General features: G+C 43.9%; 1 protein-coding gene across 2 annotated transcripts; it reads right to left on the reverse strand.

Annotated features, from left to right (window-relative positions):
- Nucleotides 1–2,346: 2,346 nt before the first annotated feature.
- Nucleotides 2,347–215,725, reverse strand: ARHGEF26 (Rho guanine nucleotide exchange factor 26). Of its 2 annotated transcripts, none has more exons than XM_073579025.1 (15): nucleotides 215,333–215,725; nucleotides 211,840–212,979; nucleotides 205,953–205,992; nucleotides 190,873–191,015; nucleotides 152,790–152,846; nucleotides 151,802–151,962; nucleotides 86,974–87,126; nucleotides 86,144–86,273; nucleotides 85,780–85,854; nucleotides 63,762–63,851; nucleotides 54,899–55,053; nucleotides 25,460–25,666; nucleotides 14,815–14,882; nucleotides 9,632–9,736; nucleotides 2,347–5,161 (listed from the first exon to the last, which is right to left on the reverse strand). In XM_073579025.1, exons 2-15 carry the CDS (start codon nucleotides 212,902–212,904, stop codon nucleotides 5,019–5,021), a joined length of 2,592 nt encoding a protein of 863 aa, XP_073435126.1. In that variant the 5' UTR covers nucleotides 212,905–212,979; nucleotides 215,333–215,725; the 3' UTR covers nucleotides 2,347–5,018. The 2 variants fall into 2 exon arrangements, with proteins under 2 accessions (XP_073435126.1, XP_073435127.1); XM_073579026.1 differs by lacking the exon at nucleotides 215,333–215,725 and adding an exon at nucleotides 213,825–213,903.
- Between the last annotated feature and the right edge of the window lie 72,633 nt (nucleotides 215,726–288,358).

Raw genomic sequence — 288,358 nt, forward strand, 5'->3', positions numbered from 1 at the left:
ATGTAAGGTAAATATCGGGTTACTAAGCGGCGCGCGTCACTTAGTTACCCGATGTGTACCTTAGAAACCTGCATGCTCGCGCCGGGAGCTGCGTCGCTGATCGTTGGCGCCCGCTGCCACACGTGATGCGCGCTGGCTAGCGGGAGAGCAAGGATCAAAAAATGGCCCAGGACGATCCTGCACAATCAGCGATACCCGGCAGGGGGCCCGGTTTTTGATGTGTGTCACACACAGCGAGATCGCTGGTGTGTCACAAAATCAGCGATCTCGCTGGCGATGTCGTTGTGTGTGACGGGGCCTTTAGGCCGGGGTCACACTTGCGAGTGCAATGTGAGAAATTTGCATGAGTCTTGCAGCTCAATACCCGGCACTGGCACTCAGGACCGGAGTGTGCGGCTGCATGTCTTTCTATGCAACTGAACTCTGCGGTCCGAAGTGCCGGGTATTGAGGTGCGAGTTTCTCGCATTGCACTCGCAAGACTGACCCTGGCCTTAGAAAGGTTTCCTATTGCTTTACTGAAATCTTGGCACCCAGAAGAGGATGAACTTTATTCCTTTCAGGTGCCGCCAGCATTTTCTCCCGGCAGCCGCACTTTTAGTACGGTGTCTGAGCACCTGCCTAAAACTATTAACCTACACATTATCTGATGTGATAGGTTCCCTTTAAACGGAGGTCTCCATATTAGCAAAACTACTTGCATTTTTAGTTCATGGGAATGCACATGCTGCGGCTATTTCTGCGGGTTTTAAATCCGCAGCATGTCAATTCTTTCTGCAGATTCCGCTGCGTTTTGACACCTGTTCCATTGTACAGGTGTCAAAACGCAGGGGGAATCCGCAGGTCATTTTACCTGCGGATTTACCTGCAAATCCATGCGGAAAAATCAGCACTGTGTGCACTCGCCCTAAAGGATTTTTATAATGGATTCCAGCTCTGGAGCAAGATTTGAAAATGGCACTGCATTTTAAAAAAAAAAATTTTCTTAAATAGTACATGTGAATATAAGAAACAGCTATAGCTTATCAATTAAATCAACCACCTTCACCAGTTATCAGATACTTTCCCCACCTCCCGAACTTGTCAACTACTTTGAAAAAACCCCAAGATGGACTCCAGGCTTACAGTGTTTTCGTCAAAAGTGGTAATTACACTCCTGGGTAAGGTGCCCAAGTAGGATCCTATGACACGTAAATCTTGGAAGAAGATTATTTTTGGATTGCCGGCACACAATAAAATTAAGAGATGTTTCGGTCATACAGTGACCTTCATCAGTCGGACAGATTGCAGTGTGCACAGGGTTACAATAGCATGTGCTGCTGATCCTACGTGTTCGTTATTGCTTGTAAACCTGTATGTGCACACTGCAATTTGTCTGACTGATGAAGGTCATTGACCAAAACGTCTTTTTATTTTTGGATTGCCTGCACACGATAAAATAATCTTCTTACAAGATTTACCTGAGTGCCAAGTTTTCTATAAGACACACTGTTTTCATGTGACATTATATTCTATGGAGAGTGGGAGAGACAAAGAAAGATCATGCTGAACTTAAACAAGTTATTTCTTTCCAGTGCTGGATTCCCATGCAGACCGCTCAGTACTGCAGTATACCCTCCATGTTGCTTATGTGCCTAAGAAAAAAAAAAAATAAAATGAAACACAGAAATTCATCATTGTATGCTATCCTGCGTATGGGAGAGATCACAGCTGATAGTATTTCCCACCAGCTCAGAGTGGATTGCAAATTACAGATTGAACCTGCAGAGGAGAAAACTAGTGAAAAAGCAGGACACAAGTCATACAACGGCCTGAGATAGCATTACTCTTCATGTACAGCTGACATCTAAGGGTGGCTTCACATCCGACTTCGGATTTTGGCGCGCACGGCGCACCGTCAAAAGTGCGCAGCTCAGGTCAAAGCGCAACTAGCGCACGGCCTGCGCACGATCTGCGCACCCTATGCTAAAGATAGGGTGCGCCGATCGCAGGCGCCGCTGTGCGCTAGGAGGCGGCGCTACAAGCAAGGGGCGGGCACGCCGGGCAGAGAGCCGGCTCGGGGGCGGAGCTACCCCCGGCCATGCGTGCGCTTAAAAAGCGCTAATGTGAAGCCACCCTTACTCTGAAGAGTTGCTTGAAAGCACAATTACCCTACAACAAATTTCAGTTTAAACAATGCGAACCCCATTAGGTCTTATGTAATATTATATAACGGTACGCTGTGCCCACAGTTACTGCAGAGTAATGTGGCGCTAATGTCCTCCATGTGCCCATTTCTGCTCTGAATTCTTAGAATACTTGCATTGACACTATGGCGAAAAAAAAAAGAATTCACAACCACACAGCCCTGATATTTGACATTATTGACATCCTTTATGTACAGAGAGACACATGAGAAAACATCGCAGTATTAGAAATGGAATTACAGACAGGTCTCCAGTTTATCAGGAGCAGTAAGGCACATGATGCTTGGCCCAGGATGGGAGCTCGCTAGGACTAGAACCGCACAAAAGGCCTGTAAACAATGTGCAACGCCTATACAGGTTTTATAAAAAAAAAACCCAGTCCTAGACTGTCCTGATGCTGGAAGGAAACACATGATAGGAGTTGTTATACACAGAGCAGAAGTAGTGTCACGAGTCTTACTATTGTGTATCACCGTTATCGCCAACACTTTATTCCTGCCCATCATGTACAATAGTTTGTGTTGTATATGCATTGTTTTAGTTTGAAAACTTATTCTAACTAGCGAGGCGTGACTATACACGTTACTCGAGATTTCCTGAGCATGCTCGGGTGATCTCCGAGAATTTGGATGTGCTACGAGATTTAGTTTGTGTCGCCGCAGCTGCTAGACAGCCTGAAGACGTGAGGAATGCCGGTTAGTTAGAGAATCCCCACATGTCTTCAGGCTGTCTAGCAGCTGAGGCTACAGAAACAATCTCCGAGCACTTCCAAATTCTCGGAGAACACCCGAGCATGCTCAGGAAATCTCGAGTAACGAGTATACTCGCTCATCACTAATCTAACTGATGAAGCTATAAAATGTGTATTACCAAGAGGTCCCCTTTCTAAGGGTGCTATGTTACAAGGGGGTCACTGATTACGGTCACTCACTAGTTCCCATTTTTCAGCGTTAAATTTCTAAGCTATTTTGCCTGTGATCTGTATTCGCAGTGATGTCCTGTTGCCTGTCCCCAGCTTTGGGCCGTGCAGGTCCATTCATTTACTCTCTAAATACAATCGGCTATAACAAGGACTTCCAAAAAGGTAACAGCCCACATCGGCTGCAGAACAATAAGAAAAGTGGGCTACTTGCCGTTTTGCTGTCTTGTTCAGAGCTGGCGTACATTTGATTTTCTCACTTTTGAAAATGTGAAAAATGTATTAAGGGACGTGTGTCTTGCAATAAGTTTTCAAATAGGGTTTTCAACAAGGAAAAAGACTAGAAACTCTGTGTCACTTATTGGAGATGGGTCCTAAGGCCTCGATCACATGAGCGTATAAATCAGACGAGTGCTATCAGATAGCACTCGGTCCACTGTTACTCCATGGGGCAGTGCTGATGCCCGATCTTTTCACCGACAATCTATTAGTGATGTCACTCACTCGTTCACGTCTATAGGGGAGTGAAAAACATCGGACTGCACTCAGATGACATCCAAGTACAGTCAGATTTCCACAGACTCACAGAATGCAGAAATGTTGTTCTCCATCTTCTCTTCAAGAGAATCAGATCACATTATGCAGATACTCTGATCAGAGCTTGATGAAAGTGTGATTAGCCTCATCGGTCCTATTCTCTGGGATGAGAGAAGCTATGGTGTGAGCGAGCCCTGAAAGTTAATATCGTCCCGTTATAGGGCTTTGCTCCATCACTTAGGATACAAAGCTAAACGAGGAACTTCATTTAAAGGGTTTATACTGTTAGGATTTCTACTTCCAATAGGTGGCACTACAGTTCATGTCCTCTTCATCTCTGAACAGGGTATTTGCACATTTAAGTTCCCAGGGGAGCTTTGCACGGCCTATAATCGCCAAATGCTCCCCCTAGAGAACTTGTAACAAGTCCAATATTTAACTGCGGTTGTTTTGTGAAAAATAAAACAGAAATTTTTTCTAATCTCCCACCCATCCCCATTTTGCTCAGAAAACGGCAATTTATTAAAGAGGAAGTCCACCGATGGCGACAATTTTCTATTTAGCTTAGATGCAGTTTTGATTCAAAATATAGTGTTTTTGCAATATGGTTTCATTAGATTTGGCACCACTGCTATAGCTTCTGCCTTGCACTGTCTGTAGCTGGCTGTAGAGAGTTAACTGAGTGTCCATCAGTCAGCTCATTCTGGCAGGTTAATGGGAGCGTTTCTGACTGTCTGATTTATGAGCGCTTTTAACCATAGTCAAATGTGTTGGGAAATAAAGAGCCGGAGAAAGCAAAATGTAATGAACCCAAATTGCAAAAGTGATTTTCTAGCCCCAATTTCATGTGTTTAAGAAAAAAGAATTGTCCCCAGATGTGGCCACCCCCTGAGACTTTCCAAAGGGTAAACTAAAAACCGATATGAAGGAATAGTCCCTTTCAGAAAAATATCATTCTGGCTACCTAGACTCATTCCGGTAAAACGCCTCGTGCGTCTCCCGCCTGTTCACATCCACATTATATCAGCTCCGACATTAGAGCATGACATGGGCCCAGCTCTGACAGCTGCAGTTTGCCTGTTCTCCAGTACTGCGGGCCGTGCAGGATGATCCCACGGGTTGTGAGGTCTCCGGATCATCAGCTTTCTTCTAGTCATTTCCGGCCGTGTCAACCTTGAAGATCTGAGAGTAAAAACTTTCACTTAAGAAGAAGTCCAGAGATAAAAGAAGGTTAAAAACATGGAGTGATGAGCAGAGAGGCCAGCCAGGTCATGGCCAAGTCCTAGACCCGTCACCGCTCCTGGTCCTTCACTACACAGTGCTGCTACTATAGTGCAAATCCTGCAGTTAGGACAGTGCTAACACCATGCCCTTAGTCCTACACGTTAGTTTCCAGGGCCAGCAGTCGCCCCATGCGCTCCATGTTCTTCTCTATTGTGGCTTTGCATGTTATTTCTTTTGCGCATTCCAGGGGGAACCAGCCTCGCGCTCCATCCCTCAGCCTTTCGCCCTCATACCATCCTGTGGAGCAAATGACAAGAATGGAAGTCTGTGATTAAGCAGAACTGAGGAGTAAGATGACGTTACACAGTGAAGGGGGGAGTTGTGACGTGGGTGAGGTACTCCTCTCTTACGCCCCGGCACATCACATAAAGGTGGGGATCCTGGCTGGGTGTGTGGATTTTGTCTACAGGGTCACTACGCCCTTGCAGGCCGTGTGATACCGATGACTTTGGCTGGGAAGTTCAGTGAGGCAGACCTCCACTGAATAATAGTCTTTTTCTAAGCAATACCTTGATGGGATCTATGTACAATAGATAGCGGGTGCACAAGTTCATGAATGTTTCTTCCACAATACGGAGCATCTTCACACAGTCTCTCTACCTCACATTTCTGTCCTCAGCACAACCAGTATACTACGACGGTTAGTGAGAGTCCTACTCTCAACCCATGGTTCTGCGTCCTCTTCCCTCTTAAGGAAACTAGTTTGCCAATATGGCCGGGACGTGGCTTCTCTGCATTACGACGCCTTGGAACTTTCATCTCACGTCTCACGGTCTCTGTCCAGGCCCATTTTCTCTGTGTTATAAACTCGGGGCCGTCCTGCTAGGTGTCCTTTACCAGGACCCATCTCTGCTACATCACTCTGTCCTTCCATCAATTATTCTCTTTACTCCGGATCTCATTATCCACTGTCTCGGTCTCCACTCGCGAAACCCACATCATGCGGCTCTGCTGATTAGTCAGACCTTAAGGCCCAGTCACACAGCGATCTCGCTAGCGAGTCACAATTTTTGTGACAACAGCGATCTCACCAGCGAGATTGCTGTGTGTGACAGCGATCAGCAACCGGCCCCCCTGCCGGTATCGCTGTTGAAAAGGCCAGGACTTTTTTTTGGTCGCTGGTCTCCCGCTGGCCAGCACGCATCGCTGCGTGTGACAGGCGGGAGACCAGCGATCTGCTGGTAACTAAGGTACACATCGGGTATCTAAGGGATGCACGTCCCTTGGATACCTGATGTGTACGTTAGTTACCAGCTTCCTGGTTACTAACGTGCTCGGCGTCGCTGTGCTGATCGCTGGTGAAGCTGTCTGTGTGACAGCTCACCAGCGATCACATAGCGATTCACCAGCAATCCTGACACATTGATATCGTTGTCAGGATCGCTGGTGAGTCGCTATGTGTGACTCCAGCCTTAGGTTTGCTTCTGGGTCATGCTGGGCTCTATCTGACTTCCTGACAGGAAACGGTCTCTGACCCTTTGCCTTAGCCCTTCTTATTCCGGGCTTGTCCCAAACATTAACACTAGCTCTCCCTACTGTCGGATAAAATACAATCTATCACTAATAACACATGTCACAATACACTTTACACATCAAGATACATTATGTTAATACAAGTCTCCGAGGGGGAACGTAGGCAGTAAACCAATGTAATTTAGAAAAACATTTTAAGAAGTTACATGTCACCTATTGAGGCAACTTCTGCCTGAAATTTGTGACCTCTGGCATCATGTTGCTTATTCATGTACAAATCCACAGCAACAACAAAAAAAAAAAAACGGGTCAGTGTCTGTTTTCTGCTGTAACGCAAGTTGGATTTTTCATATTTAAAACATCACTGATCACGATGATCGACACAAGTAATCTACTGCCCTATAGATCACTCGCTACTAGGCTGCGGGCACAGAGTACACTGCTGGCCGCCTCAGCAAGGACCCTGCATATACCATTAAGTAGAGTGCTCTCGAACCTTTGGCGCTTAAGTGCTGTGAAACTGCACGCCTCAGGTTGCATTCTAAGTGCATTCTGGGAGTTTTAGTTCTACAAAACCTAGCGTTCCAAGGAGACCACATATCTTGCTCATAGAATTTCAGAGCTCAGTAAAGAATTTACTATATTTTATAGCATTCTAAGGAATGACACGTGGCATTAAAGTTGACCTTTCCGTACTTTATTTGTAACTGTCTACCTCATTATAAAGAGGCTGAAACGCTGACTGACACATTGCTGTTCCTTTTCACCATTCTGTTGTAGAGATATGAAGGACGATTCATCAGGACTGGCACAGTGTAGGGCACACTTGCGCTCAGCCAGTATTGCTGCAGTTGAAGTTGCTGAATTCATTAAGAGCCGCTTAATATATTCGGAGTCTCCTCTGAGTGGCTTGGGCCTCCATGCCCAAAGAGTGGAGTACAAAACACTGGCACTAGTGATGAATGTGCATGCTCGGATAAGGTGTTATATAAGCACGCTTGTGTCCTAATCAAGTATTTTCGGCATGCTTTAAAAAAAAATGCTGGAGTTGTCGCAGCTGCAGGTTGCATGGCTGTTGGACAACCGCAACACATGCAGGGATTATTTAGCAATCAGGCAATTCCTACATGTGTTGCGGCCGTTGAAGAGCCCCGAGACATGCAGCTGCGGCAACGCAAGCATTTTTAGAGCATGCCGAAATTACTCGATCAGGACATGGGCGTGCTCGCTCATCACTAACTGGCACATTTGGTGACTGACGGGTGAGCCTGGCAACACCCTCCTCAGTGCCGCCCATTTAAACTGGCATAAAACTCAAAAGTCGGTGAAAGAACATGGTGTACAAAAATGTAGCTACTTTTCAAAACCTTTACGTCACTTTTCTGCCATAAAAGCTTTGATGTATCGGCCTCGTGGTCTTCTGAATTTTACTGCACCCAATCTAAAAAATGTCCCCTTCAATCAAGGAGGCAATAATAGCGATTCCTTTCTGGGGGCCTTTATCTTCCCCCCCTCTGAGGCTGCCCAATCACGAAAAGGCAGTGTGTCACAGGGGTACAAAAGGGAAAAGTAAACAAAGTTGATTAAACCTGGCATTTTCAGAGCCATCTAATGAGACTGACGGTGTCCCACTTGACCACACTGAGAAGTTGTCTCTTCCATCGGTTCATAATATTACAGTGCCAGAGAGGAGGAGAGCAGAGTGCATTACATACACGCTCTGGACTTTCTACAAGGATCGGGGTATGCCAACACTCTCCTTATTTCCCAATACCGATGACAGGTCCAGAGCGTTGTATGTGAAGAGCTCGGCTCCCTGCTCTACGTATCCTCCTCTCACAGTGCTGTAATGACAGTAAGTGATGGGAGTGAAACGTTCTCCTCACTTCATATCTTACTAGATCGTGCTGTAAATGCCTATTTTGGCTTTCTCTGGGGGTGGGGTACTTTTTACCCTCTATGACACTATCCAATAATAAGAAAGCAGTTCAAAGACGGGGAAAAGAAGACTCTCTGCTAATGCCCCCTAAGGCTGAGTTCACACGTAGCATTTTTTCGCGGCGGTTTTAAACGCACGATTTTGCCCAAAAAATAAGCATCCCATGCATTCCTATGGGATTCCGCAATGCTGTGCTAATGCTGCGGTTTTTTCCGCGGCGGAATCGCTTCTCGGTAAAAAACGCAGCATGCTCATTAATTTAGCGGAATTGCGGCGATCCCGCACCCATAGGAATGCATTGTTCTGCTTACTTTCCGCATGTGGCTGTGCACACCATGCGAAAAGTAAGCAGAACATTTGCGGATGGTACCCACGGTCCGGAAGAGAGGAGACTGTCCTCCGGACTTTGGGCACCATATCCCTGTAAAAAATAGAATTTAAAATAAAAAATATTGTTATTCTTACCTTCCGGCGTCCCGCGCAGCCTTCCCGCCGTTCTCCACGCTCCCGGTCCCAGTAATCCTTTGCAAGAATGACCGCTATGGCGTCCGTTCTCGAGGGATCGCGACGTCTCGCGGTCATTCGCGATGACGTCATTGCGAATGACCGCGAGACGTCGCGATCCCGCGAGAACGGTCGCCATCGCGGTCATTCTCGCAAAGGATTACTGGGACCGGGAGCGTGGAGAGAGGCGGGAAGGCTGCGCGGGACGCCGGAAGGTAAGAATAACAATATTTTTTATTTTTTTATTATTTTTTACATCCTATCTTTTACTACTGAAGCCGCATAGGCAGCATTAGTAGTAAAAAGTTGGTCACACTCGTCAAACACTATGTTTGACGAGTGTGACCAACCTGTCAATCAGTTCTCCAAGCGATGCTCCAGATCGCTTGGAAAACGCTAGCATTCTGCAAGCTAATTATGCTTGCAAAATGCTAGTGTTTCCGCGGGAAAATCGTGGGAATTTAAAATGCGATTTTCCCGTGGAATGGAATCCGGAATTCTCGCGGTAATTTCCGTGAGAGTTCCGTTACATGTGAACGTAGCCTTAGTTGAGTTATTCATGACCGTAAACGGAATGCTAGGAAATCATGTTTAAAGGGAATCTGTCACCAGGTTTTTGCCACCTAATTTTAGAGCAGCATGATGTAGAGTAAGAGACAATCATTCCAGCAATGTGTCACTTACTGGGATGTTTGCTATAGTTTTGATAAAATCAGTTTTATTAGCAGATTATCACTAGTAGACTAGTAAACTTGCTGCCACATAGTCCATAGTTGTTTTTTTAAACTCACCATCATTAACTTTCTGATATATCAGGACGACATCAGCAACTTGCAGAGATAGCTCATCTGGCTGCTTGGCGGTGTAGGTCCGGATAATCTCTACTTGTGTTAAAGCTACAATAAAGAAGAAGAAACGTAAGCTCGGACTTCAATTAATGTTAGAAAAATAAAATAGCTAACACAAATATAGTCAAACTATTGCGCAAGGATTCAGTTTTCACATATACAGGACATCTGATAGCTCTGCTAATAATATATTATTATACATTATTCACCCCGGCTGTTTATATTCAGAAATTGTAATCAGCAGGAAGCTGCTGAACTAAACTGCAAAACTACTGAGGGAACAAATGCTAGGTGAAACCAACCTTACTGTTAAAGGGATTCTAGAGGGATAGAAAAAAAAAACCTTACTAGGAATAAATTCCTAAATACCTGTATTAGCATTTTACACTCGTTTTGTCTAGGCAGATAATTAGTGATGAGTGAGTATACTTGTTGCTCGGGTTTCCCCAAGCATGCTCAGGAGTCCTCCGAGTATTCTGCCGTGCTCGGAGATTTAGTTTCCGTCGACGCAGCTGCATGATTTGCGTCTGCTGGACAGGCTGAATACATGTGGGGATTGCCTACTTGTTAGGGAATCCCCACAGGTATTCAGGCTGTCTAGCAGCTGCAAATCATGCAGTTGAGGCGACTAAGGCCGGGGTCACACTGGCGAGGAATACGGCCGAGTGAGAGGTGTTAAAAGCACGCATTAGACACGGACCAATGATTCTCTATGGGGTCCATCGCACCAGCCATATATTTCTCATCCGTATTCTACGCTCCGTGCCAATTGCTGCATGCTGCGATTGTCAGCGTACTACGGCCGTAGTACACCAATGCAAGTCTATGGGTGTGCAAAAAATACGGATTACACACGGACCACACATGTGACTTGCGAGAAATACGCACCAGGTGTCTTTTAGCAAAGCCGGCAATTCAGTGCACGATACAGTAAACTCACACTGACAGTTTTAATAAAGAAACAAAAGAATAGATATATACACATAGAATATATATATATACATGCATTCTATGTGTCTATATCTATTCTTTGGTTTGTGTTATAAACCCTGTCATAGGGCTCCATTATATGTCCATTATGCAAGCCTGCGAGAAAATCTCGCCATACGGATGCCATACGGATTACATACGGATTCTTACATGCACAAAATACGCGACCACACCTTGATTACGGATGACATACGGATCACTGTTTAGGGGCCATTCATCCGTATTACGCATGTAAAATACTGACCGTATTTTGCGTTGGTTAGTGTGACCCCAGCCTAAAACTAAATCTCCGAGCACGGCAGAATACTCAGAGGACACCCAAGCAACGAGTATACTCGCTCATCACTACAGATAATCACTACAGTAGTAATATGGAGTAATATGGCCGCCCTCTTGTTACAATGAGAGACCGGTCAGGAAGCTCCAATAAATAACTTATAGTGATGAGCGAACGTCCTTGGATTAGGCTGTTCAACAGTCGAAACACATGCAGGGTTTTCCTAGCAAACAGGCAGACAGGCAATACCTGCATGTGTTGTGGCTGTCGAAGAGGCGTGAGACATGCAGCCGCAGGAACTTGAACATATTTTTCGAGGTCCCCGAAGACACTTGGTCTGCACTAGTGATGAGCGAGTATACTAGTTGCTCGGGTGTCCTCCGAGTATTTTGCCGTGCTCGGAGATTTAGTTTCTGTCGACACAGCTGCATGATTTATGGCTGCTGGACAGCCTGAATACATGAGGGGATTGCCTAACAAACAGACATTTCACACATGTATTCAGCCTGTCCAGCAGCTACAAATCATGCAGCTGTGTCGACAGAAACTAAATTACCGAGCACGCCAAATTACTAGGACATCCGAGCATGAGTATACTCGCTTATCACTAGTCAGCACCCGAGCATGAGTATACTCGCTTATCACTAGTCAGCACCCGAGCATGCGGGTAACACGCTCGCCCATCACTTCCTATAAACCATGGCGTTATCTGCAGGTCACAGCAGCGGAGCTTCCTTCCACACATGCCAATAATGGCAATGAGCATGCTGTGATTTGTAACAAACTGACTCATGGCCTGCATGTAAAGACTTTCATGTGAACGGCCGCGTTGACTTGCATTGATCCTTGTGCTGTCTGTAGCTACCCATTTTGCAGACGTGCAGTACACAAACATTTAATATGCTCGTCTGAGTGAGTCCAATGGCTTTATACCCAGTTTTTTGATGAGTCTTTGAAGCTGAAACGGAGCCAAAACTCTCCAAATTGTCATTAAATAAAACAACCCATGGCATTTCCACTCAGTTTCCAGTCTAAAAACTGAGCAAAAGTTTTTTCTAATTAATTTTTTGGAGTGGATTATCTCCAAAATTCTCCTAAAAAAAAATTGCTTGGAAGAATGTTCAATTCTATGGGAAATCCACATTGTTGTTGGTGTGAGCAGATTAGATTTTTTTTTTTTCTTGAAGGGTTTTTGAAGAACTCTTGGTGGAAAAAAAAAAAAAAGCACATGCCACTTCTTAGAAGCCGGTACTGAAGGAAACCTCTCAAAACAAGAAACTGTCAAATCCAGATTCAGTAAAAAGAAAAATCTTTCAAAACCTCTTCAGTAAAAGAAAAATTCTGCCTTAAAATTCCTTAAGAAAGGATAGTTTCCTGCAGTAGATTCCACTTGAAAATCTCCTGTTTTTGTTTTTTAAAAGCTTCCAAAATTTCAGGTGAACACGATGATTGCCTAACTTTTCCTTTGCGCCAGTTTTGCATCGTGGCGGTCTGGAAGGAGTGGCGGTCCATGAGTTAAGACTTTAAAAATCTCCTCTACACAATGCATAAACTTACGGCTCATAAACTTACCTGCAGGGCAAATGGTAAAATCTACAGCATGCCAATTCCTTGTGTGGATTACAATTAGGGCTTCTTGTAACCCATGGATTTTGGTGTGGAAATGTTGCTGAAAATCTTCCATAAAAGAGAATCCCTGTGTTATGCACCGCCCTTAGCGCACCATATTGCTTTCATAATCAGGTTCCCTTTTATTGCGCAGAAAGAGCAATGGTAATAAGATCTCCCTCCACTTCACTAAATTAGCTGTGGGAAGTCGGACGCTGTAACAGGAAATCCCAGCGATGTCACCATGTGGGCTTCGTACGCACGGAAAAGCATCTGGATTTACGAAGTCAGGGGATGTATGTCGCTGGCACAAAGCCCACTTTACTAGAGCCCATCTAAGTGCTGCACCATGATAAAGAGAAGTCAGGTATTGGTATGTTCCGTCCTGTAGATTCTTCCGTGTTTAATAAGAATTTAATCAACATGAAGCCATTAATGTTTGTGTCTGTAAGTTAATATCAAGATTCCGTCTTCTGATAGTATCCACTGTTGGGGACTGCACCTCCTATTCAAATCAATAGCTGGCAGATGTGTAGTACCCTGCCGCCACCACTATCAGAAGACGGAGCAGCTCCGCAATCAAGCATTTCCAGCCGCCAGCACCTACAACAGCTCACTGAGCCCCAACAGATCAGACTTGAAGGTCTATCCCAAGGATGGGTCATCAATGAGAGATTAGTATACAACATCTTTAAATAATTGTGTAAATCTGTAATATTTTTTCTTCTAAAAAAGCATCTAACCATCACCGGTTTCTGCCATGTCCAGCTCCTGAGACGGTTACAGAATATTCCACAGATCACTTGTTATGCCTGGTCTGCTCAAGGAGATTTATCCCAGGTATCTCTAGATGGAGGGAGTGCCCCGCGTCTTTTGAGGGTCTTTTTTATTATATATCAAACAGTTTTTGACCATATTTATATACTTGTACAAATCAATCATCCTCCCTTACTCGTTTTTTTCTCAAGACTAAATAAATTATACTATAATGAAATTCATGAGAACCCATCCTTCTAAAGTTTTACAAGCATCTTATTTCTTTCCTACATTGCTATGTTAAGACTATTTTAAGGCTATGTGCACACGCTGCGGATTGGTCTGCGGATTTGTATCTGCGGAATCACAGGTAAAATGACCTGCGGATTGGCCTGCGGTTTTCCCCTGCGGTTTATCACCTCTACAATGGAGGAGATGGTAAACCGCAGCAGAATCTGCAGAAAAGAATGACATGTCATTTCTTTCTGCGGATTCAAAACCGCAGCTTTTCCACAGTTAAAAATCCGCAGCGTGTGCACAGCAGATTGTAAATCACAGATTTACATGCTACTGTACACGTCTGCAGAACTGCTGCGGATCCGCAGCGGCCAAAACCGCAGCAGATCCACAGCAGAGTAGATGGAGAAATTACTTTCTCCGTCTCCTCCACAGCTGTGCTGCGGATCATGTGAGAGGCTTGGAGCACAGAGCGCTTACACTCGGCTCCCGCTCACAGCAGAGAAGGATCCAAGGGTCAATAGAATATCGCATCCGATGCCATTGCATGAGAGAGTCATCGGATGCCTAAATATCGGATGCCATATGGCCTAAGTGTGTATGTTCACACACTGTCATTTTCAAGGGGATAGAAACAAGCTTTTTTCAAGCAGAAAAAACGCTTCAGGAATATCGGCTTTTCATTTTTTGGGTGTATTTTTATCTATTAAACAATGAAAAAATGTCAAAGTTTTTGTTTTGAAGCAAAATGCAGAAAAAGATGCCCGAGCATCTTCTCGATGTCTTTTTAGCCTTCCCATAGACTTGTATTGTAAAGTATTGAGAGTCTTCCAATAGGAGAACTCCAGAAGACTATACATGATACTTCTTTTAAAAACATGGTGTCTTTCAAAGCCTGAAGAGTTTACAAAGGTATTTTCAACTTTGAACGTTATCCTCTAGATGTCCAATTTCTTAATCGCTGAGGGCCCACAGTTCACCACTTCGTTCTTTAGATAGGTGGAGGTCCAAGAGATTGGGAAGTTATCCCAAAGAATACCATTTTAAAAGAAGCTCAAAAGCCAAATCATTTCAGCAAGTCGATTTTACAAGGAAATGAATAGGTCCATTCTTTTGCACGTTTTGTTATTGCTTTTTCCTGCGTTTTCTGAGCGCTAAAAACATCAAACATACCCTTCAACCAACATATCAAAATTAAATAACAGTTTTCCAAGCAAACTACAGGGGGCAGCATGAGACAGCTAGAGAGTGTCCTTACTGGTTCTGTCCGTGCAAGCCTTTTCTGTACTCTGGCCTAGCGCTGTGATCCATCGTGCTCGGTCACTCCTGGAAGACACAAAGTACTGATCAGACTCTTCATATTATTCCACTAAAGCAAAAACAGCAAAAATAAAAAGCAAATGCCAAGCGGCAATAGTAACGAAAATTACATATACTCCTGTAACATATACGTTATTATAGCATTGGTCAAACTACCACCGTGGTGCCCAGCCTGTGGGTGGTATGCCACTGTATGCAACTGCAGCCATCAGGTCTCAGACTAGGATCCAGTCCCAGCTTTCTACAGTACAATGTCCTGCGCCCCCTTCTGTAGTAGAGCCGACAGTATCAGCCTGATCACCCTCCATTTTATTCTGTGTACAGACGAAAACCGGCAAATGAGCGCACTCCGCTGTTACTATACCTGCTGTTTTATAATGTAAAGACACCAAACCCCTGGGTCATGGAGATCGCAGCAGTCAAACTATAGATATAAGAAACCCCCTTTTATTTGTGCTGCTGATACCCATAAAGTAGCTTCAGGTACTGCAGATTCACCATCCTGCATGCCACCACTGGCCCATTACTGCGGAATATCAGTATAACGCTCCTACAGAATGAAAGTGTCATGATCTGAATTTGATCTGACAGTTTTAAATTGCACAGGGTGAACTTTTTTTACTTTGGCAAGTGCCAAGTGACTTGACTGTCCCCGGTGGTGGTTAGTGGTATCGCACTTTAGGTTTAATGTGCACGTAATTATGAATCAGGTGTGGGGCTCTATAAGTGAGTCTCAGGGTGTGCAATCACTGCTGGTGATATTGATTGATTCATTCTGAGTTTGTGAAGCCTGGGTGAACATGGAGCTGAAGCGGAGTCCTGCGCAGTCAGCCAGAGGAGACGAGCGGCAGCTAATGGTGTCTGCAGGAATTGCAGGCATGGCGTGGAGGAGTCGCAGTTTGTGGTGTCGGCAGGAAGTGCGTGCATGGCTTTGTGGAGTGGCGACTATGGAGAGAGTTGCACTCGGCATGCTCGACTTGGTGGCCGAGAGCTGGACTCAAGCATGCTTAGAATTTTGGCAGAGGCTGACTCATCCTTGGGACTCGGTTATTGGACTGCTGCAACTGGAGATGGACTCTGCTCCAAGGCTGCACTATGGTGTAGGATCCAGGATGGTGATGGATCCGGGTGGAGGAGAGGACGCACGCAGGTGGTGGGGCTCTGTTGCAGGAGCATAAGCACAGAGCCTAAAGCTAAGTGGTGTTTCCCCTGTATTGTCTTCTTTCCTCATGTGTGTTGTTAGTGCAGTGGTGGGATTAGTCTCCGCACCGACCAATTCCCTAGTGAGGGTTTAGGGTCAGGGCGAGCAAGGGTTTAAGGTTCGCGTGCGGCAACAGGTGCGGAGCCTGTATAGGGAACGTAAGGAGTGCAGGGACACTGGCTCAGGGGAGCTTAGGAGGTCTCCACGTCCCCATTCCCTATCGCAGGGCCCACCATTGTTAATGTTACCCAGGTTCCCCCTTATTATTTAAATTCGCCACTGGAGGCGCTGTATCCAGGGTCACGTGTGTTATGGGTTCGCCTTGCGGTAACATCTGCGTCCAGACACACGTTGACCGTGACAGAAAGTTGATGAATATCCCTGGTTTGTTCAAATGTCCCGATGTGTCGTCTCTTGAGGAGCAATAAAGCAGAAGTTATATGATATTATCCAATAAGAACAGCTAAGTAGTGAAAGAACTTAATAAAATGCAACAACTCATACAGCACCAATGGTAGCTAGTGCGCTGCCAAACAGGCAGATCTCACCAGCGACGCAGCAGCGATAAGCGATCCGTCGGCGGTCGCTCTTATCTGTCACACCGCAGCGATGATGACGACTCCCGCCTGCATCCATGCGTCGCTAGTCGGCGCCAGCGAGACGCCAACGAGGAAAAAATGGCCCAGGCACTTTGAGTGCGATCAGCGATATCCAGCGGGGGGCGGTCGCAGGTACGTGTCACACAAACCGAGATCGCTAGCGGTATCACTGTGCGTCACAAAATCGGTGACACTTTAGCGATATCGCTAGTGATCTCGCTATGTGTGAAAGGCCCTTATGAAGGAGTAGAACCATCTCAAGGAGGATCACAAGGAAATGGACAACATGTGTCTTAAATATGAGTGTCTGCGCAAAGGGTCTGAATACTTATGACCATGTGATATTTCAGTTTTTCTTTTTTAAATAAATTTACAAAAATTCCTACATTTCTGTTTTTTTTCAGCCAAGATGGGGTGCAGAGTGCACATTAATGAGGAAAAAATGAACTTTTTTGAATTTACCAAATGGCTGCAATGAAACAAAGAGTGAAAACTTTAAAGGGGTCTGAATACTTTCCGTACCCACTGTATACATATAGGTTTATATTTATTTTTTTTACTCTATTTTTTAGTCCAGTTAGGAGACTTTAACCAGTGATCATTGGATGATATACTGATGGTAATAAGAGGAGAGATGTCTGACAGTGGAGAGATACATGGGATTCAGAACAGATTTCTAGCTAGTTTCAATCACTGCTCCCACAAGGTATGCCATCATCAGAGTCTGGCCTCTTCAATGATGCTTTATCGAGCTGTTGATAGGAATAGGTAGATTTTTTTCACAAAAGTTTTGTTTCTTATACCCAAACACGAAAAATGGGGACATGTGTTAAAGCAATATAATGCAAACTTGTCTGGAGGCTGTCAGGTTCTAAAGCACAAAATGTAAAGGATGTCACGACTTCTGGCCATGATTTCTCACTATACATGTCTCTATGCTCCATATTTACATTGAGTTGTGCTTATATATACTTTTAAGTGGTGTTGGGTTGCTTTAAGTGCTGCCATTAAGGTATGTTTAGTTTAAATAGGGGATTATTGTGGATTGTAGTGATAACTCCCAAGTATTGAGGATAAGGGGGTCCTGGCAGACACGGCAACCTACCGAGGTCAAAAAGAGCAGCTAATCAGCTCAGGGCAGGTAGTGGGCAGCTGCTGTATATATATATATATATATATATATATATATATATATATATATATATATATATATATATATATATATTGTGTTTATTATATATATTGTATATGGTATATATATATATACTGTATATGGTATATATATTGTATAAGGTATATATATATACTGTATATGGTATATATATTGTATATAGTATATATATTGTATATGGTATATAAATATATATTGTATATGGTGTGTATATATATATATATATATATTATATACAGTATATTGTATATAGTATACATATTGTATGAAGTATATATTGCTCTATTCCTCAGAACGGCAAAAGCTGCACATTCTCCAGGATCTGTTTATTCTCCTCTATATTATGGCAGTGCTTCATCCACATCTTTCAGGTCTGTGTATATAACACAGCAGGATCCTGCTACACACAAGAATTACATGGACACACTAAATATATTATATGAGGGAAGATGGAGATAATAAAGCACTGTTGGATAAAGCACAAGCGGAGCAGAACTCTCCTTGTGCCCCAGAAAGTAAATGTTGTAGCTGGTAATCCTATCATGTCACGATACCGGAGGTGATAACACTCGGAATTTACTGACACTTTGTCATTAACAATTCATCTGCACCAGAGCACCTTGGGGGTTAAGTGCAGAGAATGAACTGATGGAAAACAGATACCAGGGGCGCCCAGAGATGATTACAGCCCCCTATCCTATGAAAGGAGCGGAAGAATCTGCTTCATGCCAGTCCTGTCCATACTGCCCAGCAGAAGTCTATAGTCTCTCAGGAACCAGGATAGGCTGTAGAAATGTATGTGACAAATATCACTACTCTCAAATACCCCAGCACTGTGAGGGCACTTAGGTTATGTGAACACTGAATTACTGCTATATAGACCACACTTCTAAAATAGAGATCAGTTTGGGCAAATTGTGTGATGTGAGCCATCTGCCAACACAAGGCAATCTCTGTAGATGGGAACCTACACCCTCAGACTGACCTCCTGGGCCGCGGCCTACAGGTTAAAGAGGCAGGTAGGATCCAACTCTATTAAAAAACTGCCTGAGACAGATATGAGAAGTGTTCAGCCAATATGAAGGCAGTCACTTACCCCCTAATGTATGCTAGAAAAGAAACCAAACTCACAAGCACCTCTGTTGTGAGCTCATTTTCGGGTTTGCCTCTGGCTTCTGGTGAGGGTTATGGAGCTGGCTGTGCTGACAGAGGAGTAGTGAGTTCTCTATCTGGACTCCCTCTGTTGGTGAAGGGAGGTAATGAAGCTGATCTAAATGGCAGAGACCGGCCACCTGAGGAAGAGGACTGCGATTGGACATCAGAAGTTTCTGATTGGATTTAAGGCAGCCGACTCCCTAGTTTCTTGCTGGTGATTTTTCCTGACTGTGGCTCCTGGTTTCCAGTTTGGTTCCTGCCTTCCTAAAGCTAAGTTTTCTCTGCTATTGTTCATATGAGTTTTTGTCTGGTACTTAGTTTTTGTGTTCAGCCAGCCCGGGCTGGGACTTGGCTGAATCCCCATTTTTGTCTCTGATCAGTTGATCTCTTTTGCTCTGTCTTCAGAATATACGTGAGTGCTGATATTGTGATTTGAAGTCTAGCGACTTCAGGGCCTTTTTCTATCAGACGTGTTGGACATTCTTTTTGGCAGGGTTTTTTGCGTGATTGCAGACAGCAGCTTTTCGTTCCTGTCCTTTCTAGTTAGCGAGGGCCCCATAGTTTGCTCAGCCTATCTTTCTACCTGTGTCTGTGTTTTCATCTTGTTTCACCGACAATACATGTTGGGGGCTGTCTATTGCTTTGGGGTCTGCTCTGGGGCAGTTTACATTTTCCCTTTCTTTCTTTAGGCTTATTTAGTTCTCTGGCCGTGACGAGGCGTCTAGGACAACCGTAGGCACGCTCCACGACTGCTAGTTGTTGTGGATAGGATCAGGGGTCTGCAATCCGCTAGTTACCAACCTCTCCGGTTTTCTGGGCTTAGCTTGCTTTTTGTTTTTTCCTCCTCGGTGACTCATTCATAACACACCTCCTAGTAAAATGGAATAAAAGGACAGGTTCCTGCGACTGCGTTGCATTAGAATACAAACAAATACTACCTCGCTTTGAGCGCACGGAGGCTCGGCACGCACTATGTTAGTAGACTTTACTGGGATCAGACTCGTAGGTGGCCACTGTCAGGATAGATGCTGAGGCATACGCCAACCATAGGAACTCATTGTAAAGAAATGATGTATATCACATGTCATATTTTTCTTTGTAGTAGGGCTCCATATAGGAAAGCATACATGCCAGATGGCAGACAAAAGAGCAGACTTCTTGGCCTTCGCATGGTGAATGGGGGCTATGGCTATAATTCGAAAAAAAACCTTGTAACGTATACTTATAGGATATTTGCACAGGTACTGTATGCACCTAGTCTAAGGTATATGTGATGTGCTCATATAATAAATAAGGCAACACGTGCATTAAGTGTCCCAATTTTATAAGTGTAGTCTATATAGCAGTTATGCAATTCAAAATGTATGTATTCAATCTTCACATAAACCTTAGCAAGCTCACAGTTTACATACCCTGGCAGAATTTTTGCTTTCTTGGCCTTTTTCCAGATAATATGAACGATAACACCAAACTTTATCTCCACTCATGGTTAGTGGTGGGGTGAAGCCACTTATTGCCAAACTACTGTGTTTTCCCTTTGTAATCATAATGACAACCCAAAACATCCAAATGACCCCGATCAAAAGTTCATATACCCTGGTGATTTTGGCCTGATAACATGCAAAGAAGTTGACATAAATGGGTTTGACTGGCTACTAAAGGTAACATCCTCACCTGTGACCTGTTTGCTTGAGTGTGTGAGCATAAAAGTGGAATGAGTTTCTCGGATCCAGACAGACTCTTGCATCTTTTATCCAGCCACTGACGTTTCTGGATTGTGAGTCATGGGGAAAGCAGAAGAATTGTCAATGGACCTACTGGAAAAGGTAGTTGAGCTGTATAAAACAGGAAAGGGATACAAAAAGATATCCAAGGAATTGATAATGCCAGTCAGCAGCATTCAAACTGTGATTAGCAAAAGCGGCTCTGTAAAAACAAAACTACGGTCAGGTAGACCGTTCACATCTGCAAGGAAAATTGCTCGGGATGCAAAGAAAATTCCACAAACAACATCAGCTGAAATACTGGACTCTCTGAAAACTATCCGTGTGGATGTTTCAAGATGAACTTTAAGGAGGCAATTGAAGAAAAATGGGCTGCATGGTCGAGTTGCCAGAAGAAAGCTATTTCTGCACAAATGCCACAAAGTATCTCGCCTGCAATCCACAACACAGCACAGAGACAAGCCTCAAACCTTCTGGAACAAGGTAATTTGGAGTGATGAGACCAAAATTGAACTTTTTGGCTACAACCATAAACGTTACATTTGGAGAGAGGTCAACAAGGCCTAAGATGAAAGGAACACCATTCCTACTGTAAAGCACGGATGTGGATCGCTGATGTTTTGGAGATGTGTGCGCTACAAAGTCACAAGAAAGTTGGTCAAAGTTGAAGGAAAGATGAATGCAGCACGTTATCAGCAAATTCTGCTGCGCATGGGACGTACTTGGACGTTCCAACATGACAACAATCCAAAACACAAGGCCAAGTCGACCTGTCATTGGCTACAGCAGAACAAAGCAAAGATTCTGGATTGGCCATCTCAGTCTCCTGACCTTAATATCATCGAGCCACTCTGCGGAGATCTCAAGTGCGCAGTTCATGCTAGATAGCCCAGGAATATTCAGGAACTGGAGGCTCTTTGCCAAGAAGAGTGGGCAGCTTTACCATCTGAGAAAATAAAAAACCTCATCCACAACTACCACAAAAGACTTCAAGCAGTCATTGATGTTAGAGGGAGCAAACATAGTATTAAGAAATGGGGTATGTGAACTTTTGATCAAGTTCATTTGGATGTTTTGGGTTGTCATTATGATTTAAAGAGAAAACACAGGAGTTTGACAATAATTGGCTTCACCCAAACACTAACCATGAGTGGAGAAAAACTTTTGGTGTTATCATTCAAATTCTCAGAAAAAAGGCAAAGAAAGCGAAAATTCTGCCAGGGTATGCAAACTTTTGAGCACAACTGTATGTATGTATGTGTGTATATATGTATGCTATAGCAATGCAGTCACACAAACTTGCATCTGTACCTTGATTTCATTTTGCGATAGTAAGCAGATGTGTGTTGTACATGTCACTTTGCTGTGTACGTGCAATATACTGTACATGGCACAATACTTTCTGGATGCAATAAGGCACAGCGGAACAGATGGATCAGACACAAAGACAATCTACTCCACTCATTCCTCACTTAAATCTGGTCTGGACGCCTTGTCCTGCTGCACAGAACTCCATAGAAGTACCTGCTAAATACGTGCTACACACCCAAAAAAGCACTGCACAGATTCCAACACAAGAATGTGCAGGGCTGAGTAGTGTTTCCACATCTGAAGTGAAAAATGTCTTAAATTTAATCTTAAAATCAGGACAGTCTTGGCATAAATACATTATCAGCAACCTTGCCAGAAATGTGTCAAGTTAAAGGGAGCCTGTCAGAAGCTCTCACCCCACAAACTGTTAATATGATTGTGTAGCCCTTTAAAACATAAGCATGTTGATCCCTTTATGTCCCCAAAGTCCTGCTTCAGTAGTGAGAAGCCAGGTTTTGCAGTTCAGTCTGGAACATGATGATGCGTACAGCCAGAACTGAAGTCCAATGGGCCCCACTGCAAAATTTGGGCTTGTCCCCTCCCCACTGCACTCCCATATGTTGGTCAGATGTATGGGCCCTTGCATCATTCTAAATCTTATCAAGACATACGTGTTGACCCCCCATTATGTAGTAACGCCCCCCTATCCTGTACTAATGCCCACCATTCTGGGACCCCTTCCTGGTATATATGTACCCTATCAGACGCATATCCAGCTGAAATACGTGCTGGCCTCGGCAGGCCCCTGCCCACACATGCCCCATCGCTCCCTCTATGACCACGATCGTTACGCCCTTGCTTATAGTTCCTAAGCCTCTGTTGTATTCCAGAACTAGAAGCACCCTCTCCTTGCTGACTGAAAGGTCAGTGGTCAGTGTAGTGTACCAGTGCAAATGACTGCTGCAGCACCACTTCTGGGTCATAACGGGATTGACCCTTTATTAGCATGGCTATACTATACAGTCTTATAAATTAGCTTTTTTTTTTTTTTTTGACGGTGGGGAATTTATATAGTTCCTTGGGAAAAGGTTCAGTATGAATATTTGTTCTATTGATTCTCTGCTAATTAGGGCTCAGGAGTCCAGTGGGCGGTCCGAATCAGTGAATGAAAGCATCCTCTTTATGAATGGACTATGCACTACTGGATGGAGTCCAGCATGAAAATAGCAGGAGTTTAGATCAATAAATTGCAATATTGAATATTTTCCCATGCAAATATCTGTTTAGCATCTCCAGCTCTATAACATGTTGTGAGGTCTGTATTGGACTCCTCACACCACTCCTGAAAGAGCTCTGCTTTTTTTTGGAAGCAACCTCGAAATCTAGTCATTTTAATAGAACTGAAAAAGAATTTCCAAGGCAACAGATATTCCTCAAATGTTTACTTTACTGCATCAGGCTCGCCATGGATTTATTTTTTAACATGATGAAATAAATGAAACATTTGGGGAATATCTGGTGTCTTGAAAATTCATGTGTCTCCATACTCATACTTTAAGAAGATTCTCACAAATAGGACTATATTCTGGCTTTCTTTAAAGAGGAGCTCCACCCAGCACATACAAATATCCATATACAGTGGCATGTAAAAGTTTGGGCACCCCTGGTCAAAATGACTGTTATTGTGAACAACTAAGCAAGCTGAAGATGAAAATGATCTTTAAAAGGGCTAAAGTTAAAGATGGCCCATTTCCTTTGTTGTTTAGGCAAAAAATATATATATTGTATTTTTTTACATTTTAAAAACTACAAAAAGGAAAATGGGTCAATGCAAACATTTGGGCACCCTTGGAGATGTATGCGCTCATATAACTTTGACAAAGGTTTCAGACCTTAATTAGCCTGTTAGGGTTATGGCTTGGCAACTATCATTGTTAGGAAAGGCTAGATGATGCAAATTTCCCTGTTTTATAAAAAACCCTCCTTCAACCCTGTGCCAAAAAACAGCAGCCATGGGTTCTTCCAAGCAGCTGACTAGCACTCTGAAAATGGTGTAAGCCCACAAGGCAGGGGCAGGCTATAAGAAGATCGCAAATAGTTTTCAAGTTGTCCTTTCCTCAGTTCGAAATGTAATTAAAAACTGGCAGTTAACAGGAACAGTGGAGGTCAAGATAAGGTGTGGAAGACCAAGTAAAACTTCAGTGAGAGCTGCTTGTAGGATTGCTAGATCGGCAAATCAGAACTTCCACTTGACTGTGAAAGTCCTTCAAAAAGATTTAGAGGAATTTGGAGTTGTGGTATATTGTTCTACTGTTCAGAGACAACTGCATAAATACAGCCTTCAAGTAACCTCTCCTGTGTCCTCACCATAAAATTCAGCATCACAAGTCTGCAAAAGAACATCTAAACAAGATTGATGCATTTTGGAAACAAGTCCTGTGAACCAATGAGGTTAAAATATAAAACTTTTTGGCCACAATGATTAAAGGTGTGTGCCGAGAATAAAAGCCCAGAATTTCAAGAAAAGAACATAGCGCCAACTATTAAGCATGAGGGTGGATTAATCATGCTTTGGGGTTGTATTGCAGCCAATGACAGGGGGAATATTTCATGGATAGATGGAAGAATGGATTCAATTAAATTTTAACAAATATTTTATGCAAACATAACACCATCTGTAAAGAAGCTGAAGTTAAAAAGAGGATGGTTTCTACAAATGGATAATGATCCTAAACACATGTCAAAATCCACGGCTACCTCAAAAGGAACAAGCTGAAGGTTTTACAATAGCCCTCACAGTCCCCTGATCTGAACATCATTGAAAATCTGTCACTAAACCTCAAAATAGCAGTGCATGCAAGACGACCCAGGACTCTCACAGAACTGGAAGAATTTTTCAAGGAAGAATGGATGAAAACCCTCAAAGAAGAATTGAAAGACTCCTGGCTCTCAACACAAAGTCTTTACAAGCTGTGATACTTTCAAAAGGCAGTGCTACCAGGTACTAACCATGCAAGGTGCCCAAACTTTTGCAATAACCCATTTTCCTTTTTGGAATTTTTAAAATATAAAAAATGAAAAAATGTAAAATATATATTTTTCCTAAAATACAAAGGAAACGTGTCTTCTTTAACTTTAGGCCATTTTGAGATCATTTCATCTTCAACTTGCTAACTGTTCACAATAACAGTAATTTTGACCAGGGGTGCGCACACTTTTACATGGCACTATTTCAAACTAGACAACTGAGAGATTTTTATTAATAACATTTTTTTTTTGTCAATTAAAATAATATGGTATTTTTTGTTTAGCTATGACACACAGCGGGAAGTGACAAGAATGGATGCCATAAGGATTGTCATTTTGACATTTTTAAAGTTTTTTCCCCCAGTGAAGTGATTCAAGACCTGATCTTTACTTACAGAGTCTCAGCTCCCAACAGCATCTCCACCTCGTCTCCTGCATAATTGCTTCGGATGGTGAGTGTGAACAGGTGGCTTGCAGAGCTTTGTCTCGAGTAAAGGATGGGCGTACTGTTCTTTAAAGGAGAAGGTGATTCTTCGGTGTCACACTGCTCAACATGGAGCTGGTCCAACATGGAATAGTCTGTCACATTGTAACTCTCATCACTGCAACAAAACAGAACTGTATATTAGTCTACACATCACTTTTTCCTCTATGTCATGGTGACAGTAGATTAGACTGTACTTTAAAGAACACTTCTATCAAAATTTGTATCCATTTAATACATTGCAATCATCATATTATACAGCACTGTGTACTTACAATTGCTCATTTCCCCCTTCTGTCCAGTTAATTATTCTCTTTTCCATTAGGTCTATGACATTATGTGATTATCAGACTAGCTGAATCCTTCTAAGCTCCATGTAGAAACAGGAGGTACATTTTCCCTGTATGAGTCATGAGTCACTGCCAAAGTCCTTAGCAGAGTCTCATGACTCATGCTGGGAAAAGAGAATTCCTGTTTCCACATAGAGCAGAGAAAAAAAACAATAAGGCAAAATGAGTAACTAATTTCACAGTGCCATATAATATCATGATTGCAATATATTAATAAGATAAAAGTTTGATGGGAGTGCTTATTTAAAAGGTGGATGGTTCCCTTTCAAAACGTATTTAAAAATTGGCATCAATTTTTTTTCTAAAACCACACACAGTCCTTTGCAGGAGTTTTAAAAAGAAAACGGGCTAATGGAGTTTTGCTATGCAATTAAGAGATTTCTTACGAAGAGACCCTCAGCTATAAGTCATAAATTAAATGGTAGGTTGAAAATATGTGATAAAAGGGAACCTGTCAGCACATGCGTTCTGATCAAGCTGCCGTCAGCATCAACCAGAGAGTGGCTGCATGGCAGCAGTCAGGTATATTTCTCTTTGAAATGTTCCGGCATTTTAGGGGAAATATAGATAGAAGATCCATTGGTGGACCATAACTAGAAAGGACGAAATACATATGGGTTAAAGCCCCAAAATTAAAACAGCACTCCAGGTTTTGTTTTTTTTTTGTATTCATTTTGCCACTGTTCCTTCACTGTATATGATAGTGTTACCTAACTTAGTGATCCCATTCTAGCTGAAAATTCATTCTATATGTTGTTTTTTTTTTTAAACTTGGATCATGCGATCTCATGGTTACCCCTTGGAATTAGATGGCTTAATATTCTCTGAAGTGGGTCACAATCTCTACTAGCGGAGCTGTCTGTATCACACAATCTCATGGATTGTACCACTATACAGAGGGAAGGATAATGACAGTACTGCCACAAGAGGTAGAGAGTACTGGCTGCACTTGGTAAGGTGATAATGTACTGATGCATCATGGGATTAAAATAACATATAAGATGCAGGATGAGCGCTAGGAATCAAGATTGAGGCTCAAGGAAAGAAACCAGGAGGGTCAACTAAATGGAAGCAAGTACACTGTATATAAAAATGCAGTGTGAGACAGAATTAGGTGGCGGGTGCAGACATAGAAAAAAGAAAAAACAATACAATGGAGTGCTTCTTTAAAGGGGTTGTCCATTTCCTGGACAACCTCTTTTTAAATGAAATACCCTCACTTTTATTTTAAAAAGAATAAATACTCATCTTCCACACTGGCACCATTTCGTGTCTCTCAGGGCTATCTTGACATTATTATGTCAAGTGAGCCCTGCAGCCCAGTAGCAGCTATTGATTAGCTACAGGGCTCTTGTGACATAACAATATCACACGAACCCTAACACAGTTGGAACTCCAGAGAGGAGTGTCTGTTATTTTTATTTTACAAGAAGAAGTACTACACTTAAAAAGGGGTTGGCCAGGTAGTGAGAACCCCCTTAAAGAAGCACTTTACTCCCTGCTATACACTGCATACAAGTCAGAGAAGGGGCTTAATATAAAGCAACTATGGGGACAGGATGCACAAGAGAAAGAAAAGCGAATGATTATTTTTGGCATTCTGGAAGCATTTTTACAATAGGTCACTACCTGTTTACTGTTTAAGGCACAGATAGGAAACACACTGGAAGGAAATCAAAACACAAACATGAAATTCACTGGAACATCTGCAATTCCTGATCCGCTGCCAAGTAAAGGTTGAGAGCTCCTTCATATAAACACTACACAATGTGTAGGAGATGGACCTTTCAGCCAAGGGGCCCTTGTCAGTCAAACTACTCTCCACGATGGGAATGTAAACGACAACTCAAAGCAAAAGAAAAGAATGATCTAGAATAGCACGTTTTATGAGCACACACAAGTCCACTGCTCCTTCAGCTTCATGTGTGCAATAGACTACACCCCTGCTGCTTTTAGGAAGCGGAGGTAGACTCTCACATGCACGAAGCGTAGATTAATGCAGCGTTTCATTACTTCTTGCAGATGCAGTAGGAATAAGGGATATACATGGGCATTTATGGTGATGGTATCATCCTGGGCGACAAGACGATAAATTGAGTGATTTTCTTTTTGCTGCACATTATGTAGGAAAGTGTCAATTATTTGCAATGTTCTAGAATCTTCAAAAATGTAAGGCAAAAGGAATAACTTAATGTTCAATTGTTACTGGCAGATAGCCCAAGTCCCAAAGCAAACTCTACACCTCCTGTACTTACATTCCTGATTTTCTTCACAAAAACCCACTTTTGCAAATATCGATCAAATGCATTGCAGAATATCAGCTCTTAATCTACTTGACAAAAAGTTAAGAATGCGACATTTCATGTTTCATAGTTAACATTTTTATTGGAATGGTTTAGCAATCTAAACATAGTGATAGTTAATTTGCCAGGACATCCCCTTAACATTCCCACATAAAAAGGAGGATCTGCTGTAAGTTATGTAGAGGGGCTCACTGTTCAGTCTCTGCTCAGTTCAAAGGAGCGCACCACTGCCCAACCTGCCAGAATTCCGCTGGATGGATGAGCAGACTCTACAGAATGACAGACAGTCCAGGTCAACAGCAACGTCACACGCACGCTTCCAGGGCGGCTACATGAGCCAGTCTTGCCAGCCTCTGCAACATCGGAGGCACTGTGATTATGACAACCAGCTATAGTAAGACCGGTTGCCACCATCTTCCTCGTAGCCCCGGTAGGTGGCTGAACAAAGGTGGCTGGGATTAGAAGTTAATACAAATGCTCCAGAAAGTACAAGCCCTTCTGGTCCCAGTAGAAACAAGTTTGTAGGAACTGTACATACTTGGCCACTAATTACAGACCACTGCAGTATCCAGTTGTATGGACAATAAACTAAATTCAATGAATGATAAAATGAAAGATGTTGGGAGAATGAGAGAAAAGTTAACCAACAAGTTACTTATTTGGAAAGTCGCTCGCTTTTACATGGACTACTCAGACTGATTGATGGGAAGAGACCTTTATTTGTATGGTCCTTTTTTAAGTTATTTTATAACCTCAATTTTTCTGCACTCAGCCCGTAACTAATAAATTAAGAGTGCTCACACTTAATCTCATCAACATCTTCTATTCTTTCCCATACAAAGAAGCTAAACCTGCGTACATTATTACACAAGTGGCTGAATTAAGGCCTTTTGCTTTCTTCATGAGTCTCTATGCCGCTACTTTATACATCACTCACTCCTTTTGGCCTTGGCAGCAGCTGTCTGGCTGCGCTTTAGTTTACAGCTCACTAGTACTTATAAATCCTTTTCCATCTCATTTCTGTGTCCCAAACGTCTAAGTAGCAGATTTGTAATCACACCCTAAGTGCTAAACCTTACATTTCTTTACTTTATACATCTCCACCCAAGTTTCCGAATTTGCTTAAATACCTCAACAATATTATATTACTTGACTGTGTAAAATACCTCACATAGTTTAGTGAACATTTTGGATATGTTCCATGTACGAGCCCCATTTCTTAATCATAATGGATGCATAGCTTAATAGCCAACAAGATAAAAGTTAAACTAAAGTACTTTTGTAAGTTTTCAACAGCTTTGTCAAATTATGGAGAGTGCCCCTTTACCATTGATGTCAATCATCGTGAGAAATATTTAGGGACACTTACATTAAAATTACTCTCCCTATGCTGCTTGTACTTTAAATACTCATACTGATATACAAGTTTGTGGCATCTGTACAAATTAGAGAAACTTTGGATGAATCCACCAATTTTAATGGGGTCGGACGTCAGTCTAATGTGTATGAATGCTCCGACAGATGATGTCGTGGAAGATAAAGTTCTGTTATGTCTAATTTAAGTCTACTAATCCTTTCATCCTAAGCCACCGCCAGAGGAGTCTGGCAGCGGCTCACTCATAGATAACACAGGAGTGCTCAGCAGAATGAGCACTCCTGTGAACAGGAGAGCCGGGCAAGATAGCTGCTCATCATTCGGCAAAATGTGTATGGAGGCTTTATAATCCCCTATAAAACTTAGAAAAGTAGATCTGGTTCTAAATATTTTAATAGGAGTCAGATCACAAGTATTCTTGCTGGGTTTCTATGATGAGAGATGTGTAAGTCTGGATGTAGGGCCTTTGGCTGATGCTAAGTATCTAGACTTTGAAAAGGCATGTGATACTGTACCACACAACAGATTGTGTACTGAAGCTTCAGAAGCAGGGACTAGGGTACACTATATGCACATGGGTAAAAATCTGACTAATGGACAGGAAACCAAGAATTCAAAGTAAATTATACAATCACTAAATGTGCTAAAGTGGGCTACCACATGGATAAGTGTTGGGTTGGATGCACAAATCCGAGTTTTGCGAACTCCAATTCACAGACCAATCGTGGGTCTGCTTCACAACACTGTTTTTGTGATTGTAGATAGCTTATAAAATTTATTTTCGTTGGACGATCCCTTTAGACATCGATTTAATCAGTGGAAGAAAGAGGTTAATGAAATTGCCCAGTTACATACTTTCAAGGGGATGTCAGAAGCTGCAGACAGTCACACTGCATCTAGCTGCAGAAGGTCTTTGCCAGACACCTTAACCCTTCTGACTCTTTGACCCAGTGGCAACCTTTCTCTAGCTCTAGTTGACACACCTGGACCGGGGTGTTTATAGACTCCCAGCCTGCGGCTGGGAGTTGCCGGTGATATTTCCATTTCTCCCTGTAGAGGCTTGGAGCTATAGCAGTCGGCTATCTTCCTCTTGGTGTTGCTGGAGGACCTCTGTGTTACATCTGAGTCTACTCAAGTTAGGTGTTCCCCTTGTTCGTCTATCCCAGCTGTCTTTATTAGTACACACCGTGTCATTCCCTAAGCAGGGCTTATTGCCAGGATCAGGCAGGGATTAGGTTCCTCTCGGCAATAGGTGCAGAACCTATATAGGGACGTTAAGAGCAGACAGGGTGACGTGAGATCTGCCTAGGGGTCTCCACTCCCCTTTCCCTAGAGTTGGGCTCCCTTCCCCTCATTCCTTCGTGTTGCACTTAGTCTTTCCTACATTGTGCATGACAGATACAATGAGCACTCAACCAACCAAAAGTTTAGCTACAGCTTTCTTTGTGCTTGTGGAAAAAAACACATCTACCAATAATAATAGATTTATGGGTCATCAGGAGCAGAAATTGCCATTGTAATTACAAGACTTCAAAACTTGCTGGGGCCTAAAAGATAAACAAAAAGGTACCAGATGGCTCCATACATTTTGGAGCGAGATCAAGGTAATCTGGATTAAATTTACAGTGATTATGGACCTAGCATATGAATAGTGGATGACATATAATAGTTAATTCTTCAGATCAGCTAAAACTTATTTGGACACATTACGGGCCTGTGTCCGTTACTCATTGGTGATTGGACCATCTCCCACTGGGCTTTATTCAGATATATCTCCTTCTCAGGTCAATAGACGGCCAGACCAGTGCTAAACATGTAAGTAATTTTTCTAAGCAGTAGCATGATTACAAATTATGGTACAATGAAGCACTAAAAAGAGCTGGAGATAAAAGAGGAGTTAGCTCTGCGAGATTGCTCATCATCCGTGAGTAGTTGAAATGATGTTTTTAAGTAGTATATTAAAAGATGTTTTAAATTGTTTCACCCTCATTACAATTTTGCTCATATTTATGAGTGAGCATGACAGGTGCACTTTTTTTGTAATATAAACAGTATGGACTCATTAGTAGTGCCATAGCCTTAGGAAGGTCAGGATGGCGCCACTACACAATGTGAGACAACTCGTGCTGCCCAGTAAAAGATCCAGAGATGGTGATTCTGTAGGGTATTGCATTTCTTGTAGGAAAAATGTACTACAAATCAACAGTGATCTTGTTTAACCAATAAGACAAGATAGCAATTACATTAAACACATCAAAACCTTTTCTACAGAAGTCCGAGTAAGAAAGCTTGAAGTGTGCGTCCTCAATTTAGCAGTCAAGACTGCAGGTTGCATCTGACTGTGGGACAAGAAGTCTAGGGTTTCTTATGGTATAGCCTTTGTTTTCATTCCCAGAAGTAGATACAATGGAAATAATACTGAAAAACATCACAAAAATTTGCAAAAAAAGATATTTATACTGTTCATTCACTCAAAAGACAAAGATAAGCCCTGCTCTTTTACATTTTAGTAGTTTTCATTCCTGGGGGTCAGCGGAGCAAAGATGGCAGAAGGTGCCAAGCATTAGGCCAACATGCACATGGCTCCTGCTCTTCACATAAAAACAGAAGGACAATATCTAACACTGTCCATAGGACATTTATATGTGACGTGTTATTGGACTGCAGCTTAGAACATTTTACTGTCAGTTCCCCAAAGCTCCTAAATTATCGACAATTGGGAGTATGGGAACAAGTAAGCAGGTAAGCACACTCATTTAGCGGTTACCTTACCCACATTTAAACACCAAAATTTGGAACTCTGAAGTCTTCAAAAACAGAAATAGAGTAACTTTTGTGTGATACTACATCCAAGCCCTTTGCATCCCAGTACTAAGTTTATACGAGTTTACAAATTTAAAAATAAAAAAAATGGCATGGAATAAAATAAAATAACAAAAATAGAAACTCCTATTCAGCTGATAATCCTCCCTTGTGCTGTGGCTTAGGGGTCCTGCTGGCTAGCATAGCAGTCCTGTAGCAATGACATTCTACAGTCGCGTGCCTACCTTCATATTACTACTGCAACCAATCATTCAGCAGTTAGGTTGGCATAGCCAGCAAAAGACAGATGAGGCCAGTAACCAGCTGCAGCAGTCACTTTAGGTTACTCAGAGGTTAATTTCTGCAAGACAGCTAACCCCAAGCCATTACTTCTGAATGAAAAATGACAGGTTTACACCAAAATCTTCAACTTTTTTTTTCTGACATAAAGCTAGCAAAAGAAGCAAAACCCTTTTTCTCCTTAAAGCGGTTTCCCCCACAAACAAAAGTTAATTTTAATCCATAGATTTTAGAATAATAATAACTTCCACAGTTGGATGTGTTTAAAGCATAATTCCTGTGCTGAGATAAACTTATAAATGTGCCCCTGCTGTGTACTGTGTAATGGCCGTGTCTGACCATACAGGGACATGGTCTGATCATACCACAGCTCCTGGGAAGGGGAGGAAGCAAAAGAGAGTATACAGGCAGGACAGCGTGGGACCACAGCTGATTCTTTCTGTGATATAAAGCATTTCCCTGCAGGTTTTTAAACAATGTTTTACTTCAAAGAAATAATTAGTTGTGATCCCATGCTATAGTATCTCTATACTTTTTTTTTCTGCCCCCCCCCCCTGCCCAGGAGCTGTGGTATGATCAGTCTATCTTCCTGCATACACAGCATGAAAACATTTATAAGATTATCTCAGCACAGGAACATTTAATTTAAACGCATCCAATTGTGGAAATTATTATTCCAAAGATCAACTGATTAAAATTAACTTTTGTTTGTGGGAAAACCCTTTAAGGTCCCGGTATTAACATTGTCAGGAGCTTTGAGGTCAGCAAACATATGACATGACTTGGTAGAATAGTAAAACAAGTTCAAACAAGCCTTACTGGCAATAAATCAATTTCCAATTGCTGCAAAAATCTTTATATAATGCAATTGTAAGTGAACCACCGAGGATGGACCAAGTCTGGATTTCTACCTTATCCCCCTTAGTACCACCTCCATGGGCTTTGAGGTCCATTCAGTTTCCCAGATCTCCTTTTCATCACTGCTTTGGCACTCGTCATTCAAGTCCAAGGAGGCGGTGTGAGGAGATGATGAATTGACTATCCGGGAACTCCTCCCTTCCACCTGACCTTGGCGCATTTGCATCCTGATTTACATTTAAAAAAAAAAGTTAATTTTCTCAGTGATGTAATATTATTTGCAGCCAGGAAGTATTTATTTCAGCTTGTCTTTTATTATCCTACATGGCATCATTATTAGGTTGGTGACCGTAAAGCTCCTGACAGTTTCCATTTGATGATGTCACAGCCACAGCGGCAGCACAAAGGCAGAATCAATAGTTTCTGCATTAGGAACATAGCATTCATTACAAGTCCTTGTAACTGGACATTTACCGACAGGGAAGCTGTTATTTCAGTTCCTTGTCACATTAGCAAAATTGGGCTGTGTGACCGGCCGATCCTGCTGATGGCACTGCGTGCAGTTGTGTTCCGAGTCATTAAACTGGGTGTGCAGATTCAGGCACAGGGGGTGGCATGGAAGGGTTATTAACAAGCAGGGATTTCATTACCTTTATAAGTTACAATTAAATAAAAAAAAATAAATAAAACTTCTCCTGACCTAATTTTCTTCCATAAAAACAAAAATGAGCTATGCCAATTGTTTAGGCTGTTGGAGAGGCAATCCCTGCATGTGTTGCGGTTGTTGAACAGCCAAAAGACACACTAGCGCGGAGACTCGAATATAATTTTAGCACACGAGCAAGTTCAGATTACATCTTAGGCCGGGGTCACACTTGGCGAGTGCAATGCGAGAAACTCCCTCGAGTCTCTTGCCTCAATACCCGGCACTACCGCCAGCGGTTCGGACCGGAGCGTTCAGCTGAATTGAAACACATGCAACCGCACACTCCGGTCCCGAGTGCCGGGTATTGAGGCGTGAGTTTCTCGCATTTCACTCACAAGTGTGACCCCGGCCTTATCTGGGCACGTTCACTCATCACTAATCAGGACCATAGTCAGTCAATGTAATAGTTCACAAGAATGTTTTTACACACGGACCATTGGTTTGCATGTTAAAAAAAAAAAATTGCAGCATGCGCTACTGTAATCTGCATTCTGGATCAGACTCGCCCATTAAAAGTCAATAGGTGTGTGGAAAGCAGATTACATACGGGTTACCATCTGTACATCATGCAGATACATTACAATTATAAAGATAAGAAACTGTATTTGACCTTCATTATTAATTAAAGTGTTCGTGTGAAAAATGAATACTACATGGATAAAAAAAGCAACTATGAAGTGCGTACGGATATTAAAAACGGACACAGACTGCATATAGACGACAATAGAGATGAAAAAGCGCATGTTTTCTCTGGATGGTAAATGAACAATGCACTCATGTGATCCCCGCCCATGTTGGAGCATAGTCCTTACCCCATAATTATACCAGGGATCCCTCTTACACTGCAGCTCATTATAAAGCACCCAATTCTCTCCAACAAGCCACCGATAAGTGGAAACTAGGACATTAGCTCAGGCCCTTACGAGCAGTACAATGGATAGTAGGAAACGAATTTTAAGATGATAGTGGCCCCTAACCTACTGGGCCCTTGGGCAGCTGAACAGCTTGGAGCAATGTTACAGTTATATCCGACCCTGGAGTGGAGTATGTTTAGCAATTCATTCATTAAAATGTTGGAGAAGTCAATAAAAGTGGAAAGACAAATATGCTGCCAGTTGTTGAATGTTTCCCAGAAAGCTGGGTAACATCAGAGCCTGAGATTACCCTCATCCATCTCTCCCAAATGTAACAGTAACAGGTGTGGAGCAGAGAATCCGGAAAACAAACCTGGATAATTCAAGCAGCCAAATGGCAGTCTGTCAGCATGGAATATTTCTGTACGGGGAAAAGTATGACTGATGGGACAGATAATGGGAAAACCAGGGACGGCCTGAACATGAGAAATATTCATTAGTGAACGTCCCGAGAGGAATGTGCAGGGCAGAATAATGAGAAGTGCTCACGGGGAACATTGCTGGCACAATATGGAAGAACTTCCTCCCATTGTGTCATATGGTGCATTCTTGTGTGCCCAGTAATAAAGTGTGACGACACAACTACCTGAAAGAAACTGATCCCTTCTATAAACAAAGGGATTGGGATAATCACTTCATGCATAAGGCATCCACGTGTCACCTGGCACCAGAGGAGATGGCTCATGCGTGATGTATGCCCTGCTGCCAACCAGCAGCATTCCGAGATCACTGCCGCTCTCCGAGCAGATCTGGATCAGTAATGATTAGCACAGGGCAGTTTTATCTATTCAGAGTCTCGGCACAATTTATTTTCAACTCTACAAAAGGGGCTTTCGTTGCCCTATTTATGTTCTAGCCCATTACTTGCAGGGCGCAGTACATGTAAAATATAGACGGGTCTTACATGCACAGCGAGCAAACAAACAATAAAAATAATATCGTCATGTTCTTAGTGGCAAGGAAGATAACTTGTATTTTGCTGAAAACACAAGTGATACATCAGGACTGGCGAGGAGATGTGCTGGAGACAGATGCTCCTCATACATGAAGAGGTATCTGCCTCCTCAGGAATCAGGAGCGCAGAATGAGTGGAGTACACCTCTGTGTGCACCTAACCACAAACCCTAATGCAGCCCCTGTCGCCACGTCCCCGTGCCTGCTCCGCCGACTTTGTTGGAGCTGTATGAATATGGGGCGAGAACGCCATAAGTGGTACAATTGTACCGCAGCTCATAGTTGTGCCAAAAGCTTGTGACTCTTCAAATATTTTTATGCCAGAATATTGGTGTAAAAGCATTGATGAACCAGACCTTTACATATACAGTATAAAGATGTATATACGTAGTGCATCCACGCTTGGGGTTGCAGGGCACATTGGTGGTACACCTTCAGTGAAAAAAACTTTGGACATATATACAAATATGGGTTCACACAAGTGTATGCATAATCGTCCCTTTAATGACCACAAAAAAAATGATGATTTTTCATACATATGGCTATCCTATCCTTATAATTAAAATGTCACACACCGATGGTAACCGGTATGTGATCTGTTTTTGAGCACCGCTTGACCCATAATGGGCGTTCTCAACCAGAATATGGATCAAAGTAGAACATACTGTGATTTTTTTACACATAGACCATTCGTCCAAGTGTAAAAACGTTCGTGGGAGCTACCACACCGACGTGCATTGGTCAGTGTGCTGTCTGCACGTATGCTATCAGTTTCGCATACGGACGTTTAGCACACTCATCTGGATGAGGTCTAAGTTTCCATGTGTAGGAAAAAAATACAACTTACACCCGCAATGTACATTTATTAATAATAATAATAATAATAATAATAATAATAATAATAATAATAATCTTTATTTTTATATAGCGCTAACATATTCCGCAGCGCTTTACAGTTTGCACACATTTTCATCACTGTCCCCGATGGGGGCTCACAATCTAAATTCCCTATCAGTATGTCTTTGGAATGTGGGAGGAAACCGGAGTACCCGGAGGAAACCCACGCAAACACGGGAAGAACATACAAACTCCTTGCAGATGTTGTCCTTGGTGGGATTCGAACCCAGGACCCGCTGCAGCGCTAACCACTGAGCCACCGTGCTGCCCATTATTACTAGATGCTTCTCTATACAATGGCATGGCCACCTACTTTCTTACACTGTTAAGGGAAAAAAAGATCCCACCAGAGTGTCCTTTTGGCCTCCATTGGATACAAGAGTGCCCATGGGTATATGTCTTCACAGCACAATCTTTACATACATGGGACCCTCGGTGTGACTGCATCCAAATCACAGATTTTCCCCATTAAAGTACAAAGTTGGAGCTCGATTCTGATTATTTCAGATAAAACACGGTAATGAAATTTTTGGCTAATAAAGTACTGTGTGACTAGTTGACCAATCTAAAGCAATCATGGCATACCCATAAATGCTGATCTTTCTGCAGCTCCCAAAGACCTCTGCATTTTCCCCCCAGAATTATTAGCCTGGGTCTGGTATGGACGGAGTGGTGCTTAGCGGCAATACTAGACCTCGCCAGCACAACCGTGCCTATGCAGGTCTTTATGGGGTCTCATGTACGTTATGTCCAACAAACAAGGGGGAGATTTCCCTTTAGAGGTCAGAATTTAGCAGTTCCCCTCTTGTATCAGATGTGTAGCATCCTAAACTAATGTCTGTGTCCAGCTGCAGACAGGTATTGCTCCTCCGCATTGTCCAACGCCTGGAACCAGACCAATGTCCAGCTGCACTTTGTTAAATATATCTGTTCTCCAAAAGGCACAAAGCCAAAACGCTAGCAATTTACTGGCATCCCAAAGGGATAAACTAAGGAAGAGAAAGATGTACAGCAAAAAAAAAGCTAATTACCAAAATACTGTTGGCCCTGAAGTCCATGTGTATTTACATCTGATTAGACCTTCATCCCTTATTACCAGATATAAGGCCCAAGCTACACAGGTGCAGCTTAAGAAAATATAGAATGATGCAAATAGAAGCTTTCCCATCTGAGACCTGCCTGCTGTTCTAGCCTTTAGCCATGCTTTACACTGCAGCCCTACTTGTTTGCATACAAAAGCAATTTGTGTGGCATAATAGTGCTGAAGGTTAGTATTTAGCCTTACAGAAAAAAAACAGAAGCAGCCTCAATTCCATACTGAGAGAAGGCTGGTAGTGCAATAAGCTGGGACTGGCTCAGGAAACGCATTGGCAATAAAGACACCTTGCATTCTACCACAGCAGCGCAGTCTCTTATTGCACTACCAGCCTTCTCTTTGTACCAAGTCCTTGGACCTCGTGCAGACTGCTGCAGCTGTTTTATGCGATTATAGGTGTTGTGACTCTCACAACCCTATCAGGTGAGCCTAACACTTGCTGTGCACTCATCTACTTTCCATACAGACCTACGCATTGGAAGCGCCCTGTCTCCCCCTTTTCTTTTCAATTCCATACTGCGGAGATATTCTCTCCTCGATGCAGTGCTTCTAGTGAAGAATGCCTCCATCGTACAGCATCAAATGGACCATCCCAATACTACAGCTCTGTGCAACATTATTGGTAGTGGTGAGATGAATGGGGAAATTCTCAAAATGCTTAATTTGTTACAAAACTGCAACATAAGCATTAAACAGCTATGTGTGCATGCAAAATAATGACCCACACGCCACACATGTCATTACAGGAGTGCGCTATTTACTCCCAAGGAGAAACTATAGGAAGAGAATAGCTTAGTTACTCACCGATAACGGGGTTTCTCGGAACCCATGACAGCACCACGGAGAGAGGGGATCCGCCCTTCAGGGACAGGAACCTACAGATAAAAAGGGCGGTACCTCTCCTCCGCCTTCAGTTGGTTACAGAGCATCAGAGGGTCTCCAGGTTAGTTAGACAACAGAAATATATGCATAACATTATAATATTGCTTATTATCAGAAGCACCGTGTCTAAACGGAAACACTCTACTAACAGTAAAACGTGCCCACCACACTCGTGAAGGGGAGGGGAATAAGCGGGTGCTGTCATGGGTTCCGAGAAACACCGTTATCGGTGAGTAACTAAGCTATTCTCTCTCACCCATGACAGCACCACGGAGAGAATTACAGAGATTGGTAGCTTAGGGAGGTACCACTGCCTGAAGGACCCTACTCCCGAAGGTCAGGTCAGACGTAGAGGCTAGATCTAATCTATAGTGCCTAAAAAAGGTCGAAGGTGATGACCAGGTGGCCGCCTTACAGATTTGTTCTATTGATACCTCAGATCATTCAGCCCATGAGGTCACCATCACTCCTGTGGAATGGGCTCTCAACCCTTCCGGAATGGTATTTTCACTGGATGAATATGCCAGGGCAATCGCATCCCTTATGCACCTTGCCAGGGTACTCTTAGATGCTTTGAGTCCCTTCCGAGGTCCCTGAAAACACACAAGGAGAGAGCCTTCCTTCCTACATTTCTTGGTGGCCTCTAGATACTGCACTAGGCACCTCATCACGTCTAAGGTGTGGAATTTGTCTTCTCCCTTCTTTTTAGGATTTGGGCAGAATGAAGGAAGGACTACCTCTTGGGACTTATAGAAGTGTGATGACACTTTGGGTAGATATGCCAGGTCAGGCTTTAAAATGACCCTATCATCTAGAATCTTTGTGAAAGGTGGCCCTACTGATAAAGCTTGCATATCGCTCACTCTGCGAGCTGATGTTAGCGCCAAAAGAAGCACTGTTTTTAACGACAGGATTCTTAGGGATGCTGAGTGAATAGGTTCGAATGGAGGGCCTGTTAGCGTGGATAGTACAAGATTTAGATCCCATGATGGTAATCTTTGATTAGCTATCGGCCTGGATCTGGATACGGCCTTAGTAATCTGTCACCCAGGGATTACCTACCACATTATGGTTATAAAGGTGCCCAAGGCCGCTACTTGTACCTTTAATGTGTTGACCGCTAGACCCTGTTCTAGGCCCTTTTGTAGAAATTCTAGGATTTTGTCAATGTGAACCTCATCCTGAACCTTTACCCCCGAAGTGGATAAGAATTTTTTCAAATTCCTCTGTCTCTCATCAGTGCCCTCTCAAATTCCATGCTGTTAAATGGAATCTCCCTGCCTGAGGATGTAACACTGGCCCCTGCGATAGCAGGTCCAGGAGATCTGGGAGGATCCATGAGTCGATTAGAGAGAATATTCTTAGCCAGGAGAACCAGGTTCCGTTTTTTTTTTTTTTTTCCTGCCCTCGATGTTTTCTTTGCTTTGGCTTTTGCCCCTGGTGGTCACTGGGGTTATAGCAGTTTTTGGCCCCTGATCATTTGACCATTCCCTTTTCCTATGGGGTCACATGGTCTAGGCAGGTGTTGGTGATAGCATCTTGTGAAGCCACTGCAGAAACCTGGTGGAGTTACCAGCTGGCTTGAAGCCACTGCTGAAACTGGTGCTGAACTCTGGCTGCCTGGTGTCCGCAGCAGAGTGAGATGGTGAAGGTGGCAGCTGGCTCTGAGGTGTAGAGCCACTCTCTCAAGAAATAGGTAGGGGACTAGCACAAGTGGGGCACTCCCTTTTCTTTTCCCCTTCTTTCCCTAGTAAGGGAAATGGAACTTTTAATACAATGGTGAACATTCACGAAGATCACTCACCCAAAGGTATGCGGCTGCAGGTATCGATTCGGGAGATGGAGTCAGGTCATGAATAGGCTGCTCTCCTGGTGGCGATTTGCTCCTTGCAGCTGACGTGCTATGCTGCGTGGAGTGACTACTGGAACGACCATCCGTACTGTGTTCCTTTTGACGATGATTGTGGTGCTGCTGCTAAAGCTGCTGCCTGGCTTGCTGCTCCTGTTGCTGGTCACTATCCCCTTCAGGATTGCCTCCAGCCTGGTGCGCTTGTGCAGCCACCGTCTTAAAATTTCCCGGCTGGCGTCACCGCTCCCATCCTGCACCGCGGTCCCCGGGAGAGTGCTCCTGCGCATGTGCCGGTTCTAGGGACCCGGAAGCCGGCTTCTACTTCCGGGGCGGCCACCATCTTGGTACACCTCTGTAACCCGGCGCCGCCCGCATGTTTACCGGGTCCCCACGAGCCCCGACTTCCTCTCCGGAGCGGCGGCTCCGGCGTCACTCCCGCCCGCTCACCCGGCAGCCCGCATCGGCCCCAGCAGTGGCGGCTTCGGGCACCGCACCTTCCCGAGGCAGGGGCCTCCCCGCTGCCACCACCGGTAAGGCCGGCCCCGGATCCTGGACACACGAAAGGTATCGTCCTGTGGGTCCCTCCGTCAGGGACAGGAACCCAACTGAAGGCGGAGAAGAGGTACCGCCCTTTTTATCTGTAGGTTCCTGTCCCTGAAGGGCGGATCCCCTCTCTCCGTGGTGCTGTCATGGGTGAGAGAGAATAAACGTCACCTACTGGTCCCCCCAGAATATCCACCACCACATCAGGCTTCGGACGCGTCCGATCACTATTACACTGATACAATCTGTTTTGTGAGTGGTTTTTGCTTGGGATAATTACGGTCAATATGAACCCATGGATGGGGCTGCGGTGTGGAAACATCAGTCCGTCATCTCCAGTTTCCTCTGAGGAATTGTCTCATAAACAGTTTATGGGGGAAAATTTGCCTTTATTGTGTTGGGTGGTGTTGTGTCGCCAGGAAAGCAGACATACTTCCTCTGATGAACAGATACAGTTGTTATAAATTATTCCTCAGCTTGTGAGAAGCGATCTGTCAATACATCTTAAGAGCAGAACCTGAATGACCAGGAGAATTATTCAGGCGTTCGGGAAATTGCATTATTTTCTAGTTTTCCTATTTACATCTTTTTGCCTGGTCTGAAGCTAGAGAGGGAAACAAGCGCTAATAAAAATATATCGATATGGAGCGCACACTCAGTTATGTTGTAGAATCATAGCTCCAGTTTGGTCTTCGCTTGTGGGGCTTTTGATGCGCTAAAGGGAATCTGTCAGCAGGTTTTTGCCACATAATCTGAGAGAAAATGAATGACAATCTGAAAGCACAACTTCAATAATAGGGCTGAGAACATAATAGGATATAGCTCACCCAAAAATTCTATAACAGAAAATAAGAAAAGCGGAATACTCCCAAAAACTGTATCTAAACTAAAGAACTGGAGTAGAAAACAAACCACCAAAGTTGTAGACAGAACAAATCAAATATTTAGGCTTCGACAAAGTTGGAACGCGAAACGCGCGTCAGGGGCCGCGGGTAGGGCGACAGTCTTGGTGACCAACCATCATTTTGTGATGTATACTATACACTTTACTCATTGCTGCTCTAGATCTTGGCCTATATTGCATTGACTTCCTTGGTCTGCTTTATTGATTCTATATAGACACCTGGATCTGCTTTTCCTCCCTGCCTACCTCCATGCCTCCTCAATATGTTTCCATTTTCACCTGGATGCATATGTTTGTATTTTAGTGTGTATTTTTTATGTGTATCAAAAATTATTTGATTTGTTCTGTCTACAACTTTTGGTGGTTTGTTTTCTACTCCAGTTCTTTAGTTTGGATAATCTGAGAGAACACGATGTAGTAGCTGAGAGCCCGATTCCAGTGATGTGTCACTTACTAGGCTGTGTTTTGCTATTTCGATAAAATCAGTGTTTTACTAGCAGATTATCACTAGAGGAATAGGTGTCTCATGCCTCCTAGTCCAACCACAGCCCAATCACACATTGGCAGCTTTCTGACAATGGACAGTGTACACAGAAATCTGTGTGGTGTGGACAGAGTTATACAGGACTCAGAATTTGAGTTCTAATAGATCTGCAACAAAAAATGGTTTCACCGAGTAAGCTTAGTAATACATTACTGGCATTGGGGTCTTTGTCTCTACGTCATGCTGCTGTCCGATTATATAGCAAAAACCTGTCGACAGGTTTCCTGCCAGTGTTCAAAAATGACACATCTAACTTTATATAAGGGACAAATTACAAAACATTTCTACCCGATCACAGGAGACACAAAATATACTACAGGGACCATGTTTCTGGTACATTTTGGCACTTCTCTAGAGGTAAATGACACAATGGTATGGGCAGTCTTATTCCATGTGCTGGCCTTTACTACTTTATTGGCACCCATTATGGAATATGTATAGTGTGGCAGTAACTGAAATAATTTACTTTGTATTTGCTTCTATGTTTCCATGTCTGAGGCTCCTCAATGACAACTGGCTATTATTGTGGCTCCACAAAGGTTAGCCAACCTTCAATGCCAGGGTCAATCGGCCAATTTTAGAGGGATTGTATAGGAAGGCAGCATACATGATCAGTCCTTATAGCTACCAGTCCAGTAGCTTGGTCCAGCAGAATTTGTAGAGTGCTTACACAACAAATACCGCAGGGTTACATTAGTAACCATTCTCACAGGTACGTCAGAACAGCCATGTTTTCTGTAACAGTTGAGATGTAATACATAATATACCGTAACAGTTGAGAAATGGAAACCCAAACAACCTACTAATTACATACTAATATTGCTTCCTCCTATTTGTTTTCTAGGCAACGCAAGGCAGAAAGAATAACCACAAAGGAGCTAGTACGGTAATTATTATTCTAGCAGTATGAAGAATTACATCACAATATAAAGAATGCTGTTGTTGATAGCATGAGGGAATTGGTGCTCAAACAATGTGATAAGTGTACAAGGTCACAAAACCAAAACATATCTGGTGCACGAACAACAACACTCCTTCAGCAACAGTCATGAATATTTGCAATGCATTTAGCATTTTCTCCTGAAATCAAATCTGTAATGAAGCTCTGGAGTTTTTGGCATTGGAGTCCTACCTGATGCTGGGAAAAGTGGTTGACAACTAATTTTCTGACATCCTATAATGGGAAAAGGAGTTGTATCTGTGCATAAATAGGGTTATTTGGAAAATAAACACATTATCCCTTATCTATAGGATAGGGAATATATTGCTGATCACTGGGGTCTGCCCACAGGGACCTCCAGCAAAGCCAAGTTTGGGACACTGGGACCCACAAGATCAGGGCTTTGCGGCCCAATCTTGAACGGAGTGGAGGTGCGTATGTTTGACATTTGCTCCATTCATGATTAATGAAACTGCCGGAAATAACTTACAGTGTCCAGCCTTCCCCAACAGTTCATAGACAATGAATGGAAGTGGAGGTCAACCATGCTTCAATCTAGATGTGGCTGCAGAGCCCCATTTTCGGGGCTCCAATACGTCATCCACCCTTCTTGCTTATAACTTGTTTTTTTTGTGAATAAATCTTTAGGCAAATAGAAATCCTATACAGAAGGGTGACAAATCATAGACAGAGCTCCTTTACTGTCCATACTTGCTGTAATCTAACTCCAAGTCATGGAACAAAAGTATGTGAATAAAACCTAGGCAAGAGAGTATGAGGGAAAAAAAAAAGAAAGAGCGCTGTCTGAGTATGGTAGGTAGTGATGTAATAGTTTGTATATTTGTATATGGAATGTGCTCACCTAAGCAGGTTGTGCAGTTCAGGCACAACACTACAAGTCGCTTTTTGAGTTAAGGCCATCACCTTTCAGGGCTGATATACAGCATTCTATGATGCATATCTGCCCCCAACTCAACCTGTAAGAGAAAAAAAAACATTATTATGCTTACCTATGGAGCAGTCTGGTCAGAGGAGCGTTGCTCTTCTTGACTCGGCAACTACCATCTTCTTGCATTGGCATCCTCCTTCTTGGTTTGGGTGGATGATGCGTCCCTGCGTCATCCACAGAAGTGTCCTCGACATTAGGCTCCTGCGCAGGCGTACTTCTCTGCCAAGGTGAGGACAGCGCAAAGTACTGCAGTGCACAGGCGTCGGGCTCTCTGACCTTCTCCGGCACCTTCACACTGCAGAACTTTGATCTGTCGTCAACAGGGCAGAGAAGTGCGCCTGCATAGGAGCGCGATGCAGAGGAGACTTCTGTGGATGAAGCAGCGCAGTCAATCAATAACCTTTTTTGAAAACTATCCAAGCTAAAGCATTGGCCCTCCCCAGCCTAAAAATAGCATCCCGCAGCCATCCCAAAAAAGGCACATCCATTAGATGCTGCAATTCTGGCGCTTTGCCAAGCTCCTCCCACTTGCTCTTTGCCCTGGTGCGTTGGCAAGTTGGATAATAGTTTTGGGGTAGATGTCAGCTGTTCTATGTCTGATGACACCAAACCCACAGGTTAGTAATGAAGAAGTGTCTATAAGACACCCCCATTATTAACCCCGTAATTAAAGAGACACACAGAAAAAAGTCCTTTAATTGAACAAAATACTCCCCTACAATAACCCTCTTTTACCCATTTATTACTTTAGAAATAAAAAATCAAAGTTATACTCACCTTTCCATTGATAATCCATAATGCTGATGTCGCACAACGATACTCAACTCTGCTACATCTGGTTGCATTGCTGAGCGGTGACAAACATTACCGCTCAGCCCAGCAACCCGCTCACACTGAGCTGAGTGTAAGAACGCACCGGCTTATGACTGGCGGTGACTTCATGAAGGTAACTGCAGGTCACACTCAGCCGCATTCTCACGCTTATAGATGGCTGTCCATTACTATCCTCTGGGCTTGGTGTCAGCAGACATAAATCAGCTGATATCAACCCTAAAACAATTATCCCACTTTCCAAATCACCAGGGCAAGTGGGAAGAGTCAAGGCTTAACACCAGAATTAGAGCATCTAATAAATATGCCATTTCTGGGGCAGCTGAGGGCTGGTGTTTTAGTCTAGGAGGGGGCCAACATGCATGGCCCCTTCCCAACCTATTAATATCAGTCCACGGCTGTCTGTTTAGCCTTTGCTGGTTATTAAACATAGGGGGGGACCCAATGTCATTTTTTGGGGGGTTCCCCTATTTTAATAACCAGTAAAGGCTACGACAACAGCTGTTAGCCAATATTAATAGCCTGGGTAGCTTCATGGATATTGGCCCCTTCCCAGAATAATAACACCAGCCCCCAGCTGTCTGCTCTCCCTCAGCTTGTTTGCAAAATTAAGGGGAACCCCACACCATTTTTTCTTTTATTTATTAGCTAAATACATGTACAGTAAAATACACATGCACTGGACTACTTATATCAGTGGCATATTTGTTACTAAGGTCAGGAATCGGCTGGAGAATACTATCATCAGCGTACGCTTGCTCTTGCTGCTACCAGTGAGATCAGGCATACATTGATGAGAGTAGTACTTTTTCACAGCCGGTCACAGCTGCTGGCTCACACGCTGTTGACTATGTGACAGCATGGGAACTGCAGCGCTGTGACCACCGGTAGCATGTAAGGTTACTGTCAATCAGAGCCAGTCACACAGATGGCAGTGTGGAAACGATGGATCTTCAGGCCCCCCATTTATTCAAATGAAGTCCGGGTTCAAGTACCGTTCTGGTACCCGAACAAAACTTTTTATAAAAAAAGTTCGCCCAAACCTGATGGGACTGCACATCCACGGGTCTGTGTATCCCTAATTTTCAGCATTATCAGGTTATATGATGTTTATTTCAAAATGTTTCCTCCCTTTTCACACACTAAGATAATGAGGAATCAAAAGAGAGATCTGCTAATGATTCCTTCTACACAGTAAACAAAAAGGTCTGGGACCAAGCTTTAGTTTAAAGATCTCCAAGACTTGTGGGGAAAGATTGATTTGTTTGTGATCTAAATGTACTTTTGTCTCTGTATTATTCCTGGAAATGGAAAATGGACATAGTTAAAACTACAAGCCAAGAGTGGGAAAATTTCAGTGATCTTGGCTGTAATCCTTTAGAAATCACTCTTAATTCCCCCAAGAGAATGTGTTATGAGTTATGGCTGAAATGCTTTAAATTCAGCCATAAATCTGACTCTTACTACTGGTTCACTGGTGGAAGTGGAGTTCTCATGAACCCAAGAAGACTGCTCACCCTGTGCTGCCGTACATGGTGTGCATGGCTATATGGAAATCAGCCACTGTATAATATACAGTTGCTGCAAGACAATCTGGACAGTACAGACACAACACTCAACATATGGGACGAGTGCAGAGAGTTCATTGACTCTACAATAGTACAACGCAGCATTTACCAAATGGCCTTCTCAGTAATAACAGCTGGTTTTAGTAGACCCTCTGTGATCCAGGGGAGGACATAACATTGGTGCAAACTGTGCAGCCGCACAGGGGCCCAAGAGGTAAGGGGTCCATTTCTACCTCCAAAGCAGGTGCAATTTTGCATTTTTAGGAGCTCTTGAGCTGCAAAGGGCCCATATATTGTTCTTGCACAGGGGCCCTTTTCGGTCTATGTCTGCCAGTGATGTGAACAGCCTCTCACTGTAAGACCTGCAATATGCAAAGTGGTTCTCAATATGTCTCAATATGACCAATATACCTCCTTATCAAGTAAAGTAAAAATCCTCTCCAAATTTATCCTTACTACAGTGCTGGGGGCAAAAGTCATCTTGGAGGTCAATCGGTGCAGACAGCATTTCACCATCAGGACTTGATATTGACAGTGCCACCTGTTAAGGACGTCTCAGAGCATGGGAAGCAGAATAGATAGGAAGTGTTTCAGGATATATGTCCTGGTTCAGATGAGAGAAGTAAAAGTGTGTTTTCCATCCAGAAAAAAAAGTTTGATTCTTCATGCTTATTGTTTTCCATATACCAGCTGTATGTCTTTTATACATCAACAATTTATTACATAATAGTCCAAATACAGTTTTCTATATTAATAATTGCAATGTTTCTGTAAAAAACAGATGCTATACAGAAAGTATCCATATGACAAGGTTTTTAAATGCACTCATTGGGTTTAATGGCAAAGTCTGATACTTAAAATAGACTAATTGTATGCTGCCCAAAAATACTCATGTGAACGACACTATTGCCTTTTGGTAGCCAGTGTGTTGCATGTATGCCATTTTGTATTTCAGCACATGGACATACAATATGCTCATCTGAATGACACCTAACCTGCAAGTCACATATCACTTCCACTACTCCCTGGTCTTAGCCAAATCACATTTCTGGCGGCCATCTTTATTCCAAAAATTGCCTTCACAAATTGAGAAGTCGGCAGAATGTCAAAGGCCAAATCCATTCACTGAAAGATACACCAACTAAGAAACATTCTTAAAAAGGCTTTCTCTTTTTTCTTCTGTAAAGCAACGGACATTTTGATCAGTAATTCACTACCGATCAAAAGTTTAGGGTCACTTAGAAATTTCCTTATTTTTGAAAGAAAAGCACAGTTTTTTACAATGAAGCTAACATTAAATGATTCAGAAATACACTCTATGCATTGTTAATGTGTTAAATGACTATTCTAGCTGCAAACGTCTGGTTTGTAATGCAATATGTTCATAGGTGTATAGAGGCCCATTTCCAACAACCATCACTCCAGTGTTCTTATGGTAATTTGTGTTTGCTGTGTAAGAAGGCTAATGGATGGTTAGAATACCCTTGAAAACCCTTGTGCAAGTATGTTAGCACAGCTGAAAACAGTTCGGCTGATTAGAGAAGCTATAAACCTGACCTTCCATTGAGCTAGTTGAGAATCTGGAGCATTACATTTGTTGGTTGTATTAAACTCTCAAAATGGCCAGAAAAAAATAACTTTCATGTGAAACTTGACAGTCTATTCTGGCTCTTAGAAATGAATGCTATTCCATGCGAGAATTTGCCAAGAAACTGAAGATTTCCTGCAAAGGTGTGTACTACTCCCTTCAGAGGAGAGCACAAACAGGCTCTAACCAGAGTAGAAAGAGAAGTGGGAGGCCCCGCTGCACAACTGAGCAACAAGACAAGTACATTAGAGTCTGTAGCTTGAGAAATCGATGCCTCACAGGTCCTCAACTGGCAGTTTCATTAAATAGTACACGCAAAATGCCAGTGTCAACTTCTACAGAGAAGAAGCGACTCCATGATGCTGGCCTTCAGGGCAGCGCAGCAATGAAAAAGCCATATCTGAGACTGGCTAATAAAAGGAAAAGATTAATATGGGCAAAAGAACACAGACATTGTATAGAGAAAGATTGGAAAAAAAAGTTATGGACAGACGAATCCAAGTTTGAGGTGTTTGGGTCACACAGAAGAACATTTGCGAGATGCAGAGCAACTGAAAAAATGCTGGAAGAGTGCCTGACGCCATCTGTCAAGTATGGTGAAGGTAGTGTGATGGTCTGGGGTTGCTTTGGTGCTGGTAAAGTAGGAGATTTGTACAAGATAAAAGGGATTTTGAATAAGGAAGGCTATCACTCCATTTTACAACGCCATGCCATACCTTGTGATTGGAGCCAAATTCATCCTACAACAGGACAATGACCCAAAGCACACCTCCAAATTATGCAAGAACTATTTAGGGAAGAAGCAGGCAGCTGGTATTCTATCTGTAATGGAGCGGCCAGCACAGTCATCAGATCTCAAGCCCATTGAGCTCTTGTGGGAGCAGCTTGACCTTATAGTACGCAAAAACTGCCCGTCAAGCTAAACCAACTTGTGGTAGGGGCTTCTGGAAGCATGGGGTGAAATTTCTCCAGATTACCTCAGCAAATTAACTGCTAGAATACTAAAGGTCTGCAATGCTGTAATTGCTGCAAAGGGAGCATTCTTTGACCAAAGCAAAGTTTGAAGGAGAAAATTATTATTTCAAATAAAAATCTTTTTTTTCGAACCTTGTCAATGTCTGGACTAGATTTTAAATTCATTTGGCAACTCATTTGATTAATAAAAGTATGAGTTCTCATGGAAAACACAAAATTGTCTGGGTGACCCCAAACTTTTGAACAGTAGTGTATATAACACAAGGATTGGTCACATTAAATTTTCAGTTAAAGTGTTTGAATAACAAAATCATCATGGTTTTTTCCAAAAACTCTATCAAACCAGATAGAGAAGTGTAATAGAACTAACAAACGTAACATTATTTCTCTGATATCAATACAATGAGATAATGAACTAACATTTTTCTTCTGAACTACTTGTCATTCATGGTTGGTCTGTAAAAGATGTTATTCTAGATGTTAAAGTCGTAAATTAGAGTAATAAATTGGTAAATTGATATCTTCCCAGCTCGTACCTGACGTGTTTCAGGTGTATACACACAATTAGACATTAGCTAACTGAGGCATAAGAGTAACAATCCAATATACAGTGGGGAAAAAAAGTATTTAGTCAGTCAGCAATAGTGCAAGTTCCACCACTTAAAAAGATGAGAGGCGTCTGTAATTTACATCATAGGTAGACCTCAACTATGGGAGACAAACTGAGAAAAAAAAATCCAGAAAATCACATTGTCTGTTTTTTTTTCATTTTATTTGCATATTATGGTGGAAAATAAGTATTTGGTCAGAAACAAGCAATCAAGATTTCTGGCTCTCACAGACCTGTAACTTCTTCTTTAAGAGTCTCCTCTGTCCTCCACTCATTACCTGTAGTAATGGCACCTGTTTAAACTTGTTATCAGTATAAAAAGACACCTGTGCACACCCTCAAACAGTCTGACTCCAAATTCCACTATGGTGAAGACCAAAGAGCTGACAAAGGACACCAGAAACAAAATTGTAGCCCTGCACCAGGCTGGGAAGACTGAATCTGCAATAGCCAACCAGCTTGGAGTGAAGAAATCAACTGTGGGAGCAATAATTAGAAAATGGAAGACATACAAGACCACTGATAATCTCCCTCGATCTGGTGCTCCACGCAAAATCCCACCCCGTGGGGTCAGAATGATCACAAGAACGGTGAGCAAAAATCTCAGAACCACGCGGGGGGACCTAGTGAATGAACTGCAGAGAGCTGGGACCAATGTAACAAGGCCTACCATAAGTAACACACTACGCCACCATGGACTCAGATCCTGCAGTGCCAGACTTGTCCCACTGCTTAAGCCTGTACATGTCCGGGCCCGTCTGAAGTTTGCTAGAGAGCATTTGGATGATCCAGAGGAGTTTTGGGAGAATGTCCTATGGTCTGATGAAACCAAACTGGAACTGTTTGGTAGAAACACAACTTGTCGTGTTTGGAGGAAAAAGAATACTGATTTGCACCATCAAACACCATACCTACTGTAAAGCATGGTGGTGGAAACATCATGCTTTGGGGCTGTTTCTCTGCAAAGGGGCCAGGACGACTGATCCGGGTACATGAAAGAATGAATGGGGCCATGTATCGTGAGATTTTGAGTGCAAACTTCCTTCCATCAGCAAGGGCATTGAAGATGAAACGTGGCTGGGTCTTTCAACATGACAATGATCCAAAGCACACCGCCAGGGCAACGAAGGAGTGGCTTCGTAAGAAGCATTTCAAGGTCCTGGAGTGGCCTAGCCAGTCTCCAGATCTCAACCCTATAGAAAACCTTTGGAGGGAGTTGAAAGTCCGTGTTGCCAAGCGAAAAGCCAAAAACATCACTGCTCTAGAGGAGATCTGCATGGAGGAATGGGCCAACATACCAACAACAGTGTGTGGCAACCTTGTGAAGACTTACAGAAAACGTTTGACCTCTGTCATTGCCAACAAAGGATATATCACAAAGTATTGAGATTAAATTTTGTTTCTGACCAAATACTTATTTTCCACCATAATATGCAAATAAAATGAAAAAAAAAAACAGACAATGTGATTTTCTGGATTTTTTTTTCTCAGTTTGTCTCCCATAGTTGAGGTCTACCTATGATGTAAATTACAGACGCCTCTCATCTTTTTAAGTGGTGGAACTTGCACTATTGCTGACTGACTAAATACTTTTTTTCCCCACTGTATATACATTGTCTAAACAAAAGGACAATTACAATAGGTTAGAACAAAGTCAACGTCCATAAGTTGGAACATGTGGCTGGTGAGGATAGAGGAACACACATGGTTTAAATAAAATGGTGGTGCGTCTTATGGTCCGATTTTACAGTAGTTTACCGGGGTGGCTGCAGTCTAGCGGGGCAACTGGAGGCAGGGTAATTGCTGCAGGAGTGGGGCGATGCTGCAGGGCCCAGACTGGGAGGAGGGGGTGTTCGGCAGTGCGAGGCTGCGGTGGGCTCCAGGCTCTCAAAAAATATCAGCAGAGTCCCCACACTTCCTATTAATTTCACTGCGATGGGCCTCAGGAAAATGGCCACTGGGATGTCGAATGTGCAGATTGAGATCTCGGGAGCAGAATCCTTAATCTGAGCATACATCGTCTGGACCACAAGACGCACCACCATTTTATTAAAAAAATTAAAAAAAAATGACTTGGCGACATAACAACAATCTGACTTATCGGCAACTGTGATTCATTATCTTCCTTGGCTGACAACATTTCCTGTTCCACACTGTCATCTTCTTGTGGTCGTGGCTGCTCTAAGTTTTGTGCATCACTAAACAGCGTCTCCTACGGTCTCTCTTGGTACATGCAGGGTGAGAAGCCACAATCAAGAAGTGATGTTGTAAAGAGCTCCTCGGAGTGTTCTAGTGTGGGATCACTAGTCTCCTAGGACTCAATATGGTGGGAGGAAGGAGGAACAAGGTTAGGATTAGGTGATCCAGACTGTTGGTTAGTGATGCTGGACCGTGTGGAAGACTGGGTAGTGCTGCCAAGCATGCTGGAAGTATTATCTGCTATCCCCCTCCCCCCCCCCAGAAAGCTACATTCGGATTACAAGACGCACACTCATTTTACTCCCAAATTTTTTTGATAAAAAAATTGTGTCTTATAATTCAAAAATTTGGTAGATTGTACCACAAATGTCTTACATTTAAAATAATGTGCATTAATGATGCTGTACTTTATTGCCATGTATACCCCTACAGCGATCATCAAAGTATCCACATTATAAGTATCAGTAAGGCCAGTGCATAGGCACGACTTAAAGGCAAGATTAGAGCAGTGTGGCAACTGCACGCTAGTCTTTCTAGAAGAAAAGACAAGCCTTTCTAGAAGAAAGACTATGAAAAATACATCCCCCACAATCTACTAGGAATTGTACATTAAAAACATTGTGAAAGAATGAAGGATAAAACCTTAAAAGAGATTTCCCATGAACAAAGTATATTTTAATCAATAGAACTTGGAATAATAATAATTTCCACAATTGGATGTGTTTAAAAAAAATGTTCCTGTGCTAAGATAATCTTATATATGTCCCCCTGCTGTCTACTGTGTAATGGGTTTGTCTCACCGTACAGGAACATGGTCTGATCATACCACAGCTCCTGGACAGGGGAGGAAGCAAAAGAGTATACAGACAGGACAGCAGGGGATCACAGCTGATACTTTTTGCAATGTAAAACATTTCACTGCCAGTTTTTAAGCAATGTTTTACTTGAAAGAGAGAATCATTTGTGATCCCAGGCTGTCCTGTCTGCATCCTCTCTTTTCCTTCCTCCCCTGCCCAGGAGCTGTGGTATGATCAGACCATGTTCCTGCACGGTGATACACGGCCATTACACAGTACACAGCAGGGGCACATTGATAAGATTATCTCAGCACAGGAACATTTCTTTTAAACACATCTAATTGTGGAAGTTATTATTATTTAAAGATCAAATGATTAAAATTAACTTTGTTCACGGGAAAACCCCTTTAATGGTTTCTGGCCCTGAGTTTTTCCAATATTATTAGATATTAAAAAAACGATTACCTATACCAAGTAAGTACAAGAGAAGATTCTCTTTCTATTCATATTATAATGACTGCTACTTTCCTCAATTACTTTATATACAAAATATTTAACTCTACTTCCAGGCTGCCTTCCATGTTATTGTTATTGGAATATGGGAAATCACATTCTTACCGGATGTTTGTAACTACCTGGTAAGTTATGGTCAGAAGAGATGCACAGAAAATAGCTCACCCATATTGTAGTGATGATAAAACTCACATACACAGATTCTCATATTCTGCATTTAACACTTGAGGACTAACAAAAATACACTAAAACATTAAAAATTTGTCCAGTTGAAAAAAAATAATATTCAAAAATGTGCTCCAAAAAGTATGGTATATAGCTCACTAAAATACTTAAAAGGGAATCGATCACCACATTTGACCTATCTAAACTATTAATATGGACACACAGGCTATAAAATGCTGAAAAAAGTCCAACCTGTATCGAAGCTGAAGATGAGAGGAACCTGCAGATGTGTCGGGTATAATCACACACAGATCTGCAGTGAGATCAGGAGAGGAGAGAGCGGCCATTACACATCATACTGGTAACACTGGTAACCGTAACACTGGTAATATAAAGTGATATAAGATGATTTCTCGGCAACCACACATCTGATATGAGGCAGATAAGGAGAACTGTTTTCAGCCGTCTACAACCTGTAAGCTAGTTTTGCAATGCTTGCGATTTGTTCCAACCCTTTTCCTTTAAAAACAGATATTTTTTAAACAGAAATGCGGCACTGCAATGGGCATGGCGTGTGTGCTATTGTATGCAAACCTTTTTCTGGGCTACTTTGAGAGGGAGGTTTTCAGTGGCAGCACTAAAAACTGACCTGGGCACTTTGCATGCTTGGTAAACTAGTATGTTATGTAACTTACTTTTCTAAGCATGCTTTATTTTTTTTGCTGGAAAAAATTTTTCATTGATTTAACAGATCAAAAAATGACTGAAGTGAATTGCTTATTGGGGTTGGGCTCTCAAAAATAATTTTCAGCACACAAAGATTTTTTTAAAACCATATATTTCACAAATGTTGCATTATTTTGGTAATCAATAGACAGAACGTTTACAACAGAAAGCAGACAGTAATGTAACTTTGGCAAGAAATATAAGAAAATTACCTCTTTTTCTTTGTAATAATGAGTACATCATTGAACAGGAAGAAGTAGACGGCTTGTTTTGTTGTCTTCCGGGAGAAAATGCCTGTATCCTCTACAAAAGATGTAAGTTCGCCCCTCTTCAATAACCATCGAGAAGATGACACTAAGGGGAAAGGCTGCAGAAGATAAAACATATGACATCAAAACCCAGCTTATTATTACAAAAAAACCCACATGATAAAAAATGATGCAAATGTGCCTTCAATATTTAATAGTATTTCTAATGTACATACAGAATTTAATAATATAAAACGTGAATATGAATAATAAAAACAAGCTATCATTTTGTATGAAGACACAAGCTAAAAGTAATACTGGACAGTTGACAATTTCTCAGCTTTAAATACTCTTATTTTTTACATTTATCAGCGTTTTAAACTATAACAAAGTGTTAATGACTACAAAGGGTATATAATGGGTCTGTTGGTCCTCAGCCAGACCATGGGACTTGTGGATGCATGATTAAATGTCTTTAGTCTGTGCCAAAATGCTAAAGGGCAGAATGCCAACACTAGTAACTCCTTTCCTAAATAAAAGTACCCAGTTTCCTGTGAAGAATCAATGAAACAGGACAATTCAGATGAAAATAAGATAGCGCTGTCGTTTTTTACTCATCCTCAGCCAAAGGTCCTTACTAAAGTAATGGTCCACTCTATTGCTGTGGTGTAATACCCAAGCACTACAGCTTTATTGTACGCCGCGTCCAATCCGCAGCGTTTACTGACCGTGGGAACATACCCTTAGTTGATCGCCACCTCTATAAAATGAATACTATACAGATTTCTGATAAAAGTCAACACAGACATGTATGACTGGAAGATTCAAATATTGTAGCCAAGAACTTGTGTGGAGTCAGGATCATCACGTTTACAATTTTACCTTTTCTTACCATAAGACAAAGAATTCTAACTATGAAAAACATGTCAATTCTGAGTAAAAAAGTCAAATACCTGAAGACACACAGCATACTACTCTCGACAAACTATGTGCGTTTACTGTAGTTCCACGTGTGCAGTGTCCGTAATTAGAAGGATATTTATTGTGAGAGCAGCATATTTGAGGGTATTATTTCATTATTTCCTTTTTAATATATTGCTTCTAAAACGTTCTCACTGAGAACATGTCGGGAATCCATTGCCTTTCCAGCACATGACGTGTCCATATCACAGTGAATATATTTGGATATTTATTCTGCTCTCATACATGTCATAGATGTGCACAAAGCCTACATGCCTGCCAGTCCCGAGCCCAAAGGGCTCACAATGGATTTTTCGATTACACATTCACTGGCCCACAAGCATAGAAGAGTATGGATATTGTTCACAGCTCCTTATCGATTCCAGTTTTTGCTTTTTTTCAGACTAGGTAAGCAAATAAAAGATAATCTGATTGGTTGCCATGAAAATTATAACAATTTAAGAGTCCTCAGTGGTTGATACCTTTTAATGGCTAAATGAAAAGATGGTAATAAATACCAAGCTAAAAGGTAACAACCACTGAAGATTCTTAGTTTTTAATATTTTTTATCTACTGGCTAACACGGTACAAAGATGTATTTTTCCTGGTTGCTATGAGAAATACAGAGTCTTCTGATTAGGACAGTACTGATGTATAGGCCATGGCTGCGTTCTGGGGTATGTGCGGATTACATCTTTATGTGGGGGGTATGCTTGATAACGCACCTGAAAAAGGGCAAAATAAATGCTAAAAAGAAAGCGCATAGGGCTTGCAATGTAAAAATGACTTGCTTAGCATATGCTCAGTCTATGCAGCTTCTTTTAACCGCTTCATGTGTACAAAGGGGAGAAGCAGTTAACAGAAGTACTCCGGCCATTCTTCAGGCAGCTTCTGCATGAAAGCCGCTCACTATTTCATGTATACACGAAATAAAACAACCGCAAAAGACGATCACAATACCACCAAAAAAGAGGTTTCAGCAAAAACGAAAAAACACCAGACATCTATTTCTTGAAAAGCTCGGTTGGTATGCGGAGTCTAGAAGACGTTGTGAACACACCATTTTGAAGCCATTTATTCAAAATTGAAAAGTATTCAAGTGCGACTGAAAAATGTATTAATTGCTCTTCCCGACCCAGCGAATACACCAAAATATATGAAATTCCTAAAAAATTAATCTGCTTCGTTTTCTTATAAATGATTTATAATTACTGAGATCCCTTTAGGGACAGGCAAATCGTTTGCAATTTGGAAAAAACAAACAGGATTAATGTCACATTATATGGTACATTTGGCAACATTCTTAGGAAGATCGGAAGTAAGCAAAATAAGTATGCGCCAGATCTTCCCCCAGGTTCAGAACTGTCTGACGTGAAATTTAGGAGTGGCTCCTACTATATGAGACAAAACAAATAAATGTTTTATGGGAATAAGGAAAGAGCATTCCCCAAGATAATGACTTGGGACCAACCTTACATAACACCTTTTCCATATACAGACATGTAAATAATTTTATGGAAAAAAAGACAAGTATTAATGATCCACACCTTTATTGGCCACACTGGAAAAATTATATTTGCAAGCTTTCCTGGCACACAAGCCCATTCATCAGGCCACTTTACAAATGAATGACAGACAGAAGCACAAGATGAAGGGGCCTCTATTGGTTAACCAGAAAAATTGTACATGTAGGCTTTCCGACCACAAAGGTAACATTCATAAAATAACCTGAAGGTAGGCCCCCAAAAGAGTGTTAGCTATGGGTGTGCCCACATAAGTGCCTTAGCTACAGGTGTAACAGAGGGATTTCTGAGGCACAGGTATGCCCCATAAATGTCTCACCTGAAGGTGTGCCCCCAAAATGCTTTATCCACAGGTGTGTCCACATAAGTGCCTCAGGTATAAGTATGCTCAATAAGTGTCTCACCTGAAGGTGTGCCCCCAAAATTCCTTATCCGCGGGTGTGCCCACATAAGTGCCTCAGCTACAGTTGTGCACCAGAAGTCCTTCAGTTACAAGTATGCCCAAATAAGTACCTCAGGTATAGGTGTGCCCATAAAGTGTCTCACCTGCAGATATGCCCCAAAAGTGCTTTAGTTACAAGTGTGTCCCTAGACGCACCTTAACTAGAGGAATTGTCCCATAAATGCTTCAACCCAGATGTGCCACCATAAGTGCCTAAGTTATGAGTGGCCTCTATAAGCGCCTCAACTACATGAGTGATCCCATAAGTGCGGCAAGTACAGGAATACCTCTACAAGTGACATAGTATTACTGTGAGTCCTATACCTATGTGACAAAACTAAATGTCCAGTGCAGTAAAAACTGGCACTGTCTAGAAAATGAAGTGCCAAAAAACATTAAAAACACACACAAGTCCAATGCAAGGGCTGCAGACAACTGTGTAGGTTTACAGAATGGAAAGAGCTTAATGCTTACTTTGGAATATCTGGAATACACTATGCTACAAATGTAGAAGTAAAAACAAATAAAGAAACTGCATTGGAAAAGACAAATTACATTTAACACTTCTACATTCCAATAAAAACAAATTTGTATGAAGAAAGTTTCTTTTAAAATGTTTATACCGTACTGGAATGTTGTAAACGGGCAAAATGCTTTATGATCTCCACTGTAATTCTGCAGGATGGATGACGTCAAGGTTTCTCAATGAAGATTTATCTTCGATTATTATATATATATATATATATATATATATATATATACACACACACACATGGAAGACGTTCAATGATGCACCACATTATAGGTCATCAGCTTACAGTGCAGGAATACTCAATTTCGCAAAATGCAAGTTACCAAAGAAGTACTGATAGGAGAGTGACCTAAGAGAGGGTACTAGGAGACTTGGGCTTATGTGGGGTATTCCATTTAAGATGAAACCCTCATCGCTTGACACTTCATTCACGGTCTATGGCACTGAGTGAGACTCCATCCAATGCCTACTGGGCGCATCTTGCAGATTTGCGAAAATAGGGAAGAAAATTGTAGTGATTAATAGCGTTCTCAGAGACTAGATCTACATTGAGCTAATAATTTGCCCCTCTGATGTAGACAGCTGAACATTTAAGCTAGAATACCCTTTACACAGCTTCAATACCTTTAAATCTAAGATTTCATAAGTCACGGCTTAAGCCCCCAATATTACAAGGTCAATCATTCGACTGGCAGTCGTCTTGTTCATCTTTCCCATGCATAGGCGTGCTCACACTACCAAACACTCCTGTGTTCTGTATGAAAGTCTGGCAGGGACTTATCTCCAGGCGATCAAAAGGATGGACAATCCGAAATGCTGGATCCTTAAGTCCGCTGACACTCAAATGTCCATAGCCCCTGTACACATTAGACTGTCGATTAAACACGTCAATATTAGTTAGTCCTTCTGAAATTAATCTAATGTGTATGGGGGAACCATAGGGCCTGTGGACACGTTGCAGATTTGTCGCGTTTTCATTGCTTTTTTTCTGTGCATATTTGTCACAAAACCTGAAGGGTTTCCTGCTATCTGCAAAATGAATGAGAACCCTACAGACAAAACACCACCACTAGGGGGAATAGTGTAACCATACCCTGTGGGTCACAAACCGAGTTAGTAAACCTCAACCAGGGCATTAGATAAGGACTCTCCAAAATATATCAATATACAGTATAAAGAATCAAGAAAAATTTTTTTTGGGAGAAAACAGTCCAAGAATAATACAATCAAAAGGTATAAATGTATTAAATACAAATACTACAATGGTAATTACAAGTACAAAAAAAAGTCAAGAGACAAAAAGACACGAGATCAGGTACAGACTAAATGCTGTGTCCACATCATGGCAAGCAATCCTTACGTAAGGTGCATAGCGCAAAATATTAAGGGGTAAAAACTGGACTGAAGAGAAAATCACATTGCTAAGTGGCAAGTAAAAAGTGTCAATATACTGGTCCAGTAATCACCTAATTGTAGTTCTGTAAAGGACACGTGCTGCACTGCCCCAACATGGGTAAGCACTACAATTGGTAGAAATGCGGGTAATCCGCTGTGGAGAAGGGCGTCCTTCTCCACAGCAGATTACCCGCATTTCTGTTTGGCGCAGACAGCATGAATACCCTGGTCTTCATAGGCATATGTGCTGAGACAAGCGGTCTCACTTATTCTTTGTACGAAGGGACACACGGGGCAGCGTTAAAGGTTTATATGGTCTGAAGAAGGTCCAGATAGTGACCGAAACGTTACATTTTGATATAAATCTTGTGGATTTCTCCATTTGTGAATAAAGAATTCCTTTTTTCCTGCAAAAGGGAGTGTTGGATTTTTTTCTATATATTATTGGGACTGGTATCTCTTTCTGTGCACCCCTTCGACAAAGATTTCGGAGTTACGTGTCTTCTTGGTCTACTGTATATAAACCATTGGCTTTACTTTACTAGACATAGCAAAAGAGTGTCTTCCTGGCATACGTCTGGCTAGTATGAATGGTCATACCTGTCTTATTACTGTACTGAAAAGATCAGTTGGCTCCAATGGTTTATGTAACGACACAATGAAATAAGAAATTAGCCAACAGACATCAGACACATATACTCGTTTCACATCTACTAGTGGGCTCAGACCTACACGTAGGATCTATGGAATAAAATCACCTTCTTGAAGAAAAAACTGTCCATATTTCTGTAAGGAGATGCATGCAAGATCCACATTAGACATACATTGGGGCACAGCAGTCTCTTGCCCGAACAGCTATGGTAAAACACAATGAAAGCCTCTGGCCTACTCCTAAATGGGCACTAAATGCATCGTAGACAAACAAAATAATCATTGTTTTCTATTTCCAAGAGCAAAAACTAAACCAGTTTCTCAGGTGTACGAAAGTTCCTGCACCAGATAAAAGGTCATGCGACACAATAGAAACATATCATGTCTGTGAATCACTGCACAAAAACATTTAGTGTCAATAAAAACTTAAATGCAAACCTACATTCGAGAAACACTTAGAGGGTTTTTGTGTTTGGCTGGTTTTCTTTTACCCGAGGTAAGGGCTCAAATCGCTGCACTAGTCTTGTCGCTGAATACCATAACCAAGGAAAAAGTCAGCAAGTAACATAATGTTTGCAGTAAACTGATGCCAGCAGACCAGACTCACAGGTTCACTGTAAAGATAGAAAGTAAAATACACTATAAGGACTCGCTCACACGAGTGTATACATCGGATGATTGCTATCCAATGTTATGCTATAGGGCAGTGACGATCAGAGTTATTTCTCATGTCGATTTGACAGGAGTAAAAAACTGCAGCACCTCGCGAGTTGACGCACAAATCGGATCGCACTCACCCATTCAAGCCTATGGCTGCGTGGAAAACATCAGACTGCAGTCTGATGTCACAGACTCACGGAATAGAGAAGATGGAGAAATCTTGTTCTGCATCTTCTCCTCACCTGCGCTATAGCTCTCTCATCCAACAGAATCGGATCACACTAAGCTGACGCTCTGATCACAGTTTGAACCGAGTGTCATTTACATAATCAATCAGATTCTCTTGCATGGGAGTTACTGCGCTCATGTGATTCTGGCCTAAATGGGAGAGCCATGAGGGTCGCACTCTCAAATAATGTCTACAGCCTGCAGACAACTAACATCATCTGTAGGTAGACAGCCAAGCAGAATTCAGTATCAGGGGGACACTTAGAACCTAGACCCTCACCATTCCAAACCTCTGCAATGTCACTGTGACAAGTCACAGGTTATCACAATCTACGGTGACACTTTCAGGAAAGGCTCAAAAAGTTTATGTCAACTCAAAGTAATTAAGACTGAATAACATACGACTCTTAGGAACATGATAATTTGGGAGATTCTACAGTTCCAGATGTTTAAATTAGTATTTTCATTTGAGAATCAGCTATTTTAATCCCTGGATCTTGACCATTCCTACCTTGCTGAGTGGGGGAAATAGACCGGTCAGACCTATAATTACTATAGATAACATATGATGTGGCACATACTATACATATCAAAATAACTGCTCAATGTATGCAATAAAATAACCTGTTATTAGAACATAAGCAATTTATTTTGGAACCACAGCTTTGTCTGCTGCAGGCAGCCCACTTCTATATACTCTGTTGAGCTGATAGAGAACTCTATGATGAGTATCCCCTTAACTGCTCTTGGATTAGGTGTTCACTGGAAAAAAAAAACATTTCCATTGATGCCCTACAATACATAAAGGGGTTTTCTGGCTTTGAAGAACCCGTTACCCAGCTGCAGTTGAGTTAAAAAAAAAATATTTTTCTCACCCTCCCTAGGTTTAGAGCTAATCCTCTGCAGCTCAGGGTGTCTGGTTGCAGCGCTGTGGACAAGAATAATCAGTATGCTCACACTCTCTGAGCAGTTGGGTCATCAATTTGGATAGAGCCACTGACCTCAGGTGTTGGCTGTGGTGCTGATGTGACGTCACTGCAGACAATAACACACTGGGAGCAGCGGCGAAGACTCCATGCTGGACCCAGGGAGGATAAAGAACCTATTGGCTTTTTGTTTATAAAAAATGCAGCCAGATGACAGGGATTTTCCAAAACCACATAGCCCCTTTAAGCCCCCGTCACACATAGGGATCTCGCTAGCGAGATCGCTGCTGAGTCACAAGTTTTGTGACGCAACAGCGATCTCACCAGCGAGATCGCTGTGTGTGACACCTATCAGCGACCGGCCCCCCTGCCGGTATTGCTGATCGTTGTTGGAAAGCCCTGGACATTTTTTTGATCGCTGGTCTCCCGCTGGCCAGCACGCATCGTTGCATCAGCGCGCTGGTAACTAAGGTAAACACAGGGTTTCTAAGCAGCACGGGTCACTTAGAAACCCTCTGTGTACCTTAGTTACCAGTGCGCTGATACAGGGAGCTGGTAACCAAGGTACACATCGGGTTTCTAAGTGAGGCGTGCTGCTTAGAAACCCGATGTGTACCTTAGTTACCTGCGCGCTGATGCAGGGAGCTGGTAACCAAGGTACACATCGGGTTTCTAAGTGACGCGTGCTGCTTAGAAACCCAATGTGTACCTTAGTTACCAGCTCCCTGCATCAGGCACTGGTAACTAACGTACACAGCGAAGCCGCACGCTCGGCGTCGCTGGTGCTGATCGCTGGTGAAGCTGCCTCTTTGACAGCTCACCAGCGATCATGTAGCGACTCACCAGCGATCCTGACAAGTTGATATTGTTGTCGGGATCGCTGCTGAGTCGATATGTGTGACGGGGCCCTTAATCTTACAAGGATGCAGCCAATTATAGTCATTCAAGATATTTACGGCATATCACCTCTGGGATGTGAATCATTGTTATGATCACTTGCTTGGATGTTTCAAAAGAATTGAATGAAGAAAGACAAACATACTATGTAGCCACCATTCAGTTTTAACCTAGATTCAGTGACTGATGACAAACCCAACAGGAGGTACTCTGGTCAGTGACCTCAGTTCTCAACAAATGTGCGGTTTACCGAATTGACACAAGCATCTATCAGATATTTTAATGCTCATGACAGAAGCATCCTATTATACAGCCAATAAAACAAAATCATTAAAGTTTTTTTTACTTGTTGGCCAATTATTCAAAATAATATGTGAATATAAAAAGTTCTCTATTGAGACCAATTAAGTTATTTCAGTTTCTAAAGCTATAATGTAACATTCTCTTTCTCGGTTGGCACTATTAAAGTATTACTATGTATTTCGTGAGAAATAACTGCAATCTGCAAAACTAAATGCAATATTGTTCTTCAACCTCTTCATCTCTTCAAGGAAAATAAATTTAGCATCAACATTCAAATCCAGTTTCAAATTAAAAAAACAAATGGCAATACCTTTATTTTAAACTCCAACTGGGAGTTAATGGTCACCATCATTTCTGTTCTTTCCATCTTCCGTGCTCCTTCATTGCACAGACGCACCAGCTGCGGGAGAATTCATATTTTAATGTACGATTAAACACAGAAAGAAGAAACATGGTAGTACTAAGGTAATACTATAAGCAAACACTGTGACCTATTTTCTAAAACTAATGCACACAATTAAGAAAAATATGTTGATAAGAGGAAAAACTATTTAAACATAAAGAAAATGTCACAAACTACCCAAACCTTTAAACAGGATGAGCCCTAACTAGTGATGAGCGAGTACACTCGTTGCTTGGGTTTTCCCGAGCATGCTCGGGTGATCTCCGAGTATTTTGGTGTGCTCGGAGATTAAGTTTTCGTACCCGCAGCTGCACGATTTGCGGCTGCTAGACAGGCTGAATACATGTGGGGGTTGCTTGTTTGTTAGGGAATCCCAACATGTCTACAAGTCGCAAATCATGCAGCTGAGGCGAAGAAAACTAAATCTCTGAGAACGCCAAAATACTCGGAGGACACCCGAGCATGATCAGAAAATGAGTATACTCGCTCATCACTAGCCCTAACCAATCATCTAGACGAACATTTGTGAGGGCAGACACTGATGTTAGACCAGATGGCCTGGCTTTCAAAATCTACCCATCCCAAAAGTATTCAATGGGGTTGAGGTCAGGGCTCTGTGCGAGCCAGTACAGTTTTCCAACCCAAACTCCCTCGACCATGTCTTTATGGACCTTACTTTGTGCTTTGGGTAATATCATGCTGTTCCCACACATCTAGTAGATAAAATAGTCCAAAATTTGCTGTTATCCTGAACTAAGTATATAAAGCAATAGGTGGAATTAAAACCACCATGGTTACTTAACGGTAGCCGGATTTTCCGGAACACATGACAGCACCACATGAGAGAGAGGGATCCGCCCCACCAGGACAGGAACCTACTGAAACATAAGGGGCGGCACCTCTCCCCCGCTTCAGTTGGATTACAGAGCATTGAGAGGGCTTCCCGGTTAGTTACATGTTTATCCATCACCACATCACACAAATGCACCCGACTATTGTGCACACCCATACGGTGAAAAGGGGGGGGTGGGGATATACGGGTGCTGTCATGGGTTCCGGAAAAATCGGCTACCGGTAAGTAACCATGGTGGTTTTCCCTTCACCCATGACAGCACCACATGCAAGATTTTTGGAGACTTCGAAACACCTTAGGGAGGGACCACCGCTTGCAGCACCCTTCTACCAAAGGTTAAGTCAGCAGAGGAGGATAGATTTAATCTATAGTGTTTAAAGAAGGTTGAGGTGAGGCCCAGGTAGCGGCCTTACAAATTTGCTCAATTGATACCTCTGCTTTTTCAGCCCAGGAGGTCGCCACGGCTCTGGTGGAATGAGCCTTGATGCCGTCAGGAATCGGGACACCATTAGCTGAGTAGGCTACACTAATGGCCTCCCTAATCCATCTGGCAATAGTCCCTTTCGATACGCCGTAACCTTTCCTGGTACCCTGGAAGGCCACAAATAGGGACTGGGACCTCCTCCACTGGCTAGTTACTGATATATATTCTAAGAGGGCTCTTTTGACGTCCAGATTATGGAATTTCTCCTCTCCTGGGTTTTTTGGATTGTCACAGAAGGAGGGGAGGACAATTTCCTGGCTACGATGGAAATCTGGGAAATCTGATACAACTTTCGGTAAATAAGCAGGGTCTGTTTCTAGGACAACCCTGTCTTGGTACACCTGGGTATTGGGTGGGTTAACTGAGAGGGCCTGCAAGTCACTCACTCTATGTGCCGATGTAAGGGCCACTAAAATAATGGTTTTTAGGGTAAGATATTTCACTGGTAGTTGTTGCACAGGTTCAAATTGCTCCTTCGTGAGAGCTTCTAACACCAGGTTTAGATCCCAGGGAGCTATATTTGGCAAGGGGATTGGTTTGGACCTCTGGCAGGATTTAATGAATCTAGCTACCCATCTGTTCGCTGCTATATTACAGTTATATAGAGCGCCTAGTGCTGAAATTTGCACTTTGAGTGTATTTACCGCTAGGCCTAGTTGTAGTCCTGCCTGCAAGAACTCTAAGATAGCTTTGATCGGGGGTTCTTGATCTAACGGTCTTCCTAGGAACTGCAGAAACTTATTCCATGTCCTACCACATATATTGGTTGTTACTGGCTTTCTACTTTTCATCAGTGTAGCCACCAACCCAGGGGAGAACCCTCTATCTTTTAAAAGTGACCTCTCAAATTCCACGCCGTCAGATGGAACCCCTTGACTTGCTTGTGGAATACCGGACCCTGAGCTAGCAGGTCTGGAATTTCTGGCAGCACCCAGGGGTCTGAGAGGGACATCATCTGAAGTAGTGAAAACCAGGGCCTTTTTGGCCAGAACGGGGCTATCAAGATCACTCTGGCCTGGTCCTCTCTTATTTTCTTTACTACCGCCGGGATTAGAGCTATCGGGGGAAAGGCGTAACTCAGTTTGAATTTCCATGGAATTTGTAATGCGTCCACTGCCCATGGGTCTTCTTTTGGGTTCAATGAACAGAATCTCTTTACCTGCCTGTTGCTTTTGTTGGCAAAGAGGTCTATTACGGGCTCTCCCCGGAGTTGAACTATCTTTTGGAACACTAAATGATTTAGGGCCCATTCTCCCTGTATTAACGTGTTGCGGCTTAGAAAATCGGCCTGTATGTTCTCTGCCCCTCTGATGTGTAAGGCCATTAGAGAGTGTAGGTGTCGTTCTGCTCTGCGAAAGATTTCGTTGGTTTCGCTCATTAAGGAGTGTGACCTTGTCCCTCCCTGGTGGTTGATATAAGCCACTGTCACTTTGTTGTCCGACATGATCCGGACATTGCAGCCTTCTAGACTGGGAATGAATGTCCTTAGGGCTTTGTTTACTGCCTTTAATTCTCTTAGGTTGGAGGATGCGTTTTGTTCTTGGTGTCCCCATGCCCCCTGGGCCGCCTGTCCTCTCAGGTGTGCTCCCCACCCCAAGGAGCTTGCGTCCGTTAGAATCACATCGGATACTGGACTGTGCCATAATGTTCCTGCTGCTAGGTTTGTTTTGTCTAGCCACCATCTGAAAGAATTTTTGACTTTTAAGGAAAGTTCCAGCCTTCCTTTTAAATGCCCTTTTAGCAATTTCTGTGCTGATAGGATCTCTGCTTGCAGTTGACGGGTATGAAAATGTGCCCATCTGACCGCTGGGATACAGGCTGTCAGAGTGCCTAGTAAGGACATCGCCCCTCTCAGAGTCGTGTGAGGTTGGTCTATTGCTGCCAAGATCATATTCCTCACCTTTTCCACCTTGGCCTCTGGTAAAAGACAAATTTGCTGTTCCGAGTCCAGGATGAATCCTAAAAATGTTTGTCTTTTTAGGGGTTGTAGCCTTGACTTCTTGACATTTACCATCCAGCCCAGTCTCTGTAGGGTATCCGTTACCCTTTCCACTTGTTCTGTGCAGTGACGTTCCGAGTTGCCCACAATTAGGAAATCGTCTAAGTAGGGTATTATAATTGTGTTGTGGATTCGGAGGAAGGCTGTCATCTCTGCTACTACCTTCGTAAACACCCTTGGGGCTATCGATATGCCGAATGGAAGGGCTCTGAACTGAAAATGTCTGAGGTTGCCCTGAATGTAGAGAGCTACCCTTAAGTATTTCTGGTACTTTGGGTGGATCGGGATGTGGTAGTAGGCATCTTTTAAGTCGACTACGGCCATAAAGCAATTGTGGTGTAACAGCTTTATGGCCGAAGTGACTGACTCCATTTTGAAGGTCTGGTTTTCTATCCATTGGTTAAGGCCTCTGAGATTTATAATCGTTGTGAATGAATGATCCGTTTTTTTTATTAGGAAGAGGGGTGAGTAGAAACCCCTTCTTTCCTGTTCGCTTGGAACCTCGATCAGAACATGTTTGTCCAGCAGACTTAGGATCTCTGCTTCTACGGCTGACTGCTCTTCTAACCCTTTTCTGACGGGGATCACCACAAACGATGCTCTCGGCCGATGAAAAAAAGGAAATTTTAGGCCTCTTTTTATGATGCTTAAAATCCAAGTGTTGGAATATATATCTTCCCAGGCCTGATGAAAGAGCATCAGTCTCACCCCTACAGGAATATCGGCGTCATTGTGGGGACTTTTTTGTGGATGAAGCGGCTCCCCCAAACATGAATCCGGACTCTTTCTTTTGTCCTCCCATCTTTTCCAATCTCCCGGAGGACGGCCTCTATTGAATTTTCCCCTCCGAAAGGGCGGTCTTCTTTGATCTCCCATAAATCTAGGGAAGCCCTTCTTCCTATCCCTTGCTTTTTCAAGGTTGTCGTCTAAATTTTTTCCAAAAAGAAATTGTCCATCACATGGAAGAGAGCATAACTTAGCCTTTGATTGTAGGTCTCCCGGACAGCCTTTAAGCCATAAAGCACGCCTTGCAGCGTTTGATAACCCCGCTGCCCTCGCCGTCAACCTTATGGAATCGGCAGAGGTGTCGGCCAAAAAGGCGGCTGCTCCATGTAGAAGATACATCTCTCCTAAATTTTTTTCACCTTGACACCTTGGATCCGAGTTTTTCCTCCAGCTGCTGTAACCAGATCATTAAGGATCTGGCTGTGCAGGTGTCGGCTATTGCCGGTTTCAGACCCCCTGCTTCCCATGTATGTCTTAGGTAGGAGTCTGCTTTTTTTATCTAGCGGATCTCTCAGTACTCTTGAGTCTTCTAGGGGCAGGGCCGACCTTTTGGATGATCTGGATACTGCCGCATCAATTTTTGGGACCTTGTCCCAGATATCTGTATCTTTAGGCTCAAAGGGATATCTCCTTTTTGAGGAGGAGGGAAGGCTACCTGATCTTTCAGGCTTCCTCCACTCTCTTTCAATGAGTGGCTGGATTTTGTCGTTGACCGGAAAGGTGCGCTTTTTCCTTTCCTGTAATCCCCCAAACATTACGTCTTCTAGGGACTTAGTTACTTTCTCCTCCTGTAGGCCCATGGTCGTTCTAATGGCCTTAAGGAGAGCGTCTGTATCCTCTACCGGGAAACACGGCCTGTCCCCTGTATCACTATCCGAAGAGGAGGAGGATCTGTGTTCAATCTAATATTCGGACGAGGAAGAGTCTGATGAAGAATTTGGAGAGTCTCTTCTACATTTTTTCTTCCTTTTCTTTAATAATATTTTAAGTGAGCCCTCTACCTCGGACCTTATGACTGATCTGAGGTTAGTTGCCAGGCTTGGCACCTCCTCCGCCATAGTACGCTGGATACAGCTGGTGCAAAGGTCCTTTTGCCAATCTTTTGCTAGGGGGCTCTGGCATATCGCACACTCTCTATTATTCCTTTAGCTCCCTGCTTTTTTGCCTTTTTCCTAAGGGAAAAAGTAACACACAAGAAGGACCCTGTCAATATTGGCCTAACATTCTCGAAGATCACTAACCACCCACAAAGTCAGATACCGGACTCGGAGGCTGTGTTGGTGCATGCGTCCTGCGCTCTCTCGATCTCGAGGAATCCCTCGATCTATGGCTCGGGCGGCTGCTCTTGCCGCTTAAACGGGTCCCATGTTTGTGTGCAGAGGTCTGCGACGGGGGCCGAGACAATGGAGACGATGAACGCTCCTGCTGATACTCCATTGTAGCACCTGGCTGTCCTGCTCCTTGCTCTCCTTTTGTAGGTGCCTCCGGTGAGTGCTCGGTACCCCTCCCCCCTGCGACAGCTGGCCGTTTTCATTCTTCTGTGGCCGGCGCCGTACCAGGCGCCATGTTGCCGTCACGGCTGTGACGTCAGCCGGCACGCTCCCAGGGTGCACCGCGCCGCCGACGTCAGACGCCAGAAACCGCCCCCGGCTTCCCCTGTCGCTCAGGGAGAAGGATTGGGTGCGCGCAGGGGGAGGGAGGCATGGAGGAGAACCCTGCTGCTGAGGTCGCCATACGGCACCCGCACGAACTCGGGGCCTGCGCTTCCAGGCCACCGCTGTCGGACTGGGATCCCGTTCCAGGACAGGAACCCAACTGAAGCGGGGTAGAGGTGCCGCCCCTTATGTTTCAGTAGGTTCCTGTCCTGGCGGGGCGGATCCCTCTCTCTCATGTGGTGCTGTCATGGGTGAAGGGAAAACATAGCTTTTAATATGCAAATTAAAAGAACCAAACAATATGCGTCACCAAAGAGTGGTTAAAATATCAAAAAAGATGCTAATTCAGTGGTTAGTCCCTAGAAGAAAAATGGGACCACCTAAATGCGTCATTCAGGATATAAAAATGTTGCTTATTATTCTATACCAGGTAACAATTTATCTAAAGGATACAGCATTAGTAGACAATTTAGCACACGATGCTATAGCCAATTGTACACATATGTTCATGTCTAGACCAAACAAAATTTATGGCCACAATACTATCAATGAGTGAGATATCAATAATAAAGGAACAATCTCACCTTTTGGTGAGATCTGTATTTTGGCAATTTTTGACAGAAATTGGCCTTTTTGCTTTATTGGTTATCCTGAACTAAGGCAGGCCAAACCCTGAAAAACCACACCATAGTATTACCCCTCTTCCACCAAGCTTTACAGTTTGCATAAAGAAGTTAGGCAAGTAACGTTCTCCTGGTGTTCTCCAAACTCAGATTTGTCCATCAGTCTGGCAGATTAAGAAGTGAGATTCATCACTCCGTGCAACATGTTTCCTTTGCTTCAGAGTCCAGTGGCGGTGAGCTTTACACCACTCAGTCCGATGTTTGGCATTGGGCTTAGTGATGCAATGATGCCATAAAGCTCCAAATGCAGTTTTTCTGCTGACGATTATGCCAGAGGAGTTTTTTGAGCTATGCAATCATAGTCGGCGACTTTCATGCCCATGCACTACTTGCTGCCACATTTGGAGACACGGTTTTGTAGCTCTGCATAGCCTGCAACTTTGAGTTGGCTGAGCTGTTATGTTTCCTATACACCTCCACTTTACAATAAGACCACTCACAGTTTCATGAAATTTCATGAAGGACTTCTTACAAAGCTAGCATTATTTCACAGTGTCACGCTCAGATTCAGTGAGCTCTTTAGAAAGACCCGTTGCTTCTTAAATGTTTGTACAGACAGACTGCTGGATTTTATATACCTGTACCAATGGGAATGAACGCAAAACAAGAATTCAATAATTTAAAGCTGTGTTCCAATATTTTGGTCTGTATAGTGTACCGTACTAGTGCTCCTTTTAAATACAATCCCTGCCCCTTATTTTATACATTTTATTAAATTAGAATATGCATTATTATTTCCTTTTGAATTATGCATTTTTGATGTCCTGTACATCTACATTTAAATGTGACAACTTTCCCTTATCAAGCAGAAATAAATTATTTTCCATTATAATTATTTAAAACTAGCTGAATAGCCCGGCGCTGCCCGGGCATAGTAACTAACTGTGATTAGTTATAGCAAATTATAATTATCCTCCATCCCATAGTCCCGTGCCCATATACCCATCATACATATACACGATCCCATAGGCCCGTGCCCATATACCCATCATACATATCCTCCATCCCATAGTCGAGTGCCCATATACCCATCATACATATCCTCCATCCCATAGTCGAGTGCCCATATACCCATCGCATAGTCCCATGCCCATATACCCATCATACATATTCTCCATCCCATAGTCCCATGCCCATATACCCATCATACATATTCGCCATCCCATAGTCCCGTGCCCATATACCCGTCATACATATCCTCCATCCCATAGTCCAGTGCCCACATACCCATCACACGTCCTCCATCCCATAGTCCCATGCCCATATACCCATCACACATCCTCAATCCCATAGTCCAGTGCCCATATACCCATCACACATCCTTCATCTCATAGTCCCATGCCCATATACCCATCACACATCCTTCATCTCATAGTCCCATGCCCATATACCCATCATACATATCCTCCATCCCATAGTCCCATGCCCATATACCCATCATACATATCCTCCATCCCATAGTCCCATGCCCATATACCCATCATACATATCCTCCATTCCATAGTCCCGTGCCCATATACCCATCATACATATCCGCCATCCCATAGTCCCGTGCCCATATACCCATCATACATATCCGCCATCCCATAGGCCTGTGCCCATATACCCATCACACATCCTTCAACTCATAGTCCCATGCCCATATACCCATCACACATCCTTCATCTCATAGTCCCATGCCCATATACCCATCATACATATCCGCCATCCCATAGTCCCGTGCCCATATACCCGTCATACATATCCTCCATCCCATAGTCCAGTGCCTATATACCCATCACACATCCTCCATCCCATAGTCCCGTGCCCATATACCCATCATACATATCCTCCATCCCATAGTCCAGTGCCTATATACCCATCACACATCCTCCATCCCATAGTCCAGTGCCCATATACCCATCACACATCCTCCATCCCATAGTCAACCATTATGACATCATAATGAGCGGCGGGGCTTGCAACCTATGATGACATCAGCATCGCCATGGCAACTATTATGACATCATAATGAGGGGCGGGGCTTGATACACACTCATACACACTTTTTCCCCATTATGTAGATAGGGGCAAAATTGTTAGGTTGAATTGGAACGCGCGGGGTTAAATTTCGCCTCACAACATAGCTTAGGACACTCTCGGGGTCCAGACGTGTGACTCTGTCAAATTTTGTGGCTGTAGCTGCGACGGTGCGGATGCCAATCCCGGACATACACACATACACACACTTGAGCTTTATATAATAGATATACGGTAGGTCATGTAAAGAATTGCCAGATCATATTATTTGATTGGGAACAAACATTGTACAAGTCATTAGTGCAAGCATACATAAGAAAAATGGTAATATATCTTATCAGAAAAATCGACTTCATTTCCCACTCATAAGACCATTCTTCCTCTCCCGCCTGCCTTCTGAACGTACTGTCAGTTCACTATACTTTAAGGGGAAAGGAAAAGCGAGTATCACAGGAGGAGAGGGAGACAGAGAAAGATCATGCGGAGCTTTCTAACATATCTTTTAACTCACCCCAGAGCTGGATTCACATCTACAGGGTGGGCCATTTATATGGATACAATACACCTAAATAAAATGGGAATGGTGACAGTTTTCTTGCATAGTGTGTCTTGCATTGAAATTTGCTACAGGAAAAATAGAAGTGGATCCAGGTCACTCACAGGGCTTATTTAAAAATACTCGAAATGTGTATGGTCTTATTACATATCACCCCCTGTCATTGCTGTGCCATCTGAGATGTCATTTTGAATTTTTTAAGGATTATCCAATAAAAAGTTTCTAATTTTTGAATAAGCCCTGTGAGTGAGCTGGATCCACTTCTATTTTTCCTATTGCCTTGGACGCTGTGCAGCAGTGAGGAAGCCGTGCTCCTTCTTGTGCTTGGAATTACATCTCAGGTGAGCTGAATGTTTTTTGTTTTTGCTCGTTGAAATCTGCAGCAATGACCCGGGTACTGTGTTCACCAGACATCAACATAATTTCTATCCGCTCCTCACATGTTAACCTCTGCAACATGTCAATGGCTGTAAATGAAGAGAAACTTGTAAATAACTCATGAAAGAATAAAGTTATGCTAAAACCAAGCACACCATTGTTTTTCTTGTGACATTCTGAATAAGTCTGATGTGTCACATGACCCTCTTCCCATTGCAAAAAATAAAGTTGGATCCAAAATGGCCGACTTCAAAATGGCCGCCATGGTCACCACCCATCTTGAAAAGTTTTCCCCCTACCATATACTAATGTGTCACAAACAGGGAGTTGATATCACCAACCATTTCCATTTTATTTAGCTGTATCCATATAATGGCCCACCCTGTACACTGATCACTACTACTGTATAACTTTCACCATGCTGCTGCCTGTCTCCGTAAGCTTAAAAAAATGAATGAAGAGCAGGAATTCAATGTGTGCTGTGATGTCTATGGGAGATATCAGAGCAGCTCGTCTCCTCCAACAAGCTCAGAGTGGATTGCAAATTAGAGATGCATTTAAGGAGTAATAAAATAGCCAGAAATAGTGTTAAACAAGGTGTAGACACAGGATACCTCCCATTCTGAACAGTTACAGGGATTAATGAAGAATATCAGATTAATAAACAATATGACTTATAATAATTCTGGCCAAAGCCTTAGGGAAAGGTGACAAACATGTAGAATGTAGAGCGGTTCGTCTTTGAAGACTGTCACTAAGTGAAGACACAGAATGATTTTGAAGCTCCAGCATGTAAATAAGGATTAGCTTACTACAGCCTGCAGGTTGAAGATCTGACTAGTCCAAAACAAGTTCCTCTCCTCGGGTGTATAAGCTAAAACTGTCAAGAATGTTGAGCGCCTTGGGAGGTTTCGAGTCATAACATGTGCTACAGCGCCGCTCATAACTTACATCAATGCATCAGAGACACGTTACCAGCAAATCTGATTGTTTCCAATGCACAATACTACTGGAAGAACTGCTAAGAAAGAATCTGTATAGGACAGGATGGTATCACATCACATAGCTATAGGTATCTCACACACTTAGGCAAAGCAGTTAGGTCACGATTAGTGTTGAGCATTCCGATACCGCAAGTATCGGGTATCGGCCGATACTTGCTGTATCGGAATTCCGATACCGACTTCCGATATTTTTTCAATATCGGAATTCGGCATCGGAATCGGAAGTTCAGTTGATTGACGGCCTGACGTCATCATGATGCGCGGTGTGTGCGCATCATGATGCGCCGTCATTTCGGGCCTTCCGGGGGTCTCTGCCGGCCTGCCGGGGGGCTGTGCCGGCCTGCCGGGGGGCTGTGTGGACTGCCCGGGGTCTGTACCGGCCTGCCGGGGGGCTGTGCCGGCCTGCCGGTGGTCTGTGCACCCTGTGGGGGTCTGTACCGGCCTGCCGGGGGCTGTGCCGGCCTGCCGGGGGGCTGTGCTGATGTCCGGGGGTCTGTGCAAGCATCGTCCGATGGGACTACAAGTCCCATCGGGCGATGCCTGCTACCATGACAGTGATTGACACATTAGCCAATGATGGGACAGTAGTAGTCCCATCATCCGGCTAATGTGTTAAATGTTAAAAAAAAAAAAAAAAAAAAAAAAAAATACTACATACATACTACATGCATGCTACATACATACTACATATATACTACATACATACTACATACATGCTACATACATACTGCATGCTACATACATACTACATACATACATACTACATACATACTACATACTACATACATACATGCTACATACATACTGCATGCTACATACATACTACATACATACTACATGCATGCTACATACATACTACATATATACTACATACATACTACATACATGCTACATACATACTGCATGCTACATACATACTACATACATACTACATGCATGCTACATACATACTACATATATACTACATACATACTACATACATACTGCATGCTACATACATACTACATACATACTACATGCATGCTACATACATACTACATGCATGCTACATACATACTACATGCATGCTACATACATACTACATGCATGCTACATACATACTACATATATACTACATACATACTACATACATGCTACATACATACTGCATGCTACATACATACTACATACATACATACTACATACATACTACATACTACATACATACTACATACATGCTACATACATACTGCATGCTACATACATACTACATACATACTACATGCATGCTACATACATACTACATATATACTACATACATACTACATACATGCTACATACATACTGCATGCTACATACATACTACATACATACTACATGCATGCTACATACATACTACATGCATGCTACATACATACCACATACATACTACATGCTACATACATACCACATATATACTACATACATACAATACATTCATACAATACATACATAGACATACAGTACATATAACATAGAGTAACATACTTACCAATACTTGTCACATTGTTCCCCGAAGCCATTGTCTATTCCGGGATAAATATTAACATAACAAACCACAAAAATACTCACCCACGATCCGAAGCAGTCCACGAGTGTGTCCCACGACGATCTTGAGTAGAGAACTGCAGCATCAGATGATGCTGCCGTTCTCTACGGGCTGCAGGAATCCAATGACGGAAGGTAGGTATCCTTCCGCACTGTATTCCTCCGCCACTTAAAAAAAAAAAGTCCCTAGTCTCACTTTATGCCATTGCTGTGTGGGAAATTCCCACACAGCAATGGCATAAAGTGAGACTAGGGACTTTTTTTTTTTAAGTGGCGGAGGAATACAGTGCGGAAGGATACCTACCTTCCGTCATTGGATTCCTGCAGCCCGTAGAGAACGGCAGCATCATCTGATGCTGCCGTTCTCTACCCAAGATCGTCGTGGGACACACTCGTGGACTGCTTCGGATCGTGGGTGAGTATTTTTGTGGTTTGTTATGTTAATATTTATCCCGGAATAGACAATGGCTTCGGGGAACAATGTGACAAGTATTGGTAAGTATGTTACTCTATGTTATATGTACTGTATGTCTATGTATGTATTGTATGAATGTATTGTATGTATGTAGTATATATGTGGTATGCATGTAGTATGTATGTAGTATGTATGTAGCATGCATGTAGTATGTATGTAGCATGCATGTAGTATGTATGTAGCATGCATGTAGTATGTAGTATGTATGTAGTATATATGTAGTATGTAGTATGAATGTAGTATATATGTAGTATGTATGTAGCATGTAGTATGTAGCATGCATGTAGTATATATGTAGTATGTATGTAGCATGCATGTAGTATATATGTAGTATGTATGTAGCATGTAGTATGTATGTAGCATGCATGTAGTATATATGTAGTATGTAGCATGTAGTATGTATGTAGCATGCATGTAGTATGTAGCATGTAGTATGTATGTAGCATGCATGTAGTATATATGTGTTATGTATGTAGCATGTAGCATGCATGTAGTATGTATGTAGTATATATGTGGTATGTATGTAGCATGCAGTATGTATGTAGCATGCATGTAGTATATATGTAGTATGTATGTTGCATGTAGTATTTATGTAGTATGAATGTAGCATGTATGTAGTATGCATGTTGTATGTATGTAGCATGTAATTTTTTTTTTTTTTTTTTTTTACATTTAACACATTAGCCGGATGATGGGACTACTACTGTCCCATCATTGGCTAATGTGTCAATCACTGTCATGGTAGCAGGCATCGCCCGATGGGACTTGTAGTCCCATCGGACGATGCCTGCACAGACCCCCGGAGCCTGCACAGACCACCGGCAGGCCGGCACAGCCCCCCGGCAGGCCGGCACAGCCCCCCGGAGCCTGCACAGCCCCCCGGCAGGCCGGCACAGCCCCCCGGCAGGCCGGCACAGCCCCCCGGAGCCTGCACAGACCACCGGCAGGCCGGCACAGACCACCGGAGCCTGCACAGACCCCCTGGCAGGCCGGCACAGCCCCCCGAAAGGCCCGTACAGACCCCAGAGAGGCTGTACAAGGGCAGGAAAGGGTTTTTCTTATTCCGATACCGGAAGTCCCATAGACTTGAATGGGACTTCCGGTATCGGAATCGGCGATACCGATACTTTTTTTAAAGATCGGCCGATACCATCCGATACGATACTTTGAAGTATCGGACGGTATCGCTCAACTCTAGTCACGATCCATTAATTAGAGAGTCGCCTCCGGATGTCGGTCAGGTTCAGTAAACAGTAAATCGATTCATGCATTGAAATTGATGGGTGCTGTTTTCTTGCACCTATGGACCTCCCAGTCAATAAAATACCAATTCATATTTATGTAAGATATTCAAGCTATTTTCTACGACACCTAACACTACCAAGAAGAATTAAGGGCCGCAGTAATTCAAGGCTTTAGCTATTAATCCAGCGATGAAATACATTTTGTGCGAATGAATCAACCAAACAGCCTAGAACATGCACCATGTGGCCCAAACATCGGTCTGCGGGCTACAGTGGCCTGTCCAGAAGTGATCAAAATTAATGTGGTAAAATCAAACTTTTTCATTCCTGTAAAGCCACTTTGCATTAATTCCTGAAAAGCACCTGAAGGGTTAACGAACAACCGGAATCAATTTTGAATACGTGACGGGGTGCCGTTTTTAAAATGGTATCACTTTTCGGGGTTTTCAATATATAGGACCTCCAAAGTCACTTCAAAACTGAAGAGGTCCCTTAAAACAAGATAAGTTTTGCAAATTTCCTTGAAAAAAAATGAAAAGTTACTGCTACATTTTTAAACCTTCTAAAATGCTAACAAGATAAAATAACACTTTAGAAATGGTGCTGAAGTAAAGCAAACATGAGATAAATGTTATTTATTAATGTTTTTCTGTGGTATGACTATCTGGATTAAAGGGATAATCATTCAAAGTTTGAAAAATGCATTTTTTTTTTCAAATTTCTGATATTTTTAGAAATAAACACAAAACATAATCAACCTAAATTTATCATTATCATAAAGTATGATGTGTCACAAAAAAAACAAATCTCAAAATCAATAGGATTTGTTGAAGCGTTCCAGAGTTATTACCATGTAAATTGACACTGGTCAGATTTTTAAAAATTTGCCCGACCACTAAGGGGTTAAAAAAAAAAGGTTGTTCCCTCTGAGCTTCACATACAAGCACTTTCTATAATCCCATATATTTCTGAATTCGCCTCAGGGAAAATAAACTTTGTTTAATAGCAAAGCATAATGCTGATAAGCTACAGCAACCTTCAATCAGCAGGCGTTCCTAAACTATGCAATCTTTAAACAAGTTATCTAATTTAGTGTAGCAGAACATTCAAGTATTTCACGCAATTAGCCAGTACGTTTTGGCTTTCATCCAGCCAACATGAACTTCGCTTTCAATAATTTGAACTAACATCTCCTCACACATTGTGACCTCAAATGTTCTAAAATGCAGGAAAACCAAGCAAGCCCTACAAAAAAGCCTGATATTCCTCAGAGAGGATTCCTCAGTCATTTTTCTTCAGCTTAAAGGGGATTCATCGGTAGATTTCACCATACAAACTGCAACCATTAATAATTAGGCCTCTTTCACACATCAGGTTTTCACCGTCAGGCGCGATCCGGCGCTTTTGACAAAAACGGATCCGGCAAAATGCAATGCCGGATCCGGTTTCCCCCCCATTGACTTGCATTTGCGCCGGATCGCGCCGGATGGCCATGCGTTTCATCCGGTTTTCGCCGGATCCGGCAATGTGTCGCAATCCGGCGTCTGGAAAAAACGGCTACTGTAACGTTTTTTGTCTCCGGCGAAAAAGCCGGATCCGGTGCGTCCGGCTTTTTCACACAATGAAAGCCTATGAGCGCCGCAATGCGCCGGATCCGTTTTTTTTGGTCTGAGCATGCTTAGTAGCTCTGCCCACAAGACACATATATAAAAGCATGACAGTGGGATCCTCAGCCACACCCAACATGCCACCCAAGACAGGAACCAGGCGCAGGAGAAGGCAGGAGACCACTGCAGCAGCACCATCAGCACCACCACCACCCCAAATGGAGCAGCATGCTGAACAACAGGAGGGGAGTCCAGCAGCAGATGAGAGATGGTAATTATCAAATCCCCCATTCCTCCAAACTAGGGCCATGGAATATCAAGATATTCATTGGCCCTTTGTTTCTCTTTATTCAACAGCCGCCCAAGAGATGCAGCAGCAGCAACAGTGGCAGCAGCAGTAACACCACCCACAGGCATGGAGTGTGGCCAGCAGGAAGACAGCACATCATCTTCTGGGAGCCCTCCCTCGCATCGTCAGCGTTTGACGGTAAGTTTTTATTTCCAAAATCCATCATCTTTGTAATATATGTCTATTCATTGCCTTTTATTTCAAAACAGGAATCACAAGATGAAGAGGAGCTCCCAGAAGAAGAAGGAAGGGGTGGACAGACACCTGGAGTGGGCTCACAATTGGTAAGTTTTTTGCATCAAACGCAGAAACACAACATCACACTACACACAACACATAGAAAACAATGTTCTGCAGACCACACACAGCAAACAAATGCCTACATCCAAAGACATAACATTTTTTGTTTTCTTCTCTAGTCTTCCCAATCTGGTGCTCGGCCAAGAGGTCCTCGCAGTGCCTCCCAGGGTCGTCGGCGACAGCAACGCGGCGGTCACCAGCGTGTAAGTATAAATATTTTTGCTTTTTTTTTTTTGCACTTTTTATTTCATTTTTTTTGTGGAGGCTAATTATGTTATTTTTGTCTTTTTCTTTAACAGCCTTCACAGCGTGCTCCCGACTCTGACGGTGAGGATGGAGGGATTGACGTGGACCACCTCATCGATCTCGTCAGAGAAAGGGAGCCGCTATGGAAAATGGCTGACCTGATCGTTACCCGACGACTCTGGGAGGAAATCTGTTCGCTCCTTGTGGACCGCTGGGAGGACCTCGATGCTCGGGCCCAGATTTAAGAGCGTAAGTATATACAGTACTGGTTGCTTGATGTAAAGCAGTGTTTCCCGAACTCCAGTCCTCGTGGTCCCCACGGATCATGTGTTCAGGATTTCCATTTACTATGGAAATCCTGAAAACATGACCCCTGGGGACTATGAGGACTGGAGTTTGGGAAACACTGATGTTGTATACTAACCACTCCTTTCTCGTTTCAGGGGACAGAATTGTGAAGCGGTGGCGGTCTGTGAGGGATCGTTTCAAAAAGGAGTTCAATAAAGAGATGCGGGCCCCGAGTGGATCTGGAGGACGCAGGAGCAAGTACAAGTACGCACAAGCCCTGTCGTTCCTCCGGGAAACAATGGTCACCAGAAGGTAAATATTACACAGCACATGTGAAAAAAAATGTTTCTATGTAACTTTTTTTTTTCAGCCAGGGCCATACCATGTCACTATTTTAATTGTTTTTTTTTCTCTTTATTCCACAGCACGGTGAGCAGTACTCGGGAGCCTGCACGATTGGACCCTTCTGAGGCGATCCCTGAGGAGACCGGCACCGAGGGACACTTCGACCGCCCCGGTACATCTGCACCTTCCCAGCCTTCCCACACATTCGACCCATCTGTCCCATCCACCAGCACAGGAGCATTGTGGCCGCCTACATTACATGAAGCTGCTGGTGAGGAGATCGCTTTCCCTTTACCCCACCCTTCTGCCCCTGCCACCTCTAGTACACCTGCGGGTACTGGGCGGCAGCGGCAGAGGGGCCAGGAAAAGACTTATGCGCCAGAGTTCTTGCATCTGAATGCATCTTTCCAGAACTGTCTAAAAGTCTTGTCCGAGCAAATCTCCGCAGGCTTTCAGCAGATCAACTCCAGCATTCTGGAGGTGAAGACACTTCTGCAAACCATGCATTCAGAAGCAAGATCTTCGCCAAACCACACCTTTTTCAGGTCTGTTGTGGAGCGCATGGAAAGGCTCTCTCCTACCCAGCAGATGCATGTAATGCATTCATGCCACGGTGCTCTCCAGCACGTTACCTCCCAACCTCCTCCTCCCACCACAGTAGTTCCTCCACCTGCACCCCCTCCAGCCACTTTCCATCCTCCCCCTCCTATTACATACCATCCACCTCCCCAGCACCAGCCACCTCCCCAGCACCAGCAACCTCCCCAGCACCAGCAACCTCCCCAGTACCAGCAACCTCCCCAGTACCAGCAACCTCCCCAGTACCAGCAACCTCCCCAGTACCAGACATCTCCCCACCTCCAGCAACCTGCCCCGTACCAAACTCCTTCCCCCTACCAAACTCCTTCCCCATACAACTTGCCATCAACATCATCTGCTCCTACAGTCCCTGCCCAACCCTCCACTCCACCGCCCACCACCTCTTCTGCCTCCCACATGTCCACCCATTCTGTATCTTTTTCCACACCTTCACCTCTAACTGTTCCTTCCCCACCACGATCCCAGTCCTCTCTCCACACTCCCAGTGTCGAAGTGTCCCGCAGCCCCTCCAGCAGTATTTCCACCCCACACTACACAGATTTGTAATGTGTGTTTTTTAATAAAAATGGCTATTGTTTTTAAAACCTTTATTAAAAGTTTTTTGCACATTAAAAACATTTTACAAAAAAAAAATATTTTAAATAAAAGTTAAATTATCGTTTCACAATGGTTGTCTGTCATTTCTTTCTGCGGCGAACTATGTTTAAACAAAAGGTTAAATACAGGGTATTTCAAAGGTAAAAAGGTATTCAAAACCAGGTATATAACTGTGGGTAAATTTTAGCTTTTTGCCACAGTTGTGTTCCTGGTTGTGTTTGAAGCAAAGTATTTCACCTAAAAAGTTGTGTTTATTGTTGGTGATTTCCTAACAATGTACACAACTTTTGTTACAAGGTGAAATACTTTGCATAAAACACAACCAGGTACACACCTGTGGCCTAAAGGTAAAAATAGTAAGACCATGACAAGATAGCCAACTTTGGTTGGCAAAGGTATATACTGTTTGTACAGAAGGTACACAAGTTTGGTTAAGGGCACAAATCTTTCACACTCTGTCATCCTGCCAGTGTACTCTGCCTTGAGGTGACAAAGTATAGTGCAAAATTGTCCCTCATTACTGAAACCGTCACAGAACTTCTAGTGGTAATGTCATGGTAATCTTGCAAGGTGGTTTCTTCAGAGGTGTCCTCAATGGAAATGGGTTCCTTGCAGATAACAAAATTGTGGAGTACCACGCAAGCTTTGATCACCTCGTCCACAGTTTCTGTCTTGAGGTTGATCGCAGTCAATAGGACCCGCCATTTGGCTGTCAGAATACCAAAGGTACATTCAACCATTCTTCTTGCTCTTGTGAGGCGGTAATTAAAAATGCGTTTTGTTCTTGTCAATCCTCTGCTAGAGTACGGTTTCAAAAGGTGTTCTGACAGCTGGAAGGCTTCATCCCCTACACAGACAAATGGCATAGGTGGACCAGATGTTTGCGGCAGCGGTCTAGGGGGTGGGAACTGGAAGGTGTTTCCATACAGTTTATGCCCCATGGCAGACAGTTTGAAAACTTGAGAGTCATTGGAGCGGCCATAGGCCCCAATATCAACAGCAATAAATTTGTATTCCGCATCAGCGATGGCCATGAGGACAATGGAAAAATATTTCTTGTAATTGAAATATTCCGATCCCGATCCGGCTGGCTTTACAATGCGGATATGTTTCCCGTCCACAGCGCCCAAGCAGTTCGGAAACTGACATATCTGTTGAAACTTTTCAGAAATTTCAATCCACCTCTCTGTTGTGGGCTCTAGTAAAAACTCTTCAGCTAAGGAGTCCCACAGTGCACGGCATGTGTACTTCACTATTCCAGATATGGTGGAAATCCCGAGTCTGTACTGGAAATGCAGTGACGAAAGGGATTCTCCAGTTGCAAGAAATCTGTGGGGAATTAAAAAACAATCAATTAGTTTAAAATCACAGCATTACATACCAAAAGTCAGCTATAACACTTGGAGATACAAACTACCACCAACAAGATTGCAGTGAAAGTGTGCTCTGATGCGAGCATATCCAATAAATGTGGCTTACCTTAAAGTCACCATCAGACGCTCTGCGGGTGAAACAGAGAAGCGGCAATAGGTGTCTGCTTTTCTTATGAGGTGTGCAATGCGCTCCACCAAGTAATCAAAATTCTCCATTTTCATCCGAACATATCCAAAAAATTTCTCCGGGTTTCGTCTAAGGTCCATGCAGAGTGTAGAATAGACCCCACGCGTCATTCTCTTGGCTGTGATGGGGTGGATCCACAAACGTCGTCTACGATGCCTGATGCGCTGCTGTCTCGCTCTCTCCTTCTCCAGAACAATCACCCTCAAACGATTCGCCTCCACTGTAAAATCTGCCAAATTCTTCAAAATATTTCCAATCACAACATCCATCTTCGCCAGTAACTTGCTCTTCTCTCCAACCTGCACTTTCTCCTCTACAACCTGTCAAAGAAGGGCTGTAGGAACACGCTATATATAGTTTTTCAGTAGCCAATCCCGTTCGGAAGGCCACAAGGGTCAATTTTAAAAACCGGATCCGGCGTAATCCGTCAAAAAACGGAACAAAAACCGGATTAACCGGATGAGACGGATCCGGTTTTGTCTGTCAAGAACAAGACGGATCCGGCAGAAAAACGGATTCGTCACATCCAGTTTTACGAAATATTTGCCGCCGAAAACCTGATGTGTGAAAGTAGCCTTAGTTGGCATCTGCTCTGTTGTGCTGCACCTTTCCTAATAGCATAACCACTAAGGTTAAAGGGTTATTTTCATTTTGTGTGTTCAGATAGAAACACACGGATTTCAGGTCTCTTTCACTTTCTGGTTTCTATAGGGGCAGGACGTGTTCACTGAGTGACATGGAGAGGAGGGAAAGTAAAGCCCCCGTCACACACACAACGATGTCCCAGCAATCCAACATGATGGGATCGCTGGGACATCGTTAGGCTGATCGCTGGTGAGCTGTCACATAGACAGCCCCAGCAATCAGGACCAGCGACGCTGGATGCTGGTTTCTAAAGTAAACGTCGGGTATCCAGGAGCCGCACGACTCCTGGATACCCGCTTTACCTTGGAAACCAGCGTGTACTCCGGTTTCCAAGGTAAACAGCGGGTATCCAGGAGCCGCAGCTCCTGGACACCCGACGTTAACATTAGAAACCAGCATCGCTGATCGCTGGTCTCTCGCTGCCACACACAGCGATGCGTGCTAGGCAGCGGGAGACCAGCGATGGAAAAACGGCCCAGGCCGCCTAAGCACAATCAGCGATACCCGGCAGGGGGGCCGGTTGCTGATCCCCGTCACACAAGCGATCTCGCTGGCGAGATCGCTGATGCATCACAAAATCAGCAATCTCGCTAGCGAGATCGCGGTGTGTGACGGGACCTTAAGCAGATAACTGCTATATAGAAATCAATGGGCTGAAGAAATGTGGCTGGGATGTTAGGAGTTAACTCCTCTCCTGGGATGTTACTGCTGTGCACATTTGGCCAGGCTCCCCACATCAAGCTCTTTGGAAATGTGTACACTATATAAGATGAAAGCTCTTACAGCAGAAGAATGAAGCAGATAGAAAAAGCAAGTCAATTCCAAACTTGCTTATTTTCATGCTTTCTAACTAAAGATATTTAATAACATGACAATCCCCCTTTTAATGTTTTTTACTTCAACCAAGACTTAATTTGTAATTCCAACTGGAACCATCTACACTAACCACTGCTTTTCAGTAGTTATTGATGACTTAAGAGTAAATTGTTGTGTGAGTACATTAGAAATAATACTATTTCTGCTATTATATGACTTGCATTTGAAATAAATTTCCTTATCCCACTTAATAATTGTTTCTAACTTTCAGTATTATCCGAGCTAGTGGATACAGACAAGCTGTTATAATGTGTTCTATACACAGTGCATATCTGATGGATTCCTGCTCTGCTGCCTCTGTGAAGCACATGCTTAGAATCAGCATGGAGGATATTAATTAGCAGTACTGAGCAGTGTAGCTGTGAATCCAGCTCTGAAGTGAGGTACACTTACTAGAAAGCAGTAGCACCTCCTGTGAGTGTTCCTCTACCTCTATTACCTACAACTGTTCTTACTCCTCAATAGGTAGCTTTACTCGGATACCTCCATTATCTGATAGTCTGTCTTCTTTTCACCAAGACGCAATTTTGTGGTTCTTCAAGGTGAATGATGAAGTTTACCAGTGAGTGGAGATAGCTGCTCATAATTGAAAAAAACAAGCATATTTTTTCTAATAAGATATACTTATAAAGTTTCTTATATTTGCCTGTACTTTGATTTAAGTAAAGATTTTGTAAACGACAATCACAATAAAGTTACAGCTGTCAATATATGACTAGCCAAAGAATTACTATAATACTGTATCATTTGATATTACACAGAGAATAATGTAAGCAATACAGCCATATAAACGTAACATGTCACACTCACCTTGCTAACTTCTTTCAAGGCTCTTTTACAGGCTTCATATTTAACAGAATCTTTTGGCGTTTTTTGACAAATTGTCTAAATAAAAATAAAAACAAAATATTTATGAAAAAAAGTAATATAAATAAATGTTTGTATAGCTAGTGATTATGATATAATTGAAAAATACATATGTACCAAAATACAAACACTGCTGCACAATTAGACACAGATGCAGTCTATGGAGTCGAGTTAAATTAAAAATAAAGTACCGTATATGACAACAGAAACAACTGATGAAAATGTGATGTATGCAAGTCATGTGTAACTCGCAACATGTGCAAAATGTATTCTATCTAGATCAGCAGTACTGTAACGCTGAACTTACATCCATGAGGAGTGGGAGACGAGTAACCCGTTGCATTGGAAGGATGAGGAAGGAGATCATGGGGAGATTTCTGCATTCTTCTTGGGCCTCAATCTTCATCAAAACCTCCCTAAATGAAGCGTTGGTAGATCTATGATACCGAAGATATTTTTGTCAGTGGGAAGAATGTGATGTTAAAAATACAGAGCAAGTAGAAATATATTATTAAAAAAAAAAAAACACTGACTACAGCATATAAAGGCAACAAACAAACAATGGGTATTATAACCTAACAACATATAATAAATAATATCCATTGTATGGAACATCTGAAAGAACTAATGAAATATCAAAGGATATCTGTCAGTAGGTTTTTGGTATTTAATCTGTAAGCAGCATAGAGGCAGAGAGCCTGATTTCAGGGATGTGTCACTTGCTTAGCAGCTTGCTATAGTTTCAATACGATCAGTGATTTATTAGCAGGAGATTATCACCGCAGAACTAGGTACAGTGTGCAAGCCAATCAGCCTGATCCGTGTATCTCCGCCCCTTCCACCGATTGGCTTGCTGCCAATCAACAATGCACACAGGAAGCTGCCAATCTTAAGTGAGGGCGGGGTTATTCAGAGCTCAGCATTCTGACCACTGCTACATCTACAGCAGAGAAAACAGGGATTCTATCAAAATTGCACCATGCAGCCCAGTAAGTTATACATTGCTGGAATCAGGGTCTCTGCCCCTGCATCATGCTGCGCTCAGGCACAGATTCCTTTCATGAAAAATCATGTCACAGTACACACAATGCAAGGAAGCGAGAGAGTAAAGGAACTTAATAAATCTATAAACTGTACATTAATTTCTGGAGTGTCCTTTGCTGATAGACTTCATTAGTGCAATATTTCACATAGGGATCAAAAGTGGTTTTTGCATGTTTCTCAACAATGTCACTGATATCTTCAATAAGAATATTTCGTTGATGTCTGCCTTCCAGTTCTTTAAAAAATCTAAAAGACAAAAAAAAACAAAAAAACGCTAATTACTGTTTACCAACACATGCTAATTCGCTAAGAAGTCTAACCTGTCTCTCACTAAACAGCTGAGGGTACGATGTCCTACATAACTATGCAAATCTAAGATCAACCAGCGGCGTGATATAAAGGACGCTTTACATGCCTCAATGAAGGAAGCGCCTTATAAAGGGTGTTCTACCCTGCGCAGGGCCTAAGGGCAGGATGCATGACACAGGGAATCAAAGAACGCCAAAGCAACCATGACGGCACACCGTGTTCTGGGCTTCAGGCTATGGACTTGGTGGGGGGAATTAAAATCAAGAGACATTCACCTAAGAGGGGGCGTATATGAGACAGGTACAAAGAAAAGTCCTCCTCCTGCACTGGGACCATCACTACTCTCATCGGGAAACTCTACACAAGTGAGGATGAGACCAAGTTAATCAATGGGACAGCATGCCTGCCCCTCTTGCAGGGTAACATAAGGATATATTCCAGCTTCCCTCACTTTACTGTTGCATCAGGACTAGCGAGTATACTCATTGCTCGGGTGTCCTCCGAGTATTCTGCCGTGCTCAGAGATTTAGTTTCTGTCGACGCAGCTGCATGATTTGTGGCTGCTAGACAGTCTGAATACATGTGAGGAATGCCTGCTTGTTAGGGAATCTCCACATGTATTCAGGCTGTCTAGCAGCCACAAATCATGCAGCTGCGTCGACAGAAACTAAATCTCCGAGCACGCCAAAATACTCGGAGGACACCCGAACAACAAGCATACTCGACAATCACTAATCAGGACACTCTGGTTAGCTTGGAAAAGAGATCCCACTGTGAAAACACGCAATGAGATGAACTCAAATGGCCGCAAACAATGTCACATTCCATAAAAAGCACCAAGTGATAGCCCCATTACAACACACACTTCATTGAGGCTTCAGCCATTCTCCAAATGCTGGTGTTTTGGTGGTGGATGAATAGAGTGAAATCTCAACAGGAAGACGGAGAAACAATGTTGCAAGAAGATCAGAGTTTGCCAAATAAAATGTTTACTCATACTAATTCCTGCCCTAATGGACTAGGGTCGGCTGAAGCTCGCCGAGGACATCGAGTTCTCCTGAGAGCTGGTAATAATGATATAAAAATTCAATTATAATCCGGCCATAAAAGTATTCTGGCTTCTCACATTACACACAGGGCTGAGCTTACATAATAGAAATAGCTGTCTAATAACATCATAATGATTTCTTTTAAAAGGTGCTGATTAGTTACGGTTTACAATAGCATTAGTAATCGTTATAGGAGCAGTCATGTCATCTGTACTGTTCATATGAAAGAAATGATTCACACATACAGAGCCGAGGAACACTACAAAAGGTATGTCCTCGAAGCGGGAGATTCCATCAGCAGGTATCAGTGTCCCAGTGCGTGCCAAGAAAACATTCCTCATACCATTACTCCACCTGCACCGGGCGGAACTGTTGACATAGGACAGGAAAGGCTCATCGATACATGATGCTTGCCCCAAAATCTGACCGTCCAATCAGCATGGTGCAAAAGAAATATGGATTCATCTGACCAATCACTGGGTCTCTACGGTGTCTGGCACAAGACCGCTGAGGCCAGTGATTGGCTGCAGACGTCACGGGGGTGTATATGGGTTGTGATGTCTGCAGCCAATATGAACTCTGTATCAGCAGAGACGCAATGCCGGAGTGTAGCGTATGTAGTATTCAATGGTCACATAACCAAGACAACCACTTTATCTGCAAGAGGGATAACCCGGAGTAAACTATGCTATGAGCAGCTGCAAGTGAGATAGGGCTGCTGCATTGGGTGGCATATAAAGTCGGTGTTACTAGAGCGCAAGGGTTATTCTCATGTTCATTGATGGGTAAAATAAGCAACTTTACAATTTGTGATTAAAGGGAATCTGTCAGTAGGATCAAGCCTCCAAAGCAGTCTATATGGACAGGTAGTTCATAGGAAGCTGAATTAAATGATATCTTGATATCTGCGATCTGATTCCAAGGAAATGTACATTGTTCTTATATGTAAATGAGCTGTTGAGGGCTATGGGCCGGACATGATCTGCCTCTAGAGTTTATTTTAAAAGAAAGGTAGCATTACCAGTGTGAGACATGTAATGACTGACATTCTGCTCTCCTGTTCTCAATTATTCTTCAGTTTCCCCCACGCTGGCCACACGTGAGATGGAGGGGCCAGTGCAGCAGATCTGAGCTTTGTCTTATTACAAACACATATGCAGCTCACCTGTCGCATTGCTGTCCGCTCCACTGCAGAGCTCTGCTTGATTACAACTAAGTATGTTCACACAGTGTTTTTTTATGCAAAAAAGAAGCTACGTTCTACAGTAACAGCAAAATCTATTATTCAGAAATCTGTATCATGTATCTGTTTATTTTTTCTTGGCTGAATTTGAGCACTGCAGGATTTGTTTTTAAATCTAAAGCATGTCAATTCTTTCAGTGTCCTTACATCGTTTTTTTCACCAATAAGATTCACCAAACGTGCTGCAAAAACACAGCAAACAGGTTTTGCCATGTTTTACAGCATTTTTTGCTGCATTTTGTGAGTTAAATTAACTTTATTAAGCATATAAAGAGAAAACAAAAACTAGTTATCCAAACACAAAAAAATACAACTAAAAAAAAGTCGCAAAAAAGCAGCAAAACCTGCTTTTTAAACACAGCGTTTTTATTGCCAAGAGAGAAATTTGGGGCTGTAGAAATAAAATGCTACAAAAAATGCTGCGTGTGAACATAGTCTAAACCAGGGGTCTCAAACTCGGCAGAGTAAATGGGCCGCACAGAAAAAAAATTTAAGCTGGCGGGCTGCATTCCTTTCAAACTTAATACAGTTACAATTGATAGTGGTATCTAAGGGGTTAAACGGCCACGATCGGAGCTAATACCGATCGTGGCCGTTTAAATAGGTTGTCAGCTGAGATGTACAGCTTAAGCCCCCGTTACACATAATGATGTCCCAGCGATCCCACGAACGATCCGACATGATGGTATCGCTCGGACATCGTTAGACAGCCCCAGCGATCAGGACCAGCGACGCTGGACACTAGTTTCTAATGTAAACATCGGGTATCCAGGAGCCGCGCGACTCCTGGATACCCGATGTTTACATTAGAAACCAGCGTCGCAGATCGCTGGTCTCTCACTGCCACATGCAACGATGCGTGCTGGGCAGCGGGAGACCAGCGATCGAAAAACGGCCCAGGCAGCTGCTGCACGATCAGAGATAACCGGCAGGGGGGGCCGGTCACTGATCCCCATCACACACAGTGATCTCGCTGGTGAGATCGCTGTGGCGTCACAAAATCAGAGATCTCTCTAGCGAGATCGCTGTGTGTGACGGGGCCTTAACCTCAGCATATTATAGTATCAGCTCTGCATTTGAGACGGCGCTATCATCTCGCTGTACACGCACAGCCACAGTCACCTGCAAAATCCAGCAATGGGAGGAAAGTCACGCCTCCGCTCTCTGTGCACTGGCGTGATGTCATTACACAGCGCCAGAGGGATGTCATCACGCAGGGCCACAGCCACTACGGAGCGGCGCACTCCTCCTCGCTTCTAGCGTGAGCAGTGGCGTAACTACAAAGTTATGGGCCCTGGTGCCATGCCAAAATACACGCACATCTCCCCTCCGCACACCTCGTACACGCACATCTCCACTCCGCACACCTCATACACACGCGGCTCCGCTCCGTACACTTCATACACATGCGGCTCCGCTCCGTACACTTCATACACACGCGGCTCCGCTCCGTACACTTCATACACACGTGGCTCCGCTCCGTACACTTCATACACACGTGGCTCCGCTCTGTACGCTTCATACACGCGGCTCCATACACTTCATACACGCGGCTCCGTACACTTCATACACGCGGCTCCGCTCCGTACACTTCATACACATGTGGCTCCGCTCCGTACACTTCATACAAGCGGCTCCGCTCCGTACACTTCATACACGTGGCTCCGCTCCGTACACTTCATAAACACGTCGCTCCGCACACTTCATAAACACGTGGCTCCGCACACCTTGTACACACGCAGCTCCACTCCGTACACCTCGTACACACGCACCTCCGCTCCGTACACTTCATACTCACAAGGCAACGTTCCATACACTTCATACACAAACATCTCCGCTCCATACACCTGTAACACACGGCTCTGCTCCGTACACCTCATTCACACGGCGGCTCCGCTCCGTACACCTCGGTCCTCGTACACACATGGCTCCGCTCCATACATCTCGTACACACTCAGCTCCGCTCCGTACACCTCGGTCCTCGTACACACACGGCTCCGCTCAGTACACCTCGTCCACACTCGGCTCTGCTACATCCACCCTATAAACCCGCCCTGACCCTACACATAAACTTACCGGCATCCAGCGCCATGACCACCAGCACTGACATTAGCGTCCTCCATCCTGCATACACTGAAGCCCCTGATCATGGACCTCTGACTCCTCCCCTCCTGTGACCTCATCACAGGTCCTGTGCACACAGCCATCTCACACTCCTAATGCGTGCCACTGCCTTCTCCCTTCTACCTACCTCAGGGAGTGCGACGTGGGGCACCGCGGGCCGCAGATGACTGCTTCAGGGGCCACATGCGGCCCGCGGGCCTCGCGTTTGAGACCTCTGCTCTAAACCTTCTTTAGCTTCAACCTCACAGTCATCTGGTGTAAAGGAAGGTTCAGTACAGCTGAGCTGACAAAACGGTGAGGGGAGAGCTACAGTATAGTATATCTGCAGATGTGTTTGCAATAAGAAAAAGCTCAGCTCTGCTATACTGTGTTCGTTGTAATCACACACAGCTCTGCAGTGAGTTTAAGAGAACACTCTCAGTTATTATAGATCTGTGTCCGGCCCGTAGATTTTAACAGCTTATTTATATATAAAGAAAACAGTGGATTTTGTTGGATTAAAAAATAAAAGTAATAATTCAATATCAATAAACACTCTACATGGGTACCCAATGCTAGAGAAGAATTTGTATTATTTCCCTTTTTAATGACAAATGTCATCTCTTGGTTGTAACTGAACTATGTAGTTGGCATTGCCCCCCACTGACAGATAAGGATTGCTTTCAATATCAGTAACAATGGGCTTTTGTACGGCTTTTGGTTTAGCTCCAAAACTTGGACACAGCTAATTCCAAAACTGGCAAGTGACAGCGGGTGTTGCAAAGAAAATATAACTACGGTACTTGTTTGCCGGGACTTCGTTGTATGTGCCGCTATGTATATAGTTGAGTGTATATAACTAAACATGGCAGAAAACTAAATATCCGCTATATGGATACCCTATATAATCCCGCACCAATGGCAGAGCTGAGTATGTCATCTGACACGACTAATCATGGTATTAGGATGCGTTATCACTTCTTCTACACTGTACCATGTTAGTATACTGCACAAATGATGTAGACCAGGGGTCTCAAACTCGGCAGAGTAAATGGGCTGCACAGAAAAAAAATTTAAGCTGGCGGGCCGCATTCCTTTCAAACTTAATACAGTTACAATTGATAGCGGTATCTAAGGGGTTAAACGGCCGCGATCGGTGCTAATACCGATCGTTACCGTTTAAATAGGTTGTCAGCTGTGATGTACAGCTTAAACCCCTGTTACACATAACGATGTCCCAGCCATCCCACGAACGATCCGACATGATGGGATCGCTGGGACATTGTTAGGCTGATCGCTGGTGAGCTGTCACATAGACAGTCCCTCCAGTGATCAGGACCAGCGACGCTGGGCGCTGGTTTCTAATGTAAACATCGGGTATCCAGGAGCCGGGCGACTACTGGATACCCGATGTTTACATTAGAAACCAGCGTCGCTGATCACTGGTCTCTCGCTGCCACACGCAGCCATGCGTGCTGGGCAGCGGGAGACCAGCGATCGAAAAACGGCCCAGGCAGCTGCTGCACGATCAGTGATAATCGGCAGGGGGGCCGGCCGCTGATCCCCGTCACACACAGTGATCTCGCTGGCGAGATCGCTGTGGCGTCACAAAATCAGAGATCTCGCTAGCAAGATCGCTGTGTGTGACGGGGCCTTAACCTCAGCAGATGAAATTATCAGCTCTGCATGTGATCCGGCGCTATCATCACGCTGTACACGCACAGCCACAGTCACTTGCAAAATCCAGCAATGGGAGGAAAGTCACGCCTCCGCTCTCTGTGCGCTGGCGTGATGTCATTACACAGCGCTAGAGGGATGTCATCACGCAGGGCCACAGCCACTACTGAGCGGCGCACTCCTCCTCGCTTCTAGCGTGAGCAGTGGCGTAACTACAAAGTTATGGGCCCTGGTGACATGCCAAAATACACGCACATCTCCACTCCGCACACCTCCACTCCGAATACCTCATACACATGCCGCTCCGCTCCGTACACTTCATACACACGCTGCTCCGCTCTGTACACTTCATACACACGCCGCTCCGCTCCGTACACTTCACACACACGCCGCTCTGTACACTTCATACACACGCCGCTCTGCTCCGTACACTTCATACACACGCCGCTCCGTACTCTTCATACACACGCCGCTCCGTACACTTCATACACACGCCGCTCCGCTCCGTACACTTCACACACACGCCGCTCCGCACACTTCACACACACGCCGCTCCGTACACTTCATACACACGCCGCTCCGCACACTTCATACACACGCCGCTCCGTACACTTCATACACACGCCGCTCTGCTCCGTACACTTCATACACACGCTGCTCCGCTCCGTACACTTCATACACACGCCGCTCCGTACACTTCATACACACGCGGCTCCGCTCCGTACTCTTCATACACACGCGGCTCTGCTCCGTACTCTTCATACACACGCCGCTCCGCTCCGTACACTTCATAGACACGCGGCTCCGTTCCATACACCTCGTACACACATGGCTCCGCTCCATACACCTCGTACACACATGGCTCCGCTCCATACACCTCGTACACACTCGGCTCTGCTACATCCACCCTATAATCTGCTACATCCACCCTATAAACCCGTCCTGACCCCACACATAAACTTACCGACATCCAGCGCCATGACAACCAGCACTGACATTAGCTTCCTCCATCCTGCATACACTGAAGCCCCTGATCATGGACCTCTGACTCCTCCCCTCCTGTGACCTCATCACAGGTCCTGTGCACACAGCCATCTCACACTCCTAATGCGTGCCACTGCCTTCCCCCTTCTACCTACCTCAGGGAGTGCGACGCGGGGCACCGCGGGCCGCAGATGACTGCTTCAGCGGCCTCGTGTTTGAGACCTCTGATGTAGACGCAAACAGTTAAACTGCATATATAGCTCTGCTGAGTGTGAAAATACATAGACTTCATATTGACTCCAGCAAAAGAAAGGGAAAGTTAGCAAGTGAATCATTGCTGACACAGAAACAGGCGTCCTCAGGTCCCCTTTGTGAGTATGTGCAAGTATTTGCTGTCCAATAACTGTGGATTCATATGCTCACTAGCATATGAATCTCAGAATCAGTGGGGTGGGGGGTTTCAGCAGCTGGACCCCAAGGCGATAGATGTGGCTAATGGGACATCTATCACGTATCCATGGCTCAATAATCAGCACTGTTCCTTGGCAGCTCTGGGGTCCTTGGTTCATATCTGCAAGCAGTTTGTATGTTCTCCCGATGTTTGCGTGGGTTTCCTCCACATATTCCAGTTTCCTCCCACACTCCAAAGACATACTGATAGGCAATTTAGATTGTGAGCCCCAATGGGGACAGTGATGATAACGTCTGTAAACCGCTATGGAATTAAAAGGGAGTAAAAATAAGTAAAAAATAAAGCTCATTAGGCCATGAAATAGAATTCCTCACGTTTTCTTTACAGTGGTAAAATACAGTATTACTGTTGGGACATTTGTTACATGACGCTCTATAATATGCAGATTCGAACACAGGGGAACAGGTGAATCCTCTGGTGGGCCCTGGTGCAGGAGTAAGCTCCTTACCCCCCCCAAAATCAGCAGTAGTTGTCCCAATACATAGGATTCACTAAGAAGTGACAAAAATCAGCATCTTAGCATTAATTCATCAAATCACCCCGTGTATTACTATATAGAAGGTAAATTTGTGAATCGGGGCAATGTCATATTTGCTTGTAGCTGAACAGTGGCCCCCAGAGTCAATGTTACTGCTGGGATCTCTGATCACTGATAATATGTCCAGTGCGTGATTTTAGGACTATAAATATGACCTGATATAATACACAAACTGCGGCTCTGATGTCAACTCAGTGTGACATTTGAACAATGACAACAGAGCAGGTAGAACACAGTGAGCACATTAGAAAAGGTGATAAAACTACACACAGACATATTCTCTCGTTTAAGACAGTGGAGGTAAGTGGGGATCTGTATCCACGGTAGAAAATCTGCACACGATCTAAACCTCAGCAAACAGAATTTTCAGTTTCTCTCATCCATACCACATATCACAGTAGTCCTCGGCATCGGCCTGGCAGTGTAGAACATTCTGTAATATGCTACTCCACGGTCACGTTAAAGATATTGGATGCATTCATAAGTGCCAGTCATATTGGCGACATTGACACAGTTTCCTGCATTTATGAGCAAATTGTTTAATAAAATAAATATAGATATAAAGAATAAACTGTGCATTGAGGCCTAGTATGGAGATATATGTATAGAACACCTTTTTCTCTCCCAAGTCATAGAATCATAGAATGGTAGAGTTGGAAGGGACCTCCTGGGCCATCTGGTCCAACCCCCTGCTCAAAGCAGGATTCACTAAATCATCCCAGACAGATGTCTGTCCAGCCTCTGTTTGAAGACTTCCATTGAAAGAGAACTCACCACCTCTCGTGGCAGCCTGTTCCACTCATTGATCATTCTGTCAAAAAGTTTTTTCTAATATCTAATTTGTGTCTCCTCCCATTCAGTTTCATCCCAATGCTTCTAGTCTTTCCTTGTGCAAATGAGAATAAAGATGATCCTTCTACAATGTGACAGCCCCTGTGATATTTGTAGACAGCTAATAAGTCACCTCTCAGTCTTCTCTTCTGCAAGCTAAACATTCCCAAATCCTGCAACCATTCCTCATAGGACAGGGTTTGCAGACCGGTCACCACTCTGGTCGCTCTTTTCTGAACTTGCTCCAGTTTGTTGATGTCTTTTTTAAAATGTGGTGCCCAAAACTGGACACAATATTCCAGATGAGGTCTGACCAAAGAGGAGTAGAGGGAAATAATGACTTCACGTGATCTAGACTGTATGCTTTTGTTAATACATCCTAGAATTGCATTTGCCTTTTTTGCTGCTGCATCACACTGTTGACTCATATTCAGTCTGTGATCTATTAGTATACCCAAGTCTTTTTCACATGTGTTGTTGCTTAGCCCTATTCCTCCCATTCTGTATATACTTTTTTCATTTTTATTGCCAAGATGTAGTACTTTGCATTTTTCCCTGTTAAAAACCATTCTGTTAGTTGCTGCTCAGTGCTCCAGTTTATATCCTCTCTCTCATGTCTCTCTAGTATTAGCTATCCCTCCTAGCTTTGTGTCATCAGCAAATTTAATCAGTTTACCCCCAATTCCTTCATCTAAATCGTTGATAAAGATGTTGAACAATACAGGGCCCAGGACAGAGCCCTGTGGTACCCCACTTGAGACATTCTTCCAACTGGATGTGCAGCCATTTACGACCACTCTTTGGGTCCGATCACTAAGCCAGTTATGAATCCACCTTACAGTTGCCTTGTCCATTTCATACTTAGTCATTTTTTCAATAAGGATGGTGTGAGATACTTTGTCAAATGCTTTGCTGAAGTCAAGATATACTATATCTACAGCATTTCCCTGATCCACCCAATCAGTGATTCTGTCATAGAAGGAAGTGCAATGCTTTAAAGGAAAGTTCCATACAGATGGAGTCTGAAGAAATTATTTGGTTTCAGGACCTCAGAATTACATGGGAGGTATGCGGATGTACAGTACAGGCCTATGAATCTCTATGAGATCCCTATAATGGATGTGTACAGCACAGAGATGTAATCTGGCCACAGACCCAAGGAGCAGCTGGTCATGCGGAAAACTAAGTAAAGGGAAAGTTTGCATTTCACAAAGGACACTATCTATATTTTACCGTGTGTCTGCAAAATGTAAAACACTGGATGAAAATATGATGAAGCGACACTCCATAAACGCGGCGGGCTGGCACCACATCCCCACTTTCTCGCTAACCTAGATTGTAGTGGATGAAAAAATGCTGAGGTGTTCAAGTCCCGAGCTGAAAAAAAGGATCCCTGTAAAAACAGGAGGAAAGGAGAACGAGTCTGTACTTAAATCATTCCAGATGGGAACATTTGCACACAGCACAAACCACCCAGAAACTGCAAGAGATGAAAACACTCCAACCATTGCTGTTGGGAGAAGGCACCCGTCAAATATGAGAGACCTGGAGCAGTTGGCAAAAGAAGAGTGGCACAAAGCTCCAGTTGAGAGGTGCAAGAATATTGCTGATTATTATAGCAAGTGATTGATTGCAGTTATTTATTCCAAAGGGCGTGAAACCAAGTATTAAGTTGAGGTGCTAACAATTTTGTCCGGCCCATTTTGAGGGTTTTGTGTAAAATCTGCCAATTTGTGCAATTTGCCTTTTTTCACCTCTGTTCTTTTTAGCATTGTTGAAATACACACAAATGAAATAAACATGTGGACAACATAACATGTTATATGTATTATGTACGTAAAGCGTGGCGGAATATGTCAGTGCTATATAAAGATTATTATTAAATAATTTTTCAGGAGCCATACTTAACTTTCGGGAAAAATGTCAAGGGTGCCAACACTTTTTGGTCATAATATACTGTCTAACACAGCTTGTTCCTATCTTACCATTGAAAAAACATGCATGTTTCCAGAGGAATAGTTGTCGGCTGAATGAACACTGGGGTGACAGATATCTTCGGTGAATGGCCATTTTAAAGCTGGCAACACACTTGAGACTAAAGCGACAGAGGCTATCCTAAATATAGAAAGAACGGGTGGATCCCATGTGGCTTATTGATGCATTTTGGCTGTTTTTGTGCCAGAACCTTTGTCTATGAAATATTGGCCACTGGTTTCTACCCATCTCCCCATTGAAATAAATATGCACGCTCGGTCAAACAGATCATGCATGTTTATGTATGGTAAAGATACCCACTGATTGATAACTTTTTTTTGAACCAAAGATTTTTTATTATATTCAAATGCCGTTTACATTACATGCAGGCAAAAGCCTATGCAAAATCCAGAACATATACAAAAAAAAAAAAATATACGACATTCGAGTTACCCCCCTCATAAGAAAGCCCCCCCTCCTCCCTCGCCCCCCCAGCCTAATTGCCATAAGACATTCTCAATAAGGTTGACTCTACTGCAACCACTTAGACCAAAGTTTTTCAAAATGCACCTCTTTGTGTCGTCGTCTATAAACTCTTTCTTCTAACCGAACTACATTGTTCACTCGTACAATAAATTCCCCAACCGTCGGGGGCTCGGCATCGATCCATTTTTGTGCGATCAGTTTACGGGCAACATATAAAAGTTTTGCTATAATTGGCTTATATGCATTTCCCACAGACACTTCCTCCACATACCCCAACACACACGTTATGGGGTCCCTTCCCACTCCACATTGGTATATCTTCTCAATTTGTTCAATAACCTCCCCCCAATATGAAGAGAGTCTTGGGCAGGACCAGAGCATGTGTAACATTCCCGCGGGTTCAACTCTACATCTTGGACATTCCACATTGTCCCTCAGGCCCATTTTTTCCATAAGTTCCGGGGTTTTATACGTTCTATGTATAATGTACAGCTGCGATATCCTACCCGGTTCACTCAATGAAAGTTTGGGTATATATTCTAATATAGTGTCCCATATTTCATCTTCTATCTGTCCCACTTCCCTCTCCCATTTAGCTTTTGCCTTTAGGGGAAACCTAATCATGTGGGAGTACAATAGGTCCCGGTAAATGGTGGAAATAACTCCCCTCGTACCCCCAGACGCGCACACATAATCCAACACAACATCTTTTTGTACCGTCATATGTGTCATATGTTTCTGTGCCTGGAATGCATGCCTGAGACCGAGGTATCGAAACTCCCCGCTGCTCGAGAGCCCAAACTCCTCTTTTAATACAGAAAATGGCTTGATTTCCGTCCCCTCCAGTAACTGCCACATATATTGCAATCCTTTCCTCTCCCAATCACCAAAATCCTTCAATTTACACAGTTCTGATAGGCTTGCATTATCCCAAATAGGCGTGTATGTCGTCAATTCCCCAATTCCTCTTAGACTCTTAATATTTTGCCATATTTTATGTATTAACCTAAAAGTAGGTAGTCCTTTTCCATGACTCACAAAGCATCCCGCCTCCAGACTCTGTATTAATATTTTTTAATTGGTCAGTTGGGCCAAAATTTTTCCCATAACATTTAAATTTCCCTCCTCTTGCCAACCTCTGAAGTGCTGCCCTTGCGTTGCTATAAAGTATATCCATGGGTTTGGTGCCGCCAGCCCTCCTTCCTCCTTCCCCCTTTGGAGCACTTCCAGTTTAAGTTTTGCTTGTTTTTTCCCCCAAATTAGTTCCCTAAAAATAGTATTAATTTTATAAAATCTTCTCTTTGGGATCCACACCGGGGTATTATGGAGAATATACACCAACTGAGGCATCATTATCATTTTAAGTAGGTTCGTCCTCCCTACTATTGACAATACTAGTTTACACCATGCTGTCATCTTGGCTTTAAGTTTAACTAATAAAGGATCCAGGTTTAATTCGAGAAATCTAGATATAGGCATTGATACCCATATTCCGAGGTATTTAAATTCATTAACTACTTTCAGCTGTCCATCCACCCCACCTATATGTGGACATCCCAATTCCCGGTCAATCCCCATGATACATGATTTGTCCCAATTAATTCTCAATCCGGAAAAGGATCCAAATCTTTCTATAAGGGCCATAACCTTAGTCAACGAATCTCCCCCATCTTGCAGAAAAAGGAGTATGTCATCTGCATATAGGGCAATCTTTTCCTCCAGATTCCCATATCTGAAGCCCTGTATTTCTGTGGAGTTACGAATTTTAATCGCTAATGGCTCCATCGCCACCGCAAATAGCAACGGCGATAAGGGGCATCCCTGACGAGTTCCTCTGAACAACCCAAACGACTCCGAGGTCTCCCCGTTAATCCTAATGTACCCCTTTGGATCCACGTATAATAATTTAATCCAGGAAATAAATCTATGTCCGAATCCCATTAACTTCAATACTGCCCATAGATAATTCCACTCTACCCTATCAAATGCCTTTCGTGCATCCAGCGAGGCCACCACCCTTTCCCCTTCATTATCTGCCGGGAGTTGTATATTTAGAAAGAGTCTACGTAGGTTAATGGCGGTAGATCTATTTTGTAAAAAACCCGATTGGTCTGGATGTATCAATTTTTGAACAACCCCAGACATTTTTATCGCCAACATTTTAGCTAATATTTTAACGTCTGACGTCAATAACGAGATGGGTCTATAGGATTCAACGGATGAGGCATCTTTCCCCTCTTTAGGAATAACCACAATTACGGCCTCCCTCATAGACCTCGGCAAAGCCCCTCTCTCCGCTGCATCTTCAAATACCTCCTTAAGTTTAGGTGCTACGACCTCTATTAGTTCCTTATATGCTTCTCCCGGGATACCGTCAGAGCCAGGTGACCTATTATTTGCCAATGACAGAATAGCCTTCTCCACTTCCTCTACAGTAAATAATTCTTCCAGATTCTGTTTATCAGTATCATCTAACTTAGGTATCTCTATCTCTTGTAAGTATCATTCCATTTCTTGTTCTCTAACCCCCAATTCTGAGGTATATAATTTTACATAGTATTCCCGGAAACATTCCAATATCCCAGAGGTGGCTTTATGAGTTACCCCATCCTCCTTGACAATTTTATATATCTGTGTGGACCCTTTCTGCGCCGCAGATATCACTGACAGTAAGTGTCCCACCTTTTCCCCTTCGTCATAGAACAGTGCTCTCTGGAATGCCCTTTTCTTGTCTATCCCTTGTAAATATAACTTATTTACTTCTTCTTGTGCTTCTTTTAATGCCTTTTTAGTGGCGATACTGGGCCTACGTATCATTTCCTCCTCTGCCCTGCTCAATCTGTCTGTAGTCTCTTGGTTTACCTGTCTCGTTTGTGTCTTACGTCTCGAAATATCTCGTATGAATAGTCCCCTTAAATATGCTTTCATGGTATCCCACACTATAAGTGAGTCAGCAGAACCCTTCATTTAATTGGAAGAATTCAATAAGATCTTTTTTAATAATTTCCATATTAAGACATTTGAGCCATTCCGGATGTATTGTCCCCCCTACTCTCCTCCTTTTTTCCCACTCCCAGTCTCAAACTAACTTCAATTGCCTTATGGTCGGAGATAACTCTCTGTAAATATTCCACCATCCCAACTATTCCGTCCATGCCCCTGTTACCTAATGCTAAGTCTATGCGCGATAAGGCATGATACGAGGACGAATAACACGAAAAGCATTTGTTCCCCTCATTCCGCACTCTCCATAAGTCTATCATACCCATCTCACTAACATATGTCCCGAATGGAGTCATCCTATCCTTCCTGGGGTTAATTCTCCCGATTCCCACACGATCCCAATACTCGTTCATGACATTGTTAACGTCCCCTAATATTAACACCGGACATTCCCCTCCCCGTCCACTCAAAAATCTCTTGTAGTTTCTTTTTCGAATATGGGGGTGGAATATAAAGTGCCACTATGATCACACATACACCAGAAATTCGGCATCTCAGGGAAACAAACTGCCCATCCCTATCTACGCAAGATTCAATTTCCTCGTAGTGAGCATGAGAATGTATCAGTACAGAGACTCCCCTCGCATAGGCCGAATACATAGAGTGATAGGCCCGGGTAATCCATTTTTTCTCTAGCCATTTTTCTTTTCCTTTAATCAAGTGAGTTTCTAGTAAACACGTAATAGCTGGATTGTGCTTTCTAATTTCTGCCATGACTGCCGCTCTTTTACTTGGATCTGAAACCCCCCTCACATTCCAACTTAGAATTCTTGTATCACCACTCATTATGTCCTATGAACATCAGTTGTAGTCGGTCTCTTGTAGTCCCTTTATCACACTGCAGTATGAAAACTCTCCCACAACATATCCCCCCCTGATCCCCCCCCGCCCCCCCTCTCCCCTCCTTCCCCGTATAACAGATTCTCTCTCTCTCCAACGAGAGAGGGTGCAACTAGCACCTAGCTACTGTGAGCCCTCGAATAGCCACTGAACCTCCTTCACTTGGGCGTACATCGCTCCCACCGTCACATACAAACATGCCCAATAGGCCACATAACTTTTTCTAACATGGATAATTCAATAAACATAAAAAAAAAAAAAAAAACCCAGGATCTACGACCCAAAAATAGACCTGAGTACCCAGGCGTCGCGGGGCACAGATTCAAAAATAGAGAAAAAATGTCCGAAAAATTCTTCTTCAGCCTTTTCCTTCTTTCTCAGCCCTTAGTTTGGAGTGGTTGATTTCCATTCACTTGACGGCCTCCTCTGGGGTTGGAAAAAACTGAACAGACCCCAAAGCTGCTACTCTCAGTTTGGCGGGATATAACATAGAGTACTTCACTCCCAGCACTCTCAGTCCTTTCTTGACCTCGCCAAATTTCATCCGCATTTTCTGAACCTCTGCTGAATAGTCCGGATATATTTCAATACGGCGTCCATTAAATATGAGGTCCTCCTTCTTCCTAGCCTCCCGGAGGATAGTCTCTCTATCTCTGCAGTTAAGTATCCTGGCCAACATTGTACGGGGGGCACTACCCGGAGGGAGGGGTTGCAGGGGAACGCGGTGTGCTCTCTCTACCGCAAACACCCTGGAGAGTGTGTCTCTGCCAATTTTAGATAGGATCCATTGCTCAGTAAAGTCAGTGGGGTCGTTACCCTCTACTTTTTCCGGGAATCCCACAAATCTAAGATTGTTTCTCCTAGATCTATTTTCTAGATCATCTTGTTTTAAGTGCACTTCTGAAATCTTTTGCGTGTGCTGGTTCTGAGTTTTCTGCATTTTATTTACAGTGTCCTCAGTGGTGCTCACTCTCTCTTCCACAGCACCCATCCTAGCATCCGCCTTGTTTAGTGCCTCTTTAATTCCAATAATTTCTTCCTTAATATTATCAACCCGGCTGCTCAACTTAGTCAGTGTTTTTTTTACAGAACAATACCACCAGAAAGACATCTTTTAAAGTTGGTTCCCCTTCAGGGCCCTCCTCGTCAGCTTCACTATCCTCCTCTTCAGATGCACACTCAGAGACAGTGACTCCCCCTCCTCCCTGCTTTCAGCCTCTCCTGCAGCTTCGTTGCTCATTCTCTCTCCCTCCAGCACAGTACCTTCTCCGGTGCCCCCCTCATCTTCCCTTGCAAAGTGCTGCAGTTTCTGGATAATTTGTGACCTTCTGCAATAGTTCTCAGTCAGTCTCTGTGCCTCCTCCACTCTCCCGGCGCCATCTTGTGCAGCCACACTGCCGTCCTCCCCGACGTCTTTCTGCCTCCTCCTCCCCATCTCCGCACTCTTCTTCACTCCCGGTGTCTCCACTCGGCCCTCGGGCACCCACCACAGCAGTAAGTGTGCACGGGTCTCTGTTATGTCGGCCTATTAAGGATTATTCTTCAGAATGACAGTGGAGCTCCTCAGCCTCACGTCCTCTCACATCCGCGCCAGGCCACGCCCCCACTGATTGATAACTTAGCAGGGTATCTGTTTCTTATTTTAATACCTTGCATTTTTCCCCTCCTCAGTTCACTTTCACCTGAAAATGAAAATGGTACATTTCAGTAGTAATGATTAACCTTCTGACATTATGATCTGTGGTCATTAATGATTTCTAATTTCAATCTCTCTTACAGGACACAGAGCACACTTGGTTTATGCGTTCTATCAAAAATTCAGATAATCATAAACATCCAGAACAGTCTAATTTGCATATTTAACCATTAGAAATGCCAACTGTTGGCATCAGAAAAAGATTATTAATACAGGATTTAAAAAAAATCCATATAACCTTTATCCAGCTGAAAACACAATGTACTTGCTTACTCACTGATAACACCGTGATGAAAGAAACACCTACGCCAATGAAGAAACCTTCCATACTGCAGGACCTTGAACTTTCCATATTCACTGTGTACTGTAGTCAATAAAAGCAATAAAAGCAAACCTGCAATGAGATAACTTCCAGCTAAAAGTAAACACACCCAAGTATTAAGGCCCTTTTACATTTAGCGATGCACCAGCGATCCAACCAGCGATCCCACCCGGTCAGGATCGCTGGTGCATCGCTAAATGATCGCTAGTGAGCTTTCATACAGAAAGATCTCACAGCGATGCAGCAGCGACGCAGCGCACGATACTTACCATTCACACACAGCGATCCTGCGTCCTCCGGCCCGCCTCCACGCGTCGCTGGACGTCACAGCAGGAAGTCTCAGCAGGAAGCGCCCGACGAGAAATGGAGCCGGACATTCTCGCGCGATCAGCGATGGACAGCGGGGGAGCCGGTCGCTGGTAAGTATCACACATAGCGATATCACTAGCAATATCGCTATACCGTCACAAAACCAGTGACGTTTTAGCGATATTGCTAGCGATATCGCTTAGTGTAAAACCCCCTTTAGCATCTTATCTCTGCACATCTTATTTCTACTAAATACAAACTAGAGGGTGGACAATCCTGTGGATGGCCATGGTGCCTCAGCAAGGGCGCTACTAGATCCTGGAAGGAAAGGGAGGTGCTGGCGCTGCTAATTGGAAAGTCAAACCCCAAAGCCCTTCCATAAGACCAGCCTGCACTTGCCACCTGGCAGACACAATGACTACATTGTGCCGGCACTTACTGCAGTTGATAGACAGAAGAAATGGATTAAGCCATGGACATTACAATGCTCTGTTTGGGTGTATAATTTATGCAGAAATCAGCATGCCATGATACTCTACGCTTTTCAGGGTAGGTTGGGAATCAGGGCTGGGACGAGGGGTAGGCAGAATAGGTACCTGCAAAGGAAGGGGTGCATTTTGGAGAAAAAAAAAAGGGGACAGTCACTGACACCGCTCACCCCTCTCATTGCCAGCTTCCCGGCCATCACTCCTTTCCCACACACAATTGTATTTGTGTCTGTAAGACGCAAATACAATTGATGTCTGCGCCGCCCAGGAACGAAGGAGAGGAGCTATAATCAGCTCTGCCTGGCACTCAGGTGCACGTTTGATATCGCGATACATTGATGTCATTGCGCCGTCTAGCACCCACTGCTGCACAAGATGGAAGAGGAAATGGAGCTGCGCTGGACATGGAGCCTGTATTAGCTGAGTGTAAGCTTTTTTTAATTTTAATTCCATTATTATCCATTTAATAGAATGGAGGCTATGATACCAAAGGACTTTTTGGACATTGCAAGAGGGGCTGACTATGTGGACATAATAGGGGCTGTGGGGACATCACAAGAGAGGCTGACTATGGGGACATAAGGTGCTGGCTATGCTGACATTACAAGAGGGGGAAATATGGGGAAATAAGGAGCTAACTATAGGGACATCACAAGAGAGGCTGGCTATGGGGACATAAAGAGCTGGCTATAGGGACATTACAAAAGAGGCTGGCTATGTGAATATACGGAGTTGGCTATGGGGACATTACAATAGGGGATGCTATGGGGACATTACAATAGGGGCTAGTTATGAGGACATTACAATAGGGTCTGACTATGGGGACATAACAAGAGGGTGACTATACTACATTGGGTGCTGTTGGGGACCTTATATTAGAGGCTGTGACCATACTGTATAGGGGGCTGTGTGGGATATTATATAGTGGTGGATACCATACTGTGGGGTGCTGTATCGCTTATTGGGGGGGCCATAATACTGTATTATATCAGTATATTGTACTGTATATTATACTGTATGGGGTGCTGTGGGGACCATCATACTATATAATGGGGGCTGTGGTGAATTTCATACCACATGGGGGTTTGATGGACAGTGTATTTTTGGGCTGTTGTGGATATTATACTGTATGGAGTAGGAGGGAGTAACTGTGCAGGAGGACGGTATGAGTGTGGGTACAGTTTAGAAAGAAAAATGTGATGGGCAGGTTGAGGACATGGTGTGAAAAAGGGGCCCAGTATGAATATGGAGGTGGCAGCGTGAAATGGGGGAACAGTATGGAGAAAGGTTAGAGTGTCTGAGAGACAATGTGGAGCTACAGAGAGTGTAAGGGAAAACAGTGGAGAGAGGATATAGGCAGTGATTCATAGGAGCAGATGGTGTGGAGGTTATAACTCATAATGGTAGAGTAGAGTGCTTATAGCTGTATGTAACCCCCTTTCTTATGTACAGCACCATGGAATTAATGGCACTATATAAATAAATAACTAATAATAATAATAACAACAATGACAGAGTGGGGCAGTTATATCTCATTAAGGTGGACAGTGTGGAGGGTATTGTCCATAAGGGCAGAGAGCATGGAGGCTGTGATTACACAGCGCCATCCTGGCCACTGGTGCAGAGGTAAATTATTCTCAATTATAACAGACATTGTTACTTTGTTCAGTAGGTCAAGGGACATAAGCCACTGTTTCTTGCGAGTCTGTCCGTTGACTCCTGCTGTTTATTTGTGAACTGCCAGTTAATTATGTATTGCATCAGCCCATGTAGTGTACTAGTCTGCACAACTTGTATGGTAAATATGCAGGCTAATTGAACAATGAGTTATTACCTCCCCCCAATCCTGTGGGAGAATTCCCTAAATGAGAGCTGTGGAATATACAGTGGGTACGGAAAGTATTCAGACCCCTTTAAATTTTTCACTCTTTGTTTCATTTCAGCCATCTGGTAAATTCAAAAAAGTTCTTTTTTTCTCATTAATGTAGACTCTACACCCCATCTTGACTGAAAAAACCCAGAAATGTAGAAATTGTTGCAAATTTATTAAAAAAGAAAAACTGAAATATCACATGGTTATAAGTATTCAGACCCTTTGCTCAGACACTCATATTTAAGTCACATGCTGTTCATTTCCTTGTGATCCTCCTTGTGATGGTTCTACTCCTTCACTGGAGTCCAGCTGCGTTTAGTTAAACTGATAGGACTTGATTTGGAAAGGCACACACCTGTCTATATAAGACCTCACAGGTCACAGTGCATGTCAGACCAAATGAGAATCATGAGGTCAAAAGGAACTGGCCAAGGAGCAGATCTGGCCAAGGTTACCAAACAATTTCTGCAGTACTCAAGGTTCCTGGGAGCACAGTGGCCTCCATAATGTTTAAATGGAAGAATTTTGGGACCACAAGAAGTCTTCCTAGACCTGGCCGTCCAGCCAAAATGAGCAATCGTGGGAGAAGAGCCTTGGTAAGACAGGTAAAGAAGAACCACAAGATCACTGTGGCTGAACTCCACAAATGCAGTAGGGAGATGGGAGAAAGTTCCACAAAGTCAACTATCACTGCAGCCCTCCATCAGTCAGGCATTTATGGCAGAGTGGCCCGACGGAAGCCTGTCCTCAGTGCACGATATAAGAAAGCCTGCACAGAGTTTGCTAAAAAACACGTGAAGGACTCCCAGACTATGAGAAATAAGATTCTCTGCTCTGATGAGACGAAGATAGAACGTTTTGGTGATAATTCTAAGCGGTATGTGTGGAGAAAACCAGGCACTGCTCATCATCTGCCCAATACAATCCCAACAGTGAAACATAGTGGTGGCACCATCATGCTATGGGGGTGTTTTTGAGCTGCAGTGACAGGACGACTGGTTGCAACTGAAGGAAACATGAGTGTGGCCAAGTACAGAGATATCCTGGATGAAAACCTCTTCCAGAGTGCCTTGGACCTCAGACTTGGCCGAAGGTTCACCTTCCAACAAGACAATGACACTAAGCACACAGCTAAAATAACAAAGGAGTGGCTTCAGAACAACTCTGACTATTTTTGACTGGCCCAGCTAGAGCCCTGGCCTAAACCCAATTGAGCATCTCTGGTGAGACCTGAAAATGGCTGTCCACCAATGTTCACCATCCAACCTGAAGGAACTGGAGAGAATCTGCAAGAATAGCAGAGGATATCCAAATCCAGGTGTGAAAAACTTGTTGCATCATTCCTAAGAAGATTCGTGGCTGTACTAGCTCAAAAAGGTGCTTCTATTCAATACTGGAGCAAAGGGTCTAAATACTTATGACCATGTGATATTTTATTTTTATTTTTTTAATAAATTTGGAAAAATTTCTATATATTTCTGTTTTTTTTCAGTCAAGATGGGGTGCAGAGTATACATTAATGAGAAAAAAATGAACTTTTTTGAATTTACCAAATGGCTGCAATGAAACAAAGAGTGAAAAATTTAAATGGGTCTGAATACTTTCCGTAACCACTGTAAAATGAGGGTTGACTATCTCCAGACAGACTCTATAGGGCATCAGACCAAGGAAACACAGCTCCAGCTGGTGGAATACAGATCTACTCCACTGCCCATCACTGAATCCACGAAGATGTTTGGGAGAACCCAGGTTGGAATTGTACTACAGTGGCTTGCGAAAGTATTAGCATTTTTCGTTTTTTTTCTACCTTCCAACTTAAAATTTCACTTATTTTTTGAGGGTTTGCATCAGTTCATGTAGAGAACATGCTTACAACTGTGAACATTGTTTTCCTTTTATTCTGAAGCAAACAACTAATAGGACAAAATAACTGAAAATTTCAGTGTGCATAAATATTCACCCCACAAACGTAAGTACTTTGTAGAGCAGGGATCCCCAACCTGTAGCTCGGGAGCTCACGGCTATCTAATAGCTTGGTGCCTTAGCTCCAGGTCTAGCAAAGAGCTATGAAGAGTGCATCTCAAAATGGTGAACTTTGTGAGTAGTCCAGCACAGAAGAGAAGATCTAGATGCACATATATAATGGTCTTAGGGGTTTAGAGTTAATTTAAGGATGGTGTGCTGGAGAGAGGATGATACTACCAGTCAGAGGAGGTGTTTGAGGCTGGATAAGACAGTATGGTGGGAGTGCTTGATGGGAGAATACTGAAGTGGGATTGTGGGAACTCTTGGATCCTGGTATACTGCTTCTGTGGAAAAGCTTTGGCTGTCATTATACCCATAATAGGGGCTTTGGTTGTCATTAATGTGAGGGAGTGTGGAAGCTGGATTTGGCTCGCGACCATCTCTCAAAGCTGAACGTGGCTCGCGACCCTCTCTCAGAGCTGGATGTGGCTCGCGACCCTCTGTCAGAGTTGGATGAGGCTGGCGACCCTCTCGGAGCTGGATGTGGCTCTCAAGGTCAGAAAGGTTGGGGACCACTGTTGTAGAGCGTCCTTTGCAGCAATTACAACTGAAAGTCTCTTTGGATAAGTCTCTATGAGCTTTTCACATCTTGAAACTGAGATTTTGTGCCTGTTCCTCAAGGCAAAACAACTCCAGCTCCTTAAAGTTAGGTCACACTTGCGCGTGTGATGGGTGAAACTAGCGCAAGTCTCTTGCATCAATCTTTGGCGCTGCAGCCAGCACTCGGGACCAGAGTGTGGCTGTATAGAAATACATGCAGGAGGCATGGGCTGCCAGCTAGCTCCTAGGCCCTTCATAGCATGTTACTTGACATGACATTCCTTTTAAAGTGGACCACATGCATGACAGAGAGAGACCGCATGGCCTTACACTAGCATTTGTCCCCTTTGGGTCACCCCCTCCTGCCCTCTGGGCTGAACCTAAATCCCCTGACCTAGCCTCCGGCAACTAAAAACTCCAAAACCTAAGAGGAGTCATAACTGTTTGATGTAAAGTCCTGGGGGGGGGGCGATTTTGGCGCTAACGAACCTGGCCGGGCCTCTGCTAGGCGTTGAGACTGAGCACATCTTTGCTATCTGGTTCCTATTAGCCATTCTACATATCTCCCCTCTGTGCAATGTTAGAATGGATCCAGACCCTGGGATGTGCTCAGCCCATTTCAGAAATCTCAAAAATGTACACAATGTATGGCAAGAACATATAGTATCTACATAATGCCTTATGGAATTATGTTCTTTGGGAGCTTCAGAATGACACTATATTGCAAGCAAGCCTTTGTCCTGCTCTGAGCTATATGGCTCAAGGTGTGAGATCTGTCACTCACAGCCTTTTGAGGCTTGACCCCCCCCCCCCGATGAGCTAGGTGTTCTCATACAGAGCAGAAGGGGTTTTTATAATCCCATGTCAGATATTTAAACCATTTGTATCCTGAAATTATATCTCCCATATTCTTTACAGGGATCCCATAAATTTAATTTTATGCCTATGCTTTTCTCACTTCACTAACAGACTATTTACGCATCACACAAAAATCACATTACAAAAATATTTAAACACAGGTTGTGATGTAATAAAACAGGTAAAAAGCCAAGGAGTGAATACTTTTCCAAACCACTGTATAAGTTGTTTCCAGCTGGAGCTGCATATATATGGTACGGTTGTGGTATCTGTTGTCTGAAAAAGCATGGGCTGTGACTGCAGACTATACCAGCAGGAGCTACAATAGCTGTGTGCTAACCAATAGTTGTGAGACAAAGGGTATCGCCTGGTACGAGGGCTGTGGAACTACCGGCCCCGGTTTGGGATCTTCTGGATTGGGGGCACTGCATTGTTGCCATATACAAGGAGTTAGGCCGGGATCACACATGCGAGAAACTCAGACGAGTCTCGCATCTTAAAGGGAATCTGTCACCCTTTTTTTGCCCTATGAGCTGCCGGCATTGACATCAGGAGCATTGCAGAGGCATGAAGTGCGCAGGCGTCGGGAGAGGTCTGGCGCCTGCGCACTGCAGTATTCTGCTCTGCCCTCAACAGGGCAGAGCAGTGCGCCTGTGCCGGAGCTACTACAGGAAAGGAAGAAGAGGACGGCATCGTATGAAGATGGATGGCGTCGGACCCGACCGCGACACCCATCGGACCGAACCGCCCCCTCCGGTGAGTATAATCTAACGTGTTTTTCTTATCTTTCAGGTTACAGAATGCTGTAGATAAACCCCTGATGTCAATGCTGGCAGCTGATAGTTAAAAAAGGGGTGACAGATTCCCTTTAATACCCAGCACTGCCGCCGACACTCGGGAGCAGAGCGTGCGGCTGCATGTATTTCTCTCCCGTGTGCCGGAGGCAGTGCCGAGTATTAACCCCTTCATGACCCAGCCTATTTTGACCTTAATGACCTGGCCATTTTTTGCAATTCTGACCAATGTCCCTTTATGAGGTAATAACTCAGGAATGCTTCAATGGATCTTAGCGATTCTCAGATTGTTTTTTCATGACATATTGGGCTTCATGTTAGTGGTAAATTTAGGTCAATAATTTTTGTATTTATTTGTCAAAAAAAATGGAAATTTGGAGCAAATTTTTAAAATTTCGCAATTTTCAAATTTTGAATTTTTATTCTGTTAATTTTTATTCTGTTAAACCAGAGTTATGTGACACAAAATAGTTAAATAACATTTTCCACTTGTCTACTTTACATCAGCACAATTTTGGAAACAAATTTTTTTTTTTTTGTTAGGAAGCTATATGGGTTAAAAGTTGACTAGCAATTTCTCATTTTTCCAACAAAATTTACAAAACCACTTTTTTAGGGACCACCTCACATTTGAAGTCAGTTTGAGGGGTCTATAAGGCTGAAAATACCCAAAAGTGACACCATTCTAAAAACTGCACTCCTCAACCCCTCAAGCTGATCAAAACCATATTCAAGAAGTTTATTAACCCTTCAGGTGTTTCACAGCAGCAGAAGCAACATGGAAGGAAAAAATAACATTTAACTTTTTAGTCACAAAAATTATCTTTTAGCAACAATCTTTTTTATTTTCCCAAGGGTAAAAGGGGAAAGTGGACACCAAAAGCTTTTGTACAATTTGTCCAGAGTACGCTGAAACCCCATATGTGGGGGGACCACTGGTTGGGCGCACGGCAGGACTCGAAAGGGAAGGAGCGCCATTTGACTTTTTGAATTGAAAATCAGCTTCACTCATTAGCGGACACCATGTCATGTTTGGAGAGCCCCTGTGTGCCTAAACTTTGGAGCTCCCCCACAAATGACCCAATTTTGGAAACTAGACCCCCTAAGGAACTTATCTAGATGCATAGTGAGCACTTTGAACCCCAAGGTGGTTCACAAATTGATCCGTAAAAATGAAAAAAGTACTTTTTTTTCACAAAAATTTTTATTTTCACATGGGCAACAGGATAAGATGGATCCTAAAATTTGTTAGGAAATTTCTCCTTAGTACACCAATACCTCATATGTAGTCATAAACCACTGTTTGGGCGCACGGCAGGGCTCAGAATGGAAGGAGCGCCATTTGACTTTTTGAATGGAAAATTAGCTCCAATTGTTAGCGGACATGTCGCGTATGGAGAGCCCGTGTGCCTAAACATTGGAGCTCCCCCACAAGTCACCCCATTTTGGAAACTAGACCCCCCCAAGGAACTTATCTAGATGTGTGGTGAGCACTCTGAACCCCCAAGTGCTTCACAGAAGTTTATAACGCAAAGCCGTATTTTTTTTTCCTCAAAAAATGATTTTTTAGCCCGCAATTTTTTTATTTTCACAAGGCTGACAGGAGAAATTGGACCCCAAAAGTTGTTGTCCAGATTATCCTGAGTATGCTGGTACCCCATATGTGGGGGGAAACCACGATTTGGGCACATGTTGGGGCTCGGAAAGGAAGTAGTGATGTTTTGAAATGCCGACTTGATGGAATGGTCTGCGGGCATCATGTTACGTTTGCAGAGCCCCTGATGTGCTTAAAAAGTAAAAAACCCCAAAAGTGACCCTGTTTTGGAAACTAGACCCCCTAGATGTGTGGTGAGCACTTTGACCCCCCCAAGTGCTTCACAGAAGTTTAGAACGCAGAGCAGTGGAAATAAAAAATAATTTTTTTTCCTCAAAAAATGTTTTTTTAGCCTCCAAATTTTTATTTACACAAGGGTAACAGGAGAAATTGGACCACAAAAATTGTTGTCCAGTTTGTCCTGAGTACGTTGGTACCCCATATGTGGGGGTTAACCACTGTTTGGGCGCACGGCAGGACTCAGAAGGGAAGGAGCGCCATTTGACTTTTTGAATGGATAATTAGCTCCAATCATTAGCGGACATCATGTCGCATATGAAGAGCCCCTGTGTGCCTAAACATTGGAGCTCCCCCCACAAGTGACCCCATTTTGGAAACGACCCCCAAAGGAACTTATCTAGATGTGTGGTGAGCACTCTGAACACCCAAGTGCTTCACAGAAATTTATAATGCAGAGCCGTGAAAATAAAAAATCTATTTTCCTCAAGAAATTATTTTTTAGCCCGCAATTTTTTTATTTTCACAAGAGTAACAGGACAAATTGGATCTTAAAAGTTGTTGTCCAGTTTGTCCTGAGTACGATGGTACCCCATATGTGGGGGGGAACCAATGTTTGAGCACACGTCGGGGCTCAGAATGGAGGGAGCACTCTTTGCCTTTTTTTGAACGCAAAATTGGCTGGAATCAATGGTGATGCCATGTCGCGTTTGGAGACCCCTTGATGTGCCTAAATAGTGGAAACCCCTCAATTCTAAATCAACCCTAACCCCAACACACCCCTAACCACAACCCCAACTCTAACCCTAGCCACAAGCATAACCCTAATCCCAACCCCAACCCACCCCTAACCCTAATATTAACCCTAATTCCAACCCTAACCCTAATTCTAACCCTAACCCTAATGGAAAAATAAAAATAAAAATATTTTATTTTATTATTTGTCCCTACCTATGGGGGTGATAAACGGGGGGTTTATTTACTTTTTTTATTTTGATCACTGTGATAGGGTTTATAACAGTGATCAAAATGTACCTGCAGTGAATGAATGAATCTGTGGTCGGCAGATACGGCGGGCGCACTGCGCATGCGCTCACCATTTTGGAAGATGGCGGTGCCCATGAAGAAACCTGGAGGGGCACAGGGACATAGAAGGTACCGGGGGGGTGAGGAGGGGATCAGAAGGCAGGGGGAGCAGAGGGCAGGGGAGGTGGAGCAAATACTGACTGCGGCAGCAGATCCTTAACTTGTCTAGGTGATTATTACAACCCACAGCCTCAGATCCTCACACAGGCCATTTTACCATAGGAGGCTTATTTAGGTCATAATATGGCCAAATATTTTTATGCAGAGGGCAATTTAATAATACTTATTTTTAAGGGCTCCATGTCGGGATGTGCTGCAGAAGACTGAAGAAGAGGGAAGTCTGCAGAGAAGAGCTCTGGATGTGAAAAGTCACTATGGGATCTGCAGAAGATGGAGCCGAAATGAAAGAAACTACTCAGAGAAAATGTCAGCTATAAGGTACCTGGATGTAAATGTTTACTGGTTGATAATGACTACATCTCATCAGTAATGTGGCTCCTGTATGGTTGACAGTCTGATAAAGCCTGATAACTCTCAGCATCTCCTTACTATTGTTATGGACATACTTGGCATTGTAGATTCATGAGTTACAAATGTATATGGGTCTGACTTGACATTACAATTAGTTGCTGTACTAAGACTGGTGATGTATTCATGTACTGATGGGTATTTCTGGTGACGTATTCATGTACGGATGGTGGTTCTGGTGTTGTATTTATTTACTGAAAGTGGCTCCTGTGATGTAATCATGTACTGATGGAGGTTCTGATGATGCATTAATGCACTGAAGGTGATTCTTGTGACGTATTCATGTACCAATGGTAGTTCTGGTGTTGTTTTTATTTACTGAACATGGTTCTTGTGATGTATTCCTGTACTGATGGTGGTTCTGGTAACATTAATTTACCAATAATTGTTATGGTGTGGTTTTAAAGTACTGTTGATGTATTCCTGTACTGATGATTCAGGTAATGAATACAGCACAAGAACTATCTACTAATTATGTGAATAAATCACAGCCATAAATAGTCCACAAGTACAGCATTAGAGCAATCATCACATCACTACATGAAGAGGTCACCTCGACCACCATCAGTACAGGTATACGAGAACAGAACCACCATGAGCACATGAATGCATCACCAGAACCATTATCCATCCAGGAATATGGCACCAGAACCAACATCAATTTTCTTGCAAATTGTTTTTGTTGCATGACAGATAGAAAAAAACATCATATCTATCCCCTTATAATGTGGTCTGCTTAGCTTCCATTGGGGTATTCACCAAATGCTGCACACCTTAATTGAAACCAAACGGACCTCATTATAGTTAAGTAATGTTAGTTTCCATGAATGTCCTTGGGTTTATCATTTAAAATTTAGAATACCAGGGATAAATATTGCTATTCCCTTTTTATCATGTAAATGGTCTGCAAGCAATTAATAATTCTATATGGAAATATGAAAACACAGTGCTGGTTAAGCCTCAACTCTAGTGTAAGTGGTCGATAGAGCTTGTTACCTGACCCATCGGAGGTGGTGTGGGGGGGGTGCGTTAGGGGTCCTGTTACCTTAGTCTCTGACTCATTACTTTACATGGGGCTGAGGTTTCATGTGATGGGGGTTTCAATCGGCTTCATCTGCCTAGGTCACCAGAATACCTTGTCCCAGCCCTGCTGATAATTGTAAATTTACAACAGCATGAAAGGCAAATGTTGCAGAAAATTGTTTAACACAAATCATTTTCTCACCATAGTTTCTTATTACTTGCTGTAATCCATGGCCAGGTAATAATACCAAAGGACTACTGAAATCTCTTTAATACAATGAGCTAATGATTTCTGTCTATTTTTGGCATGACTACAGGAATCTGCTATGTAATTATTTCGTCAGCATCATCAGAAAGATCATAAATCCTGTATCGCCGTTAGGGCCTGAAACCCAAGATCTACTGGATGTAATGGAAGATGCTCGGGAACCATAACTCTACATTATTATTAACCCATGACAGTGGGAACAATATGCACATGTAATGAGTATTCCCAAACAATCTTGAAATATTGTAGGTGGACAAGTTTTCAATGCAGTTCTCAAAGGTCTCTTTCCAGCCAGGGTTTTAGGGAAATTTTGGTCATTATTTTTCAATTCAACAGTAAATAAGGTTGGAACATTTAAGGCAGTTTTCTACCAAGATAAAAGAAAGAGATAAACCCTGTTTGTATTTTTAATAAGCAAATCATGGATACTGTCTAAGTCATCGATGCAATGCCATTTAAAATAACTACAATGTAAAAAAACACAAAAGGCTATTCGCCACCAAACCCTACCCTCTCACGTACCTTCATAAGTCATGATCTTTGTCAATCAAAGTGCATGTGAGTGTATACAACATGCTCATTATATAGTAAGCAGTAACTGTTCCATGCATCACCCCCGATGACTGCAAGCGAGCAGATGCAGGGAAAATTAAACGTCTTTTTCTCCCTGTAGCCACCATTTCAGTAACCCACATAGGATTTAACCTCTATTTGCCTGTAGATTAACCATGCATCTGCAGGTAAATAACATTTCTGCATAATCACAGGTTCCATTTAGATACATCCTTTAATTTCAATAATACCAAAAAAAGCTAAAAGGAACCAGACAATCTTAAGGCCATGCCTTAACTCTATCCTAAATGGGATGTTAAGGCTACCTTTACCATGATGAGCGTTTGGTGAGTTTTTGATGTTGTAGAGTTTCTGCAGAATTTCTACACCTATTAGCTAAATCAGGTTACTTTAGTTTTTTCAAGTGGTTTTTGAGCATTTTTTTTACATGGGTAATCCCTTTTTACACTGCATCATATGTTAAGGTTTTTTTTGCTATGTTGTCACACTAGAAATAAAGCTGCTTTGTTTTTGATAATTCAACGTATTTGGCTTTGACAAAACTTTAATTGATATACAACCCCTGGCAAAAATTATGTAATCACCGGCTTGAAGGATGATCATTCAGTTGTTTAATTTTGTAGAAAAAAAGCAGATCATAGACATGGCACAAAACTAAAGTCATTTCAAATGGCAACTTTCTGGATTAAGAAACACTAAAAGAAATCAAGAACAAAAAATGTGGTAGTCAGTAATGGTTACTTTTTTAGACCAAGCAGAATTATGGAGTCACTCAATTCTGTGGGAAAAAATTATGAAATCTTGAAAAACAAACCAACAAAAAAACATTCAAACATATCACTATACTATAAACAGGTCAATTCAGCATATACGATGCAAAGGCCACTTAGTAGGGAAGTAATCCTTGGACAGTGAGGGTTGTACAATAATGGACTACTTTAGTAAAGATATCAGTCACATACCCTTGAACTTTTAAAGCACAATTACAGCATTTTTTTTAATCTCTCGAGTGGTGGTAGTAAGGAAAGTTCCCCGCCCCCATTTTGATACTTACCAGCCGCCATCTTCATCTGTTTCAGGTTCAGCTCTTGTCGGTCTCCAGCAGTTTGTGACCTACAAGATCACTCCACTTTCTGTTAGGAGAGCCAGAAGTCACAACTCAATATAAATCTATGAGAGCCAGAACAATTCTGTCGTAAATTTACATTAAGAGTTTGTGACCGCTGACTTTTGGTCAGTCAGAAGTTGCGGTCACAAGATGTTGGTGAGGGACTGGAACCGGGAAGAAATAGTGTCTGGTAAGTATAATACTAGGGTCAGGGAATTTAGGTTAGCAGCACCGCTCCAGCGCTGAAATTAAAAAAAACAAAACTGTGGAGTGGTGCTTTAGCAGAGAGGATGGATGTAGGATAATTATGTACATAGCACGATGGAAGATTTGCAGCTCATTACAGGGACCTATTGACGAAATTTCAAGTTCAGAGTTCGTTCCTCAAAACTAGATGTCCCTTTTAGCTTTATAGCCATACAATCAAAAAGATCTGTGTAACAGTGGCTTTCGAGTGGGAGAATTTTCATCTCACAACACAGCACTTAAGGATTGCCACTAACTGAACTTCACCTATAATTACACGTGAATAGAATTGAATGTATCAGAAGATGAATAAATGGCTGACCTGTCTGTGGGAACATCCATGGCCATTTATAATATTCTTCCATTTACCAATTTACAATTGGTAGGTTTCTCTAAGATCTCACAGGCAAAACCTTATTGTACAGGTGGCGTGCATATAATACGATATATTGTGTATAATTAGAGGGAACCTGTCATCTGTTTTATGCTGCCCACAGAGAGCAAGGTTGAAGCCAGAGGAACATTTTTCTCTGAAAAGCTCTGACATTTCAGAGAATATATAGCTATATGATCTGGCTACAGACCAACTAGTCCAGCTCCATCCTTGGCCGGCTCTCACCAGAGGTGGTGCAGGTTATCGAAAGAGAAATTCTATTGTGTATATCTTACAACTGACAGATCGTGTAAGGAACCATAGCAAGGGATGAGACTGGTCCGGCGCAGTCCATGAAAGGATCTTTCCAGCAATGAGCAAGGGGATTAACAGGTTTCTCCCACGTTATGTACATGGGTAGACCTGCAGTCACCTGCCGCAGCGCTGAAATCAGACAATCGGGGGCAGAGATGGACCAGTTAGGTTTCTCCCTATGGTCCCCAGCTGGGTCTTTCAACTAGATTTTTCTCTGACAGAGAAAATATACCTAGCTGCAACAGTATTTTTGGGAGTACGAATCAGATGAAAGGTTCCCTTCGAGTGCGATAAAGCACTTACAATCAGTGGCGGACAAGACAGAAAAGGGCCCTTGTGCAAGTGCAGTATATGGGCCCTTTGCAGTCCAATATTTCTATCTATGTCAGAAGCTGGTTGCTGCTATGAAGGTGGAAGTGGCCCCCTTAACACTTGGGCCCCTGTGTAAATGTGTAAACAAGTGCTTGAGATGCAACACCGCAGAAGATGAGGACCAAGCGGTAAATTAACCAAAGATTATTTATTACTCTAAAACAATCGGATTTATTAGGATATAAAATTAAACAAGTTTAGCAGACCAATAAAATGTTTTGTAAGTTACTTCTTTGGTATAAGCAGCGGTAAAGGTTACAAGAGTTAAACCCTATCACAAGGCACTGAACATTTACAATAGATAAAAATGTCTCTATTCTGTCACTCAGTTCTATGGTGCATCACAGTCAGCTCTTTATCCATCGACATCATTACCAGGTCACTCTGGTGGTATTGACACGTTGTCCAGGCCCTAACAGCAGTCTATGCGAATGAACCGTTAAGTTGCAAGTCACTTCTTGGTGGGTCGCTTCTAACATACGTTGTTCTGTCATGGCCACTCTGAAGCATGGCTCCAGTTCGCAGGGTACCGTACTTCTGCCCTTCATGTTACGGATCTCCCGAATGTCGCACCAACATGTTCTGCTCGCTTCTCTTGGCTTCGGTCTCGCTCACTTGGTTCTAGCCCCGACCACTTAGCCCTGTTCCTGGTCACTCGGTCTTTCTCTCTGTTTTGGCCACTCATGTCTGGTCACACTATTCCTCACGCGGATCCTCACTCAAGTCTGGTCACTCATAATTTCGGATAAAAGCCAACCTTGCTGCACCACATGTCCATCATGCTACAAGTTCAGGTGCAGACTAACTCGCCCTTCACTGCCTTCCTGGGCCTTTTATAATTACTTCCAGCAACTTCACTGAATCCTGCATGTGTTCAACCTCTATCATTCATCTTTGCAGAATATATAATGGTATTTAACTCTTTACAGCAACTTCACTGAATCCTGCATGTGTTCAACCTCTATCATTCATCTTTGCAGCATATATAATGGTATATAGTTATTTCAACTCACCCTGCTTGTCCCCTTATGCTATTGAGGTCAAGTAACTTTTCAAAGTGGTTTATGATCCATGTAGGCCTGGACACTTGTTTATCTGCTAAATACATTTATTGTATCCTGCTGTCCTAACTTAGTTTGATTGATTGCTAACGAGTAAGGAGAGAAAAAAAAAAAAAAAAGGAAGATCTTAGAAGTGGCCTTCGATAAATTCAGAGCTAGCCTGGGGAAGGCATTTATGCAGGTGTGGCATTTATGTACATGTAATCAACACTTGGGCCCCTGTGTAAATGTGTAAACAAGTGCTTGAGATGCAACACCGCAGAAGATGAGGACCAAGCGGTAAATTAACCAAAGATTATTTATTACTCTAAAACAATCGGATTTATTAGGATATAAAATTAAACAAGTTTAGCAGACCAATAAAATGTTTTGTAAGTTACTTCTTTGGTATAAGCAGCGGTAAAGGTTACAAGAGTTAAACCCTATCACAAGGCACTGAACATTTACAATAGATAAAAATGTCTCTATTCTGTCACTCAGTTCTATGGTGCATCACAGTCAGCTCTTTATCCATCGACATCATTACCAGGTCACTCTGGTGGTATTGACACGTTGTCCAGGCCCTAACAGCAGTCTATGCGAATGAACCGTTAAGTTGCAAGTCACTTCTTGGTGGGTCGCTTCTAACATACGTTGTTCTGTCATGGCCACTCTGAAGCATGGCTCCAGTTCGCAGGGTACCGTACTTCTGCCCTTCATGTTACGGATCTCCCGAATGTCGCACCAACATGTTCTGCTCGCTTCTCTTGGCTTCGGTCTCGCTCACTTGGTTCTAGCCCCGACCACTTAGCCCTGTTCCTGGTCACTCGGTCTTTCTCTCTGTTTTGGCCACTCATGTCTGGTCACACTATTCCTCACGCGGATCCTCACTCAAGTCTGGTCACTCATAATTTCGGATAAAAGCCAACCTTGCTGCACCACATGTCCATCATGCTACAAGTTCAGGTGCAGACTAACTCGCCCTTCACTGCCTTCCTGGGCCTTTTATAATTACTTCCAGCAACTTCACTGAATCCTGCATGTGTTCAACCTCTATCATTCATCTTTGCAGAATATATAATGGTATTTAACTCTTTACAGCAACTTCACTGAATCCTGCATGTGTTCAACCTCTATCATTCATCTTTGCAGCATATATAATGGTATATAGTTATTTCAACTCACCCTGCTTGTCCCCTTATGCTATTGAGGTCAAGTAACTTTTCAAAGTGGTTTATGATCCATGTAGGCCTGGACACTTGTTTATCTGCTAAATACATTTATTGTATCCTGCTGTCCTAACTTAGTTTGATTGATTGCTAACGAGTAAGGAGAGAAAAAAAAAAAAAAAAGGAAGATCTTAGAAGTGGCCTTCGATAAATTCAGAGCTAGCCTGGGGAAGGCATTTATGCAGGTGTGGCATTTATGTACATGTAATCAAAGTACATGTATCTAAGTACGCTGGCAGTTATAACATGGCAGTTAGATAGGGCAGGAGACAGGTAAGACAAATAAATAAATCTATTCCCTGTACATTTGGACTACCACAAATATTTACCATATGCATTTGTATAACTTATATCCTGGCCGCTGCATTTACACACATCCACCGCCCTGGTATTAACTCTCTACACTCCGTACATATAGGCCCATCACTCCTTTCCTCTCCTATGTATAGCACTCACGCTCTTTTCACATTGCTAAATTGCACAGATCCATTCAGTCCCACCATTCAACATCAGAGACACTCTCACAAATCACTTAACCATCTGCTCACTCTTTCTATCCTCCTTCTCCTAGTCGCAGGAGACATTGCTCCCAACCCTGGTCCCCCATGTTATAGAAAGTCAAACCTCCCAACTGCTACACTCAGAAACCCCTCTAATCTTATCGATATTCCCTGCATGCCATCTGTCTCTCTTAATTGTGCACTTTGGAATTCTCGCTCAGTGTGTAACAAACTCTCCTTCACTCATGACTTTTTCCTTTCTAACCTCCTGGCTCTTACTGAAACCTGGATCCAGCAGTCAGACACTACCGCTGCTGCTGCTCATTCATACGGGGGACTACACTTCTCTCATACCCCAAGATCAGACAATAGAGCAGGTGGAGGCGTTGGTCTGCTCCTATCATCAAAATGTACCTTTCAGGTTATCCCTCAAGTACCCTCACTTGTCTTTCCTTCCTTTGAGGTCCATGCCGTCAGACTCTACACCCCCTTCTCCATGCGAGTGGCGGTGGTATATCGTCCTCCCGGCCCCTCCCATCAGTTCCTGGATCATTTTGCCACTTGGCTTCCACATTTTCTCTCCTGTGACATCCCTACCCTCATCATGGGCGATTTCAACATCCCCATTGCTCTTCCCCTCTCCCCATCTGCTACTCACCTTTTATGTCTAACCTCCTCGTTTGGCCTTTTGCAGCTTACTAATTCTCCAACGCATGAAGACGGGAACTCCCTCGACTTGGTCTTCTCTCGGCTTTGTGCAGTGGATGATTTTGCAAACTCCCCTCTCCCGCTCTCTGACCACAACCTTTTTTCATTCTCTATCAAGAACTGCCAGGCTGCTCAGGTCACCCCCACTGTCCATATTTATAGAAACATACAGGCCATTAACACCTAGAAACTTATGAAGAACTTGCAGTCTTCATTGGCCCCTATCTCCTCCCTTTCATGTCCTGATTCTGCATTGAAGCACTACAATAAAACACTTCAAAGTGCCCTGGATGAATTTGCTCCTCCTATACATAGAACACCACAACAGAGACGGCGACAACCCTGGCACACCCTGCAAACACGTTTCCTGCAGCGGTGCTCCAGGTGCGCCGAACGTCTGTGGAGAAAATCTAACCTACCCGAAGATTTCAACCATTTTAAGTTTATGCTTCGAACATACAACACTGCCCTTCACCTCTCAAAACAAATCTATTTCAACACCCTCATCATTTCACTGTCCAATAACCCTAAACGTCTCTTTGACACTTTTCATTCTCTACTCAACCCAAGAGTACAGGCCTCTACCACGGAGCTTCGAGCTGACGATCTGGCCAATTACTTCAAAGAAAAAATTGACCAGATCCGACAGGAAATTATCTTCCAATCACTTCAGACCATGCACGGTCCTCCCTCCCCCACTGCATCTAGCTCACTCTCTGACTTTGAACCAGTCACAGAAGAAGAAGCAGGCTCCTTGCATCTTCCCGCCCAACCACTTGCACCAGTGACCCATTTCCGTCACATCTACTCCAGACCCTTTCCCCTGCTGTCACCCCTCACCTAACTAAAATATTTAACATCTCTCTCTCTTCTGGTATCTTTCCCTCCTCATTTAAGCATGCCATCATACATCCACTACTTATAAAAACATCCCTCGACCAAAAATGTGCCGCTAACTATAGAACTGTTTCTAATCTTCCCTTCATCTCTAAACTCCGGGAACGCCTGGTCCACTCCCATCTTATCCGCTATCTCTCAAACTCTCTTCTCGACCCTCTCAAATCCGGTTTCCGCTCTTTACATTCTACTGAAACTGCCCTCACTAAAGTCTCTAATGATCTGCTAACAGCTAAATCAAATGGTCATTACTCCATGCTAATTCTCTTGGATCATCAGCTCCTCCTCACTATGCTCCGTTCCATTGGCCTCAAGGACACCGTTCTCTCCTGGTTCTCCTCCTATCTTTCTGACCGCTCCTTTACTGTATCTTTTGCTGGTTCCTCCTCCTCTCATCTTCCCCTTACTGTTGGGGTTCCTCAAGGATCAGTCCTTGGCCCCCTCCTCTTCTCTTTGTATACTGCCCCTATTGGTCAAACAATCAGTAGATTTGGTTTCCAGTACCATCTCTATGCTGACGACACCCAATTATATGCTTCTTCTCCTGACATCACACCAGCCTTTCTAGAAAACACCGGCAATTGTCTAAACGCTGTGTCTAACATCATGTCCTCACTATATCTGAAACTGAACCTGTCAAAGACTGAACTCCTTGTGTTTCCTCCCGCTACTAATGTACCTATACCCGACATTGCCATTTCCGTGTGTGGTTCTACTATTACTCCCCAGCAACATGCCCGCTGTCTTGGGGTCATACTTGACTCCGAGCTTTCCTTTGTCCCACACATCCGATCACTGGCTCGCTCTTGTTATCTGCACCTCAAAAACATTTCTAGAATTCGACCTTTTCTTACTTTTGACTCTGCAAAAACTCTGACTGTTTCTCTTATTCATTCTCGTCTCGACTATTGTAACTCCCTTCTAATTGGTCTCCCTCTTACCAAACTCTCCTCCCTCCAGTCTGTCTTGAATGCAGCTGCCAGGATCAAATTCCTCGCCAATCGTTACACCGATGCTTATACCTTGTGCCAGTCATTACACTGGCTACCCATCCACTCCAGAATCCAGTACAAACGTATTACCCTCACCCACAAAGCTCTTCATTGCTCAGCACCACCCTACATCTCCTCCCTTGTTTCAGTATACCATCCTACTCGCGCCCTCTGTTCTGCTGATGACCTGAGGTTAGCATCCTCAATAATCAGAACTTCCCACTCCCGTCTTCAAGACTATACACGTGCTGCGCCAATTCTTTGGAATGCACTTCCCAGGTCAATACGATTAGTCCCCAATCCCCACAATTTTAAGTGTGCCCTGAAAACTCATTTATTCAGACTGGCCTATCGCCTCAACACATTAACCTAATCTATCCCTATGTGGCACAGCCAAAAGTTTTTTACCATAACCAGGTTCCCCGCATCATGTTCCCACATGCTTTATGCATCCATTAGCCCTCTGCATCCGTACTGTTACACACTTAACATTATGGCTGGTCCATACAATCAGGGCAACTGTTACCACCCACCTTTCGTGTCTCCCCTTTTTTCCTCATAGATTGTAAGCTTGCGAGCAGGGCCCTCATTCCTCTTGGTATCTGTTATGATCTATGTGATTATTGTTATGCTGTAATGTATATTGTCTGTACAAGTCCCCTCTGAAATGTAAAGTGCTGTGGAAAATGTCAGCGCTATAGAAATAAAATTTATTATTATTAATTACTAACTGCACCACAGCTATCACCTGACCTGGTGTTTCCTCCAATCTCTTTCCCAAGGGAACATGCGCTTCACTCTTCAGGTCCTGGTGATGTATTTCTCTACTTTCCCTTTTCCTTCCATCTTTGAAAAGCAGATGGCAGTGTTCGCTTGCAGATACTCAGATAGGCATTAACTGTGAGAGTCTTTTCACTTGTCCATCTCCTTACAGCTGTACAGGCTGCACCAATAATAAGTCTGCTCCTGCTTACAATTAATTAATTCCAGCAAAACATTTGACAAAGTAGTTTACACAATCCTTATTGAAAAAATGACTACGTATGGAATGGAGAAGGCAACTGTTAGGTGGATTCATAACTGGCTTAGTGATCGGACCCAAAGAGTGGTCGTAAATGGCTGCACATCCATTTGGAAGAATGTCTCAAGTGGGGTACCACAGGGCTCTGTCCTGGGCCCTGTATTGTTCAACATATTTATCAAAGATTTAGATGTAGGAATTAAGGATAAACTGATTAAATTTGCTGATGAGACAAAGGTAGGAGGGATAGCTAATACTAGAGGGAACAGAGAGAGGATTCAAAATGCTATCAATAAACTGGAGCAGTGGACAGCTAGTAACAGAATGGTTTTTAACAGGAAAAAATGCAAAGTACTACACCTGTGCAAAAAAAAAAAATGAAAAAAAGCATATACAGAATGGGAGGAATAGGGCTAAGCAACAGCACGTGAAAAAGACTTGAGTATACTAATAGATCATAAACTGAACATGAGTCAACAGTGTGATGCAGCAGCAAAAAAGGCTAATGCAATTCTGGGATGTATTAACAGAAGCATACAGTCTAGATCACGTGAAATCCTTATTACCCTTTACTCCTCTTTGGTCAGACCTCATCTGGAATACTGGGTCTAGTTTTGGGCACCACATTTTAAAAAGACATCAACAAACTGGAGAAAGTTCAAGGAAGAGAAACTAGAATGGTGACCGGTCTGCAAACCATGTCGTATGAGGAACGGTTACAGGATTTGGGAATGTTTAGCTTGCAAAAAAGAAGAATGAGAGGAGACTAAATAGCTGTCTACAAATATCTCAAAGGCTGTCACAATGTAGAAGGATCATCTTTATTCTCATTTCAAAAAGGAAAGACTAGAAGCAATGGGACTAAACTGAATGGGAGGAGACACTGATTAAATATTAGAAAAAACTTTTTGACAGTTAGGGTGATCAATGAGAGGAACAGGCTGCCAAGAGAGGTGGCGAGTTCTCCTTCCATGGGAGTCTGCAAACAGAGGCTGGACAGACATCTGTCTGGGATGATTTAGTGAATCCTGCTTTGAGCAGGGGGTTGGACCAGATGTCCCTTCCAACTCTACCATTCTATGACTAATTAAAAAATTAATATAAACTTAGGAAACTACTAAGGATTCAAATTATGATTCTTTAAAGGAACCACAAACGTTAGCCTATCTCTGCAGTCATAAAACTGTATCCTCCCTCACAAAATTCCAGGCCAAGCATTTATCATTGTAATATTACATACTGTAATCTCATCCATACATCAGGATGGATGCCAAATGTCTAACTTAATAGCAAAAATGAACTGTGGAATAAGGTCAATGTTGTAAAGACAACTGGAGGGAATAAGGTCCATTTACTTTCAATTTGGCATTGAAGCTCTGTCTATATAACTTTGAAAAAGACACATACAATTCAACCCAAGACAACAAAGCCTGCTGAATCGGCTTCCAAGAGAAAATATACTCTTGATGACATTACAGTCCCCTTCTCCCTCAAGCAGTTTGCAGAATTTCCTGCTACGAAGACATTACAGCATGTAATAGGCATATAGTCAAAGAGTCGACTACAAAAAAATAAAAACAAAACAACTTGTAGAATGGCTTAACCCCTTTACCCCCAAACCCAAGGTGCCAGGTGCTAACTCTGGTGACCCGGATGTAGTCATGACATCAGGTCACCATGGTAACATTCAAAATGACTTTGCGGGGTCCCTGATCCAAGGGCAGAGGGTCTTTCTTCCCTCTGTCTGCTCCCAAAATGCTGCGACCGAGTTCGATCACAGCATTTTGGGGGTTAATGTGCTGAGAGCGGTGCGGGACTGAGTGCTTGGTGTCAGCTGTCAATAAACTGCCACCCGGCGGCGATCGTGTGTGTACACAGACTGCGTGCACGCAAAATCGCTGGGACATATCCATACGTCCCAGGTTAATAAATACCAGGTCACAGGGACGTATGGATACATCTCGGGTGGAAAAGAGGTTTACAAAGTAATCGTCATTTTAACTTTTATTTCAGAAATCTACAGTACACATAATTAGCAACTTTGTAATATATCTGATGGAAGAAAGCTGATTCTTTGTGCTCCAGAACTGATCATTCACTCTTAGTTCACAGATAAAATGAACAGATTTCCCCCTTAATGAGAAACCGTATATACTTGTGTATAAGCCGAGTTTTTCAGCACATTTTTTTGTGGTGAAAACGCCCCCTCGGCTTGTACAAAAGTCAATTGTCCCAGAGGGCCAGCAGGGGGAGCCACGCCTATCGGGACAGCTACGTGGGGAGCCACGCATACCGGGAAAGCTACGGGGGGAGCCACGCATACCGGGACAGCTATTGGGGGGAGCCAAGCATACCGGCACAGCTACGGGGGGAGCCACGCATACCGGGACAGCTACGGGGGGAGCCAAGCATACCGGGACAGCTATTGGGGGGAGCCACGCATACCGGGGAGCCATGCATACCGAGACAGCGATGGGAGGAGCCATGCATACCGGGACAGCGACGGGGGAGCCACACATACCAGAACTGCCACGGGGGGGTGCCATGCCTACCAGGACAGCGAAGAGGGAGTCACGCATACCAGGATAGCGACGGGGGAGGGCCACGCATACCAGGACAGCTACGGGGGAGCACACATACTGGGACAGCTAGGGGGGAGCCACGCATATCAGGACAGCTAGGGGGGAGCCACATATACCAGGACAGCAACGGGGGGAGCCACGCATACCCAGACAGCTACGGGGGGAGCCATGCATACCCGGACAGCTATGGGGGGGAGCCACACATACCCGGACAGCTACGGGGGGGAGCCACACATACCAGGATAGCGACGGGGGGGAGCCATGCATATCAGGACAGCGACGGAGGAGCCACGCATACCCGGACAGCGACCGGGGGAGCAACGCATTCCAAGACAGCGATGGGGGGAGTCACACATACCAGGATAGCGACGGGGGGGGAGCCACGCATACCCAGACAGGGTTGAGGGGACAATATATACCCGGATTATACTCGAGTCAATAAGCTTACCTAGTTTTCTGTGGCAAAATTAGGTGCCTCGACTTATCCTTGGGTCGGCTTATACTCGAGTATATATGGTAAGAGATGACAGTTTCTACTCATCGGATCCTATGGAGAGAGGAGGAGGAGGGAGGAGAAAGAAGAATAAAAGTGTAACTTTCAGGAGAACTTACTGCAGGATGTCCGTGTCTGCCTCCCTCCTCATCAGCTCACCATAGACCTTTACAAGCACACCACTGTCATCTCCTATTCTAGTAATGGGGAAGTCTGTATACACTAAGGACAGATTTTTTTCCCTTGATTAAGAATGAAAAATCAGCCCACAAGGAGAAAAAAGTGGAGTTCTCTAAAAAGATATTTAACAAAGCTTCTTATTTTCATGTGTACTACTGATTTATGAAATTAAATTGAAAAGATGGTTACACTTTAACCCCTTCACCCCCAAGGGTGGTTTGCACGTTCATGACCGGGCCAATTTTTACAATTCTGACCACTGTACCTTTATGAGGTCATAACTCTGGAACGCTTCCATGGATCCCGGTGATTCTGACATTGTTTTCTCGTGACATATTGTACTTCATGTTAGTGGTAAAATTTCATTCAAATAACTTGCGTTTATTATTATTTGTGAGAAAAACGGAAATTTGGCGAAAATTTTGAAAATTTCACAATTTTCCAACTTTGATTTTTTTTGCCCTTAAATCACAGAGATACGGCACACAAAAAACTTGTTAACTAACATTTCCCACATGTTTACTTTACATCAGCACAATTTTGGAACCAAAATTTTTTTTTGTTAGGAAGTTATAAGGGTTAAAAGTTGACCAGCGATTTCTCATTTTTACAACACCATTTTATTTTTAGGACCACATCACATTTGAAGCCACTTTGAGGGGTCTATATGATAGAAAATACCCAAAAGTGACACCATTCTAAAAACTGCACCCCTTAAGGTGCTCAAAACCACATTCAAGAAGTTTATTAACCCTTTAGGTGCGTCACAGGAATTTTTTTGAATATTTAAAAGAAAATGAACATCTAACTTTTTTTCATAAAAAAAATACTTCAGGTTCAATTTTTTTTGTTTTACCAAGGGTAACAGGAGAAATTGAACTGCAAAAGTTATTGTGCAATTTGTCCTGAGTACGCTGATACCCCACATGTGGGGGTAAACCACTATTTGGGCGCATGGCAGAGCTCGGAAGGGAAGCAGCGCCATTTGACATTTTTGGCTGGAATTGAGATCGGACACCATGTCGCGTTTGGAAAACTCCTGATGTACCAAAACAGTGGAACCCCCCCACAAATGACACCATTTTGGAAACTAGACCCCCTAAGGAACTTATCTAGATGTGTGGTGAGCACTTTGACCACCCCCAGTGCTTCACAGAAGTTTACAACGCCCGGGCGTGAAAATAAAAAATTCGTATTTTTTCCACAAACATGATCTTTTAGTCACCATTTTTTTATTTTCCCAAGGGTACCAGGAGAAATTGGACCCCAAAAGTTGTTGTCCAATTTGTCCTGAGTATGCTGATACCCCATACGTGGGAGAAAACTACTGTATGGGCACACATCGGGGCTCGGAAGGGAAGTAGTGACGTTTTGGAATGCAGACTTTGATGGAATGGTCTGCGGGTGTCATGTTGCCTTTGGAGAGCCCCTAATGTACCTAAACAGTGGAAACCTCCCACAAATGACACCATTTTTTAAACTAGACCCCCTAAGGAACTTATCTAGATGTGTGGTGAGCGCTTTGAACCCCCAAGGGCTTCACAGAAGTTTATAATGCCCGGGCATGAAAATAAAAAAATCGTATTTTTTTCCACAAACATGATCAATTAGTCCCCAATTTTTTCATTTTCCCAAGGGTAACAGGAGAAATTGGACCCCCAAAAGTTGTTGTCCAATTTGTCCTGAGTACGCTGACACCCCATATGTGGGAGAAAACTACTGTATGGACACACGTCGGGGCTCGGAAGGGAAGCAGTGACGTTTTGGAATGCAGACTTTGATGGAATGGTCTGCGGGTGTCATGTGTGTTTGGAGAGCCCCTGATGTACCTAAACTATTGAAACTCCCCACAAGTGACCCCATTTTGGACACTAGACCCCCCACGGAACTTATCTAGATGTGTGGTGAGCACTTTGAAACCCCCAAGTGCTTCACAGAAGTTTATAACACTCGGACGTGAAAATAAAAAAATCATTTTTTTCCACAAAAATGATATTTTTGCCCCCAATTTTTTATTTTCCTAAGGGTAACAGGAGAAATTGGACCCCAAAAATTGTTTTGCAATTTGTCCTGAGTAGGCTGATACCCTACATGTGGGGGTAAAACACTGTTTGGGCGCATAGCAGAGCTTGGAAGGGAAGGAGCACAATTTGACTTTTTCAACTCAGAATTGGCTGGAATTGAGATCAGACGCCATGTTGCATTTGGAGAGCCCCTGATGTGCCCAAACAGTGGAAACCCCCAATTCTAACTCCAACCCGAACCCCAACACGCCCCTAACCCTAACCCTAGCCCTAACCCTAGCCCTAACCCTAACGCTAGCCCTAGCCCTAACCCTAACCCTACCCCAACACACTCCTAGCCCTAACCCTAATGGAAAAATGGAAATAAAAACATTTTTTTTATTTTATTATTTTTCCATAACTAAGGGGGTGATAACGGGGGGTTTGATTTACTATTTATGGCGGTTTTTATGTTTGGCGGCTGTCGCACGCTAAAAGACGCTTTTTATTGTAAAAATAGTTTTTGCATCACCACATATTGAGAGCTATAATTTTTCCGTATTTTGACCCACCGAGTCATGTGAGGTCTTATTTTTTGCGGGACGAGTTGACGTTTTTATTGGTACCATTTTCGGGCACGTGGAATTTTTTGATCGCTTTTTATTCCGATTTTTGGGACGCAGAATGAACAAAAACCAGCATTTCATGAATTTCTTTTGGGGGGGGTGCGTTTACACCGTTCCGCGTGCGGTAAAATTGATAAAGAGGTTTTATTCTTCACATCAGTATGGTTACAGCGATACCTCATTTAGGTCTTTTTTTATGTTTTTGTCGGTTTTATGCAATGAAAACTATTTTATATAAAAAATAATTATTTTTGCATCGCTTTATTCAGCGAGCTATAACTTTTTTATTTTTTCGCTGATGATGCTGTGTGGCGGCTCGTTTTTTGCGGGACAAGATGACGTTTTCAGCGGTACCATGGATATTTATATGCGTCTTTTTGATCGCGCGTTATTACACTTTTTGTTTGGCGGTATGATAATAAATCATTATTTTTTGCTTTGTTTTTTATTTTTATTTTTTAAGGGGTTCGCTAAAGGTGTTAACTAATGGGACAGTTTTATAGGGCGGGTCGTTACGGATGCGGCGATACCTAATATGTGTACTTTTATTGTTTTTTTTTTTTATTATTTCCAAAAAATGGATTTATTGGGGGAATATTTTTTTTTTTTTTCTAATATATTTGGCGATTTTTTTTAAAATTATTTTTACACTTTTTTTTATTTTTTTTTTTACTTTATTAAATAGTCCCAGGTGGGACATCACTGTCCTGTGACAGATCGCTGATCTGTCACATCACAGATCACTGTGACAGATCAGCGATCTGACACAGGCACTGCAGAAGGCTTCCTCATGCCTGCGCTTTGCAGGCACTGAGGAAGCCAGCTTCCTCAGGCCCCCGAAGGCCCCGGTCGCCATCTTGGATTCGGGGGCCTGGAGGAAAGGAGCCCCCCGCAGCAGCGCTGCACATTGCGCTGCCGTGGGGGGCTCAGGGAAGCACGGAGGGAGCCCCCTCCCTGCGGATGCTTCCCTTTAACCCCCGGTACACCGCGATCGTGTTTGATCGCGGTGTGCAAGGGGTTAACGTGTCGGGGGCGGTCCGTGACCGCCCCTGACACATTGTGCCGGGTGTCAGCTGTGATAATCAGCTGACACCCGGCCGCGATCAGCGGCGCTCACTACGTGGGCGCCGCTGATCGCGGTAGACGTACTATCCCGTCCACGGTCATACGGGCCCGGGTACCGTGGAGGGGATAGTACGTCGGATGTCAGGAAGGGGTTAAGTAACAGTTTTATTGCACTTCTAGTAGAGAATTTCAGATCTAAGCTGTCAGGAGCTAACAGTCATAATTATCCATGAAAGGTAATATATTATCATATACAAAAAAGTTGCACTCTATCGTGCTAAAGCATGTCAATGTAAAATATATGAAATATGAATAGCTATACAGCTTCTGAATACTAGAAAAAAATGAGACGCTTTGCACAAAATTTGGCCAAGTTACGGTATGTCTGTCCATCAACCAACGTCAAGGTGGTCTCAGAAAAAACTGATGGGTCCCTATCCATGTGAATACCTCTCTAAAGCTGATGTCTGAATTCCTAGGTGAATGTGGACACCTTGATCAGCGATGCCTGCATTTATGGGTAGGTAGGAACCTGCTGTAATTAAAACCACCACATGGTGAAGGGAGGAGGGCTCGCTCAGACAGCTAACATACAAATGACAAAAAAATGACGGGCACATCCAAGCTAGTGTGAATAGGTTCTAACTTAGGAGCAGCTACTTCCATATATAATATACAAAAAAGATGCACTCCATCGTGCTAAAATATGTCATTGTGAAATATATTAAATAATATTTATTGCTATATCCAAGGAAGGTAAGTGGTCACTGACAGAAACAGGTTCTAGAAACTCAGTGGCCTATCTCAAGGACAACTTGTTCTAGAACCGATTGAAGAGTAATGTAATGTTTACTAGTCTTCTGTATTATGTAATGAACAAGACATTTACCAGAAACGTACTATTCTATGCAGTATAAAAAAGTAACCTAATGGACCTCAAATACATCGGTAGGGCTCATAAAAGATGTCTTATATGTCATGTATACTGTAAGATATGGAAGCCGGTAAAGGGAATCTGTCAACAGTTTTTTTTCCATGCAATGTGACAGCAGCATGAGGTAGGATCAGAGAGTCTGATTCCAGTGATGTATCACTTACCGTATATACTCGACTATAAGCCGACCCGAGTATAAGCCGACCCCCCTAATTTTGCCACAAAAAACTGGGAAAACTTATTGACTCGAGTATAAGCCTAGGGTGGGAAATGCTCCATAGATTATTCCCCCATATGCTGCCCCCATAAGAAGCTCCATAGATTATTCCCCCATATACTGCCCCCATAAGAAGCTCCATAGATTGTTCCCCCATATACTGCCCCCATTAGAAGCTCCATATTGTTCCCCCATATGCTGCCCCCATTAGAAGCTCCATATTGTTCCCCCATATGCTGCCCCCATTAGAAGCTCCATATTGTACCCCCATATACTGCCCCCATTAGAAGCTCCATATTGTTCCCCCATATACTGCCCCCATTAGAAGCTCCTTAAGATTATTCCCCCATATGCTGCCGCTGCTGCGGCAGCATGTAAAAATAAAAAAAATGACATACTCACCTCTCCGTCGCTGGGTGTCAGATTCTCACCTGTCCTGCGTCCATGGCTGCTCACCGCTATCTGCCACGTCATCAGTCAGTGACGTCCAGACTGCAGGGGGCGCGGCGCGCACTAATCACGTCACCGCGCCCTCTGCTGTCTCAAGTCACTGACCGATGACAGACAGCAGCAAGCAGCGATGGACACAGGACAGGTGAGTATCGCTATACTTACCCGTCCTGACGCTGTGTCTTGAGCCCACAGCTTCTCCGCGCTCTCTCTTCCTGCCTTCAGCGGTCACGTGGTGCCGCTCATTAAAACTCATGATATGCGCATATTCATGAGTTTTAATGAGCGGCACCACGTGACCGCTGAAGGCAGGAAGAGAGAGCACGGGGAGAAGCTGGGGGCTCAAGACACAGCGTCAGGACGGGTAAGTATGACCTGACACCCCCGCCCCCCTCCCCCTCTGACCCCCCGGTGTATATGACTCGAATATGAGCCGAGAGGGGGACTTTCAGCCAAAAAAAACGGGCTGAAAATCTCAGCTTATATTCGAGTATATACGGTAGTTTACTGGGTGCAAAGGTTGTGACACAATCACAGGTTTCTCTGCTGCAAATTTAGCAGCGCTCAGTTGCTGAGCTGTGTATAGCCTGACAACAGCTTTTGCGTATATTGCATAGTAACAGAAAGATGCTAATATGTGCTGGGGGCATGATTGGACTAGCAGACACAAGGCCAGTTGTCCTATAGTGATAATACATGGATTTTTGTGATAACTCACCGTAAAATCCTTTTCTCCGAGACGCTCATTGGGGACACAGATACTGTGGGTGTATGCTTCTGCCGCTAGGAGGCTGACACTAAGTGAAAAAAAGAGGTTAGCTCCTCCTCCGCCGTATACACCCTCGCCCCTATTGCGGGCAGAAATCAGTTTGGTGCCAAAGCAGTAGGAGGTCAACAAAATCAGCCTTAATACAGGTACAACATGTCCAAAACACCACCCTTATATCAAATTAGCAAATGCATATAAATTTAAACAAAACAAGAGCCAACTGGCTAATAGGGTGGGTGCTGTGTCCCCCAATGAGCGTCTCGGAGAAAAGGATTTTACGGTGAGTTATCACAAAAATCCATGTTTCTCCTTCGCCTCATTGGGGGACACAGATACTGTGGGACGTCCTAAAGCAGTCCCTGGGTGGGAGATTGACTCACAGATCCAAGCTACATGCACCTCTTGTTTAAAGGTGTGCCACCGCTACTTGGAGAATCCTTCTACCCAGGCTCGCACCGCCGAGGCCTGAATATGGATATTATAATGTTTGGCAAATGTGTGCAGGCTGGACCGGGTTGCTGCCTTGCAAACCTGTTCCGTCTAAGCCTGGTGCCGAAGCGCCCAGTAGGCGCCCACTGCCCAAGAAGAGTGCGCTCTGATCCCTGCTGGAATCAGCGTGCCTCTAATGCGGTAGGACTCCTGAATAGTCAAACGAATCCATCTGGCTATGGTCGATTTTGAGGCAGCGAGTCCCTTCCTGCGCCCTTCGGGGAGCACGAACAGCGTGCCCGTCTGACGAAAGGGTGCCGTCCTCGACACGTACCTCCGGAGGGCTCTTACCAGGTCTAACGTGTGAAGAGCCTTTACCACACGGTGCACGACAAAAATGAAGGCAAGACAGCATCTTCATTAATGTGAAAAGAGGACACGATTTTCGGCAGAAAAGGAGGGGCTGGTCTGAGCACCACCTTATCCTTATGGAAAGTGAGGAACGGGGCTTGGCAGGATAGGGCTGCCAGTTCTGAAACCCGCCTGATAGAAGTGATGGCCACTAGGAACACCACTTTCCAGGAAAGGAGATATCCTGAAGCGGTACAAATGGAGCTTCCTGCAGAACACTTAGGACCAGGTTAAGGTCCCAAGCGTCCATGGGCGCCTTATAGGGAGGTACCAAGTGGGAGACTCCCTGGATGAAAGTCTTCACCTGCAGATTGGTAGCAATTTTGTGCTGGAACAGGACGGATAAGGCCGATATTTGCCTCCTGAGGGAACTTGGGGCTAAGCCCGAGTCTAGGCCCAACTGGAGAAAAGTCAAGATGCTGGGGACCGAGAATCTCAGCGGAGAGACACCGCGGCCTCGACACCAAGCAAAGAACACCTTCCAGGTGTGGTGGTAAATTCGTGCTGAAGCAGGCTTCCGGGCGCTAATCATTGTAGCGACCACCTTGCTCCCGAACCCTGCCTGGGTTAGAATCCAAGATTCAACGGCCATGCCATCAAACACAGGGCCCCTGAGTTCGGGTGGCAAATCGGCCCTTGAGAAAGTAGATCCGGGCGCTCTGGCAGGCACCAAGGAACGTCGGCGAGCAGCTGCATTAGATCTGTGTACCACGCTTGACGGGGCCAGTCTGGGGCCAGTAGAATCGCCGGGCCCCCTTCCGTCTTGATCTTCTTGATGACTCTCGGAAGTAGTGGCAGCAGGGGAAATAGATAAGGGAGGCGAAACTGGTTCCATGGCAGAACCAACGCGTCCACAGCGATTGCCTGCGGGTCCCTGGCCCGAGCGACATATGTGGGCACCTTGGCGTTCACTCTGGACGCCATCAGGTCCACATCCGGTGTTCCCCACAGCTGACAAATCTGCCAGAAGACTTCGGGATGTAGAGACCACTCTCCGGACGCAAGACCCTGCCGGCTGAGAAAGTCTGCTGCCCAATTTTCCACGCCCGGGATGTGGACAGCCAAAATCACTGAGTGGTTTGCTTCGGCCCACTGCAGAACATGCCCCACCTCGAGCATGGTTGCTCTGCTGCGGGTGCCCCCTTTGTGATTTGGTGATTTATGTAAGCCACTGCTGTGGCGTTGTCCAACTGAATCCGGACGGGGCGGCCTGCTAGAAAGTGATGAAACTTTTGCAGAGCCAGCCAAATTGCTCGTATCTCCATTAAGTTGATCGGGAGGCGTGGCTCCTGTGGTGACCACCGTCCCTGGGTCGTGTGGTGGTGAAACACCGCTCCCCAGCTGAGGAGACTGGTGTCGGTTGTCATCACCAACCAATGGTCTGGGGGGAAAGGTTTCCCCTGGGTCAGGGAGGAACTGGTTAACCACCATCCGAGAGACTGCCTGGCTCGAAAAGACAAGTAGGAAAAAAAACACGGCACTCCAGAGTAAAAGGAAGGTTGTTCGGTGCTCAAGTAAGGTTTCCAACCCATAAATATGTACAAAAATACTTGGCACTCAAAAATGAAGCAGTATATTCTTTATTTAGCATCCAGACAACGGACCTTCATCAGAAAGGTTTTTTGGTTTCTTTTGGTAGAAACATCACACGGCGGCACCCTGGATTTCTCTTGCAGGCATTAAGCGCTGCATCTGTTTGCAGAGCCTGCACTCCTAGCGCTGTTAACCCATTCCTGTAGCCCTGCTTTATCCAGTCACATTTATCTAATTCCAACCAGATAGACTCGTGCTCAAGCCTCTATATAATACCAGCAAAGACTTTGCTACCACCTAAGGATATCTATTACCCTATCGGTATCTTTTGCAGTTTTCTACCAAAAGAAACCAAAAAACCTTTCTGATGAAGGTCCGTTGTTGGACCGAAAACGTTCATACGATATGAGTCTATTTTTGTCTGGATGCTAAACAAAGAATATACTGCTTCTTCATTTTTGAGTGCCAAGTATTTTTGTACATATTTATGGCTTGAAAAGGTAGTCGGCACTGCCGGTCGAGCGTGAAGGGATTCTTGTCCCAAGCTGACAAAAGGGCGTGCTGCAGGGGGCGAAGATGGAACTGGGCGAACGGTACCGCTTCCATTGCTGCCACCATTTTACCTAGACTCCTCATCCCGGATCGGATGGTATGAGGGACTGGTTGCCGAAGTGTCCGGACTCCCTGCCGGAGCGCTCGCACCTTTTCCTGAGGGAGAATTACCAACCCTCAGCGACTGTCAAGAATCATTCCTAGGAAGGAGATCCTTTGAGCTGGCACAGGGGATGCCTTCTTCGCATTGACCAACCACCCTAAGCGGGCAAGAGATGTTGACATTTTCCTCGCATGCACGTATTGAAGGGCCTTTGACCAAGAGGTCTTCCAGATAAGGCAAGAAGACTATGCCTCGAGAATGCAGTATGGCCATAACCTTTGTGAACACTTTGGGGCCGTAGCTAGCCCGAAGGGTAGTGCTACGAACTGAAAACGTAGATCGCTGATGGCGAAGCGTAGAAACCTCTGATGAGGAGAAAAAATGGGAATATGCAGATATGCGTACTGGATAACTATTGAGGCCAAGTATTCTCCCTGCACCATGGCCGATATGACTGACCGGAGAGACTCCATCCGGAAATGTCTGATCCTGATGAATTTGTTCAGAAGCGTCAGGTCCAAAACAGGCCTGACAGACCCGTCCTTTTTGGGAACTGCAAACAGGGTGGAATAGAACCCCTGATTTTTTTTTTCGTGTTCCGGCACTGGAACAATGACTCCGTTGTGCTGGAGCGATTTGATGGCTCCCAATAGAGCCCTTGCCTGGGCATCCATTCTGGGAAGCCAGGAAAGAAAAAACCGTCTTGGCGGGTATCTGACAAATTCTATTTTGTAACCTGAGGCCACCAATTCCTTTACCCATGCGTCATGAGCGACATTGGCCCAGACGTGGAAAAACCAGAGTAGGCGGCCGCCCACCTTGCCGGTGTCGTCTGGTAAAGGCCTCGAGTCATTTCCGACGATCTTTGGGATCTGGATCCCCTCGATCTTGGCTGCTGAGTACGCAATCTCCCCAATGGGTTGGCTCTATATGAGACCTGCCGCTCCCTATCCTGGTTGGGGTGGCCTGAGGCGGCGGAATTGGCCGCTGTAGTCCACCAGATGTTGCGAAAGGCCCGAAAACGTGGCTGAAACGGGTGACGAAAAAGTGGTTTGACCCTTTGTTGAGGGAGAAACCCGCTACTTCCTCCTGTGGAGTCGGAGATAAGTTGATCCAACTTCTCCCCAAATAGGCGGCCGCACTGATAAGGCAGGGAAGTCAAGGGCTTCTTAGAAGAAGAATCGGCTCGCCATGTCTTTAACCATATTGCTCTTCTGATCAAAATTGCATTAGCGGCAGCAAGTGCCGAGCAACTGGCCGAATCCAAAGACGCATTGATTACATAGTCTCCGACCATCACCATCTGACCTGCGACCTCCGAAATCTCTGCAGGTAGATCCTGCCCCTGCGCGACCTTGTTTAATGTTTCTGACCATGATATCATAGCCTTGGCTACCCAAGTTGTTGCGAACGAGGGAGGGAGTGCTGACCCTGACGCCTCATATACTGAGCGAGCTAAGCTCTGTATAAGGCGATCCGTGGGATCCTTAGTCGAGGAAACACTAGGGACGGATAGCAGGGTCTTAGTGGCTAGGCGCGAAACCGAAGGATCCACCATCGGGGATTCCATCCATCTTTTACGGAGGTCTGGAGCAAACGAATACCTTGTTTCGAGTGCCTTTAGATCCGAGAAACGCCTGTCTGGACGTTCTCTGTGCCACTGCACTATGTCCTCAAACTCCGGGTGAGAGGAAAAAATTCTGTGCGGGTGCTTCACTCGCTTAAATGCCATTTTATGCCTCGTAGCCGCTGCAGGATCATCCTCAATCCCCAGGGTCTGATTGATGGCTTCTATGAGGCTGTCCACTGTTTCACGTGACCCTGGAGTGTCCAGGTCAAGGGGCTTGTCTGAGTCGCAATCTGAGGTCTGCTTGCTATCAACCACTGGTGACGGGGAGCGAGAAGCAGAGCTTACGGATGCCAAGGCACCGGATGGACAGGGCGACACCGTGTGGATGAGTTTCCTCCGGGTCTGCCTGGAGTGAGAGCGGCCCCTGCAGGCCGGAGGCTTTTGTGAGGTGGAGGTTCCCTCTAAAGCCGGCGAGCCATTGCCCCTGCCCCTATCTGGCGCTTGAAGGGACTCTATTGCTCTCGTAAGCGACGCCATGGACTGTGACAGTTATCGGGCCCACTACGGGGGATTTGACACATTGGTCGCGGTCGCAGGGGAGGGCTCCTGGGCGCATTCGGATTCGCAGGCTTCGCATAATTTCTTGTTCTGCGCCCGCGGAAACGCAGCCCGACAAGAGATGCAAGCAGCGTAAAAGAACGTATGCGTCTTTGCTTTTTCGGACATAATGTATCTGTCCGCTGCTGGGGATGTGGGGAGCAGGTAGCACCTCGTTTTCCCTATAGCGTGGCCTCTCGGGCAGCACTTACCCCAGTCCTGCACCCCCCCGTCCTGGCTGCTTCCTTCAAATTGCTCGCCACCAGCTGTCGGAGTGAGCCAGCATGTAAAAGCGCTCTAGGGGCGGTGCTTCCATTCTGCGGCCTAGCCGAGCTCCGAAGCCGGGGCCTAAATTTCTTTGCCACCGCCCAGTGCGGGGTAGGCCGCCGGAAGTGACGCGCGGCTCCAGGGGCAGGACTTCCGGCCGCGGCCTAGCTCCGGCTGCAGCTGTGGCCTCAATTTTTCCCCTACCCGACCGGGAGAGGTGGGGGGGCGCGGTACACAAAAAACATGGCGCTACTAACTGCGCGGCACCGCCTGACGGATCCGGCCACCCTCAGCCTTGCATGGCAGGTGGCTTCCACCGGCTGGGGGCTCCAGCCCTGAGATCTTCGCAGGAGCCCTCCCAGACACTCTCCTCACCAATGATCCTCTTCAGCCTGAGCGTAGGTATGTGAGGGGGGCCTTGATAACATAGGACGGTGCAGGCACCCTAGCTCAATCTAACCCCTTCAGGGGGTGAGGAGAGGGACCGTCCGCCACCTTGCAGCACCGCAGTCTAAGCATTGGTGGAGCAGTGGAGGCCGCATGGACTAGTCTTGTGCCTCTGTACAGCCAATGGTTTCAATACCTAGGGGTGGACAGGGCTAAGTCCGGCATCATGTCCCACGTCGCGGGAGAGGATACGTGGAGGGACACTCGCACGTGCTCGCCTGTTGATGGTTTGGGGAAATCGGACCCTTTCAATAGGATCCATTGCCCCTGTCTTATCTTCACAGAGAGGAAAAAAAAAAAGTCTGGGGAAAACGGCCCAGATATGTCCCACGGTGCGGGAGAGGGTACGTGGAGGCGATACTCAATACGTGCTCGCCCGTTGATGGTTTGGGGAGATCGGACCCTTTCAATAGGGTCCGTCGCCCCTGTCTCATCTTCATAGAAAAAAAGAAAGGAATAAAGTCTGTAGCAAACCAGACGTGTGTGCCTCCAAAGGACACTAAGCATAAAACTGATTTCCGCCCACAATAGGGGCGAGGGTGTATACAGCGGAGGAGCTAACCTCTTTTTTCACTTAGTGTCAGCCTCCTAGCGGCAGAAGCATACACCCACAGTATCTGTGTCCCCCAATGAGGCGAAGGAGAAACACTGATTGAAAACAGCTCAGAAAGTGACACATCCCTGAAATCAGGATCTCTTCCCCTACAACATGGTGGCCTCTATTTACATATCAAAGAAACAGATTTTGCCTGAAAAAGCACTTAAAATGGTAAAAAGAATAAACACATGCACTTCAATGTCAAAACGACTTGATGTATAAATTCAGTCTTCAGTCTAGTAATGGCTTCATGCACTGAAAGCAGAGAAAAGGATAAGAGACCTGACCTTTCTTCAAGCTGCTAACTAATATATATAGCAAAAACAGGAAATCTCCGGCAGTGTTTTTCTGAAGCATCTTCTGCTTTAAGAACTCAACCGGTGTCCAAATGACATGTGCACATACCTCAAGCCTCTCAGTCTTAGTGTCCCTCCTCCCAGCTGCTGAAATCTCACACTGCTCAGTACAAGCTGCAGTGGTCAGGCAGGCTGGGTGGACTGATGATCAATACACCCTCTCCAATCTGTCTTGAATGCTGCAACCAGGATCATATTCCTCATCAATCGTTACACCGATGCCTCTACCTTGTGCCAGTCATTACACTGGCTACCCATCCACTCCAGAATTCAGTATAAACTTATTACCCTCACCCACAAAGCCCTCCATGGCTCAGCACCACCCTACATCTCCTCCCTTGTTTCAGTATACCCGCACCCTCTGTTCTGCTGATGACCGGAGGTTAGCATCCTCAATAATCAGAACCTCCCACTACCGTCTCCAAGACTTTACACGTGCTGCGCCAATTCTTTGGAATGCACTTCCCAGGTCAATACGATTAGTCCCCAATCCCCACAATTTTAAGCGTGCCCTGAAAACACATTTATTCAGACTGGCCTATCGCCTCAACACATTAACCTAATCTATCCCTGTGTGGCACAGCCAAAAGTTTTACCATAACCAGGTTCCCCGCATCATGTTCCCACATGCTTTATGCATCTATTAACCCTCTGTGTCTGTACTGTTACACACTTAACATTATGGCTGGTGCATACAATCAGGGCAACTGTTACCACCCACCTTTCATGTCTACCTCTTTCCTCATAGACTGTAAGCTTGCGAGCAGGGCCCTCATTCCTCTTGGTATTTGTTATAATCTATGTGATTATTGTTATGCTGTAATGTCTATTGTCTGTACAAATCCCCTCCGAAATGTAAAGTGCTGCGGAATATGTCGGCGCTATAGAAAAAAAATGTATTATTATTATTACTAATACACTGACTCATGAGAGCTCTCATTCTTGAACAGGATTAAAAGTTTACTTTAATTTTAGTAGTAGAAAATCCACATCAGAACAATGTCAGAATAGCTGTGTAAGTAAGTACACCAGCATCGTTGGGTCTAAAATATCTACTGGAGGAAAGACAATTTCTGCACCAGCATAGAAGAGGGTTCTTCACGGTAAGAGCAGTGAGGCTCTGGAATTCTCTTCCTGAGGAAGTGGTGATGGCCAACTCACTGAATGAAGTTAAGAAAGGAATGGATGCTTTTCTTGTGAGTAACAGTATGGAAGGTTACGAATAACATAATATTATAGGTAGATGGTTGACCCAGCTTAGGGGAAGGAATTTTTTTCCCTATGGAGAAAATTGGCTTCTACTCTGTGGGCTTTTTGCCTTCCCCAGGATCAACAATGCAGAACAGCTGCACTAAAAATAGGCCGAACTAGATGGACATCAGGTCTTCCTTCAGCCTTCAAAACTATGTTACTATGTTACCGTAATTAATAACATATGCAGGTGGTATTATGACGTTCTCTTACACTTCCATTAGCAAGCTATAGACTCGGCTTTATGGGTGTCTATAAATAAGAAAAGTAGGCCAAAATGATCCTGAGTATCTATAGTCTTATACTGATGAGGAACTGACATACTAATGAACAAAACATAGGAGTCCATAATATTTGCTGAGCAATATCTAAAAACACTGAACTTGAAGCTATTTGCAGCTATAAGTAGAGAAATTACAAGATAAAGCAATAAAGGCATGTCCAATAAAACACTTTTTTATTGCAATGTGGTATAAAAGGGATGTTTTGGGGGAAATTCCTTGATTGCTGGATCTTCTATTTTCTCTACATTAATACTGGATTATATCCCTGGAAGGTTATCCCAAGGTGGATCCCAGTTTTCTAGTGGAGAGCTGACTTTGATTCTACATGAAGCTGTAGTTATGACTGACCAATGACCAGTACAGCTGCAGACTCAGAAACCCCAGGGGAATCGCAGGTGCAGCTGCACCAGGACCCGGAAACATATCTTGCAAAGGGGTCCCAAGCCGTCCAACAGAACACATGAAATGTGTAAAATACGTAAATATGTACAGTGTAACCAGCGGTACCACCCTCCACTTAAAAAGTCATCTTAGCTTATATATAAAGCTAAAAGTTCTAAAACTACTTTTTATATTAGCTAAATATGTGTGTATGTTAGAGATAGCTATATCAATCTATATATCTCTCTCTCTCTCTCTATATATATATATATATATATATATATCTCTATCTCTACACCAGCCTTTTACAGAGAATAGGTAGTGTGTGCTACTTACTATATGTGGAACATTCCTGACAGTCGTAGAGTCACATATCATTATTTTCTGTTAGTAGTTAGAAATATAAAATAATCCCAAATTCACAGGCTTTTTATATACTGGACACAATGGGATTTGTATACCACAGTCCTATCTACCAACAGGCTACAGCTGAAGGCTGCAGTTTCTCAGTGTACCAGACATGGCTGGTATGAAAAGCAGCAGCCAAGTGAATTCATTGACATGAAAGAACGCATAGTGACAGCTCCATATTGTAGGAGAGGGCCACTACAAACACACATGGCTGGGAACCAACAACTGGCTGAAACACTTTCCCTTTTTTTTAAAGGGGAACAGATTCCAAGGCGAAGCCTGGAGGAGATGAGGCATTCGGACTACATTCAATGCTTTACAAAAATCTCTTTGTCCCAACACATATTGATGACCGCTCCATTCAGGACCCTCTGACATATGCAAGTGGGGCTATTTATACCAAGCTGTATTTCATAGAGCAGGCCAGTACAATTCTTTCACCTCGGATATCTGCATTCCTCTACTACACAGTGACGTTCTGTAAAGATAGAATTGATTATAACCAAAACAGTAGTTACATGTGTCCAGATCTAAACTCTGATTAGATGTCACAAACTGTATGTAGACTATGAGGAGGTGTGATGAAATATTGTGAACATTCCGTTTTAGTAGAAACATAATTTCACTGATCAGTTAACATGGCTTGGGAAGGGAATTTATATGAATATACAAATATACTCAAAAAGGGCAGACCCACTAAATGTTGGCCCCTCACTAAAAGGCCATTAAACCGAAGCCTTCATTATAATTCTAAAACCATATGCCCTCTTGCTAAAGGTAACTGTATTCTCGATAGGATAACACAACTGAAAAGTTACCTATTGTTGCTAGTATTGTTTAGTGAACCTATAGTTAGAAGAGCATGAGCCAAACTTTAATTGTATTATGGAGAGAACACAAGAAAATTATGCATTTCTCTAAATGCACAGTGCCTACAATAAAACATGGTGGTGGCATTGTCCTTATGTGGAGCTGCACGAGTGCTGCTGCTGTCAAGGAGCTACATTCTATTGATGGTATCATGAATTCATAGATGTACTGGTCTATACTGAAAGAGAAGATGATGCCATCACCCTTGGGAGACATACACTATTCTAACATGACAACGAGGAACAAACAAAACATACATCTGTTGCATTTCTGAAAATCAGTGATTCATAAGCAAGTATTTATCCTGATCTGAACCCAATCAAACACCTATGGGGAATTCAGGCTCTTAAAAAGGTCTTTCTTGAAGAATTGAAAAAAACAGCTGTGTCAACTTGTTCATTCCGTGTATAGAAGACTTGGTGCTGTCCTTAGAAATCATGGAGATCATACAAAATATGATGTAGTAGCTTTTGATATGGGGTATATTCATTTTTGCATTAACCAATTTAAGTAAAACTGAAGCTTTTGTACTGAAAGTTATATTAACCGTACTTTCATGTTATGGGTTAAAAAAAAAGTTCTATGTAACTCAATGTCATCAAAATGTTGGAAAGACATACAATACAGTTGTGGTCAAAAATATACGTACCAAGGCAGAATTTCTGCTTTCTTGACCTTTTTTCAGAGAATATAAATGATAACACTAAAACTTTTTCTCCACTCATGGTTGGTGGTTGGGTGAAGAAATTTATTGTCAAACTACGGTGTTTTCTTTGTTTAAATTATAATGACAACCCAAAACATCCAAATGACCCTGATCAAAAGTTCATATATCTTGGTGATTTTGGCCTGATAACATGCATATCAAAATGGGCTTGAATGGCTACTAAAGGTAACATCCTCACCTGTGACAAATGCCAGGAAAATTGCTCGGGATGCAAAGAAAACCCACAAATACTGGACTCTCTGAAAACTAGCAGTGTGGCTGTTTCAAGATGCACAATAAGGAGGCACTTGCACAAAAATGGGCTGCATGGCCGAGTCGCCAGAAGAAAGCCATTACCGTGCAAATGCCACAAAGTATCTCACCTACAATACACAAAACAGCACAGACACAAGCCTCAAAACTTCTGGAACAAGGTTATTTGGAGTGACGAGACCACAAAAATAACTTTTTGGCCACAACCATAAACATTTCATTTGGAGAGAGGTCAACAAGGCCTATGATGAAAGCAACACCATTCCTATTGTAAAGCACGGAGGTGGATTGCTGATGTTTAGGGGATGTGTGAGCTAGAAAGGCACAGGAAACTTGGTTAAAGTTGAAGGAAAGATGAAAGCAGCACATCATCAGCAAATCCTTGAGGCAAATTTGCAATCATCGCCCGGAAGCTGCATTGGGGCATACTTGGACGTTCCAATATGAAAATGATCCAAAACACAAGGCCAAGTTGAATTGTCAATGGCTACAGCAGAACAAAATGAAGGTTCTGGAGTGGCCATCTCAGTCTCCTGACCTCAATATCATTGAGCCACTCTGGGGAGATCTCAAGCTCACAGTTCATGCTAGACAGCCCAGGAATTTAGAGGTACTGGAGGCTTTTTGCCAAGAAGAGTGGGCAGCTTTATCATCTGAGAAAATCTGAGAAAATAAAGACCCTCATCCACAAGTACCACAAAAAACTTCAATCTGTCATTGATGTTAGAGGGGGCAATACACGGAATTAAGAAATGGGGTATGTGAACTTTTGATCAGGGTCATTTGGCTTTCTTCTGGCGACTCAACCCATGCAGCCCATTTTTCTTCAAGAGCCTCCTTATTGTGCATCTTAAAACAGCCACACCAATAGTTCTCAGAAAATCCAGTATTTCAGATGATATTATTTGTGGGTTTTTCTTTGCATCCCAAAAAATTTTACTGGCATTTGTCACAGGTGAGGATGTTACCTTTAGTAACCATTCAAACCCATTAGTGTCAACTTCTGTGCATATTGTCAGGTCAAAATCACCAGAGTATGTAAACGTTTGATCAGGGTCATTTGGATGTTTTGTGTTGTCATTATGATTTAAAAAGAGAAAACACAATAGTTTGACAATAAATGGCTTCACCCAACCACTAACCATTAGTGGAGAAAAAAATGTTGGTGTTATCATTGATATTCTCTGAAAAAAGGCCAAGAAAACAAAAATTTTGTCGGGGTATGGAAATTTTTGAGCACAACTGTAGTTCTTGTATTCATTGAGACACTGATTAAAATCTCTTTTTTTCAAAGGGGGTGTACTTATTCATGCTGAGCACTGTATCTTGTGTTCAGAATTTTATATATTTCAGATTAATATTTTATTTTGAAATTTCATTGGCAGGAATTAAACCACCCAAATTAGCATTATTCTGGGGATTGTTGGGCCTGCGCTTGAACCAGCCAACGTATATCAGAATTTCTTTTCACTTACTGTAAGATTTGGCAGTAAACTGTAAGCCACATAATCTGATTTGTATCCCTATTGGGTCCTAACCTATGTACAACCAATTCTATACTCCAAAAAACATTTCTCTCTTTATTAAATTATTACAATAAAATAGGTATACACAAAACATATAAATACAAACAATAAAATTGCAGAAAAACCATATACAACACTCGGTCATAAACCAGGGACGGGATTGTGGACACCGATTTCCTTCCTAACCGCGAACATTGGCACCATAATATGGTACGATATGGCTATTGTGTCCCGTCCATATTAGGAATTACCCAAGACAAAATATATAAATATATACAAAATAGGAAAAGGCTCATGTGATGCCAGTAATCCCTTATGTAAATCAGACAGGTTCCACAGTCTACTCAAATGAGTACAATATCAGAATTTCACCTCCAATACAAAGAATACGAATATCGGACATCAATAGTAGTATAGACCCCTATTGGGTGTAACTAGAGAAGTATTCTGTCATTGTTGGCTCCTTCCATATAGGTATAAATCTGCACCACTTCTCAGGCATAATTAGTTCTACCCTATGCACAGAAAGCTATACTCATGCTTTAGTCAAAGAGACTTATACATATGGTGTTACTTAGCTTTTCGTTATTTTTCATCACTCCTTCAGTTGCTTATTTTCCTAATGGGCTTTTCCCCCTTTTGGTTATTCAGGGATCTTCCTCAATGGGGTAAAGATAAACAGTGGTGATCCCTTCAGCTCCTCGCATCTATAGATCATGAGTCCAATTGGACCCAGACAGCAAAAGAGGCTGGAAACGCGTCATGATGGGAAGCAACTGTACAAAGATTTGGCAGTGCCCATTAGACAACTAAAACATATTTGGAGCTAATTAAACTCTATAGGAAATAAACATATACAATCCAGAGCTTTATAAGAAATAAACTTTCAGAAATATGCGTCGTCACTCACAAGAGGTAAAACCACAAACAAGAACTAGATGTTGTAATCCGCTCTATAATTAAACATCATATAACAACAGCTGTCAATCTACAAAGCACGAGATCATTAAACTGATAGCAGCCAGTGTTTATGGCCAAGAATATTTACAAGGCGCTTGTAATAATATTCTGCCTGTCGGTGCCAAGTTTACATTGTACTTTAACTATTGAGCAGGAGTAGAAGGAAAAACTGCAGTAAAAGAATAATACTCTGCATTCTCGATACTAGGGACTTTTGCACATAAAGGTTTTACCCATATAAAAATTGTATTCGATATTTTATCTCATATGAAAATAACTTCTTAAAATTTAGGCTATTAGTCCCTTGTGGCGCCACATACCCTATTCAAGGAGGAGGACTCAAGTGTCCACTGGACATACCTTAACTATCCAATTGGCTTGGTGACAATTTAGTAGGAGAGTTTGATGGTCCAGATATGCTCAATATTAGACACTTCATTATCTCCTTAGTATAACAAGGGAAAAAGGGGATTTCATATATTTCCATGAATAATTCACATCTCAAATGTTTCTGGCAAGTTCACAAGATCCGCTCACACATACAGCTGCCTTGAGAATGGGACCCCGCTGGGTGCATCACTGTTAGCGGTAAGGAGACCCCACTTGTGTAGCTTGCTCCCTTTTTATGGTGGTTCTGAAATATTTTCAATTGCGCTTACAGTATTTAGCAACTTTCTATGAAATTATCAGAGAGCCTTTCCACTGACAGCGATGTCCAAACTTGCCCACATATTCAAGGTACATAGGGGTCCAGTGATGAGACTCACATCTTAAACACATTTCTGACATAATCCGTGGCATATGCCATCAACTTGCATTCTAAAGAATAATGCATATGCTATGTATAAGCCCTTTGCTGTTCCCTATACTGAATAAAAGTAACCTTGCACCTGCACACTTTGACATTCATTTTGGCCCACAGCAAAGGAGAGGTACTGGCACTTTTATTTGACGTATAGTGACAGTGTTAGCAGCCCAAGGCTATGTTTCCACAATTATCTGAGATCTGCAGACTGCAATTACACAGAATACACAGATATATTTTGAAGGGAAATTGTTCTGTTCAAGAAACCTGTTATGTCACATAATTATGTTTATCGTTTTCTACTTTCCATAAATTTGTAAATTACAATTGGTGACTTGATTGTAACCAGCGCTCTCACCTCTCCAGTCCATCCTTACAAGGGGTATTTCCATCTTCAAGATCCTATCCCAATATGACGCTGCCCGACTATTCCACATTTCTCCTATCTACTCCTCTGATTCTCCCTTCTGCAAATCCCTTCATTGGCTCCCAATTCCCCAACATATACAGTTCAAACTACTAGCATTGACCTACCAAGTTGTATATAATCTGTCTCCTCCATATATCTCCGAATCAATCTATGGATATCTTCCAACACGTAATCTCTGGTCCTCCCAAGACATCCTTCTCTCCTCCACACTTGTATGTTCTTCACCCAGTTGCCTCCAAAACGTCTCCGGAGTATCCCCTGTCCTCTGGAATTCTGTCCCCTAATATGTTCGATTTTCCACCACCTTTGGAACTTTCAGAAGGAACTTGAAAACACATCTTTTCAGGACAGCTAAAAATCTGCAGTGACCCCACTGCGACCTCACCACCACCGGAAGCTGCCGCAAACCCCTAACCTACTGTTGTCTCCTTCTCCATTAACCTGTAGACTGCCAAGGCAGGGCCCCCTCTTTTCTGTTACAATCTGTCATTGCTAGTTTATTCACCGTATTTTATATTTGTATCTTGTATGTAAACCTTTTTTCATGTACAGCACTATTATGGCCCCGTCACACATAGCGATCTCGCTAGCAAGATCACTGCTGAGTCACAAGTTTTCTGACGTAACAGCGAACTCACCAGCGAGATCGCTGTGTGTGACAGCGATCAGTGGCCGGCCCCCCTGCCGGAATCGCTGATCGCTGTAGGAAAGCCCTGAACATTTTTTTGGTTGCTGGTCTCCCGCTGGCCAGCAAGCATCGCTGCGTGTGACAGGCGGGAGACCAGCGATCAGCTGGTAACTAAGGTAAACGCAGGGCTTCTAAGCACTGCGCTGTGCTTAGAAACCCTCTGTGTACATTAGTTACCAGCGCGCTGATGCAGGGAGCTGGTAACTAAGGTATACATCGGGATTCTAATTGACGCACGTCCCTTAGAAACCCGATGTGTACCTTAGTTACCAGCTCCCTGCATCAGCGTGCTGGTAACTAATGTACACAGCGACACCGCACGCTCGGCATCGCTGGTCCTGATCGCTGGTGAAGCTGCCTGTTTGACAGCTCACCAGCAATCATGTAGCGACTCACCAGCGATCCTGACAAGGTGATATCGTTGTCGGGATCGCTGGTGAGTCGCTATGTGTGACGGTACCCTTAGAATCAAAGGTGGTCTAAAAATAAATAATAATAAACCACATGCCCCATACTGTAATCATATGCACAGTGCCATGTAACTTCCCAGCAAGCTAGACATTTGGGAATTTGGACTTCAGAATCAACATGAACACCCTATGACAGAACTCATCATCTGTCGGGTCTCATAAACCAAAATAGACACTGATCTTTTTTGGAAAAACAGCATTATATTCTCGTCTAAAAGGAAATTTTTACCATTGTAAAAAATGCTTTAAAAGCAAATGCCTCATTCCCAGCACTGAAGCATTTTCTCTTTCATCTTTCAATTTATCAATCTTCAAGAACAAGTCACCTTTCATGTAAAATCTGCTCTGCTGTAAAAACTGGAGCTTGGCCCTGAACTTGGCAAAGAATTCTCATTTTGAAGAGGTCAGAGTTCTTCAACAATCTGTTCTGAAAATGGATATATGGTACAGGAGGGAACGCTGCAGGCACATAGCACCACTGTAGAATACCAGACACAATGCAATTAGGCTCTGTCCCTACTTGTAGAAAGAGGTTTTAAATAAAACCCATAAGAACATCAACAGTTCAGAGAATTATAGCAGAATCCCCCCTAATCGAGACTCATGTGCCCAAGTGATTATTTGGCATTGCATAATTATTTTATTTTTCTCATTGCACATAGCTTAATAATTGTATATTTGCTATAATAAGAATAAATATTACAAGCATTACTCCCTGTTTAGTCTACAATCATGCGCAGACCTTTTGTATGACTGGTCCTCCTGTCAATCATGGACCTCAAACTTCTGCTTAGGCAGGAAGAAAAGGAACCAAACAATCTAAGTGAAGTAAATAAATACCAGGAAGGCAGGATACATAATTGGAATTACTACTAGTTTTAAAGATATAGAAGGACCCTTTGTGAAAAGTTGTGAGGACTATAATAAAAGTTGATTTTTTATAAAAAGTTGATTTTTGCTTGTTTAAAAGGGCTGTCCATTACTTTACAGAGGGAAGGGATGATTCAAAAAGAAAGAAAGGAACTAAATTCACCACTGGAAACCAGACTTGGCTCATCTGATGGTCTCCACCAGGGCAGGTACTGATGAGGTCTCCACCACCAGTCACTAACAGCTTTAAACGATTTCGTGGCAAAGCAAATTTAGAACACAAATCTTACTTTTTGCTGGCCTCGCACACATCTGTGATATTGGAAAAGAGATGGTGGTTTTCAGTCTTGGTCATGGTAGAACTCAGTTGCTTAGAATTCTTAAACATTCGAGTTAATATCTCCAAACTGAGCAGGTACGAGTGTTCAGAAGAGATGACCTCAAACATAGCCTGCGGGATGAGAACAAACCGAGGTTGCGGTTTCATACAGCATTAAGAAACATGCTACAATAATCTTATTAAAATGGAACAGGTTACTTTTTGAGGGCATTTTGCTTCAATGCAACAACAAGAAATGAAGCTTTATACATAGGTCTTCATGGAAGCTGTAGGCAGATAAGGGTGGAATATTTTGAAGACAATGAATCCACGGTTACAAACTACAATTAACTTGTGTAGTCTGATCCTGAAGGCATGCGTTACTCCACTTTCTAGCTATAGATTAGCCAGAAGGATATAGTAAGAAATATAATATCACTCTACACACAAGGACTGTTTGTAGCTGGAGCAGCAGACGACACAAAAAAGCACAAATTTATGTCTATAACTGAGAACATAGCACTGCCCAAATACAATAACGACATTAGCAGGCTTCAGTGACAATCTAACTTGCATTGGGCCTGTCTTGCTGTCCCCAACAGCAGACTTTTAGGGGACACAATAATTCGGCACATTAAATTTTAATGATTAATCCAATTTCTCTAAGAAAAAAAAAAATGAATGTCAGCAGCAGGAAACCTCAATGGGACAAGAATCCATAAGTCTCTAGCATACCATGGAAAAAGGTTTATTGCTTAATACATTGGAGCAATAAAAAAAAACATTTTTTCACTTTTTGAAACCCCTGGTGAGCGCTGTCATGATTTTAGTTTTTATTTTCAACCCAATTTCTTTGGAGATAAGTTACTACTATGCAGTTTCTCCCTGACGTCATCTCACACAAATCCACATAGCTAAACCAGCTGTGGTTACACTGAAATTATATGTTAGATATATACCTCTTGTCTTTTTCTTTCTTCTTGGCCAATACTCTGTGACAAGCCATTCTTCCTCACCTGAAATGGTAAAATCAGCAATTTAGGTTTATCTTCTATCACTTGACATCTATTGTATTTCTGTAGCTAGGACATAACCAATTTGTAAGCACCATGTAACAGGAACAAGTTTATCCAATTTAATTTCAAGAGCAGATGAACGTCCGCTCATTTCTAGATTTTATTACTTTCTTGTGTAAAGAGCTTATAAAATATTTGGTGACTGGTTTGCTGGTGGTGAACATTGCAGTAATACAAATGTAAGAGGCCAAACTGGGAGAATCAATGATCTTTAATGGAGGGGGAAAAAAACAAACAGTTATCCAGATTTGGTTTAAATTTACTGTCAATGACAAGAATAAGAAAATTATTCATGACAAAATGAATCTCCCACATAAAGTGCAGATTAACATATTGAATATTATTCTAGTTAGCGCCCATCGATAGGGTAAAGGCTAACTTACTGATCAGTGGGGTCTGACCGCGTGGGACCGCCAGCATTCCACAGTATGTAGCGCCCCATCTGGAGTGGAGCAGAGGTGCACATTCTCAACCTCAGCTTCATTCACTGCCTATGGGACTGCCAGAGGTAAATTAGGCAACACATACCAGGTAGGCACTAACCAGTTTTCAATAAAGTCTATTTTGTCAGTTATACTGGCAGATTTAAGTGAATTTCTACCTACCATGAACCAAGTAGTTGCATCAATCTTCCAGTTACAAGAAGCATAAAATTATTGTAATAAAAAGAAGCTTTGTGAAGAGGAAAGTTGCATAAGAGTGTCATAAATACAGCCAGTGTTCAAAACAATGCAGTAAAATGACAGTGGAGAGGCAACATAATAGGAACACAGTGTCTAATGCCAATTAAAGTTAGGTACAAACTGGTATAATCAGCAAAACATGATAAATCATTACCAGCAGATGCTCCATAGCCACCTCTACACAAGAAGCAAGACTGTATAAAAAAAACAAATCACTATGAGTCATGGGATTTATAAATACCACTACAATCCTTTAGTTCAGCAACGCATATCTGAATACATCTCAATAATCCAGTATATGCAGTATATGCAATACAATCCAAAAAAGTTAACCTGCAATTGCCCAGTCAGCTGGTCTTTTCTATGTTCCAACTAAATGGCCAGAAAGGCTGTGTAACAAACAGGCAATCCCTGCACGTGCTGCAGTTGTCGAACAGCCACGACACATGCAGCCGCGGGGACTCGAACATATTATTCAAGCACATTGAAGACACTCGGTTACCACCCGAGCACGCTCAGATAACACCTTACCCCAGCACATTCCCTCATCACTAATGATTATGAACATCAATGTCGTAACGGCGGCATAATCCTCTTAAAACATTTTCCCACCTGATATTAAAGTTGACCTGTTTAGTGAACACTTGTGTTCTTCATGAAACAACAATTGCAGAACATTATTTTCTAGAGGTCTATATTGTAGGGTCCCTTTATTATTTCTCCTAGAAAAACATGAATAAACTGACAACTGGGTGTTAACAGGTTGGGGTCCTGGACCTGGCAAGGGGACACCACCACCGTGTATTGTCAGGTAAACTCTGCCTAGTATATACTGTTAAATTATCCCTTCACACTGGCTGTCATAGGGTTTTCATTTACTATTATACTAAGGGCTCTATTTTGATATTATTAGTATTTGGATATTTTTATATCATTTATGGTGAGTTTTTTCTCTGGCACCATTGATGTTATGGACTTTACTTACAGTATTTGATATCTTTGATGAATATTATGGCGCATTAATGCTTGTTTGTATCAAAAGTCTTTTTGAATCTGACTAAAGGAATCTAATTGTCTATTCTTAGCACTGTACACTTTATATTCTTAATATCCGGGCATACTTGTTGCCCATGTTAGCAGTACTTGGGATATTTATTTTGCCATATGTATATTCTATATCGTCCATCTTTTAATTATTTGTGCAGTGACGTCTCCTTTTTGAGACATCCTGTTTTTTTATTTTATTTGTATGTTCTTTCTTTTAATATTGAAATAAATTGAATTATTTTTGGATCTCTTCTTTTTGGAATGGATCTGCATTCTGGATTGGATGTAGGCATTGTAGGAAGTGCCATTTTGATTCTCTTGGACAATTTTTGGTTAACTTACACAAATAGCATTGTAAAGGAGAAGTGTCCCTCTTGCAGTACTAATGGAGGCACCATATTGTAGTATGTAGGGATGAGTGCCAACAGTTGTGTACTGCAGAGCCTTAGGGACTTGTGTGCCAACATATTAACTCCAGGCAGAGTTTCTGTCCCTTATTCTATGGATAGACTTTAAAAAAAAATGTAGAAACCTTTGTATCTTTAGGCAACAAACTCTACAACTGCAGATGAAGTTTAAATGCAGCACATAAATACATCACTACTGCCCAAGAGCTAAATGTACAGACATTCATTAGTTGCAATACGTAATGTGACTAGGTGAAATAAAAGGTAAGCAACTGTCTGCAAGCTCCAACAGATCGCCTCCAAATTCCTGGTAAGTCACATAAGTAACGGCACAACCCGGGGAGGATCACCTTTCAGCCTGAAGAACTTAAGATCCTCTGTAGCCGATAAATTTTAGATTGCTTGACAGTACTATCAATGTAAATTTTATGAATTATGTATATTGTATATATATTTTGTTACCATCCATACAGACCAGATATCAATACAGAGATTGCACACGTTCCATTTAACCGTGCAATATCTCTGCAGTCTGCACCTGCTATAAGAAACATAACGAGAAACTATCAAAAATAAAATAAAAAACAAGACCCACTTGACAGTTACACATGTTGTTCAGCGCACCGGTACAATATCAAATACAGTCTGCCATTAGCTAGGGTAAAAGTTCAATGCCATACATACACTACTGTCCGAACAGTTATTTTATGTTTGAAGCAATAGCGGAATCCATATATTCATTACTGCAGTGTGTTGACACGCAGTCTTTGGGTATATATTTGTAAATTGGATAAGGTGTACTTGCACCTGCACATTTAGTTAATACTATAGGAGTGCTTGCCTTGTTCATATATAATTTTTGCAAATTTGTGAAACAGATGCTTAAAAACCGCTACAAGCGGTGTTCCACCTCTAATCACCCGCCATCAATAGGCATCAGGCATGGGCTTGTGCATCATGTGACTGCTTCAACCAACCAATCAGCAACTGCCAACAGGCTGCTTCCTTCAAATTTTGTCCAAATATGACAGGAAAAAAACATTACTTTTCCTCTTCAAATGAAATGTGAAAGGTGCAGGTGATGAAAAGATTCCATTTAATGGTTGTCAGAGGAATGTTCTGCCACGTTGAGCGCTCTTGGATACACAAATCATCAAGAATTATTGCAGGCAGCTCCCTTTTGCAATTGCTAACAAATTGCATCTCAGATGTGCTTGATAGTAGATAAAAATGTCTCACTGGAACACTTTCACAATCCCTCATGAAGGTATCTTCATGGCGTTGCCCATGACCAATCTCTGGTCATCATTGTGTCAAAGACAAAAGCGAGACTCATCAACGAAGAGGATAGGCAACGTTTTGCTATGTACCATGATAGCTTTTGAGAGTGGTGGCATGAGGTCAAGGTAACACCTGTAGCTGGATGTCTGGCCTGTAGCCCAATGTCATCCAAATAACTTCTAAGGCTATGTTCATATGTTGTTTGTTGCTGCTTTTTTTCTGCAGGCAACACTTGCACTCTTAGCACTAAAGATGCTGCTACAAAAAGCAGGTTTTGCTGCACTTTTGTTGCTTTGTTTTTTAGGATATCTAAGTTCAGCTTTTTTTTCACCTTGCATGTAGGGACAATACAAGGTGTTAGGTCACCAATGTAAGCTGTATATGGACCTATTAAACATTTTTGTAAATAAAAACAATTTGATCAAATTATTTCAGGAAAAAGGTTCTTTTGTGTCTAAAAAAACTGACTATTCTGGATAAAAAAGCTCCTGTACGGAGGTAATCTAATAATTGTGCCCCAATGTACTGTGCAACGACCATGTCTGACGGTGAAGATGCCTTCACGAGGGAACGTCATACCACTCTTAACCTGGGGTTGTGGCGTTTGGTGGCATGTACCAGGTACACAAACATCTCAGCATTACATTGATTTAGTAGTGGAACCAGTGGTATGGATATTTCTCTAAAGTGTCCCAGGAGTTGTCTATCAACAGGACCACACCAGGCGTCATGTTTTTTTATGTGACTGAGCAGCCTGTGTGTTGTAAATGTGCTACCATTGCCTGCAGCATTTCCGGACGTCTTCGACCAAGCACATCCGGAACGTCAATGGTCAGCAACTGCAAAGGCAGCTGTCAGAAGCGGATCTTGATGATTTACGTACTCAAGTTCATTCATCTTGGTAGAACATTCCTCAAACAGCCATTATAACCTTTCTGATAGCAGCCAAGGCATGAAAGTGTGTGTATTTCTGAACATGGTACTCAGACTCAATACCGAATAGGTTGAGATGTTTTGAAAATTTTGTTTACATTTTTTTCATCACTTTCATATCTTGAACATTTCTATCAGTTCTGTGAATTTCATAATACCCTGACTTTTGCTTATATATGTGTTATAACATGATATACTGTATATATTGTAGAAGTGAGAACTCGGACATTAATGAAAAGCTTGGAAGAGGTTAAAGATTTAGTTTTATCACATGAACAAAGACCATAAACATGCGAGCTTCTACACACTCTACAGTTATTTTAGTTTTACAACCTCAAAATATTGTATATCCTAACTCCTACTATAGAAGCAGGTTCATGTGGTGGATGTGGGGACGTGCAGTAACTGTCCTCTTGTTAGTCCTGAAAGTGTCGATCGCATAACAATAGAAGTAAATAGTACATTATGCAGAGATCAAAAAAAATTCGGAAGTAATTTACACAAAACCTAAAATGAATTGATACAGAAAGAATATTGGAAAATTGCCTAACTTTTCATTATACAATTAAAAAATAGATATTACTATATAGAACCACAAGATTACTATTAAATTGGCCTCTAGAAACATCTCCATAAAGACGGAGCGCAGCAAATACCTGTTCAGCGTCTCACTACAGAAAAGTAATGTACTGTGAAGCCCTTCGTATACATCTTTGGGAGATACAAGACAGACAAACATAAGCTGTTTATAGATACAAGTGCGGAAGAAAAATCAATGAACATTTTAGTCCATTTCAGAAAATATTTTATTAGACACGGCGATCTTTGTTCGCAATATTTTCTCCAAATGAAAATCTGATGAAAAGTGGAAAGATAAATTCACATCAATGTCAGGAACTTTTTTTTTGTTCCATTTTAGAACTAGAAAAGCGGATTCAACAGAGGACGGATCTGTCAGATGACACATCAAATGGACTCTAATGGGACATGGTTTCTGTAATTTAACCAGCAGAAACAGAGCAGCAGACTATGCTATTCCGGTCAGTAAAAGTAGAGGAATCTGTGACCCAGATGTGAACGGTGGCTACAAATGTGCAAGTGTGAAACCACAACTAAAGAAATCTTTATTTCAGCTTATTTTGCGAAACTTTATAGTAATTCTTTATTTCAAGTCACTGTAGCCATGCTATTTGTACAGAATAAAACAAATGCAAAGGCAACTATGAAACCTGAGAAACCAGTTCCAAGTATCGAATACAGAACATTGATACAATAATCTCCGTGAACAGCAGTTCAAACACAACGCAACTGTGGATGCTGTGAAACACAAAGCAATGGACCATTACGTATATGCACTATGTATTTGTTTCTTCCGTTTCCTCATGTCTTCTGCAGGCAAGAGACATTTTCTTTGAGCTAGCATCAGTACTGAAGACTTATGAGATGCAAGTTGGAACCTGGAGCTGTCGCAGAGCTTCCTCACCCAATTAAAGAAGATGTCACTCGCCAGAAATACATAATTTTTTTATCTGATGTAAATGCCACTGTTCTCCAGAACCTGCCATTTTTCCATTTTTCATTCCCAAGATCTGGCCTTCTTTTACCTGTATTTAGTTTAATCTTTTTAGAGAAATTGGGGTCATCCTCAACCTTTTTTTTTCCTGTGAGTCCTATGGACCACGACCACTTGGCTAAAAAAGATGAGATGTACATTTAAAAGAAACAGGAAAAGCGCAGTAATTCTCGGGAGCTGCCACAGAGTGACGACAAGGGTGTTTGTTCCCTGGATCTTTATTCATTCATACAACACGTTACGAGGTTTGGTTGACTCCATCAGGTATCTAGCGATCAAATTCTTTGCTCAGTATGTCTTATTTTGAGGGTTGAAGTGCCTTTTCTATTTTTCTTTAAATCTACATTCAAGGATGATGGGTTCATACAATAGGAATGGAGAGGCACAGGAACAAAAAAATTACATCAGATTCAAGATAAAAGAGGCATTTACATACACCAGGTGAAAAATACATATGAATGCCAAGTGACAGTTAAGGGCCTGTTCTCTACTTTATCTCATCCTATTTAGGTGGGGCTGTAGATAATTTATTAAAACATTCAGTCGCAGCCAACAGAGGTAGAACTTTGTCCTCAATACACAATAATTGGAACGTGTCATTAAATTTCCACATTACTAAAAATTTAATATCCAGCCTAAAGATGAATATATTACATAAATAATGGTTTGGCCAACAATCTAATGTGTATGTAGGCTATATAACCCTTGTCCCCATGAAAGATATACAGTATATAGCAACTGGTGACTGTATTGGCAGTACGGTATACATAATGTTAAATTGGGGATATATTCCTACCATAAGCATAATAAGTTGACTCTTTAAAAAAAAAAAAAACTAGCAGTTCTGACAGTATAGTAGATCTCACTGCCCCCCTACTCATCTATGAATAGACAGTCCAAGAGCACAGACAATTTCAACAATATATTAGTTGGATGGCCACATGACATGCTGATTAATTTATACATTGCTCATAAAAACAAGGGGAGCACTAAAATACCACATCCTAGATGTCACTGAGTGAAATATTCCACTGTGTGGACCTCCATAGAAATTCCTCACCACACCATTACTGACCCACTGCCAAACCGATCATGCGGGGGGATGTTGCAGGCAGAAAGTTCTCTATGGTGTCTCCAGACTCTGTCACGTCTGTTACATGTGCTCAGTGTGAACCTGCTCTCATCTATGAAGAGCACAGGGTGTCAATGTCAAATCTGCCAATCTTGGTGTTCTGTGGCAAATGCCTATTGTCCTGAACTACAACACCAGCTTCTGGATGTCGGGACCTCATACCATCCTCATGGAGTCTGTTTCTGACAGTTTGAGCAGACACATGGATGTTTGGGGGCTCTGGCACTGTTCCTTCTGTTCCTCCTTGCACAAAGGAGGAAGTAGCAACCTGCTGCTGGGTTGTTGCCCTCCTACAGTTCCTTCCACGTCTGCTAGTGTACTGGCCTGTTTCCTGGTATCTGCTCCTTGCTCTGGACACTGTATTGACAGACAAAGCTACCTTTCTTGCCACAACTAGCATTAAAGTGCCATTCTGGATGAGTTGCACTACCTGTGCAATTTCTGTGGGTTGTATACACCGCCTCATGAAACTATACAGTACCTCTAGGGGTGAGAGCAATGACAAAATGCAAAAGTGATCAAAACAACAGTCAAAAAGGATGAGAAAAGAGAAATGGTCTGTGGTCACTCCCTGCAGAAAAACTCTTTTATTGGGGTGGCCATGCTAACATCCTATAATTTCTACCTGTTGTCTGTGCCATTTGCATAACAGCAGGAGAAATTGATACACAATCGGTGTTGCTTCAGAACTGGACAGGTTGATTTCACAGAAGTGTGATTGACTTGGAGTTACATTGTGTTTAAGTGTTCCCATTATTTCTTTGAGCAGTGTATTTATGAGCCAATAGAGGGGTACTTGAATTGATACCCAATTGTTTATACTGTGTCCTGCACTCACTAGACAGGGGTGAGGGTTGAGGGAGACATGCCAGGTTAGCCACTCATCGGTGCAGTGGAGAACGACTCCTGCTACATTCACAATCATCGCCCACATCGAAGCGCTATACAGAACTATGTAGCGATATGTGGGTGGTACCAAGCGGGGGAAGGAAAGGAAGCAGTCTCATCCAAACTCACTCTACTGCAATGAGGAAGAGAGAGGCTGCCACAAAACTAAATTTCACATTTGACTCAACTACTCCTGCTTCTCTAGTCTATTGTGTGCCACTCCTGCTGTATTCACCAACATCACAGCACTTTACTGGGATGCACACCATGGTGGGGGCAGAGCTCACAAGCTTCTGTACACACCAGTTCCTGCTGCATGGCATGCAGCACCTCCATTGAAGTGCTGCCTAGGAATGTACAGTGTGATTTGTGTGCTAGCAACCACAGGAGGGTCTATGCTTAGCGGCTCATGTGTAAAGCGCTTCCTACAGTATTCAGCTTAGATATCGAAACATGTAGTGCATTGCAGCAGGGAGACTCCTGCTACAAGGAATTGCGTGTAGGTCAGTGGGGCAACACACAAAGGGACCTCCTCGTTAGTGTTGGGTATTTTGTGCATTCAAAATCGAGCATGTCTTTACATTACGATTATTCGCAATTCCGCTAAATCATTTTCGTTAGCATGGATATTTGTATAGATTGCAGTTGTTATCCTGGGACAAGAACTCTGTCCTTAAGCCAATGCTCTTTCTATAACAGTCACTGTCCTGTGATGGGCTATCTACTAGTGGGGCATAAGTGGACAGAGAGCTAAATAACATGGATCTCTGTTTTTGGGGGCCGTTATATTATTTTAACATTCTAGATTAAAGGATTAGTGGGTGCAGGGGTTGCAGCCACACCAGACCCTGGAGCTTAAGGGGCCTTTTTGCCCAGATGATGGCTCCCCCTCATAGTCGGGGTTCTCAGAGATTCAAGTTACACCACAGATCACTTAAATGCAAGCTTTTAAACATGCTTCTTCATTTTGTATGTCTACTATTTCCAGTTATTACCAATCACTATAGAATATGTTGGCACATGCATAGCAATCATTATTACTGGGTTATCAAAATGGTGGAAGCAGATAAAAACTGACACATTCAATCAATACAGGAGCTTTTTCTATTGTGGTCTGTTGGTGATATAGAACCTCTACATAACGGTCTCTAAAGACAGACAAAGAAAAAGCCAAAAGCTTTTCTAAGAAACACATTTTCCATTAGTTTGTAATCTGCAGATTTGTAATCCTTGCATGCATGAACTTGGAAATAGATTGGCATTCCCAGGGCAGTTTGCATCCGCTTTTGGTTTGTACTCATGCTGATGATTTAATTCATCAGAAATCCTTGTTTATTTCATGTATTCTTCCTAGACCGTCACACACGTGTTGCTTCCATTCTATAGGTCTATGAGAACCCAGCTATTTGGCTTTCTAGGATCCAATGCATCAGAGAATTCTGCTTCCAGCATCTCCAAGTATGATTTAATTCCCAAAATATAAATCAAAAGCATATTTCACCAGTCACATCAGAATAACAGGCTACAATCTGCTCTTTGTTTAAAAGACACAGCATTACATTCAGCATCCAGTGCCGCGACGTTTGGACCATTTAACAGAAATTCTATACCTCATTTATGACTGAGACTGTCTGCCTCCAAGAGCAAGAATATCCAGAGCCAAGATAATTTATAATTTCCATAAATTCTAATAATTCAAATGCCCATCATAACATTTTTACCATTGCTTCCCCCCATAAAAGAGCCATTTATGTATTACACACTTAGAAATTAATTTACAGTGAACCTGGCAGCGGATTCATCCTGTCCGAACTATGGCTAGTGTCAATAAAATACTATCAATTCTGTCATGTATGTTTTACTCAAACGTTGCAGTATTTCAGAGACCTACATTTAAAAGCCAGATGGGGACCATGTCACTCAGGTGACTAGTCCAAGAGGCTGGTCCCCAGAGGCTTCTTACTGTTCTTTTGCGTGACAGGTCTTTTCCCTGTCACACCCCAGACATAGATCTCCCTGAGAATCTGCCTCTAGAGCTTATCTGAAATGAAAGGGAGAGTTACCAGTGTGAGTCATGTAGATCCAGAGAGCAGACTGTCACTCATTACATGTCTCACAGTGGTAACGCCCCCATTCATTTAAAATAAGATCTTGAGTCAGAATCTCCAGGAGATGAGTGTCAAGCACATACAGCTCTGGCAAAAATTAAAAGACCACTGCAAAATTTTCAGTTTGTCTTATTTTTGTCTTTATAGGTATATTTTTGCGTAAAATGTAAATTGCTCTTTTATTCTATAAACCACTGACATGTCTTCGAATTTCCAAGCACTACAATTTGTATTTATTTTCAGAAAATGAGAAAGGGTCAAAATAACAAAATAATGCGTTGCTTGCAGACCTCAAATAATACTAAGAAAACAAGTTCACAATCATTTAGAAACAATAATAATTTTTTAACTCAGAAAGAGTCCAGAAATCAATATTTTGTGGAATAACCATGATTTTTAATCACAGCTTTCCTGCGTCTTGGCATGCTTTCCACCAGTCTTTCACACTGCTTCTGGGTGACCTTATGCCACTACTGGTACAAAAATTGAAGCAATTCTTCTTTGTTTGATGGCTTGTTGTGACTATCCATCTTCCTTTTGATTACATTCCAGAGGTTTTCAATGGGGTTCAGGTCTGGAGATTGGGCTGGCCATGACGGGGATTTGATGTGGTGGCCCTTCATCCACACATTGATTGACCTAGCTGTGTGGCATGGTGCATTGTCCTGCTGAAAAAAAAAAAGTTCTCAGAGTTGAGGAACATTGCCTGAGCAGAAGGAATCATCTGTTTTTCCAGGACAACTTTGTATGCGGCATCATTCATATGTCCTTCGCAAAGATTAACCTGCCCATCATCCCCAGATTATCACCCATCCTCCACCAAATTTCACAGTGGGTGCAAGACACTGTGGCTTGTATGCCTCTCTAGGTCTCTGTCTCACCATTAGATGACTAGGTGTTGGGCAAAGCTGAAAATTAGACTTATCAGAGAAGATTACAATTCTCCAGTCCTCTATGGTCCAATCCTTATGGTCTTTGGCAAACTTCAGCCTGGCTTTCCTTTGCTTCTCATTGATTGCTTTTTTCTAGTTTTACATGACTTGAGCCCTGCCTCTAGGAGCCTGTTACGAACTGTTCTTGCCGTGCACTGCCATTTGCCATTCCTTTTGAAGGTCACTTGATGTCATCCTGCAGTTGCTGAGTGACATTACAATAAGATTATGGTCATCCTGGACAGTGGATAGTCGTTTTCATCCTCTGCCGGTCTGTAGCTTTGTTGTCTCCAATGTCTGCTGCTTGACCTTGTTGTAATGGATTGCCATCTTAGAAATTTTAAGGATGGAGGCAAAATGAGGCTTCACTGTATCCCTCTACTAGTAAAGCGAGAATTGAGCCCTTTTTATCCTCACTCAAGACTTTTCTTTTCAACTCCTTTGGCATAGTTAAAAGTTATTTTTTCATTCTTATTACTTTTGGGATATTACTAGCACTTGTTTTGCCATCCAGCTTGTCCTATTGCAAGAGGATTGTGAACACCACAGCAGGTTTTTTTTTTATACTTTCCTTTGTTAAATAATATTTGGTTCAGGTGATCACCTAATCAGAAGCACATTAAGTAGAATGAAGTGTACTCTGGTTGGAATTCAACTGACACTGGAATGGAATGGCTGTCAGACATGTAGAGAAGCTGATTTTTATAAAACTGTGCAGTGGTCTCTTAGGCTGGGTTCACACGTGGCGGAACTCTCGCGGAAATTACGTGATCCCGCGAGGACAGACGTCATCGCTGTAGTTGTCGCAAAGGACCGGGAGGGTGGAGAGAGGCGGGAAGGCTGCGCGGGATGTCGAAAGGTGAGAATAACAATATTTTTTTATTATTATTTTTTACATTCTATCTTTTACTATTGATGCTGCATAGGCGGCCTCAATAGTAAAAAGTTGGTCATACTCGTCAAACACTATGTTTGACGAGTGTGACCAACCTGTCAATCAGTTCTCAAAGCAATGCTCCAGATCGCTTGGAAAACGCTAGCAATTCTGCAACCTAATCACGCTTGCAAAATGCTAGTTTTTCCGCAGGAAAATCGCGGGAATTTAAAATGCGATTTTCCCGTGGAATGGAATTCCGGAATTCTTGAGGTAATTTCCGCGAGAGTTCTGCTACGTGTGATCGTGTGAACCCAGCCTAATGAGCATGCTGCGTTTTTTACCGCGAAGCGATTCCGCCGCGGTAAAACCCGCAGCATTAGCACAGCATTGCGGAATCCCATAGGAATGCATGGGATGCTTATTTTTCGCGTTTTCGTGGCAAAATCGCGGAAACGCGAAAAAAAAAACGCCACGTGTGAACTCAGCCTTAAGATCTACAGCTCTGGCAAAAATTAACAGTTCATTTACATATTAAGAAAAGCATGGAAATCTCTAGAATTAGAAATCAGATTGCAGATACCAAAACATCATTTTCTTCAACTTTCTATTACCTGCATGCCTATATAGTCTGCTTACGAGGGTTGATCCTACTGTCAGATTCTCTCTAAAGAAGCGATCAGACCTCGAAGAAAACTAGAAGGATTAGTACAACCTATAAAGTGGCACCAAACAATTGATTTCAATACTTGTTTCATTTTCCTTTACATAATGCCTTCACATACTAATCACTTTCTTTTTTCTGCTTTTGTCCTGAATCAGCTCTATCTGGCATTTTCTTATACCTGTTCAGCTTGTTTAACCAAAAACCTGGAAAGTACCCACTGCTCAGTTTGCAGTCAAAGATGGATTTATGTACTTCATATGCATTTTTAGAAAGACCGAAGGTACAGGAAATATATCTTGTTTTGTAACCAGTAATCTGTCCACTGACATTCACGCAAAGTTATTTTTTTCCTAATGAAAGTCAATATATGCATTTACAAGATGTCAAAAGGTTTGTATGCCATTCGTTCACACAGTTATTGTATGCTGACAAAATGAGTAAGAATTAAACGGGACAGCCATTACCTATACAAACCCTTTGTGAATGCTGTAATATCCAGAGTAAAATAAACCCTTATGCTTCTCGTTCCAGCAATGTTGGTGCCAGGTCCCTTTGTCAGGTGACATTGTGACTTGGGCGCACTGTAGCCAATAAGCAACTACTAATGAGCTGTAGCACTTACAACTCTACCGGATGTACAAGTTTTGTCTGTGTCAAGAGTGAGCGAAGATGCTCATTAGCCGCTGTGGACTGGCTGCAGCGCTCGCAAATATACTTATCAAAAAAAAGAAAAAAGACAAATGCTGAGTTTTAAAGAAAGCTGGTGAAAGGAGTACTGTGCATTACTAAAATTATTACTTTACTTCTATTATTATTCAAACACACAATTGTGCCCTACATCAAATGTCATGAAGCACATTTGAACCATAAGATTGTTTTTTAACAAAGTATGGGTCCACAGGCAACAAAGTGTGGAAGATAGGAGAAGAGGAAGCCTTAAACTGTCACAATGGTGTGCACTTTTTTTGTCCCCATCTCAAAGATATTTTTTAAAAAAAATGTGCTTAGCTGATCCTTGGAATATCAATACAGAGGTACATGAACTCAGTTTTCACAAGTCTGTACTCTGCTCAGCTCATGTTCAAAGACTAAGCTGATCCAGTCCCCCAAAAGATGGCATGAAGCTATTAGTGATGAGCGACCATGCTCTGATAAGGTGTTATCCGAGGACTCCCATGTCCTAATCAAGTGTGGTTATAGCAGGTACGCAGGATGCAGTGACAAGACGCGAGACTGATTTGTGCTTTGGATAATGACTTTTATAAATGGAAGTCGCTAGGGCTATCCTAAGCAACCAAACAAAGTAACAGCAATTGTCCTCACAGGGACTCAGCACAAACAAACACGACAAGGTGAACACGACTACCCCGGCAAAGGCCGGTTACTATAGGGCCACGATATGGCCGACTACGGACCATTAGTTCTATTGTATCACTTATCCGTCCTGACGTCCCTCGGTATCTCGGATGATGTAGCTGCGGCGTCGCAGCCGCTGAAGATCTGGCGTAGTCTTCGGGTGCCCCAGCGCCCAGGAGGCGTTGGGACACAACAGGCCCTGGTTGAGTCCTTTGAGGAGGTGACCCCCTGTAAAGACAGCGGGGTTCCAGGAGGGGTTGGGGCACAACAGGCCCTGGGTGAGTCCTTTGATGAGATGACCCCCTGTAAAGACAGCGGGGTTCCGCTCGTAAGCGGGTTCAGGGAGACTCCAGTCCCCAAGCAGGGGTGTGTCGCAGTTATTAGGAGTGGCGGTTGATAGGCCGCTTGCACGCCGTGGATTGGAGTGAAGCGGCAGTCTCTGGTCGGTAAGCTCGGCGCCTCCTTCCCGAAGGCCACTGTAAATCTCCCCTCTGTTGCTGGTCTCCTCTCTGGTCACTGTTTGCCGCTCTGGCTCTCTCACGCCCCCACAGTCTCTTGCTCCATGTCTGCCGTTCTGCCAACTGCCTCCCTTGCGCGCTCCCTGCCCCTTTTATACTCGCCCCTCCCCTTGCTGTCCTGTCACTCTCAGCTGTCCACCTTCCTCCTCCATTCCCCGGGTACAGTTCCCTTAGGAACCTAAATGGCGCCCCCTTTGATTCCGGCCCGGACACTCTGCGGGGGCCCTCCTCCCTACACGAGTATTTTCAGCGTGCTCGAAAAAAATGCTTACGTCTCCGCATCTGCAGGTCTCGCGGCTATTCGACAGATGCAACACATGCAGGGTTTATCTAACAAACAGGCAATCCCAGCATGTGTTGCGGCTGTTGAACAGCCGCGAGACATGCGGCTTGAGCATTTTTCGAGCATACTCGATTAGGACATGAGCATGCTTTGATAACACTTTAACCAAGCGTGCTCGCTCATCACTAACAGCTATCCAAGTCAATGTTTTCACATTTTCACTACTCATTAAATGTAATGATTTTCTGAATAGAGAGATCATCTGGGATTGAAACCAAAGTCTAAAATGTAGAAAATTGAACACATTCAATCTGCTTCTATGCAGGAGGTGCCAGTAGACTGGGGAGGAAGACACCACAATCACTTGTAGGAATGAGAAGTTCAAAGCAATCTCAGCAAGCAAAAGTGTTCACATTATTCTCTTCACCAAATAGAACACAAATGGGTGTGTAGGTGACAGTTCATATATCAAATATGACACAGATAGGCGTAACTAGTATGTTTTCCTTAAAATACATGTATATTGCGACTTTTGTGACATTTCAACCCGTCTGTATCTTTAGGCAAGCATCACCCAATAGTAGATGGAGAGAAGTTAGAAGGTGTATAGTGACTATAATGCTCACTTTAGGTGCTATACCGTATACCTTTTTTCACTCCATCTACAATTAAGCGACATTTGGGTAAAGATCTGGGAGGGTCGATATGTCATTACAGTCGTAATATAGACATCAACCCTTCTAAGCAGTCTATATGGACATGAAGGTAATAGGACGTTGAATATATGTCTACCTTGATATCAGCAATCTGATGTCTTATTCCAGACTTTGCTCTCATAATCGCACACTGCTTTGCACGGAGATCAGAAATAACAGTACAGAAGTGAACTTTGTCTCATTATAAGCACATTTGCAGCAGCACCTGTCCTCTCATACTGTTGGCAGGTGTGCTGCAGAGCTGTGCCTGATCATAACTAACACAGTACAGCCAAGTTGAACCTGGTCTCATTACAAACACAACAAGCACATTTGCAATTGTCTTCTCAGCGCTGTCACCTTTGCGGTCTTGCCCTTTCCCCATGCTGGCTACGAGATGAAAGCTGAAGAACTGTGGGAGGCCAACTACAGCTGGAAATGTATTTGAAATGAAACAAACTGCCCTTCTAGGGTATGTTCTCATCTTCAGTATCTTCTGTGGTTTTGACACAGCAGAATGTCTGTGCCATTTCCGCACCCATTATACAAATTAGCGGATACAAATTTTTTTTTTTTTTTTACACGTGTGGATTTTCCTCATTATTGCAAGTCTACTGGGAAAATCTGCATGCGCACCCACAAGAGATACTGACATGCTGTGGTGTGGATCTGAAAGATGCGCCACATGTAAGTTTCTGCGGGTGATCCGCATGAGCAAATAGACGCACTGTGGACATGGGATTTCCAGAAATCCCATCCATTATGCTGTAACATCTGACGACTGAATTTTTGATGCTGCATAAATACGCAGCGTCAAAACTGCAGCAAATTCTGAACAAGAGGAACGTACCCCTACTGTACTATGTTAGCTATGCTGTACGGTGTTATCTCTCATATCACTTTGTGTGATTCTGAGAGTAAAGTGCCAGTTATTACAAGTCTCACACTGGTAATGGCACTTTGATACAAAATACAGCAAAGCTCTGGAGACACATTCTCAGGGAGATCTTTGTCCGGCCCATAGATCTTAACCACTCATTTACATATTAAGAAAAATGTAGGATTTCTCTGGAATAAGAGGTCAGATGGCAGATAACAAGGTATCATTTTATTTAACTTTCTTTGACCTACATGGCCATATAGGCGGCTTAGGAGGATGGAACCTACTAACAGATTACCTTTAAGGAAACCATACTACCTCCAACTCTTATTGTGTAATGTTTGGCGTATGAATGGTCACCTGCCCACTCATTTATGACATATTGGTGAAGAGAATAAAGATTGTGAATACTTGAAACCAGGCTCAATACCAATGGGAAGAACATTTTCTAATTTGTTGTACTTACTAGCAAATAAGAATTAACAGAAAATAAAAATTATTTAAAAACAGCAATATCTTCTGTTCTACACTAAAATTATTTTCAAACTGAAATACATTATCATCTGGGGCTCAATTGTGAATATATTTTTAATTATTTCCAGTAAGTCACTTTTTTGTGCTGTTCTTCACGTGACTAGATGAAAAAGAGAATTTTTAACTAGAACAGTCAAAATGACAGTAATTGTAGCTCTTTTAAAATGATTTCCAACATAAGGTCAAATACTTAGGCACAAACAAAATAAAATAATCACATAAACAAGTGACAGTCTCCTTCCAACACATAACATAGAGCAATTAAGAGAGTTCAGCTATGTCTCTGCTGGAAATATTCCAACACGCTCTTATCCGCTTCAGATGGTACCAGGGACCAAATGTCAGTGAGAAATTCACAATACACAAAAAGCAGACATTTGTAAAGAACTTACAACAAAACAGCTGTTTATATGTGGAATCCAGTCTTTTTCCAGTCCAAACGAAGTTCTTGAATTCTTACTTTGTTATGAAATATAGGGAATTTATGGAAATTACTTGACTTATGCAAATGGGATAAACAGAATAAATCCCTGGATCGACATCCAATATTTAGAATTCTAGTAACCATAACCTTTAAAGGGAACCCGTCACCTCTTTTTTGGCCTACCAGCTAAAAATATCAGCTAATTGAGTGTCAGCTATGCATTCCACAACTATTTCTGAAACCTCCTGACTCCGCAGTTGGGCAAAGCATACTGGGCATGCCCGAGATCCCATTTGAATGCGCGCACGCGCGAAATCTCTACGCGATCTGCGATATTCACGGCAAGGAATGCATACAGCAAGCCGAAGAGGGGTGGAGTGAGGGAACCGAAACAACGCCCATCGGACCGGACCAAACACATTACCATACAGCGCGGGAGCAATAAAAAAAGGATTTTATGGGTGAAACATGGGGAGTCAGGGGGTTTCAGAAGTAGTTGTGGAATGCATAGCTGACACAATTAACTGTTATTTTTAGCTGGTAGGCCAAAAAAAAAAAAAAAGAGGTGACAGGTTCCCTTTAACATTATATTTTTCATGAAGCACAACTTAGGATGGAAAAGGTAGAGCAATATATGACAAGGAATCTATACAGACAGTGAAATAGCTCTACTCTATCAATGTTTCACTCTTCTGCTTCATCAAGAGCATGAAGCCAGTTTCATACATCTGTGAAACACAGACCAAGATAAAATTGGAAGACTCGGGCTGACCAATGGGTCAACCAACTTAAGCTAACTGCTTTATATATGCTTAGCAGATCAAGAGACCTGACGGTCAGGAAACGTCTTTTGATCTGAGTACAGTCTGGGTTTCATGGATGTGTCAAACTAGCCTTGCTCAATTTTTTTTTTCATGTAGCCAATATTCTATTTCAAGAATTTGCCTGATATTTTATTAAGATTAATAAACAGCTGGCCCCTTCCTGCTGTAACTTGTTTTCACCTTGCTGACCAAGCCAGATTTTTGAAAATCAAACCTGTCCCTTTATGTGGTAATAACTCAGGAATGCGTATTCCAATCCCAGTGATATGGAGATTATTTTTTCATGACGCCATACACTTAATGTTAGTTATAATCTTAGGTTGATATGATTTGCATCTATACATGAAAATATCTTTTTTTTAATAAAAATTCGAAAAATTAGCAATTTTTAAAATTGTATGCCATAAAACCAAATAGTCATACCACATGAAAAGTCAATAAATATCTTTCACTATATATCAACTTTACATCAGCATGAATTTTAAGTATTTTTAATTTAAGATGTAAAAATTAAAAATTGTTGCTAATTTTTAAAATTTTCTAAGTGAACTTAAAAAAAAAAAAAAAAAATGCTTTGTAAGTGACATGCTCACTTCTGAATCGACTTTGAGGGGCTTACATGTGAGAAACCCTCAAGCAATACTGCTTTTTAAAAACTGAAACCTTAAAAGAATTCAAAAACACTTTCAAGGAGTTGGAAAAAAAAGTAGAAAACTTTTTTCAAACTAAAGTGTTACTTTAGACTCAATCGTTTCATTTTTACAAGTAGCAATTGTAGACAAAAAATCTTGTTAAGCAATTTCTACCAAAAGTGGCAATACCTCATGGTCAAAAACTGATATTTGGGTACAGGACAGGCTTGGTTTGTCTTTTGGAATGCAAATATAATTGAAATTTATTGAGCTACTAGTAATGTGGCAACTCTTTATACTTCTGCTGACGGGTGACGCACCCAAGATGGTTCTTGTTTTTTTTTTTGTTGGATGGGTAAGTTCTTACTGTCAATTTGTGGGTAAATAATATTTTGAATTGTTTTTAAGGGTCGGTTCACATTTATCTTGTGACCTACACTGATGACTTATTCCTGGGTTTCTTTCACACAGGACCACCTGACAGAACCTTTCTTTATAATGAGGTACACTGAGTCAATTGGTACTCTGGGCTCTATTCCAGAGATGCCCGTCTTTTTAGAGATTTAGACAGGAACCCCGTCATAAGGGCTCAGCCTATGGCACAGGTTGAAAGTGTACTTCGCCTTATTATGATTATTGGAAAGTAGAATAATAATAATATTTTTTTATTTATATAGTGCCAACATATTCCGCAACACTTTACAATTAAGCGGGGACATGTACAGACAATAAATTCAATACAAGTTAAGACAATTTAAACTGTGACATTAGGAGTGAGGTCCCTGCTCGCAAGCTTACAATCTACAAGGAAATGGGGGGACACAGTAGGTGAAAAGTGCTTGTTATTTCAGGTCTGGCAATTATAATAAATAGGGATTGGTCATCAGCCCGTGTGTTTAAGTGCAATAGTCAAGTATCAAGTGCAGTTATCGTGTGCATGGAGGGTGTGGAGACAGATGAATAGTAGGGTGCAGATTCAGAACAATATTTGGAAGGAGGGAACATGGCAAAGTTAGTTTACTGAGTAGTTGATGTGGTAGGCTTGTTTGAATAGATGGGTTTTCAAAAGAATGGAAAAAACAGTTATTAAACATCTATTTGATTTTACTTTCATGCTGTTCACCATGTGGTTTAAGTGATAGGTAATTTTATTCTTTGGATCAGTACGATTACAGAGATACCAGATTTCTAGATTTTTTATTATTATTATGCTACTTTTGCAGATTAAACACTTTTTGCAAAAAACAATATTTGCTGCATTGCATTATTTTGAGAGATATAACTTATTTTTCTGATTACATGAGCAGTATCAGGGCTTGTTCTTTGAGTAATGAATTGAGGTATTAATTGGTACTATTTTGGAGTACATAAAAAAAATTATCACTTTCTGCGATTTCTGAGAGACAGAATTAATACATTTTTAGTTATTTATGCTGTTAATTGGGCAAATGCAGTGATCAGATAACTTATCTGGCCAGGTACGATTACAGCAATACCTGATATGCATAATTTTATGTTTTGCTACTTTTGCAAGACAAAAATTGTTTTGTTTTGTTTTTTAAGAAAAAAAATATATATTTTAGATATTTATCTCACAACCGTTTAGATGCTGCAGTACCTAGAGGCAAGTGGTCTCTACACGGTTTTATACTTGTAAAATAAGAAAGAGTAGGTACTCGCCCTCCCCAGGTCCAGTGCTAGTTCAGATATCTGCTCTGATTTCTATGTTTTAGCTGCAGGGGTGACTTCACATCAATAGCACACACCATAGCTAAATCTAACTACTGAGCTCAGAAGCTCTTATGACGCAGATAGCATCTGAGCCCAGTGATTGGCTGCAGCAGTGATGTGCACTGTTGACGGGACATTACCACTGCAGCCAAATCACAGAGATCAGCGCACTGGTGGTGGACCCAGGGAGGGCGAGTACCTGATCTGTTTTTTGTTTTTTTTAGATTTTACAAGTATTAAACTGTTTGGTGACCATATTTATTAAAGTTGAAAATGCCATTAATATGTTAACATAGTTACCACCTACCAGGGATAATGGGATGGCAAGAGCGATTTATTCTGCTATCTCCAGCAGTCACGTAGAGAATGAAGGGAACAAAAGTTAAGCATGCACATTGCCACTCCAGGTAAAGGGGATCAAAGTTACGGTGATTGGTCGATACTAGCGGACTGATCCTCGCCGATCTAGAAGATGTCACTGATACTACAGATAGGCGATAACTTCTTCCAACCAGTATGCCCCCTCACATTACGATTACTATAAACATTTTTAAGTGATTGAAAATAAACTCAGAAGTTGATCAGAAGTAAAAATTGGCCCAATTCCTTTTTTTTTCTCTCAATATAGCACAAGCTGCATACAGTGGGGGAAGAAAGTATTTAGTCAGCCACTAATTGTGCAAGTTCTCCCACTTAAAAACATGAGAGGCGCCTGTAATTGACATCATAGGTAGACCACAACTATGAGGGTCAAAATGAGTAAACAAATCCAGAAAATCACCTTGTCTGATTTGGCAAGATTTATTTTGCAAATTATTGTGGAATTATTGTGGAAAATATGGCTGGAAAGACTGAATCTGCAATAGGCAAGCAGATTGGTGTGATAAAATCAACTGTGGGAGCAATAATAAGAAAATGGAAAACATATAAGACCACTGATCATCTCCCTCGATCTGGGGCTCCATGCAAGATTTCACCCTGTGGGGTCAAAATGATCACAAGAACGGTGAGCAAAAATTCCAGAACCATATGGGGGAACCTAGTGAATGACTTGCATAGAGCTGGGACCACCGTAACAAAGGCTACCATCAGTAATACACTACGCCGCCAGGGACTCAGATCCTGCAGTGCCAGAAATGCCCCCTGCTTAAGCCAGTACATGTCCGGGCACATCTGAAGTTTGCTAGCGAGCATTTGGATTATCCAGAAGAGTATTGGGAGAATGTCATATGGTCTGATGAAACCAAAGTAGAATTGTTTGGTAAAAACAAAACTCGTCGTGTTTAGAGGAGACATAATGTTGAGTTGCATCCAAAGAACACCATACTTAGTGTGAAGCATGGGAGTGGCAATAGCATGCTTTGGGGCTGTTCCTCTGCAAAGGGACCAGGATGACTGATCCGTGTACATGAAACAATGAATGGGGCCATATATCGTGAGATTTTGAGTGCAAACCTCCTTCCATCAGCAAGGGCATTGAAGATGAAACGTGGATGGGTCTTTCAGCATGAAAATGATCCCAAGCAGACTGCCAGGGCAATGAAGGTGTGGCTTCATAAGAAGCATGTGAAGGTCTAGGAGCGGCCTAGTCAGTCTCCAGATCTCAACCCCATAGAAAACCTTTGGAGGGATTTGAAAGTCCGTGTTGCCCAGCGACAGGCCCAAAACATCAGTGCTCTAGAGGACATCTGCATGGAGAAATGGGCCAACATACCACCAACAGTGTGTGCCAACCTTGTGAAGACATACAGAAAACATTTGACCTCTGTCATTGCCAACAAAGGATATATAACAAAATATTGAGATGAACTTTTGTTAATGACCAAATACTAGTTTTCCACCATAATTTGAAAAATAAATCTTGCCAAATCAGACAAGGTGATTTTCTGGATTTGTTTTCTCATTCTGACTCTCACTGTTGTGGTCTACCTATGATGTCAATTACAGGTCTCTCATCTTTTTAAGTGGGAGAATTTGCACAATTCGTGGCTGACTAAATACTTTTTTTCCCCACTGTATATTACACAAATAGGTGAACTGTTTGCAACAGACCTTCCTAATCTTATGTCTTATACACAGATGAATTGTGAACCTAATGGCTACAGATAAAGTGCAGAGCAAACAGTTACATTACTCACAGACTGTATAATGACAAAGTCCATAGATACTACACCTCATAGACAAACACGATCCTCCTAATGAACATGCCCATCCAACACACCATGATAATTAATAGACAAGGGTCCAATGGCTGTATCCCTCACCAGTAATGGTCATGAATGGCAACATGGATTTGGGAACAGAATACAGAAATCCAGGTCTTGGCTGACTTCCACATTGCCTTTCAGAGATTTGGCTATAATCTCAATTCATTTAGTCTGTCCTGCAATTATTATTTCAATTGAGGTTTTACTGGTTATAAATCAGCAAAAAAACAAAAAAAAAGTGACACAATAGAGATTTATTGATACAATTTATGGAAAACCTCAAGCAATAGATTTAATTTGGACTCACAGGTGGCTGTGCGGCTTTGGAAACATCTGCCCTTACTAAGCGCACACAAGTGGTTTATTTTTGCTACTTGCCCTCTTTATTTTTACTCAATCAACCAATGAAACATAGGTCATAAGTTTATAGCGTTCAGAGTGCACTTTTCTACATACATGTAAAATGTCATGGCTAGTAGCCAAACATTGGAGCTAGACAACTTACAGGCTGAAGTAGATTTTCTGAACATTTATCTGCTAGCTAAAACTAAGAACGGGATCTAAGGCTCTATTCACATCACATTTTAGCACTTCATTCGGCATACATGCCAGGAACTATAATTTGCAGTATATTATTAGACAGACAGACACAAGCTATAAGAGTGTATCATGGAAATTACTTTGGTCTGCATAAGTTGTATACCTTTTATTCATCTCTACTAACTGTCACAATAAGTGCCAAAAAAATAGCTTGAAAAGGTTTTCCTGAATGTTGAGCCCGAACTTGGATTGAAAAGAGCCTAAAAGATAGAATTGATGGCATTTTCACTTTAGCATTCGAACTGTGGATGTACTGTGATTGTGACTTAAAAATCATTTTATTCTAGAATGATGTTATCTTTTAGTAGGTTCTTAGGCTGTTTCACTTTAAATAATAGTTTTCCAATAATGACCTCACGCATTTAGACATAATGATGACCAGGCTTAATGTTTTCCATAAATACCCAACTCCACCTAACATCTACACTTTAAATTAAAGGGGTTAACCAAGGCTTTTTTATTTTTTTATTTTTTTTTTTTAACTATGGGCCTAAAGCTAACAGGCAGGTAGTTACTAATTATCTGTGTATTGTACCTGGTGCAGACTCAAAGCCATTACTGACCGCTCCTGGAGGCGACTCAGCTGCTCTGCATCAACAGAACAGCTCTTCTTCCGCTTTGCTCTGTTGATGGGGCGTGACTGCCAACGTCATGCTGACTGACAGCCAGCTCCCTGCAGTTAGGCATCACATCAGCAGTCACGCACCTTCAACAGAGCGGAAGAGTAGACGCTGCTCTGTTAATGAAACGTCAGCTGAAGTCGCTGAATCACTGGCAGGAGCGGTATGTGATCACTTTATGCCAGCAGAAATCGGTACTGGGCACAACAGGCAGGTAGTTATCAACCGTCTAATAGTTCTTAGGCCTGTAGTAAAGAAATTAAAAAGTCCCGGACAGCCCCTTGAACTGAAGCGTAACTGTTTTAATTTTTATTTCACAAATTAATAGTACACACAACAATGAGCAAAGTTGTAATATATCTCATCAGAGAATTCTGCTTCTTTCTCCTCCTGGATTGATCTTTCCCTCCCAATTCCTGTGTAAAATTTGTATTCAGTAAAGACAAAATGTACACATTACTGAGCTAGAAGATGACAGTTGGTGATTATAAGATTCTATGGAAATGGGAGGAGCCAAAGGCAGACACAGTTCCCTGAAACGAGATTTACATTTCTCTAAAAGCACCTAGAAAAAAGATGATATATATTACAAAATTTCTCATTCCCACATGTACCATTGATTTATGGGAAAAAAAAACAAAAAAAAACACCTCATAATAGCTTTCCCATATTGTAAAAAAAATTATTAGAATCATTAGTGATAGTTAATCCCACCATTACTAAATTCTGCTGCACCCCATGTAGTTGTAATAAATGAATAATAAAGCACTAATCACTTTATTGTAAGAATTTTGCTATATATTTTTTTCCAAACATAAAAGGAACCCACCTTATGGAACAAGTATTTCTGTTTTATCAATATATAAAAGGAAGGAACTTAGCTAGGAACATAGCTAGGTAAAGAAGCACAGTCTACTGCAGAGCGAGTGACACTAGAGAGGTTCACAGCGAGGACACAAGAAATGAAGGATAGTTAACATACGTCTCACATCTGTAGCTGCTGTTTTCCCGCCTAAGCCCAGCACACAAAATGAAGAGGTTGGCTCTAGCTCAACTAAAACAGAAGCCTCTTCCAATGGTCTCAGCATTTCAATAACCCGTTAACAAAAACCATTACACACCCTGAACGCTGAGCACTAAACCCTCTCTTTGCTACCACAGAACTTCCAGAGGTCTCCTGCTGCTCTCCCCAGCATGTGGCTGCACCCTCCCCTCCATCCACAAAGACTCACTTTGTGGTGTATAGAGGGACAAAGGATGGGTGCCATGCAACCTAGGCCCACCTGTATTGATTCAACTATGAGAAAAAGGTTGTCACTCTGCTTCTGGGTAAACCGTCTAAATATTTCATTTACTAGAACTTTTTTTTTTTTTTTTTTAATTCCAAATTATGAGAAAACTTGTAAGTCATCAAAGTATAACTGCAGGTCACACGTCTTTTGCTAGGTAGGTTATTAAAGATAGAAGTATAAAGTAAAAATATACTGCAACTTTGTTATTTCCAGGTTCACGCCTCTAGTCTAATAAAAAAAATATAAAAAAAATACTATGCAATGGAGTTGTGGATGATCATTCAATAGATCTGAGGAAGGGATTTGTTCAACCCCAAAAACGCAATGTCTGTCAATATCTATTAACTGCTATAAAGATTAAAAATTACCCTACTCCTGAGACTTCAAGGATCCTCCGCAACTCTACTCCATAGTACCTATGTGCAGAATACCTTCCATCTGTAGGTGGATCTTTTATGCAATATATGCTGTGACAGGGATGGAGTCTTATCACAATAGCCAATGGTGGGTGTGCCAATTCTCATTCAATCCTAGTTGGTCTATTGACGTGATTACCCTACTAACAATGTCCCTCCTCTTCAGCATTTCCAAAATATTCAATGCGACATCTGTCAATTTATCCCAAGACCCACAATCAGATTACTTGTTGACTTAAAAGGTCTGTTAAAGGGCTTGTCCTAACTTGTGTGATATATCGATGATCGCTGGGTGATCTCACCCCTGGGACTTGCACTGATCCTGATAATGGGGCTCGGAAGGGTCTCATTTGAATGTAAGTGTGTGAACACCACTGCTGCATTCATGGTCTATGGGACTGATGGGGATATCCATTTACAGTGCTGGGCTAGACCTGACCGTCCTAAAGAAAATAAAAGAGAAATGGCATGCATTGGTCAACCACTGCTCAGTTTAGACCGCTGTCGGTTGAAGATGTGGGACCCAAAGTAATCAGCTATGTTGGTACAGTCCCTTATGGTCATACAGTTGTGCTCAAAAGCTTACATACCCCTGCAGAATTTTTGCTTTCTTAGCCTTTTTTCAGAGAATATGAGTGATAACACCATGGTTAGTGGTTGGGTGAAGCCATTTATTGTCAAAATACTGTGTTTTCACTTTTTAAATCATGACGACAGCCCAAAACATCCAAATGACCCTGAACAAAAGTTTACATATCCTGGTGATTTTGGCCTGATAACATGCACAGAAGTTGACACAAATGGGTTTGACTGGCTACTAAAGGTAACATTCTCACCTGTGACCTGTTTGCTTGTAATCAGTGTGTGTGCATAAAAGCTGAGTGAGTTTCTGGGATTCAGACAGACTCTTGAATCTTTCATCCAGCCACTGACGTTTCAGGATTGTGAGTCATGGGGAAAGCAAAAGAATTGTCAACGGATCTACAGGAAAAGGTAGTTGAACTGTATAAAACAGGAAAGGGATACAACAAGATATCCAAGGAATTGATACTGCGAGTCAGCAGCGTTCAAACTGTGATTAACAAATGGAAAATCAGGGGCTCTGCAAAAACAAAACCACTGTCAGGTAGACCAACAAAAATTTCATCCACAACTACCAAGAAAATTGTTCGGGATGCAAAGAAAAACCTACAAATAACTGAATCAGCTGAAATACTGGACTTTGAAAACTAGCAGTGTGGCTGCTTCAAGATGCACAATAAGAAGGCACTTGAAGAAAAATGGGCTGCATGGTCGAGTCGCCAGAAGAAAGCCATTACTGCACAAAGGCCACAAAGTATCTCGTTTACAATACACAAAACAGCACAAAGACAAGCCTCAAAACTTCTTGAACTAGGTAATTTGGAGTTATGAAATTTAACTTTTTGGCCACAACCATAAACATTACATTTGGAGAGAGGTCAACAAGACCTATGATGAAAGGAACACCATTCCTACTGTAAAGCACGGAGATGGATCGCTCATGTTTTGGGGATGTGTGAGCTACAAAGGCACAGGAAACTTGGTCAAAGTGGAAGGAAAGATGAATGCAGCACATTATCAGCAAATACTGCTATGCATGGGACGTACTTGGACGTTCCAAAATGACAACAATCCAAAACACAATGTCAAGTCGACCTGTCATTGGTTACAGTAGAACAAAATGTTCTGGAGTGGCCATCTCAGTCTCCTGACCTTAATATGATTGAGCCACTATGCGGAGATCTCAAGCGCGCAGTTCATGCTAGACAGCCCAGGAATTTACAAGAACTGGAGGCCTTTTGCCAAGAAGAGTGGGCAGCTTTACCATCTGAGAAAATAAAAAACCTCATCCACAACTACCACAAAAGACATCAAGCTGTCACTGATGTTAGAGGAGGCAATACATGGTATTAAGAAATGGGAAGTGTAAACTTTTGATCAGGGTCATTTGCATGTTTTGGGTTGTCATTAGAATTTAAAAAGAGACAAAACACAGTAGTTTTACATTAAATGACTTTACCAAACCAATAACCATGAGTGGAGAAAAAGTTTTAGTGTTATCATTCATATTCTCTGAAAAAAAGGCCAAGAAAGCAAAAATTCTGCTGGGGTATGTAACCTTTTAAGCTCAACTGTATAGAGGGAGAAGGGGCGCCACTCAAAACTCCTCTATGAGCTAGAAAGCCAATATATTAATATAAAATATACAAAATGAAAGCTTAGAAAAAGAAATAAAGACTACGCCATTATGCTCCTTTAAAAGTCAATAACAATTAAATATTCATAAAAATGTTTATGAAATATAAAATAAGCCACTACTTTCAGAATTAAAACTTCTTAGAAAAAAAGTAGAGAACAGGCTAATATAGAGCGCCTCTGATACCACTAATAAACAGATAAAATAATGTGGAAGGACATCAACATGGAACTTACACTTTTGAGTGACAGGAACACCACTCACAAAAATTACAAAAGACCCACAGAATCCTGCCTGCATCTTCCACTCCCACACACCACAATAAAACTAGATGCAGTATGGATAACTATTGAGCAATGAAAAAAATGAAGACGCGACAGCCAACTGAATAGGAAGTGGAGGAAAAATTAAAAGGACTGGAATCGATTACTATTAATGGTTGCGAGTTTGCGTGAAAAGGCAATCTGGGATATGGGAGGGTCAGAGGATGGTTCCCCGACAATAAGTAAAGACTCGATGACCGTCATTTAAATTCTTACTGCGCTTCCCATTCAGTGACTCGCGTGCATGTCTTCGCTTTTTATGTGCTCATTAGTTACTATTGAATGTTCTTTCCACAGCTGAAGACAAGTCACACTTTTACTGTATGTCAGGTAGCAATTTTTTTTTTCAGTCTAAAACACAAACCCTATATCTATAAAATGTTGTCCCGTTTAAGTATCATAACAGGTTACATTATTGTAGTCCTTCTTCCTCCTATCTAGCTGTGCATTGTGCTATTTTAGAGACACTGCAAAAATCTAGAAAAATCAGTATGTTAACAGCAAGATCACCAATAAAGAAAATAATTATCCCCAAGACAAAATACAATTAAAAACACTTAAAAAGTCACAATTCACTAGTTTTAACCAGGAGGCCCAGGGATAAGGGAATACTCCTAACTGCTCGGTAGTACAAAACAATGCCTAAAGTCTAAGCTAAATCCGCCCACACATTAAATGCGCCAAAATTAGTCAAAACCATATAATAAATACATGCTAAGTTATACCAAATAATATATGGGCAAAGGATGTAAAGTGCAGGATTAATAATATGCAAGAATTGAGAAATTAGCCCAAATGTATTAGCACAATAGAAAGCCCAGATTGCTAATCTGTCGAGTTGGGCAAATGCCGTAGGCTGGCTCTTCTGTACTACCAAGTGGGCCATCAACCCTTTAAAACGTCTTTACTAGGGGCCCTGTGTGCACGTGCTCTGTCGTTTGCACTCACTGACAAGGCCCGCAGCGGCACTTGACAGTACGTGTTCGCCACAGCGGCCCTTGCCAGCGCGTGCAAGAAGAAGAGTGCGCGCACACACGGCCTTCAGGAACAAGTTTGAAAAGGCCACCGCGGCGCGCGTAGGGCTCTGTTTCGTTTCCTGTGCTATTCACCACCAGTCCCATTCAGGGAGCCGCTCTTCTCTCTGCACGCCCAACGATCGACCCACCTCAGGTCTTCATCCTTCCCCCATCTCAGGGACCTCGGTGAGTTCCAATATGAAAACTTTGTTTTATGCACTATATATGCAGCACTTGCAGTACCACCTATATAATGTATATAGACTGCTGTATATACAATATTTAAGTGATACTGCAACTCTGCTGTATATATATTATATAGGTGATACTGTAACTGGTGTGCATAGTCGCAGTATCACCTATGTAACAAACACAGCAGTATCTCCTATATATTGTAGTTATAGCAGTAGCAATATCACCTACATCATGTATATAGATACAACTGTCTATATACATTATATAGGGGATACTGCAACTGCTATAACTACAATATATAGGTGATACTGCTGTATTTATGTTACATAGGTGGTACTGCGACTATAAACACCAGTCACAGTATCACCTATCTAATGTATACACAACTATCTATATAACAGGTTTGGCCGATACGAGTTACCACGGCATTTCAGGGCTTAACCCTAGTAATGTATATACCCCAGTGTCAGTAATGTATATACCCCAGTGTCAGCGCCAGTAGTGTATATACCCCAGTGTCGACCTCCCCTCATGTATACGACCTCCCCCCATGTGTAGGCCGCACTCGGCCTCCAACCCCATGTGTAGGCCGCACTCGGCCTCCAACCCCATGTGTAGGCCGCACTCGGCCTCCAACCCCATGTGTAGGCCGCACTCGGCCTCCAACCCCATGTGTAGGCCGCACTCGGCCTCCAACCCCATGTGTAGGCCGCACTCGGCCTCCAACCCCATGTGTAGGCCGCACTCGGCCTCCAACCCCATGTGTAGGCCGCACTCGGCCTCCAACCCCATGTGTAGGCCGTACTCGGCCTCCCCCCATGTATAGGCCGCACTCGGCCTCCCCCCCCCCCCATGTATAGGCCGCACTCGGCCTCCCCCCCCCATGTATAGGCCGCACTCGGCCTCCCCCCATGTATAGGCCGCACCCCGCTTTTCCCCCATGTATAGGCCGTATTCGGCCTCCCCCCATATATAGGCCGCACTCGGCCTCCCCCCATATATAGGCCGCACTCGGCCTCCCCCCATATATAGGCCGCACTCGGCCTCCCCCCATGTATAGGCCGCACTCGGCCTCCCCCCATGTATAGGCCGCACTCGGCCTCCCCCCATATATATGTGAAAATGAGGATGAGTGACCTCATGGAGATCAACATCCAACACTGCGGAGACACCATCACATGTTTCTCAACGCAGTGATCTAGAGCAATGCCCCCATCCCTTATGGGAAATATGCAAAAACATGCAAAACACAAGCTGCGGAGACACCATCACGTGTTTCTCAACGCAAGCAATGACTAGCCAGGTCTTTCCCCGGGAAGGAACAACCACGGGAAGGGCAGTCTCCAATGAAGGAAACCACCTATGCCAAAACATGGTATCCATCCACAGACAGCTGTTTCGGGGTATTACCCCTCATCAGTGTGGAGTAGGAAACTGGCTCATTTTCACAGTCTTTTACTAGGCATTGCTCCTACTAGCCAGTTTCCTACTCCACACTGATGAGGGGCAATACCCCGAAACAGCTGTCTGTGGATGGATACCATGTTTTGGCATAGGTGGTTTCCTTCATTGGAGACTGCCCTTCCCGTGGTTGTTCCTTCCCGGGGAAAGACCTGGCTAGTCATTGCTTGCGTTGAGAAACACGTGATGGTGTCTCCGCAGCTTGTGTTTTGCATGTTTTTGCATATTTCCCATAAGGGATGGGGGCATTGCTCTAGATCACTGCGTTGAGAAACATGTGATGGTGTCTCCGCAGTGTTGGATGTTGATCTCCATGAGGTCACTCATCCTCATTTTCACAGTCTTTTACTAGGCATTGCTCCTACTAGCCAGTTTCCTACTCCACACTGATGAGGGGCAATACCCCGAAACAGCTGTCTGTGGATGGATACCATGTTTTGGCATAGGTGGTTTCCTTCATTGGAGACTGCCCTTCCCGTGGTTGTTCCTTCCCGGGGAAAGACCTGGCTAGTCATTGCTTGCGTTGAGAAACACGTGATGGTGTCTCCGCAGCTTGTGTTTTGCATGTTTTTGCATATTTCCCATAAGGGATGGGGGCATTGCTCTAGATCACTGCGTTGAGAAACATGTGATGGTGTCTCCGCAGTGTTGGATGTTGATCTCCATGAGGTCACTCATCCTCATTTTCACAGTCTTTTACTAGGCATTGCTCCTACTAGCCAGTTTCCTACTCCACACTGATGAGGGGCAATACCCCGAAACAGCTGTCTGTGGATGGATACCATGTTTTGGCATAGGTGGTTTCCTTCATTGGAGACTGCCCTTCCCGTGGTTGTTCCTTCCCGGGGAAAGACCTGGCTAGTCATTGCTTGCGTTGAGAAACACGTGATGGTGTCTCCGCAGCTTGTGTTTTGCATGTCCCCCCATATATAGGCTGCACTCGGCCACCCCCCATGTATATGCCGCACTCGGCCTCCCGCCCATGTATAGGCCGCACTCGGCCTCCCCCCATGTATAGGCCGCACTCGGCCTCCCCCCCATGTATAGGCCGCACTCGGCCTCCCCCCCATGTATAGGCCGCACCCCGCTTTTCCCCCATCTATAGGCCGTATTCGGCCTCCCCCCATATATAGGCCGCACTCGGCCTCCCCCCATATATAGGCTGCACTCGGCCACCCCCCATGTATATGCCGCACTCGGCCTCCTCTCATGTATATGCAGTGTCTTTGCATGCTATGTGATGTATACAGAATATAGTATATAATATGGTGCTATGTATATAGTGCAGAGATGTTTATATCGTATGGTGCTGTGTATATATTATATAGTGAGGAATACACACTATATACACTGGCACAACTCAACAGTATATACTATATACATAGCTCCACACTACTGCATATGCTTTAGCATAGTATACTGTATCGTGTGAAGCTGTGTATATAATTGTTTTTACCATATATTGTGGAAGTATATATGCTGTCTATACCTCTCCTGTCCTTTTATACTTGTGTAATTTTAAATATCTGCATTATTCTGTACATATACAGTGCACAATACCACTTCTCCTGCCCTGTACATATGCACTGGATAGGTTATAAGTTTCCAATCGCTGGTGATGCGACTACTGGGACCCCCATGATCCAAGGAAAGAAAGAGCAAAATTGAAATGGAGCTGTGGTTGATCATACCAAATGGCGTGCCATTCACATATGGCTCTTCAAATAACTCCTTAAAGAGAGTTTAGAGGAGCACAACAAAGTACAGCAAAAATTCACTGTTCGGGGATGGGGAGTTCTATAGTATGTGGGCTGGTGAGGTTTGTGTGGCAGGGCTTCTTTTTTTGTCCCAGTCCAACCCTGCACAACAGTAAAATACTGTATATGCGATTGCCCTTAATAAGGGAAAATTAATAATCTGGATAATGTAAAAAAAAAATACATGCACAGAGCAAAAAGGCCCCGTTATAGTAGTGGGCAATGTACGGTATGTATAAGAGTTTAGATAGAATAAATATACAGTAAGCTCTCAAGACAATTCTGCCAATATATAACCTAAGTAAAGTCACGAAAAGAAAATGATGGTGACCATTAGATGTGGCATAAGTAAAAATCATGGAAAAAACAGAAAGCAGAGCAAACAGGCGACGTTCACAAGTCCAGTAATCATCACATAGAACGAATCCAGCAGTAATCAGTTGCCAAAATAGTAGTGCACACAACTTTTCTATGGCTGAAAAAAAAAAAACTGGATTTCAACTGGATCCGCTTTCTCCATTGAAGTCTATGGAAAACTGATCCGGTAATTACACTGCTCCAAATACTCAGCAGGAGACTCTCACATCTCTTCCCGGATTTCATCACCATGAAGGAGGAAGAGAAAACATATATCCTGCTGGGGGAAGAAGAGAGAGCAGTGGAGATAGCAGCGCAATATGTGAGCGAATGTCATAGAATGCGAGAAAGGGAACTATGATATGCCATGGACTTCTATAGCCCCACCCTGGATCTGCCCCATCCCCCCCCATCCACCTTCCCTATGCCATGGACTTCTATAGCCCCATCCTGGATCTGCCCCCATCCACCTTTCCTACAGCCCCTACCCAACACTCCTACAGTCCCTATCCCCATTCCCTTTTGTACACTTGCTTTGGCAAAACTAATGAGTATTTAGTATTGCCAATAAAGCTTATTTGAATTTGAATTAGGCATTCATTTTTATATAATTTGAAAAGGATCCGTTTTTTGCTTACTGGATATGGAAAAAAATATGCTGCCAGAAAAAGCTACGGCAAAACGAGCGTTGGGGTGCAGGGGAACAATCAAACCACCTTCATTGTCTGCCACTCTTCAGTGCTTGCTGTTATAGCTCCATAGTCTAGGTAATATGTTTTTACTTCATACAGTTGTGGCCAAAAGTATTGACACCCCTGCAATTCTGTCAGATAATACTCACAAAACTCCAAAAATGGGCCAGACAAAAGTATTGGCACCCTCAGCCTAATACTTGGTTGCACAACCTTTAGCCAAAATAACTGCGACCAACCGCTTCCGGTAACCATCAATGAGTTTCTTACAATGCTCCGCTGGAATTTTAGACCATTCTTCTTTGGCAAACTGCTCCAGGTCCCTGATATTTGAAGGGTGCCTTCTCCAAACTGCCATTTTTAGATCTCTCCACAGGTGTTCTATGGGATTCAGGTCTGGACTCGTTGCTGGCCACCTTAGAAGCCTCCAGTGCTTTCTCTCAAACCATTTTCTAGTGCTTTTTGAAGTGTGTTTTAGGTCATTGTCCTGCTGGAAGACCCATGACATCTGAGGGAGACCCAGCTTTCTCACACTGGGCCCTACATTATGCTACAAAATTTGTTGGTAGTCTTCAGACTTCATAATGCCATGCACACGGTCAAGCAGTCCTGTGCCAGAGGCAGCAAAGCAAGCCCCAAAACATCAGGGAACCTCCACCATGTTTGACTGTAGGGACCGTGTTCTTTTCTTTGAATGCCTCTTTTTTTCTCCTGTAAACTCTATGTTGATGCCTTTGCCCAAAAAGCTCTACTTTTGTCTCATCTGACCAGAGAACATTCTTCCAAAACGTTTTAGGCTTTTTCAGGTAAGTTTTGGCAAACTCCAGCATGGCTTTTTTATGTCTCGGGGTAAGAAGTGAGGTCTTTCTGGGTCTCCTACCATACAGTCCCTTTTCATTCAGACGCCGACGGATAGTACGTTTGACACTGTTGTACCCTTGGACTGTAGGGCAACTTGATCTTGTTTGGATGTTAGTCGAGGTTCTTTATCCAACATCTGCACAATCTTGCGTTGAAATCTCTTGTCAATTTTTCTTTTCCGTCCACATCTAGGGAGGTTAGCCACAGTGCCGTGGGCTTTAAACTTCTTGATGACACTGCGCACGGTAGACACAGGAACATTCAGGTCTTTGGAGATGGACTTGTAGCCTTGAGATTGCTCATGCTTCCTCATAATTTGGTTTCTCAAGTCCTCAGACAGTTCTTTGGTCTTCTTTCTTTTCTCCATGCTCAATGTGGTACACACAAGGACACAGGACAGAGGTTGAGTCAACTTTAATCCATGTCAACTGGCTGCAAGTGTGATTTAGTTATTGCCAACACCTGTTAGGTGCCACAGGTAAGTTACAGGTGCTGTTAATTACACAAATTAGAGAAGCATCACATGATTTTTTGAACAGTGCCAATACTTTTGTCCACCCTCTTTTTTTATGTTTGGTGTGGAATTATATCCAATTTGGCTTTAGGACAATTCTTTTTGTGTTTTTTCATTTAAGACAAATTAAATGAAAATAATACCAAAATTTGTGTTTGCAATCATTTTCAGGTAGAAACTGAGTATTATCTGACAGAATCGCAGGGGTGTCAATACTTTTGGCCACAACTGTATGTAACGCGGCATCTAGTCATGTTTACCTCTGCTCAGATTGAAACTTTGACATGGTTATAGTCATTAAAAGATGCCTTTGGCACTCTGTCACAGTATTAATTCTCTGTACCATATAAAAGCTATTTGCTTCCCTACAAGAGCAATATCTTAACGTGAATATTGTATTTGCATTTTTTACTATGGAAATAATTCTTGCTTGATTTGGAGCTACCTATATGCACTAGCACTTTACCAAAGGTGTAGGTCTTTTCATTGGTCCCCCTTCTGACTATTTTTGTATATTTGTGTCTTGTGTTCCTTATTTTAACTATCAATAAACATTATATTTTAATTTGATATTTTGGTTCTTTCCGCTCAGCCTGCTGTTTAATTACAGCTTGGCTGCCTGTGATTCTATTATTCTGAAGTGCCATCTTGTGATCTTGGGTAGTATATAGGACGGTTTTTTGGTGTAACCTTGGACATGTGAACTGTCAAGTAATCATCCATTTGAAACTGATCTAGATAGCAAAAAATGGATCTCTTTTCCGTAGACTTTAATGTTAAAAAAGCAGATTCACTTGAAATTACGGTAGTTTTTTTTTTTTTTTTTTTAGCTGGGCTAACTTTTTTTCAACAGATTTCTGAAGCTGGATCCATTTCAAATGGATGATTACTATACATGTGAACTTAGCCTAACAAAGTGGCTTCCTCCAGGGTAATGTACTAATTCTCAAAAAATGTCCATTATATACCGTAAATAAATTATATGGATAATAATAGCAGAGTACAGAGAACAGCATCTGTATTGCTTGGGTGTGGAATAAAGCTTGCTGTAGGGCCCAGGGAGGGATAATTCATGAACATGAATCAATAAAGTTGGTTCAAACTAAATCCATCAATGATTGCGCATGCTATGACGTCAATACTGAATAGAATTTACTAAGGCGATGACACGCGTGTGCAAAGGCGATTCCAAGCAATGACTAAGAACATCCACACAAGTACCGTACAGCACACGTGTCTAACAGGCATACATGCGCTGTATTAAAGCGGACATAAAACATATGTGCAGGCACAAAAACACACAAATACTAGGCAATTTAGTAGGGAAAAAAAATCAAAACGCGAACAGTAGATTATAATGAAACATCTTAAGAATAAATTGGAGAGCTGTGACAGTTGTGTTTAGCCACAAAGAGCAAAGTCTAATGAGAGTTGAATAACTCAGTATCAAACAAAAGACTACCAGGTAGAGAAGAAATATAAATATGGAGGCTTAGTTGAGAAAATAAAATAATAAATGTTTAGGATATCACAATGTTTAAAATATATGTAAAAAATACCAATGTTTTAAGAAATATATGGGGCAGACATATTGGAGAAACAGATAAAGAGAAAATACAGATTTAGACAATGTAGTACAGTTTTACGATTCACTATGTCTCTTTTCTCATGTTCAGGCATTGCTGGACCTTAGGTATCCATGGTCACGACCACTGATCTAGTGACAGTTAATAAGCTAGTTGCTAGTGGGCGTAACCATGGTTACCTAAGGTCCTGCAATGCCTGCACATGAAAAGAGACATGGTGACTCAGAAAATCTACACTACATTTGTAATTGGAGGTATTTGCTAATATAATTATTACACCTACTTCATATTGGGATAGGGTCTCGGAGATGGGAATACCCCTTTAACAGTAAGAAAACCATAGAAATAAAGTGCAGGTTCTCTCTCTATCAGTGGCCTGGTTCATTATCACTATTGTATATGGATACTCTGTTTCCTCTCATACTCAATGGCTATAGTGACAAAGGTGAGTGATCACACCGTAATTGTTCCAACTGAACAAACGCTATCCAAAAGCCCCATCAATGCATATGACTCATGAATCGCTTGCACAGGACCCAATTCTATTGGACAGAATACAATACAAAAATTAGCTCTTTTTCTGACAAATTCATCAAGATCAATTTCAATATGCATCATGTACCATCACATTTCTCACGCAGTTACCTGGAATTTTTCCCAACATTAAAGTCTAATTGCAAAGTTTTAAACAGATTGAGCCATGTGCTTCACAAAAGGGATTCCGGTTGAGACAACCCCACTAACTTGGAATGCCTCAAGACATGTAAGATAGATAAAGCCCGTGACAATAGACTGCCTTCCAGTCTTCCCCTTACCAAGTTATTTCCCTCACTAGACAGTTTCTCGATAATTTTATTTTTTTTTCACTGGTGGTCTCACTGGCTTATCAATCTGTACTTTATAATCATTCCACCAATGTGGTACTAGAAATCAAGTTCTCCAGACACTGACTTCTTGGTGATCCCGAGATATACAGAAGTCAATCAGAGGAGGCTGAAGTGTAGAGGAAGGCTAGAGCAGCAGTCTAAACCAATCATGAGACACAGGTGTGTCTCAGACTACCTCCAACTCCCAGTAAATACTGAAGCCTGTAGCTACATTACAGCCCTGCACTTATACAGGTGTCATAAAAGGAAACCAAGGACCAAGCACCAAATGACATGCATAGCAGATCATCATCACCTATCGGCACAGATTTTCATTCTATTTTTGAGCTCATGATTGGGTCGCTGATTTGGGGGAAAAAAATCCAATAATACAACTTTATATGTAAATTGCCACTACAGATGTGTAGGATGAGCAGAATTACCTTTCACTTTGACAGGTGTTCTCCGGTATATTAATGCCCAACGATTGCACAACAAAAAGTAACACAATTATACACTGTATGTGTTCGAACAATCAAGTCTGATCAGCCAAAGGTTAATGTGTCATATGTGAACTTCTTACCACTGACAGCTGACTCCATGTGGACCTCAGGGGTTTATACAGAACTACAATGCGATCCTCTTTAGGCTCTCTGCCATCTGCTTCCTCATCGGAGTCAATATCTAGAGCCTTCTCCTTGTAGTTTTGATACAGGACGGCATTTTCTGAAAATAAATATGGAGGCCATATATAAATAAGTGGCACGCGTTCTTTAGGCTATACAGAAAAAAAACGTCCAAACAAACATCAATACAGGGAAGTTTGGGAATTCAGCAGCATGTACCATCTGTTTCCCATCTTCTTGTGTATCAATATGAAAGCCTTTATGGAAACTTCCCTGGCTCAGTGCCAAGATTAAAATAGCATTCAGCGGCAATAAGTGTACACTGATGATAAACTTGCAGGGACATTGTATTAATAATGTATGGCTTTGGTGGGGGAGATGACATCTGGATTAGTACTTACAAATGAAGATAAAACTCATACTAAAAGTCCGCAATACAACAAAGGTACAGTTGTGGCCAAAAGTATTGACACCCCTGCAATTCTGTCAGATAATACTCAGTTTCTTCCTGAAAATGATTGCAAACACAAATTCTTTGGTATTATTATCTTCATTTAATTTGTCTTAAATGAAAAAACACAAAAGAGAATGAAGCAAAAAGCAAAACATTGATCATTTCACACAAAACTACAAAAATGGGCCAGACAAAGTATTGGCACCCTCAGCCTAATACTTGGTAGACCAACCTTTAGCCAAAATAACTGCGACCAACCGCTTCCGGTAGCCATCAATGAGTTTCTTACAATGCTCTGCTGGAATTTTAGACCATTCTTCTTTGGCAAACTGCTCCAGGTCCCTGATATTTGAAGGGTGCTTTCTCCAAACTGCCATTTTTAGATCTCACCACAGGTGTTCTATGGGATTCAGGTCTGGACTCATTGCTGGCCACCTTAGAAGTCTCCAGTGCTTTCTCTCAAACCATTTTCTAGTGTTTTTTGAAGTGTGTTTTGGGTCATTGTCCTGCTGGAAGACCCATGACCTCTGAGGGAGACCCAGCTTTCTCACACTGGGCCCTACATTATGCTGCAAAATTTGTTGGTAGTCTTCAGACTTCATAATGCCATGCACACGGTCAAGCAGTCCAGTGCCAGAGGCAGCAAAGCAACCTCAAAACATCAGGGAACTTCCGCCATGTTTGACTGTAGGGACCGTGTTCTTTTCTTCGAATGCCTCTTTTTTTCTCCTGTAAACTCTATGTTGATGCCTTTGCCCAAAAAGCTCTACTTTTGTCTCTTCCGACCAGAGAACATTCTTCCAAAACGTTTTCGACTTTTTCAGGTAAGTTTTGGCAAACTCCAGCATGGCTTTTTTATGTCTCAGGGTAAGAAGTGGGGTCTTCCTGGGTCTCCTACCATACAGTCCCTTTTCATTAAGACGCCAACGGATACTACGGTTGACACTGTTGTACCCTAGGACTGCAGGGCAGCTTGAACTTGCTTGGATGTTAGTCAAGGTTCTTTATCCAACATCCGCACAATCTTGCGTTGAAATCTCTTGTCAATTTTTTTTTTCCGTCCACATCTAGGGAGGTTAGTCACAGTGCCATGGGCTTTAAACTTCTTGATGACACTGCGCACGGTAGACACAGGAACATTCAGGTCTTTGGAGATGGACTTGTAGCCTTGAGATTGCTCATGCTTCCTCACAATTTGGTTTCTCAAGTCCTCAGACAGTTCTTTGGTCTTCTTTCTTTTCTCCTTGCTCAATGTGGTACACACAGGGACACAGGACAGGGGTTGAGTCAACTTTAATCCATGTCAACTGGCTGCAAGTGTGATTTAGTTATTGCCAACACCTGTTAGGTGCCACAGGTAAGTTACAGGTGCTGTTAATTACACAAATTAGAGAAGCATCACATGATTTTTCAAACAGTGCCAATACTTTTGTCCACCCTCCTTTTTATGTTTGGTGTGGAATTATAACCAATTTGGCTTTAGGACAATTATTTTTGTGTTTTTTAATTTAAGACAAATTAAATGAAGATAATAATACCAAAGAATTTGTGTTTGCAATCATTTTCAGGAGGAAACTGAGTATTATCTGACAGAATTGCAGGGGTGTCAATACTTTTGGCCACAACTGTACATGAGCAGGAACACATTTAGGATTCATTGTATATAATTAACAGGGTAAGGCACGAGACGATACTAAAAAATACCTGGTACAAAAACCATAACAATCTATACAACAGCAGAGCAAAGGCGGATATTTAAAGAGGCCTGGACTATATTTAGGTGAGGAAATTAACACAGTTTGGGGGAATCCAAGTCCCAGCACCCCTGATGATCAACTGACTGAAAGGGCCGCAAGTCCCCATCTATTCACCAAGCACAACTATTACTAAAAGTACAGGCTGCTATACAGTGTATGCCACATTTTCCAACTTGTTGAGGAATACAGGTAATGTTAATGGCAGCATGGTAGCTCAGTAGTTAGCACTGTAGCCTTGCAGCGCTGGGGTCCTTGGGTTCAAATCCCACCAAAGACAACATCTGCAAGGAGTTTGTATATTCTCCCCTTTTTTGTGCGAGTTTTCTCTGACACTAAAGACATACTGATAGGGAATCTAGATTACGAGCCTCAATGGGATCAGTGAGTAGGTCCGTAAAGAGCCATGGAATTAACCCTTTAACGACCGCCGATACGCCTTTTAATGGCAGCAGTTAAGGGTACTTATTCCTCAGTGCCGATTTTTAATGGCGATGAGGAATAAGTGTACAGCGCCCCCCCAGCATCGCAAAATCTCCGGGGTCTCGGCTATCGGGCGTAGTTGAGACCCCAGAGAACATGATTCAAGTCGATTTTTACCGTCCCCAGTGTTGCGATCGCCGTTATTCACCAAATAACAGCGACCGCAAGAAAGAAAAAAAAAAGTCTGGTTTTGAGAACTCTGGGACCCTACTTTCATGAACGTGAAGCTGGACCCCCAGACATTTATTATTTATCATCTATCCTGTGGATAAGTGATATATGTTGTTTATAAGACGTCCATTAATGTCGAAGTGAGAACTGTTGCCGAAAAGCTGGGTCTTTCTCATACAGAAATGTGCAATCCATGTATGTTATGAATGAGTCACCATAGGAGGCAAAAACAGAAATACTAGCTAAGTCCAGAAAACCAGAGAAGTTGGCAGCTATTGGATTGCAGCCCCCAACATATAATGATGGTGAAGCAAGATGAAAAAACACTGACACAGATAGAAAGATAGGCTGAGCAAATGATGGGGCCCAAGCTAACTAGATAGGACAGGATAGAAAAGCTGCTGTCTGTAATCTGCCAAAACCCTAGCAAAACAAGAGCCAACAGCTGATAGGGAAAAAAGCCCTGAAGACGCTAGGCTTCAAAAAGACTATATCAGTACTCAGGTATTTTCTGAAGACAGAGCAAAAAGGAATTCAGCTCACCCCAGCAGGGAATGGCAGAAATCAAGGAAAACAATGCAAAACAAAACCAAAACACAAATGCAAAAAGTAGAGCAGAAAACTTAGCTTTTGAGGAGCAGGAATCAGACTGGTCTCCTAGAATCCCTCAGAGAGATCACCAGCAAGGCAGAAGGGCGTCGGCTTCCTTATATCCAGTCAGTAATTCCAGTCACCCAGTCATCATCATCCTGCCCAGGTGCTTGGTAATCAGCCTCACTACCTTCCTTCACCAGAAGAGGGAGTTCATCAGACCTCAATGGTGAAGGGGAAAATGAACTCACAACAGTACCTCCCCCCTGAGGAGGGGTCACCGAACCCTCATCCACGCCACCAGGGCGATCAGGGTGAGCCCGATGAAAGGCACGCACCAATCTTTTGGCATGAATATCAGAGGCAGAGACCCAGGAATTATCCTTCTGACCATAACCCTTCCACTTAACCAAGTACTAGAGTCTCCGTCTAGCCAGACGGGAATCCAGTATCTTCTCTACCTCATATTCCATGTTACCTTCAACCAATACAGGGTCCGGAGGTGCCACCCCAGGAACTACTGGTTCAACAAACCTCTTCAACAAGGACTTATGAAACACATTATAGATTTTAAATGTAACAGGAAGAGCCAAACGAAAAGAGACCGGATTAATAATCTCCAAAATCTTGTAAGGTCCAATAAATCTAGGTTTAAACTTAGGAGAAGCCACCTTCATAGCGATATTTTTTGATGATAACCAAACCATATCACCAACCTTAAACTGGGGAACAATGGTCCTATGTCAGCTGGAAAACAGCTGGGCCTTTTCCTGGGAGAGAGATAACTTATCCACCACTTGGTCCCAGATCTGGTGCATTCTCCCACCACAGTGTCAACACCTGGGCAGGCAGAAGGCTCCACCTGCCCTGAAGAAAATCGAGGATGAAACCCAAAGTTACAAAAAAAACGTGACATCAAAGTGGCAGAACTAGCTCTGTTACTTAAAGCAAATTCGGCCAAGGGCAAAAATGAAACCCAATCATCCTGATCAGCAGAAATAAAACATCTCAAATACGACTCCAAGGTCTGGTTTGTGCTCTCCGTCTGCCCATTGGTCTGAGGGTGAAAAGCAGAGGAGAAGGACAACTGAATTCCCAGCTTGGAACAGAAAGTCCTCCAAAATCTAGACACAAACTGAACTCCTCTGTCAGATACAATGTTCTCAGGAATCCCGTGCAAGTGAACCACCTGTTGCAAAAACAGGGGCACCAACTCAGAGGAAGATGGCAACTTAGGGAGTGGTACAAGATGAACCATCTTAGAGAACCTATCACAAATCACCCAAATAACAGTCATTCTCTGAGAGACAGGCATATCAGAGATGAAATCCATTGAAATATGGGTCCATGGCCTCCTGGGAACCGGCAAAGGCATCAACAACCCACTAGAGCGAGAACAAGGTTTAGACCGGGAGCAAGTCCCACAGGACTGCACAAAATTCCTGACATCACGAGACAAGGCGCGCCACCAAAAAGACCGACTCACCAGATCTCTAGTACCAAAAATACCTGGATGACCAGCCAATGCAGAGCAATGAACTTCAGACATCACTCTCTTCTTCCACTGGTCAGGAACATACAACTTTCCACTGGGACAACGCTCAGGTTTGTCCTCCTGGAACTCTTCCAGAGCACGTCTCAAATCGGGCGAGATGGCAGAAAGAACTACCCATTCGCCTAAGATAGTAGCAGGCTTGGTCACCACAGGAGAATCAGCAAAGAAGCTCCTAGAGAGGGAGTCTGCCTTGACATTCTTAGTGCCAGGAAGAAAAGAGACCACAAAATCAAAAGGTGTAAAAAACAAGGCCCACCTAGCCTGTCTAGGGTTCAAGCGTTTGGCCGACTCCAGGTAAATCAAATTCTTGTGGTCAGTGAGGACCACGACTTGATGTTTAGCTCCCTCCAACCAATGTCTCCACTCCTCAAATGCCCATTTCATGGCTAACAGTTCCCGATTCCCCACATCATAGTTACGTTCAGATGGAGAGAACTTTCGGGAAAAGAAAGCACAGGGATTCATTTAAATGTTACAGGATCCTTTTGGGACAAAACAGCTCCTGCACCAATCTCAGAAGCGTCCACCTCTACCTGGAACGGGAATGAGACATCAGGTTGCCGCAAAACCGGGGCAGAAGTGAATCTTCGCTTCAGCTCCTGAAAGGAAGAAACAGCCTCCGGAGACCAATTCAACACATCAGCACCCTTCTTAGTCAGATCAGTCAATGGCTTGGCAATACTAGAAAATTTTGCTATAAATTTCCGATAAAAATTAGCAAAACCCAAAAACTTCTGGAGGGCCTTCAAAGAAGTGGGCTGAACCCAATCATAAATAGCCTGTACCTTGGCCGGGTCCAGTTCAATAGTTGACGGAGACGAAATAAATCCCAAAAAAGAATTCCTCTGTACCCCAAAAAGGCATTTTGATCCTTTGACATACAGGGAATTCTCCCTCAAGATCCGGAACACAGTCCGAACATGTTCCACATGAGAATCCCAATTCTTGGACAAGATCAAAATATCATCCAGATAGATAATCAAAAATTTATCCACAAAGTCTCGGAAAATATCGTTCATGAAGCACTGGAAGACAGAAGGGGCATTAGTGAGCCCAAAAGGCATCACCAGGTACTCAAAATGTCCCTCTGGAGTATTAAACGCCGTCTTCCATTCATCCACATGCTTAATGCGGATAAGATTATACGCCCCCCTGAGGTCAAGCTTGGTAAACCAGCAAGCACCTTTAACTCTGGAGAATAGATCCGAAATCAGGGGTAACAGATACTGATATTTAATAGTAATTTTGCTGAGGGCACGATAATCAATACAAGGCCTTAATGAACCATCCTTTTTGGCCACGAAAAAAAACCCAGCACCTAAGGTTGAAGAGGATGGTCTAATATGACCCTTCTCCAATGCCTCCTTAATATAGGATCGCATAGCCTCGTGCTCGGGTACAGATAAATTGAAGAGCCGACCCTTGGGAAATTTACACCCCGGGCTCAGTTCAATTGCACAGTCATAACTCCTATGAGGAGGCAAAGATGCAGACTCATTCTCACTAAATACATCATAAAAATCCGCCAAATAGTCAGGAACATCATGCAACTGAGGAGAGGTGGAAAAAACCAGAGCCTCACTAAGGGCACACCGACAACCACAACTCACCACAGACACAGATTTCCAATCCAAAACTGGATTATGAATTTGCAACCAGGGAAACCCCAGAACAATGGTATCATGCAAATTATGCAACACCAAAAATCTGCAATTTTCTTGATGGTCTGGGGCGACCCGCATTACCACCTGGGTCCAAAACTGAGGTTTATTTTTCGCCAAAGGAGTAGCATCAATCCCCCTCAAAGGGATAGGCGTCCGCAGAGGTGTCATAGGAAATCCACAACGTTTAGCAAAATCCAAGTCCATCATGTTCAGGGCTGCTCCCGAATCCACAAAAGCCTTGGCGGAAAATGTGGACAGGGAGCAGATCAGAGTAATTGCCAGAAGAAACTTAGGTTGAACACCACCCACAGAAACGTGTGTGCAAAACGGTTCTCTCGTTTAGGACAGACAGAAATAATATGCGAGGCATCTCCACAAAAAAAAACAAAACACAGCTTATTACGCCTTCTGAACTCCTGACGTTGCTCCCTGGACAAAACTCTATCACATTGCATAGGTTCAGACATTTGTTCAACAGGTGGCAACACCTCTCGTGCAGTCCCGAGTTCACGTAAACGCCGATCAACCTGAATGGCTAATGACATAGAATCGTCAAGACCAGAGGGAACAGGAAATCCCACCATAGTATCTTTTACGGCTTCAGACAAATCCTCCCGAAAGAGAGCTGCCAAGGCAATATCATTCAAGGTAGTAAGGAGCGCCCACTTTCGGAATTTTTGACAGTACAATTCTGCAGAATCTCGACCCTGGCTCAATGCCAACAGGGTCTTTTCAGCCTGATCAATAGCATTGGGTTCGTCATACAACAACCCCAAGGCTTGAAAAAATGCGTTCACATTAGTCAGAATAGGATCATCTGGTTTCAAAGAAAACGCCCAATCCTGGGGATCGCCACGCAGCAAAGAGATGACAAATTTTAACCTGCTGCGCCGAGCTCCCTGACGAGTTAGGCTTCAAGGCAAAAATTTAGACCGATCCCCAAAAAACACATCAGGAGTAGGGATCTTTGGTTCAGCAGCATGTGAATGAGCAAGGTAGGCGGAAATTCCCTGCACTTCCGCAGCAAGCTGCTCCACACGATCAGACAATTGCTTTATCTCCATTGAGAGAAAAAAAAATTCCCCCTACGGCCTCAGAGATATAGAGGAAAAAATATACACACTTTTTTTTTTTTTTTTTTACAATTCTTTCCTGCTGTTGAGTACCCTAGGATCTGCGGTATGGCTGGTCATTCTGTTATGAATGAGTCACCGTAGGAGGCAAAAACAGAAATACTAGCTAAGTCCAGAAAACCAGAGAAGTTGGCAGCTATCGGATTGCAGACCCCTGAACCTATCAACAACAACTAGCAGTAGCCGTGGGGGGTTCCTACGGTGCCCTAGACCCCTCGATCACAGCCGGAGAACTGCCTAGCCTAAAGACAGAAAGGGAAATCTAAACTGCCCCAGAGCAGACCCCAAAGCAATAGGCAGCCCCCAACATATAATGACGGTGAAGCAAGATGAAAAAACACTCACACAGATAGAAAGATAGGCTGGGCAAATGATGGGGCCCAAGCTAACTAGATAGGACAGGATAGAAAAGCTGCTGTCTGTAATCTGCCAAAACCCTATCAAACCAAGAGCCAATAGCTGATAGGGAAAAAAGCCCTGAAGACGCTAGGCTTCAAAAAGACTATATCAGTACTCAGGTATTTTCTGAAGACAGAGCAAAAAGGAATTCAGCTCACCCCAGCAGGGAATGGCAGAAATCAATGCAAAACAAAACCAAAACACAAATGCAAAAAGTAGAGCAGAAAACTTAGCTTTTGAGGAGCAGGAATCAGACTGGTCTCCTAGAATCCCTCAGAGAGATCACCAGCAAGGCAGAAGGGCGTCGGCTGCCTTATATCCAGTCAGTAATTCCCGTCACCCAGTCATCATCATCCTGCCCAGGTGCTTGGTAATCAGCCTCACTACCTTCCTTCACCAGAAGAGCGAGTTCATCAGACCTCAATGGTGAAGGGGAAAATGAACTCACAACACATGTACTACTGGTTGTCCATTTCTTCAGATGGTTGTAACACAAGGCCACATGCACACGTTGTGTATTTGGTCAGTATTTTACCTCAGTATTTGTAAATCAAAACCAGGAGTGGAGCAATCAGAGGAAACCGATAATTGAAACGCGTCACCACTTCTGTATTTATCACCCATTCCTGAGGTAAAAAACTGACCAAATACTCAATGTGTGAAGGTGGCCTAACAGTATGCATCCCCATTAGTACCAGAAATCAAATATCACCAGGGCTTTTAAGAATTGGAACCCTCATCTATATTTTAGCGTTAAAATGATTAAAAATCTCTTTTTCTATAATCAATGTGTTTCTCTATGTAACTTGGTAATATATTAGGCATCATGAGCAGTTTCTTTGCTATTCCCTTACCCAGGCTCACAATTATTAAATTACCGCTCTTTTATGTTACATTCTTTGTAGTGGGCCTCATGTACCAAACAGGTTAAAAAAAAAAGTTGTGTTGTTGCCAAAGGAACCACTTTTGGCCATTTTCTGAGATGTGCTGGAAAAATGAAACAGGGATTGTTTTTTTTCTTGTAGGTAAAAGACCACTTTTACCTCAGTGTAGTGGAAGACTAGCACATTATACAACCGATTTATTAATTAACGGAGCAGTATGAAGTCATTAGAGAAAATCACGAACAGCACAGAGCCGCGCTTACATGTGCACTGAACAGAAACAAAACCATTGTGACAAATTGGACTGTCACTTTTTTGTACTTTACTCTTTGGGCAAGCGGCCAATATCTAGACAGCACACATTCCCAGCAGTGTTCGCATGGCAGCAATGAAAGCCTAGCAACCACCGAGAAAACACCATGGCAGGCTGTGCTGGATTACATATGGCGTCTGTTTGCCATTTCCCTGAAACAGAAAGCAGGCGATATCATGTCACAACTGACTACAAGTAACAGAAGTAAAAGCGGTGTCACTGCATACAGTAACAATATCTACAACATGAGACAATACAAAGATTATAATCTCTTAAGGTGACAGTACCACTTTCTCTGGATTATTACAGTATTGTATATTGTGGATCTGACAAATCTACCCCGCGACAAAAGCTGCATTGTATCTTCATGTAGTCTTAAAAAGTAGCCACTGATAGCAACCATTCATTAAACACAGTGAAATCAGATGCCTCTCTCAAACACCACAGTCCCACATTTTAGAAACCGTGATGGCCTCTCTCTTCTGTAGGCGACTTGTCGTCAAAAAACTAAATAAGAAATGGCCCTGCCATATCCTTTAGTTGTAAAAGGTTTAGCTTATCCTCACGGTAAAGACCCTTTCACATGTCCGATTTTCTCATACGTGTTCTATATCCGTTATTCTGGGATAGAACATGTAGCCATTGGGCAGTTCACATGACCATTTTGCTTTTTTTTTGCAGATACTTTGTCTGTGGGCCATGTTTCTGTTTTTGGCTTTCTTAATAAAGTATGATATACTGTGATTTTGCTATAAGGACTAGAGTCATTTATTACATTATATTTGATGGTAATTATAGGATTAAATGTGGTGTCTAGGTACCCCCCAATAGTTGAAGTTAATTATTTCTAGCATGGGCTTAGTTTTCAAGTTTTTGCTATTATCTAAAAACCCAGCCTAGCCTATTATCCAAGAACCCAGCCTACCCTACTAAAGTCCCCGTCATACTAAGCGATCTCGCTAGCGAGATCGCTGATTTTGTGACACATCAGCGATCTCGCCAGCGAGATCGCCGTGTGTGACGGGGATCAGCGACCAGCCCCCCTGCAGGTTATCGCTGATCGTGCTCGAGCCGCCTGGGACGTTTTTCGATCGCTGGTCTCCCGCTGCCCAGTGCGCATTGCTGCGTGTGGCAGCAAGAGACCAGCGATCAGAGACACTGGACGCTGGTTGCTAATGTAAACGTCGGGTATCCAGGAGCCGCGGCTCCTGGATACCCGTTGTTTACCTTGGAAACCGGCGTACACGCTGGTTTCCAAGGTAAACGTCGGGTATCCAGGAGTCGCACGGCTCCTAGATACCTGATGTTTACCTTGGAAACCAGCGTGTACGCCGGTATCCAAGGTAAACAGCGGGTATCCAGGAGTCGTGCGGCTCCTGGATACCCGACATTTACATTAGAAACCAGCGTCGCTGGCCCTGATCGCTGGGGCTCTCTATGCGACAGCTCACCAGCGATCAACCTAACGATGTCCCAGCGATCCCATCATGTCGGATAGTTGGTGGGATCGCTGGGACATCGTTTAGTGTGACAGGGCCTTAACTAAAATCACAGCCTACCCTATCTAAGAACCCAGCCTACCCTACTATCTAAGAACTCAGCATACCCTACTAAGAACCCAGCCTACCCTATTATCTAAGAACCCAGCCTAAACTACTATCTAAAAACCCAGCCTACACTACTAACTAAAAACCAGCCTACCCTATCTAAGAACCTAGCCTACTCTATCTAAGAACCCAGCCTACCCTACTAAGGACCCAGCCTACCCTATTATCTAAGAACCCAGCCTAAACTACTATCTAAGAACCCAGCCAACACTACTATCTAAAAACCCAGCCAACACTACTCTCTAAAAACACAGCATAGCCTACTATCTAAGAACCCAGCCTAGCCTATTATCTAAGAACCCAGCCTAGCTTATTATCTAAGAACCCAGCCTTGCCTACTATCTAAGAACCCAGCCTACCCTACTATCTAAGAACCCAGCCTACCCTACTATCTAAAAACCCAGCCTACCCTACTATCTAAAAACTCAGCCTACCCTACTATCTAAAAACCCAGCCTACCCTACTATCTAAAAACCCAGCCTACCCTACTATCTAAAAACCCAGCCTACCCTACTATCTAAAAACCCAGCCTACGCTATCTAAGAACCCAGCCTACGCTATCTAAGAACCCAGCCTACTCTATGTAAGAACCCAGCCTACTCTATGTAAGAACTCAGCCTACCCTACTAAGAACCCAGCCTACCCTATTATCTAATAACCCAGCCTAAACTACTATCTAAGAACCCAGCCTAGCCTACTATCTAAGAACCTAGCCTAGCCTACTATATAAGAACCTAGCTTAGCATACTATCTAAGAACCCAGCCTAACCTACTATCTAACACACTGACCAAACATGATGAAAATGTGATCTAAACCACTAATGCAAAATAACTAATTTTTCAAGTACAAAAGAAAAAAAAATGAATGTGTGAAACTAACATGTAAAGACAAGAGGCAACCCTAAAAATCTTGCATTGGTGTTTGCATCACAAGAGGATCCATTATGCCTGATCCTTGTTTCTTGTGACAGCCGATGATGGCCTGAGATTGTACCTTACAGAGTTAATGGTTGGTACATTCTGGCAAAAATATCAGGATCTGCTGAATATTATCTAATTTATATAGGCAGAGCAGCAAGAGTTATCGAGCTTAGCATGTAGTACAACGTAAAGCATGGTTCACACTGACATCATGGCTTCTGTCTACAGCAAAGAAAGTTATCAAATGACTAGATATGATGGCAAAAATAGCTATGCACTATTCAGAAACCCCAACCATTTCCCAGATACAGACAAAACCTCAAATTCAGAGTATGTAGGGTTTGGCTGTTAGTAGACCTACAACTCATTCAACAAGAAGACCAAGGTAACTTAAAGGAAGCAGAACAGAATTCTTTGGAAAATGGTTTGGCTTATGAATGTTTTTTCACATTACAGATTTGTCCACGGCAAAATAATCACTTATCCAGCAAAAATATTACAAGTGGGATGAAATTGCAAAAATGTGCAATTCCACAATAGTTTTTTGGGCTTTTTATTTACCATGCTCACTATTTATTTATTTTATTTTAATCATTTACACTATATCGTACAACTAACCGGTCAATATGATTCCCCAGGTCAACATGAATATGCAGTACCAAACATGTATAGGTTTGGTTTTTTTAAGTGGTGAAAAAAATTCAGAAGTTTGCATGAAAGAACGTGGCTCCTGTGAATGCTGGCTACTGGCTGGCGTTCACAGGAGTATATTAATGACAGGTACGGGGGTCATCAGCAGGACCCCGGCTGTCATCACAACCCAACGGCGCCTTGTGCTTCTGGCCGGTGAGTTTTAAATCCTGTTGTCAGTGTGTGAGCCTGGATCAAAGGCAGGGACACAAAATATGATGTACATATACATCATATGTCGGGAAGTGGTTAAAGAAGCACTCCCATCAAAGTTTTTATCTTCTTAATATATTGCAATCATTATATTATATAGCTGTGTTCTTACAATTGCTCATTTTGCCTTTCTACCCATTTAATTCTTCTCTTTTCTCTGCTCTATGAAGAAACAGGAAGTCTCTTTTCCTTGCATTTATCATTTCCCTCCTGACCCAGCCTTAGACGATTGCAGTGACTGATGACATACAGGGAAAATTAACCTCCTGTTTCTACATAGAGCTCAGAAGGATTCAGGTTGTCAGTTTTTAATCACATGATGTGAAAGACTTAATGGAAAACAGAAGAAAAAGCTGGGTAGAAAGGCAAAATGAGTAATTGTAAGTGCACAGTGCTGTATAATATGATGACTGCAATATATTAACAATTTTGATTGGAGGAGTGCTTCTTTAAGTTATAATATGCAAGGAAGATATTGTCTGAATAGGGAACAGGATAGAGGTTACCTCAAGACCAGTTATCATTAGAGCTGGGCACCTACTCTGTCCAAGATCTGATAATTATAGATATGGCTTATAGGGAATCTGGCATTATCTGGTGCCGTTAATACAGATGTTTGGCTATTTAAATATGTCAGGGCTCGGACAATACCTGACTTTTTTCTACATCCAGTAACAGGAGCGGTAACACAGGACCTTGTCTCGTCTATGTGAGTCTTCTCAGTGTCTGCCAGGTGGTTTCACAATTATGAAGGATCTAAGTGTATCAGCTCGGGCACTGAACAAAATGTTCCACAGTGCACTGTCTAACGGCACAACAAGCACTCACACAATATGGACTGAAGCTAAAACAAAACTAAAGAAGGGAAGGAATGTCTCCCCACGTGTAACTACCATTGGAGGCACCAACTCTGCCTGCACAGGAACAACACAAACTGAAAAGATATGTTCTCTATGCAAGCTAATAAAACGCTCACAATATTTCCCATTAATATTATCCAGGAGACTTTTTACATTCCCTAATAAACACTATATACTTAGTTCTTGAGGTCCATCCATGAATATGTTAGGAAGGAAGAGGGTAACCACAGCAAAGCTTCTCGTTTCTTGGGAGGCAGGCATCTTTAACCACCAGTCTGCAAATATTGTGCACCACTACCACAGTGAATATATCGGAGTATCTCCAGCAATGGAGTTAAAGGGAACCTGTCAGCAGGATTGTGCACAGTAGCCTATAGGCACTGTCAGGTTGGCGCGGTTATACTGATTACAATGATACCTTGGTCGATCAATTCCATCTTGTGGTTGTTCTTTAATCTTTATTTTCAGTTTTGTGTTAAGGAGATTCTCATGCCCTAAGATGGGGTTAATGTATGTGGTGCACTGATTAGATATTCATAATGCAGACTGCTGACAGGTCACTGATCCCTCACTGACCTGCCCCCTAGTTTACATAATGAATATTTGTATATACCGTACTTAAAAAAAAATTAAAAAAAACGCTTCTGCAGACAGACGCCGGCTGTGGCACCTGCTCTGCAGCAAAATGGCATGGTTTGTGTGCCAATAATACCTTTTATTCAGGTTATTCAGCTAGGGGGAAAAAAAACAATTTGAAAATGGCACCTGCGCAGTATCTACTATCGGTGTAGCTGTGTTCCGATAGCTGCTACTGCACATGAGCCTGCGGCGCCATCTTACTGGAGAAGAAAAAAAATTCCTCCTCCAAGATGGCGTCACCCGCGGCTGGGCAGTAGCAGCTCGGAGATCGCAAAAGACACAAATTGATGCCCTTTCAGAGGTTTATTTTTTAGAGATAGGTAAATATTTTTATTCTTCTGGTCAGCACAGTGAAATATTTGTTGATTCTCTTCGAGGCTCATTCTCTGTTTTGGCTCACTCTCCGAGTGATGTGGCACAGTACTCACTTACAAACTTACAGATCAGTAAGCACACCCTGTGCACTGGGTTAATGCAGATCAATTAGTTGGTAACGTTATGTTGTCCACACACATTACCTTTGCCATCTAATCCTGATTTATGCACTAAAAGATAGGTTACTTTCATGTAGATGTAAATTCAGGAGCGAGGAGACACAGAACTGGCCCCTGGAGGAAGACGGTTCCGTTTCTGTACCCCAGCTGTCATACGTAGCTCTTCATGCTGCAAGCAACTGATGTTCCATTAATTCATCCCTTCAACATACCTTCCCCATCGAATGTTCCTTGTCCTCGTAGAATTTTGCGCTTTAGAAAACAAGAAAAAAATAAGATAGGAATAAATACGAGTATTACAGTACTGTAAATCGGACTATTGAAAACAGAGCGATAACCAGCTATTTATGAGTAATCACAGTAACACATAGTAGAGTTGAGCGACTTTGGTCGGATCGGGTTTCATGAAACAAAATTTGTTTCAGATGAAACTGGTCCGACTAGGGCAAAAAAAGTCGGAGTTTTGTCCGAAACCCGACCCCAATGCAAGTCAATGGGGAATAAAAGTCGGCATTGAGCGGATGAATGTCATATAATGCTCAATACCGACTTTTATTTCCCTTTGACTTGCATTGGGGTCGGGTTTCGGACGAAACTCCGACTTTTTTTTGCCCTAGTCGGACCAGTTTCATGACTTTCACACAATATACTACATAGCCTCCAGACTGTGGCCCTCTGAGGATGCGCAGACATCTCTATCAGGGCACAATGGGAGTTGTAGTTTTGCAAGAGGTTGGGGACAACTGGTGTAAAACAAAAAATATGAATGGTGGACATGCAGGCTCCAATCAGTGATTTACAGTGAAGGGACACTGAAACAACTGATGTATGATGCCACTATTTTTGTTCTTAAACAGGTGGTCCTCTACAGTGTGTAATGCACCCATAAGTTTAAACCTTTTAAATAAGGATTTTTGTAAATATCTTATGATGTCATATGTGTTTGTGAGTGGCGCCACTGATAGGCGCTCAGTCCTGATAATGTGACCCTGGCTGCAGCCGCCGCTTACATCCGCTGATGTCACGTCACCTTCGGGATTCCCTTGCATCATCGAGACATGACCCAGTCACATGCACCCTCCCTGATTGACTGTGCTGGGGGTGGTGTTTCGCCATACTTCAAAGCCCAGTATCCAGCTTTTTCCTCTCTCCTCTGCTTTCATTGGCTGCAAACACGCAATGGATACTGGGCTGTGACGTGCTGGGAAACACCACCCACAGACCAGTCAATCAGAGCGAGGCATGCAATTGGGTCACGCTTCGATGATGCAAGGGAGTCCCAAAGTTGACATAACATCAACAAATGTCAGTGGCGGCAACAGGCGGGGGGGGGGTCACGTGATAGAGACTGAGCGAAAAGCGGTAGAGCTGCTCACAGGCACATATGGCAACATATGACGTGACGTCACCACTCATTACTGAGTCTGCGCCGGCTGCTTCCATTCATTCGCCAGTAGTTTACAGTCAGAGCGGCTGATTAGCAGCACTCCGCCTGTAAACTGATTAACCCACCGAGATGAATTACGCCGTGGGACGTGACTGATCGCCGCACAGGTAATGCAAAATTGTTGATTTATTATTTTATACCTTTTTTTTTTTACAGGAGAACGAGGGCGTCGCTATGGAATTAGGAGTATAATAGTGCTTTAAACAAAGTGTGTAGTGTATTCTTTCATTAAAATACTTTGTTCTAATTGTGTGTTTATTTAACCCTTTAATTACTATAGGATTAGTAATGGATAGGTGTCTTATTGACACCTCTCCATTACTAACTCGGGCTTAATTTCACCTTACAATAGAAAGGTGGCATTAACCCTGTAATAACCCCACCTGGCACCACTACAGGGCAAGTGGGAAGAACCCAACAAAGCTCCAGAATAGGCGTATCTAATAGATGCGCCTTTTCTGGGCAGCTGCTTTTTTTGGCTGTGGGGGGGCCAAAATCAATGGCCCCTTACCAGCCTGAAAATAGCAGCCCCCAGCTGTGAGTTTCGTCGAGTTGGTTACAAATATATGAGGGACCCGACGTCATTTTTTTTTTTTCATTCTTCTCTCCTGCTTGCTGTTGCCGGCAGAGCAGGAGACAAGAATGACAGTTGCGGTCAGCACCAGCCGCCGGGGAACAGCGCTTACTGTAGGGCTTCTTCCTCGGCGGCCGTCCGTGTGGTCCTGATGCGGCACGCAGAAGTACCACGTATCCACATGAACACACGGACATGGATAGCTCCAGTACCGCTTTTTCCGGTACCAGAATTATCTGGACGTGTGAGACCGCCCTTATTCCTCTAGGAAATATAACACAAATTAACATCTTAGTATTACCAGTTGTGTATATGTCCCAAGACTGTCTGACAATATCCAATCTGTGCTGACAACACCCAGTTGCCAATTTATTTAACCATATTCAGAAACATTAGCAGAGGAACAGCAAAATGAAAAATAAAAATAAATTGCACCAACATGTTTTAGTATGGGGAATACAAGTATGAAATCCAACATGTCTGAAGACAGGTCAGGTCTTTAACCCCTTTACAACCAATGACGCCACATAGGCGTCATGAAAACTGGTACCAATTTGACCAGTGACGCCTATGTGGCGTCATGACTTTAAAGCCCCCCTGCGGGTCGGGTGACCTAGGTCACTGAAAGGTCACCCGACCCGCAGATACAGGGGGCTTTGCACTTCACCACGGGGGGCGTGTCTTCACCCCCACGTGGCTACAATCTCTCTGATTGGCTGTTTCACTTTTAACAGTCAATCAGAACGATAGTAATATTTCATCAATGAAAATTGATGAAATATTACAATCCAGCCATGTCCGACGCTGCTGTAGCATCGGACATGGCTGGTGACACCAATCCGACCCCCCCCACCGGTTAACGGGGGCGATCTGCCCCCCGCCACTCAATGACAGCGGCGATGTGCCGCCGCTGCCATCACCTGCCCCCCCGCCTTCCCTCCGCTCCCGCCTTCCACCCCCCGGTACTCACCGAGTGCCGTTATGGCTCCCGATGTCCCGCGATCCCGGACCATGGGCGCCGCAATATTGGAAAATGGCGGGTGCATGCGCAGTGCGCCCGCCAGCTGCAGTTTCCTTTCATTCATTTTGATCACTGTGATAAACTCTCACAGTGATCAAAATAGAATGAAAAGTAAATAAACCCCCCGTTTATCACCCCCATAGGCAGGAACAACTAATAAAATAAAGAAATTATTTTTATTTTTCCATTAGGGTTAGGGTTGGAACGAGGGTTAGGGTTGGAACGAGGGTATCAGCGTACTCAGGAAAAATTGCACAACAACTTTGGGGGTCTAATTTCTCCTGGTACCCTACGGAAAATAAAAAATTGGGGGCTAAAATATTATTTTTGTGGAAATTTTTTTTTTTTTTATTTTCACATCTCTGCGTTATAAACTTCTGTGAAGCACTTGGGGGTTCAAAGTGCTCACCAGGCATCAAGATAAGTTCCTGGGGGGGTCTAGTTTCCAAAATGGGGTCACTTGTGGGGGGTTTCTATTGTTTAGGCACATCAGGGGCTCTGCAAACGTAACTACGACCGCAGACCACTCCATCAAAGTCTGCATTTCAAAACGTCACTACTTCCCTTCCGAGCCCCGACGTGTACCCAAACAGTGGTCTCCACCCACATATGGGGTACCAGCGTACTCAGGACAAACTGGACAACGACTTTTGGGGTCCAATTTATCCTGCTACCCTTGTGAAAAAAAAATTGATGGCTAAAAATCATTTTTTTTTTAGGAAAAAAAATTATTTTTTATTTTCACGGCTCTGCGTTATAAACTTCTGTGAAGCGCTTGGGGGTTCAAGGTGCTCACCACACATCTAGATAAGTTCTTTGGGGGGTCTAGTTTCCAAAATGGGGTCACTTGTAGGGGGGTTCCACAGTTTAGGTACATCAGTGGCTCTGCAAATGTTTCATGATGCCCGCAGACCATTCCATCAAAGTCAGCATTTCATAATGTCACTACTTCCCTTCCGAGCCCCGACGTGTACCCAAATATTGGTCCCCACCCACATATGGGGTACCAGCGTACTCAGGACAAACTGGACAACAGCTTTTGTGGTCCAATTTATCCTGGTACCCTTGTGAAAATAAAAAATTACGCACTAAAAAATAATTTTGAGGAAAAAAAAATATTTTTTATTTTCACGGCTCTGCGTTATAAACTTTTGTGAAGCACTTGGGGGTTCAAAGTGCTCACTATGCATCTAGATGAGTTCCTTGGGGGGTCTAGTTTCCAAAATGGGGTCATCTGTGGGGGAGCTCCAATATTTAGGTACACAGGGGCTCTCCAAACATGACATGGTGTTCGCTAACGATTAGAAATAATTTGCATTTCAAAAAGTCAAATGGCGCTCCTTCCCTTCTGAGCCCTGCCGTGCGCACAAACAGTGGTTCCCCCCACATATGGGGTACCAGCGTACTCAGGACAAACTGGACAACAACTTTTGTGGTCCAATTTCTCCTGTTAGCCATGTGAAAATTAAAAATAGCGTGCTAAAATATCATTTTTGTGGAAAAAAAATTATTCTTTATTTTCACTGCTCTGTGTTATAAACTTTTGTGAAGCACATGGGGGTTCAAAGTGCTCAATACACATCTAGAAAAGTTCCATAAGGGGTCTAGTTTCCAAAATGGGGTCACTTGTGGGGGAGTTCCAATGTTTAGGTGCACAGGGGCTCTCCAAACGCAACATGGTGTCCGATAACGATTGGAGCTAATTTTCCATTCAAAAAGTCAAATGGTGCTCCTTCCCTTCCGGACCCTGCCGTAAGCCCAAACAGTGGTTTATGACCACATATGAGGTATCGGTGTACTCAGGAGAAATTGCTCAACAAATTTTAGGACCCATTTTATCCTGTTGCCCATGTGAAAATGAAAAAACTGAGGCTAAAAGAAAACTTTTGTTAAAAAAAAGTACTTTTTTTTTTCTTTACAGATCAATTTGTGAAGCAAAGTAATCATTATGCATCCAGATGAGTTCCTTGGGGGGTCTAGTTTCCAAAATGGGGTCACTTGTGGGGGGGGATCTCCAATGTTTAGGCACACAGGGGCTCTCCAAACGCGACATGGCAACCGCTAAATATTCCAGCATATTTTCCATTCAAAAGTCAAATGGCGCTCCTTCCCTTCTGAGCCCTGCCATGCGCCCAAACAGTAGTTTGTGACCACATATGAGGTATCGGTGTACTCAGGAAAAATTGCCCAACAAATTTTAGGATCCATTTATCCTGTTGCCCATGTGAAAATGAAAAAATTGATGCTAAAAGAAAATTTTTGTTGGAAAAATTAAAATATCCATTTTTTCTTTCCACGTTGCTTTAGTTCCTGTGAAACACCTGAAGGGTTAATAATCTTCTTGAAAGTAGTTTTGAGTAGCTTGAGGGGTGCAGTTTTTAGGATGGTGTCACTTTTGGGTATTTTCTGTCATATAGACCCCTCAAAGTGACTTCAAATGTGAGGTAGTCCCTAAAAACATTTGGTTTTGTAAATTTTGTTGTAAAAAGGAGAAATCGCTGGTCAGCTTTTAACCCTTATAACTTCCTAACAAAAAAAAATTTTGTTTCCAAAATTGTGCTGATGTAAAGTAGACATGTGGGAAATGTTATTTAGTAACTATTTTGTGTCACATAGCTCTCTGGTTTAACAGAATAAAAATTCAAAATTTGAAAATTGTGAAATTTTCTCCAAATTTCTGATTTTTTCACAAATAAACGCAAAAATTATCGACCTAAGTTTACCACTAACATGAAGCCCAATATGTCACGAAAAAACAATCTCAGAATCGCTAGTATCCGTTGAAGCGTTCCTGAGTTATTACCTCATAAAGGGACACTGGTCAGAAATGAAAATGGCCTGGTCATTAAGGTCAAAATAGGCTTGGTCATGAAGGGGTTAAAAGACAAAAGTAGCAAAATGAACCCAAAGTTCATTAATCGAAAAATATTAGCAAGGCATTAACAAAATATGAAGCAGGAGGACTGGATGACACATTGGTTCATGTTTATCATTGGGTTAATAATAGATTAACAGAAATAAAACAATACTAGTTATTGCATCAACAGAACTACTTACCCTTATTCTTCCCAAACTTGAAAATCGTTCTTTATCCTCTACAACAGCTTTGAGAATTGGTTGAGACATTCTATTATTCTTCTTCCTATCAAATGAATTATTAAAATCAACACCACTGACTACCGCTCTTCGATATGAGGTGGACCTAAGTCCTCTACGCAGCGAGCCTGGGCTTTCACCCTCTGCATCTCCATCTTCCGTAGAGGCCACCCGACTACCGGTACTGGTCTCTACCATGCTTCGAGTCTTAAGCAATCTTCTGCTCGGCTCCATATTCTGAATGTTTAGTGCGCTATTTTTATTTGCAGCCAACTTTATATCTGAGGCTAAGTCTTTGGGAATGATTTGTCGTTCCCCTACTTTGAGAGACACGGGACTATTTGTACTCAGAATGATGGACTGCCTTTCTGAGTTGGATGGGACTCTTTGCAGGGGGTGTTTTTCTTCTATGGGTGATTTTGGCGAACTAGGGAAAGAATCTGAAATAAAAAGATCCGTGTCTTGTCTTAGCCGAGATTGACTGCAGTTATTAGTGGTGACCATCCCATTAGACAAAAGTCCAGCACTGGGTCCAAACACAATCTTCTCTTGGTCAGGAGTTAGTGTCACAGTACTAGATGTCCTCCTAGAAAGCATTGGTTTTTGGCTTGGAGAAGAATGGTTGTCACCATTAGTAAAAGTAATAGAATTATTAGAAACCACTTTTAAGACCTGAGATGAACGCCTGCGGCTTGGGGACAAGGATTCATATTCCAGGGATGATAGGGATGATGATGATGGGAGTAATTTCCCATTAGGACGGTGCAAGTAAGTTTCTTTTTGGTGATGTATCCTGCTCTCTGGAGAACTTGTAATCCTTTCGGCAGGTTGGGTCACTGTAAAACACTGCTTGTCCTCCAGTGGGAAGTCAGTAATAAGCAATCCATTTGGGCTCTGATAAGACTGTGGTCTTGGTTTGGGGCTGTAGTACAGTCCTTCTCCGTGCGATACATGAGAATTAGCTTTCCTCCACAATGGAACAAACTTAACATCACTGGGAAACTCCACCTCACTTTCTGCCTCCATAGCAACGTTTGTTCATTCTTCAAAAGCCACCAAAATCCTAATGAAGGTCATGGAACCTCCAGCGATCTGCCATTCCTAGAAAAGAGATAATGTCACCACCGAGCTTAATACTCCTCATTTGATTCCTTACATGTTCGTCCAAATGACATACTTTAAAGATAAAAGTACAGAACTTCTTAGCTTTACTCGTGAGACAACACAGAACGAACCACTTCAGCTAATCACCGGCACAACCTACAACTCAGGGCCAGTTTGTAACAACGTAGCAAACACAAAACTCTTTACAAAAAGAAACTTTCTACAGGTTCATTATCTTCTTTTTGACATCTGTGAGTATAAGTGAAAGACTAGACAAAGTACATGATGCTCTCTATGTTTGCCCAACTTTACACAGATTTTGTCCCATAAGCAGATCGCTGGGCTGATACCTTACCAAGTGCTGAGGCAGGGGAGATATACAAAATCATCACAAAGTCGGCAGAGGTTTTTGTTCTGCACCAGGTATATGGATTTATTTGGGTAAACGAGATGTTTTAGGTTTTTTAGTCACATTCACAAAAATACAAAATGCTGCGATAATGGGGAATTATAATCCATATTTACACTCTCCGATCACAGGAAAAAAAAAAATCTATGGGAAAATGAGCATAGTCCACCGGATTACAAATGGCAACTATCACTACAATCTGTAATTACCATGTAAGTCGGTGTATCCCCAAGGCTTATTTCACACAAAAACCTGAGCTCAAGTAACCACATTCACAGCCAATAGTGAGAGGAAATACCTTATACGGTACAGAAAGGAATCAATCCCCTACATTTGCTCCATAAACTCCCCAGGATAGTAAGTACACCCGGCAGCAGGTTTCCCATGAAATGGTTTTCAGACCGGCGAGCCTCACAATACAATCCCTCCTCACCTTGTGTGACCAAGGAAAACCAATCTGTCATAAAAGGAAAGTTTGTTCTCAGGCTTGTGCCAAAAACAATGAAAAGAAAAAGAGTGGGACCCTACTGGGTGACAGATGGAAAGTGGGAAAAGTAGGTGTCGTGATTGAGCCAGGCTGGGACAGCGGCAGGTGCGACACATGAGCCGAGCTGTGGTCAGACATCACCCCAGAAAGGAACAGAAAACCACCCACAGGAATAGAGCCTGAGAAGAGGAGAAAGCCTGCTCACCGGCAGGGACCCCCAACACCTCCCCGGCTGCTGCCCAGAACTGCCAGTTAGTGACTCTGGGACTTGTAGTGTGGAGCAGAGGTACAGTGGAGATGGGGGTAGTGGGATATACAGAGCCAGCTAGAAAGAAATGCTGGCACTTGTAGTGCAGGACATCACTGGCAATGTGGAAAGGCTAAACAATATAAACTAGGAGTTCAGGTTCAGAAGATATGCTGGGATTTATAGTGCACAAGATAAGTTGTAAAAGCCAGGATTTATAGTTCACTACTGGGGGGTATGCTGAGATTTGTAGTGCAGTGTGGGAGAGTGTACTGGGATTTGTAGTGCAGCGCTGGGGGTTATGCTGAGATTTGTAGTGAAGTGATTGGATATGTAGTGTAGTGCTGGGATTTGTAGTGCAGTGTGGGAGAGTGTACTGGGATTTGTAGTACAGGGCTGTAAGTGAATGCTGGGATTTGTAGTACAGGGCTGTAAGGGTGTGTGCACACACTGCGGATCTGCAGCGGATTTGGCTGCGTTGTACAGTACCATTATAACCTATGAAAAATGGAAACCGCAGTGCACACGGTGCAGAATTTTCCGCACGGTTTTTCTGCGGTTTCCAATACGCAGAAAGAAATGACATGTCACTTCTTTTCTGCGGATTCTGCTGTGGTTTACCATCTCCTCCATTGTAGAAGTGATAAACCGCAGGACTTCTCACCTGCAGCTTTACCTGCGGATGCGGAAAAATCCGCAGACCAATCCGCAGCGTGTGCACACAGCCTTAGGCTGTGTGCACACGCTGCGGATTATGTGCGGATTCATCCGCGCGGATTTTGTAAAATCCGCAGGTGAAACCGCAGGTCAAAAGACCTGCGGTTTTACCTGAGGATTGCTCTGCGGTTTTGTCCTGCGGTTTTTCATCTCCTCAATGGAGGAGATGGCAAACCGCAGGAGAATCCTTTCATGTCAATTCTTTCTGCGGATTGAAAACCGCAGATAATCCGCGCGGAAAATTCCGCACCGTCTGCACTGCGGTTTTTGATTCCCATAGGGAATCATGCTACTGTACACCGCAGCAAAAACTGCTGCGGGTCCGCAGCGGCCAAAACCGCTGCGGAACCGCAGCAAAATCCGCAGCGTGTGCACACAGCCTTAGAGAATGCTGGGATCTATAGTACAGTGCTGGGATGTAGGGGAATGCTGGGATTTGTAGTGCATAGGACATGCTGGCACTCAGGGCACTGACTGGTTGGTTGCCTACCTGAGATCCGGATGACTCTTCTCACTGGTGTCTCACTGGTTACAGCACACACTTCTGACAACTCCCAGCCTCCGTACTATCACCCCCAGCGGACTCCAGGCAGGACATAGCCCCACAGTGACAGGCTGTGAGATCCTGTGTCCCGTTGCTTTGGTCAGAGCCTCCTGTCAGCAGCACGGGCACAGCTCCACCTGCACAGGGTGGAGGGACGAGCTCAGAGTCCAGCGGCTGGAATGACGGCTGTGTGGCGCAGGAGCAGCTGTGTGCACAGCGTCCGGACCTACTGTCTGCACGAGTCCACTACAAGTCTACAACTCCAGCTCCACTACGTAGCCATTCCTAGCGTGCGCCACCTACTGCTGCTGCAGGGTACTGTCTGAGAGGGACACGCACAACTGCTTCACTGTGAGTGTAATAGTGCGCCTCCTAGTGGTGAGTCAGAGTCACTCGACAAAAAGACAGATGTGGTTTCACGCGGTGCAGTGGAGGGTCTGCCATTATATCGGCTCCTGCAGTAAGTCAGCAGCCAGCAGGGTCTATGTCTATGGTTATTTGCATTTTATTAATGAGCCACATGTGAAGCAGAAAATAAACTAGAACAAACAAATAATAATAAATAAGAACACATAAAGACGGTTTTGGAATGTAAAATATAAATACATCTTGTTTTTTAGATCAGTTACAGGTACGGACTGTTCAGCCCTGGCATTTGAAATCACACAGGCCCATTCTGTCCCCATCCCCAAGCACCAGATGGGATAAATCACTAATATTACCCTGGATGGACGAAGCAAGATTTACTACATGACCAATATTTCTAATGCTACCTGTGGCCTGCTGGGGTAAGTGACGGAGTCAGCGACATTATTCTCCGTCACAACTCTTAAGGCTTTGTGCACACGCTGCAGTTTTTGCTGTGGATCTGCAGCAGTTCTGCAGACAGTGTACAGTAGCATGTTATCCTATGTGATTTACAATCTGCTGTGCACATGCTGCGGATTTTTAACTGCGGAAAAGCTGCATTTTGAATCCGCAGAAAGAAATGACATGTCACTTCTTTTCTGTGGATTCTGCTGCAGTTTACCATCTCCTCCATTGTAGAGGTGATAAACCACAGGGGAAAACCGCAGGACAATCCGCAGCGTGTGCACATAGCCTAACAGTATGGGTGTCTTGAGAACAACAATTCTGTTATCAACATAGCAGACAAGGCAGCCCACTACAAGACAGGCCCTTCTGGCATTTGCCAGAATTGCCAGATGGCCAGTCCAGCCCTGATCGGTTGTATGTGAAATGTCTTCTTTCTCCATTCTGCACACTGGTATATCAAAATGACTTACCTGATCTGAGAAATGACATTTTCTATTGTTATGTCTTCGGCTGCTCCCGGTCAGGGTAACTCCACAGCGTAAAACACATGTCCAGATGTTTGCAACTGTCATACCTTTCCATAGGTCTACTATTGAATTTAATTACCATTAAAAAGTATACTGCGTCAATATCCATTTTTTTACACCGTTGAATGAGGCTGAGGGATAACAACACACCGTCACCAAAGATGCCATCGGGCAACCACTGAACTCTGCGGATAATTCAACTTCTATGTCAGATCTCCCCAATGTGCATCACAGCAGCCCAAATATCTACTCGGTGAAAGGACTGACCTCACACGGACCGATGATCTTCAATAAGGCTCTTCAGATGTTTCATTTCTTTTCACAGTCTGAGTGTGATGTAAATGGCAGCATGCACTTGGATCGCCCGCCAGGGCAGTGGGGTTACTCGGTATCGGGCCGTTGTCTCAGAGGAAGGTGTCACAGTGGCGGTGACCCAGTCCATGGCCCTGCGCGTCCATGCAAAAGGGTGAAACGTAGCTGAATAAAGCTTATAGGTGGATGATACGTGACGCCACCTGTGGTGCTCGGCAATGAAGGGGTTAAGCCAACGCTGCAGGTGTTAGGAGTCAGATTTCTGCCTCTCCTTTGCTGAAATCTAGATCCTCACATTCTGCAGTCTCCTGCTCCTCATCTGCTGTAGAGGAGACTGCTTTGCGGGAACTCTCTCCAGAGGCTAAGTCCTCTACTCCTGCATCTGAGCATGCTCGTGGGACGAACTCCCATTGGAGTTCGGGAGTCAGGTGTTCAGGTCCTGTGTCGGATCCCATTGGCTCCTCTTGGAGACCTGGAGATTTCCGGAAGGTCCCGTTCGCTATAAAAAGCGCGCATGGCTGTTCCGCCATGCGCTAGTATAGCTATACTGCTGCTGTATGTTTGTGGATGGATGCATGGACTGGTGAATGACTCATTGGAAACCCTTACCCTCTGATACTACGTTTGTGTGAGTGTCTGTGTTATTGCCGGTACCAGCGCCAGCATTTCAGCAGCCTAGCGTCAGCATTGCACCTGCGTGTTTGCAGCGTTTTTGCAGTGGCTCTGTTCTAGCCGCGCTGCAGTAGCAGCTCTGCTTGCGTTTGCGGTTGCGACGCTTGGCACTCGATCTTCTCGGTAGGTCTAGACGGAGTAAGTACCGCCATCTAGTGCTACTCCTGTGACCAGATACCGCGGGTGCAGCGCTGTAGTTCTGTGTCCCAAACAGACTCAGCGTTTTTTGTGTATATTATTTCAGTACTCTGTGAGTGTAACAGAGTCTGTGCAGTGCACTCTGGGTGCCGTTAACCCTGTGCACGTTACCGCCAGATTGCTCTGCCGTCACCTAGCAGCAGTCATTTCATCGTCTGCACGGTGGACCCCGAGTGGCGAAGGCACTTTATTTATATTTTTTATTTAGTGCCTTCCGCCACTCCTAACATTATACTAGCGCCAGGGTCTGGCTAGTGATGGCAGATGAGCAGCAACTTATGCAATGCATTCGGCAGCTTGAGAACCGTTTAGTCACTCTTGAGAAGGCTCTCGCCGCTGCACAAGCTACTGATGCTGCTGTACAGGCTCTAAGGCTAGTTTCACACTAGCGTTTTTGAGTGCAGCGACGGCCTGCGCACGGCCGCCGCTAAGCCCTGCCCCCTGCCGCGCCTCCGCCGGTAGCTCCTCCTATCGGCGCATGACGCTGCATGCGCCCTGCGTCCCCTATCTTTATCACTGGGTGCGCAGGCCATGAGCAGTATGCGTTTGGCGGCACATGCGTCCTTTTAACCGTGCGCCGACCTGCGCCAAACGCAACCTGCTGCATTTTGGTTGCGCCAGCGCACCGTCAAAAAGGCGCATGCGCCGCCAAACGCATACTGCGCACGGCCTGCGCCCCCAGTGATAAAGATAGGGGACGCAGGGCGCATGCAGCGTCATGCGCCGGTAGGCGGAGCTACCGGCGGATGCGCGGCAGGGGGCGGGGCTTAGCGTTGGCCGTGCGCAGGCCGTCGCTGCGCTCAAAAACGCTAGTGTGAAACTAGCCTTACTGATGCGGTAGGCCGTATGTCTGTGTCCACCCTCGCACCGACAGTCATCCGCCTCCCGTTACCCGATAAATTTTCCGGGCATGGTGCCTCCTGTAGGGGCTTTATCAGCCAGTGCTCAATCCACCTGGAGCTGCTGGCCGCGCAATTCCCTACGGAACGGGCCAAGGTGGCATTTGTTATTTCCCTACTGTCGGGCAAGGCCTTGGAATGGGCTATGCCTTTGTGGGAGCGCGGTGATCCTGATATTTGGACCGCTGGTCACCTGTTAATGGCTATCAAGCAGGTTTTCCTCAGCCCACGGGTCACGCACGACACTTCTCTGCAGCTACTCGCTCTTACTCAGGGATCCCTCTCAGTTAGTTAGTATGCCGTCCCTTTTCGGACACTGGCGTCCGAGTTGGAGTGGTCTGATAAGGCCCTTATTCCCATTTTTTGGCGAGGGCTAGCGGAGCATGTCAAGGATGCTCTCTCTACCAGAGAGAACCCCACTACCTTGGAGGAGCTAATTTTTGTCTCCTCACGGATTGACCTCTGTTTTTTGGAGCGCGGTATGGAGCAAGCTCACTCCAAGCAGAGAGCTAGTCCCGCTCTCAAATTTTTTGAGCCTCTTGAGCTGCCTGAGCCATTGGTTCTACCCCCAGAGCCCATGGAGGTGTCTCGTACCGATTTTGAGACAGCTCCGGCTCAGGTGTCCATTTGCGGTTGTCATCATGTGTGTGCTGCTTCTCAGGAAGCCAGCTCCCCGCAATGGTCGGACTCTGAGCCGGTCGACGAGTCTTTTGTCCCTCCTCATGTTAGGGCTCAGGTCCTCGCCTGGGCACACGCGTCCAATGCGCACAACCATCGGGGCTATATGCAAACCACGAAGCTATTGGCCGGCGCGTATTGGTGGCCCTATAGGGCTTGGGACATCAAAAGATTTATTCAGGCCTGCGCCTCATGTGCTCAGGATAGCCTTCCTAGGCGGAGAGTGGTGACGACCGCCGACTCACGGCGGCGCTCTGTTGCATCGCCTGCTCCCGCTATCTCCCAGGTGTCCCTTCTGAAACCTGGTGACCTTGCCTCCACGGACGCCTTCCAAGTGTCCCGGTTCACTGTATCACCCACCAGGACACCAAGCTCGCCTTTGGGCGAGTTTGAGCCCTATACTCCTGTAGGGCACAGGCTGATGGTCCGGAAGGCTCAGGGAGGGGGGTGCCCTAGGAGGGGGGTAATGTTAGGAGTCAGATTTCTGCCTCTCCTTTGCTGAAATCTAGATCCTCACATTCTGCAGTCTCCTGCTCTGCATCTGCTGTAGAGGAGACTGCAGAGGAGATTGCCTTGCGGCAACTCTCTCCAGAGGCTAAGTCCTCTACTCCTGCATCTGAGCATGCTCGTGGGACGAACTCCCATTAGAGTTCAGGAGTCAGGTGTCCAGGTCCTGTGTCGGACCCCATTGGCTCCTCTTGGAGACCTGGAGATTTCCGGAAGGTCCCGTTCGCTATAAAAAAGCGCGCATGGCTGTTTCGCCATGCGCTAGTATAGCCATACTGCTGCTGTATGTTTGTGGATGGATGCATGGACTGGTGAATGACTCATTGGAAACCCCTACCCTCTGATACTACGTTTGTGTGAGTGTCTGTGTTATTGCCAGTACCAGGGCCAGCGCGCTATTGCTCCATCATTTCAGCAGCCTAGCGTCAGCACTGCGCCTGCGTGTTTGCAGCGGCTCTGTTCTAGCCGCGCTGCAGTAGTAGCTCTGCTTGCGTTCGCGGTTGCGATGCTCGGCACCCGATCTTCTCGGTAGGTCTTTACGGAGTAAGTACCGCCATCTAGTGTTACTCCTGTAGCCAGATACCGCGGGTGCAGCGCTGTAGTTCTGTGTCCCAAACAGACTCAGCGTTTTTTGTGTATATTATTTCAGTACCCTGAGTTTAACAGAGTCAGTGTAGTGCACTCTGGGTGCCGTTAACCCTGTGCACATTACCGCCAGATTGCTCTGCCGCCACCTAGCAGCAGTCATTACATCGTCTGCACGGTGGACCCCGAGTGGAGAATGCACTTTATTTATATTTTTATTTAGTGCCTTCCGCCACTCCTAACAGCAGGCAGATCCTCTTGGACAGATGGTATAAGGCAGCAGGATGTAATAGCTCCCCACAGGTAGAGCTGTAGTCCCAGGGCAGTAGTAATAGGTGTTGAGGAAGAGGGTGCAGGGTTAGGCACAAAGATGTAGCAGTGCTGAAGGGGTTGCAGGAAGAAGGCAATGACACAACAGGGTGCAGTTTCCTTTACCTTTACTTTGTAAGTGCAGTCCAGGATCCAGATTACAGATGGAACAGGAGTTGATTAGCCTGGAAGCAACTTAGGAATCTCTCTATGCAGATGGGTTGTGTAGTCTCCTTTTTAGCGCTTATCTGAGGCACTTGCAGTACTGAGTTACAGAGTTACACTGAAGTTCACCTTGCTTGCTCTCTTTAGAACTCCCCTCGTATGGCAGGCAGCCATAGCCTCCTTTTTCTGGCTCACACAAGTTGCTGCTATGCCTCCGAGTCTTAGTTTGGAACAGAGCATTTACAGCCTCTTGTTCCTCAGGTTTTTGCTGCAGGACCATCAGCATCCATACAACCTCGGATACCGGACTCCGGACCATGCGCTTCAGCTAGAAGTGAGCCTGAATTCCGCTCAATCCTCCAGCTCCCCTCTCCCACATCCACACACTTTTCCCTCTCCACACGAACTCCTCCAACTTCCCTTTCCTGGCCCCAGAGAGCAGCTCCTCCCCCAGTTTGGTTCAGAGCTCCCTCTGCTGGCCTGGAGTGGGAACTGTGCTGTGTGCTAGATTTACCTGATAGAGAGACCCTTCATTGCTTCCAAGCATGACATCACACTCCCTAGCAGGAAGGTAATGCCACTGTGGCGACCATACTTCTGGGGATGCCATATTCCCCCCTAGTGCAATTCAGTACTCCCGGACTGAACAAAACATGCAAACATATAAACAAATAAACAATTGTAACTATTACAGGATTTCAAAAATGAAAAAATACAAAAACCCAAGCTCAAAAATAGTCCTTGTGACGTTTAGTCCATGCATCAATGTCCATGGTCCATTTCCTGAGCATTTGGTAAACTATGTACAAGTAGAGTTTTGGCCACACATAGTCCTGTGGCCCAATTGTCCATCAAAAAACAAACTGAGATTGCTCAAAAGATTCTTACAGAGTCTCTGTAGGCACATAAGCTTGAAAAGTTGCATATTTACATTTTACATAACTTATTTATATACGAAACCTTATGGGTGGTATACCTTGGGTACTACGGACAGACCTACGTAGCACTGGTGTTGTTGGGGACCTTACTGGATGCCTTGTGTTAACTACTACTGATGTAGTGCATGCTGTACTGGCTACACTACTGTTGGTTCTGCGTAGCACAGGGATACTAGATTTCCTAGGACCACTTCTACTCACTGTGGGCATTACAGATTCTCCACTGGCATGGCGAGGATTCTCTTGGTCCACTGCTGGTGTGGCATCCGCTGCCTGTACTTGCTGGTTTTCACGGTGGTCTTGAGTCACTTCTTGCACTACCAGTTGGGGAAAGGTCAAATCTGGCACCACTATGGCCTGATTCGTTCTAGTCCAATTTGCAGGGAATTCTCCGAGTACAGTGCTGACCTTTTCTTCTTCTTCCTCTATGTGCTGAAGGTGGTTTTGCTCTTCCACCCTGTCCTTTAGTTGGTCAGGGCACAGTTTCAGATGATCCCTCGACACTGCTGATGAGGTTTCACCTCCATCCTTACTGATAAGGCACACTTTGGTGTTGTCAATGTTTGATGGTAGGACGGTGTAGGGTTCAGCTTCCCATTGGTCATCCAATTTATGCATCCTTCTTTTCCTCTTTAGGACTTGTTCTCCTGGTGACAGGGGAACTGCAGCTGCATGTTGATAGTAGTTCTTTTCCTGCTTTTGTCTTGCCTGCGCTAGACTCTTTTCCACGCACTCTTGCACTTTACAGTACTGCTGCTGCCACTCTGTATCCCAGTCAGTATCTGGTGTTGTCACCTCAGGTGTAAGGACTTGGACCGCCCTCACACCCAGGGCAGCGGGGGACTCGGTACCGGGCCCGTGGAGTTCACGGTAGCTGTGACCCGGTCTGTGGCCCTGGGCGTCCATTGTAAAAGGGGGGAATGTTGAACGTGTGGATGATGATTAAAGTTTATTGGTGAATGATTTGTGACGCCACCTGTGGTGTTCGGCAATGAAGATGTTAAGCCGACGCTGCAGACAGATCCTCTGGGACAGATGGTGTGGTGCAGCAATGATGTTGCAGGCAGGGCAGTAGTCCCAGGGCAGTGTAGGTGAAGAGATAGGGAGGAGACATAGATGGTGCAGTGTCAGGCACAGCGATATAGCAGTGCTGAGTGTGTTGGCGCAGGAATAAGTGGAGGACACCAGGGCATGTAGTTCCAAAGCTTTACTCAGTCTGTTGTGCATACAGGTGCCCGCCTCGGTGCTGTGTCCTCCGGGTCAGGGGCTCAGCCAACCTCCAGGCAAGATGAAGTACTCCGTTCCACCACTCCGCCAACATATGTGCCTTTTCTGAACGTCTCCCTTCTAGCGCCTATTTGAAGTACTCACAGTACTGAGTTACACTGGAGTTCCTCCTTTCAGATGTTCGTAGAACTCTACTTGTACGGCAGACAACTGTAGCCTGCTTTGGGGACTCCTTGCTGCTAAGTCCCGGCTCACTCTCGTTGCTGTTGTTCCCCCAAGTCTGGTGTGGGAATAAAGTGGTGACAACTAGAGTTGAGCGAAACGGGTCGAACAATTTCAAAAGTCGCCGACTTTTGGCAAAGTCGGGTTTCATGAAACGAAACCCGACCCTAGGATGAGGTCGGCCACGAGGTCGGCGACTTACGCGCCAAAGTCGCGTTTCAAAAGTTTGTTTAGCGCTCTTTTTCAGCCAATCAGGATCCACGGACACTGTGGGCAACGTGATGACATAGGCAGGGGTCGCCACCATCTTTCAGAAGGGCATGCAAGTGATTGGCTTGCTTTGGTGGGCGTCACAGGGGTTATAAAAGGGCGTGCACGCCGACCGCCATCTTACTTCTGCCGATCTTAGCATAGGGAGAGGTTGCTGATTCTGTAGGGAGAGCGTTAGGCAGGGAAGAAGAAAAAAAAACTGCTTCTGCTGCTAGCGATTTTGCCTGTGCAACACACCAGTCACTGTGTGTGCAGTGCAAGGGGAGGCTATATTGTGGTGGATCAGCGGTGTTGGTTGTTAGGCTGCCTTCTAAGGCTTCCTGACAGCTGCATTGCTGTTTCCCCACTGCTCTGCAAACTGCTTTTTTAAAAGCAATCCCAATTTTTTTTTTGTCCTGCTAAGGTACTGAGCGTGCATTTATTCACACCATACAGCGGTGTACGCTCCTCACACAGTACCGTGTAACAGCTGTTATCACAGCCACAGTGAAGCTATCTGTGTGTCACTGTGGAGGACTTGTTCCGTTCTTACAGACCTACACTCTAGGGAGATTCCTATTCTGCCCAATTCTACAATTCACTTTTTTCACACCTGTGCCATCGAGCCTGTGACATAGCGCTCTGATATTCAGTGGGCCTCACACAATCCAAAAGTGTCCAGTGTCCACAAGTGTATGCAGAAATTCAAAATCTCCCTTATCCTGTAGTCACTTTTTTCACACCTGCTGCATCGAGCCTGTGACATAGCGCTCTGATATTCATTGGGCCTCACACAATCCAAAAGTGTCCAGTGTCTGCAGAAATTCAAAATCTCCCTTATCCTGTAGTCACTTTTTTCACACCTGCTGCATCGAGCCTGTGACATAGCGCTCTGATATTCATTGGGCCTCACACAATCCAAAAGTGTCCAGTGTCCACAAGTGTCTGCAGAAATTCAAAATCTCCCTTATCCTGTAGTCACTTTTTTCACACCTGTGCCATCGAGCCTGTGACATAGCGCTGTGATATTCAGTGGGCCTCACACAATCCAAGTGTCCAGTGTCCACAAGTGTCTGCAGAAAATCTAAATCTCCCTTATCCTGTAGTCACTTTTTTCACACCTGTGCCATCGAGCCTGTGACATAGCGCTGTGATATTCAGTGGGCCTCACACAATCCAAGTGTCCAGTGTCCACAAGTGTCTGCAGAAATTCAAAATCTCCCTTATCCTGTAGTCACTTTTTTCACACCTGTGCCATCGAGCCTGTGACATAGCACTGTGATATTCAGTGGGCCTCACACAATCCAAGTGTCCAGTGTCCACAAGTGTCTGCAGAAATTCAAAATCTCACAGAAATTCAAAATCTCCCTTATCCTGTAGTCACTTTTTTCACACCTGTGCCATCGAGCCTGTGACATAGCGCTGTGATATTCAGTGGGCCTCACACAATCCAAGTGTCCAGTGTCCACAAGTGTCTGCAGAAATTCAAAATCTCCCAGAAATTCAAAATCTCCCTTATCCTGTAGTCACTTTTTTCACACCTGTGCCATCGAGCCTGTGACATAGCGCTGTGATATTCAGTGGGCCTCACACAATCCAAGTGTCCAGTGTCCACAAGTGTCTGCAGAAATTCAAAATCTCCCAGAAATTCAAAATCTCCCTTATCCTGTAGTCACTTTTTTCACACCTGTGCCATCGAGCCTGTGACATAGCGCTCTGATATTCAGTGGGCCTCACACAATCCAAAAGTGTCCAGTGTCCACTAGTGTGTGCAGAAACTCTAAATCTCCCCTGTCCTATAGACACCTTGTACCTTGTTTTACATTACTATATAGTTTGTTGGATTTTGTCTACATTTCTACCAAAAATGAGGAAGGCTGGTGGAAGAGGCCGTGGAATTGGGCGGGGGTTGGCAGCTGGTAATGATGGTGTTGGTGGTGGATCTGATGGTAGTGGCAAAAGCAAAATAGGACCGAATGCAGGAGGTGTTGAGCCTGCGTCATCGTCTGGCTCCATAAGGCTTCGAAGGCTTAGTTTTCTAGGAGTTGGCAAACCGCTTTTAACGCCAGAGCATCAGGAAAAAGTTTTGTCTTACATTGCTGACTCAGCCTCCAGCTCTATCGCCTCCTCTTCTGAAGTTGTAAAAAGTAAAAGCACTGAGTCGTCATTGGAGGCTCATGTTCATGAACCACACCTTTCCTTGTGTCCTTCACCACAACCAAGATTGAAGGATGACGCAGGCCATACTACTGATTACTCCATGGAGCTGTTTTCACATATCATGCCTGGATTATCAAGTGAAATGGTGAATTACCCAGGCCAAGATGAATCTGACATGGAGTGCACTGATGCACAGCCGCTGATAGATGATTCTGCTGGTACATTCACTCAGAGCACTACATTGTCCTCGCAGTGTACAGAGCCAGATTCTGACCCTGATGAGACTCAGGTGCCCCTTCCCGCACACTATACCACCATACACGGTGACACAGAGGAAGGTGCATATGACATTGAAGAGGAGGTGATGGATGACCCAGTTGTTGACCCAGATTGGCATCCATTGGGGGAAGAGGGTGCTGCTTCCAATAGCTCAGATGAGGAGCATCCACAGCAGACATCAACATCGCAACAGCTGTTATCTGGCAGGCCCGGAGCACTCCAAAGACAGGTTCCAAAAATCAAAAGAGTTGCTGGACAGCTTGTCCAGAGGATCAAAACATCACAGCGTGCTAGGCCGCAAAATGTCTGCCAAAGTAGGAAGAGTGCAGTGTGGCACTTTTTTGAACAAAATCCTCATGATCAGGCCAAGGTTACCTGTAAGAAGTGAGCAAAGACCTTTAGCCGAGGGAAAAATCTGAAAAATTTGAATACCAGTTGCATGCTTAGACATTTAACCAGCATGCACTTGCAAGTGTGGACACAACACCAAACCTCAAGTGCCACATGTGCAACTGATCACAAAGAAGGTAGTCAGCAACGCTACATTGTTTCCCCCACTGTAAGCCCACCGGTTAGCACAGCAGCAAATGTTGAGGTGTCGTCGCAAGGCCACAGCAGTCAGGGAATCCCACTGTTATATCAACGAAATACTGAATATAGGCCATCAGAAAGAACACCAACTCCATCACCATCATCAACCCTCTCTCAGTCCGCCCTGTCCACCGCTACTTCTACCATATGCAGCTCTCAAGTCCAGCTCACTCTCCCAGACACTATGAGTAGGTCAAGAAAGTACTCAGTCTCTCATCCGCGTACACTGGGTTTGAACGCCCACATTGCCAAACTAATCTCGTTTGAGATGATGCCCTATCGGTTGGTGGAAAGCGCAGCTTTCCGCGAACTCATGGCCTATGCAGTACCACGCTATGACCTACCCAGTCGCCACTTCTTCTCTCACAAAGCCATCCCAGCCCTCCACCATCATGTGAAAGACCGCATTGTCCATGCACTCAAGCAGTCAGTGAGTGGAAAGGTGCACCTCACAACTGATGCATGGTCCAGTCGGCATGGCCAGGGCCGTTACGTGTCCATCACTGCGCACTGGGTTAATGTGGTGGATGCAGGGTCCACAGGGGACAGCGGTGGTGGGACAGTGCTGCCTAGCCCACGGTATAGGAAACAGTTGGCTGTAGGCGTTCCACCCTCCTCCTCCTCCTCCTCCTCCTCCAGAAGCGAAAGCTCGTCCACAGAGCACAGTCGTACGAGCACTCCATCTGCAGCTGCCACTGTTGCACACGAGGTGTCCCCCTATCGAGCAGCTAGTGGAAAGCGTCAGCAGGCTGTGTTGCAGATGATGTGTTTGGGCGACAGACACACCGCCGAGGTGCTGGCCGAGTACTTGAAGCGACAAACTGAGTCATGGCTGGGCAGTGTACATCTTGAGGCAGGCAAGGTAGTTAGTAATAACGGCCGTAATTTTGTGGCAGCCATAGCCCTTTCAAAACTCAGCCACATACCTTGCTTGGCTCACACCTTGAACCTGGTGGTGCAGTGCTTCCTCAAAAATTATCCGGAGTTAACAGCCCTGCTCCATAAGGTGCGAAGACTGTGCGCGCACATCCGCCGGTCGCCTGTACACTCCGTTCGTATGCAGAAGCTGCAGCGATTGCTCCACCTTCCCAACCACCGCCTCATTATCGACATTGCAACAAGGTGGAACTCCACCCTGCACATGGTGGAGCGGCTGTGCGAGCAGAGGCAGGCCATAATGCATTTGTGGGAGGATACACGGCCAGGCACTTTGAGAGCAGACATGGAGTTGACAGGTGTGCAGTAGTCGAAGCTGAAAGACCTCTGTAAAGTCCTTCCTTGTTTTGAGGAATGCACACGGCTGGTAAGCGCAGACGACGCCATCCTAAGCATGAGCATCCCACTTATGCGTCTGCTCATGCAAACTTTGACGCACCTTAAGGAGCAGGTGTCTGCAGCCAATGTTGACGAGGAGGAAGAGGTGGAGGGAATCCTTGATGACATTCAGCCATTGTCTGCTCAGGGACCTCTCCTGGACGAGTTGGAGGAAGAAGAGGAGGAGGAGGATGATGATGGGGATGATTACTTAGGGGAGGAGGATGCATCTCGTGGGGTAAGTGAAAATGTTGGCGTGGCAAGGTCTGGTACAGGGTTTGTGCGTGACTGGAGGGATGTGGATTTGCCAGAAAGTGCTCCTCCAACCAGCACTCGCAGTGCATCATTGACACCGGGAACATTGGCCCACATGTCAGATTATGCCTTGCGGATCCTAAAAAGGGACCCTTTGCCAAAATGATGAACGATGACGACTACTGGTTGGCCAGCATCCTGGATCCACGCTATAAAGGCAAATTACAAAACATCATGCCACAGGAGAACCTTGACCTAATATTAGCTAATAAACAAGCAACTCTGGTAAATCGGTTGCTTGAGGCATTCCCAGCACACAGCAGCGGTGATGGTTCTCACACGAGCCGTACGGGCCGGGGGCAGCTTGGCAGAGGTGTTCATGGTGCACACAGCAGAAGTGGCGTTGGAGACAGGGGTTTCATGACAATGTTGTGGACTGATTTTTCAAGTACCGCTCACACAACTGGTAATACAGCATCGATGGAAAGTGACAGGAGACAGCAGTTGTCAACTATGGTTACAAACTACTTTTCCTCCCATATCGATGTTCTCCCACACAGGTCATTCCCCTTTGACTATTGGGCTGCTAAACTGGACACCTGGCCTGAATTGGCACAATATGCCTTACAGGAGCTCGCTTGCCCAGCTGCAAGTGTGCTATCGGAAAGAGTCTTCAGTGCAGCTGTATCAATCCTGACAGAAAAAAGGACCCGTCTGTCAACCCAAAATGTGGATGATCTAACCTTCATTAAAATGAACCATGCATGGGTTTCCAAGGATTTTGTCCCACCTTCCCCTGATGACACATAGGGTGACAGAAAAATGGCTTGCTTTGGTCCACCTCTTCCTGGGACTTGACCTATTTCGCCTTTTGCATCAGCTGAATGTCCAACATCAGCATATGCCACTTTCTAAAACTCCCTAACTGTGCTGCCTCCCCCCCATGGCCGGGGTCACCACCTAGTGCACGACACCGTGCGAGTGCCGTTGCCCTGGACAGGTGGGTAGGCCGACTCTTGGGTGCGGGCACTGGCACAGGGTCCCTCATAGTGCAATCAAGTGTCTCTGACGGTGGTGGTGCACACCTGCCGTCAGACACACCGCCGTACTATGAGGGGCCCAGTGCCAGTACCGACGCCCACGAGTGGGCCCCCCTTGCTTGAGCAGGGCCCCAGCATTTGCAATCTTTACCTCTCCCTGCTCCTCCGCTGTGTAGTCTGGGCCGTCAAATCCATACTGTGCCTGACACCGTCTGAGCCTGCCTCCTGGTGTATTGACATATATTTTGAATGTGTACGCTATCCATACATGTTATCCGGGGATACGGTACCCTTTCTCACCTTTGTGCAATCACGTGCAATCCATACTGGGCCTAACACCGTCTGAGCCTGCCTCCTGATGTATAGACATATATTTTGAATGTGTACGCTATCCATACATGTTATCCGGGGATACGGTACCCTTTCTCACCTTTGTGCAATCACGTGCAATCCATACTGGGCCTAACACCGTCTGAGCCTGCCTCCTGATGTATAGACATATATTTTGAATGTGTACGCTATCCATACATGTTATCCGGGGATACGGTACCCTTTCTCACCTTTGTGCAATCACGTGCAAGCCATACTGGACCTAAAACCGTCTGAGCCTGCCTCCTGATGTATAGACATATATTTTGAATGTGTACGCTCTCCATACATGTTATCCGGGGATACGGTACCCTTTCTCACCTTTGTGCAATCACGTGTAACCCATACTGGGCGTGAGAACGGCTGGCGAGCTGTTAAGCAAGCTACAGCACCTGTGGTTTGCACACGTAAGTTTTTCATTTTTTTCAGGAATGACGGTTAGGCCTAATTCCGGAACTGCGGTTGACCTGCACTTACTGGGAAATCATCGTTCGCGAGTAATAATTGTAATCAGTGATCCCCATCACTAACGTTGTTCAGCGGGTTATCTGCACCTGTAAGCGACAAACGCTGGCCTTTTCAGTGTAGCGCACATGCAGCCACGGACATGTAAGGGCATGACACACCAGTTATTGGCCGATCTCATGTGCCAGAGCCTCACGTGTCCCTCTAGTAAGCCAGACTCGGACCGCGGGGCATGACGGAGTCTCGTTCGTTAACGGAATTAAGCTTGCAATGTGTGCATCTGTTCTGTAGCTGGCATGGTTGAGGTTGCCCGTGTTGAGTCAAATTACACCGTAGGCTCCACTCCTGGTGGTGCCCTTCTGGACATTCCTTTAAGGTTCAGCTTTGCAACCATACTGCCCACGTAAAACAAACACTTTGCCTTCATGAACGCTGTTTGGAGGGTCATGACTCGTGGGAATAACACCGCCCAATCAGTTAACCTGCTAGAGAGATCCTTCGTTGCTCCCAAGCATGACATCACACTCCCTAGGAGGAAGGTAATGCCACTGTGGCGACCGTACTCCTGGGGGCGACACAAGTGCACTGATGCCCAGCCACTGCTCGATGAATCTGCTGGTACATTGACCCAGACCACTACATTCCCCTCGCACGCTACCCGGCCTGAATCTGACCCTGATGAAACTCAGGTTACCCTTCCCATATACAGTTTCATCTTACACGGTGACAAAGAGGAAGCTGCAGATGAAAGTGCAGGTTCGGCCCACCCGCCATCAGACACACCACCGTACTATCAGGGGCCCTGTGCCAGTGCCGTCGCCAACGAGTGGGCCCCCCCTGCTTGCTCAGGATCACAGCACTTGCAAGGTTGAAATACTGTGCAGTGAGATGGAAGATGGGGACGACGAGGAGTCCAGACTAGTACAGGGATTCCCTAGCGAGGAGACTTATTTGATTGTTTTCAATGTTGGGACAGCAATTTTTGGGGAGCACTATACTCTGGAGAATGATAGATGGGGCCCACCATACACTGGAACATTCCAAAGGTGGACATCAGACACTGGAGCAGCATTTACAGGGCCCATTATACACTAGAGCATTAGAAATGGGGCCCATTATGTTTGGAGCATTATTTGGGCCCATAAGACAGTGGAGCTTCATCCATGGGGACCAACATATACTGTAGCATTATGTGGAGCTCATCATATACTGTTTCAAACATTATATGGGACCAATGATTCTGTATGGAGAAATAGATGGGCCTCGTCATGAGATGTAAAAAGTGAAGTATTTTTCATTGTACTATACCGCTATTTCTCTGCCGTATCGGAGCATGATAAGTTGTGGTATTATGTGTTAAAGGGGCGCTCTTTCGCCCAGGGCACATGAAAACCTGGAGCCAGCCCTACCCCCCCACAACTTTAGCCAAATAACCCATTTTTCAGTGCGTAACTTGTATTATGAAGTTAATTAAGGTTGACCAGCTTAAGTAAGAAGAATTGATGCTTTTGGCATTCAAATGAGCACTGTAGGTGTGTTTCCTGTCCTCCTCTCACTGCCGACTTTTATTCCCCATTGACTTACATTGGGTTTCGTGTTTCAGGACGACCCAGACTTTTCCCTATAATCGGCCGATCTTGCTCGACCCGACTTTTGGAAAAGTCGGGTTTCACGAAACGAAACTCGACCCTAAAAAACCAAAAGTCGCTCAACTCTAGTGACAACTTCTATTCCTCCGGTGTCTGTCGCAGGACGATTAGTATCCATACAACCTTGGGGACCGGACCCCGGCCATGCGTTGAGAACTTGAGGAAGGGCTCTGCTCTAACCCTAATCCTTAGTTCACTTCTCCTTACGTTCAGTACAAATCAATCTTTCTTATGGAGAATTAGGCTTTTTTGTATATCTCTTTCCTGTGCCAGCAGACTCAGGTCACTGAAGTCTGCTGCAGCACTTTCTTCATCCATCCCACTCAGGGGATCTTCTCTCACTGACCCTCTTAGTCAGACTGACCCTTAGTCTGACTGACTCCCGCTCTCTTGTGTAGACTAAGCTACACCCACCTCCCAGCACTCTTCGTGTTCCAAGCAGGGAGCCACCAAAGGTGCTTTGCTACACTACTATGTTGTGTGGGATGCAGGTGTTGGAGTGTGGTTAGGTGTCTCCACCTTACCTGAATGGTGGGGCACCACACGTCAGGAGGAGGTGCAGTACCTCTGTGGCGACTGAACCCTCAGGGGCGCCACAGACTCCCATATCCAAATCAATAGGCAGTTTGCCAGGCCTCGCTCTCATTAGGTAGGCTGGAGTGCAGTTGGTGGAATTCACAGGAATGTGATTGTAGAGGTCTACCAGATCTGGCAACTTCTCTGGCCACAGATTCCTCTCTTCCAAAGGCAAGGTCTTCAGTAGATCGATCACCACCTGATTCATCTTTTCACACATGCCATTGGTCTGTGGACGGCATGGTGTTGTCCTGATCTTCTTGCAACCGTACAAGTTACAGAATTCCTGGAACACTTCTGCCTCAAAGGCTGGACCTTGATCTGTAAGCACTCGCTCAGGGTAACCGTGTGGTCGACAAAAGTGCTGTTGGAATGCTCTGGTTGCTGCCCTGGCTGTTTGATCCTTGACAGGCACGACTACCAGGAATCTCGAGTAGTGGTCAACGATGGTAAGACCATAAACGTAGCCTGAACGGCTTGGAACCAGCTTCACATGGTCCAGGGCTACCAACTTGAGTGGCTGTTTAGTTATTATTGGCTACAAAGGAGCTTGCTGGCTGTTACGGTCCTTCCTGCGCAGGTTGCATTGCCAACACTCATGGCACCAATTTTCAATGCCCTTCCTCATACCATCCCAGTAGAATCTCTCCCGGAGCAAGGCCTCCAACTTCTTTCATCCGAAGTGTCCAGCTCCATTTTGGTATGCTTCCAAGACCATTGATGCCTCCCTTTTGGGACTACCACCTGCCAGACCAACTCATGAGTGCGGGCATTGATACTTCTCCGACACAGCTTTCCCTCATAGATGAACAGCCTGCCTCTTTCCTTCCACAACTGCTGGGTTTCTTCAGGAGCACCTGGACCTGGGTGTGAGTCAGCTTGTGACAGTAGCTCTTTTACCAGGCGGACTGCGGGTTCGCTATCCTGCGTTTCTACCCAGTCATGATGAGGCAATGGATTTAGGGTGGCCTCTTTCACGATAGATCGTCTGTTTCTCACTCCTTGGGCACATTGGGCCGCAATTGGCCGGTGGAAGGCAGGTAACTCTATTTCTTTGAGTGTCTCAGGGTATTCTCACCCATCTGGCAGATTGGGCATCCTGGACAGCGCATCAGCATTGGCATTCTTGTGCCCCGCTTGGTACTTGATGGTAAATTCATAGTTAGACAGCTGGGCCATCCATCGCTGCTCCAGTGCACCTAGTTTTGCAGTTTCCAAGTGAGTCAGCGGGTTGTCCGTGAAGATGGTAAACTTGGCTGAAGCGAGGTAATGCTTGAATCGTTCAGTCACAGCCCAGACTATGGTGAGGAACTCCAGTTTGAAGGAACTGTAGTTGTCAGGGTTCCTTTCAGTGGGACGAAGCTTCCTGCTGGCGTAGGAGAGCACTCTTTCTTTGCCATTCTGTACCTGTGACAGTACTGCTCCCAGTCCCACGATGCTGGCATCAGTATACAGAACAAATGGTTGGTTGTAATCTGGGTAGGCCAGAACATCATCTCCTGTGAGAGCCATTTTCAGTCGAGTGAAGTACCTCTCCAGTTCCTCATTCCATTCAAACGTAGGACTCTTCTTCCTGGCTTTCTTGGGCTGGTCCACCAGAAGATTTTGCATAGGCGTGGCTATCTCAGTGAAGCCTTTGATGAACCTTCGGTAGTAGCCTACCAACCAGAGGAATTGACATACTTCATGGAGGTTGCTGGGCTTCTGCCAGTCCCGAATGACAGTGACTTTGTCAGGATCTGGTGCCACTTCTTCTGCGCTCACCACATGACCGAGGTACTGTACCTTGGGCTTCAGGAGGTTGCATTTGGATGGCTTCACTTTCAGGCCAAAGTTGGACGAGGCTTCAAACACCTCAGCCAGGTGCTCCAGATGGTCTTTATAAATCTTGGAGAAAACAATGACATCATGAAGCTACAACAGAACCGTCTCGAAGTTCTTGTGTCCAAGACTGAACTCCATTAGCCGTTGAAATGTCCCTGGGGCGGTGCAGAGCACGATCGGCATGTAGTTGAACTCGCAGAGACCCATTGGTGTGGTAAACGCTGTTTTCTTCTTGTCTGCCTCTGCCACGGGAACCTGCCAATACCCACTAGTGAGATCTAAGGTGGAAAAATAGTTAGCAGTTTTAAGTGCAGCTAATGACTCTTCAATTCTGGGTAATGGGTAGGCATCCTTATGTGTAATGCTGTTAATTTTTCTGTAATCAACACATATTCTCAATGTACCATCTTTCTTTTTCACAAAGACTATTGGGCTGCCCAGGGGCTACAACTATCTCTGATCACCCCAGCTTCCTTCATTTCACGCAACATACTTTTGGCCCATTGATATTGTGTTGGGGGTATAGGCCGGTACCCAGGGCCAGACTGGGACTAAAATTCAGCCCTGGCATTTGAAGTTACACAGGCCCACTAGTCACATGGTGACTATATAATATCTTTGTACACTTGTAGGTTACAAGAAGTGAGAGGAGATTAACACGACTATATAACATGTAGTCAGAGCTCTGCCCAGTATTTCAGCTCAGTCCTATTTATTGCTTTTAGGTACAGTACTCCTCCCAAAGCTCTGTCCCCTTTTGCACGCACGGTGACAGAATTCCTGGCAGAACTGCTATCCATTGGGCAACCAGACCCCCCTGGTCATAGCTGCCCCTATCATACCTCCCAACTTTTGAAGAAGGGAAAGAGGGACAAAGACTGCAAATTTGGGCCACGCCCCGGCCATATCCATTTTGTAACTAGTCACACCCATGTCCACGCCTAATCGCACCCATTTAGCACTGCTGATCACACTGACTGGTACTGAGGGCACAGTGGCTGGCATTATGGGCACACTGACTGGCACTAAGGAAGAGAGAAAACAGAGAGAGAGAGAAAAGAAGAAAAAAGAGAGCGAAAGAAAGGAGAGCGAGAGAGAGAACAGAGAGAGAGAGAAGAAAGAACAGAGAGAGAAAGAAAGAGGGGAAAGAAAGAACAGAGAGAGACAGAGAAAGAACAGCGAGAGAAAGATAGAAGTAAAGAAAAGAAACAGAGGGAAAAAAAGAAAGAAAGAGGGGACAGAAAGAACAGAGACAGAAAGAGAAAAAAGAAAGATTAGAGAGAGAAAGAAAGAACAGAGAGAGAGAAAGAAAATGAGGGAAAGACAGAACAGAGATTGAGAAAGAAAGAAAAAGAGAGAAAGAAATAAAGAAAGATTCTATAAAGATACTATAGCAGCTCGGCTCCCATTGTAGTGCCCACCTGAGCCTCCCGGTGCAGGACATATCATGATTCGCTCACATGGCCGGCATCCCCGATTCCAGGGCGATCCTGCTGTCTGCACTGTCGGAGGAGGACAAGGTGATGGATCTGAAGCATTCCTGTCATTTGTGTTTCAAAATGCTCCTCGGGGCTCCGCCATGTACTCCTGTGTCCGTGGGAAAAGCCCACTTTGTATGCTTCATACACACTTGGCTCCGCTCCGTACATCCCGTACATCCCGTACACATATGGCTCCACTCTGTACACACACAGCTCTGCTCCGTATACCCCATACACACGCGGCTCCACTTTGTACACCAAGTACACACACGGCTCTGCTCCATACACCTCGTACATGTGCGGCTCCGCTCCGTACACCTCGTACACGCGCGGCTCCGCTCCGTACACCTCGTACACGCGCGGCTCCGCTCCGTACACCTCAAACACACGCGGCTCCGCTCCGTACACCTCGTACACGCGCGGCTCCGCTCCGTACACCTCGTACACGCGCGGCTCCTCTCCGTACACCTCGTACACGCGCGGCTCCTCTCCGTACACCTCATACACACACAGCTCTGCTACATCTACCCTGTAAACCACTCCTGACCCTACACATACCTCATCCAGCACCATGACAACAGCACAGCAGGGTCTTGCAGACACCAAGAGGCAAGGCTGAGCGCACAGGACCTGTGATGAGGTCACAGGAGGGGTGGAGTCAGGGGGTCACATGATCAGGGGTCTGGACAAAGGCTCCTGATCATGTGATCCCTGACTCTTCCCCTCCTGTGACCTCATCACAGGTCCTGTGAACAGAGAAGAGAGCAGGCAAGCGACGCTGTGAGTGGCTGCGGGGGGGAGGTCTCATGCTACGGCGAGGATGGGGTGCGTGGGGGGGGCGTGGCGGCTTATCTCCCTGCAGTGCGGGAGGGTTGGAAACTATAACCGCCATGCCCGCAGAGGGCCGGCGGCAGGAGCAACAGCCAGGCCAGTGGCCGCATCAGCTGGCAAGCGGCCAGATGAACAGGCGCTACCGCCCACGGCCCACATGACAGTGGCCCAGCGGGAAAATGCCCGGTTGGTTATATTACTAATCGGGGCCTGCCGGTACCTTTCTTTAATGGGTGGATGATCTCCAGTGGGGATATGGTGTTGAACCCCTTTTGCCTTCCCAAAGTCTAAAGGATGTTTACTAAATACCGGCTCATACTCCTGAGCCACTCGGTAAACCCCATTTTTTTGGTATGAAGGGGTGGAGTCACTTCCCACATGCAGCTGCTGACACCACTCCTCCAGCTGCTTTACAGAGCCATTGTCCCCTGCCTGGTCGGATGAGGCTCTGCTGCCTGTATTGCGTTGCTACTGACAGTAAGCAGCTTAGCAACTGTGGCATACCAAGGTATTGTGGCCTCCTCCTCCCCACAATTCAAGAGGCGCAGGGCCGCAGCTATAATGAGGCAAGTTGAGGCAGGTGCTGAAGCGACAGGCAGCAGAGAGCCGCATTATGCACTCCTCTACCCGCAGCACCTACAATTTAGCCTCTGCATGCTGGTGCTGCGGTCGTGCAAGAGGCTGTAATTGATGAGATCACAGGAGGGAAGGAGTCAGGGCCCCCTGATCATGTGACCCCTGACTCCTCCCCTCCTGTGACCTCATCACAGGTCCTGTAGTCGCTCCTCTCCTCATCTGTAGCGTCTTCAATTCGGATATCATGTGACCCTGACTCCTCCCCTCCTATGACCTCATCACAGGTCCTGTGCGCATCAGCCCTTGCTTTATGCAGGACTCCGCTGTCTGTGCTGGCTGTCATTGTCCTGGATGAGGGAAGTTTATTTGTGGGGTCAGGGGGATTTACAGGGTGTATGTAGCAGAGCCGCAAGTGTGTGAGATGTACGGAGCAGAGCTGCAAGTGTACGAGGTGTACGGAGCAGAGATGTGTACGGAGTGGAGCTGTGTGTGTACACAGAGTGGAGCCGTGTGTGTGTACGAGGTGTACGGAGCAGAGCCGCGAGTGTGTGAAGTGTACGGAGCGGAGCCGTGTGTGTGCGAGGTGTACGGAGCGGAGCCGTGTGTACGAGGTGTAAGGAGCAGAGCCGCGTGTGTACGAGGTATAAGGAGCAGAGCCGCGTGTGTACGAGGTATAAGGAGCAGAGCCACATGTGTATGAGGTGTAAGGAGCAGAGCCGCGTGTGTACGAGGACCGAGGTGCACAGAGCAGAGGTGCACGTGTATGAGGTGTACGGAGCAGAGCCACACGTGTACGAGGTGTAAAGAGAGGAGCCGCGTGTGTGTAAGAGGTGTACGGAGCAGAGCCTCGAGTGTGTGAGGTGTATGGAGCGGAGCCTCGAGTGTACGAGGTGTACGGAGCGGAGCCACGTGTGTACGAGGTGTAAGGAGCGGAGCCACGTGTGTACGAGGTGTACGGAGCGGAGCCACGTGTGTACGAGGTGTAAGGAGCGGAGCCACGTGTGTACGAGGTGTAAGGAGCGGAGCCGCGTGTGTACGAGGTGTAAGGAGCGGAGACGCGTGTGTGCGAGGTGTAAGGAGCGGAGCCGTGTGTGTGTACAAGGTGTACGGAGCGGAGCCGCGCATGTGGGAGGTGCATGGAGCAGAGCTGCACGTGTACGAGGTGTACGTTGTAGAGATGTGTACGGAGTGGAGCTGTGTGTGTACACGGAGCGGAGCCGTGTGTGAACGAGGTGTACGGAGCAGAGCCGCGAGTGTGTGGGGTGTGCGGAGCTGTGTGTGTGTGCGAGGTGTACGGAGCGGAGCCACGTGTGTGCGAGGTGTAAGGAGCAGAGCCGCATGTGTACGAGGTGTACGGAGCAGAGATGTGTACGGAGCGGAACCGTGTGTGTACTTGGAGTGGAGCCGTGTGTATGGAGTGGAGCAGCGTGTGTGCGAGGTGTATGGAGCGGAGCAGTGCGTGTGCGAGGTGTACGGAGCGGAGCAGCGCGTGTGCGAGGTGTACGGAGCGGAGCAGCGCGTGTGCGAGGTGTACGGAGCGGAGCAGCGCGTGTGCGAGGTGTACGGAGCGGAGCAGTGCGTGTGTGAGGTGTACGGAGCAGCGCGTGTGCGAGGTGTACAGAACAGAGCAGCGCATGTGCGAGGTGTACAGAGCGGAGCTGCACGTGTGCGAGGTGTTGGAGCAGAATCACGTGTGTGTGAGGTGTATGGAGCGGAACTGTGTGTGTACGAGGTGTTTGGAGCAAAACAGCATGTGTACAAGGTTTACAGAGTGAAGCCATTTGTGTACAAGGTTTACAGAGCGTGGCCACGTGTGTACAAGGTGTACGGAGCAGAGCCGCATGTGTACGAGGTTTACTGAGTGGAGCCATGTGTGTGCGAGGTGTACAGAACGGAGCCGTGTGTGTATGAGGCATAAAAAGCGGAACCGTGTGTGTATGATGTATGCGGAGCCATACGTGTACAAGGTGTATGGTGGGGAGCATTCATTCCTCCCAGCGGGACAGTCCCAATTTTGAGAGAGATTCTGCCCCACTGTCCCAGCTGGGAGCTTACTTTTCCCGCAGACGCAGGAGTACATGGCGGAGCCCCGAGGAGCACTTTTAAATTCGCACGTGACGTTCCACCGGAAGTGACGTGCTAGAAGTTGACTGGAAATGAGGTAATTTCGGGAGGAGATTGTGACGGAACCATGGAGGCACTTCAGAGAATGCTTCAGATCCTCCCCCAACAGCGCGGACAGCATGATCGCAGTGGACTCGGGACGCCGGCCATGTCAACGGATCATGATATGTCCTGCATCGGGAGGCTCAGGTGGGCACTACAGTGGGAGCTGGGCTGCTATAGTATCTTTATGGAATCTTTCTTTCTCTCTCTGTTTCTTTCCTTCTTCTTTCTTTCTTTCACTGTTATTTATTTCTTTCCCCTCTTTCTTTCTCTGTCTCTTCTTTCTTTCCCCTCTTTCTTTCGCTCTCTGTTCTTTCTTTCTCTCTGTTTTCTTTTTCTCTCTGTTCTTTCTTTCTTTTCCTCAGTACCAGTCAGTGTGCCCACAGTACCAGTCGAATAAGAGGGGTAGGAAACTAGGTGGCACTGGTCACATTGAGCCTCTCATACTTTTTACTGGTGTATAATCATATGCCCTGAGCACCCCCATAAAGTGGGCCAGCGCCAGACAACAGGGTACAAACAAATCACTATTACTATCAGTCCAAGTGCACAATTATATAGGTAAAGTTAATGATGTCCCTGTGCCAAGCACTGCGAAGGATCAGAATACACTGAGGAGGCCAGAACAGCGGGGTTTGGGTAGAAGAATTATATGGGGCCCATTACACTGTATGAAGTAATATATGGTGCCCATTATGCTGTATGAAGTAATATATGGTGCCCATTATACTGTATGAAGTAATATATGGTGCCCATTATACTGTATGCAGTAATATATGGTGCCCATTATGCTGTACGAAGTATTATATGGTGCCCATTATGCTGTATGAAGTAATATATGGTGACCATTATACTGTATGAAGTAATATATGGGGCCCATTATGCTGTATGAAATAATATTTGGGGCCCATTATACTGTATGAAGTAATATATTGGGCCCATCATACTGTATGAAGTCATATATGGGGCCCATTATACTGTATGAAGTCATATATGGGGCCCATTATACTGTATGATGTAATATATGGGGCCCATTATACTGTGAGAAGTAATATATGGGGCCCATTATGCTGTATGAAATAATATTTGGGGCCCATTATACTGTATACCATAATATATGGGGCTCATTATACTGTATGAAGTAATATATGGTGCCCATTATGCTATATGAAGTAATATATGGTGCCCATTGTACTGTATGCAGTAATATATGATGCCCATTATGCTGTACAAAGTAATATATGGTGCCCATTATGCTGTATGAAGTAATATATGGTGTCCATTATACTGTATGAAGTAATATATGGTGCCCATTATGCTGTATGAAGTAATATATGGTGCCCATTATACTGTATGAAGTAATTTATGGGGCCTATTATACTGTATGAAGTAATATATGGGGCCCATTATGCTGTATGAAGTAATATATGGTGCCCATTATACTGTTTACAGTAATATATGGTGCCCATTATACTGTATGAAGTAATGCACTTCCCAGGTCAATACGATTAGTCCCCAATCCCCACAATTTTAAGCGTGTCCTGAAAACGCATTTATTCAGACTGGCCTATCGCCTCAACACATTAACCTAACCTATCCCTGTGTGGCAGAGCCAAAAGTTTTACCATAACCAGGTTCCCAGCATCGTGTTCCCACATGCTTTATGCATCCATTAGCCCTCTGTGTCTGTACTGTTACACACTTAACATTATGGCCGGTCCATACAATCAGGGCAACTGTTACCACCCACCTTTCGTGTCTACCTCTTTCCTCATAGACTGTAAGCTTGCGAGCAGGGCCCTCACTCCTCTTGGTATTTGTTATAATCTACTGTATGTGATTATTGTTATGCTGTAATGTCTATTGTCTGTACAAATCCCCTCTGAAATGTAAAGTGCTGCGGAATATGTCGGCGCTATAAAAATAAAATTTATTATTATTTATTATTATTATTATTATTAATATATGGGGCCCATTATACTGTATACAGTAATATATGGGGCCCATTATACATTATGCTGTACGAAGTAATATATGGTGCCTATTATGCTGTATGAAGTAATATATGGGGCCCATTATACTGTATGAAGTAATATATGGGGCCCATTATACTGTATGCAGTAATATATGGTGCCCATTATGCTGTACGAAGTAATATATGGTGCCTATTATGCTGTATGAAGTAATATATGGGGCCCATTATACTGTATGAAGTAATATATGGGGCCCATTATACTGTATGAAGTAATATATGGGGCTCATGTTACTGTATGAAGTAATATATGGGGCCCATTATACTGTATGAAGTCATATATGGTGCCCATTATCCTTTATGCAGTAATGTATGGGGCCCATTATACTCTATGAAGTACTATATGGTGCCTATTATGCTGTATGAAGTAATATATGAGGCCCATTATACTGAATGAAGTAATATATGGGGCCCATTATACTGGATGAAGTAATATATGGGGCCCATTATACTGTATGAAGTCATATATGGGGTCCATTATACTGTATTAAGTAATATATGGTGCCTATTATGCTGTATGAAGTAATATATGGTGCCCATTATACTGTATGAAGTAATATATGGGGCCCATTATACTGTATGCAGTAATATATGGTGCCCATTATGCTGTACAGAGTAATATATGGTGCCTATTATGCTGTATGATGTAATATATGGGGCCCATTATACTGTATGAAGTAATATATGGGGCCCATTATACTGTATGAAGTAATATATGGGGCCCATTATACTGTATGAAGTAATATATGGGGCCCATTATACTGTATGAAGTAATATATGGGGCCCATTATGCTGTATGAAGTAATATATGGTGCCCATTATGCTGTATGAAGTAATATATGGTGCCCATTATACTGTATGAAGTAATATATGGGGCCCATTATGCTGTATGCAGTAATATATGGGGCCAATTATACTGTATGAAGTAATATATGGTGCCTATTATGCTGTATGAAGTAATATATGAGGCCCATTATACTGAATGAAGTAATATATGGGGCCCATTATACTGGATGAAGTAATATATGGGGCCCATTATACTGTATGAAGTCATATATGGGGTCCATTATACTGTATTAAGTAATATATGGTGCCTATTATGCTGTATGAAGTAATATATGGGGCCCATTATACTGTATGAAGTAATATATGGGGCCCATTATGCTGTATGCAGTAATATATGGGGCCCATTATACTGTATGAAGTAATATATGGTGCCTATTATGCTGTATGAAGTAATATATGGTGCCCATTATACTGAATGAAGTAATATATGGGGCCCATTATACTGGCTGAAGTAATATATGGGGCCAATTATACTGGATGAAGTAATATATTGGGCCCATTATACTGTATGAAGTCATATATGGGGCCCATTATACTGTATGAAGTAATATATGAGGCCCATTATGCTATATGGAGCATTATATGGGGCCCATAATACTATATGCAGTAATGTATGGGGCCCATAATACTAGATGCAGTAATGTATGGGGCCTATTATACTGTATTAAGTAATATATGGTGCCTATTATGCTGTATGAAGTAATATATGGGGCCCATTATACTGTATGAAGTAATATATTGGGCCCATTATACTGTATGAAGTCATATATGGGGCCCATTATACTGTATGAAGTAACATATTGGGCCCATTATACTGTATGAAGTCATATATGGGGCCCAATATACTGTATGCAGTAATATATGGGGCCCATAATACTGTATGGAGCATTATGTGGTGATAGGGGATGACTTTCTGTTTGTTGTGGATCAGACCGCTGGGACCCCCATGATCCTGGGAAACGTAGCTTTGAAGAGCACCATGTAAATAGAGCTGTGGTCAGTCATAAGCACTGTGGTGCCATTCACATGTGGCTCTTCAGATAACTCCTTAAAGAGAGTGATGAGGGGACGACAGTTTTGTACTCAGTTTTACAGGATAGATATGAAAATTTACTTTGTGTGCGGCGGGGGGGGGGTGTCATTTTGCTGTTCGCCTCAGGCAGCAGATAGGCTAGGTTCACCCCTGAAGAGGCGTACAGGTACTCTCTTTGCGGACATCAACTACCCCTCTGGCTGTCATGACAGTGGGCCGGCTATCAGAGTACACTGGCTCTACCAATGCTTGGTAATCTTTTCCTCTGAGGCCTATGGCTGCCCGACACCAAATTAACATTTCACATCTGGGGGTATCGCAATGGGGAAAGAATCACTCACTCTGTCGCTGCCAATTTCTCCGCCAGACAGTTCTACCTGCTGTCTTTGCATCAGGGCCTTGATCTCCTTCTGCAGGACTCGTTGCTCACTGGAACCAGCAGTCTCAGCTACCTGTTGCAACAAAACAATAACCTCGGAAAGACAATTTTCAATCACATTAGTACCTAAGGTCATCATTGGGTTACATTCTCGTCGATCAATGTCTACAACTATCAGACCTTGAGATTTTAACTCCACTCGCCCCACTTTAATGGTAATCTCTTTACATCCTACTTGCGGCAAAGACTGACTATTACTGGCAACTACTGTCAGCTCATCACTTGGGCCGCAAGTAAGTTCAGAGTCAGCCCAATACCGTTTGTAAAGGATATAATGTATGGCATAGTTGTCACTTGAGAGCCAGTGTCCAGCAAAGTGTTCATGGGGATGCCGTCAATCACCACTGGGTGGACCGGTCGCCCTCCAACATTCTTGGCTCGCCAGTTCTTTGGGCCTTGTGGTCCTACTCCTGGGGGTTGGCCCTCTGCCCCAGGGGTTGCTCGTTTAAATAACAGAATCTTGCGATGTGGCCTGCCTTGCAGCAGTGATGACAGATGGGACATCCGTCCTGGTCATAGCGATCGTTGTCTCTCCCTCGGCGGGATCCTCTTCTTCCATAGCCATGGGACATCCTCTGGACTAGAGGCCAGCTGGATCTGCTCCTTTGAGGACACCTGCATGGACTGCACAGTTTTGGCAAGTGCAGCCATATTTTTGGTCAGCTCTCAGACCTGAAGGCGCAGTTGTTCAGATGGATCACCATCTAGAGTCTGTGCCTCAGCAGCTGCCCAATAAGGATGTTCACTTTTTGGCTTTCAAACAGAGGATGCACCTCAAACAAACTGCACAGTCTCTCTTTGAATTCACTCAGGGTATGTGACTCCCATGAGTACTGCGGTGACCAGGTCGCTCCCGGTATATAGGGCATGGACAGCGGCATTATGGGGACTGCTGCGGTGGGCGCTTGTTATTGCTGCGCTCTTGAGGCAGTGCTGGCTGCTGGATTCTGCATTTCCTTTGGGGCCGCAGCTGCGCTCGCCCCTGCATCTTGCAGCGTTGTGGGGGGTGCGGTGGCATTCACCGCTGCATCTTCTCTTGCCTCAGACATTATCTTCCCCCAGTTAATATTGGCCAGGCCCTGTGTTGCGCTGGCTTACCGGTCGCCGCTCCGCAGGCTGGATGATCGGGGGACGCCGGGACTGCAGGCGTCTGCTCCTCACTTCCCACCTGCTGGTCTCTTCGCACGCAGCACCTCACTTTTCGCGCTCTTGCAGGCTCCGCCCACGATGGCATGCCCCTTCCGCGCCAAGTAGCGGGGTAATGGTGGCAACGGCACAACAAGTCCACGGCACACAGCACAGTCTCTGGCACACAGGACCCGGGCGGTGGCAGTGACTCAGTCCGTGGCCCTGGGCGTTCATGCAAAAGGGTGAAACATAGCTGAATAAAGCTTATAGGTGGATGATATTTGACGCCACCTGTGGTGCTCGGCAATGAAGGGGTTAAGCCGACGCTGCAGGCAGATCCTCTGGGACAGATGGTATAAGGCAGCAAGATGTAATAGCTCCCCACAGGTAGAGCTGTAGTCCCAGGGCAGTAGTAATAGGTGTTGAGGAAGAGGGTGCAGGGTTAGGCACAAAGCAGTGCTGAAGGGGTTGCAGGAAGAAGGCAATGACACAACAGGGTGCAGTTTCCTTTACCTTTACTTTGTAAGTGCAGTCCAGGATCCAGATTACAGATGGAACAGAAGTTGATTAGCCTGGAAGCAACTTAGGAATCTCTCTATGCAGATGAGTTGTGTAGTCTCCCTTTTAACGCTTATCTGAGGCACTTGCAGTGCTGAGTTACACTGAAATTCCCCTTGCTTTCTCTCTTTAGAACTCCCCTCGTATGGCAGGCAGCCATAGCCTCCTTTTTCTGGCTCACACAAGTTGCTGCTGTGCCTCCGAGTCTTAGTTTGGAACAGAGCATTTACAGCCTCTTGTTCCTCCGGTTTTTGCTGCAGGACCATCAGCATCCATACAACCTTGGATACCGGACTCCAGACCATGCGCTTCAGCTAGAAGTGAGCCTGAATTCCGCTCAATCCTCCAGCTCCCCTCTCCCACCTCCACACACTTTTCCCTCTCCACACAAACTCCTCCAACTTCCCTTTCCTGGCCCCAGAGAGCAGTTCCTCCCCCAGTTTGGTTCAGAGCTCCCTCTGCTGGCCTGGAGTGGGAACTGTGCTGTGTACTAGATTTACCTGATAGAGAGACCCTTCATTGCTTCCAACCATGACATCACACTCCCTAGGAGGAAGGTAATGCCATTGTGGAGACCATACTCCTGGGGGCGCCACACACTAGTTTCTTCTGAGGAACAAAAAATCGCTGTGTTCCGAGCTTGATCTGATATTCAGATCTCATTCGGCCATGCAAGTCAATGAGGAAATCATCATACTGCTCTCGGATAACATCTGAGTGCAGTATGATTTCCACAACTGACAGAATGGGGAAAATGGGTCACACCATGATCTGAGAGAATAGGATCACACAATGCTCTCACTTTGATCAGAGTGTTATTTGCATAATTGCCCTGATTCTCTAGGAGAAAATCTACGGTTGTCTGCGCCTGCCCTACATTTGCTCTAAATCAAGAGATTGGTTCAAAAAGAGAAGATATTATTGCCTGGCACAAACATGGCGGCAGGCCATGCCACTGCTATGGAGCCCATGAGCCGGGGGGGGCCCGATGTCAGCACCCACACCGGGCCCTCTCTCCTCCCCTCAGCACCTACACAAGGCCCTGCTCCACCCGTCAGCACAGATGTCTGCTGACAGTCCCTCCTCCATCATCATTGCTTGCGCTCATGCCGGAGGTGGAGCATGAGGAAAGATGATGGAGGAGGGAGCGTCAGCAGAAGCTTCCACCCCCATCATTCTTCATCAGCATCTGACGTGTCAGAGCAGCAGGTGCGATTACATCATTACTAGTGATGAGCAAATTTGTTCATAAAATTATCGCCAAACATAAATTCGGCATGAATATGGCACATTCAGATTCGTGATCGTAAGCACGAGCAAAATTTTATAAAATCTGTAACATTCGGTAAAAGTGCAGGACAATATTTGCGTTGACACAAAAGTATTTTCAGCACTTTAACAACGATAATGATGGTGTATCATGAGCCTTTAGCATGTGTTTGATGAGGGGAGGGTTTGCTGAGCTCAGAGGCGCGGCGTTCCTGTAAACAGTCAGTTTTTCTCCCTAACGTTATGTGTGCACATTGCGGCTAGCCAATCCGGGCGCAGGAAACACCCACAATGTCCTGACACAACAGCTTGTGTCATTGGCTGCTGAAATCACACGTCCCTCTCCATATAAATAGCGGACATCTTGATTTTGTGCCATTTTGACACTGTAACAGCACAGAGAGGCTGCTCCTGACAGTGGCACTGTTAACAGCAAGATTTTAGCTAGTTAGTTAGGCGTTTGTATATCAGTCAAATAGTAGTGTCCAGTGTGGCTGTAAAATTTACCTTCCAGCATTTTTTTTTTCTTTTTTGGACATTACTGAGGTCCACAAAGAAAGCCAGCAGGGCACGTGTTGTGCACTGCTTCTACTGTGCTCCATGAATGAGTATAGCATTCAAATTAATATGTTTTCACTAGATAAATATAAATGTGAAAAAGCCTTCTATATCCCACATTTTAGCTAGTTATCTAGGTGGTTGTATATCAGTCAGATAGCGTAGCTAGTTATTGTCCAGTGTGGCTGTTAAATTTACCTTTCAGCCAGTAGCGTAGCTACCGGGGGGGTGGGGGGGGGGCGGCAGCAGCGGCTCAGCATTGGGGTATCAGGTGAAGTAATAGGGACACATACGGCAGCAGCAGCTCAGCATTGGAGTATCAGGTGAAGTAATAGAGACACATACGGCAGCAGCGACTCAGCATGTGGGTATCAGGTGCAGTAATAGGGACACATACGACAGCAGCGGCTCAGCATTGGGGTATCAGGTGCAGTAATAGGGACACATACGGCAGCAGCGGCTCAGCATTGGGGTATCAGGTGCAGTAATAGGGACACATATGGCAGCAGCGGCTCAGCATTGGGGTATCAGGTGCATTAATAGTGACTCATACAACAGCAGCGGCTCAGCATTGGGGTATCAGTTGTAGTAATAGGGACACATACGGCAGCAGAGGCTCAGCTTTGAGGTATCAGGTGCAGTAATAGGGACACATACGGCAGCAGCGGCTCAGCATTGGGGTATCAGGTGCAGTAATAGGGACACATACGGCAGCTGCGGCTCAGCATTGGGGTATCAGCAGGATGAGGGGTTTGTGCAGGTTGGGGATACATGGTGATGGGGCTGGAATATGAGAAGTGAAACATGTCGTTGTTGTATTCTCTGTAGCAGAGTCGTGGCTGGAGGAGTCGTCATGTCGGTCTGGGCCAGATGGAAAAGAAGTGAAAAGTGAACAATTCGATCAGAAAGATCGTCAGCAGTAAGACACCAACTATAACTGTGCAGTAATCACTTATATGTTCTGTAGGACTGTTATCTACCACTGACCATATGGTGGTAATATCAATATTGGTCTTTATATAGGGATTATTTTCAGTAACAGCGCAGTCATCTCCTACATCCACTATTAGGGGGCGTCACCGAGTTGTAATCGAAGTTACCTAGTTAGGGGCCCACTCAGAAGTTTGCCCCCCCCGAACCGAAACCCTAGCTACGCCTCTGCTTTCAGCATTTGTTTTGTCATTACTGAGGTCCACAGACAAAGCCAGCAGGGCAAATGTCCTACAAGTGCACTGCTTCTATTGTGCTCCATGCACGATTATAGCATTCTAATTAATATTTTTTCACAAGCTAAATGTGAAACAGCCTGCTGTATCCCACCTTGTCATTTCATGCTGTGGTGATATAAACCTGTCTGCAGACCTAAGCGGTAAGTGGTTTATACCTTGTGGGAATAAAAGGACAAGAAATAGGAAAAACTCAATGTGGCTAAACAAAGAAGTAAGAGGGGAAATTATCAGTAAAAAGAAAGCATTTAAACTACTAAAGCAGGATGGCACTGTTGAAGCTCTAAAAAAACAACTGGGAGAAAAATACTTTATCTAACAAACTAATTAAAACTGCCAAAACGGAAACAGAGAAGCACATTGCTAAGGAGAGTAAAACTAATCCCAAACTGTTCTTCAACTATATCAATAGTAAAAGAATCAAAAGTGAAAGTGTAGGCCCCTTAAAAAATTGTGAAGAAAAAATGGTTGTAGATGACGATGAAAAAGCTAATATATTAAACACCTTCTTCTCCACGGTATTCACGGTGGAAAATGAAATGCTAGGTGAAATGCCGAGAGACAAAGAGAACCCTACATTAAGGGTCACCAATCTAACCCAAAAAGAAGTGAGAAACCAACAAAATAAGATTAAAATACTGTATATACTCGTGTATAAGCCGACCCCCCTAATTTTGCCACAAAAAACTGGGAAAACTTATTGACTTGCGTATAAGCCTAGGGTGGAAAATGCAGCAACTACTGGTAAATTTCAAAAAATAAAAATAGATACCAATAAAAGTAAAATTACATCAGTAGGTTAAATGTTTTTGAATATCCATATTGAATAAGATGCTCCATAAGGCTACTTTCACACTTCAGGTTTTCGGCGTCAGGCGCGATCCGGCGTCGTGCCGGAACGCCGGATCCGGCAAATGTGTAAAACCGGATGTGACGGATCCGGTTTTCTGCCGGATCCATCTTTTTCTTGACAGACAAAACCAGATCCGTCTCATCCGGTTCATACGTTTTTCTATCCGTTTTTCGACGGATTACGCCGGATCCGGTTTTTAAAATTGACCCTTATGGCCTTCCGAACGGGATTGGCTACTGGAAAACTATATATAGCATGTTCCTACAGCCCTTCTTTGACAGGTTGTAGAGGAGAAAGTGCAGGTTGGAGAGAAGAGCAAGTTACTGGCGAAGATGGATGTTGTCATTGGAAATATTTTGAAGAATTTGGCGGATTTTATAGCGGAGGCGAATCGTTTGAGGGTGATTGTTCTGGAGAAGGAGAGAGCGAGACAGCAGCGCATCAGGCATTGTAGACGACGTTTGTGGATCCACCCTATCACAGCCAAGAGAATGACGCGTGGGGTCTATTCTACACTCTGCATGGACCTTCGACGAAACCCGGATAAATTTTTTGGATATGTTAGGATGAAAATGGAGAATTTTGATTACTTGGTGGAGCGCATTGCACACCTCATAAGAAAAGCGGACACCTATTGCCGCTTCTCTGTTTCGCCCGCAGAGCGTCTGATGGTGACTTTAAGGTAAGCCACATTTATTGGATGTGATCGCATCAGAGCACACTTTCACTGCAATCTTGTTGGTGGTAGTTTGTATCTCCAAGTGTTATAGCTCAGTTTTGGTATGTAATGCTGTGATTTAAAACTAATTTATTGTTTTTTAATTCCCCACAGATTTCTTGCAACTGGAGAATCCCTTTCGTCACTGCATTTCCAGTACAGACTCGGGATTTCCACCATATCTGGAATAGTGAAGTACACATGCCGTGCACTGTGGGACTCCTTAGCTGAAGAGTTTTTACCAGAGCCCACAACAGAGAGGTGGATTGAAATTGCTGACAAGTTTCAACAGATATGTCAGTTTCCCAACTGCTTGGGCGCTGTGGACGGGAAACATATCCGCATTGTAAAGCCAGCTGGATCGGGATCGGAATATTTCAATTACAAGAAATATTTTTCAATTGTCCTCATGGCCATCGCTGACGCGGAATACAAATTTATTGCGGTTGATATTGGGGCCTATGGCCGCTCCAATGACTCTCAAGTTTTCAAACTGTCTGCCATGGGGCGTAAACTGTATGGAAACACCTTCCAGTTCCCACCACCTAGACCGCTGCCGCAAACATCTGGTCCACCTATGCCATTTGTCTGTGTAGGGGATGAAGCCTTCCAGCTGTCAGAACACCTTTTGAAACCGTACTCTAGCAGAGGATTGACAAGACCAAAACGCATTTTTAATTACCGCCTCACAAGAGCAAGAAGAATGGTTGAATGTACCTTTGGTATTCTGACAGCCAAATGGCGGGTCCTATTGACTGCGATCAACCTCAAGACAGAAACTGTGGACGAGGTGATCAAAGCGTGCGTGGTACTCCACAATTTTGTTATCTGCAAGGAACCCATTTCCATTGAGGACACCTCTGAAGAAACCACCTTGCAAGATTACCATGACATTACCACTAGAAGTTCTGTGACGGTTTCAGTAATGAGGGACAATTTTGCACTATACTTTATGTCACCTCAAGGCAGAGTACACTGGCAGGATGACAGAGTGTGAAAGATTTGTGCCCAACCAAACTTGTGTACCTTCTGTACCAACAGTATATACCTTTGCCAACCAAAGTTGGCTATCTTGTCATGGTCTCTATTTTTAGCTTTAGGCCACAGGTGTGTACCTGGTTGTGTTTTATGCAAAGTATTTCACCTTTTAACAAAAGTTGTGTACATTGTTATGAAATCACCAACAATAAACACAACTTTTTAGGTGAAATACTTTGCTTCAAACACAACCAGGAACACAACTGTGGCAAAAAGCTAAAATTTACCCACAGTTATATACCTAGTTTTGAATACCATTTCACCTTTTAAATACCCTGTATTACGCCGCAGAAAGAAATGACAGACAACCAGTGTAAAATAATTTAACTTTTATTGAAAAATGTTTTTTTTAGTAAACTTTTTTAAAATTTTAATAAACTTGTTTAATAAAGCTTTGAAACCATAAAACTGGTCATTTTTATTTAAATACACACATTATAAATCTGTGTAGTGTGTGGTGGAAATACTGCTGGAGGGGCTGAGGGACACTTCAACACTGGGAGTGTGGAGAGAGGACTGGGATCGTGGTGGGGAAGGAACAGTTAGAGGTGAAGGTGTGGAAAAAACTACAGAATGGGTGGACATGTGGGAAGCAGAAGAGGTGGTGGGTGGTGGAGTGGAGGGTTGGGCAGGGACTGTAGGAGCAGATGATGTTGATGGCAAGTTGTATGGGGAAGGAGTTTGGTACGGGGCAGGTTGCTGGAAGTGGGGAGATGTCTGGTACGGGGCAGGTTGCTGGAAGTGGGGAGATGTCTGGTACGGGGCAGGTTGCTGGAAGTGGGGAGATGTCTGGTACTGGGGAGGTTGCTGGTACTGGGGAGTTTGCAGGTACTGGGGAGGTTGCAGGTACTGGGGAGGTTGCTGGTACTGGGGAGGTTGCTGGTACTGGGGAGGTTGCTGGTACTGGGGAGGTTGCTGGTGCTGGGGAGGTTGCTGGTGCTGGGGAGGTTGCTGGTGCTGGGGAGGTGGATGGTGCTGGGGAGGTGGATGGTGCTGGGGAGGTGGATGGTATGTAATAGGAGGGGGAGGATGGAAAGTGGCTGGAGGGGGTGTAGATGTAATAGGAGGGGGAGGATGGAAAGTGGCTGGAGGGGGTGTAGATGTAATAGGAGGGGGAGGATGGAAAGTGGCTGGAGGGGGTGCAGGTGGAGGAACTACTGTGTTGGGAGGAGGAGGTTGGGAGGTAACTTGCTGGAGAGCAGCGTGGCATGAATGCATTACATGCATCTGCTGGGCAGGAGAGAGCGTTTCCATGCGCTCCACAACAGACCTGAAAAAGGTGTGGTTTGGCGAAGATCTTGCTTCTGAATGCATGGTTTGCAGAAGTGTCTTCACCTCCAGAATGCTGGAGTTGATCTGCTGATAGCCTGCGGAGATTTGCTCTGACAAGACTTTTAGACAGTTCTGGAAAGATGCATTCAGATGCAAGAACTCTGGCGCATAAGTCTTTTCCTGACCCCTCTGCCGCTGCCGCCCAGTACCCGCAGGTGTACTAGAGGTGGCAGGGGCAGAAGGGTGGGGTAAAGGGAAAGCGATCTCCTCACCAGCAGCTTCATGTAATGTAGGCGGCCACGATGCTCCTGTGCTGGTGGATGGGACAGATGGGTCGAATGTGTGGGAAGGCTGGGAAGGTGCAGATGTACCGGGGCGGTCGAAGTGTCCCTCGGTGCCGGTCTCCTCAGGGATCGCCTCAGAAGGGTCCAATCGTGCAGGCTCCCGAGTGCTGCTCACCGTGCTGTGGAATAAAGAGAAAAAAAAACAATTAAAATAGTGACATGGTATGGCCCTGGCTGAAAAAAAAAAGTTACATCTAAACATTTTTTTGTCACATGTGGTGTGTAATATTTACCTTCTGGTGAGCATTGTCTCCCGGAGGAACGACAGGGCTCATGCGTACTTGTACTTGCTCCTGCGTCCTCCAGATCCACTCGGGGCCCGCATCTCTTTATTGAACTCCTTCTTGAAACGATCCCTCACAGACCGCCACCGCTTCACAATTCTCTCCCCTGAAATGAGAAAGGACAAAGTGGTTAGTATACAACATCAGTGTTTCCCAAACTCCAGTCCTCATGGTCCCCAGGGGTCATGTTTTCAGGATTTTCAAAGTAAATAGAAATCCTGAACACATGATCCGTGGGGACCACGAGGACTGGAGTTCGGGAAACACTGGTTTAAATCAAGCAACCGGTACTGTATATACTTACGCTCTTTAATCTGGGCCCGAGCTTCGAGGTCCTCGCAGCGGTCCACAAGGAGCGAACAGATTTCCTCCCAGAGTCGTCGGGTAACGATCAGGTCAGCGTGGCGGCGGTCAGCCATATTCCAGAGCGGCTCCCTTTTTCTGACGAGATCGATGAGGCGGTCCACATCAATCCCTCCATCCTCACCGTCAGAGTCGGGAGCACGCTGTGAAGGCTGTTAAAGAAAAAGACAAAAATAACATAATTAGCCTCCACAAAAGAAATGAAATAAAAAGTGCAAAAAAAACAAAGCAAAAATATTTATACTTACACGCTGGTGACCGCCGCGTTGCTGTCGCCGACGACCCTGGGAGGCACTGCGAGGACCTCTTGGCCGAGCACCAGATTGGGAAGACTAGAGAAGAAAACAAAAAATGTTATGTCTTTGGATGTAGGCATTTGTTTGCTGTGTGTGGTCTGCAGAACATTGTTTTCTATGTGTTGTGTGTAGTGTGATGTTGTGTTTCTGCATTTGATGCAAAAAACTTACCAATTGTGAGCCCACTCCAAGTGTCTGTCCACCCCTTCCTTCTTCTTCTGGGAGCTCCTCTTCATCTTGTGATTCCTGTTTTGAAATAAAAGGCAATGAATACACATATATTACAGAGATGATGGATTTTGGAAATAAAAACTTACCGTCAAATGCTGACGATGCGAGGGAGGGCTCCCAGAAGATGTGCTGTCTTCCTCATGGCCAGACTCCATGGCTGTGGGTGGTGTTTCTGCTGCTGCCATTGCTGCTGCTGCTGCTGCATCTATTGGGTGGCTGTTGAATAAAGAGAAACAAAGGGCCAATGAATATCTTGATATTCCATAGCCCTAGTTTGGAGGAATGGGGGATTTGATAATTACCATCTCTCATCTGCTGCTGGACTCCCCTCCCGTTGTTCAGCATGCTGCTCCATTTGGGGTGGTGCTGATGGTGCTGCTGCTGCAGATGTCTGCTGCCTTCTCCTGCTCCTGGTTCTTGGCTTGGGTGGCATGTTGGGTGTGGCTGAGAGTCCCATTGTCTTGCTTTTATATATGTCCTGTGGGCAGAGCTACTGAGCATGCTCAGACCAAAGAAACCGGATCCGGCCGCCGGATCCGGCTATCGCCGGATCGGCGCATTGCGGCGCTCATAGGCTTTCATTGTATGAAAAAGCCGGACACGCCGGATCCAGCGTGTCCGGCTTTTTCGACGGATACAAAAAACGTTACAGTCTCCGTTTTTTCCAGACGCCGGATCGCGTCACATTGCCGGATCCGGCGAAAATCGGATGAAACGCATGGCCATCCGGCTCGATCCGGCTCTAATGCAAGTCAATGGGGGGGAAACCGGATCCGGCATTGCATTTCGACGGATCCGGTTTTAGTCAAAAGCGCCGGATCGCGCCTGAAGCCGAAAACCTGATGTGTGAAAGAGGCCTAAGATGCTCCATAAAATGCTCCATAGATTATGCCCCATAAGATGCTCCATAAAATGCTCCATAGTTTATGCCCCATAAGATGCTCCATAGATTATGCCCCATAAGATGCTCCATAAAATGCTCCATAGTTTATGCCCCATAAGATGCTCCATAGATTATGCCCCCCATATGCTGCTCCATAAGATGCTCCATAGATTATGGCCCCATATGCTGCCCCATAAGATGCTCCATAGATTATGCCCCCATATGCTGCCCCATAAAATGCTCCCTAGCTTATGCCCTCATATGCTGCCCCATAAGATGCTCCATAGATTACGCCCCATATGCTGCTCCATAGATTATGCCCCATGGGATGCTCCATAGATTATGCCCCCATATGCTGCCCCATAAAATAATACCCTATAAGATGCTCCATAGATTATGCCCCATATGCTGCTGCTCTTGCTGCAAATAAAAAAAATGACATACTTATCTCTTGTCCCGGGGGGACAGGTGCCGGTGTCACCGCTGGCTCAGGGCCCCGGCACCTCAGATACTCATCTGTCCCCAGTCCACCATTGCCGCTCTGTTTTCTGGGTCCTCTGTCAGTGATGTTCAGGGAGCAGAGTGCGCGGCGAGCACTAACTACGTCACCGCGCCCTCTGACCTGAACATCACAGCCAGAGGACGCGGAGGACAGAGCGGCGTGCAGTGGTGGACTGGGGACAGGTGAATATTGCATATACTTACCCCCTCCTGGCACGGTCTCTGCAGCCCCGCTTCTCCCACGGTCTCAGGCTCCTTCCTTCAGCGGTCAAGTGGTACCGCTCATTAAAGTCATGAATATGCACATGACTTTAATGAGCAGTACCACGTGACTGCTGAAGGAGTCTGAGACTGTGGGAGAAGCAGGGGGGCTGCAGAGATGCGCCAGAAGGGGGTAAATATGATCTGACACCCCTGCTCCCCCTCCCCCGCCAACCCCCAGGCGTATATGACTCGCGTATAAGCCGAGAGGGGGACTTTCAGCCCCCAAAAATGGGCTGAAAATATCGGCTTACACGCGAGTATATACGGTAGATAAATCTCCGGGTCCTGATGGCATACACCCACGAGTTCTAAGAGAACTAAGTAATGTAACAGGCAAACCATTATTTCTTATATTTAGGGACTCTATAGCAATAGCCACTTCACTGAATCCTGCATGTGTCCTACCTATAGCATTCATCTTTGCAGCATATATAATGGTATTTAACTATTTCAAGCCACTTCACTGAATCCTGCATGTGTCCTACCTATATCATTCATCTTTGCAGCGTATATAATGGTATATAGTTATTTCAACTTACTCTGCTTGTCCCCTTATGCTATGAGGTCAAGAAACTTGTGGTTTATGGTTTATGATCCATGTAGGCCTGGACATTTGTTTATTTGCTCAATAAATTTATTGTGTCCGCCTGTCTTAACTTAGTGTGATTGATTGCTAACGAGTGAGGGAAAAAAAAAGTAAGGTCTTCGAACTGGCCTCCTATATTTTCAGACCTAGCCTGGGGAAGCATTTATGCAGGGGGGTATTTATGTACATGTAATCGAAGTACATGTATCAAAGTATGGGCAGTTATAACATTGCTGTTAGACAGGGTAGGAGACAGGTAAGACAAATAAATTAATCTATTCCCTGTACATTTGGATTACCACAAATATATACCTTATGCATTTGTATAATTTATATCCTGGTTGCTGCATTCACTCACATCCACCACCCTTGCATTAACTCTTTACACTCCATCCATATTGGCCCCTCTGTCCTTTCGTCTCTTATGTATAGCACTCACGCTCTTTTCACATTGCCAAACAGCACAGATCCATTCACTCGCACCATACAACACATGAGACGCTCTCAAAACTCACTTAACCATCTGCTCACTCTTTCTATCCTCCTTCTTCTAGTCGCAGGAGATATCTTTCCCAACCCCAGCTCCTCATGTTATACTAAGTCGAACCCCTCAACTGCTACTCTCAGAAATCCCTCTAATCAAAATTGGTTGGTAGTCTTCAGACTTCATAATGCCATGCACACCGTCAAGCAGTCCAGTGCCAGAGGCAGTAAAGCAACCCCAAAACATCAGGGAACCTCCGCCATGTTTGACTGTAGGGACCGTGTTCTTTTCTTTGAATGCCTCTTTTTTTCTCCTGTAAACTCTATGTTGAAGCCTTTGCCCAAAAAGCTCTACTTTTGTCTCATCTGACCAGAGAACATTCTTCCAAAACGTTTTAGGCTTTTTCAGGTAAGTTTTGGCAAATTCCAGCCTGGCTTTTTTATGTCTCGGGGTAAGAAGTGGGGTCTTCCTGGGTCTCCTACCATACAGTCCCTTTTCATTCAGACGCCGACGGATAGTACGGGTTGACACTGTTGTACCCTCGGACTGCAGGGCAGCTTGAACTTGTTTGGATGTTAGTCGAGGTTCTTTATCCAACATCCGCACAATCTTGCGTTGAAATCTCTTGTCAATTTTTCTTTTCCGTCCACATCTAGGGAAGTTAGCCACATTGCCATGGGCTTTAAACTTCTTGATGACACTGCGCACGGTAGACACAGGAACATTCAGGTCTTTGGAGATGGACTTGTAGCCTTGAGATTGCTCATGCTTCCTCACAATTTGGTTTCTCAAGTCCTCAGACAGTTCTTTGGTCTTCTTTCTTTTCTCCATGCTCAATGTGGTACAGACAAGGACACAGGACAGAGGTTGAATCAACTTTAATCCATGTCAACTGGCTGCAAGTGTGATTTAGTTATTGCCAACACCTGTTAGGTGCCACAGGTAAGTTACAGGTGCTGTTAATTACACAAATTAGAGAAGCATCACATGATTTTTCGAACAGTGCCAATACTTTTGTCCACCCTCTTTTTTATGTTTGGTGTGGAATTATATCCAATTTGGCTTTAGGACAATTCTTTTTGTGTTTTTTCATTTAAGACAAATTAAATGAAGAAAATAATAACAAAGAATTTGCGTTTGCAATCATTTTCAGGAAGAAACTGAGTATTATCTGACAGAATTGCAGGGGTGTCAATACTTTTGGCCACAACTGTATCCCTTTTAATTGTGCCATTTGGAATTCTCGCTCATTGTGTAATAAACTCTCCTTCATCCATGACCTCTTCCTTTCCGATTCTCATACCCTTCTGGCTCTTACTGAAACCTGGATCCAGCAGTCAGACACCACCGCTGCTGCTGATCTTTCATATGGGGGACTACACTTTTCTCATACCCCAAGATCAGACAATAGAGCAGGTGGAGGCGTTGGTCTGCTCCTATCACCAAAATGTACCTTTCAGGTTATCCCTCAAGTACAGTCACTTGTCATTCTTTTGAGGTCCATGCTGTCAGACTCTACATCCCCTTCTCCATGCGAGTAGCGATGGTGTATTGTCCTTCGGGCCCCTCCCATCAGTTTCTGGACCACTTTGCCATCTGGCTTCCACACTCTCTCTCCTGTGACATCCCCACCCTCATCATGGGAGAATTCAACATTCCCATTGCCCTTCCCCTCTCATCATCTGCTTCTCACCTTTTATCTCTAACCTCCTCTTTCGGTGTCTCGCAGCATACTAACTGCTCCATGCATGAAGATGGAAACTCATTCGACTTGGTCTTCTCCCAGCTTTGCTCAGTGGATGATTTCACAAACTCCCCTCTCCCGCTCTCTGACCACAACCTTCTATCATTTTCTATCAAGAACTGCCATCCTGCCCAGGTCACCCCCACTTTCCACACTTTTAGAAACATACAGGCCATTAACACCCAGAATATTATGAAAAACTTGTAGTCATCATTGGCCCCTATCTCATCCCTCTCATGTCCTCATTCTGCACTGAAGCATTACAATGAAACACTTCAAAGTGCCCTAGATGAAACTGCACCTCCTATACATAGAACAACTAGGCACAGACGGTGACAACCCTGGCACACGTTGCAAACATGCTTCCTACAGCAGTGCTCCAGGTGCACCGAACGTCTGTGGAGAAAATCCAATCTACCCGAAGATTTCATCCATTATAAGTTTATGCTTAAAGCATACAACACTGCTCTTCACCTCTCAGAACAAACCTATTTCAACACCCTCATCACCTCACTATCCAATAACCCGAAACGTATCTTTGACACTTTTCATTCCCAACTTAACCCAATAGTGCAGGCCCCAACCACGGATCTCCATGCTGATGATCTGGCTAATTATTTAAAAGAAAAAAATGACCATATCCGACAGGAAATTATCTCCCAATCCCCTCATACCATGCACTATCCTCCCTCCCCCACTGCATTTAGCTCACTCTCTAATTTTGAACCAGTCGCAGAAGAAGAAATCAGGATCCTTGCATCTTCTCACCCTACCACTTGCACCAATGACCCATTTCCGTCACATCTCCTCCAGTCCCTTTCCCCTGATGTGACCACTCACCTAACTAAAATATGTAACCTCTCTCTTCCGGTATCTTTCCTACCTCATTTAAGCATGCCATCATACAGCCATTACTTAAAAAAAAAATCCCTCGACCAGAAGGATCGGTTCTAGGCCCCCTCCTCTTCTCTTTGTATACTGCCCCTATTGGTCAAGCAATCAGTAGATTTGAGTTCCAGTACCATCTCTATGCTGATGACACTCAATTATACACTTCTTCTCCTGACATCACGCCTGCCTTTTTGGAAAACACCAGTGATTGTCTCTAACATCATGTTCTCCCTCTATCTGAAACTGAACCTGTCAAATACTGAACTCCTCGTGTTTCCTCCCTCTACTAATCTACCTACACCCAACATTGCCATTTCCATGTGTGGTTCCTCCATTACTCCCCAGCACCATGCCCGCTGTCTTGGGGTCACACTTGATTCCAAGCTTTCATTCACCCCCCACATCCGATCACTGGTTTGCTCTTGTTATGAGTGATCCCTCATAAACCCATGCTGATATGGAGTTAAAGAGTTATTCTCATTGAGTTAATCAGAAACCCTTCAAATATTTTACCAACAATAGAGGTTAGACTTACTGGCCTATAATTTCCAGGTTCACTTTTAGAGCCCTTTTTGAACATTGGTACCACATTTGCTATGCGCCAGTCCTGTGGAACAGAACCCGTTGCTATAGAGTCCCTAAATATAAGAAATAATGGTTTCTCTATTACATTACTTAGTTCTCTTATTGTGTGGCGATGAGAATTCATCCTTGTTCTCAGTTTTTGCCCGGTCTCCCCCACATACAGACCCCCAGTTGGACATTTAGTAGAAATAATTAAGTACACCACATTAGATGTGATGCAGCTGAATGTACCTTGGATCTTGTAGTCCTGATGTGAATTGGGGATCTTTATCTTGTCCATGGTCATTATAAATGGACAGGTTTTACAAAACTGAGAACAAGGATGAATTCTCATCGCCACACAATAAGAGAAAATAAGAGAAAAAAAATGGATCTACCTATGGCAAAACATATTTGTATGCCTGATCACAACACAATGGACATGAAATTACTGGTATAGAAAGGTAACTTCACATCTCAGACAGAAAAGTCTGGGAGTACAAACTCAAGACAACCTTTGACACTCACAGTGCAGGAATGAATGTGTCGCATGGATTTATGTCTTTTTACATCGATTAAGGAATTTGCCCCTAAGAACTTGTGGGGGCATCACAACACATTACCAGACCCCAATCAGAGACTAAAACTATCACTCCTTATCTATGAACTGGTCCAATATTTATGGACATAACTGTCTATCACTCCCCCATAATGATAGTTCTGCTTCACGTCACTTGTCTTATCTATTGCATTTTTTCTCTGCTGTGTTGTGCATAAATATGTGATTCTTCAGTTTTTGTATTAGTCAATGCCTGATGAGACCTGAGTAGTCTCGAAAGCTTGAAATTTGTTACCATCTTTTCAGTTAGCCTTTAAAAGATATCAACCACTGAGGACTCTCTATTTTTCATCTGTATGGGAGCCTATGTAAATCCTCTCCTTAGACTGAAATCTATATCTCTGTGGAGGGGTGGTGGCCCTGCTGTGATTAAAAACGCCTGTGGCTAACAGGTGAAGTGCTCAATCAGAAGGTTAATGAATACAAATTAAAAATAACTGACAGTCACATCCAAGCATAAACTTAGTGTGAACAGGTGCTTAATCCAGAGTCACCAACTCATATACATTCAAACAAAAAAGGAAGCACAACTGTTTAGCGAGCGCCATAGCATGCAAACATGAAATATGAAAAATAAATTGCATTACTGCATTAGAAATATGAAAAATTGAGAAAGCTGAGCGCATAAAATGGCCAGTAATGATGGTCAGTTTCTTGAAATAAAGTAAAATATTTGTGAAAAAAAGTTTAATGTTCATTTTTTCCTATCTCATTCTAAAAATTCCTGTAAAGCACCTGAAGGGTTAATAAACATCTTGAATGTGGTTTTGAGCACTTTGAGGGGTGCAGTTTTTAGAATGGTGTCACTTTTGGATATTTTCTTTGATGTATACCCCTCAGAGTAACGTGGTCCCTAAAAAATGGTTTTGTAAATTTTGTTGAAAAAATGAGAAATCGCTGGTCAACTTTTAACCCTTATAACTTCCTAACAAAAAAAAAATTATGTTTCAAAAATTGTGCTGATATAAACTAGACATGTGGGAAATGTTATTTATAAACTATTTTGAGTGACATAACTTTGATTTAAGGGCATAAAAAATAAAAGTTTGAAAATGTCTACATTTTTGCCATATTTCTGTTTTTTTCATAAATAAATGCAAGTCATATTGAAGAAATTTTACCACTATCATGAAGAATAATATGTCCCAAAGAAACAATGTCAGAATCATATGGGGTATCAGCGTGCTCAGGAGAAATTGCAGAACAAATTTTGATGTTCATTTTATCCTGTTACCCTTGTGAAAATAAAAAAACTGGGGTCTAAATTAAAATTTTTGTGAAAAAAAGTTAACTGTTAATTTTTTACTTCCACATTTCTTCCGTTCCTGTGAAGCACCTGAATAGTTAATACACTTGTTGAATGTGGTTTTGAACACCTTGAGGCGTGCAATCTTTAGAACAGTTTTACTTTGGAGTATTTTCTGTCATATAGACCCCTAAAAGCCACTTCAAACATGATGTGGTCCTTAAAAAAAGGCTTTGCATATATTGTTGCAAAGGTGAAAAATCATTGGTCAAATTTTAACCCTTCTAACTTCCTAACAAGAAAAAGTATGTTTCAGAATTGTGCTAATGGAGAGTAGACATGTGAGAAATGTTAGTTATTAACTATTTTGTGTGACATAACTCTCTATCTTAAGCGCATAAAAACTAAGTTTGAAAAATTTTCACAAAATTTCTGATTTTTTTCACAAATAAATGCAAGTCATATCGAATAAATTTTACCACTATCATAAAGTACAACATGTCACAAAAAAATTATCTCAGAATCAGTGGGATCCGTTGAATCGTTCCAGAGTTATTACTGTCACGGTTCCACCCCTCAGGGTGTCAAGGATGCAGTTACTGACAGCTCGGCCGTCCAATCTGGTACAGAGGCATGCTGAAGCTGTGGGTACTTTGACAGCTCTGCCGTCCAATTCGATACAGGGGCGTGCTGAAGCTGTCAGTACTTTGATTGACAGCATGGCCATCCAATTTGGTTCAGGGGCGTGCCTAGCTGTCAGTGTCTTTATTGACGGCTCGACTAGCCAATCGGTGACTGGGAGGCATCGACAGTCTTCAGGTGTTTCACTATCCCGGGTAAATGCCATGCTTAGTTAACTGAGCAGCTCCTCCCAGACCACTTCTAGATGTACATTCATCTTGTGAGGATTGTGCTGTGCTCCCTGTGCCTTGAGTTCTATGTGCTTGATCTGTTGCCCGACCTTGGACTTTGTTCTGACTATCCGCCTGTTTAACCCCTTCAGCTCTGATCCTTTTTCCTCCCGGTACTCTGACCTCGGAACGTTACCTGACTACGCTTTTGTCTCCTCCTTATGTTTATGACATACCCTCCTGGATTCTGACCTTGGACTCCTTGACCACTCTGACTCATGGCTTGGCCGTGAGAATTGACTAGCATCACAATTACCACTGGTGACACTGGTCAGAATTGTAAAATTTTGCCTGTTCATGAAGGTGAAAACAGGTTTGGGTGGGTGAAAGACTTAAAGAATAACTGTAATTTTAATTTTTATGTAATAAATCAATAGTACACATGAAAATAGACAACTTTGTATTCAGAGAAATTTGATTCTTTCTCCTCCTGGACTGATTTTTCATTCTCAAAATTCTCAATTTACGGGTAAAATCTATATTTATTGAAGACTGATTATTACCTTACTGAAATAGGAGATGGCAGTTGTTATTAATGAGATTCCATGTAGAGGGGAGGGTTGATGAAGTGAAGCCAGAGATAGACCTCATCTGGAATACTGTGTCCAGTTTTGGGCGCCACATTTTAAAAAAGACATCAACAAATTGGAGCAAGTTCAGAAAAGAGCGACCAGAATGGTGACCGGTCTGCAAACCCTGTCTTATGAGGAAAGGTTGCAGTATTTGGGAATGTTTAGCTTGCAGAAGAGAAGACTGAGAGGAGACTTAATAGCTGTCTACAAATTTCTCAAGGGCTGTCACATTGTAGAAGGATCATCTTTATTCTCATTTGCACAAGGAAAGACTAGAAGCAATGTGATGAAACTGAATGGGAGGAGACACAGATTAGATATTAGAAAATTTTTTTTTACAGTTAGAGTGATCAATGAGTGGAACAGGCTGCCATGAGAGGTAGTGAGTTCTCCTCCAATGGAAGTCTTCAAACAGAGGCTGGACAGACATCTGTCTGGGATGATTTAGCGAATCCTGCTTTGAGCAGGGGGTTGGACCAGATGGCCCAGGAGGTCCCTTCCAACGCTACGATTCTATGATTCTATGATAGAGCTCCTTGCTCTTCATCCCCTGCTGTATACATAGACTTGTATCAGTAGGAACTGCAATGTCCTATCTCAATATATAAAAATCTGCCTGAATCAATACAGGTGGAAAAAGAAGCAGATTTCTCTAATAAGATATATTACAAAGTTGTTTATTTTCATATGTACTATTTATTTATGAAATAAGAATTAAATCAATGGTTACTCTTTAAAATATTTTTCACCAAACTTCCTGATTAGCACATTTTATTATGTTGCAATAATGTTGTTGTACTTGTAATATTTACTGTGTAGAATAATAATCTGGCCAAAAAAAATGTTAGATTACTCCAATGTCTGACATTTCACTGAATGGAACATTTTTCTTGAAAATACATCACACATGGCAGTTCTCTAATATGGCCCACACTGAAATGATTTCAAAATACATTGCAACATCATCATGGTGTTTGTGTTCTGTTCTCTGGCAATCAAGAGAGATTGTCTAACTTAATAGGAGTCCTGATAACAAGTCTGTTGCCGTTCTGATTTTTATGTATAAACTATAGATTTAAGTCCTGACACAAGCACCACATGTCTGGATGGTGCAGCTGTCAGACAGGGTCATATCACATTGGATTGCAATGGCTGTTTTGGTAAAGGATAGTTACTAGAGCATTATGGTGACAATTTGGAGTTGCCCTGTGCCACTTAGCGGAGCGACTAAAATCTCCGGAACGTAAGGAGTCATTAGAGAGCCATTCACATCTTCTCTGTCACCAGCTAAATAAAAGGAAATAGGCAATTAAGCCAAAGTAAACATCGCTCTTCTACGCTGCATTTCGTACTAATTGTACGGGCAAAAGAACTTCTTCTGCAAAGTAAACAGCATATTGCACACATAAATAAATGATCTGCTCATAGTCGATGTCTCTTTATCTACGTGTAATGTTATTTCTGAAAACACAGTGATGGCAAAATCCAAGCAGCTGCTGTCAGAGGTGTCAAACCGATTTCATCTGCCTTCAAAGAGAAAAGACATCACACTTCATTTTCCACGGATTGAAATGAGCCGCTCTCCTGAATGCACCATAAATGTCTCCCTTCTTTACCAGCTGTTCTTATCTTGATGTTAAATATGTGATGTGAATGTGCGCAGTGCATTCTTTACCAGCCACTTATTAGGTCCTGTCAATGTGGGATTAAATAAGATACCAGCATCTACGAGGGTATGTCAAAAATTATCCGTAAATTTAATTCCTGTATTTTGTATCGAGATTCAGAAAACACAAATACATCGTTTTTCGACATAATCTCTCTGCTTTTTAGTTAGACACTTTGTCTATCAACAAGCTTCTGTATTCCCTCATTAAAAAAAATATTTTAGGCCGAGCTGTGAGACGAGAATGCACTTCTGTCTGCACCTCTTCCTCAGGAACAGGAATCTTCATTCTCATAGTTACATATTTAATACAGTTGAAAAAAGACAGATGTCCATTATGTTCAACCGAGGGATGGGAAATGATAAAGGGGATGGGGTATATGTAAAACCACAATGCATGATTCAGTCCACTACAAAAGAGCTAATCTTTTACTTTTGACTCCAACTGTCGATCCACTGGACTAAAGGTTCAGAAAAGAATTTTACATATTTGCATACCGTATATAATTGTATAAGCCGACCTGCTCCATAGATTATGCCCCCATAAGATGCTCCATAGAATATGCCCCCATAAATGCTCCATAGATTATGCCCCCATAAGATGCTCCATAGAATAGGCTCCCATAAGATGCTCCACAGAATAGGCCCCCATAAGATGCTCCACAGAATAGGCCCCCATAAGATGCTGTACAGAATAGCCCCCCATAAGATGCTCCACAGAATAGGCCCCCATAGGATGCTCCACAGAATAGGCCCCCATAAGATGCTCCACAGATTAGGCCCCCATAAGATGCTCCACAAAATAATCTCCACAGAATAATGCTGCTGCAAATAAAAAAAGTCATACTCACCTCTCCGTTGCTGCTAGCTCAGGACCTGGCACCTGTGATATTTACCTGTTCATGTTCCCATGCTGCTCACCGCTGTCTGTCACATCATCTCTCAGTGACATTCAGGCAGCAGAGGGCGCGACGTGCATTAACAACGTCACCATGCCCTCTGACCTGAACATCACAGACAGAGGACGCGACAGACAGCGGTGAGCAGCGTGGGAACGGGACAGGTCAATATCGCTATACTTACCCCCTCCTGGCGCGGTCTCTGCAGCCCTGTTCTCCCACAGTCTCTGGCACCTGCATTGAGCGGTCATGTGATACCACTTATTAAAGACATGAATATGCACATATTCATGTCTGTAATGAGCGGTACCACGTGACCGCGGAAGGCAGGCGCCGGAGACTGTGGGAGAACGGGGCTGCAGAGACCGTGTCATGGGGGGGTAAGTATGATCTCTGACACCCCCACCCCCCCTCCCTCGCTGACCCCCGGTTTATGACTCGCATATAAGCTGAGAGGGGGACTTCCAGCCCAAAAAAATGGGCTGAAAATCTCAGCTTATATGCGAGTATATACGGTAATTATTTTTGCTTTTTCTTCTTAAAAAGCATTTAAGCCTGTTTGAAAACCTCAACGGTTCCCATTGTGACCAGCTCCTGAAGTAGATTATTACACAGGTTACTAGCTCTTATGGCAAAGAAGCCTTGTCTCCTCTGGAGATTAAACCTTTGTTTTTTTCATGAACTGATGCAAACCCTAAAAAAAACTGTGAAAATCCAGGTTGTGAGGTAGCAAAACACAAAAAATGCCAAGGGGGTGAATACGTTCGTAATCCACTGTACTCCTGTATATAATCGCTTATATTATAATCACTTATAATTAAACTTTTTTTCCCTTGATGAATGCTGAGCTTATTGGTCTATAATTACTCAGAAAAGACATTGAGCCCTTCTTAAAAATGAGCACTACATTAACTTTGCGTCAGTCACTTGGTACAGGACCAGGAAAAAGTGGGTTAATGAACCTTCAATTTATGTTGCAAAGAAGAGATTGGGTGCTTGTTCCAATGGAACAGCCGCATTACTCCAAACTTCATCTGAAAATTAATATTGTTCAAAGGAATACCACACCAAAAATATGCACAAAACAGAATGTTTTTTTTGAATGCTATTAAATTTGCACCGCCATATTCCAAAAAATTATTTACACCGCAGAGTGAAGTATAGCAACATTTCAGGTAATGTGTCGGCCTACGAGTAGGGTATGTGTGGAATGTCCATCTTGGATTTAAAAAAATGCAAAAATCCTCTTGTACCAGTATATGGAGGAATGGAATGAATGGACACTGAACTAGAGAGAATGTGGAGAAGGAACCCAGTGGTACAGAAAGCAGTGGAGAGGAATAGATTTAGACCTTCCTCCCTTCTTTAACCCCATGACCCCCCCCAAGCCTGTTTGCACCTTCATGAACATGGCCAAATTTTACAGCTCTGATCAGTGTCACTTTATGAAGTAATAACTCTGGAACGCTTCAACGTATCCCACCAATTCTGAGACTGTTTTTTCGTGACTTAGTGTACTTCATGATAGTGAAGATATGACGTGTTTATTTGTGAAAAAAAAAGAAATTTGACAAAAAATCTGAAAATTCTGCAATTTTCAAACTTTTAATTTGTATGCCCTTAACCCCTTAACCCCCCAAGGGTGGTTTGCACATTCATGACCGGGCCAATTTTTACAATTCTGACCACTGTCCCTTTATGAGGTAATAACTCTGAAATGCTTCCATAGATCCCACTGATTCTGACAATGTTTTCTCGCGACATATTGTACTTCATGTTAGTGGTAAAATTTCATTAAAAAAACTTGCGTTTATTTGTGAAAAAAGCAGAAATTTGGCGAAAATTTTGAAAATTTCACAATTTTCCAAACTTGAATTTTCATGCCCTTAAATCACAGAGATATGGCACACAAAAAACTTAATAAATAACATTTCACATACTGTATGTTTACTTTACATCAGCACAATTTTGGAAACAAAATTTTTTTTGTTAGGAAGTTATAAGGGTTAAAAGTTGACCAGCGATTTCTCATTTTTGCAACACCATTTTATTTTTACGGACCACATCACATTTGAAGTCACTTTGAGGGTTCTATATGATAGAAAATACCCAAAAGTGACACCATTCTAAAAACTGCACCCCTCAAGGTGCTCCAAATCATATTCAAGAAGTTTATTAACCCTTCAGGTGCTTCACAGGAATTTTTTGAATGTTTAAAAAAAATGAACATTTAACTTTTTTCCCCAAAAAATTACTTCAGGTCCAATTTTTTTTATTTTACCAAGGGTAACAGGAGAAATTGGACTGCAAAAGTTATTGTGCAATTTGTCCTGAGTACGCTGATACCTGATATGTGGGGGGAACCACTGTTTCGGCGCATGGCAGAGCTCAGAAGGGAAGGAGCGCCGTTTGACTTTTTCAATGCAAAATTGGCTGGAATTCAGATCAGATGCCATGTCACGTTTGGAGAGCCCCTGATGTGCCTAAATAGTAGAAACCCCCCACAAGTAACCCCATTTTGGAAACTAGACCCCACAAGGAACTTATCTAGATATGTGGTGAGAATTTTGAACCCACAAGGGCTTCACAGAAGTTTATAACGTACAGCCGTACAATTAGAAAATCATATTTTTTCCATAAATATGATCTTTTCACCCCCAATTTTTATTTTCCCAAGGGTAACAGGACTCTAAAAGTTATTGTGCAATTTGTCCTGAGTACACTGACACCCCATATGTGGGTGTAGATGACTATTTGGGCGCATGGCAGAGCTCGGAAGGGAAGCAGCACCATTTGACCTTTTTGGCTGGAATTGAGATCGGACACCATGTCGCGTTTGGAAAGGCCCTGATGTACCAAAATAGTGGAAACCCCCCACAAATGACACCATTTTGGAAACTAGACCCCCCAAGGAACTTATCTAGATGTGTGGTGAGAACTTTGAATCCCCAGTGGCTTCACAGAAGTTTATAACGCACAGCCGTACAATTAAAAAATCATATTTTTTCCACAAAAATGATCTTTTCACCCTCAATTTTTATTTTTCCAAGGGTAACAGAACCCCAAAAGTTATTGTGCAATTTGTCCTGAGTACGCCGATACCCCATATGTGGGGGTAAACCACTATTTGGGCGCATGGCAATGCTCAGAAGGGAAGCAGCTCCATTTGACTTTTTTGGCTGGAATTGGGAATGGGCGCCATGCCGCGTTTGGAAAGCCCCTGATGTGCCTAAACAGTAGAAACCCCCACAAATGACACCATTTTGGAAACTAGACCCCCCAAGGAACTTATCTAGATGTATGGTGAGCACTTTGAACCCCCAAGGGCTTCACAGAAGTTTATAAAGCTCGGGCGTGAAAATAAAAAAATCATATTTTTCCACAAACATGATCTTTTAGTCTCCAATTTTTTTATTTTCCCATTGGTAACAGGAGAAATTGGACCCCAAAGGCTGTTATCCAATTTGTCCTGAGTACACTGATACCCCACATGTGGGAGAAAACTACTGTATGGGCCCACGTCGGGGCTCAGAAGGGAAGTAGTGATGTTTTGGAATGCAGATTTTGATGGAATGGTCTGCTGGTGTCATGTTGCCTTTGGAGAGCCCCTAATGTACCTAAACAGTGGAAACCCCCCCACAAGTGACCGCATTTTGGAAACTAGACCCCCTAAGGAACTTATCTAGATGTGTGGTGAGCACTTTGAACCCCTCCAGTGCTTCACAGAAGTTTATAACGCCCGGGCGTGGAAATAAAAAAATCATATGTTTTCCTCAAACATGATCTTTTAGTCCCCAATTTTTTTATTTTTCCAAGGGTAATAGGAGAAATTGGACCCCAAAAGTTGTTGTCCAACTTGTCCTGAGTACTCTGATACCCCACATGTGGGAGAAAACTACTGCATGGGCACACGTCAGGGCTCAGAAGGGAAGTAGTGACGTTTTGGAATGCAGACTTTGATGGAATGGTCTGCGGGTGTAATGTCGCGTTTGGAGAGCCTCTGATGTGCCTAAACTGTAGAAACTCCACACAAGTGACCCCATTTTGGAAACTAGACCCCCCACGGAACTTATCTAGATGTGTGTTGAGCACTTTGAACCCCCAAGTGCTTAACAGAAGTTTATAACGCCTGGGTGTGAAAATAAAAAAATCATATTTTTTCCACAAAAATGATATTTTTGCCCCCAATTTTTTATTTTCCTAAGGGTAACCGGAGAAATTGGACCCCAAAAGTTGTTTTGCAATTTGTCCTTAGTAGGCTGATACCCCATATGTGGGGGTAAACCACTGTTTAGGCGCATGGCAGAGCTTAGAAGGGAAGGAGCACCATTTGACTTTTTCAACTCAGAATTGGCTGGCATTGAGATCAGACGCCATGTTGTGTTTGGAGAGCACCTGATGTGCCTAAACAGTGGAAACCCTCCAATTCTAACTCCAACCCTAACCCCAACACACCCCTAACCCTAATTTCAGCCCTAACCCTAGCCCTAACCCTAAACCTAGCCCTAACCCTAATGGGAGAATGGAAATAAATACATTTTTGTAATTTTATTATTTTTCCCTAACTAAGGGGGTGATAATTAGGGGTTTGATTTACTATTTATGGCGGTTTTTTATTTTTGGCAGCCGACGCACGCTAAAAGACACTTTTTATTGTAAAAATAGTTTTTTCATCACTACATTTTGAGAGCTATAATTTCTCCGTATTTTGACCCATAGAGTCATGTGAGGTCTTATTTTTTGCGGGACAAGTTGACGTTTTTATTGGTACCATTTTCGGGCACGTGACATTTTTTGATCGCTTTTTATTATGATTTTTGGGACGCAGTATGAACAAAAACCAGCATTTCAAGAATTTCTTTTGGGGGGTGCGTTTACACCGTTCCGCGTGTGGTAAAATTGATAAGGCGGTTTTATTCTTCGGGTCGGTACGGTTACAGCGATACCTCATTTGTCTTTTGTTATGTTTTGGCGCTTTTATGCAATGAAAACAATTTTGTATAAAAAATAATTATTTTTGCATTGCTTTATTTTGCGAGCTATAACTTTTTTATTTTTTTTGCTGCTGATGCTGTGTGGTGGCTCGTTTTTTGTGGGACAAGATGACGTTTTCAGCGGTACCATGTTTATTTACATCCGTCTTTTTGATCGCGCGTTATTGCACTTTTTGTTCGGCGGTATGATAATAAAGCATTATTTTTTGCTTTGTTTTTTATTTTTATTTTTAAGGGGTTCAATAAGGAGTTTAACTAATGGGACAGTTTTATAGGGCGGGTCGTTACGGACGCAGGGATACCAAATATGTGTACTTTTAGTGTTTTTTTTCTTTTTATTTCCGATTAAATTAATTTATTAGGGAATATTTTTTTTTTAAATTTATTTAGCGATTTTTTTATAAATTATTTTTACACTTTTATTTCTAACTTTATTAGATTACAGGGGGGACATAACTGTCATGTGACAGATCGCTGATCTGCCACATCACAGATTGCTGTGACAGGTCAGCGATCTGTCACAGGCATTGAAGCAGACTTCCTCATGCCTGCGCTTTGCAGGCGCTTTGCAGGCAGTGATGAAGCCATCTCCCTGCAGGCCCCCCGAAGGTCCCCGCCGCCATATTGGATCCGGGGACCTGCAGGGAAGGAGGCCCCCGAAGCAGCGCTGCACATCGCGCTGCTCTGGGGGTGTCAGGGAAACACGGAGGGAGCCCCCTCCCTGCCGATGCTTCCCTAAACCCCGGTACACTGCGATCGTGTTTGATCGCAGTGTGCCAGGGGTTAACGTGTCGGGGGCAGTCCGTGACACCCGGCCGCGATCAGTGGCGCTCACCATGTGAGCGCCGCTGATCGCTATGACGTACTATCCCGTCCCTGGGAGTTAAGTCCCAGGGCACATGGACGGGATAGTACGTCATCTGGCAGAAAGGGGTTAAATCAAAGCATTATGTCACACAAAATAGTTAATACATAACATTTCCCACATGTCTACTTTACATCAGAATTCTTTTTCAAACATAATTTTTTTTGGTTGGAAATTATAAGGCTACGTTCACACGTAGCGGAACTCTCGCGGAAGTTACCACGAGAATTCCGGAATTCCATTCCGTGGGAAAATCGCATTTTAAATTTCCGCGAATTTCCCGCGGAAAAACTAGCGATTTGCAAGCCTAATTAGCTTGCAGAATGCTAGCGTTTTCCAAGCGATCTGGAGCATCGCTTGGAGAACTGATTGACAGGTTGGTCACACTCGTCAAGCATAGTGTTTGACGAGTGTGACCAACTTTTTACTATTGAGGCTGCCTATGCAGCATCAGTAGTAAAAGATAAAATGTAAAAACTAATAAAAAAAATAAAAAATATTGTTATTCTCACCTTCCGGCGTCCCGCACAGCCTTCCCGCCTCTCTCCACGCTCCCAGTCCCAGTAATCCTTTGCGCGAATGAGCGCGAGACGTCGTGCTACCGTGACGTCATTGCGAATGACCGTGAGATGTCGCGCTCTCGCGAGAATGCGACGTCATTGCGGTCATTCTCGCAAAGGATTACTGGGACCGGAGCGTGGAGAGAGGCGGGAAGGCTGCGCGGGACGCCGGAAGGTGAGAATAACAATATTTTTTATTTTAATTCTATTTTTTACAGGGATATGGTACCCACAGCCCGAAGGACAGTCTCCTCTCAGCCGGACCGTGGGTACCATCCGCAAATGTTCTGCTTACTTTTCGCATGGTGCGCACAGCCACATGCAGAAAGTAAGCAGAACAATGTATTCCTATGTGGGCGGTATTGCCGCGATTCCACTAAATTAATGAGCATGTTGCATTTTTTACCGCGAAGCGATTCCGCTGAGGAAAAAACGCAGCATTAGCACAGCATTGCGGAATCCCATAGGATTGCATGGGATGCTTAAAAATCGCGTGCTTAAAACTGCCGTGAAAACGCAAAAAAACCGTGACGTGTGAACTCACCCTCAGGGTTAAAATTGACCAGGGATTTTTCATTTTTTCAACAAAATATACAAAACCATTTTTTTAAGGACCACATTTCATTTTAGGCCCAATTTTTTTTATTTTCAGAAAAATATCAGGTAAAAATTTACCCCAAAATTTGTTATGCAATTTCTGCTGAGCATGCCGATTCCCATATGTGGGGAAAAACCATTGGGCTAGGAATCAGCACCATTTTACTTTTTGAATGCAAAATTTTCTGGAATAATTAGCAGATGCCATGTCACGTTTGGAGTGCCCCTGATGTGCCTAAAGAGTGGAAATCCCCCACAAATGACCCGTTTTGGAAACTAGACCCCACAGGGAACTTTTCTAGATGTATGGTGAGCACCTTGAACCACCATGTGCTATTCAGAAGTTTATAACATTGAGCTGTGAAAATAAAAAAAAATCACATTTTTCCCCACAAAAATGTTTCTAGTCCCAAATTTTGTATTTTCATAAGGGTGAGGCCGGAGTCACACTGGCGAGGAGTACGGGCGCGTAAGAGGCGCAAAAAACACGCATTACACACGGACAAATGATTTTCAATGGGGTCACTCGCACCAGGCGTATATTTCTCATCCGTATCCTACGCTCCGTGCCAATCGCAGCATGCTGCGATTGTCAGCGTACTACGCCCGTAGTACGCCAATGCAAGTAAATAGGTGCGCAAAAAATACGGCTTACACACGGAACACACGTGTGACCTGCGAGCAATACGCAGGTCTTTTGGCTGGTGACAGGAAATGGGCCAATCCATCATCAGGAAGCCTAGACATGCAAATGAGCTCAAAAAGCGCTCCAGACATCCAGGAAGTACGCCTCCACGGAGTACAGCAGCAGCATGGCGTCCACATATATTAATGTTGAGATGCTCATTGTGCTGGTGCAGGAGCGTCCCGAAATATGGGACCCACGCGATGCTAATTATGCGAACCGGACAAGGAAGGAGGCGTCATGGAGGTGCATCTGTCGCCAGATGTACCATGACTTTGGTGACAGACCACGTGATGAGCAGCATAAAATTCGTAAGTGCAACCATAAAAACATCATTAACCTTAGCGCGCCCTTAAAAATGATTCTACAATCAGCACCCCCCTTCCTGGGCATGTAATTTTCTTAGCCTCATGAGGCCATTACATTTGGATGTGACACGTGGCTTCACACAGCCATAATTAGGGGTTAGGCCACAAGCTCCTCATCCTCCTAGCCAATAAAATTAGTTTCAGTGTAGCTAATGAGACCCTGTGTATCGGCCCAATTACATATGCCACCATGGGTAGAAAGCACACCCCAGAAGGCCCCATGCCTAGACTACTGTTTTTGAAAATGTGACCTCTCAAATATGTGATTTTGACAATCTTTCCTGTCACATTGCAGTGGAAGATGTTATGAAACGCTGGCGAAGCATCCGGGACCAGTTCCGCCGGGAACGCCAGCAGCGGTCCAGGAGTGGGGATGCTGGGCATGTGAAGAGAAAATATATCTACTATGACCGGCTGAACTTCCTCACCCCAATTCTGGATCTGAGACCGTAAGTACATAGCTCGCACCACATTACACAAATACATTACACAAATACTTTACAGGGACAAAAATATTGATGTATTTTTGCCTCTGTTCTATTTCATAACAGAACTCAATCCAACCTTACGGATCGAGGAACGGCCTCAGAGGCAGAGCCCATTATAGATCCTGTAGGGGATGAGGTGGCTGGCCCATCTTCTCCCCCTACAAGAAGGATGGCTGAAGATGAGGCATCACAAGACCACACAATGGCTGCCCTACACACCACACCACCAGGACGGTCTTCTGCTGCCACCTCACCCATCCAGGAAGAGCCGGGCAACTTGAGCAGCAGCCCAACTGCCCAGATCAGGTCCTCCCCACAGGCTGTTGTAGCATCATGGCGAACAAGAAGAAGGCGCCAGGTCACTCTTCAAGAGAGCAGGACCAATGTGGACACAGGGGTGCTAAATTATTTGTCCAGAGTAACAACAGATGATGGTGAGGAGGCCTATGCACGTAGCCTCACCCTTTATCTCCGTGCCCTTACCCGTGAGGTCAGGCTCCGTATTAGGGGATGTATTCAGATCCTGCTCGATGCAAGCACCCCCCCCCAATACCCCATATGAGGTTTTTGAATTTCTGGAGAGGTGGCAGCTCTCACCACGAAATTTAATGCGCATGAGACCATCTACACAGATGCTTGCTCAAGCAGGGTCTGAACAGCCCCTAATACGTGGGCCAACACCTCAACCCCTTCCTCCCCCTACCCAACCGTCTATACCGCAGCACCAAATGTCTTCCTCAAGCCAACCCCACCAATATGGCCACTTGTACCCACCCAGTGTTGGAGGCTGGTCCCAACCTGGTTGGGGACGATCTGGCTATATTGGTGGGTATGAGCCACGGGCCTACCAGAGCCAACAAGAAGCCCCTCACCATCATCAGTACTCTGGCCAGTATCCCCAACAGTCCCAGGAGGCTGGACAATTCCAGCATCATGGGCAACAGTATGGCCCCACACAGGGCGATGTTGGCCACAATGTACAGCAGCACCCACAGGCTGTTCTTCCACGTTCCCCTTCCCTAACATATGAGGATTTATGATTCTGATGGTTGGAGATTTTCAACCAGATGTAACTGGTGCTCCTAATTTAAATGTAAATACAGGTGTTCTCCTTCACCAACATTTATAACATAATTTAACATTCACATTTTTAAACAATGTTTTCCAAACATATGAAACAATCCATCATGACAGGCAACGCTACCTCATGCCTTTCAGACAGATATTACATGTGTGTAGAAAAGAGAATCTTTAAATGTGCTATGCTGTAAACTGAAAAGATGAAAATACACTACTCACTTGCTAAGGCATAGGAAAAGCGTGCTCGCCTTAGTTAAGTAGTCACCTTTTTTGTTAGCAATCTCTAGTACAAAATTTCTAGGCGACAAGCATTCAGAATAACCCGCTTTCTCTATGTCTTAACAAGTGAGTTTTGTATTTTCATCCTTTCCAGTATAGCATGCTTAAATATTGTCTGGTCTACAGACAGGTAATATCTGTGTGAAAGCTGTGAGGTAACCTTGCCTGTCATGGTGGAATCTTTCTATGTTTGGCTAACATTATGTGGAAATGTGAGTGTTATCTCGTTGCCTTTATTTTGGTGATGGAGCTCACCTTTTGTTGGCAAATCTAGGTTAATCTAGTGATGCAGCAATGTTTTTTTGGCCTAATGTTTGTGGCTGTTTTGTTCTGTAATGTTTATTTTACAACAAGTTAAAGAAGGCACTAAGGGTCATTTTGGCCATTGCCAAATTTGTGTTATGGCAAAATTATGTTTGCCTTTAAGCGAGAAAAAAAAAAAAGGCAAAACTAAATATTTGTCTACTCAACTTAACGTCTCTGTGTGATTTTTCACAATCCCTCACAACATAATAACAGACACCAACCAATGCGCTGAAACACTCATAGAATCATAAAGGCTTGAGTAATATATATTTTGACACACTTAAAGCAACAAATTATAACATGGACACAGCATGCTCTTGCCAAGAAGTTGCCCCCTCAGGTGAGATAAAGTAATTAGTGAAAATATCACGCACTTTGAGGCCAGAGAGCGGTCTACGTTGAGGGTTCATAGGTGGTCTCACCCTGCGCACATTGTCCGGCCTACGCACAACACCATCAGAGGAGGAGCAATCATGTATCCTGGTGAAGTTATGCAGAACAACACAGGCTTTCACAACTTCATTCACATTTTGCTCACTCAACTGAATGGCAGACTGGAGTACTCGCCATTTGGCACAAAGAATCCCAAAGGAACACTCCACCAGTCGCCTAGCACGTGATAGGCGCAAGTTAAAAATTCTGCACCTGTGGTCAAGGTTGCGCCCGGGATATGGCCTCATGACATTGCGCGATAACTGAAAGGCCTCATCTGCCACAAGGACATAAGGGACAGATTGTTCGGGGGAGCCTGGTAGCTGGCGTGGTGGTGGTAGATCCAACTGGTTGGTGCGTAGCCGCCGAGCCATTATGGAAGTATTGAAGACTCTAGAGTCTCCCGTCCTTCCATAGGCCCCAATGTCAACAATTATAAACTTGTATTGAGGGTCTACCAGAGCCAACAATACAACAGAAAAGTATTGTTTATAATTGAAGAATTGGGAGCCTGAGTTTGGCGGCTTACGCACCCTGATATGTTTGCCATCCAGGGCCCCAATACAATTTGGAAACATGTAGACCTCACTATGCCTGAAATGGTTGATTTTCCTATGAGAAACTCATGGTGGAGGGCGGCATAAGACAGGCCAGTGGACAGGAAGCTGTAGAACAACAGAAATAGTAAAGTTTAGAATGGCTAAAGTAAAAAAAAATCAGTTACATGCCGACCAAACTTGTTAGGAAATGATAGAGAAGAACACACACATATTTGGTGGCACAATGACTAAGTGATATGCTGGACATATTAGATGTAACATTCTGCTGTGTCAGGTGATTCATATTTGGAGTAAGATGATGGCATTCAACTTTGTCCAAGAAGGCCACAAAACATAATTTAGCACACACAGTAGGAATATAGAGAATGTGGTTGTGTAGTACATAACGTATTGTGAGTAGAAGTCGCTCCTCTGCAGATATGGCTTTGCGCATCCTTGTGTCCTGAAAGGTTATCCCAGGGCGCACTGTCTCCAAGAGTCGATCAAATGTGGCAATGCTCATGCGACAGTACTGGTAAAATTTCTCTGGATTCTCCCGCAGAGAAGAATAGAGGCGGTGAAAATGCCCTCTTGTGAGTCATTGCCTCAAAAGTGGATGGACCCACATGCGTCTCCTCCTCCGCGGATCCACTATCACAGGATATGGTTGCCCAAAGCGCCGTGACAAAAGCCAGGTAAAGAGAACCTGCTCAGTTGCATTGAATCGCAGACCCTCTGCCATGCTGCACAAAGAACACCAACACACCTCGTGATAGCAAGGTGACAAATGTACAGAATGTAGGCATCCACCTGTTTCTGAGTGTCTAAATAGGGTGCAGGCTAATGATCTAAATTGTTTGCAGGCCTGAAAACCGTTAAATGTCCATTTTGCAAGGCTGCGAGAAAATCTCGCCATACGGATGCCACACGGATTACATATGGATGCACACATGCGCAAAATACGCGACCTCACCTTCCTTACGGATGACCTACGGAGCACTATTTAGTGGTCATTCATCCGTATTACGCAAGTAAACTACGGACCGTATTTTGCGCAGGTTAGTGTGACTCCGGCCTAACAGGAGTAATTGCACCATACACTTTGTTGTGCAATGTGTCCTGAGTAGGTTGATACCCAATAAGTGGAGTAAAATGACTGTTTGGGAGCACAGCAGGGCTTGGAGGGAAGGAGCGCCATTTGACTTTTTGAAAGCAAAATTTGCTGGAATAATTAGCGGACACCATGTTGCATCTGAAGAGCCCCTGATATGCCTAAACAGTAGAAACCCAATACAAGTGACACTGTTTTGAAAACTAGACCTCTCTGGGAACATATCTAGATGTGTAGTGAGCAATTTTATCCCCGAGGTGTGTCACAGAAGTTTACAACATTGAGCTGTGAAAATAAAATTAAAAAATCACATTTTTAACAAAAATGTTTTTAACCCAAAATTTTGCATGTTCACAAGGTTAACATGAGAAATTGCACCATATCATTTGTTTTGAAATGTCTTTTGAGTACGTTGATACCTCATACGTAATGGAAAGCTACTGTTTAGGTGCACGGCAGGACTCATAAAAGGAGTGACGTTTTGGAACGCAGACTTTGATGGAATTGTGTGGTGGCGTCATGTCATGTTTGGAGAGCCCCTGTTGTGCCTAAACAGAGAAAAACACCCACAAATGACCCCATTTTGGAAACTAGACCGCTCACGGAATTTAGATGTGTGGTGAGTGCCTGGAACTGACAGGTGCTTTACAGATCTGTGAATTTTTTTCCCACAAAACTGTTCTTTTAGCCCAAATTTTTTCATTTTCACAAAGATAGCAGGAGAAAATGGTCCTCAAAATTTGTTGTGCAATTACTCCTGAATACAATGGTACTTCATACTTTTGAGGCACAGTGCAAAGCACAGAAGGGAAGATGCTCCATGATTCAGATCAGATTTTGCTGGCAACGCTTGAGGGTGTCAGGTCACATTGGCAGAGCCCTTGAGGTGCCAGCACAGCAGAAACCCCCCATATGTGATCTCATTTTACAAGCTATACTCCCCAATGGATTCATTTACAGTGATCATACTGACACCACCTTTGCCTCATAGCTTTTTATATTATGTGATGGTAAAGAAATAATAAATACATTTTTACCACTAAAATATTGTTTTATCACCAAGTTTTAACCCCTTAACTCTCGGAGCTTTTTTCGATTTTATGTTTTTCACTCCCCTTCTTTCCAGAGCAATAACTTTTTTATTTTAACGTCAATATGGCCATGTGAGGACTTATTTTTTGCGGGGCGAGTTGTACTTTTGAAAAACACCATTAATTTTACCATGTCATGTACTCGAAAATGGGAAAAAAATTGACAAGTGCTGTGAAATTGCAAAAAAAATGCAATCCCACACTTGTTTTTTGTTTGGCTTTTTTGCTAGGTTCACTAGATGCTAAAACTGACCTGCCACTATGATTCTCCAGGTCATTATGAGTTCATAGACACCAAACGTGTCTATGTTCTCTTTTATCTAAGTGGTGAAAAAAATTCCAAAGTTTGCTAAAAAAATAAAATTGTGCAATTTTCTGAGACCCGTAGCGTCTCCATTTTTTGTGATCTGGGGTCGGGTGAGGACTTATTTTTTGCACACCAGGCTGAGGTTTTTAATGATACTACATTTGTGCAGATACAATCTTTTGATCGCCCGTTATTGCATTTTAACCAAAAAAACGTAATCCTGGCGTTTTGAATTTTTTCTCACTACGCCGTTTAGCGATCGGGTTAATGCTTTATTTTATTGATAGATTGGGCGATTCTGAACGCGGCGATACCTAATATGTGTATGTGTAATTTTTTTTTTATTGCTTTTTTTTGATTGGGGCGAAAGGGGGGTGACTTGAACTTTTAGGGTTTTTTTTACTTTTACTTTTGGCATGCTTCAATAGCCTCCATAGGAGGCTAGAAGCATGCACAACTCGATCGGCTCTGGTACATATAGGCGATGAGCAGATCGCCCATATGTTGCAGATTTACTGCATTGCTTTGAGCTCCGGCCACCGGGCGGCACTCAAAGCAATGTGCCTGCAACAACCATAGAGGTCTCTATGAGACCTCTGGGTGTCACGGCAACGTGACGCCGAACCCAGATCACGTGACGGGGGACGGCGATGAGCTCATTTCCGGCCCGACGGCCGGAAGCGCTAGTTAAATGCCCACTGTCAGCTTTGACAGCGGGATTTAACTAGTTAATAGGCGCGGGTGGATGGCGATTCCGAGCTAACCTAGTGAGCCAACCCCTATACAGGCACCGTCAGGGGTAGGCCCTGGGGATTCAAGCACCATGACTGCCGGAGCTGAGAGGTCAACTCGTAGGGACCTAGGTGCTCAGGTTGGAGGCACAAGGAGAGAACATATAAGGATGGGAGACTGACGAGACATGGGTGCCACGGCACAGGGAAAAAAGCAAAAGGAGTGAACTGGAAGGACTAGGAAGGTAACACGAGGGGAACCGGATGACAGAGGGTAGAACCACGAGGTATCAGGGATCCTGATGGGGTTAGAGGAGCACCGAGAGCGAGAGCCGGGAGACTGGCGGAGAAACGTGGAGTCCAGGGGCCACCAGAGCACGGAAGACAGGAGGCACTGTGGGAAGACAAGGGCTAGGCAGGGTTAAACAGGTATATAAAACATGCAGTACAGAAATGGACTACAGGGCCTGGGCTAGCATGAGCTAACAAGATAATCAGGCATGGCTGGGGGGTACAGCAGGAAGAAATACCCTGCACATACAGTACCCGCAATTGGATGAGAAGCACTTCCGGGTCAGCGCGTGACAGGCCCCTAGAATGTACGAGACGTGCGCCCCTGCATCCTCAGCTGACCAGTGAACGCACGCGCACAACGGAACCCAGCAGCAGGCCGGGAGCCTGGAAGTACCAGAGGAGAGCAAGAACACCCTTGACCAGCAGCGCGCCGGGAAGCCAGAGCATGCGATGGACGGTAAGTATTAGCAGACTGACGGGCACCCACGGACGTAACAGACACTAAATGTGGCTTAGGTACACTGTGGGGCTCAGAAGGGAGGGGGGCTTTTGGATTTTGGAGAGCAGGGATTTCTTTTTGGGTGTGAGGAGCTATAACACTTTTCCAGAGCCTTTCCCTTGACAGGTGCCAGATCTGAGTGGAGACTTGCTATTTTTGTGGATTGAGTTGAAGCTTTTATTGGGAACATTCTAAATAACGTTTATCCTGTTCTCTACTTTGTGCAATTACTTTGGGGTTTCCATCTAAATTGTCGAGTGACATGATTCAGTTGAAGCACCCGAGGAATCCACTCACTAAAATGAGGTAGCAGAGTTACACCATACTCCATCTGGCCTCTGTTCAGCGGTTTCCTTCTTTTCAGAAGTCCCCAAAACTGTGGCTGGAGTGTGCTTTTATGCACGCCTAAAAAGATGGACAACGCCGGATCATAGGCCAGACAGTGTCAACAGTGCCTCCAACCTCCTCATTAAAGGAAATCTTCCTGCCTGGGGTTCCGTCAAGAATCACATATTTCAAAGATTTATACGGAAACTCAGGCACAAGCGCTCAGCACAGGGTGCAGGTTAAGTGTGCGTCAAGTCTTGCTGCGATACTTGGGAGGCAGAATGAAAATATCAGCAGCAGGTGAAGTACCTTTTCTATCTATTTTTAATGCCATTTCTCATGCAGTATAAGTGATTAGACAACTTTCTTCTGCTGGTTGGTGCGATTATAGCGATATCAGATTTATATTGGGTTTTTATGTTTGGCTGCTGTCACACACTAAAAGATACTTTTTATTGCAAAACTATTTTTTGCATCATCATACTTTGAGAGCTATAATTTTTCCGCATTTCTTCCGACAGAGTCACCTGACAACTTGTTTTTTGGAGGACGAGTGGACGTTTTTATGCGTACTCTTTTCGGTGACATAACATTTTTTGATCACTTTATATTGCGATTTTTGGGAGACAGAATGAACAAAAAACAGCAATTTTTTTGCTTGTTTATGCCATTCTGAGTGTGGTAAAATTGATAAAGCAGCCTCATTCTTCGGGTCAGTACGATTACAGTGATACCACATTTATATATTTTATGTTTTGGTAGTTTTACACAGTAAAAACTATTTTACAGAAAAAAATAATTATTTTTGCATCGCTGTATTTTGAGAGCTATAACTTTTTTTTATTTTTCCACTGTTGGAGCTGTATTGCAGCTTATTTTTTTCGGGACAAAATTATGTTTTCAGAGATACCATTTGTATTTGTCTTTTTGATTGCGTTTTATACTTTCGGTGATTTAATTCTTATGGTATGGGCCCCGCTCCCGCAACGAGTGCTGGGTGTCAGCTGTCAGAATCAGCAGACATCTGGCCGCGATCACACGCGCCCAGCCTCTGTGTGTGCAAAATGACATGGATGTGCTCAGTAAGTCTAAGGTTGGTAGATACCAGCTTACCTTGATGTACCGTGTACATCCCAGGTTGGAAAGGGGTTAATTATTCATACATACTTCATCATGCACCTTTGCAACAAAACACTTTCTCTATATTGTGTGAAAAGTCTTCATAAATTTTGGCAACAGACACAGCCTCCGACCACAAAAAGCTGAATCCTTGCACACTGCTCTTCTTCCGTACCAATTTGAAGAAGCCCAACCATTGTTTCTAACACCACAGTCAAAAGAACTCATGTAACACATTCAAACCAGTTTAACTGCGGAGACAATGACATCTCTGGAAGGTCGGCTCACTTAGCTGCTCCTCGAGGTAGACAGAGGACCATGTTTGGTTAAAGTCTCTGGGTGGTTTATTATGTCCTAAACCAAAATCCCAAATGAGTAGCAGAAAACAGTCTTTCTGGCTTAAAAGAAAGTAAACAGTTGATACACAGTCCTGCCCAGTGCCTCTGGGACAACACAATTAGCAGCTCTGGCAGGAGCTAGCAGTCAGAAGGCTTTCTTCCTCCACACAACACAGACAGAGAAAAAAACTGGCTGGACATTTAACTCCCTCCATCCACACCCTGGAAGTGGAGATATGATGGGTAGGTGTCCCTACCATCTCTGACCTACCTACCATAAAACCCATGCCCATATACAGTTGTGGCCAAAAGTATTGACACCCCTGCAATTCTGTCAGATAATACTCAGTTTCTTCCTGAAAATGATTGCAATCACAAATTCTTTGGTATTATTATCCTCATTTAATTTGTCTTAAATGAAAAAACACAAAAGAGAATGAAGCAAAAAGCAAAACATTGATCATTTCACACAAAACTCCAAAAATGGGCCAGACAAAAGTATTGGCACCCTCAGCCTAATACTTGGTTGCACAACCTTTAGCCAAAATAACTGCGACCAACCACTTCCGGTAACCATCAATGAGTTTCTTACAATGCTCTGCTGGAATTTTAGACCATTCTTCTTTGACAAACTGCTCCAGGTCCCTGATATTTGAAGGGTGCCTTCTCCAAACTGCCATTTTTAGATCTCTCCACAGGTGTTCTATGGGATTCAGGTCTGGACTCATTGCTGGCCACCTTAGAAGTCTCCAGTGCTTTCTCTTAAACCATTTTCTAGTGCTTTTTGAAGTGAGTTTTGGGTCATTGTCTTGCTGGAAGACCCATGACTTCTGAGGGAGACCCAGCTTTCTCACACTGGGCCCTACATTATGCTGCAAAATTTGTTGGTAGTCTTCAGACTTCATAAAGCCATGCACACGGTCAAGCAGTCCAGTGCCAGAGGCAGCAAAGCAACCCCAAAACATCAGGGAACCTCCCCCATGTTTGACTGTAGGGACTGTGTTCTTTTCTTTGAATGCCTCTTTTTTTCTCCTGTAAACTCTATGTTGATGCATTTGCCCAAAAAGCTCTACTTTTGTCTCATCTGACCAGAGAACGTTCTTCCAAAACGTTTTAGGCTTTTTCAGGTAAGTTTTGGCAAACTCCAGCCTGGCTTTTTTATGTCTCGGGGTAAGAAGTGGGGTCTTCCTGGGTCTCCTACCATACAGACCCTTTTCATTCAGACGCTGACGGATAGTACGGGTTGACACTGTTGTACCCTCGGACTGCAGGGCAGCTTGAACTTGTTTGGATGTTAGTCGAGGTTCTTTATCCAACATCCGCACAATCTTGCGTTGAAATCTCTTGTCAATTTTTATTTTCCGTCCACATCTAGGGAGGTTAGCCACAGTGCCATGGGCTTTAAACTTCTTGATGACACTACGCACGGTCGACACAGGAACATTCAGGTCTTTGGAGATGGACTTGTAGCCTTGAGATTGCTCATGCTTCCTCAAAATTTGGTTTCTCAAGTCGTCAGACAGTTCTTTGGTCTTCTTTCTTTTCTCCATGCTCAATGTGGTACACACAAGGACACAGGACAGAGGTTGAGTCAACTTTAATCCATGTCAACTGGCTGCAAGTGTGATTTAGTTATTGCCAACACCTATTAGGTGCCACAGGTAAGTTACAGGTGCTGTTAATTACACAAATTAGAGAAGCATCACATGATTTTTCGAACAGTGCCAATACTTTTGTCCACCCTCTTTTTTACGTTTGGTGTGGAATTATATCCAATTTGGCTTTAGGACAATTCTTTTTGTGTTTTTCATTTAAGACAAATTAAATGAAGATAACAATACCAAAGAATTTGTGTTTGCAATCTTTTTCAGGAAGAAGCTGAATATTATCTGACAGAATTGCAGGGGTGTCAATACTTTTGGCCACAACTGTATAGTCACAGGACACGGCCCAAGACCGCGGACGCCGGAAAGTGCTGCTAACTGCAGCGTGGCTGTAACTACTGCTGCTATACAATAGTGCCGTGAGGCGTGACACCATCGGACGCTAGTGCAGAGGTGCGGTATGCACTGTGGCCTATAGCTTGCCACTGACTGGCCCTGACTAGCTCTCTAGTTCCCTATCCACATGCGTAATATCAGATGGAAGGGGTTTCAAATGAGTCAGTCACCAAAATCATACGTCTGTCACCATTCACACATAGCAAGTATAGCCTATACTAGCGAATGGGCGAGCGGCCATGCGGGCCTTATATAGCCATGCGCTTCCGGGACCTTCCAGACCTCTGAGATGGGCCAATCAGATCAGGACAAGGACCTGAGCACGTGACCCCCGATCTCCACTGGGAGATCGTCTCATGGGCATGTCCAGTAGCGCAGCGAGAGGACTTAGCCTCTTGAGTGGTTTCCTGCAAGGCAGGTTGCGCTACCATTGCTGGTCCAGAGGTGTCAGCAACATCCAGACCCAGAGAGCTGGTCTGAGCAGGGCCTCTGGATTGCCGAGATTGCTGTGCAGGTCCCTGAGCGGTCGGAAAGGAATGGGAGACTGCTGGATGTATGGCTCTGGATTCCTGCTGTGCCCCCCTCGTAGGGCCCCTGAGCCTCGCTGCGATCAGGAGCGGAGCCTGGATGTTCTCCACTGGCTCCCAAGTCCGGGCCTCTGGACCATGACCCTTCCAGTCCACCAAATAAAGCTTTTTGCCACGCACAATCCTGCGTCCCACAATGGCGTTAACCTCAAGCTCGTCCGAAGACAAGTCTGATGACCCGGCAGATGACTCGGAGAACCGAGCCATGTGAACAGGTAATGAGAAGGGACACATGGAAAACGTCAGAAATGGCTAAATGTGGAGGAAGAGCCAGGCGGTAGACCACCGAGCTGATTCGCTCGAGAACCTTAAAAGGTCCGATGTATCACGACGCGAACTTGGAGGACTCGGCCCGCAGCTTGATGTTTCGAGCAGAGAGCCACACCAAGTCGCCGGGGGGAAAAGGTTGGAGCGGGTCGCCAATGTGTGTCAGTGGATTCCCTCATTCTTTCTTTAGAGGCAAGAATAGCATCCTGAGTGCGATCCCAAATGTCGCGAGCCTCCACTGCCCAGTCTGCCACCCTGGAGTCAGCGGAGGACACTGGCATCGGGACAGGGACGTGCAGATGCTGGCCGTAATTTAGAAGGAACGGCGTCTGACCAGTGGAATCAGCCACTGCATTATTCAGGGCAAATTCAGCCCATGGTAGCAAGGATGCCCAGTCATCCTGCCTGGCAGAGACGAAATGCCACAGGTACGTGACCAAGGTTTGGTTGGCTCTCTCAACCAAGTCGTTCGTCTCGGGATGGTAAACGGAGGACAGGTTTAGCTCAATGCTGAGTAGGCTGCAGAGCTCCCTTCAAAACCGGGACGTGAACTGGGGACCTCAATCACTGACAATTTTGTCCAGCATGAAATGCAAATGGAATACATGTTTTATGAACAGTGTGGCAAGACCACGAGCGGAAGGCAACCGTGCGAGTGGCACCAGATGCACCATTTTAGAAAAATGTTCGGTGCAGATGACCGTACTGCCACCAGACTTGGGCAGGCCAATCACAAAATCCATGCCAACCATCTCCCAAGGTCTATCTGCCACTGGCAAAGGGTACAATAACCCAGCCAGCCTCTGTCTAGAGGACCTGTTGCGTGCACACGAGACGCATGCTTGTATGTATTCCTTAGTGTCTCGAGCTATGTGCAGCCACCAATACAACCTTGCCAGGAGTTCAGTGGTCCGCTTATTGCCAAAGTGACCACCCACCCTGGACGCGTGCGCCCAGGCGAGAACCTCCGGACGTAGCTGAGGAGGCACAAAGGTCTTGCCCGGTGGCACTGACTCGAGAGCAACTGGAGCCACGGTCGTAAAGCTCTACGGAGGGAGAATTAACCATGGCTCAGCCTCCCTTTCCTCCGCTGAGACCACCGAGCGCGAGAGAGCATCCGCACAGATGTTCTTCTCTCCAGAGAGATAGTGCAAGGTGAAGCGGGAGAAGAAGAGCGACCACCTAGCTTGACGAGAGTTCAAGCACTGGGCCGTTTGTAAATAGACCAGATTTTTATGGTCCGTATACACCTGGAAGGGAAATTGGGCTCCCTCCAGGAGATGTCTCCACTCGGAAAAGGCCAACTTCATTGCTAGCAGCTCCCTGTCCCCGATGGAGTAATTCTTCTCCGCCGGTGAGAAGGTCTTAGAGAAGAAGCAGGGATGCTTCCGACCTTGAGCATCCTTCTGGAAAAGGACTGCTACTGCACCGAAGGAAGAGGCATCCACCTCCACGATAAACGGTTTATCCACATCAGGACGGTGTAAGATGGGAGCGCCAGCAAAATGGGATTTTAGAGGCGAGAAGGCCTTGGAGACCTGATCAGACCAAGCGTTAGGATTAGCTCCTTTCTTTGTGAGAGCAACCAAAGGATCTACCAGTGTGGAGAAGTGAGGTATGAACTGGCGGTAATAGTTGACGAACCCTAGGAAGCGCTGCACCGCTTTGAATGAGTGTGGTTCCTGCCAGTCCATTACCGCTTGCAGTTTGGCCAGATCCATAGCCAACCCCTGGGCCGAGATGATGTAGCCCAGGAACGGCAAGGACTCCTGCTCAAACTGGCACTTCTCCAGCTTGGCGAAAAGAGAGTTCGCCCACAGACGGTCAAAGTCCTTGCAGACGTCTCTACTGTGGGAGGTCAAATCTGGCGAGAAGATGAGGATGTCATCCAGATAGACCACCACCGAGGTGGAGAGCATATCGCGGAAGACGTCGTTGACGAAATCCTGGAATACAGCAGGTGCATTACAAAGGCCAAAAGGCATGACCAGATATTCATAGTGGTCATCCCTGGTATTAAAGGCTGTCTTCCACTCGTCTCCTTCGCGAATGCGGATCAGGTTTTACGCCCCCTGTAGATCTAATTTCATAAAGATCCGGGCCCCTCGCAACCTGTCAAATAGCTCAGAGATCAACGGGAGAGGGTATTTGTTTTTACCTGTAATGGCGTTGAGACCTCTGTAGTCAATGCAGGGACGTAACTCTCTGCTCTTCTTCTGCACGAAGAAGAACCCTGCACCAGCTGGCGACACCGACTTTCTGATAAAACCTCTGGCTAGGTTCTCCCGGATATATTGAGACATAGCCTCTGTCTCAGGGAGCAACAGCGGATACACACAGCCTCTAGGAGGTTCCGTGCCTGGCAGAAGATCTATCGGGCAATCGTAAGGACGGTGCAGCGAGAGCGTCTCCGCAGATTTTTTAGAGAAGACGTCCGTGTACTGGTGGTAAGGTTTAGGAAGTGCGGAGAGATCCGCAGGCACTTCAGTGGAAGAACCTGAACACTGCCCATCAGGCACCTTCCCTCACAGTCCTTGCTCCAACCCAGTATATTCCCCGAAGCCCAATCAATATGAGGGGAGTGACAACGGAGCCAGGGAACTCCGAGAAGCACCTGATTGATGCCATCTGGCAAAATGAACAAGGACAGAATCTCACGATGAGAGGGTGAGATTGAGAGCCCGAGTGGGGCTGTCTGGTGGGTCACCTGAGATGGTAAAGGTGAACCATTAACCTCCCTGATGGTCAGAGGTTGGGGCAGTAACACCAGTGGAATAGCATGTTTCTGGGCAAAAGTCGAGGACATAAAATTCCCCTCAGCCCCGGAATCCACGGTAACCTCTACCTCCCAGGTGGAGGCCCCACTATCTAATGTCCCTCGGAATACCAGTTTGGGAGAAAAGGGTTTCA

The sequence above is a fragment of the Dendrobates tinctorius genome, unplaced genomic scaffold (genome assembly GCF_039654945.1).
Source record: "Dendrobates tinctorius isolate UK_male_01 unplaced genomic scaffold, ASM3965494v1 ptg000060l, whole genome shotgun sequence".
Lineage (NCBI taxonomy): Eukaryota > Metazoa > Chordata > Amphibia > Anura > Dendrobatidae > Dendrobates > Dendrobates tinctorius.

Excerpts from the sequence above, each read along its gene's own strand:
- ARHGEF26 (XM_073579025.1), bottom strand. The coding sequence starts at position 212,904 with ATGGAGGCAGAAAGTGAGGTGGAGTTTCCCAGTGATGTTAAGTTTGTT. Across the intron at positions 87,127-151,801 it reads GTGTGCGAGGCCAGCAAAAA|ATTTTTTAAAGAACTGGAAG; the intron begins GTAAGATTTGTG and ends TTTGTCTTTTAG. Across the intron at positions 85,855-86,143 it reads GTCTCCCACTCCTCATGGAT|ACAATTTGTCAAAAAACGCC; the intron begins GTAAGTTCAGCG and ends ATTTTTATTTAG.